Here is a 284,150-nt window from a genome sequence, read left to right on the forward strand (position 1 = left end):
CGGGCTCTAGAGCGCAGGCTCAGTAGTTGTGGCACACGGGCTTAGTTGCTCTGAGCCATGTGGGATCCTCCCAGACTAGGGCTCGAACCCGTGTCCCCTGCATTGGCAGGCAGATTCTTAACCACTGCACCACCAGGGAAGTCCCACTCCCCTTCCTACTTAATTTTTCTCCAAATGCTTAACACTGGCTGATACACAATTTACTTATTTATTTTGTTTATTGTAAGCTCCAGAACAGCAGGGATCATTGTGTAATTCATTGCTGTATCCTTGGTGCCTGGTATAGTGCCTGGCACGAAATTGGTGCTCAATAAATATTTGATGAAGGAATGAATGAATGAAATCTGTGACTGGGAAGCAGTAGTCTGAGCTTCAGACACTCCACTTCTCTCCCAGGCCTGAGAAAGCTAGATGCCTGGTCCCTGCATCTGTTTACTCTCGAAGGGACATTCCGTGGCTCCCATTGCCAAAAGTTCAAGTTTAAATTCCTCAGCCTGACATTCCAGGGTGTTGATAAACTGGGCCCCGCTAATACCTCCAGCCTCAGAAGAGTTCCTTGGCCTGCCAACACCCTCAGTTCTTGTCCTGAAAGCCTCAGGTCAAGCCCCCACCTTCCCTGACCCTCTGAGTTAATCACTTCAGGCTCAGCTGCACTTAGTCCAGCATCCACACCAGAACACCTGGGGTATTGCCCCAACATTGCTTTCTGTCTGTCTGCCACCCCCTCCAAGGAGGGAGGCTGCTGAGGGTGGGACCCTTGTTAGTCAGCATCCCCACATGGTGCCCAGTTCAGGGCAGGAACCACTGGGCACTCAGGGGTTGTGGGTTGAATCGATGGACATCTGGATCCCAAGTCCACTCCTCCCTCGGGGACCTGGGTGTGTCTGGCTTCTTTGGATCGCAGGGCCCCAGCCCCCCTTTTCTTTCTTTCCCCAAGGCACGTAGGACCATTCTCCTAATGGGCTGGATACCTGGTCCCTGCACTCACTTCTCCCAAGGATACCTTCCATGGTCCCCACTCAGGAAGATTCAGGTCTGAATCCTTCAGCTTGCCATTCAAGTCCTGCTAACCTCTCCAACCTCCACTCCCTCCCTTCCTACCCAGCCCTCAAGAAACAATGCACCCATCATACATACCCAGGCCCATCCCCTGATGGTTAAAAGGGGGTGGCCAGGCTAGGTTGGCCCCCTGGGTCTTACTTCACACCTTCTCCCTGTTGTCATTAGTGGTCCCTGTGCTTGGCTCTACCCAGCAACTCTGTGTGTGTGTGTGTGTGTGTGTGTGTGTGTGTGTGTCTGAGCACATGCAGGCACACATGCACACACACAGAGAGGGAGAATGAGAAAACACTTCTAGTCCCTCCAGGCAAAGGCCAATCAGGCTCTGCAGGCAGATGGGGGGTTCTCTCAGGAGCCCACATGCCACTTCCCGTCATGCCCCAGCCTTTCTAGGGCTCCCCTGATGGGAGTCATTTGGAAAAACAAATCTACGACCTACACAGGTTAACCCCTGCCTGCCTCCCCTCAGGACATGGTGGTGTGCAGAGCTGCACTGGGAACGGGACATCTGGGTCCCCTGACCAAACACCGCCCTCCCCCGCCCCCCTGCCCCCAGGGCCGTGCTCCTGTCCTGACAACCATGCTCCTGGCTGGCATCTGCTATGCCCTGTCCTGGCACAGCAGAGGAGGAGGGGAGGGGTGGAGGAGGGGAAGGGTGCAGGGGGTGGGGCTATGCCTTGCAGGCAATGCCTCTGTGACTAGCACTCTTCAGTGGACCCCCTGCCCCAACCCATTCACATCACCCCTCTGTCTCTGCAGGAAAGGGAGACCCTGCTCTGCCCCTGGAAGTCCCCAGTCTGAGGGCATCACGGGACCCCCTCAGGCAGGCACAGAGAACTGGATTCCTGAGCTTCCTCAGTCTGGAAGGGAATGGTGGGTGCGGGGAAAGGGACATCTCTTCATCCTTCCGCCTTTGAATCTTCCACTCTCAGCACTTTCTCCTCTCCCTGCCAAGCCCCCAGCACCCTCATGAGGGCCACTTTGTCTACATGGTCCCAACCCCCAAAACGCTACACATGGGAAGTGTTTAGCCTGGGGACTAATTAAAAGAAGCCTCCTACCCCAGCGGATGGGCCCTCAAAGTGGGGGACGTGGGACAGAACCTGGAGGCAGGAGCTCAGGACGCCAGTCTCGTTTGATCTCTCAGTTCTCTGAGCTTCAGTTTCCTGTCTGCACAATGGGTTCAGTTACTTAATGGTGCCTGGTTTTCAGCTCCCCTTCCCATCCTGGCCCCTTTCCCATTCAGTGGCTCTAGAAAAGACCTCTAAGACTAACCCCCTCATTTTGATTCTCATTCAGGCTTTACTGGGATCACTGTTTCATAAGCAGGAATGGAGGACATCTATTCATCCCTGTTTCAGGGTCCTTCTCATTTCCCAGGGAACTGAGAGGAAAACACCCATCTCTGGGAACTAAATGCTCCTCCTGGTGGGAAGTCCTTCTGAGACCTAACCCCAGTCTTCATGTCGAAGTAAGTAAATAGATGTGTTCTGGCTGGAAGCTCAGTGTTTGGCCTCCCAGTCTGCTGGAAGGGAGATGGGGCTCCAGAAGACAGTGCTGGGGACTCACCCTCGCGAGTGTCCAGGCTAAATCCCAAGGAGAGGAGGATCACAAGCAGGCAGGCTACCCATGGCCACAGACTGGGCACTGCCATTGTCCTAGTCCTGCCTTGTGCCCAGTCCTGGCTCTTCTCCAGATGGCTCCAGGGAGGAGAAGGACCTAACAGGCCCTAAGGGACACAGAGATGCAAGCTTCAGAGGGAAGGGGAAGGGAAGGGGCAGAGTGACAAAGAATCCCACACAGAGATGGCAGGAGACAGAAAAAAAGTAATGAGAGCCACAGAGACACAGACGGTGACAGGCTGCTGGAGCCAGAGACTCAGCGTGAACACAGAGACAGAGAGATGAGGACAGAGATGCAGACAGCAACGGGGAGAGACTCAGAGAGGCTTCCAGAGAAACAAAGTCACACAGGGTGCAGAGCAAAAGGCAGCGCAAGAGGCCGGTCAACCCCGAGGGCGGAGCAGAAGCCCGGGGAACAGGCAGAGGAGAGGAGCGGGGGGTCCCGGGGAGCGCGGGACTCGCCGGGGACAGTCTCCCCGGATCCCTCCGGGCGCGCTCGGCTCCCCAGCGCCAGCTGGCCGCGCTGCCGCGGTATCTCCCTGGGTGGCACGCAGGGGCCGCGTCCAGCTCCCGCCTCCCCGCCCCAGACCGAACGGATTGGTTTGCTGGGACCTCTCGGTTCTCTCCGCCCCTCCCGCCAAGCCAAAATATTTAGCCTGACAACTCAGGGGTGGACAGGTCTGTTGGGGAAATAAGGCCAAAATACAGGGGGATGGTGGGCCAAGAACAGAGTTCCCCCCAGTCCCGCTGCGTCTGAGGTGGGTCCCCCCTCCCTCGCCCCTGCGGACTTCTCCCAATTGGGGCTGCACTGCCGGCCGGAGCGGCGGCGAGCGACCGGGCCCCTCGGGGAAGGGTGGTTCTAAGTTCGGCCACCTGCTGCCTTGACACCTGCGGGGTAACTGCTGGCAGCAGCGACCCGGTGAGCTTGAAACCCGGCGGGAATGCGACCTGTCTCCCGAATAGTCAAGTCCTTCGCCTCTTTGAGCCCCTGGCAACCTCCTCAGGAGCCTGTCACTTCCGCTTTCGGGCGCAAGGCTCTGTCCTAGTTAAGTCCCTTGGTTCCAACCAAAATCCTCGTGGAGAGGGCAATGACCCCGTGGGGCCCCGCTTCTGTCTCGTCACCTTCCTGAATTCAGGCTACTTGGTCGGTCGGTCTGTCTCTGTCTCGGGAAATTGGGGGACAGTCTTTGCTGGGGCCCTGGTGGAGAAAACTCTCCTCTCGGAGGGCTTCCTTTGCGGGTTCCTTGGGCCCTTGTCTGCCCTACCCTTCTCCAAAAGTCCCTCCTCCAGAACCCCTCTTCCTTCCCCTTTCCCCGGCTTGAGGCCCGCGGGGTGAAGGGGCTGGGACCTGCCGTGTGACTGCTGCTGGGGACCCGGGGCTTTCCGGGTGCGCGGCCTCCTTGGACCGACGGGTCCCCAGCTCCGCCCGCGGGCGGCTCCCGCGTCCGAGGAGCTAAGAGAGCTATTAATTTCTCCGCGCAGAAATCGATGCTCTTGTCAGAACAGCGATCGATGCCAGCCCAGCCCAGCTTGGCCCTACCCAGCCTGGGGGCCAGTGCCGGCTGGCCCGGGTCAGTGGCTGACGCTGGGTCGCCAGGCGCCGCGCAGTGGGGGCTGCCGACGGCGCCCCCACCCACCCAACCTCGGCGGAGCTCACACCTTTGAGCGCGGGCTTCCAGCGCCACCCTGTGGCCTCTCCTGGAAATCGGCGTCTCGGGTCCCGGGTCTCCATTCTCCGGCTGTTTGGGGGCGACACCTTCCCTTTCTGTCTCTTCTGTTTTCCTTCCCCAGGTTCTGCGTTTGGTCTTTTGGGGATCCCTTCCCATTTCTTTCTAGGCTTTAGAGAGTGTTTCACCTAATTTATCCCAAGTGACATGCACACTCCCTCAGGCACGCGCCCCGTGCGGAGTGAGATGTGAGGCCGGGGGCTGGCTAGGATGACCTGGACGGCAAGCTTTCCCAAAGCTCAGTCATCTCCCCTCCCCCCTAAATGCAGCTTCTGTAGGCTGGGAGAAATAATGTATCAACTTCCCAGTTCCCCTACTCCCAGCAGAAACCTCCGAGGAGTTCTGCGGCTGCCCTTCCGCGTCTCCTGGAGCTGGGGGGATCTTGGGGGAGTAGGCTGCCAGGGTGGGGGCAAAGTTGGGGACTTAGAAGAGGAGGGGGAGGGGTTGGAGTCAGAGGGGGCGGAGCGAGGCCGGGCGGGGGCCGCTGGCTCCGCCCTTTCCTGGCGGCTGGGTCTTTAACACTGCCCAGCGCACATGTCGCGGGAGGCCAGGCAGCCGCTGCTGGAAGCACACAGACGGCTGCCCGGCCGGGGCGAGGCGGGCGCCGCCGCGATGCTGCGAGGCGGACGGCGCGGGCAACTCGGCGGGCACCGCCGGGCTACGGGGCCGGGCAGCCTGCTGGCCTGGCTGATGCTGGCATCTGCGGGCGCTGCACCCTGCCCCGATGTCTGCTGCCCCCACGGCCCTTCGGGGCTGCGCTGCACCCGGCCTGGGGCCCTGGAGAGCCTCCGCCACCTGCCAGGCGCCGAGAACCTGACGGAGCTGTGAGTGTCTGGCGGGCGAGGGGGCGCGGGGAAAGGCGGGCATAGCAGTGCCCCGTGGGCACGGGCTCGCCGCTTGCTTGCTGTATCAGGAGGGGCGGGCGCGGCGGGAGGCTGATACCGTGCAGCCCGCGGCTGTGCCTCGGCTTTCCTCCGCTGCCCTGGCAGCCTCCGCAGTTACTGCCTGGAAGTTGGGCTCAGGGCAGCTGCGGTGCTAGCTTCGAGGAGAGGAAAGGGGGCTCTCTGTGGACCAGATCTGAGAGAGCCCAGCCTTCTAGAAACCGCTTTCTGGAGCTCGGCCAGGAGTCCACCCTCTGCCCTATGCAGGGGGCGGTTATCTGCAGAGACACCCCCCCCCCCCAGTTTGGCATCCTCACCATCTCCCTTTTCCAGGGAGAAATCAGCCCCCTCCCCCTTCCTTGTCATGACCAGGCAACACTAATTCTCTCTGGAATTGGGAATTGAACTGGAATAGGTGGGAGGCGCTGAGGAGCCATAGCTTGGTGGTTGAGCTCTCTTCTTCCCACTTCCACCATCTCTTGTCCACACCGCCTCTTGATTTGGATGTGGGAAATGAGAGCCCCACCTGGCTTCCCTCTCCCCACCCCATCTCCCTCACCACCCTTGTCTCCCTACTTTGGGCAGGGAGTCAGGGGCCTTGCTGAGAGACTCTCCTCCCTTCGGGACCGGAAACGAAGAGGAATCTCCAGCATTTGCAGTATTCTGACATCCTGCAGTAACTGGTTACAAAATACTCAAGTACTTTTTAGCAGCGGGTGAAACCTAAGGGAGTATCCTGTACTTACTGGCCTAGAGGTACTCAAGCATCGCATGGTGGTGGCTGGAAAATACTTGAGTATTCTATGTGGCTGGCATGGCCAGCAAGACTTCTAGAAGAAGAAAGGAACTGCTAGAATATTCTCCTCCTGTGGCCTGGGGTTAGCGAATGGGCAAGGAGCCCTGACCTCATGTATGACAGGCTGGAAGGTATCTGAGGCAGGGGCCATCGATGTCTGGAAGTGACTTGAGCAGCCTGCAATAATTGGCACTGAGTTACGTGGGTATCTTGTGGTAATTAACAGGAAGGTACTTGATCTCTCTCCCTAATGGCCCTAGGGAGATGAGGAGGCAAGATGGCCTTGTCTTGGTCTGGACCTAGGTTTCTGCATGATGGGAGGGGGCCTGAGGTCCAGACTGCCACCCTCAATCCCGTCCATTCATCACTCTGGGCCTTCAAAGCAGGGCCCAGGCTCCTGAATGTTCCCCATCAGCGCTCTCTTTTCCTGATTCCCTTCCGAGCCCCTAGTAGGTCCAGCTGGGGGAGGGGGTGGTGGGAAGTGTGGACAGGTTGGGGCTGGGGGGGTGGGAGGCATGCAGGGTGGTGAGCTGAGCTGTCACTCTGGGTGGGGCGGCAGTCTAACCCCTGCCTCCGCCTGCAAGGTCCCCTCCTCCTCCCTCACCCGCAGAGCTAACGAGGAGATAATGGACTCGAATAGACAGATTGATTATGAATCCAAACGAATGAGGCAGCTTTGAGCACGCTGCCTGACAGTTTGCACACCCCCAGCCACACTACTTCTCACCCCCTCCCGGGGTCCCTATAGCTCTAGGTCCTTTGGGCAGGGGCTGGTGGGGGGGTTGGCAGGACAGGGACCTACTCTCTCTCAGAGTCACTGGAGTTTTACTCCCTAGACCTCAGGGGACTGAGGACCTGATGCTTGGCTGTCCTGCAGGGGCCAAGTCTGGGAAGGGCTGGCGGGGAGGGGTCATTCAGGCTGGTCCTGGTTCCCACAATTGAGGAAAGTACAGGGTAGAGGGGGAGATTTCTGAGAACAGGCAGTGAGTCAGGGGCCCCTGTGTGTGTTGGGGGCGGGCCTGACGTGCCGCTGCAGGGCAGCTGACTTCTCAGGAACTCCCTGGCGTGCCAGATCCAGAAGCTGGACAGGGCCTGGGACGTCAGAAATCCCACAGCCCTGCATGCCTGCTTTTACTTCTTTCTTTCTCTTCTCCCCATCTTGCTTTCTCTGGCTCTCTGTGCTTATCTACCTGTCCCTCTGTCTCCCTTTTCTTATCTGTCTCTCTCCTTGTCTGTCTCTGTCTCTGTGTCTCTGCCAGTCTCCTCCTGTCAGTTCTTCCTCCTAGGTGTCCCTGTTTCGCTATCTCTTTGTTTTTCTGCACCCTGCTCCCCACCCTCAGCCTTCCCATTGCCCTCTCACTGTGAAACACAGCCACTTGGTGCCTCTCCACCATCCCCAACTCTGACTCCCTCCTCTCATTGCCCCTCTCCTCCTCCCTGGGACCCTCCTGGGGCAGGGAGGGGCTCAAGGAGTCCCTGACTGACAGCCTCTATGCCTGTCACTCGCTTTGCTGAAAGATGGGGGGGGCGATGGAGGGGTTGCTTCTTGAGTGTGGGGAGGGACCAGCTTTGAGGGGGAGAGGGTGGGGTGTGTGTGTGTGTCTGTGCGTGTGCGTGTGCACAGCAGTATGGGTGAGCCCAGACGGTGGCCCCTGAGTGGTGTGTTTGGGAGCGCATATTTACATGGCCACAGGGCTTCCTTTGTTCTGGGTGGGGCAGTGGCAGGGATGAGCGTAGGCCCTTTGTGGAAGCAAGCGTTTCAGCGTGACCCCCTATTGCTGAGCGTGTGCAGGAGGGGCTCTGTGTTTAAAAGCAGAACGCCAAGCTGCAAATGGACTTGTGTGTGTTTATGAATGTGAGTATGCCCACACATTCTCACGTGTGTGTGCGCGCATGAGAGTTATGCAGCTATGTTTTTCCCCGTGGGATAGCGTGAGCATGCACACGGGCACACCTGTGCGTTCATGCATGCATGTGTGGGCGTGTGTGAGGAGATGTGTCTCTGTGCATATGTTTACACATCTGTGTGTGTGCATGCTTGAGTGTGTGAGAGTGTGCATGTGTGATGGTGTGAGGATGCATGCATGGGACGATATGGCTGTGTGAGGTGGTGGGTCTCCATGCCTATGAGGATGCATGTGTGTGGGCATGCCTGTGCATGTGTACGCGTGTAAACAGGTTTTTGTGTGACTGGATGCATGTGTGCACACGCGCATGTGATTGGGAGGGAGGGAGGTGGGTGGGCATGGGAACTCGAGTGTGGGCCTGCGCCCCTGTGACTCCCATCCCCTCTCCCCACAGCTACATCGAGAACCAGCAGCATCTGTGGCAGCTGAAGCTCAGTGACCTGAGGGGCCTGGGGGAGCTGAGAAACCTGTGAGGGGCTCCACACAGGGCCTGGGGGACCAGAGGGTCAGGGAGGGCTCAAGGGGCCCGGGAGGGGCGTGGGAGGACCTGAGAGGCTGAGGATGGAGGGGCTGGCTGGTCAGTGAGCCCAGTGGTCTCAGGGGTCCAGGGTGGCTGAGAAAGCTTTGAGGAGGGTGGGGAGGGGTCCAGGGCTCGGCACTGGGGACTGGAGGGCTGGCATGGGCAGAGAGTGTGACCCAGGGGAGCTACGAGCCTCGGTGCTGATCCTGCTGCACCCTCCCCAGCACCATCGTGAAGAGTGGTCTCCGTTTCGTGGCGCCAGATGCCTTCCATTTCACTCCTCGTCTCCGTCGCCTGTGAGTGGCCAGGGCTGGGCAGAGGGGGGTGAGAAGACACCTAGGCTTGGGCGGCTAATGGGCTTGGCCCTCCCCAGGGAACTGTTCTGAGGAAGGCCCCAGCCTGGTCAGGGAAGTCGTTCCACCCATTCTCCTGGGGCCTTCTTCCCATCCACTTCAGGGATGGCGGTGCCCTCAGCTCCCACCCCTGCCAGCTGGAAGGTCCTTCTTGCTGTCTCACTTCCATGCTTCATGCTACAGGGACACTTCTCGTAGGTGTCTGCCTCAGTTTTCTTCCCAGGGCTCAGATACACACCAGTCCAAAGGGAGCAAGGATGGGGAGCAGGGCTCCGGGTTCTGGCCGGGACTCTATCTCCCACCTGCTCCCTGGCCCCTGGGATAGCCTGGGAGCTGGGGGACCAGATCTGCCACTCGGGGTACTCCCCTGGGAGTCACAGCCACCCCTTCCGTAGAGGAGGGGGAGGGGCAGGGGTGGGCAGGAGAGACCCTTGGAGTCCCTGGCAGCCCCTCTGAGGGTAGGAGTTCAGCTCCTCCTTCTCACCACCGGCAGGTGGAGAGATGGGAAGTGTGGTGGGAGCCTGTCATTCAGAGTTGTGCTGGGTACTCTAAACTCTCTGTGTGTCCGTGATTTAGCAACAACGACAGACAAAATGCGGTGATGTTACCTCACTGACTGTGTATTAGGGCTTCAGTTAAAAATGCGTACTCAGTGACACCTCACGATACTTAGGTCAGCGAATCTTCGCGATCAACCTGGTGAGAAAGGTAGTGTCATCTCCATGTTATAGATGAGAATTCTGAGAATCAGACGTGTTCAGTGTCTGGGCTGAGGTCACGCAGCTGTAAGTGGCAGGACAGAGGCACACTCAGCTCTGTCTGGCGCTAAAGCGGGTAGCCTTTGCGATCCCCGTGTGGCGGCTACTCTCCATCTCAGCCTCCACAAGCTGAAAGACAGCTAGGCAAGGGGAGGGGTCAGGGCAGGCCCCTCAGAGGCAGAGGGTCCCAGGAGTGGCAGCCTGGTGCAGGGCGCAGAGTACTGGAGCTGGCCCTCACCCAACTGCCCTTCTCCATCTCTACAGCTAGGGGGCTGGGGGCCTGGGGTCCCTTGCAGCCAACTTTCCTTAGTCCCTGAGGAGGGGAAAGAAGGAGGAGTGGGGAGGGAAGCCGAGGAAGGACTCTGAGATCCTCGCACGGCATCCAGCATGGGGCAAAGGAGTGTGGAGGGCCCGTGCTCCCCCTCCTCCTCTGGCCCGGTCCTGGGCTCTGTGGGCAGGCAGCACAGATGGAGCCCCTGCCCCCAGCTGGGGCCTCAGCACTTTGCCAGCTGGGGCCAAGGCTTGGGGAGGGGGAGCGGCTGTTCCCTCGGACCACCCCGCCTCCCTGGGGTCTGGGGAGGGGGTTAAGTGGGGTTAACCCTTGTTGTCCCAGGGAGAAGAGCGGGACTCAGAGAGCCTAACCAGTCCCCCCTCTCCAGTGACTCGCCGGGCTAGTTCTAGTTGGCAGGGCTGGGGTCGGGGGAGCCAGATGTCAGCTTCCTCCTGGCTCCTCCCCTCCCTCACACTGGGTCAGAGCAAGGTCGCTCGCTCACAGGGTCTGTCTGCTCTGTCTCAACTCCCGCAGGGATCTGTCCTTCAATGCTCTGGAGTCTCTCTCCTGGAAAACCATCCAGGGCCTCTCCCTACAGGAACTGTGAGTGTGGGGACTTCCAGGGGCAAGAACAGCAACTGTGTGTGTGTGTGTGTGTGTGTGTGTGTGTGTGTGTGTGTGTGTGCCCTCGGGCACTTGAACCTCTGTGTGAAGGTATGTGTCGCTGTGTCTGCGTGGAACTTTGGGGGGGGTGGGGTGTTCTCTCTGGGGACTGAGTGTTTGGCTGTCCATATGCATGCTTGTGAACCCCCCATCGAAGCAGAAGCTGCAGGCCCAGCCATTGAGGGGGTGATTGCCCTGGGCACACTTGGGGTGGGGGGTGGAGAGCTGGCCTGGACAACTGATTGCGTGTGTGCTTGGGAGGCGGGGTGCTGGCGTGGTTCTCGGGGCCTGTGCACACGGGCACATCCGCCCACAGTGCTCATGGGATGGGTGGGACGGCAGTGGTCATGTATGTTTGGTGGGCGCCTCAGGCCTCTGGGTCACCCCGGAAGGCTGTGCCCTTCTCTCCTTGTCACCCTACTTGGGGCCCTCACCTGGCTTGTCACCCTGGGGAGCCCAGGTGAGGGAATTCCATGTAGCCCACAGCTGGCTGTCTTTGACTTTCGGCATTCTATTTCTTTCAGCAGTGTCTTGTGAGGGGGGTCCATGAGAGGAACTTCTCCCATCTCCCCACTCCTTCACCTCTAGACAGTCCACCCTGCTGTCTAACTGCACTCCCTCTTGCTGTAGTACTTCCTTCACATCTGCCCTTCCCCTGACTCTCTTGGTGTCCCCCACACCCACCAGAGTCCTGTCGGGGAACCCCCTGCACTGTACCTGTGCCCTGCTCTGGCTGCAGCGCTGGGAGGAGGAGGGGCTGGGCGGAGTGCGGGAACAGAAGCTGCAGTGTCCCGGGCAGGGGCCCCTTGCCCTCATGTCCAACACCAGCTGCGGTACGTGCTGGAGGTGGTGTGAGGGGCTGGGAAAGAGCACCATGCTTGGGGAGAGGGCATTGGGCAGGGCTCAGGGGGTGAGCCCTGAAGAGGGGCTGGGAAATGGACATTGGCAAGAGCTGGGGGAAACTGAAGGTTGGGGGGCAGGAGCAGGGGCTCTGAGGAGGGTGGGAGAAGGAGCACCGCCCTTGGGCGGGGCTCGGAGGCCACTCCCAGCTCTAACGCCCCTTGGGCATCCTGGGCCACCAGGTGTGCCCACGCTGAAGGTCCAGATGCCCAATGCCTCCGTGGACGTGGGGGACGACGTGTTGCTGCAGTGCCAGGTGGAAGGCCAGGGCCTGGAGCAGGCCGGCTGGATCCTCACGGAGCTGGAGGAGTCAGCCACGGCGATGGTGAGAAGCCCTCCACTGCCCGTGCCCCCACGCCCCCCTCCTGATTCGAGGCCTGCACAGAGCACAGGAGACAAAGACAGGGAAAGAGAGACAACAAATAAGAAGCACATAAAGGGTGAGGGATAGACAGAGATGGTTTAAACCCCTGGGACTAAGGCTTGTGCTGCTGGGCAGCCGCAGGCATGCACATGCCCTCAGGCCAGGCCCTGGCCCAGCAAGGACCCCAGGCTCCACCGATCCGCCACAACTTAGGTCCCCACTCTGGGATCAAGGTGCTGGCCACAAGAGAGAGGGTCACAGAGCCCTCACATATTGGAGCTGAACAGGGGAACCCAACAGACCAACTCTCCCATCCACCTCATTTCTAGATAAGGAAACTGAGAACCAGGGATGGGGCGCAATATTTGTGGTCCTGCACCCAGGCCAGTTCTTGGGGGCCTTTCGGTCATTTTCTGGAGACTCTGGAAGCAACATCCTCTTGAGTGTGTGATGAGCATATTAATAAAGGAGGCACAGGTCTGGTTCCAGCTCTCTCACTAATTAATTCTTGGAGTGACTTTTGGAAAAATCCCTCAATCTGCCTGCACTTTGGTTTTCTTATCTGTCAGCTGAGGAGGTAGACATGATGGCCTTCTGATGTCCTGCCTGCCTCTGGGCACTCTGTGGCCTCTATCTCTCTTATCCAGATCGGTCTTTGGGCATCTTCCCAGGTCTTGCCCTTTGTCCTCAGGCTGGCGACGGGCAGCTGAGAGTAGCTGTAGTTGACTCAGGAGGCCTCACGGACAAGGTCAGCAGGGGCCGACGTTGGGCTGTGCCCACCCAGAAAGCTGGCCCCTCACGGGTGGACACAGAGGGTCCAGTCCCTGGAAGGAGCTGGGTCAGTGAAAGCAGGGGTGTGGTGTTCAGTTTGGAGGCCCTCGCTTTGGGAGGGGAGTCAACCCCAGAATTGCAGGTGGCCCCTGGAACAATATTGAAGGAGGAACCACTGGACCCCTGAGCAGGGGGTCCAGACATGGTGGAGGGACCACAAGCCACTGAGTGGTTCCTCCTCTCCCAGAGATCAAAGCCACTGAGAGTGAGTAATGGAAAAGGGGACAAGGCAGAAACAAGAGGCTGGGCATGACCATCTGTGGAGAGACTTTTGATAAGCTATCTGTTTTGGGAAGTTGCAGGTTTTTGCTTTTCTCTTTGGGAGCTTTACATGTTTGCTACCACTTCTGTTTTCTGGAGACTTCCTATAGAAAAGCCATACCCTAACTGGGCTAAATGGAGGGGAGGGGAGGGGAGGCTGGTCCCCCTCAGGAGTGTGAAGGGTGGCAGAGCAGCTCAAAGGGAAGAGTTCATGGGACGCCATACCCCAGGGTGACTTGGAGGAGATGGGACAGCCGAGAGAAGCTTAGGGCAGGGCTTCCCCTTGGGGTGGCTGGAACCCAGGCCTTGCATAAGAGGCTGCAGAGCTCTTCTGGAATCTTTGAACTCACATATTCCAATGGAAGCCCAGAGAAACTTCACCTTTCGTGGTATTTATTCAAGGGATTCCACATTTACAAAATTTCCAGATAAATCAGATTTGTCCACTACTTCATCTATTTTCATCATTTTATGAAAATAGCTTTCTAAGATGTCAAAAGATCATTTTGTTTACCTCTTCAGCTTACAGAATAAGAAAATCTTGGTTCAACAAGATTAAGAATTGTCTTAAGGCCATATAGCGTCCATGGTGTCTTAGGAAGAGAATCTGAATCTGATTCAGTCTTTTGATGATGATTCAGAACCAAGTCACTTAGCTTCTCTCTAACTTCACTCTCTTTTTCCATCTGCCAAAGGTAGTCATCATGATTCTACCGTTGCTTCTAACTGCTGCCCTGTTACCAGCACCATCCCTTTGTTTCTGATCTTCCTTGGGCTGAGACTAAGTTTCTTAGAACTATGTGTAAAACAAGAATGAGTAGGTGGTGAGGTCCTGGCTGGTTTTCCAATTAGTTGTGCATATTTAGTACTTGGGATTTGTGACATCTATTTAGCTGTTTAGATGGTGGTTTTATGGCTTGGGGTACTTTGTGCCTATTTTGAGGTTATTGGTTGTGTTCTAGATTTTTCAGATTATTAAACAAATGATCCAGGAGAATCTGCAAACAAGCTCTAAAGGAGGGCCATTCTCTGCTATATTCTCTCCCACACCTTTTTCCTTCCCCTCCCTCCCAGCCTTCTTCCCTTTTCCATCTGGGCCAGAGGGGCTCCCCAAAGACATCAGCTCCAGCCGCCCTGCCTCCAATCCCAAGCCAGCTGAAGCTTTTCTTGATTTTCCCCTTTCTTCTATGACCCAGCAATCTGGGAGTCTGCCGTCCTTGGGACTGACCCTGGCCAATGTCACCAGTGACCTCAATAGGAAGAACGTGACGTGCTGGGCGGAGAATGACGTGGGCCGGGCTGAAATCTCCGTCCAGGTCAACGTCTCCTGTGAGTCCCAATGACTGCCCCTGTGCCCACTCCCATCCCTTCTTCCCTGAAAAGAGGATGTGAGCGTGGGGGGCTGCAGGAAAGGGGTGGGATGTGTGTGTCCACAGCTGCTCCCTCCCAGCTGTTTCCAGATTCCCATGAAAACCTGATCCTTTGAGGGAAGTCCTGGGGGCTCGTCAAGGCCAGAGGGACGGAGATGGATTTCTTTTTGGCCCCTGCCCAAGTCTTGCTACCTGAAGCCCTCAACACCAGCTGCCTGCCCGTTCTCACTGCTCTGCTGTATTTCTTCATGTCCGTTCCTCCTTAGAACTTTTGCCCTACATCCTAGTTTTATTTTTTTTATTTTTAATTAATTAATTAATTAATTTATTTATGGCTGCGTTGGGCCTTAGTTGCGGCACGCGGGATCTTTCATTGCGGTGGGCGGGCTCTTCATTGCAGCGCGCTGGCTTCTCTCTAGTTGTGGCCCGGGCTTAGTTGCCCCTTGGCATGCGGGGATCTTAGTTCCCCCACCAGGGATCGAACCCGCAACCTCTGCATTGGAAGGCGGATTCTTAACCACTGGGCCACCAGGGAAGTCCCTACATCCTAGTTTTAAAAGAAGAAATTCCCCATCTAAGTTCCTCTTTAGGCTTACTGCCTAATTTCCCTAGGTCTGCCACAAATTATTTAAAATCTTCTATGTTATATAAATTTTTCTTCTTGTGAAACAACATACATAGATATGTACACAAAACATATACACCTTAAACAGTAATTATTCTTACCAGCAGTTAAGAAGACACTCTCTTCCTCTCCCCATTCAGAACCCCGTCCTTCTCCACCCCATCCCGACTTTTGTGATAATCATTTCCTTGCTTTTAAAAATAATTTTACACACATATGCTTCCCTATCAATATGGTTGAGTTTTGTCTGTTCTTGTACATTATATAAATGGAATCATATCTCGTATTATTTTGTGTCTAGTTTCTTCTGCTCAACATTATTTTTTTTTTTAAGATTTATTTATTATTTATTTTATTTATTTTTGGCTGCGTCGGGTCTTAGTTGAGGGATCTTAATGGGATCTTTGTTGAGTCATGAGGGATCTTCCGTTGACGCGTGCGGGTTTTCTCTCCCTAGTTGTGGCACGCAGGCTCCAGAGCACTTGGACCCTGTAGTTTGTGGCACGCGGGCTCTCTTGTTGAGGTACGCGAGCTCAGTAGTTGTGGCGCATGGGCTTAGTTGCCCCGCGGCATGTGAGATCTTAGCTCCCTGAGCAGGGATTGAACCTGCGTCCCCTGCATTGTAAGGCAGATTCTTTACCACTGGACCACCAGGGAAGTCCCTCAACATTATTTTTGTAAGATTCGTCCACGTTAATGGGAGTAACTATTAGTTCATTCAGTTCACTGCTGAGTAGTATTCCATTGCATGAGTGCTGGCTGGAATTCCAGTATCGTGTGTGTGTATGTGTTTATACATATATATATATATGTATATATATATTTATATATATATTTATTTATTTGTTTGTTTATTATTATTTTTTTTCTATTATTGAGGGGCTTTTGCTTCTTTCAGGTTGGGTCTATTTCAAACCCATATCTTTTTTCAAAAAGTTTTTAAACAGTGTATATATATATATATATATATATATATATTTGTTTGTTTGATGTTTAGGCCCCCTTCCCAATCTTCTTAGGCTTGATTACACTTAATTTTTCTACATCCCTCATCCAAAAGACTCCATGTCTAATTTCCATAAGCTGGTACCCTACTTCTCTAGGACTGTTACTTATTTTCTTTAAACCCACCACTTAAGTTTTTTTTTTTTTTTCAAGGAATTATTTATTTTTTGGCTGCATTGGGTCTTTCTTGCTTCACACGGGCTTTCTCTAGTTGCAGTGAGCAGGGGCTACTCTTCGTTGCAGTGCGCGGGCTTCTCATTGCGGTGGCTTCTCTTGTTGCAGAGCATGGGCTCTAGGCACACGGAGCTTGGGCTCTAGGCACACATGGGCTTCAGTAGTTGTGGCTTGCGGGCTCTAGAGTGCAGGCTCAGTAGTTGTGGCGCACGGGCTTAGTTGCTCCGTGGCACGTGTGATCTTCCCAGACCAGGGCTCGAACCCGTGTCCCCTGCATTGGCAGGCAGATTCTCAACCACTGCGCCACCAGGGAAGCCCCACTTAAGTTTTTTAAGCTTGAGTTTTATACACCTGCTGCCTGATTTATTTAAGATTTACTGTCGGCTTTCTTCAAAACGTCTCTCCTTATGAATCTCTTAGAGCCTGCTGACCAGTTTCTCTTAGGCCTACCCCCTGATTTCCAGCTGTACACTCCCACCCCCACCTAGGATTTGTCAGGTCTGCAGCTGCTTCCGGACTCTCTCTGTCCCCTCTCTGGCCCGCAGTCCCCGCCAGTGTGCATCTGCAGCCAGCGGTGGAGCAACACCACTGGTGCATCCCCTTCTCCGTGGACGGGCAGCCCACGCCCTCTCTGCGCTGGCTCTTCAATGGCTCTGTGCTCAACGAGACCAGCTTCATCTTCACCGAGTTCCTGGAGCTGGCAGCCAATGAGACCGTGCGACACGGCTGCCTGCGCCTCAACCAGCCCACCCACGTCAACAATGGCAACTACACGCTGCTGGCTACCAACCCCTTGGGCCAGGCCGCCGCCTCCGTCATGGCCGCCTTCATGGACAACCCTTTCGAGTTCAACCCTGAGGACCCCATCCCCGGTGTGAGGGCCACCCTGAACCCTGCCCCCCTCCCTGGGTTCCACCTGGGTACAGATCCAGGTGTCCAGGGATGCCTGGCCCACTTCCTGCTGTGATCCTGACCTCAGAAGTTGGAGTGCCTGGTCTTGGACAGAAAGGAGCCTGGGGTTCTGGTGTCCAGCTCTGCGCTGTCCTCCTTGCCCCTGCCTCCCCCAAACCCCAGGAGTCCTGAACCCCTGAGCTCTTCCATTCACTTGGGCTGGCTGAAGAGAGAGCCACGCACCAGGGCATCCCTGGCCCAGCTGGAAAAGGGCCACGTGCATCTTCTCCCTTGAGGTCCAGCAGCTCCACCTCCCCATCCCACCCCCACCCACGAAGGGATGAGTCCCAGAGGGGGAAGGGGATGCACTGCTCTTTTCCCCATCTGATTGCTTTCTCTCCTCCCTCCTGCTGCAGTCTCCTTCTCACCAGTGGGTGAGTAGCCCAGGCTGGAGGGCAGGTTCTGTCTGGTCCCTGGAGCTCCGGCTGGGGCAGGGGGTACAGTTAACCTGATCCTTGAGGTGTCAGCTGGGGCCAGGGTGGGGAGTCGGTAGAGGAGACACAGTGTGTGCCAAAGCCTATCCTTCCTGCCCTGTGTCCCCATAGACACCAACAGCACATCCGGAGACCCAGTGGAGAAGGATGAAACACCTTTTGGGGTGAGCATGGGAAGTGGAAGCTTGTCCAGGACTTTAGGATCAGGAGGCCGGGCTAGAGGCTCATCTGCATGTCATTTCTGGTCAGAGCACAGAGATCAGTAGAATCTGGCCTGAGCTTAATCAGCCCCCTTCACAGCCGTGACTCGGGGGCCCCAGGGGAGGAGGAGGCAGGTCTGGGGGCCTGGCTCTGGGCATCTATGCGGGATGGAGAAACAGTTTGCTATGGGGGAGCTCTGAGAGTGCAGACAACCCCCAAATCTGACCACCCCACACCCTCAGGTCTCCATGGCTGTGGGCCTGGCTGTTTTTGCCTGCCTCTTCCTTTCTACGACGTTTCTTGTGCTCAACAAATGTGGACGGAGGAACAAGTTTGGGATCAACCGTGAGTTGGGGGGCTGCAGAATGGCTGTCTGTCAGTCTGTCCGTCTGGCTTTGTTTCCTGCTGGCTCTTCCCCACTCTGTCCTCTCTGTGGGGGCCTGTGCACACGTGGAGTTCTACAGAGTGTGTGTTTGGGGTATACGAGGACTGGCTATGGGGCTTGTGAATATGAGTGTGTCGGTGCTGGAGCCGGGGTAGTTTCAGAGGTAGCATCTGCTAATTGGTGGCTGGATTGTAGTCAAACACTAAGTGGGTCTGGGAGGTCTGGGCTCTGCGGGGGGGGGCAGTGGGGGAGTTCTCTGGTGGCCCACAGGGCCTGGTGTTGGACAGGAGCCAGACAGAGAATGGCCATAGTGCCTCCCCTTCCTCCTGCCTGCTGTCTTGCTTCCTAGCTCTTCTGTTCCGCCCGTGCAAGCTATGAGGTGGGGTCGCCTGGCACGCTGCAACCTGACAGGAGCTAGAGTGTGTGTCTGGGCTGTGACCCCGCCATGTGACTGTCTCTCCTCCCCAGGCCCCACCGTGCTGGCTCCAGAGGATGGACTGGCCATGTCCCTGCATTTCATGACATTGGGTGGCAGCTCCTTGTCTCCCAGCGAGGGCAAAAGCTCTGGGCTCCAAGGCCACATCATTGAGAACCCACAGTACTTCAGTGATGCCTGTGAGGGGCTGGGTCAAGGGTGCGGGCGAGCCTGTGTGTGTGTGTGTGTGTTTGTACGTGTGTGTGTGCATGTGGAGAAGCCCCTGTGTGCCATTGCCTTTGACCACCCCAGGCCTGAACAAGCCTTCCCTCCCACCCCGCTGCCACCCATGTCCACATCATGTCATGGGGCTTGGTGAAGGTGTGAAGGCTCAGTGTCCATCCTCCCCTTTGCCTGGCACCCCCTGTGCAGAGCACAGCCCTGCTGGACAGTCCTGTCCTTGCCCCTGTCCCATCCTTCCCAAGACTGGGGCTCTTGTCTGATCCTGCAAGCCTCCCTCAGGTGTTCATCACATCAAGCGCCGAGATATCGTGCTCAAGTGGGAGCTGGGTGAGGGCGCCTTTGGGAAGGTCTTCCTAGCTGAGTGCCACAACCTGCTGCCTGAGCAGGACAAGATGCTAGTGGCCGTCAAGGTAAGACCTTGGCCATGCGGTATTGCTGGCCCGGGCCCCCCTCCCAGAGCACCATCATTCCAGGGTGGGGTGCTCAGGCTGGTGGGTGGGAGGCTGGGGTCTGGCATGGTTCACGACTTGGGGGTGGATGGGTCACCTTGGACGTGGGGAGGTCAAGGCTGGGCCCCCACCCAGGCCCGTCCCCGCCCCTACCATCCAGGCGCTGAAGGAGGTGTCTGAGAGCGCCCGGCAGGACTTCCAGCGGGAGGCCGAGCTGCTCACCATGCTGCAGCACCAGCACATCGTGCGCTTCTTTGGCGTCTGCACCGAGGGCCGCCCGCTGCTCATGGTCTTTGAGTACATGCGGCATGGTGACCTCAACCGCTTCCTCCGGTATGAGGGCCTGGCCCTGGCGCTGGCCCTTGGCCCGTCGTCCCTTCCCTACAAGCACATCCCTGCTTGTCTGCTGAACTGAGGGGGGTGGGACACCAAGAAGGAGCAGGAAGGCCCTGTCCGCGAGGCAAACGTGAGGCAAGTGTGTGAATGTGAGGAGAGTCCGTGCGGAGGACAGAGCGGCAATGTCAGGGAGGTTGCATTAGCAGAAGTCACGAGCTGAATCTTCAGGATGGGTGGGCTTTGCAGAGACTGTGTGTGTGCACGTGCGTGTGGCACACAGAAGCCAGGCCTGTAGGAGGTGGCAGTTTTGATAACTACGATAACAGCAATAACAGACATTTATCAGGCACTTTCCACGCTCCAGGCACTGTGCTCTATATTTTATAATTCATTCTAATTATGACTGTATGTGCTTATACATATATGTCTGTATAATAATATAAATGTATATTTATTTTTCATAGTCTCCTAGCATATATGGCAATTTATACTTGAAGAAAGTTACCAAAAATTCGTTTCTTTGGCTTTGGACAGAACAACTCTGATATGTTAACTAATTTGTACTGATAATTTTAATAACTTCAAGAAATGTACCCATTTCTCAGATGAGGCTTAGAGAGGTTAAGTGACTTGCTCAAGGGCACACAGGTAACAAATGGTCCAGGGAGATGTGACCCCAGGCAGAGCCCTGCTCTCAACCCCTGACTGTGATGGTCACATATTCCCTTCGTTGTGTCCTCCTCCGATGAGGTGGACCCCCTGTGAGGTTGGGGCCGTGTGAGGCAGGGAAAGGGCCAGGGTTTGGAATCAACTGCGACTTATTAGCTGCGCCTATTTTGCCAAGTAGATTTCCTCTCTGGCCTCAGTTTCCCTACCAGTAAGAGGGACAACGTGGGACTGTGGTTCTGGATGAGTGTGCTTGTACAGCTGATGGTAGTGATTTGGTCTCCAAACATCCCTTTGGGAGTGACAGGTCATTCATGTAGCCAGGCTGCAAAATTCAGCTGGGAGAGACTCCAGAGTCTGAGCTTATCTTGAGCATGGGGAGGAGCCAATGGAGGATGTGGAGTGGGAAGGAGGTGAGGGCAGACCTGAGGTTAAATGTGGAGGTGAATTGGCTCAGAGGAGCCCAAGTCAAGAGGAGGCCAAAGAGGAGCTCTTCCCCTTACTCACTAGATGCGGTGTGGGCTCTGTGCTAGGGACCGGATGCAAGCCAGGATCCATCTGGGGTCCAGGATGGAGGAAAAGCAGCTTTATATAGTGGATAGAGCACGGGTAAACCAAAGGAGGGAAACATGAAAGCTCCTAGATGAGTCTAGAAGACTTCCCCTAGGAGGGGCCATCTATTTCTCCTCGCCTCTGGGCCTCTACCTCTGCCTGGTACACTGGGTCTCCTTCCCAGCCCCTTCACCCACCCCTGTCCCCGACCCCTTCAAGTGGCTTACCCACCTCCCTTCCCAAGGGCTTGAGTGTCAGTTAAATGTCTCTTCTTCCAGGAAGCCTTCCCTGACTTCTTCCATCCCTACCCTGAGTGCCCATCAGGTGCCCCCCGCACTGCACTGCTGTAACCTGTTTATCTGCATCCTACCCTCCACTGTAGCTCTGGTGCTTGGCACATTGGAGATGTTACCTGGAATAAGTGAAGAAATAAATTGTTGAGGAGAAAGTTGGCCAGTAGGAAAGGGCAGTACTGACAAAACCATCAGTCAGACAGCTGCAGAAGAAGGAATATTTGGGGAATGGAGATGAATGATCGGGGAATGGAGATGAATGATCAGGGACTGGTCTGGAGGGATGGCTGTGGGGAGGAGGAGGTCTTCCTGGAAACCTTTGGAAGGAAGGTTGGATACCGAGGGCAAAGGTGAGAGAGACAGGAATCAAGGACGACCACATTTCAGGCTCACAGCCTGGGTGGGGGACGTTCCCTTCACTGAGGCAGGGGCAGGCCTGGGGGAAGATGCTGAACACCTTCGCAAGGGCTGAGTCGGAGGTGTACCCGGGCAAGAGACGTAGGGGCCAGTGGGCAGCTCCAGTGGGCTTGGAGTTCAAGGGTGCTGCATGAGAGGAAGGCATTAATGTGGAAAGTGTGGGCACCAGTGGAAGCTCTAGAGGTGGGGCACACCAGCCGGCCCCCATCCAGGTCCCTCCAGACAGCTGCCTCCCCTGTTCTTTCCTTCCTCCATTCCCTGAGTCGCTTCCCCCACCCCCCAACCCCCAGCTCCCTGGGCTCCCTTCTCTCAGGCTCCTGGGGGTTCTCTCCTCCCAGCCTATCCTTCTCCCTCACTCTTTCTCGAAGGTCCCACGGGCCTGATGCCAAGCTGTTGGCTGGCGGGGAGGACGTGGCTCCAGGGCCTCTGGGCCTGGGGCAGCTGCTGGCCGTGGCTAGCCAGGTCGCCGCTGGGATGGTGTACCTGGCGGGTCTGCACTTCGTGCATCGGGACCTGGCCACGCGCAACTGTCTGGTGGGTCAGGGACTAGTGGTCAAGATCGGCGATTTCGGCATGAGCAGGGATATCTACAGCACCGACTATTACCGCGTAAGTCTTTCACCCCGACCCCTCCCACAGCATCCAAACTGCAGACACGCTAATGCCGAGTCCCCCTCCAGTGCCTGCCCTTGCTGGGCACGCCCTCCTCTTCCTCAGGCGGTGTGGTGTCTGAGACTCTCTGGCTCTGGTTTTTAACCCTCCTCCTACTCCCTCGGCCCCCAGTGGAGGAGGGTCTGTCTCCACTATCGCGGAGGGAAACGGCACCATCGGTTTTTCCCTTTTAGCCCTGGGCCGGAGAGCCACTTCTATTTATTTTTAATGACGGGACTGGGGGCGGGTCTGCGTCAGGAGAGGCTGTCCGCGGTGGGCGCCCGCAGGAGGTGACGCAGCGCCCGCACGCCGGCAGGTGGGAGGCCGCACCATGCTGCCCATCCGCTGGATGCCGCCTGAGAGCATCCTCTACCGCAAGTTCACCACCGAGAGCGACGTGTGGAGCTTCGGCGTGGTGCTCTGGGAGATCTTCACCTACGGCAAGCAACCCTGGTACCAGCTCTCCAACACAGAGGTCAGCCCCGCTCCGTGGGTCATTCCCTGCCGGCCACCCTGTCCCCGCCCCTTCGGGTCCCTTTTTCAGGAAATTCTGTCCCCTTCTGCCCCTCATCCCACTGCCGGCAGGTCGGGCACCCATCCAGCACCCCGCTGACGCTGCTCTCTCCACCCCAACCCTGTTCTTTTCTCACATTCTTCCTTCTCCTATTCTAACTGGCTCCTGGGGGAACCTCAAAGCACTTATAAATGGAGCCCAGACCCCCATCCCTAGCTGCATTTTATAGACCTAGTAGGCATCATCAGGGTGAAAGGGAGAGGCATGGAAAGAGGAACACAATACGAGAGGGCCTGACGCTGCAGCAGGAAGGCTGGAGGTTAGACTGTAAGAAGGACGGTCCTACACCTCCCCTTTCCCTCCTGGCTGGGCACAGGTGTTCCCTCTCCCAGAGCAGCTCCCCCCTACCCCCTCCTTGGCTCGCAGCTGTCAGTTTCCATTTCTCCTCCTAATGCAGTCTGCTCCCTGGAGGCTGGTGGCGTGGGAGAGAGGGTTATAGATTTTAATTTTCTCAAGCACTGAGAGAAGGAATGGAATTAGTGCCGCCCATAACCCAAGTCCTCTAATGGCGAGGGAGGGAAGAAGGGGGGAAGAGACTCCAGGCCCTTCAAGCATCTCCCTGCCACAGTCTCTCCTTCCTTGGATCCCTTAGCTGCTCTTGCAGTCCTTCCTGGAGTTTAACTTTGATCTTTCCTGCTGCAGTTTTCTTTTAAGAGCAGCTAGGTCCCCACAGAGTGGTACCTACAGAAGAGAGAAAAAGTGGGGTTGCCGTCTACCTTAAAATGCAAGCCAGCCACTTTTCAAGGCCTTTACCTGCAACCCTGCTCTGTTTTTTGCCCTCTGGAGCTGAGAGATGGAGAACCCTTCCCTTCTTCCATGCAGCCGTCAACACTAAACTGATGGATTTGGCAAATGCCTTGGCCTCTCCCCTTCCTTGGCCCACCTGGCAAGTCTTCCTAGGGTCTGATTCCAGCCCTTTGGGATACAATTCTACCCCAGCCCACCCCTCCCAGGGTCTCTTTAGCTTTAATCCTTCCACTGCTCAGTGTCAGAGTGGAAAGGAATCTTGGGATTCACTGCATCCTTTCAGATTATTAGTAGCCACGAGGCCCAGACATATCGTATGACCTGCCTTGGGAGCTTCAATGAGGCAGAGGCAGTGCTGGGTCTGGCCTCACTCTCCTGCCCCCAGCCCAGTGTGCCCTCTTCTCTCTCTCCCTCTGGTGGCCCCAGGCGATCGAGTGCATCACGCAGGGACGTGAGCTGGAGCGGCCGCGTGCCTGCCCACCGGAGGTCTACGCCATTATGCGGGGCTGCTGGCAGCGGGAGCCCCAACAACGCCACAGCATCAAGGATGTGCACACCCGGCTGCAAGCCCTTGCCCAGGCCCCTCCTGTCTACCTGGATGTCCTGGGCTAGGAGGCTGGCCCAGAGGCTGGGGCTGGGTAGCCGGAATACTGCAGCCTGCCCTCAGCGACCCCCATGGCTCCCAGCAGCCCCAGGGTGATCTCAAAGCATCTAACTCACCCTCAGCATGCGGGAGGGGACAGGTGGGGTCTGGGAGCAGAGGATGTGCCTGCTTCTCTAGGCAGGGTTCCGCCATAGCAATTATATTTATTATCCCTTGGCTGTGTCTCTTGCCAATTCTTGGGATGGTGTTGTTCTGGGAGGGGGTTATGGGGACTCAGGTAGGGGGATGACTTTCCGGGATCCTTCCCCTCTCTGCTTAACCTCAGCCACCTACCCCTACTGCACGCAGCCGTCACCTCCACCTTGTAGTGGTGGGTTGCCTCCCAGTCCCATGGTCATCTTGTCCGCCTGGCGGTGAGGCAGCCTCAGGTCGAGCTTCCCGGACCTTCAGACCCTAATTGCCTATCTCTGTATTTCACTCAGGAAGGCTGCAGTAGGAGGGATTGAAGTTAGATGTGGAGGTGGACAGGATGGAAGCATTGGTGGGGTGAGTGTTCCTTGTATTGGTGTGCCCAGAACAGAGCAAGCACACAATGCAACAAAAGGTTGAGAAAGAAAAGGGGAGGACAGCTTGCGTATGTGGGCGCATGTGTGCACGAGAGCACACGTGCGCATGCATGCACACGTGTGTGTGTGTGTGTGTGTGTGTGTGTGTACATGTGGCAGGGACAGGGAAGGAGTAGGATAAAGGAATGGTTGAGGGAAGCAGGACCGCTTGTTCCTTCCCCTCTGTCACTCTTCTCGGCTCTAAGTGCTTTGAGATCCTTACCTGGAGGCCAGGAATTGAGCAAGGTGGCTATTTCCTAAGGACCAAGCCATCTCCCCATTCCATTCTGCCCGAGGGAGGAGGTAAGCTCTCCCTTCCCCTCTGTCCCTTGGAACACCACTGGCCCGAGGCCACCACTGGCCCGAGGCTTTTGTCAGCTCCGAGGCTGGGTGAGGTCCCCCACCCCAGGACCTGGGCCCTGCCCCCATCTTCCTCACCCTGGAGCCAGGGAGGAGCAATTTCCTCCCACCCTCAGCCCCATCACTTCCAATCACCTGCCCAGCTCCTGCAATAACCCACGCTCCCCATGGCTCCTCAGGGCTAATGGCGTGACTGTCTCATGTCCCTGGGTGCCCAGCTCTCCCCACCCGGTGATTCAATCTGGGTCTTATCACCCCTAGGCCTAGGCCGATGGTGTCTGCCTCTTGTCCAGGCTGGTTAGTGCTAATGGAGGTCTGACCCAGGGCTGCAGGCTGATTGATGGGGGGGGTCTGGTCCTTGAGGGCCAAGTTCAAAGGCCCTCCTCTCATGCCCTGGGCTGAGTGGGGCTGGTGCTGCGCCACCCCCGGGAAGGGAGGGCTTGAGCAAAAGTGATTGGGAGGAGAGGAGGTTGGAACGTGCTAGGAGAGACAGGGTCAGGGGATCAAATCCAACAGGTGAGCCCAGAGACAGTGCAAAGAGAGAGACAATGCAGACAGAGAGAGGGACAGGACTTAAAGACATGGAGACAGGCTGAGAGACTGTCGAGAGGGTGCAAACAGAGAGGGAGAAAGAGACGCACAGACAGATGGACACAGATGAAGAGACAGAGGCACAGATGAGTGACGTAAACAGACACAGGTGGCACAAACAGCTGAATCAGAGTGTCCTGGAGAATAGCATGGCCTCCTTGGAGGGTGCCTTCTATCTCGCACACACTGCCATCCTCCCCACCTCCTCAGGCTGCTTGAGCCTGTCTTCAGGGCCGAGGAGGGAAGTGGTACACGCTTCCAGCCTTGGAGACTCTGTGGGTAGAGGCGTAGGGGGCCTGGGGTTTGGCCCACACTGAGCATCACTGAAGCAGAGGGGATGGAGGTCAGGTGGCAGAAGGGACCCGCCAGGGCATGTGGAGCGTTACCAAGGTCAAGAGCATCAGAGTCTCAGAGGATCTTAAAACCACAGCTGGAGGTATTGCTGGAAAAGCTGGACAGGTGAGGTGAGGGGTTCTGGGAACAAGGTTAGGACAGGGAAAGGAAAATGCTGGGAGGCTGTGGGAGAGGGAATTGGATAGCTTTCATTGATCTGGGAACAGGAGCTTAAGCCAATGACTTTGATTCCTTCAGGCAATCGTGGCCTGGGGCCTTGTCCTGGGTGGTAAGGAGGGAGCTTGCACCCACTTTGCCAGCTTCATGGCCTAAGAGCCCCCGCAGTCCGTTCCCTTCATTGATGGGCACGTAGATGAGCACATTGACAAGCACACCAGCCTACCCCACACAGCCAGGCGTGCACGTGCAAACATGTACACACATGGCACCTCCCCACTCCCCGACTCATAACTGTTGGATCCCATTGTCTTTAATGGTGCTCCCCACCACGCCACTGTGACACATGCCCCGTCCCTGTTAATTACCTCCTGGCTGTGCCAAGTCCATTAACTGCCACACCCACCCCTGCCACACACACACCAGGGGCTAAGCACCAGCTGAGATGAACGCCTGCAGGGGGATCAATGGAATGGGGCCCTGAGGACCCCATGGGGAGCTGGGACAGGGACAGCCACCTGAGGCTGTGGGGATCAGACATCTGAGTCCCCCAGACCTGGTGTAGTTCCCCCACTACCCCTCCCTCTCAGAGATAGCTGTCTTGGTTGGGAGACACAGGCTCAGATGAGGTGGTGGATACTGCAGGAACACCTAACATTGAGGAAAGAACCCAGAACTCCCCTGTCTAAGGAAGCTTCTGCCAGCATCTCCACAGGGCTCTGGAGAGAAGGAATCAGTGATGCAGAAGCCAGTGTGGCTCCCCAGGGGCCCCCAGTAGGGAGGATGGGCTCTCTACAGAACCCAGGGGTCCAAGCCTTCCAAGGCTGACCCCCTCAGCCTTCCTAACCAGCCTCTGCCTCTTTTCTGTCTGCTCCCTTGGGGGCTGGATTCCCGACAGGAGGGCGGAGCATCTGTTCAGGTTTCCAGGAACAGTGCAGGCAGAGTGCTGGGGCAGCCTGGGTGGAGAATGTCCTGTCCTGTCCTATGTCCCCTTGAACCACCAAGCTAAAGAGAGATCCTAGAGAAATTCCAGACTCCATAGGCCCTGGACTCTCCAAGTACCAGCTGGAGAAAGCCTGTTTTGCCCAATTCCTAATGTGGCCTTAGACAGGCTGTCCAATGAGAGAGGGGCTGACAGTCCCGGCAGGAGCCAGGACCCAGAAACCCCAACTTTCAGTCTACAGCCAGGCTGAACCACCAGGCAGTCCAGCCCCACCCTCAGAGGGGACTGAGGACTCCACAGCTCCAAGCATCAGTCCCCTCCCAGATTCTCTCTCTGTCCGGCCCCACCCAATCCGCGCCCCGGCCCCGCCCCATCCCCGCCCCGGCCCCGCCCCCCACCAGCTCTGACAGACTCCAGTGCTAAGATGGAACGTTTGAGCAGCTCTGGCTCTCGGGCAGTGGGGAGGAGAGAGACCTGGAGCCAGGACATGGAGACAACACAGGGCCAGAGCTGCCAGAAGAGCCCACTTAGGGGCAAAGACAAGGAGAGAGGGGGCAGCCCGGAGCAGCGCAGAGAAACAAGAGGTGCATGCATAGGGCATGGAGAAAAAAGCAGAGAGCCCCAGCTTCGGCCCAGAGCCCTGGGGCAGTGTGTTCTACTCTGAGCCCTTGGACCAAGAGGCTCTTTAACACCCCCTCCTACTCAGCTGGGTCCCTTCCTCTCTTTCCAGGGCTTGGTTCCCTGGAGATCAAGCTTCTAGGCTCTGCAGCCAGAGTGCCTGGTTCTGTACCTACCAGCTCTGTGATGCTGAGCAATTTACACCGCCTTTCTGTGCCTTAGTGTCCTCCTCTACAAAATGCAGATAATAATAGCACTAATCTCCTAGGGTCATTATGAGATTTAAACAAGTCTTACGTGTAAAGCTTTTCCAATGAGGCCTGGCCTGTGGTAGGTGCTATATAAATGTTTGCTGTTTTCATTCCTTTGTTTCCCGCACTTCTTCCTCCTTTTCCACCTCCTTCTCTCTATCCTATGACAGGCTTTGAGCACGCCAGTCCCAGGCCTGACCCTGGTCTTTGGGGTGGGATAGGCCAGGCTGGCAGGAAGAATATTTTGGGGGGATAGTGTTCACAGAAGAGAAGCTCTTATCCCCTGATCCCAGCCACCCTCTCCAGCTGCACCAGCTTCAGAGAGGTCTAGCCTGGCTGTGGAGTGTGTGAGGGAGGAGAGGGCTTCTCTCACCCTCTGAAACCCCATGGTCTCTGGGTAGCCCCCAACCAGCCCTGGTGGAGGATGGGCCCTGGGTCTGCAGGGATGGCAGGGCCAGAGCGGCCCCCACTCACCGCCCCATCAACTCCGGTCCCTCAACTCTCTGACTTCCCCCAGTGGGAATTCCCCTCCAGGCTCACCTCCTCTGGGAAGCCCTCAGGGATTACTCGGACCTTGGTGCCCCTGTAGGGTGCTTCTAAGGTCACAAATCCTCCCAGACTCTGAGTCAGGTATCCAGTGTATACATCCAGGAGTAGGAAACATGCTTCTGAAGCTTTCTATCCTTTATCCCTGTGGCCTCCCACTCCTGAGTGTCAGGAAGTCTTTCTTGTTGTCTACACTCCTGCTTCCCACCTGGATCTGAAGGGGTTACTCAGCTCCAGGCCTGCCCACTGCAGGTCCCAGCTGCCTGGGGCCTGTGGTCAGAGCTAATGTAGGAGAGAGTTGGAGGACAAGAGGGGATAAAGTTATTAGCATCTTCATCTTTGAGGGATATCGATTGTCGGGTCTCCAGGCTCACTTGGTCTTATAATGGGGCTCACGGGGGTGTCGAGAGGGGCTCAGAAAAAATCTCATGAAGCCTTCCCACCCCTTGTCCTTGAGTGGGAGCTGGGCTGCCTGGGTTTTCTCAAAGGAAGACATGCAGAGACACAATGTGGGGGACAAGGGCTGAGAGGGAGGCAGAGGGGCTGAGAGGGGAGTTAGGGCTTGGTGCCCTGGGCAGGGAGCAGGCTGTGGGGTGGGAGCTGGAGTAGACGTGGGCTTGGTTTCAGTTCACTGCCCTTTGCTTTAAGGTGTGTGTGTGTGTGTGTGTGTGTGAGAGAGAGAGAGAGAGAGAGAGAGAGAGAGAGAGAGACAGAGGGAGAGAGAGAAAAGGCAGGGATCCCTCCTCCTGAGGCTCATACACATTCAGCTGAGGCAGAGCCTCCTCCATTGGCACGTGAATGTTCTGTGATACGTTACCTGCCCCTCTCCAAGCAGCTGACTGAATGTTTCTGGTGTGATTCTGTGTGTGGTGGTGGGCAGCCCCTCCCAGTGGAGTGTGTCGCCCCCTTCCCACCCCCAGGGTGACTTTGGTCCCAGTGCGTCAGGTTTTGTGTTCGTGTGTGACAGTCCCCGTGTGCTGGTTTGTGTAAACTGGGCTGTCTGCCCGCGTCTGTGCAAAGTCTCGCTCCTGACGAAGTCACCAGGGATGTAGGCAGGGGAAGGGGCCGAGGGATCTGACTGCCCACCTCGTCCAGGGGGCCCCTCTTCCAGCCAGAGGTTTTTTAGCTCCAGGCTGACCATGTGCAGGGGTGGCGATGGAACTTAGATGGCAGAGAGACTCCAAGGGGTGAGAGCCTCAGAGAGGGAGATGTGGTGCTGCTGGGGACAGAAGGGCACAATCTCCCTTCCTTCCGTCCCTCCCTCCGGATTCCTCTCTTCCTCTCTTCTCTTTTCCTTCGGAAGCAGGGAGGAGGGGGGCGGGAGTGGCTTCTTGGGCAGGGGGTCAGACTGTTCCTTTTGCCCCGGAGGAGCTGGCTTCCCCTCGCTGGGCTGGGAGAGGAGGTAATTAATGGCAGGGAGGCCAGGAGGGGAGCGTGTTCAGGGCTAATGTTGGTATTAATCAGGAGCCGGTCCCCAGTGAGGGATAGGATTCAGCTGGGGCACTCGTGTGTGTGTGTGTGTGTGTGTGTGTGTGTGTGTCTGTGTGTGTGTGTGTGTGTGTGTGTGTGTGTCTGTGTCTGTGTGTTGGGAAGTGGGGGGCTGTGGAGCACCAGGAGTCCCTGGCTCATTCTGTCAGCCTTCCTTGCTCCCCAAAGTGCCCCCCCCTCCCTTGCCCTTGTTTTTCTGGAAGTCCATCCTGCTATCTGGCCTCCAACCTCCTGCTGAGGGAGGGCCAAGATCCCTCCTCAAGTCCAAGTCCGCCCCTGGATGTGTGGGGGGGAAGGCCACCCCCCACGCCCAAACCCTTCACTAGCTCTTATTGCGGGCAGGAGGGCACATTAGGTGATTCCCGAGGCTGTCAGCCCTGCTAATTGCCTCTCAACCTTCCCTTCATCACCAGGGCGGCCCCCCCATGAACTCCATTAGCCCCCCCTCCCCTGATAGCCCCTAAATCAGCCCCAATTATTCACAGGAGGGGGAGCTGGGCTGAGCTGTGATTACAGCTAGAGTGGAGGGGGTGAGGGACAGAGCTTGAGTGCCAGGCAGACTGGTGGGCAGGCTGGAGGCAGGGCTGGGAGGGGGACAGTAGGGCTTGGGGACCTTTGGGCAGATTCAGGGCAGAGACCACCCAGGGAGGGACCTGGGAGCCTGAAATAGGGAGGGAAGGTCAGGTTGGAAGGTGGGCAATGGGCAGGGTGTGTGTGTGTCATAGCTTGTATTTCAGCGCGCCCACCCCCCATTAACACCCAGGAAGGTGAGGGAGAGGGTCAGCTGGGCACACGCCCTGTCAGCGGGTCGTCCTCACCACTGTCATCAGCATCCTTGCCAAGCGTTTATGACATGCTTGGTTGGAGAGGCAGAGAGAGCAGCAAGAATGTGCTATCCTTTCTCCTGGGCTTTCCCGAGAGGACCTCAGGGATCCTTTCGGCTCCCGTGGGCTGCGTGGGGCAGAGGCCGAGCTACCCGCTCCGTCCCTGTGTCTGTGTGTTCTGGAGCGCACCTCTGTGCAGCTGTGGCTGAGACAGGGAGTGGCCTGCGAGGTGTGTGCTGACATCCAGCCTCCTGAGGTGAGTTGTGTGTCCAGGAGACAGTGAGACCAGCCCCGTGTCCCACTCAGCCCCTCTTCTGAAGCTGGATCGGGGAGCCCTCTCCACCCTTTCCAATTCCTTCAAGACCTCAGCAATCCCTTGCCATCCTGGAGGGAAGAGGCACCCGCTCCCTCTGTGGGCACGTGCTACTGTGCTCTGAGCTCACGCACTCCTCGGCACCTCCAAGCCATCAGGTTGCTCCCTGGATCAGTGCTGTGGTCTCCTCCCCAGTCTCCCTGCTTCCACCCGTGCTCTCTACAGCCTATTCTCAACACAACAGTCATTCTTTTAAAACCTGAGTTGAATCATGTCCCTCCTCTGTCCCATAACCTCTAGTGGCTCCCTGTCTCATGCAGAACAAAATCCAACAGCCTTACCACAGCCTACAAGGCCCTGCACATTTGACCCCCGTTACACCCCTGTCCTTGACATCTCCCACCATGCTCCCTGCTGCTCACTCAGTTCCAGTCTCCTAGCTAGTCTGTGAACATGGCATATGCTCTGGCCACAGGGCCTTTGTACTTGCTCTTCCTCTGCCTGGAATGCCCTTCCCTCAGAAATCTGTGTGGCTCCGTCCTTTGCCTCATTTAGGGCTTCACCTGGAGGATACCTTTTCAGTGAGGCCTTCCCTGACCACCTTTCCAAAAACAGCACCCTCAGCCCTCCCTATCACTCTTCCTGTTTTGTTTTTCTCTATTTTTGTTTGTTTGTTTGTTTGTTAGAGCACTGTTTTCATTGCCCATCGATAATTTGGTTTTATTCTATAGCTAATTACAGGAACAATCCTATTAGAGAAAAACATTGAAAACTCTTGTGTAGTTAGGACTAAAGGTGATAGCTGAAAAAGGCTCACTGAGGAATATTTCAAAGTGTATAGCGATTTTATAACAGAGTTTGTGTTGAGTGAACAATAACCACTTGCTCTGGAGAATTCCAGTATGGTAATATGAATATTCCTTCCGGGTATAAGGCGAGGAGAGAGATTCGTGCAAGTCATTATTCATCGCAATGGACAATGAATGTTGTCTACATGTTTTTCTTTATTTTTTATGATAACACTTATCATCTAATGCGTCATGATTTTACTGATTTCATTTATCACCTCTTCACCAGCACTACTACTAGAATGAAAGCTTCATTTTTTTACCTTTCATATTTAGGTAGAGATTTTTGCCTATTTTGTTCATATCTCTAGCCCTTATTCATGAATCAATGAAGGAATAATTGACTCTTTCCCCGATCAGCATATGAGCTCTTTGAGGGAGGAAACTTTTACTTCTCCCCTAAATAAGTTAAATGTGAAGGTCTTAAAAGTGTGCCTAGGGGACTTGCCTGGTGATGCAGTGGTTAAGACTCCGTGCTCCAATGCAGGGGGCCGGGGTTCGATCCCTGGTCAGGGAACTAGATCCTATATGCATGCTGCAACTAAGAGTTTGCACGTCACAACTAAGGAGCCCGCCTGCCGCAACTAAGACCCGGCGCAACCAAATAAATAAATAAATATTAAAATTTAAAAAAGTGTGCCTAGTAATCAGTAGGGTTTGTTTAATAAAAGTTAGTAGTTGCCATCAACATCATCATGATGTCATTTCCTCTGTATCCCGGGTGCCAGTATCAGGCCACCCAAGATGGCTGTTCTCTTGCTCTCTGTACATCCCCCGCTTGACCAGTCCCTGCTTCACCTACACCCTAGTCCGATGACTGACCTTCCCTCTTAATCATAGAGCCTACTCAGCAAATGCCTACATACTTGCTCCCGGCCCCAGCTAGTGATTGCTCTAATCTTTAGATCAGAGCTATCTTCACTATGGTAGTTTATCAAAAGGGGGAGCCCCTCTGCAGGTTACCCTGGTAACTGATGTGCCAACCTGACATCAATTCCCTCTATAACTGGAACCGCCCTACCCCCCCACCCCACCCCCCCGTGTCGCTCCAGGACCTTGCTTCAGATGTGTAAGATCCCCCATCTATTAAACCATTAATGTCTCTATCAATGACTCCAGGCTCTTTCTTTGGTCTTGAGGCTGGGCAATTACAGGGCTTGCAGGCCTGCGGATGCAGCCCAACACCAGGTAAACACAAAACAAGTGCTACTGAACAAAAGGATGAATGAGGACCTTGGGCCCCCTTGTACCTTCCAGGGAGGCAACAGGGGAAATTCCATCCTTCTAGCTATAGGGCTGGGCCCAGGAGGCAAAGTTAGGGTCCAGAGACCCTGGAAGAGCATTGCACAGGGTGGCAGCCATTTACTCTAACGATTATTGTGCCCTTACTTTGTGCCAGGCCCTGAGATCACAAAGATGATTTCGACCTGGCCCCAGTCCTTGAAGAACTGAGAGTAACGAGAGAGGGGCGAGTTAAACTTTCACATGCAGGAGTGGAATGGGGAGGGAGAGCCAGAAGCTGGAAAGGCTCCCAGAGAAAGGAAAGTAGAGCTGAATGTGAAAGGATGAGAACAAGTGACCCAGGTGAAGGAGGGAGGAGCGCTGTTCTTCCTCTCTGGTCCTCAGTCTCCCCATTTACCCCTCGAAAGTGATGGATCAGACAACTTTCAAGGCTCCTCTGGCCTCCGACATGCTGCAACTCTATGATCTTTGGCCTCTGGGCCCTGGATCTGTGCTCTGGTTTCTACTGCCCCCTGTTGGAAATTTTTGGTAACACTGGAGTCAGGAAAAGCAACACCCAACCTTGCCTTCTCCTTTCCTTCCTTCCCCAAAGTGAGCAGCACCATCCAATCCGCGCCTTCCCTTCACCTTCCACCTCTCAAAGCAACAAACTAAACAACACTTGCTTGTCTGTCAAATAGAGAATATTCTCAACACATTTTTAAAAATAAATTTCAATAATGGTTATGTTTTTTAAAATTAATTAATTAATTAATTTATTTTTGGCTGCGCTGGATCGCCATTGCTTCATGCGCGGGCTTTCTCTAGTTGCGGCCAGCGGGAGCTGCTTTTCCTTGCAGTGCGTTGGCTCCTCTATTGTGGAGCATGGGCTCTAGGCACGTGGGCTTCAGTAGTTGTGGCACCTGGGCTTAGTTGCTCCGCGGCATGTGGGATTTTCCCGGGCCAGGGCTCGAACCTGTGTCCCCTGCACTGGCAGGAGGATTCTTAACCACTGCGCCACCAGGGAAGTCCCTCAACACATATTTTTGACAAAGGTCTTGAAACCAGAATACATGAAGAATTCATAACTGTTATAACCCAGCAATCCCACTTATTTTTTTAAAAAAGAATATTTATTTGGCTGCGCCGGGTCTGAGGTGCGGCACGCGGGATCTTCAGTTGTGGCATGAAGGATCTTTAGTTGAGTCATGCAAACTCTTAGTTGTGGCATGTGGGATCTACTTCCTTGATCAGGGATGGAACCCAGGCCCCCTGCATTGGGAGGGCAGAGGCTTATCCACTGAGCCACCACGGAAGTCCCCCCACTTCTAAGTAGAACTGGAAAAAACTCAATGCCCATCTACTCATGTAAACACAAATTGTTATGTATCCATACAATGGAATACCACTCGGTGATAAGCAAGGAATGAAAGCCTTATGGTAAATGAAAGAAGCCAGATGTAAACGAGTACATATTGTATAAGTCCATTTATACGAAATTCTAGAACAAAAAATCTACAGTGACAGCAGATCAGAGATTTCATAGGGTTGGGGTTCGGGAGCGAGGATGGAGTAGCGGGTGGGACGTTATCTGCAAAGCGGCACGAGAGAAGTTTGGGGAGAGGAAAATGTTTTTTTGGTTTTTAAAAAATTTTAATTAATTAATTTATTTATTTATGGCTGTGTTGGGTCTTCGTTTCTGTGCGAGGGCTTTCTCTAGTTGTGGCAAGCGGGGGCCACTCTTCATCGCGGTGCGCGGGCCTCTCACCATCGCGGCCTCTCTTGTTGCGGAGCACAGGCTCCAGACGCGCAGGCTCAGTAATTGTGGCTCACGGGCCCAGTTGCTCTGCGGCATGTGGGATCTTCCCAGACCAGGGCTCGAACCCGTGTCCCCTGCATTGGCAGGCAGATTCTCAACCACTGCGCCACCAGGGAAGCCCCAAGGAAAGTGTTTAAAAAATTTTTTTAAATTGGGTGGTGGTTACACAGATGAACACATTTGTCAAAGCTCATCAAACTTGGGGGAAGTTCCCTGGCGGTCTAGTGGTTAGGCCTCGGCGCTTTCACTGCCCCGGCCTGGGTTCAATCCCTGGTCAGGGAACTAAGATCCCACAATACCCATGGCACGCCAAAAACAAACGAACAAAAAACAAAACTGCATCAAACGAAGACATCGAACTAAGTGAACAAGCCAGACACATACTGTAAGGACAAATATTGTGTGATTCCACTTATGTGAAGTACCTAGAGTAGTCAAATTCATGGAGGTAGAGAGTAGAATAGAGGGGTTGGGGGAGGAGGAATGGGGAGTTACAGTTTAATGGGTACAGAGTTTCAGTTGGGGATGATGAAAAAGTTATGGAAATGGATGGTGGTGATGGTTGAACAATATGAATGTACTTTATGCCGCTGAACTGGACACTTAAAAATGGTTAAAATGGTAAACTTTATATTATTTATATTTTACTATAATAAAAAATGTAAAAGACCCTCATCGAACTGTACACTTTTAAGTGGGTACATTTTTAAATTTATGTCAATTATACTTCAATAAAGTTGAATTGTAAAAGGCGCCAAAGAAGAACGTATCTGTCTTGCTCTTCCTGAACTATTGTAGATTTCTCTGTCTCGGTGGTTTGTAGAGGGAGCCCTGTAATCAGACGGACCATAGATCTTGGTTCAAATCCCGCTTTTGCCCCTTATGGGTGCCCTAATTACACGAACAATGTTATGTAAATAGAACCTATCTCGAGTTAAGGATTGAAAGAAGCAGCACCTAAAGGGCTAACGATGATGAAAGCAAACGTTAGTTGTTATGAAAATTGCCTCTGTCTCCTCAGAGACTGAGAAGGGAAGGGTGCCCCACGAAAGGTGGGGTACAGGTTGTCGGCCTCCGGAGTGACGCCTTCTCCCAGGTCAGGTGCGCGGGCTGTGGGGAGGCGGACGCTGGCCGCGAGGTGGCGCCCGGCTCGGGCTGGCTCCGCGCAGAGGCTGCGGCGCGAGGTGCACAGAAGCGCCCGGGCCCTGGACCAAGGGGGCGGGCAGAGGCGGAGACTCCGCCGAACACTGCTTCCCAGGATCACACCCTCCCTCAGGGTGCTTTCGGGCGGCCAGAGAAGCGGAGAGGCCTTTTCCCGGTGCTCTTCTCCCAGTCTGGGATGCTGTCGGTCGGTCCCCGGTTTGTATCTTTAATAAGGTAACGGTTGTTGGGCCTCAGTGGGAAGGTGCCTGACGTAGACGATCTCATTGATTCCCCTCCACCACCCCACTTTGCAGATAAGAAAGCTGAGGCCGGAGAGGCGGAGTACCCCAAGGCCGCACAGCTGGTGAAGAGTCGAGGAGGGACTCGGGCCCGGGGCCCCTGCTCTTCTCCCCTGTTCATCCCCTCTCTGCGCCCGATCCAGGCTGTCGGGTCGGCCCGGCCCCTCGGCCTCAGTGGTCCCACCCCTACACAGCCTCCCTCCCGGGCATTCTGGATCTCCCCTCCCCCGGCTCCCGGTTTCCTTGTCAAAACTTCCTGCCTTGGCGAGGGCCCGAGTTCCCACCCCCTTCCTGCCCCCCGCCCCTCCGCGCCCCTCCCCGCCCAGCGATCCACAACTTTCGGCCACCCCGCCGCTCTCGCAGTCGGCCTGGGGTTCCACGCAGGGACCCCCGCCCTCTGCTCCTCCGGGCCCACCCCCGCGGTCCCCACCCCAGGCGGACGGCGAGATAGGATCCCGAGGCAGGTGAGTGACCGCGCGCCCCTGGTCCCGCGACCACCCTGCACTGGGGGACCTCTGGGTGGGGGAGAAAAGAGAGACTGACAGAGAGAGAGACCTGAAGGGGATGGGGCAGTGGAGAGGGGCCAAAGGGGATTGGGGGTTTCCATCCATAATGAAACAGCATGTAAATGACATGCAAATGAAGCTGTTTCTTAGCCCCTTGTATGGGACTTTGTGTGTCCAGCGGCTGCCACCACCCCACTGGCCCCCTTTCAGGGCTGGAGAGAGAAGCCCTCTAATTGGCTGAAGGGATGTGTAGTGTTAAGAGCACCCACACTGGAGTCAAGGCTGCCCAGGTTCGAATCTCGACTCTTCTCCTTACTGCCTGTAGGATCTTGGTCAAGAGACTTCACCTCTGTGTCTCAGTTTCTCATTTCTAAAAGGGGAATAATAAGATATAGTGCCTACCTTATGGGGTTGCTGTGAGGCTAAGATGAGCATAAACATGTCTCCTGCTTAGAACCGTGCCTGCTCAGTGTTTATTACAGTGTTGGCCCTCTCCCCACCAGGAGACACGTTTGAGGCGGATGGAGGGAAGGGACCCAGGTTTACAGGTCCCTGGGGCTCATAGTTTTGCCGGTTTGAGGACGAAGAAGTTGGCCAAAGGTCTCAGGCATGTGGATCCCCAGAAAGCCCCATGGGCTGGTGTGTGTGAGGGGGAGTGAGGGTGGGGGGCCCTGGAGCCCAGGCACCAGCAAGGCCATCCTCACCCCCACCCCATCTCCAGCCTCCAGTAGTGAACTTTCAGCTGTCCTGCTCTGGCCTTTTATGAGTGGCCTCTCCCGAGCTTGGGCTGTGACCCTAGTCCCCGGGGATGGGAACAGCTTGTGCTGGTCCGAGTTTCCCAGGCTCCCAGGCTCCCAGGCTCAGCCAGACCTCGGCTCCAGGCAGGATTGGGCAAGGGGTCAGCTCTCAACCCTGGCCTAAGCTGGGCCTGGGGGGTCGGGGAGCTGTCTGAGTCCCACCCCATCCCAATCCATGATACAGTCCCTCTGTGTGGGCACACAGGAGCCAGGGTGTGGGACAGCTCTCCTCTCTCCAGCTCTCTGTCCCCTGCTGCTGCCTCTCCCACTTCTGAGGTCTCCCAAAGTCTACCCACTAAACTTGCCGTTGCAGTTGGGGCTACCCTCCCTGCCACCTAGGAGCTGGGTTAACCAGGCTCCCCTCTGTCTTCCTCTCTTCAACGGGAGGTGAAGCCGAGGGTTGGCATCTGTTTCTACACTACCCGCCCCCCCCACTTCCATCCCCTATCAGACTTTCCCAGAAGAGGAAACTAGCTCTGCAGGCAGCCCCATCCACAGTTCGGAAACCTGGATAGAGATAGAGGTCACTGGGATGCTGTCTGCCTCCCCCCACCAACACATTCTGCTGGAGAGGGGACCTGGGCCAGGCAGGGCCTCCACCACAGTGCTCGGAGCTTCTCCTTTGAGTAGCCTTGGAAACCTTGAAAGAGAGCCCTCCCGGGATGCAAGAGGGGCCCTAGGGCCCATCCTAGCTCTGGGGAGGGTGTCCATACCAGTCCTGGGGGAGGTACCATAGAGGCTTCTCTATGGGGGAGAAGCCAGCAGGAGGAGCAAGAGAAGACAGGGGAGGAGAGAGGGAAAGACAAAGACAGAGATATAGAGAGACAGAAATATGGAGACAGACAGAAACCAAGAGACAAAGAAAACACAGGCAGAGGCATAGAGACTTCTGGAAACAACAAGGCCCAGAAGGAAGCGAGAGGCATATTTGGAAAAACAGAGCAGAGACTGAGAGAAAGAACAAGAAGGTGGTAGAGGAGGTAAAAGAGGAGGAAGTCCGAAGATCAAAGAGAAATCACAGGGGTAGAAGGACTTAAAAGGGGCAGCACAAGCCTTTGGAGCTTGATAGACCTGGTCCAAATCCCCACCCTGCCTTTGGTTGGCTGTGTGACCTTGGGCAAATTACTTAACTTCTTTGGGATTTCGTTTTCTCTTCCTTCCTTCCTTTCTTTTCTTTCTTCCTCCCTCCCTCCCTCTCTCTCTTTCTTTCTTGCTTGCTTTCTTGCTTTCTTTCTGCATTGGCTTGTGGAATCTTAGTTCCCCTACCAGGGATTGAACCTGGGCCCTCGCAGTAAAAGCGCTGAGTCCTAACCACTGGACCACCCGGGGAACTCCCTGGGATTTCTTCATCTACATAACAGGTGGCATAATAGCACCTACTTTCTAGGACTGCGGAGAGGATGAAAAGAAAGGATCCAGCTCACAATATACATTTAACAAGGGGTGGGAATTGGTGTTAGAGCACCCACACGTGGCCAGATGGAGGTCTCCAGAAACAGCACCTGGGTGGGTGCTGGGCCATGGAGCCTCGTGAGTCCCCTTTCCTGCCTGTGCCTCCTACCCCACCCCACATAGTGGCATCTGGGGCCTAGTCCGTCTGTGTAGGAGGTGGTGTGTGGATGGGCAGTGAGGGGCGTAGTCCCTGGGCCGGAGGTGCGGGATAAGGGCTCAGGCCCTGCCAGCGGGCACACTCCCTCCTCTCCAGGTGACTCAGTGCCCTGCACTCCCATGCACTCAGCCCAGAGGAACTTGGAGGCCGGCCCTGAGGAATTCCTGCCCGAGGTCGGGAGAGCAGGTCTGGAGACGCCTTTTACTTTGTAATGTTGGGAAGTTCTTTCTGAACTCCACCTTCCATCGACTTACCGATGTTGTGTCTTGAGGGCCCTAGAAGGAAGGTCCTGATGTCTGGTGAGCCGGGGACAAGCCACAGCCTCCAAACATCTCTCCCTGTCCCCTGTTTCCCACAAAGTAAGGTTGGGCTTACTCAAGTCGGAAAGGATTTAGAGTTTATCAGTCCATCCACTCCACACAATGTTTAATTACTGCCCACTGGGTGCCAGGCACCCTAGATGCTTGTGTGTAGGTGCTGGGGACACAGTGCTCAGGCAGGCAGAGAAGTGCCCTGACCCCACGGTGCTCCATTCCAGTGGGGAAGACAGACCTTAATAAAAATATAATGACCACGGGATGGGAACCTTCAGGGAACACCTGGGGGGCAAGCAGCCCACTAACAGAGCCTGGGACAGGAATGGAATTGGAGGCTGTCCCAGCCTGGTAGGGAAACCAGACTCACAAGCTGGCAGTCACAAGATGGGGTACATTACCTCATCCGTCCATCAGACTTGAGGTGTTCTGGGGCCTGTGAACTCCTGACTTGACCTGGGTTAGTCCCACCTGCCCCCAGAGGAGGGACACTGGTGCCTTTGGCTGGAGTTTGGGGAAGTGTTGGGCCTCTGGGGGACTGGTCTATGTCCAGTATGGAGCCGGCCTCAGGGAAGAACTGGGGTCCTTTGGGCCACAGGGGTCCGTGGTGAGTGTGCTAAGAGCCTGGAGGAAGTTTCCAAGGAAAGGGAGGAACAGGTGAGGTGTGGAGCCACTGAGGGGGCTTCCTGGAGGAGACTGGCCTAGAAGGATGGGTAGGACCTGGGCATTCCAGGAGTGGCCTGGGCAGAGGTGGCCGTGTGGTGAGAGGCATGTCCAGTGTGATGGGAGCACAGGAGCAGGAGCAGAGGCTGGCCACCTGGGCCCTGGGCGCCCTTTCCTGTAGCGTGGGGAGCCACAGAGGCATTAGAGAGAGGCAGTGGCCAGAGCAGAGCTGCGCTTTCCAACAGTATCTGGGGGTGGCGATGAGCAGGGGGAGCTGCTCCCTGGCCTGTGTCACCCCAGGGGTTACCTCCCACCCCCCACTGCTTTGTTCTCGGAAGCAGATTCTAATCCTGCTGTTGCCTCTGCCGACCAGTTGGCCCTTGGGCAAGTCTTTTTACCTGAGACCCTCCATGGTCTCTCCTGTGAAATGGAGAGGGGTATCAATCACTCCACCTGTGCGTGGTGGTGAGGGTCCGGACTGGCTCTAGCTTCCAGTAGGCACGTGCTGAATGTTTGGTGAATCAGAATCCCTGCAGTTTCTCTATTTCCTGATGAGTAAACAGGTCGGGCTGAGGACCCTCTAGCTTCTGTTTCCTGAGCCACAGAGAACACAAGGCCGGCCCCTCACCCCTGCTCCCTCCCCGCCCAGCCTCTGGAGCACATGCAGGCTTCCTGTCCCTCCATCCGGCAGACATGCCTGGCGTGCCGAAGGCCTGGCTTGGCTGGATGTAGGAGGGGCTCTGTGTGTGCGTGTACAGGCGTGTACACGGGTATTCTGAGTGGCACGTGGAGCAGAGCAGTCTAGGCTGCTGGCGGAGCTGGGTTAGAGGGCATCCCGGTATGGGGAGGGAAGGGAAGTCTTTGGACTCAGGATCACACTGCTGAGTGGGAAGGACTAAGTGATCCTGTCTCCATGGCAAAGAGAGGTTAGGAAAGGGCACAGAGAACAGACACAGACACGGGGGAGATCCTGAAAGACAAGAGAGCTACAGGGCGAGGCAACCTTGGCACCAAGCTAAGACACAGGGCTCGATTTGTGGATCGTGGCTGAAGTTCAGCCTACACGCCATACCTGAAGGTGGATTCCCTAGTGCAGTGAACATACTGCACAACTGTACGTGGTAGCCTTGATATAGAAAAGGAAGGAGAGAGGCAGAAGAGACCAAGAAACTGATGGAGGAAGAAAAAACGACAGAAAGCAGAGAGTTTCTGATGAAGAGCAAGACAAAAGGCAAAAAGAAAGAGGCAGAGAGCCTAGAACTTGGAGGATTCTGTTTTTGCATCAACACATGTCCACTGAGCAGCCTCTGGTCTGAGGCTCAGTTCCAGGATGGTCATTGGAACCAACAGTTCCAACCCCCACTGAACCCTGGGAGATGTGGGGTGTTATTCTCCCATTTTACAGATGAGGAAATGGAAGCTCACAGGGCTCAAGTGACATGCTTGAGGTCATACAGCTTTTAAGTACTAGGAACTTTGGCCTCCAAGATGGGAAGGAGGGAGAGAGAGAGATACAGAGAGGAGGCACCAGTGGAAACAAGCAAGAAGCTGGAGTTGGTGCTCAGGCTGAGGGCTGGGGGGGAGTAGAATCCAGGCGTCCTGCCTCATCAACCGCCTTTGGCTTGAAGACTACCTGGCGGGCAGCCCATCGTTCTGGGGGATCAGGTTCTCTGGGGAGCCTAGTCCCCTCCCCTCCCCACTTCCTTTCTCTCTGTCAGCATCTCAGGCCCTATTCCCATTCCTGGATCATCCTGGGGGATTCTTCAGGAAAAAAAAAGAAAGAAACAGCTTTTCCTGGAATTAATACTCAAAGAGTATGACAGTGCCAAGGGGAGTGGAGAAAGGGTGTGATAGGTGCAGGAGGAGTGGGGCTGAGGATGCCATCATGGAAACTGCAGTTGTCCATTGAACTTCTTATGTAGCTCTCTAAGCACTTATCTGTATCAACTCATTTATTACTCTGCAGAACAATCCTACAAAGGGAAGTCCCGTTATCCTCTCCATTTTAGAGATGAGGGAACTGAGAGATGGGATTCGAACCCAGGTTTGAATGGGGGGGTGGGAGGGGATGCAGAGCTCAGGGGGTATCCTTTGCTGTACCACCTCCCGGAGAAGAGCAGCTGGAAGGGAGCTGGTGGGGAAGTTCCTCTTGCTGTCTCACTTCCATCAGCCCCACTCTTGCTCTCTGCCTTCTATAGACACGAATCATCTCCTGTCCACTAGGAACTCTGCTCCCCTCCCAGAGGCCCCAGACTCATCCCCGTCCTCCTAGCAGGGTTAGGATTGGAGTACAGTGAGGGTAGGGGGACTCCCCACCAGAGGAATCAGGCTGAACAGGAGAAGAGAAGGGGAGGCGAGCTGAGCTGGGTTGGGCCCTGTGTGGGCTTGGAGGCCGAGAGGGCAGGGATACTGGGGGTTCACGCAGGCGGGACTGGGGACTGGGGTGGGGGGAGGGGCCTGGCCAGGCGCCCAGCTGCTTTGCATCTCGAGGTGGAGGAGAGAGAAGTGTCAGCTCATTCTTGACTGTAAACACATCCCGGCTCCCACGCCTCTGATGGCGTTCTTGCGGCAGCCCCCAGCCCGATCCCCTTCTCCTGTCCAGCCCCCTGCCAGGCTCCCCCTCGCCATAACCAAGGCTATTACAAAGAGATGTAAAGCCCCTGGGATTCCCGCCTGGGCTCGGGAGAGCCTGGAACCACAGGGATGGATCTGCCAGTCTGGGTTTGAATCCCAGCTCTGATATTACTGGCTGTGTGGCCCTGGGCAGGGAACTTACCCTCTCCTTGCCTGTTTCCTCATCAGTAAAATGAATAATAATACCTACCACAGTGGGTTGACATAAGCTTTACACGAAATGATCCATATAAATTGCTCAGCACTCTGCACGTGCCAACACAGTAAACAACATATGTTATTTTTCCAATTGTGAGGGAAGGTGTGTGGGTCCCTCAATCCAGAGGTGCCATGGAGGAAGGAGGCTGAGTAGGGGAAAGGCAGGGGGCATCTGTATGGGAAGAGGGAGAAGGGAGCCTACAGTGGGGGCCCCTGGGGTCAGATGGGGACCCAGTAGTTGTCTGATTTAAAGCCCTTGAAGGGGCACGTGTAATCACAATAGCCCCAGTTCTGCTGGGACTGGAGGTGCTGGGGAAGGGTGGGCCAGGGTCTCAGGTTCCCTAGCCCCTCAGGGACAAAGGCTCAGATGGGAACAAGCCTAGGCAGCCAGGCTGGAGCTCTGGGCTCCTGGTCTGGCCTGTATTCCCTCCTCAGGGTCTGGGGCTGGTGAGGCCAAACCCTGCCCCTCCCTGCCAGGATCCCCATCTCATCTCTCCCCTCCCTGCAGACCACCCACTGATCTCACCGACCCCATCCTGGCTTCCAGCCCCTTCCACTGACCAGCTGAGACCTTCTCTGCTCTCCAGTCCTACCCTGAAGCCCTTGGGAGAACAGAATCTCCCCACCCCTCTAGTTATTAGAGTCAACCCCCTGGGATTAGGGTCAGGCCCTCCTCATGCTCCCCTGCCCATCTCGAGGTCCCTCTCAAAGTCCCCCGGGTGAACCATTTCCTCCAGAAGTTGCTTAAGAGGAGGTGGCTGGTGGGAGGGGGCTGCTGTAGATGAGAGGAAGGACAGCCCCTCCCCTTTGCACCTCATCAGGGCCTTCCTGCTGCAGGTCTTGTCCATGTCACTGCAGCCTTGCGCTCCGGGGACAGATCCAGGCCCAGGTAAGCCTGGGGGTCCCTGCGTGGCTGGAGATGAGGCTCGCCCAGGAACAAGGGTGATGACCCTGTATCCAGACAGATTGAGCTCCAATTGGAGGACAGGACCCCCATGCCAGGGGCACAGTGGGGGCTACAGTAAGAGGGGAGTGTGGACCAGACTGAGGGATGAAGAGGGGGAGATGCGTGGGGGGCTCGGGGTCCTGTCCATGGGCTTGCTGCCATGCACACTCGAGGGAGAAGTTCAGCTGGGATCAGACAGGGTGGGCCTGGGATCATGACCGGAGCAGGCCTGGGGTGAAGGGCAGAGTCTGGGGATGTTGGGAGAAGGAGCCAAATGTTGGGGAGGGAGCTGGGGGTTGTGTGGGTGGAAGGGCAGACTATGGGGGTTGTCTGAAGGACACTCCTGACTGTGGCCTGGCTCCCTGAGGCCAGGCTGCGTCCCTCCCCCGACCCCCACTCCCCACCCTCCCCCCCCCACTCCCCACCCTCCCCCACATCCTACCTTCCAAGTTCAGGGTGGTGGGAGGACGGAGCCACCCCATGATCCGCCCGTGATCATGCTCCCTGCTGCCCTCCCCACATACACACGTTCTAGCCAGGCTCTGTTTCCTGTTTCAGGCTCCATATCATGAGCACCGGGATCCCCCAGGACACTCTCTGGGCTCCTCAGGCCCTGGGGCCCAAGGGCCCTGTCACCCTGCCCCTGGCTCACCTGAGTTTCTCAGGCCCCAGGATGCCATAGAGGCCTGGTGAGTTACCTGGGGACTGAGGATGGATGGGAGGGACACAAAAAAGACAACAGGTGGAGATCTGCCCTGGGGGAGCTGTGATGGGGCCACTAACCAGAGTCATGGGCAGGCCTTGCTGCTCTGCAAGACAGGAGCGGGGGTGGGGGGGTGGGTAGAAATTTGCGGTGGGTAGGAGGGAGCGTGGGGAGGAGAGGTGGGCCAGCCCAGCCGCTGAGAGGGTGTGGAGCAGGCTGGAGGGTTTACTGGTGGGGCAGAACGCGGCAGTGGGGTGCGGTGAGGTTAGGGAGTATCCCTCTGAGCGCTGCCCTGATGGGCGCTGAGAGCGGCCCGCGGGGACCCTGGGAGTGTGTGGGTGGAGGGTCTGGGGTGGGGCCCGGAGGCAGGCATTCCAGAGATACTCAGGGGGGTAAGGGGCCAGCTACCACGACCTTTCTCTCTCTTCTCGGGGAAAATTATAAGCAGATGTGGGCGCCTCAGGGAGGCGTAGAGGAGGGAGACGGGGCAAGTTAACAGAGAATCTGAAACTGGCGGGGCGGGGGGCGGCGGGTGCTCAGGGGCCTCCGCGGCTCCTGAGCTCAGGAGCGAGAACTGACTCCTCGGACGGAGGTCCTGACCTGCTTCCCACCCACTGGGCGAGGCCAGGCGTGGAGGAGAGGGGAGGAGCCCATTTCCAGATGGCTGGTGGGTGGTCACAGGGAGGTGGCGGCTTCTCCTTAAGTCTGAGGCCAGGCTGGGGACTCCCCGGGTGATAGCACCTAGAGCTGGGTGCAGAGGTATGCTGGCAAGGCTTTAGCAACCGGCTTCGGTGGGGGGATGGGTGGGGGGGTGGCCCTGATTTGTGGTGTTTGCTGATTTCCATGGTGCCGATTTCCACCCCCGTACTTGGTTTCAAGCTACTACTGTGACAGCACTGAACAAGGAGTTGGGAAGAGAAGCCATGATTGGCTCTCAGAAGTCAGTATGGGCCGTGCCAGCGCACCAGTGGTGGGGAGGGGCCTCCTTCAAGGTCACCTGGACCTAGCCCTACTCCCACCCCATAAAGCAGGAAGCCCCTAACAGCATCAGGGTGGTTTTGGCCTCTGCCTGCCTACATCCAGTGATGGGGAGCTCACCACCCGAGGTCGCTGATTCCATTACAGAACTGCTTTGACCGTTGGAAAGTTCTTCCTCTAACTGAGCCCAAGTTGGCTTCCCTTATAACTTCCCTTCATCGGCTCCAATTTCACACCTTGGTATAATATCAAAGTGCCCTGGGTAGGGGCTGTGCTGGGGATTGGGAATTCAGGCACAGGTCCCTGCCTCTAGAGGTCATGGTCAGGGAACAGGCACTAGAACAGTGGCGTGTGGGTGAATGGTGCTGGGGTTCCTGGAAGGGATGGGTGGGGGCAGTCTGCCAGTGTGGATCGGGAAGCAGGGCAGGGAAAGAGGGGTGACACTCGGGCTAGACCTTGAAAGGTGAGTGCTTAAAGTGAAGAATGGGGGGGAGGACGTCCAGACAGAGGAAACCGTGTGAGAAAGTCTCAGAGGCATGGCAGTGCTCCACCTGGTCAGGAATAAGACCTGGAGCCTGGGAAGCATGGGCCAGAGGACCAGAGCCTCATCTCTTCTGCCACCCCTGCTTGTTCTCTGCAGAGACTTGGTCCTCCAGGTTGGTGGCTGCAGTGCCCTTCACCTGCTCCACACCTGTCCCTGTCACAGGCCTCAGCAATGTCACCACCTCTGCGGGCCCTCTTTCTCCTGGCCCTGGGCCTGGGGCTGGCTGGAACCCTCAACCCCAAGGACCCCAACACCTGCAGCTTCTGGGAAAGGTGAGAGAGGGCCCCTGCTGTGCCTTGAGGGCTGCAAGCCCCCAGCTCCCCATTCTCCCCACTGAGGCTCCTCTTCCCAGTTCCTTCCCTTGCTTCCTTCCCTTTCTCCAGCCCTCACCTCCCTCTTATTTCTGCTTCTACTCTCTCTGCTCCTCTAGATGGGATGCCTCTGACTCCATCCCCATCTTGATCTTGTCTCAGTCTCCATCTCAGCTGTGACCCTGTCCTTTCTTTATCCCCATCCCTTGGTCCCTGTGCGAGGCTAGCTGCAGGACAGAGCACAGGGTAGGAGCCATTCACTGTGGGGCAAGCAGAGGGGCTGGCCCAGGGAGAGCCAAGGGGACAGGGTTGGGCAACAAGTCCCAGGGCAAGATTTGGCCAGAAGTGCTTCAACCCATCTCCATCAGCTGGGCCCAGAAGTCAGTTCTAGCTCAATTTCCCCATATAGGGAGAAGGAGGCGGCAGGGAATGGAAGGCTGGAATGGAATATTCCCAGGAATATTCCAACTCTGGGAGGATCCCTCCAGATTGAAGCGGGACAGATGGGGGGGGTCCATCCTAGGCTGGAGGGAGCAAGCCTAAATATTCCCCACTGTGGCCAAGCCCTCGCGCCCCCGCTCCGCTCTGCCAGCTCAGGCCTCCCCCTGCCCTGGGCCCCCACTCCGTTCCCTGTCTTGCAGCTTCACCACCACAACCAAGGAGTCGCACTCCCGCCCCTTCAGCCTGCTCCCCTCGGAGCCCTGTGACCGGCCCTGGGAGAGCCCGCACACCTGCCCCCGGCCCACGTGAGTGCCCGTCCCCCTCCATCGGCAGATGGGTGCCAGAGGAGCTGCCTCGGCCCGGGCCTTGCCCCTCTGTACCCCGATTCTTTTCTCGGAAACTTTAGAGTTCAGAGGAAGCATCTGGCCTCAGGGCACTCAAGGCATGATGTGTGTGGGGTATGTGTGTTTGGGGTGTGCAGGTGTGGTGTATTGTGGGCATGTGTGTGGCCGGATGGAGGGCAAGGAGGGAATGTTCTCTGCTACCCCAGCTCAGAGTGTTGGGCAGTGCCCCAGGCCTCCCCCAGTGCCGCACTGTGGAAGGTTGGAAGCCGGGGCCTCGGCAGGGAGGACTGAGGGCCACCTCTGGGTCTCCCCCAGGGTTGTCTACCGGACCGTGTACCGCCAGGTGGTGAAGACGGAGCACCGGATGCGCCTGCAGTGCTGCCGGGGCTTCTATGAGAGCAGCGGGGCCTGTGTCCGTGAGTCCTGGGTGGGGCCGCGGAATGAGTGGAGCCTAGGCCACCTAGTCCTTCCCTGCCCTCACCAGGGTGGGGCTACTCCTCTGCCCTGCGCTCGCCCTGTTGTCTCTAGGGACAAAGCTGCCACTTCATACCTCTGTCTCTAGCTGGCCCTACGTCTCTCCCACCCTCTCTCGCCATGTCCCTCAGCAGTCTCCGGCTGTGCATCTCTGTCTCTGGGCTGCCTGTATCTCTCTGTCACCGTGTCTCAGGCTCTCTCTCTGACTCTTCCCGTCCCTGTCTCTCTGTCGCTATCTGTCTCGACCGGTCGCCGTCCAGTCTCTCCTGTCCCCCGCCCCCAGCACCCTGAAACCCCCAGAGCAGAGCCCGCTCTGTCTGTCTCTCCCCTTCTCTCAGCCTTGGACCATCATCAGCCCCTACAGAGACCCCTGCCCAGCCTGAGACCCCAGCCCAACCCCTACCCTCTCTCTGGACAGCATCCATGTCTGGTACCTAGGTGAGGAACCCCGCCTGCCCATTTCCCAACAACGTGCTTCCAGAATTTCACAGAAGGGAGTTCGGGAGTCCAGAATCCTGAGGTCTTGACAAGCTCTGACCTGAGTTGCTTTACTCTCAGTCTTTTTGCATCTTAGAGGCAGAACTGCTGCTTGGCGAACTCCAGGTCCCTGGTGTGGGAGGAAGCTGGGGTTAGGCTTCAGAGAATAAAAGGTGGGTACGGCAGAGGTGGAAGCATCTTTTCACACACACCCCACCCCATCTCTGCCCCAGCGCTTTGTGCTCAGGAGTGTGTCCATGGCCGCTGCATGGCGCCCAATCAGTGCCAATGTGTGCAAGACTGGCGGGGCGACGACTGCTCCAGTGGTGAGTGGCTGGTGACGGCAGGGCATGACCCCTTGTGCCTCCAGGGATGCAGAACCCTTGGGCACACCCTCCCTACCAGGGCACAGGTGCTTAGGCCCCCAGGGCGATCACCCAGCAGAGTCCCACTAAAGCCAGCAGCCTTTTCTGGAGGTGTGGTACAGGGGGAGGGGCCAAAGCCGGGCATGGGGGCATGTGTGGGGGCCAGGACACAGAGACGGGGACTAACTGGAGGCTGGGGAGGGGCAAGACCCCCTGGTGACCCCCTTCCGCCCTCCCATCCCACAGCTTGTGCCCCGGGCGTTTGGGGGCCACAGTGTGACAAGTCCTGCAACTGCGGCAACAGCAGCTCCTGTGACCCCAAGAGTGGGGCATGTTCCTGTGCCCCTGGGCTGCAGCCTCCACACTGCTCTCGGCCCTGCTCCCCTGGCCGCTACGGCCCTGCCTGCCAGTTCAGCTGCCAGTGCCATGGGGCACCCTGTGACCCCCAGACCGGAGCCTGCCTCTGCCCCCCAGAGAGAACTGGGCCCAGGTGTGTAACGGGAGGAACACACACTAACGGGATCGCAGACACAGGGTGCACGGGCATACGTGGGGACACAAGGGGACTCAGCATCCCAAACGTGGGGATGGAGTCAAGAGGCCCAGATCCTGGTCCCAGCTTCGCTGCTCGCTGGTTGAGCAACCTTGAGCAAATCATTGACTCTTCACGTGTTTCTTTCCGGTCTGTAAAATGGGAGCAGTATTGTCCACCTAGAAGGGTTGCTGTGAAGATAACACGAACTAGCGTGTGAGCGAAAGCACGTCCCAAATTGGGGCTGAGATAGGGACGCAGAGAACCCTACTGCAAGGCAGGGTGCAGGGAGAGCTGGGGAGTCACAGGAGGGAGAATGTGCATCTAGTTGGAGATCAAAGATCCAGCTTCATGGAGGAGCTCTGGAGTTGAGCCCTCAGGATAGAAAACCATGGCAGGCGGCCGTGTTGCCCCCAGAGGGACTAGCGTGAGCAAAGCTAGAGCTGGAGCAGAGGGTGCGTGGAGAGCAGACACGCCACCCATGGCTCTTCGCTCTACCTCTCCTGATGGGGCTGGGTGTCCCTGCCATTTCCAGTCCTGGAAACGTTTGTTTCTTGATCCCTGCAGTACCCAACAGGGAAGGGGGGTGAGACTCGAAGGGTGGGTGTGACTCACTGAGCCCTGGAGTCGGGCCTTCCTCCTGGGGAGGGCCTGTGTGTGGTTGACCAGCCCTTGGAGGCAAAGGGGGAAGCAGGTACTGCTTGTTTACATACTGACCTCACCCCCTCTGCCCAACAGCTGCGAGGTGTCCTGTTCACAGGACAGTGTTGGCTTCTCCTGCCCCAGCACCCCTCCTTGCCAAAATGGGGGTGTCTTCCAGGCCTCTTGGGGCTCCTGCAGCTGCCCACCTGGCTGGATGGTATGAAGGGTGGAGCCTGTGGGTACGAATTCTGTGGGCGGTTCTCTACAGGGCTCCCAGGAGGATGTGTGTGAGGGGGGTAGGCTGTGTGGGCCCTGGAGAGGTTTGAGGGTTTGGGGTGTAGGGGTGTTGATGGGTCCTGTGGCCATGGGGAGGGGGCTGGGCTCCTGGGGCTCTGTCGACCTCTCACCCCTACAGGGCACCATCTGTTCCCTGCCCTGCCCCGAGGGCTCCTATGGACCCAACTGCTCCCAGGAATGTCGCTGTCACAACGGAGGCCTCTGCGACCGGTTCACCGGGCAGTGTCACTGCGCTCCGGGATACACAGGGGACCGGTGAGTGGTGTTGGCCTGGGGTGGGAGTGGGCTGGGGTGGGCCGGGGGCGGCGGCGGGAGGCGTGCCCAGGCTCACTCCCGAGAGGCGCCCAGGTGCCGTGAGGAGTGCCCCGTGGGCCGCTTCGGGCAGGACTGTGCTGAGACTTGCGACTGCGCCACCGGCGCCCGCTGCTTCCCGGCCAACGGCGCGTGTCTGTGCGAACACGGCTTCACTGGGGACCGCTGCGCCGAACGTCTCTGCCCCGACGGCCTCTACGGCCTCAGCTGCCAGATGCCCTGCACCTGCGACCTGGAACACAGTCTCAAGTAGGCCGCGGGCACTGTGGTCAAGGGGTCTGGAGGCCAGTGGGAGAGGCTTTCGGTGCTGAAGCCACCGGAGTCACAAAAAGGACCTAGGGTGGGACAGATGTCACACAAGGGAAAGGGGAGGGGCCTCGGGGACGGGGAGAGACCGCTCTCGGAACAGCACCGAGCCTCCCCGATGTCCCCCTCAATTCGGCGATGCTCGGCTCCCACCGCGCGGAGGGGGCGGGGAAGTCGACCTGCGGACCCGAGCTCAGACCGCGCTGCGCCCTCGCCTCCGCCCGCAGCTGCCACCCGATGAGCGGGGAGTGCTCTTGCCTGCCGGGCTGGGCGGGCCTCCACTGCAACGAGAGCTGCCCGCAGGACACGCACGGGCCCGGCTGCCAGGAGCACTGCCTCTGCCTGCACGGCGGCGTCTGCCAGCCCGACAGCGGCCTCTGCCGGTGCGCGCCCGGCTACACGGTGAGGCGCGCCCCGCCGCGAGGGAGGTGCCGGAGAGGCCCAGGAGCCCGCCCGCTCCTCTCACTGGTGCTCCCGCCCGCTCTCAGGGCCCGCACTGCGCTAGCCTCTGTCCCCCTGACACCTATGGGGTCAACTGCTCCGCACGCTGCTCCTGCGAAAATGCCATCGCCTGCTCGCCCATCGACGGCGCCTGCGTCTGCAAGGAAGGTAATGGGTTGGGGTCTCCCGGAAGGGGATTTGGGGGCGGGGCCATGCGAAGAAGGGAGAGTCCAAGGGTAGGGGCAGGCCAAGAGTAGGGGAGAGGCTGCAGGGTAAGGGCGGAGGCACTGGTCAGCAGCTGGACTGCTGGGAAAGTAGCCAGGCTACTTCCTTCCTGGAATATCCGCTTTGTTTTTTTTCAACCACAAAAATCCCAATTGTCCTTAAAGGCCCAGGCCAGAGGTACCTCTTTGCAGAACGTGCCTCATCCTCAGACACACAGAATCACAGAATGGCAGCTCCAGGAAGGGCCTCGGAGATCTACCAGGGGTGCCACGTTGGCAACCTTTAGGCTAGATTCGGACGCAGATATGTTTTGTTTGACTAGCTGTCTATCATATTTAGCAAAAGTCCAGTCTCCAGTCCCCACTCCTCCCTATTGTCTTACACATGGTCTGGAGAACTCATTTAGTTACCTGTTGGGGCCTCTGTAAGCATTTGGGTTTGCTGCCACCCCCCTTCATTTTGCAGAAGAGGCAACCAAGACCCAGAAGGTGGTGGTGCATCCCCAGCGGTCTTTCAGCCTTCTGTCCAACATCCAGCAGTTTCTATGCTTGTCTCCTATGCGGCCGTGGGCATCCCCACCCCCAGCCCCAGCTCATAGTGCAGAGCCTGGCAGAGCCAATGCCCAGTGTGTGCTTGCTCAGGAGGGGAGCCAGGTCCCCATGCCTACTTGCAAGTCCCCTCTTCCAGGTTGGCAGCATGGTAACTGCTCCGTGCCCTGTCCGCCTGGAACCTGGGGCTTCGGTTGCAATGCCAGCTGCCAGTGTGCCCATGAGGCAGCCTGCAGCCCCCAAACTGGAGCCTGTACCTGTACCCCTGGGTGGCACGGGACCCACTGCCAGCTCCCCTGCCTGGTAAGTGCACAACCGTCTGCCTTCCTGGGGGAGGGAAGGGCACAGCGCCCCCCAGCTGACTGGCCTGTCCTACCCTCTACTCCCTCTCCAAGAAGGGGCAGTTTGGTGAAGGCTGTGCCAGTCGCTGTGACTGTGACCATTCTGATGGCTGCGACCCTGTTCACGGACACTGCCAGTGCCAGGCTGGCTGGACAGGTGAGCGTTCTGGGTGTCCAGGCCCCAGGCTTACTGTGGAGTTGGGGGATGCATCCCACAGGACGTGTGTTCAGAAGAAACCTTATGGAAGGGGGGCCACAGGCCAGGCTCATCCTACCCCTCTCACAGGTACCCGCTGCCACCTGCCCTGCCCTGAGGGCTTCTGGGGAGCCAACTGTAGCAACACCTGCACCTGCAAGAATGGGGGCACCTGCGTCCCTGAGAATGGCAATTGTGTGTGTGCACCTGGATTCCGAGGCCCCTCCTGCCAGAGATGTGAGGCTCCCTCCCCTCCCCCTGCCTGCCAGCAGTAATGTGCAGTGCAGTGTCAGATGCCTGAAGCTCCCACTCTACCCCTCTTGGTCTCTTGTGCTGACTCCAATCTTTGGGCCGGTTGCTGCAGTGGGAAGGAGGGAGGGAGAGAGTGGGGTCACGGGCTGACTGAGGGTTGGCCCCTGCCCCTGGTCACCACAAGCCCCTGTCCCCCAGCCTGTCAGCCCGGCCGCTACGGCAAACGCTGTGTGCCCTGCAAGTGTGCTAACCACTCCTCCTGCCACCCTTCGAATGGGACCTGCTACTGCATGGCTGGCTGGACAGGCCCTGACTGCTCCCAACGTATGTGGTGGCTCATGTGTCTGAGCATGTGTGCATGCTGAGGGGGTGGGCTGAGGACCAGAGGCTTCCGTTCCCCTGCTCCTGGGTATAAAAGCCTCTGAACCCACCTTGATTCAGCCATTTATATAAACACTATAAACAAATATTTATTGGGCATCACCTACATGCTGGGTATTGTTCTAGGTGCTCAGGATGCAGCAATGAACAGATCAGGGAAAAAAATTCCCTGCCCTTCTGCATGGGAGGCCTGAGAAAAGCAGTGTTTGTATGGGGGTGGGGAAAATCATAAGCTCAGTTTTGGACATGTTCTTTTTTTCTTTTGGATTGCCAATTTATTTTTATTTATTTATACATGGCCTCTTTCCCACATAAATATAAGAAGGACATCATGGAAAAAATTAGTCCAGAAAACCGAGTCAAACAAATTTTAAAAAGGGGAAATGAGAAGCAGTTACCATGAAAAAGATGGGCAAGGTAGAGGGAAGTAATCTTGGACAAGACTTTTTCCATAGAATTCAGTAACTACTATTAGATTTTTTGCTAGTGTCAGATACACAAAAATTATGCCTTGAATAGTATAGACAATTATTTCTCTCTTATGTTAAAAAAAAAAAAAAAAAGTCCAGAGCTAAGCAATATAGGATAGTTTGGAAGCCTTTGGTTGTCTGGCCCTGGTCACGTTATTTTGAAAGTCTATCAGATAGGCAAGCGCAGAAGGTAAGCAGGCAGCTGGGCACGTGGGTCTGGAGTTCAGGCAAGACACAGGGCTGTGGGCAAGCATTTGTGACTCATCAGTGTGTAGATACGGTTCAAAGCCTTGGTGCCCCTGGGGAGACCAAAGCTGAGCTGAAGAGGTCAGCGATGCTGGGGGCTGAGAATTCACTCAGGAGGGGCTGGCCCTGCCCGCCAGACAGGCTCCAACCTTGTCTCCTGCAGCGTGCCCTCTAGGACACTGGGGGGCCAACTGTGCCCAGCTCTGCCAGTGTCGCCATGGCGGGACCTGCCACCCCCAGCATGGGAGTTGTTTCTGCCCCCCAGGCCGGACCGGACATCTCTGCTTGGAAGGTACCAGCAGAAGGGGAACTCCATGCCCCTGCCTCCAAGTCAGCCCTAGCCTGAGGAGGGGACTGCAGTTCCCTGGCCCCTCTGATCCCCGCCTGCCTCCTCGGCTCTCTAAACAGGCTGCTCTCCAGGGATGTTCGGCGCCAATTGTTCCCAACCATGCCAGTGTGGTCCTGGAGAGAGGTGCCACCCAGAGACTGGGGCCTGTGTGTGTCCCCCAGGGCACAGTGGTGCCCCCTGCAGGATTGGTGAGTTCTCACCTAGCCCCCTCCCTACCCCCACCCCGCCCCGCACTGTCCCCAGGGAACCAGGACACAGGTACATGCCCAGGTCTCTGCTAGGTGGTACCCTTGTATCACCCTGCCTCCCTACTGGGGCCTCTCCCATGCATGCATCCCAAGCTCACCAGTAGGGCCAAGACACTGTCCTGAGTGACCACCCCATCCCACACAGGAAGCCAGGAGCCATTCACCATGACGCCTACCTCTCCGGTGGCCTATAACTCACTCGGGGCAGTGATTGGCATTGCAGTGCTGGGATCCCTGGTGGTGGCCCTGGTGGCGCTGTTCATTGGCTACCGCCATTGGCAAAAAGGCAAGGAGCACCAGCACCTGGCAGTGGCCTACAGCAGCGGGCGACTGGACGGCTCTGAGTACGTCATGCCAGGTGAGCTGGCCCGGGGGCGGGGACACACATGAGTGGCTGGCTCTTAGGTACAGGGCAGATGGGGTGCGGGGCTCCTGCATCCCTCCCGGGACCTTGTAGGTGGGAAGCGGGGAGTTGGAGAGAGTCAGAGAGGCCAGAGAGGCTGATTATGGATCTCCTGGAACAGAATGACTGTCTTGGGCCCAGGCTTGTCTCTGACCGGGCAGGTCACCCTGCAACTGTGTCTGTTTGTGCAGATGTCCCTCCGAGCTACAGTCACTACTACTCCAACCCCAGCTACCACACCCTGTCACAGTGCTCACCTAACCCCCCGCCCCCTAACAAGGTCAGTGTTGGGGGCGGGGATGCACTGTGGATGCCCTGTGGGCACAGCCCGGTTCTCGGAAAGCTCCAGCTGGGCACGTGCCTCTCCCTGTCCCACCCCTCCCCTGCCAGGTTCCAGGCAGTCAGCTCTTTGCCAGCCTCCAGGCCCCTGAGCGGCCGGGTGGAGCCCTTGGGCATGATAACCACGCCACGCTGCCTGCTGACTGGAAGCACCGCCGGGAGCCCCCTCCAGGGCCTCTGGACAGGGGTAGGAGCCTGGGGGCCAAGGCCTCTGGTGAGGGTGGATGTGTACAGCCCAGCATCCTGCTCCATCTGAGTGCGTGTGTCTGTGGAAGGGGATTCTGGGCCTCAGTTCTAGAGGAGGTGGGACCTTGGGCAGGGGACCAGGGGCCTGATTGCAGGTTGCTTTCTCCTCCTCAGGTAGCAGCCGCCTGGACCGAAGCTACAGCTGTAGCTACAGCAACAGGAATGGCCCTGGCCCCTTCTACAGTAAAGGTGAGGGCAGGGCAGGGCAGGGCAGGGCAGGGCAGGGCAGGGCAGGGCGGGGGAGCGAGGGAGGGAGCTGCGCTGGGGTTTAGGGGCCAGTGCCTCCTCTGAGCCTGACTTCTTTCCCCTATCTTTAGGGCCCATCTCTGAAGAGGGTCTGGGGGCCAGCGTGGCTTCCCTGAGCAGTGAGAACCCTTACGCCACCATACGGGACCTGCCCGGCCTGCTAGGGAGCCCCCGGGAGAGCAGCTACATGGAGATGAAAGGCCCTCCCTCAGGGTCTCCCCCCAGGCAGCCTTCTCAGCTCCGGGACAGCCAGAGGCGGCGACACCCCCAGCCAGAGAGAGACAGTGGCACCTATGAGCAGCCCAGCCCCCTGACCCATGGTGAGTCTTCCTTCTCCACTGGGGCAGAGAGAACAGGGACAAGGGAGGTGGGAAAAGAGAAGGGACAGAGGGCGAGAATGCAGAGTTGGCATGAAGTGGCAGCAAGAGCAAGGCCTTTGGGGTCAGACTTGGGCTCAAACCAGGCATGATGTGTGGGAAGTCACACTGCCTCTTAGAGCCTGTAGGTGGCGGTACCTCCCTCACAGGGCTGAGGATTTGAAATGGTGGTTTTACAGCACCTGAGTTGTAGACTTGATACCCAGAAAAGCTGGGAACAAGGCAGGTGACGGAGTGTCTTCCTATCCTGTGAGGTGGGCAGGTCGAGATGGCCTCCCCCACTGGCAGCTGAGGAGGCTGGCCTATAGCCAGCCAGGCACTACGCATCCGTCTTTGGGCAGAAGAGGCTGGAGAGGGCAGGAGAGTGGTGGGAAGGGGAGGAGCCACCTCCTTCTCATCTTCTCCCCTCTCTGTCTCCAGACCGAGACTCTGTGGGTTCCCAGCCCCCTCTGCCCCCGGGCCTGCCTCCTGGCCACTATGACTCACCCAAGAACAGCCACATCCCTGGACACTACGACTTGCCTCCAGTACGGCATCCCCCGTCACCCCCACTTCGGCGCCAGGACCGTTGAGGAGCCAAGATGGTGTGCAGAGTTCAGCACACCGGTTCTTTGCTGCTCAAGGCTGAGGACAGAGCCCGCTGTACCCTGCCAGGAGCAGGGAGAGGACTGGCCGGCCGCGAACACGAACATGTTTAATAGAGGAAGTGAATGGAGAGGAGATGGGAGCCTGGCTCCCAGGTTCTACCATGGGAAACACTGGTCAGCAGGAAACCTGTGTTCCTTTTCCCCAACCCATTGCTCCCCAAGGCCCCCAGGGCCCTGTATACATAAACTGGTGGGTTGAATGTTGCTGGATAACTCTGATTTCAGATTGCTGTAAGCAGTGTATATTGGGTAACTTTTCTGTGCACTCCCGGGCTAGGCTCTGTGTGTGCGTGCATGCGTGTTTTCAGAGGGGTACCAGGCACTGATCCCGTCCTGGGGCACTCACTATATAGTGGAGAGGCAGCCCAAACCCAGTGAACTCTGGAAATAGCCTGACTGGCCTCCCTGCATTCGTTTGGTACTCCCGCCAACCAACTGCTTCAAAATACAAGCTGGTTAGGTTACCCCTGCCTGAAAGTCTCCCGTGGGTGCCCCATGGCCCTTGGGCTACAGTCAAAATTGTCCAAAGCCTTAAAGGCTTTGCTGGCCTGGCCTGCCTGTCTCTTCAGCCTCACTCTGAACTGTGTTCCCTGCCACTCTGCTCTAGTCACACTGGCCTCTACGTCCTCCTATCAGCCACACGTCTTCCTACTACGGGGGCTTGGCACATCTGGAATGCTCTTCCTCCCCCACTCACCTGTTAACTCCTGCTTGTCCTTCACACCCCGTGTTCTCTTTCACAGCACTGATTACTGATGTGTTCATGCACCAGTTACCTGCAGAAGGCCTACAGGGTGCCAGGCACCTCTGTAATGTGTTGCTTTTTAGTGTGATTATTTGATTAATCTCTGCTTCCCCCACCAGACTCTAAGTTCCCTGAAAGCAGGAATCCTGTGTTTATGTTCAACATTGACTCCCCTTGGCACGTGGTAGGCACTCAATAAATGTTCCCCCCAAAGGCTGAGTGGCTGAGTGAGTTAAAAGTACCAGTGGTAAGTGCTGGCAAGTGCTAAGATGGCTGGGCAAACTGGTGCACTGAGAGCTGAAAGACTGCATAGGTCAGAGTCTTCCCCAAAGGGTGGCGTTTCTACAGGGGAACAGCACAAAAGCTCAAAGGAGGGAAGGTCTGGGAGTGGCGGTGGGGGAGGGGAACAGACTGGAGTGGGGAGGCTGGAGCCAGGAAAGCAGAGGGGAGAGAGTATACTCTGATGGGGGCCCGGCAGGGTCTAGGCTACCTGAGGACTTTGAATCCAATTTCTTGGAAGCGTGACCCGCCTCCTAAACTCTTTAGCGGATCAACTAAGTCCCCAGACCTCCAGGAGGCGACATAGATGGGGTCGGTGTTACAAACCCAGAGCCACGCCAACTCGCTAACTCGGTGGGTCTCTCTGGGCCTTTTCCATCAGGAGTCCTCTCCTTACAGGGTAGGAGGGCCGACCCCAGAGAGTGGATCTGTCCCCACCCGGACTCTGCTTCCCTAGATTCCTCCGACTGCCGCGATCTCTAATCCCGGCTTTCCCCGGTTCCGTTTCCAGGGTGACTTTGGACAGCTCCTTGCCCGCCCCCTAGCCCCGCCTCTCCGTCCTGGTCTCGCTCTAGCCCAGCCCCCTCCACTCCGGTCCAGTCCGGTATCCACTCGTCTCCCTCCGCCACGGCTCCGCCCAGGTCCTTCTCCCTTCGCACAGGGTCCGCGGGGTCCGGCCCTCCAGGGCTCCAGGGCTCCAGGGCTCCCCTGCCCCTGTGACAGAGGGCTGCCCAGGCTCCGCCCTGGTGCCGCCCTTCTCGGCTGCCCTGGTTCCGCGGCTCCGCCCTCCGGGCTCCTCCCGCCCCCTGATGACTCTGTGGTGCCCCCTGTCGGCCTCGCGTGCGCTCTGTGGTTGCCCCTTGCCCTTGGGCCCGCCCACCTCGCGCGGTTGTCTTGGAGAGGGACGCTGAGGCGACGCCGCGGCAGGCGGGTCCTGCCTGTGGACAAGGAATAGAGACCCTTGATTCGGCCACCTCCAGGGCGAGCCCCACAGAATCCCGTCCTGCCTCCTTGCTCCCGTGAGTGTCCCCAGAGTCGCTGCGGACGGCACCAGCATGTCGGGCGAGGCGAGCGCACCACCGGTGGCCTCACCCAGGGCCCCGCGTCCCGGGATCCAGAAGTCATCCGGTGCAGTGACCAGGAAGGGGGACCGCGGGGCCAAGGAGAAGCCGACGACCGTCCTGCCGCCGGTGGGGGAGGAGGAACCCAAAAACCCTGGTACGCTGGTGGCGGGGTTGGGGGATCAGGCCTCTAGGCTTCGGCTCGGCGCGCTCCCACCAGCCACTCGTCGCTCGGGTTAGCCAGATTGGATGGGGCGTCTTCGTTGTGCCAGGCAATGGCGGGTGAGACACACGAGCCAGTAAATAATAACAGAATTTTTGGCGCTGAGGAGCGCTGGGTGGAAAAGGGCTCCACCAGCTGAAGTTCAGTATGTGAATGTAACTAGCTCCTGGCACACGGTAAGGGTGTTATAAGTGGTCACCGTTATGAGGTGTGCACGTGTTATTAGGCACGTTTCTTCTCTGTAGTATGGAGTCCTGCCCTGCCTATTACTGGGAGGCACAATAGAGTTGATGGTGAGAAAGTATTTTATAAACTGCAAATTCACTCGTTCACTCAACAAAAGTACATTGTGCACCCACCCAAAGCGCCCTGCTCCATCCTGGGATATGAATCACAGTTTTAGTCCCAGCACAGTTCCTGAAACTCAGCTTGGCAGATGTTTGAATTAACTTGATCTTAAAGAACCCACACTCTGGTTTGGGATGCTGACGAATACAATAAGATGTGCTAATTTGTATCAGAGAAGAAGGTCCAGGGAGTGATGGGAAGACACAGGGGCGCTGCCAGGAGGTGACTGTGAGTTTAGTTTTATAGATATTCATTCATTTATTCAACAATTACTTTTTGGATGCCTGCTCTGTGGCTAGGTCCAATAGAAAGAGAACGAGATGGACACAGTCCAGCTGGAATGGAATTTACATTCTCTAGGAAAAGAAAACCATTGGAAAAGTACGCGTATGAGTGTGGCTCTCTATGTTGCAAGCGATAGAACCCCAACCCAAATTAATTATCCACAAAGGGGAATTGATTGGAAGGCTTCTTGATTCAAATCTACCAGCTTTGCCTTCAAAGAGGGACAGGAACTTGCTGTCTCTGGACTCAAGGTAAAACAACGTGGGAAAAGACTCTGATTGTCAGATCTTGGTCAGGTGCCATCTCCTTGTCAGTGCTGGTGGCTGGTGGGGAGGGAGCTATGGGAGCTGGAGAAAGAGCATTTTCCAGAAGGAGAGACAAGACAGGATAGAATCTCCTACAGATATGAACCTAGTTACATTAAACATACACACACACACACACACACATACATACACACACACTCACACCACTCTGGCTGCTGTGTGGAAAATGGAGTGGCAGAGGGAGAGAATGAAGGCAGGGAGCTGAGTTACGAGGTATTTCAATAGCCCAGGTGAGGGATGGTGGTAGTTGGACTCGGGTAGTGAGGGAGATGGGTTAGGCTCCTTGGAAAAGTACTTCCGAGGTAGAAAAAGAGTTGGTGAAGTAGTGGATGGGGTGGAAAGTGGGGAAGGTAGCAAGAATGATTCCCTGTTTCTGTACTGGGCACGGGGTGGGTTAAGGTGCCTTTCATGGAGACAGGCAGGCCTGAAGGAAGAGGACATAAGAGATCTCCAAGGGGTGATGTCGGCTGAGCAGCTGCACAGAAGCGTGTGGAGCGGTGAGAAGATGTCAGGGCTGGAGATGTGAATTGGGGAACTGCTGATGTTTGGGTGCATTTAAGCCCGGGAATGAAAGAGATTCCCCTGGGGAGGGGGGAGTGGAACCGGAGACAGGAAAGAGCTCAGGACACAGCCTCAGTGATCTTAGAGGAGAAGGAGCTGGCAGGGGGAGCCAGAGGGGTCAGAGAGAAAGGGAGTGGTAACAGGACAGGGCCACACGGTCACAGCGGCTTTAGCAGCCGCTATCGTGTGTTGTGGCAGGGCTCAAATGGGGTAGCGAGTGAAGGCAGTTGTAGGAACGTTGATAGATTGAGAGGACATCGCATCTGGTGGCTTCTATTTCTCAAGGAGCTACGAGGCAAGGTCATAGTGAGTGTGGGAGGGGAGGAGAGCAGGAGCAAGGCCCTTTCAGAGCTGTGCTGCCCACTAGGTCACTGCTAGCTACAGCCCGGAGGTGGAACACTTCCATCGTCCCATTACGTTCTGTCGGGCAGTGCTGGTCTAGAGCAGCGGTTCTCCTTGGACCATCTTTGGCATCATCTGTGAGCTGGTTAGAAATGCAAATTCACAGACTCTACCCAGCCTATGGAATCAGAATTTGGGGGGATGGGGCCCAGCAAACTGCTTTAACAGGCTTTCCTACTGATTCTTACAGAAAGATGTTAAAGTTTGAGAACCTCTGTTTGGGGAAAGGTGGTGTGAGTGAAGCAAGGAAGGATCGAGGGGCTCTCCCAGCAGAGGGAAGAGTCCAGGAAAGCAGGCAGTGTGCAGGAGTCAGCTGTACAAGGGGCTCCCCTAGCCTCCCAGTGCCTCCTCTCATCGGCCTCGTCCATTCAGCTAATGTCTCTCGGGTGTCTGTGTCCCCCCTGACGTCTGGGTGCCTGTGTCTCTCACCCTTTTGCCACGAGAACCCTCAAACCTCTCTGCATCTTGCCCCACAGTGCTGAGCACACGTCGTCCCAGTCCCCCTGCCCCCTCCGGGCAGGCTCCCTGCTGTTGGCTGCAGGAGTTCTGTCCGGGGCACAGTCCCTGCAGCGCCCGCTGCCTGTGGGGCCTCCAGGCTGTCCTGCACTTGGAAGAGCAGGCTGGCACCAAGCCCACCCTTCTGCCTCCGGTTTCTCCCCTTTGCCAGGGACACCCCTTCCCGTCTCAAGGAACCCACTTCTTGTTGGGATGCCCATGCGGGTGCAGGAAAGAGCAGGGGTCTTTGGGGACTCAGGCACCTCAGGTTTGCATAGCCCTCAGGATGGGAAGTGGTGGGCATCTGTCTGAATTAATAAAACTCTCGAATGAGTTAAGATTTCCAAAGCATTTAGAACAGTGTGGGACAGGAGTAAGTGCTATGTCAATGTTTGCTAAATAAGTAAAAGCCTACCACCCTGCTGGGCCTCGGTCTACCCGAGTGCGGGCGTGGGGATGGGGGTGGGAGCGGGGGGAGGTGGAGAGGTCCTTCTGCTTTCCTTCCTTTGCTCACATCAGGCCTGGGCCTTCTTTCTCCGTGTGACCCTGGGCAGTCCCCGCAAGGACTGGGCTGGGAGGCTGGGCTGGGGAGGAGGAGGCCCCCCAGGGAGCGGAGAGCGGGAGTGGAAGCGGCCTTGACCCACGGGGTGGGTGGACGAGCCGGCACATAAAAGAGGCGCCCTCATTTGTCTACATTCCACGCCCTTTAGTCCCCTTCCTCCCAGGTCTTGATTTCCCACTGTTTCCTCTCAAGTGTTTTCAGTGTCGGTCTCTACAACGCATCTTACATGTTAAAAATGGCCGTGAGGACGTCTGCCTCGATGGAGGGGCCGCTGCCCGCCCAGAGGCCCGAAACCCCGCGCGGACGAGCGTGGGAACGCGGCGCAGTGCGCCGATCCCTGGCGGGCGGGGGCGCAGGGCTGGGTGGGACGTCCTCTGGTCTCTGCTGCCCTCTGTTGGCAGCCTTGCGCTACAGGCAGCGGGCGCGGCGCGGCGCTGCGCTTCCCCTCCCGCTCTCGTCCCCGCCCCCACAGAGGAGTACCAGGGCACCGGCGTCCTCGAGGTGGACTTCGCTGAGCTCTGCACGCGGTGGGGCTACACGGACTTCCCCAAAGTGGTCACCCGGCCCCGCCCGCACCCGACCTTCGTCCCCTCCGCCTCTACGTCGGAAAAGCCCACCGTAGGTGAGTGACAGTGGAGACCCCGGGGTGTCTGCCAGGGCTACCGCGTCCATCCCCCATCGCACGGTGGGCCGAATGGCGGGGACGCAGGGAAATGTGTGTGTGAGCGAGCGGGGTGGGTTCAAGGGGGCGGGTGGGGAGGTGGGGGCGGTCTTCCGTCGTCCTTTCCAAACCCTCGCAGATGCGGGTCTGGCGGAGTCCTCCAATCCCGCGGCTCCGTGGGAGCCGTCCCGGCCTCTCCGGCTCCCGTAGGCCGGCCGGGGCGTGGGGCCCGGGGCGGTGACTCTGCCCCCTCCCTCCTTCCCCGGCTCCTCGCACCCCTGCCTTCTAGACGAACAGCGGCTGTCTGGGTCCTGCAGCCTCAACAGCCTGGAGAGCAAATACGAGTTCTTCCGGCCCACCATCCAGGTGGAGCTGGAGCCCGAGGACAAGTCCGTGAAGGAAATCTACATCCGCGGTGAGGTCAGCCCCCGGTCTCTCTCACCGGCCGTCCACCACCGCACCCCTCCGGGCCTGAGGCGCCGTCCTCCTTTCCCTTCCGCAGGTTGGAAGGTTGAGGAGCGGATCCTGGGTATCTTCTCTAAGTGTCTGACCTCCCTCAGCCAGCTTCAGGCCATCAAGTGAGGGGACATGGGGTGGGGGAGGGGCAGGAGGCCAGTGTTGGAGACGGACCACCAGTGGCCTGGGAGAAAGAACTGAAGGGGCACGGAAGGCCCTGGGGACTGTGGGCAAGGTGATAAGGAGGGGTGTGGCTGGGGTGTCAGGGTGGCTGGAGAGGACAAGGTGGGAAGGAGGTGGTGCTCCAGCTGCGTTTCTGTGCTTCCCGCTATCTCCAGCTTGTGGAAGGTGGGGCTGACTGATAAGACCCTGACCACCTTTATCGCCCTCCTGCCTCTCTGCTCATCCACGCTCAGGTCAGCAGAAGGGAATAGGCAAGGGGGAGGCTACCTGGGTAGCCTGGCTGGATGGGTGGTCAGAAGTGAGCAGTTTGGGGAGGTGGGTGACAAGTTCCAGCTCCTGTGGCCTGGGCTGGCATCCCTGTGGAAAGAGGGTGCTGCTAGTGTCTGTTGGGTTTTGAAGCTCCCATCTGACAAGCAGTGGGGTCCCCTTTTCTGCCTGCTCTGGTGCCTAAAGAGCCTACCTTTGGGGCCTTATCCCCTCTCCTCTCCATCAGTCCCACCACTACCCACTCTCTCCCTGGAGGTTCCTCACTGCCTGGTGTCTGACACTGTACTAGGGACTGGTTCTTATCCTACAGACACTGGCAGTCCAGTGAGGGAGGGAGAAGGGCATAGGAGTGGGTACTGCAGGGCAGTGTGGGGACTGTAGTGGTGGAAGAATGGTTCATGAGAGACACGGAAGGCTGCCTGGAGGAGGTGGTGCTAAGCTGAGCCTTGAAGGAGGAATGGGAGGGGGCCAGGCAGGGAACTGGGAAAGGGCATTCTTGTATAGGAGGGAGCCAGAGCAAGGTGTGGAGTATTATAACTACAGGGGTGGTTGCTGTATAAAGGACACAGCTGATTTGGCTGCCCTTTGTTGAAGCTCCCCCAGTGCCCTTGACTTCTCCTGCTTCACAGAGCCCACCGTCACTGGCTTGCCTCCTCACTTGTCTTCCTCCTGTAGATGGGATGGATGCTTCTTGAGGGCAGGGATTTTGTCTCCTTCAGCGGGAGGTCCTTGTGTGCTATTTGTCTTGAACACCACAAAACAGATATTGTATTCTGTCGTGGGAATTAGAAACAATTTAGCCAGCAGGAGAATAACTATAGAATTCATCTTAATATGTAAAAATAAGTCAGATCAACATGATAAAAATAATTAAAAATAAATGCAATCAAGTTTAGCTGCTAGATGAGCCAGGCGGAAAGGTTGGGCAAATATCATGAGAGAAACTTTTTTTTTTTTATTAATTAATTAATTTATTTTTGGCTGCGTTGGGTCTCCATTGCTGCGCGCGGGCTTCTCATTGCTGTGGCTTCTCTTGTTGCAGAGCATGGGCTCTAGGCACATGGGCTCCAGTAGTTGTGACATGCGGGCTCAGTAGTTGTGGCACACGGGCTTAGTTGCTCTGTGGCATGTGGGACCTTCCCGGACCAGGGCTTGAACACATGTCCCTTGCACTGGCAGGCAGATTCTTAACCACTGTGCCACCAGGGAAGTCCCGAGAGAAACTTTTTTTAATAGAGAATTTTCCAGCCATTAGTTTCATTTTTTCTTGTGACTTGGAAAAACACCTCCATTTTCTCAGTACTGTTGGAGAAGCCACTGCCTTGTGGAGGGGTCATGTATTGGGTACCTATTGCTGTGTAACAAGTTACTTCAAAACGTAGTGGCTTAAAACGACAAACATTTATTATCTCACAGTTTCTGTGAGATAAATCCAGGTGTAGGTTAGCTGGCACCTCTGGGTCAGCATCTCGGTGAGGTTGCAGTAAGGCTGTTGGCTGGGGCTGCAGCATCTGCCGCCAGGCTCACTTATGTGGCAGTTGATTGGCCACAGTGCCTCCACTCGGGAGCCTCTCCACAGGTCATCTGGGTGCCCTCACCACTTGGCAGCTGGTGCCAGAGAGCACCCGGGTTGGAAGCCACAGCCTTTTTGTAACCTAAGTTCGAAGTGACAGCCCATGGCTTTTGCCATATGCCATTCATTAGAAGTGAGTCACTAGGTCCAGCCACACTCAAGGGGAGAGGATTACACTGGGGCACGGATACCAGGAAGTGGGGATCACTGGGGTCATCTTAGAGGACCCCTTACCACAGCTCACTAACTCTGGGGAGTAGCCCCTTCACATGGCACACTTCTGGATTTCTAGTCTGGAGAACTGTCACATATAATTTCCTGTATCAGGGAGTTGGGCCGGGGGGGGGGTGCATCCTTTGCCTCTGTTGCCAAGCTGCTTCCCAGAGCCCCACCCTTCCTCTTTGTCCCCTTCCCTCATCTGGCCTCAGTGGTGCCTCCTGGGTCTCAGATCTCCCCCACCCTCAGGAAGGTGTCTCTGGAGGGGAACCCGCTGCCGGAGCAGTCCTATTACAAGCTCATGGCAGTGGACAGCACGTGAGACTCTTTTCCCTCACCCCCTTTCTCCGGGCCTGCCCCCCATTCCAAGTCACCCTTAGTTCCCACGCTTCCTTGCCCCTCCAGCACCTCCCCAAGGACCCTCAATTCCTGCCTCTCCACCCTCAGACCGAATGGCCCTCCTCATGCCCCCGTTTTCCGAGGTTCCGGGGAACGCCCAAGACCCCGTGTTTCCTGTGACCCGCGTTCTCCCTCCTGCTGCCCAGGATCGTGCACTTGTCTCTGAGGAACAACAACATCGACGACCACGGGGCGCAGCTCCTAGGCCAGGCTCTGTCCACGCTGCACAGCTGCAACCGGACCCTGGTCTCCCTCAACCTGGGCTTCAACCACATCGGTGACGAGGGCGCGGGCTACATCGCGGACGTGCGTGCGAGGCCGGCGGGGGCCCACGCTCGAGCTGTGGCGGCCCGGGGCCAGCCGGCTCACTGCCCCTCCCTGCCCCCGCAGGGCCTCCGGTTCAACCGCTCCCTGCTCTGGCTGTCCCTGGCCCACAACTGCATCCAGGACAAGGGCGCCCTGAAGCTGGCCGAGGTGGGTGTGCGGGCTGGGCGGGGCCGGGGAGCCACCCCCACATCCTCCCGCTCCCCGGGCGGCTGAGCGCGAGGTGCCGCCCCGCCCCAGGTCCTGCGCCCCTTCGAGCTGACGCACACCGAGGTGGTGGAGCGCCGGCGCCTCCTGCTGGAGAAAGGTTCGCAGGAGCGCTCGCGATCGGTGAGGAGCGCTCGGAGCCTGAGACTCGAGCCCTTGGAACCGCTTCCCAGGTCGGCTGCTTTTCAGCCAGCTGGCCGAGCCTTAACCCATCCTCTCTCCCTGTGTCGCGACCGTTTTTCTCTCCGACCTCTGCACAGATCTAACAAACGTTTGGGTTCTTACTGCAGAACCACTCCGCGGGCGGTAGAGTGTATTGGTTAAGAGAAAGGACTAGATTTAGACCGCAGGGACTTGGAATCTGGCTCTTCCACAAAACAGCTTGGGACCTTGGGCGTGTGACTTAACCTCTCGGGCCTCAGTTTCCTCGTCTGTAAAATGGGGATAACTGTACCTAGCTCATAGGATTGTTGACAGGATTAAATGAGTTAATTCATCTAACGCACTTGGAACAGTGCCTGGCACTTAGTTAAAAAAATGTCAGCTACTATTTTCTCCCTCAGTATGAGTCTGAATGCCACCTTCCCCCACCCCCAGCTCATCCCTGGGTCCCTCTGCCATTTCTTCCCAACAGCACCTGCCCCAGAAGGGTCCCAAACAAATTATGTTAGCATTTAGGCAGGGAGATCGGGGTAGGGGTGCTGCCAGTCCGACTGCCACCCAGGCATGAGGCTTCCCCTCACCCCTCACTGGGGAAGGGGCGCCGGATTCTTTCTCCTCCATCCCCTCCCATTTGTGAGCACAGCCTTCCACCTCTCGACATGGGGACTCCAAAACAGAGCGTGAGAAGAATCAGCTGATGGGGGTCAGCAGTTTTGCAATGGTGGAGAAAGACAAGACGCAGACAACGAAGACCCCTAAGGGTCTGGGCAAGAAAAAGGAAAAGTCCGGGGTAGGTGTGCTGTGGGCAGCGGAGCCCTGGGCGCTGGAGGAACAGGGGAGGAAGCTTCCTTGATTTGCGGGTGGGGCGGAGGGAGGAAGACCTTTGAAAGTCCACCTCTGGTCCCTCCCACACCTGCTCCCCATCTGCCAGGGAGGTAGGACTCTCATCTCTCTTCTTACGTCCTCCACAGGAAGTGGTGAAGAAAGAGGAGAAGTCAGGGTCTGGGCAGTTACCCACACAAGGAACCCCTAAGAAAGAAGACTCCACAAAGGCAGGCAAGGGGAGTAAGTGCTAGCACCCCTCTGCGGCGCCCACTTGTTGTGGAGGAAGGAGGAGCACGGGGCGGGATGCGGGAGGCCTGCGCTGAGCTAGTCTTCTCACCATGATGTCGGAAGCCCCAGCCGGCCCCATCCACGGCACTCCACACCGTTTCTCCTGGGCTGGACCCCTGTGGCCCTGCCCTCAGAGAAGAAACCCGCCTACCTAGCTGGGGGTCCCTCCTCCAGCTCTATTTCTGTTGTACCCAAACCCAAAGTTTGAGGAGTCCCCTTCCTCGCCCCAGTCCATTCTCTTTGGGGAAACTGAGTGGTATCAGAGGTCTGCACTGTGCATTCTGGCTCCTCTTCCCACTCCAGAGGTAACCATCCCTGAGCAGAAGCTAAGCAAGGGAAAAGGGACCAAGACTGGGAGCAAAGAGAAGCGCAGCATCCTCCTGGAGTCGGAGGTAGGCTGCAGGAGAAGCGGGGTGGGGGACACGTCCCTGGGGTCCAGTCCCCCAGCCTTCCTGGGATGGAGTCTCCAGCCCTGTACTGTGGCAGCAGCCACTTCAACTCACGTTGTGTCCTCAGTCCTGCCCCCCTCCCTAATCCAACCTGGGCTTGCAGGGGGTAACAGAGCTCAGTGCCCTCTCCCCTTCTACCTTTACTTGCTTATTAGGAGCCCACACTTTTGATCCTCTGCCTCAACTCAGTCTGCTTCCCAAAAGGCCATTTGTTCCTCACCACCACGCCCACGGTTACTTGTACAGTTGCACAGGGAACAAAGCACATTCTCCTTTGCCCCTGCCAGCAGATCCCCAGGAGGGCAGGGTGTTTTCCTAGTCGTGGTACTACCCCCACCCTGTGCACAGCTACTTGAGACCCTCTCTCCTTTGCCCCTGGAGCCTCCCTTTTCTATTTAAACTTGGACCAACTTGTTCCTTGCTTCGGAAACCTTCCTGGACTGCTGACTCCGTAGCTCCCACCCCTCCGCAGTGGAGTCAGCTAACCCTAACCCTAACCCTAACCCTAACCCGAGGGCTATCTGTCCTTACACAGGCGTACCTTGTTGTATTGTGCTTTGCAGATTTTTTTCTTTTTCTTTTTTATAACTGAAGGTTTGTGGCAACCCTGTGTCGAGCAAGTCCGTTGGTGCCATTTTTTTCCAACAGCATTTGCTCACGTTGTGTCTCTGGGTCACATTTTGATAATTCTCTCAATATTTCAAGCTTTTTCATTATTATTATATTTGTCATGGTGATCTGTGATCAGTGATCTTTGATGTTAGTACTATGATTCCCCGAAGGCTCAGATGATGGTTAGCATTTTTTTAGCAGTTAAGTATTTTAAAATTGAGGTATATACACTGTTTCTTTAGACATAATGCTATTGCACACTTAGACTGCGGTATAGTGTAAACATAACTTTTACACGTACTGGGAAACCAAAAGAGTTTGTGTGACTCGCTTTATTGCGGCTGTCTGGTGTGAGAGGACCAGAACCCACAATATCTCTGAGGTATGCCTGTGTTCTGTCATCAAAAGACCTCCCCACCTTGGCAGGGAACAGCGCCTCCACTTTTAGGAGTCTACTCTGGCACCCAGGACAAGATCTTACAAAAGAGGAAAGTCGGGTGGAGAAAGCGGGCGAAGGTTGCCTCTCAGTGCGTTTTCTGTCCCTGCCCCAGGCTTGATCCAGGCTGCTGTTTCTTCCCAGGACTGTTGCATTTTCCTCTCATCCTGCCTTTAGTGTCATCTCCCTCCAGTCCATCGCCCTCATTGCTCTCCCTGTTAGGAATTACTTAGTGAACTCCAACTTAGGGAATGCCAACACACTATTTCATGCCTTTGCACCTGCTGCCACTTCCCCCACTGATCTTCATCTGATAGGGACCACATACTGTTCAGACGTCAGCTCACAGGCCACCTCCTCCAGGACACCTGCCGAGACTGGCTAGCTGTGCCTCCTCCGTGCCCCCCCCCGAGTACTGAGCTTCCCTCTGTCAGCTCGGACAGCATACTGCATTACTCTCTCACTCTCTGGCTCCCCTGCACAAAGCTGCTTCTTGAGGGTATGGGCTTATTTATCTTTGTCTCCCCAGCACCTGGGACAAAACCTGGTCTGTAGCCGGCCCTCAAAATATGTATGTTGAATGAATGAATGAATGAATGAATGAATGGCCTGTTGACCAGCTCCCCTCTCCTCTGCTGCAATCAGTATTCTGCCTTAGCAGCTGGTTGGGGAAACTAGTGAGATGGTCAGCCCTCTCCTGGAGCCCGTGGAGCACCGAGATGGGAAAGTTTTCATGCCTGGGAACAAGGTCCTTTTGCATCTCAACCTTCTCCGTACGTTTGCCAACCCCCCCACGCCCCGCCTTCCTGCCACGAGGCTAGCTGGGCCCCGTGCGGTCACAAGGGTGCCCCCGCCCCGGCTCCACGGAGCGGAACCTGGTTCCCCAGTGGTTGGGCATCATGACGGTGAAGGCCCTCTGGCACGGGGCTTTGGGGTGGGGGTGAGGGAGGTCAAAGGAGGCGTCAGAGAAGTAGGGTTGGAGTGAAATTAGTCCTAGGTAAGTGAGCTGGGGAGCTGGGGGAGCAGGGGGTTAGTTTTGGAGTAAGAGGGTCGCAGAGGGTGTCCCGTGAGGGTGTAGGCAAGAAGGAGGTTGGCAGTGTCGGAGGCCACGTCTTCTGCTCCTTCCACCAGGAAACCGCATCACGGAGGTGGGGCTAGAGGCCTTCCTCACCACAGTGCAGTACCAGGCACAGTTCTCCAAGTCCAAGAGCGCGTCCAAGGGCCCCGTGGGGCTGCTGTGGCTGTCCCTGGCGGTGAGTCCCCAGGGACTGCAGCTGCTGCAGGCAGCTTGTCTCCCCATTTCCAAGACAGGCCTGTAGTTTCCCTCATTCTTTTTATCACAACCCAGCCTTCATCTCTCTCGCTGAGATAGGCAGTCACACTCCTTTGCCTTTTCTCCACGTCCCCCAGCCCCTAACCCACCCTGTCTCAGGAAATGTTTTTCTCCCAGGTGATTAATCTTCATTGCTTTTGTTAGCTATCAGCCTTCCTTTTCTTCCTTCAGAAAAACTGCTTCTCCCCACAATGTCCTGCGTACACCACGATCCAAGAGCTGATGCTGCCAAGGGACCCTGTCAGTAAAGCCAAGCACAAAGAGGCGGCGGCTGTGGCTCCCTCCACCTAGTCCCCTCCCACCTTCTTCCCAGAGATTCTGGGCCACGGAAGCATCTCCTTTCCACGTGTGGGTTGGACCTCCCAGGGGAGAGCTCAGATCATTAACAAAGTCTATCGCTGTACTTTTTTCCTTGAGGCTGTCTGAAAACTTTGTCCCAGAACTACTGGGAATATTTGGACTTTGCGCCTGTTAACAGCGCGTTAACATGGCCAGAAATGGCCGAGTGGCTTTACGGTTCTGCTGGGGGTGATCTCAGCCCCTCTGGTGGTGGCCGACCAGGGTGTTGCTCTCCTGCCTCCTCGGGACCTAGTTCTTGCTTGCCCAGACCAGAGTCACTACCCGTACCACCCGTCCCCGTTCCCTGGAGGACAGGTGATACACGAGGGTTTGCAGTGCCTCTGGTCTCAGAGGCAGAAGGGAAAGACTTCGCATAGTAACCAACACGCACAAGCTGAGCGGAAGAGCGGGTGGGGCAGAGGGATGGAGCACGGGCTCCACCATGCCACCCTCCTGGGTCCCGTCCCCCTTCTGCTGCTCCAACTGGCCCACGTGTCTGGACTGGTTTGGAGGAGAGGCAAGGGCTCAGCTTATGGAAACGTAGAGTTGTCAGGCTGCTTTAGAGAGGGTGCTGAGTCTCCTGTCATCTACGTAGCGAAGTCCAAGCACTAAACACGAACCCTAATGACACTGCCTGCTGCTGTCAGCCGCCTGAAACCAGAGCCACCCAGACAGCGCGGGGGGCCAGAGGAGTCAGGAGAGCTGGGGGCCCCGACTCTTCAGCCCTCAGTGCTGCCTCCGCTGAGATGACCCGACCGTGCCCCAAGAGCCCAGGGCCGGCTTCTGGGGGGCTGACATCCACTCTTCGGGGAGCGTCCCTTCTTCACCTCTGGTCACATCCTCTCGGCCCCCACACCCCTTTCTGTTGCCTGGACAGAGCCCTGCTCTCCCCGCCAGCACTGCCTCTCTGCGAGGCTCCGTGGCCCTCCCGGTCCTCTCTTTGCCTCTGACCACCTGTGCTGCTGCTCAGCCTCTTGGCGGCTGGCTGAGCTTCTGCAGGGAGCAGCTCTTTGAATTCCCAACGCTGAGCGCGTAGCAGGTGCTCTCCAGTAACTGCTAGCCTCTCGTTACCCCTGCCCGAGGCCTTCTGAAGCTTCAGTGGGTCCGTACAGTTCTTGTCCTCACCCCTACCCTTCATCAAGAACGGATCGTGTATTAATCCTGATGCCCAACTAGACTGTAAGCTCCCAAGGTCAGCACTCAGCGTCATGTCGGGTTTAGGAGGGAAACATTAGTTAGGGGGGAAAGAGAATTCGTTGCTTAGTCCCACAGTGATGGCAAAGGAGGCAGTTTGAGTGGTTACAGTCCTGGGGGTGTGGCCACGCCTGACGAGCTGCTTCCAGGGGGTGTCGGAGCCTGTGGGAGGGCGCGGAGGGCCAATGACAGCACCTGGCCAGGCCTCTGACATGACCCTCCCCTGTGTATTGCCTTCAAAGTCCTGAAGCTCACTGAGGGCAGCTCATGAGGGCTCTTGATTCTGGGGCCACTGCGTGCGTGCGTGTGTGTGTGTGCACGCGTGTGCGCGCGCGCGTTGTCTTTTCGTGTTCTGGCCGTGGGGGCTGTATCGCTTAGTCTGAAGTTCAGTGAAGTGCACATCTGGAACTTCGGGAGAGAATATGGCAAGGCCTGGGTCTGGGGCTGCCTTCTGTTCCCTCTATTCAATTCCAATCAGTCTCAGAGGGAACAACCACAGTATCTTTGATCACAGCAGTTCCAAGAATCACACACACACCACCACAGTTGAAGAATATTTAACTTTTCTTAAAAAAAAATCTTAACCATGAAAGGAAGAAAATAAAAGAGTATACATTATTTTAACAGCAAAACAGTCATTTCCATATCTGTATTTTATATATATTATATATATTTATATATATATATGTATATATACACCTAGCACAGTGTGTATATTCTATTAGTCTGTGGGGAGTGGAGTGGATGTGGTAATAGGGGCCAAGGCTGTGGTGGCCCCTGGGGATGGTCCTAGGTGGTTAGTTTAGGGACTCCAGCATTCAAACCCCTACCCCCACCTCCCCGGGGCCCAGTTTTCAGCTCTGTACCTGATACACTGGTTTTCTATAGGGAGAGGGTGGGGAAGGGTGGACACAGGTGGGGTAAGAAGTTCCCCTGAAGATGAGAAGTCCTAGGAGGGAGGGAGTAGCCCAGCACCGAGCTGCAGAGGCTAGGCTCTCCGGCCAGGTGGGCCAGAAGCTGGAGGCCTTCTTGCCTACGGGGGGCCGGGGCGCTCAGGGCTGGCTCCACCTTTGGGCCCTGATCCTGGAGCTGGGCTGCTAACAAAGAGATACAAGTGAGCCTCCTCTTCCCTTAGCAGTCCCTCTGGAACTGCCTTCGGCACGCCAGGATCAGAAACAAAAAAGGTCGAAGTTATTTACAATAGCAAAGATGCACATACAATACATACATATTTATAGGAAACCAAAGTGACAAAGAGAGGAGAGGTGGAGACACCCACCCCAGCCTGGGGGTCCTGTGGAGAAGGGAGGGGAGGAAGAAAGTGCATTTACACTGGAGCCGCCTCCTTTCACCCGCACTGGCTTGTCTGAGGGCACCCACACATCCAGGCGCGCACACGTACGTGGGATGAGGGGGGCCTTTCAGATGCAGTCAGCATGCTTAGGAGACACAAGGCCTTGAAGGGCTGGGCTGAAGGGAGGGGAAAAGACACTGAAACTTGACTCCAATCTGAGCAGACCAAGCAACATGCGCATCTCCCCCCCCCCCCCCCCCCCCGGGTCTTGGCTGGAGCCTCTCTTCAACCGCGCCTGCCTCCACCACGGGGAGGAGGTTTGGGGTCTCCCCACTCTGTGCCCTGCCTCAGGCCGGTCCCTAGAGGAGGAGCGGGGACGCGGAGGATTCGGTGGTTTGGGCAGCTACAGTCCTGGGGATGTGGCTGCGTCCGCCGGGCCGTCTTCCAGCGGGGTGTTGGCACCTGCAGGGATGTGGGGACGGCGGTGAGGAGCTGGCCTCTGAGATGACCCTCCCGCTGTGTTCCGCCTGCAAAGTCCTCAGGCTTGTGAGAGCAGCTCTTTAGTGCCATCCTTCTGTGACAAGGCATTCTCCTCCTCCAGAAACCCTAGAGTTTCCTGTGCGACCCGGAAAGGGCTGCCTACTGAACCCCACTTCTGTTCTGTTGGCCCCCAAAGCCCACGGGTAGGTATGGGCCTGTCTTCCTGAGCTGAAACACAGCCGTGGCCCTGGCCCATGCAATCTGCTTCTGAACCACTTATTAAGAACAGGTTTCAGATGGGAGACGGGGCTCCCCCTGGTCTGTTATCTCCATAACCCAAGGGAAAAGAGGGTTCAGTTATAAGTTTCCCAGTTTTAGGGGAGCTTCTGTGGGCCTTCCCTAAAATGACCTATTTCTGAAGCTGAGGGAATGAATGAATGAACTGTACTCAGGGGGAGACGAGGCCCTTCCGTGTCCTCACACTGCACGGCAGTGCTTCCTCAGGAGCCAGCCGGAGGCCTTCTCCCTGCACACCCCGCCCCAACCCCGGGGGACTTCACTCACCGTCCTCAGGGCAGGGCCCCAGTTCGCGGCTGTCCCTGGAGTCAGAGGCCAGGTGCTCCTTGGCTGGAGGGGACAGGGAGCTGTCTATCCATCTAGCTGCCTCTGTGTGGAAACCGCCCACAGGCGTGGTGCCACCAGACGACTCTCCCCCGAGGGACCTGAGCAGCTCTTTGTGGGCCAGTTCCATGTCCTGGAAGAGTTGTAGAGGGACATCTGCTCTCAAGCCCCTCTGCTCATGAGCCCCTGGGGAAGGGGCAATGCCCCCTTATCCGTGGGGTCCAGGGGATGGGTTGTGCTTGAGGGCGGCTGGGTGGGCTGAGGGTAGAGCCCAGGCCGGGATCTAGGGCTCCCATGGAGACACACTGTGTAGCTCACTCGCGTGGGTGATGGGTCTCGGCGCAATGGACTGAGGCCTCCAGGGTCCCAGGCCCTTACCCTGAGCCTGTTGAGCTTGACGGTGAGCTGCTCGATGGTACGGAAGATCACGCCAACGTCCCTGAGGGCCAGGCTCGGGGGAGAGCGGCCCGGGCGCCTTTGATCTCCATTGCCTTCCCAAGGCGCGGGCGGAGGTTCCGTCTGCGAGGCAGGGAGGCCATCGGGCTGGGAGGGGCTCACGCGTGCCCCTGAGGGGTCAGTGCTTGAGTCCAGGGGTCCTGCCGGCATGCTCACGTAAAAGCAGTTCCCTGTCCCCAGCAAGACAAAGAGATTAGGAGGCAAACAGAGAGGAAGTCTAAGCCATCTTCCGCTCCCCTGGTGTTCCCCAGGCCGGCTGACGGGGCCAGGGAAGCCATCCTGCAGGCGAGCTTGGAGTAGGCTGGCCTCAGGCTGCCTACCAGTCTCCCAAAAGCCCTTCTCCTCCAGAGAGCCTTCGAGATGGCGACTTTGCTCAGCTTGGCCCAGAGCAGGGGAGATGCTCAGTGGTGGAAGTTAAGGGAGAAGGGGCAGGGTGGTTGTGTTTCTTCTGGGAAACGGGAGTGGCTCCCATTCCCTGAAGGAAGGGTAAAGAGGGCGTGGGCTGGTTTTAGGCACTTTTGAAAAAGAGCGGGTGGTAGCCTCCTTCACTCTGCCCCATCTCAGGCTCTGCTGCTGAACTTCGACACGGTGCCCTGCCCCAACTGCCATCTACTTCACGATCCTCGAGGTACCTCAACCCATCAGATGGGGTCGAGGACAGAGAGAGAAGGACGTAAGACTTACTGACAGGGCAGTAAGCATCGGTAAGTGCCCAGGAGCCTGGAAGGCCACGTAAGCCCTTTCCCACAGTGACACTGGATGGTGACTAGTGTCGGGGACAGGTGGCTCAGAATGTCAGGCTAAGGACACTGGGCCAGGCTTCCCCGCCCCCTTGCGTGACTAAGCAGAGCTGCTTAACCCTACTGCTTTGAATGGGGCCTGTGCAGCTCTCGGCGAGGGGCTGGCACAAGGTCTATTCTCCCGTCTTCAGGCCCACGTCCTACTCCTCACCCATTGCAGACAGTTCAGGGAGTATGTACGGAGGCGTGTGGCCACGTGACTGCAGCCAAGGGTCTAACACCTGAAGCCCAGTTCTGCCCGTGGGCCCGCATTCTAGCCCTGGCCTGTCTCTGGCTCCGAAGAGAAGTTCATTACCCGTAGCCTTTGCTCCGCCTTCCACTTCGGGTGGCTCAGGCTCTGACTGGCCACTCTCTGGTAGTGCAGGGACAACTTTGCTGCCTGCCACCTCAGCTGCACCGACACCACCACCAGGGAGAGTAGAGACTGAGAGAGAAGGAGGGGGAAGGGAGAGAGAGTAGGAAGGAGAGGGAGAAGGAAGGGGGGAGGGAGTGGGGGTGGAGAAAAAGGGAAGAACAAAGTGAACACAAGATCACACATGATTATACCCCAGGGAGCTAGAGAGAGCCGCTCCACCAATTCACCAGAGGAGAGAGAAGGGAGGTCAGGTCCCAGAAACCCAGGAGAGAGCACACACCTTGGGCAGATGGAAAGAAAAATGCTCCTGGAAAAGGAGGCAGAGCTGGGCACTAGGGGAGGAAAGGAGACCCCCTAGCACTAACATGGAACTCCGCCCCCCCCAACCTCAACCCCTTGAGGGCATCCCACGCTTCGGTTCATCTTTCCTGCTGCACTCCTCAGACCAGGCTGCCCTCTCTTCAGCTTACTCTTCCCTCCCTCCCCCGAGCTCTGGCCAGACAAACCTGCCCTGAGCCTCCATCCCAGCCAGTCTTGGCTTTTCGTGTCTTACTGCCCACGGCATTCCACAAGCAGCCGGGCGCCCTCCCTACGTCCCTGCTCATTCACCACAGCTCCACACCCTCCACACGTCTCCCCAGCCTTGTCCTCAGCCCCTAGTCTTGGCTCCACATCTAGTCCCGCTGCCACCTCCATCCTACACGCCAATTCCTTCACCGCTATCTGGAGTGACCGGCTGCAAGCACCTGCCCTTGTCTTTCTGGGAATGAGGCTCCTGAGAAGAGCCCCACTTTTCCTTAGAACTGGAAGAGCAGTGAAAAACGCTAGCAGAAACTTTTATTGACAGTTGATTTGTGCCAGGCAGTAGTAATATACTTATACTGTAGAATGAAGTCCAGAGGTGATTCAGATTTTTGCCTAAGGTCACACGGGTACTAAGTGACGGAGCTAGGACTTTGCACCTCAGCTGTCCAACCCCAAAGCCTTTGCATGATAGCAACATGTCTCCTTCCCCCAGGATCTGGGCGAGCCTCTGCACACATGGTTTGCAGGATAGAGGCGGGGAAGGAAGCAGCCATCTGGAAGACTCAGCACTACCCTAGCAAAATTGGGCATGTGTCTCCCCAGTGGCCACCCCAATTTATTTTACCTTTTCTCACAACTTTGTAACTTCCTGTTGCCTCTGTGCTCGAAGCTTCTTCCTCTGGATTCCTGTCCAGCTCAGGAGAGTCCCAGATCCCAGAGTTTCTGGTCCTTGGGGGCAGGTGTTCCAGAGAACAGACAGCCATGTCCTCCTGCTGGCCCCGCTCTGGCCCTGAGAGCCGGGCACTGTCCCCTTCACCCCCAGTGGGAGCTCGCCCTGGGGAGCCTGGGTCCCAGGGGTGAGAAGTGATGCTGATGACGGAAGGTGTAGGTGTCAGGTCGTCCTCGGGCTCCCCGGAAGCCTGTGGGTCCACGGGGTGACCTGGCAGCAGGCTACACAGGATCAGGTGCCGCAGGTTCTCCACTGGAGGGGAAACAGCGCGATGGCTTCCTGGAAACAGGACTACACACCTCGCCAGTCGGGGGAGGGTGCAGAGGTGGCAGGAGGGCCACTGCTCCCCTCTCCCACAGCCATCTTGGTGAAACTGCTTCAGTCACAGGGTGGAGCTGGGGGACTCTGGCCAACCAGCTGGGTGGGGGGTGGACAGAAATGACAATTGTCTCTCTGCATCCATCTCTCCTCAAACACAACAGGGAGAGCCTTTGAGCAGGTAAGAGAGTGGGGTGTCTGCCATGGCGTTCACAATGGCCATGCTACTGGGGCACCGGGGGCTGACGGTTGGGGCCATGAGGCACTCACCGTCCTCCAGGGCTGCATCGGCAAGTCCTTCCATGAACAGAGGGCCTGGGAGGGGCAGGAGGATGGGGTCCCTTGTCCTGCTGCCCCTGTTCTCTCCATCCAGGGAGGCAGAAGGGTGAGGCAGGGTACCCAGCTCCTCTTCTTCTATGCTGCCCTCCGGCTCGGGGCCCTCTAGCAGGACCGGGTGCTTCCCTTTGACCCTCTGCTGGGGCCCAGTGCCTGTTTTGGATGGGAGGACAGTGTAAGACAGGGAAAGAGGGAAGGCACGTATGGGTTGATCCCAGGCCCAGCTTTGGGTTCAAGGGGCTGGGAACATTGGCTGATTCCACAATGTTTACTGAGCACCTACTATGGCCAGGCACTGTCCCAGGCTCTTGGCATACATCAGTAAATAAAACAGAGATCCCTGCCCTATGGAACTTAAATTCTAGTGGACGGACATAGAGAAAAATAAAATAAGTAAATTGTCTAAATAAATTAGAGAAGTGCTACAGGAAAGAAGAAAACATAGCGCAGGGTGTGGGAGATCAGGAATGCTGGTATTAAACGGAGTGGTCAGAGAAGGTATATTGGTGCAAAGCTGACACCTGCACAAAGACTTGAAGGGGGTGCGGGAGTTAGGAGAAGCATTCTAAGCAGAAGGAAACAGAAAAGGGACCCAGCCAGGGAACCCACCGGGGAGATTTCTCTCTAAACATGAGACCCTAAGTTATTTCACATAAAAACTCAACGAGAATTCTGTCTGAGACCCCTCTTGCCCCTGCCAATCCCATCCCGGTGACTGTATCTTCAGCCCTTTGGGCTCCCTATCCCTGCCCCCACAAGACTCCGGTGCCTGCAGATCTGAGTGCATTCTGCTCTCCGTTAGGCACCCCCGGGCCTGACCGCCCCTCTCTTCTTCCCCTGCTCGATACATGGCACCCAGAGAGCCCAGGCTGAGAGCTCTGTGCAAGTGAGCCGGTCCACATTCGCTTCAGCCTGTTCTCTTTCCTCTTCCAGACTCTTTCTTCCTCACTCTGTTTCTTTACTCTTATCAAAACCTCACACCTCTGGCCCCGACGACCCTCTCCCGTCACCCCCACAGGCACACCTGACCACCTCCCTACTGTGCCTACAGAAAATGGACGGGGTTGGGCTCCCACAAAGACAGCTCAGGGGACTTACCTCCAGGTACTGTCTCAGGCTCTGGCTCACTACGGAACACCTCGGAGTCATCCAGTCCTACCCTGAGGGAAGAAACAGCCAAGGGTGAGAGACGATCGCCTGCTGGGAATTCTGGCTCTCTGCCAGCCAGGAGGAGGTGGCCCTGTCATGAAATTCCACTCTGGCCTCCTGAGTTGGGATGGGCAATGAAGGAGCAGGGCCCAAGGAGGGAGGGGTTTAGACTCCGGCACCTGCCGTCTGGCTGGCAAACTGGAGGGGAGGGTGGGTGTCGGCCAAGCTTCTCCTGGTCACGATTTTATACCCCCCGACCCCACTTCAGGCACAGTCTCTACTACAGCCGAGTGGGGGGCTGCAGGGGGAGAGCAGACGGGCGCGGAAGGCAGAGATGTGAGGGTACCTTCCGCCACCTGCCCGCTGACGTCTGCCGCTGAGGCTGCCCATCCCCGGGGGTGAAGGGCTTAGAAGCAGCAAACAAGTGGCCTGGAGTGGGGATGGTGAGGGGGCCTGGAGCGCTAAGCACCTGCTGGGTGTGGGGCTCTGGTGGGCTGGCTCCTGTGGGCCTGAGGGCGGCGGGTGGACGGGCTTTGGGGCGGCTCCAGGGTGCCTGGTGGCATTCCGCACGGCCTCTTCTAAGAGCTCCATCCATCTGTTGCTCAGCGGGAACAGAGAGGACTGGTGGTGAGAACAGGACCGAGGCACACAGCCTCTCCCCTTACCGACCCCCTGCGCCAGAGCTGTGAAGCCCTTCGCCAGGCCCTGCTCTGAGGACCCCCTCTGCCCAGCGGGGCCCCCCTTCCTTGCAGTCCCGACTGGATGCTCACATTGGGTTACATTACTCGCAGCTACCAATTACTGAACACCCACTCTCTGTTACTCGTTGTGCTAAGTAAGCATTCTATATCTCTCTCTTTTTAAAATTAATTAATTTTTGGCTGTGTTGGGTCTTAGTTGCTGTGCGTGGCTTTTCTCTGGTTGCGGTGAGCGGGGGCTACTCTTCGTTGTGGTGTGCGGACTTCTCATTGCAGCGGCTTCTCTTGTTGCAGAGCACGGGCTCTAGGTGCACGGGCTTCAGTAGTTGTGGCTCGCGGGCTCTAGAGCGCAGGCTCCGTACTTGTGGCTCGCGGGCTTAGTTGCTCTGCGGCATGTGGGATCTTCCCGGACCAGGGCTCGAACCTGTGTCCCCTGCATTGGCAGGCGGATTCTTAACCACTGCGCCACCAGGGAAGTCCCTCTATAGCTCTTCTTTCTCTCAAAATAACTCTCAAGAGGTAGCATTATCCACATTTCGCAGATGAAAACCCGGAGCCTGAGAAACTGCCTGACTCAACCTATCTCCTCCCACAGTGCCATGCTGCCTCCGGCTGGCCACTGTTGGGAATAGGGGTGAGAGAATGCTCTGGGTGGGGAAGAGGGTCCCGGAGGCAAACGCCTTTGAAGAATGTGGGCATTTGCAACGCTTGATGGGGGAAGGGAAGAAAAACCCTAGGAGAAAGGAGGGGGGCCAGAGAAAGGAAAGCAGCCTCAGAAAGGCTGGAAGACTGCTGGGGACTCCTCCTCCCTAGGGCAGGCCTGCTCATGGGGTCAGGGGCGGTGACACCGTAAACCTCTCTACTCCTGTCTTATCTCCCACTTCCCCTCAAGGCCCCGTCCTGTGAATGCTCTGGGGTGCAGCCCTGGCCTCCCTGTCCACATCCTCATACACCACCCTGGTCCCAAGGGGACGGCAGTTACGTGGGACCGCTCCCCCCCCACCCCATCAGGCAATCCTCACGTGTTCTTGTCTGATGACGTCAATGCCACCAGCTCGTAGATCTGGGGTGGGCCCAGCTCGGAGGTACAGATAATGAAGAAGGCCCGTTTATCTGTGTGAGAGAGAGAAGGCAGAAGGGTCTGCATTGGGGGTGGCAGAGGCATGACTGCGGCCTGAGCCAAGGCGACAGAGTGCGGCCTTGAAGTCCTCACTCTCAACCAGCTGAGGAATGCAGCACCAGATGGACCTGGGTCCTCAGAACCACTTGGGGCTCGCTTACAAAGAGGACTGAGGCAATTCTGGGTCCCCTAATGCCATCTTCACAGCCACCCCCATTACCTCTCGCTTTCCGAACAGCGAAGGCTGAGGGGTGTACGGTGCTTAGGGTTTATAAAACTACATCATACCCATCTTCCCTTTGCACCCTCCCTCCAAGAGACAGATATCACCCCCCATGTTACAGATGAAGAAAGCGAGCCCAGAGAATTTGGTTGCCTGGCTCTTGCTCCAGAGCCCTTCTTGTACACACTCTGCTTCTCACTGAAATGCTCTGAGCGCTGGACCAGGCTCTGGACTGTGGGTGCGTCCGTCTTCTGCAAGCGAGCTCTGCCCGTCACTTTTGCAGCAGGAAGGCTTGTCCTGCTCTTCTCTGCCCAATCCTGCTACCTCATCCCCAGCGCCCACGTCCCATCCTGCCTGAACCACGCTGTCCTCCCTCATCGTGGTCCCCATCCTACCCATCACCCTATCCCACGCTGGACCACATCCTCCTGCTTCAATGAGTCAGGGCTAGGAGGAAAGGAACACAGGTGGGCTGATAAGCTCTGTACAGCCCCAGATCGGCCCCGCCTCACCCAGTGCTCGCTGGACACGAGTAACAGGGCTCATGGCCCCGGGGTGTGGGCCGGCTGGGACTGTCTCCTCGCGGGTACCTGTGGCCACGGAGCGGACGAGCACGGCATTGAGCTTGAGCACCGGGCTGAAGGTCTGCTTGCTGTCCGAGGAGCCCACGGCTGTCTTGCTGTGGCACTTCAGCAGCAGCTTCTCATCCTGTTTCTGCAGCAGCACGAGGAGGTCCTCCAGCAGCAGCACGTGGAGGTCTGGAGGGGTGTGGTGCTGGTGAGGTGTCCTCTGTTGCCCACTCATCCCCCATTAACACATGGGGTACCAGAGGCCCTTGGCTAGTCACCTCCAGGATCTAGGAAGCCCTGGAGTCTGGTGACCTCTGACCGCTCTGTTTTGGGTCCTTCCTCCCCATGCTGTGCTTAAGGAGCCCTGAGCTCTCATCCCCAGTCGTGTTTCAAGCTGCCTCCTTACCATCCCTTTAGAGCACCGGGTACAGGGCTTATGATCCAGAGAGGGAAGAGCCCAGGGCCAGTGCCCTAGAGTCCCTCTTGGCCCCAGTCCCCTGGCACTTACCCAAGGTCTTATCCTTGCTGATCCTCCAGGTCAGGGGCCCCTCATGGATCATCTTTCTGGTTGTAAGATCCAGACTCTGTTAAGGAGACACCATTTATTCGACCAGTATCTGAAAAGCTAGACGCTGCGCTCAGGTGCTGGGCATCAGCGGTGAACAAGAGTAGTCCTTGCCCTCACACTCCTGTGGGGGATGCAGACAAGTAAAAAGGCAACTACAAAGTCACGTGCTACGTGCTGTGCTGGGGGATATGCCGATGGTTATGGCAGGGGTCTCTCTATCCCCTGCTACATGCTGTGTGCTCTCCTAGGATCACTCTGCTTCACCTGCCCTTTCCCTCAGCTTTATGTTCTCCCAAATGACCTTCACCTCTACCTTGAGTTTACTCCCATCCCCTGCTCTCCCAGACTGAGTTCAAACATCTAGCCTTTATGGTAGGGCTGTCTGCCCTTGTCTATCTCAGGATGGGGTGACAATGGTAACCGGGGCCGTGTGTATTCCAGGGCCCCCAACGCGCCATCCTATCACAGACAGGCCCAGGTCTCCTCCCCTCCACCTTCTCCAGGTCCTGACCAGAGCACATGTGGGGCTGACGACGCTGCAGCCTCAGCCTCCTACCTTGAACTCCGCTGCCAGGGGGTTGCTGGCCCTCTCCAGGGAGGTGGTGTCCAGGCGTTTCTGGTAGCCCTCTAGACGGTGCTGGTTCTCTGTCTGCTTCACTGCTTCATTCACGTACTTGAGAATTTCCCGGCACTGATCCCGGGCCCGGCAGAGTTTCTCGTGCTCAGAGGTGCCACCTACCCATGGCACAGAGAGGAGGTGGTGAGGGCTCCTGCCTGAGAAGTCTGTCAGAGCCCGAGAGTGCCTGGCTACCAACAGCCACTGGCCAGTCGCCAACCAGCAGGGATGGGTGTAGACACGCCACCCTCGCCTAACTTGGACCTCAATCGTAAGGATAACTTATACTGAGGGTCCTCGGGTTTCAGACCACGGCTCTGAAGACACTGATAGCCCTTGGGAATTCCTGCCTAGACCACAGCCACTCTACAGGTGTGGAGGACAGGAACGGAGACAGGGACTGCGGGTGATGACAGTGATGGTGTCTCCCTCTAGGAACACCTGTTCAAATCAGGTTGTGGTTCTTCCCACTTCTACACGCTGACGCCAACATCCCAAACTTGAGGGTGGTGAGAGCTGCTCAGGATCCCAGGGACAGTGACAACCTGGGGTTAGACCCCCCCTATTCAGCATGGTCCCCTACTCCTGTGGAGTAAGCACGCATGGCTGTAGCTTTTGTGCATCGCACAGAGACGTCCAGCAGGGGGATCAACAGGGCTAAAATCCAGCCACAGCCTCTGGCGTGGGACCATGATCCTCAGAGGAGCCAAGGTGCCCTCTGTGCGCTAACCTGCGTCACTCAGATGCTTCCCTCTGATCTGCACAGAGGCCCCACACAGGCCAGCGGCAGCCCTTACCTCCTCCTGCTGCTGAGCACCTTCGTTTTGCCAAAGCACATTTACAATCGTTACCTTCTTTGAGACTGATCATAACAACACAAGGATGAAGACCTGAAGACCAGAGAGGTCAAGTGACTTGCTAAGGACACGAAGCAAGTCAGTGCTAGAACCAGGGTCTGAGCTGCGGGCTGCTGCCTCCCAACGCCAGCCTTCTGTGAGCCCTACCCTCCGTGTGCTTGATGATGTTCTCCAGCAGCAGTGGGTACTTGGTGAGCCGCTGCATCTCAGAGATGATGAGGTCTCTAAGCTGCAGCCGCCGGCACTGAGGGTGGCTCTCAGCCTCCTAGACAGAAGGAGGAACAGAGGAAGACGTCAGCCTGGATTATGAGCTGGCTGTGAGCTCAGGACACGGAGCCGAAGGGGATGTGGTCAAATAAGCCACATAAAGCAGGTAGTATTCCCACTTTATAGACAAGGAAACTGAGATCCATCTAAGTAAATACAGGCACTGGTAGGTGAGCGGGGCCTTCTGATGGCCAGTCCAGTGCCTCCGTCTTGAGAGCGAGTATGTGTCAGTGTTTCTGAAGAGGGGGCGTTGGGGAGGGTGTGGATGGAGCAGAAAGTTGCCGTTTACCCTCCCCTGTAGAGAGAAGAGGCCAAGCGCCTGGAGCTGGGGGCCGGGAGGGGAGTCCGGGAGATTGTGGGCGAACCCGGTTAACTGTCCCCCTCAGCCTTAGTGAGCTAGGACTGAACTGGCTGCTCTCAGTGGCGACGAGGGGAGGCCGAGCGTACCTGCATGAAGAGCTGGAACCGGCTCTCCTTGCGCTGCCTGGTCTTGATCAGCTCCAGGGCGATGGACTGATAGGAGCAGAACTGCGCGGCCACCTGCTGCAGCTCCTCCCGGGCGGGGCCATCGAACTGAGAGGCAGAAGGGACACCACACGGCCCCGGCCTCACACCCCTGCCTGGGACCGCTCCCCCCCACCTCCTCTTGCCGCCTCCTCCAGGCCTGGGCAGCCATACCCGAGCCAGCATGAGGTCACTGACTTCTTTGATGATGGGGCCCTCCTCCCGGAGCTTCCTCATGGCTTCACACCAGGAATCTGGGGCAAGGAGAAAAGACAGAAGTGCCTGGGGTTGGGCCGCATGGCCAGGCCCTTCATGACGAGAGAAGAGGGATCTGAGGGCAGGGCCGTGGGGCAGGGTCTCCAGTCATTTCGCTTGTGGGGGGACTGGAATGTTGATGTTCAGGCTGCATATCAGGTTCTCTCGCCAAAGAGGACTGCTGGGGGCTATCTGCTTGGGGCGGGTCCTGGCATGCGGGCAGAGCTGGGGCAGAAACCTGAAGGCTGGCCAGGGAAGGGGGCGGACGGGGTGGGCTCCTCACTGTGGATCTCGACGAGCTCGGGCAGGTTGGGGAAGAGCCGCACCAGCTCCTCCCGGGGCAGCAGGCCCTCCTTCTTCATCCGCTGGTAGAAGATCAGGTCCAGCACCCGGAGTGTGCGCAGGTGGGAAGCCTCTGTCACAAACAGCTCTGAGCGGGGGTAGTGACGGGAAGGGGCAGAAAGACAGCGGGAAGACCCGTCAGCAAGGATCTCATCACTACCGGGACCTGCCAACCACCTTTGGTGCTGGTTTCAGATGGTGTGTCAACTTCTCTCTCCCCAGGGGCCAGAACTGAGGTGGCCCTTACAGGAACCACAACGTGGCCGCTCTCACCCCCAGGCCCCCCACTATTTTCTCTACCACCATCTGCGCCTGAGGCGCTCTGCACCTGTTCCCGCCTGAGTCTCACCGTTGATGACCTCCTGCCGGTCAATCTCCCTCTGGCTTAGCCCAGCCACCACATCCTTGCCCACTGTATGCTGCCAGTTTTGGGCGTCGGGCTCTGGCTCCAGGTCAGACAGCTGGCCCAGATCATCTTCTAGGAGGTTGGGGAGGAGGGCATCTGTGCAGAACCCCAAGCTGGGGGACTCAATGCTCCTGGGGGAAAACAGGCAGCTCAGCGTCACACGGAGGAAAAACTCAAAACACGGGGTTTGTCCCTCCGCCTCCTGCCCACCGCCCGGGGCCCATGGGAAGCCAGCAGGCCACGAAGACGAGCTGCACCACCAACCGGCCCCTGGAAGGGGAGCGGGGGCAGCTGAGCATGGCTGGGGCACGGACACCTAACAGAGGCGCTATGGCACCCATCGCTCACCTGCGGCCCATTTTGGGGGTGAAGGGAGGGGTTGGGTTCTCAAGAGACCTGTGGAGAGAATGTCAACTCTCAGCAACCCTCTGCTTCTGCCCGGCCCCCAAGATATCAGCGGGCTGAGCCCCTGAGCCCCGCCCACCTGGTGGAGAGGCTGGAGGCGGAGGACGAGGCTGACTGGTGGAGGCGGGCGGCCTCTGCGGCCGCGTCCATGTCCACGTCGCTGCGAGAACGGGGCACGTTCTCTGCCTTCCGGGACCGCTTCATCTCCTCCCGGCCCTTTAGGCTCTCAGAGCGGCCCAGGCGAATCTCTGAGCGAGAACTGGATGGAGAGGGCAAAAGACCTTGGGGTCTTATATCTGGCCAGCTTTGACCTGCTGCCCCATCTCAGGGGTGCCTCAGCGCCGCAGGCTTCCACACCAAACACCAGACCCAAAGGGTCCCAACTCCCAATGGCAGACGCTGCTCAGTGACAAACCACTTCTGCTACAAAATCCTTCCTTTCCCCGGCCCAGCTGCATGGACAGAGCCTCTCAACTTCCTTGTGACTGGGCAGGAAGGGATCCCAACAGGAAGGTGAAATCTGGGACTAACTGAATCAGACTTGTGGGGTGTCCGGATGCCGAAGACCCCAAGTCCCCATCAGGAAAGCTGTGGACACCAAAGTCCCTCATCAGGGACAACAAGGTCCCACCTTCCCCGCCCCTGGCCATCTCGTGGCCAGCTCATCGGGCCCTCTGCTTTGGAACAGGTCGGCTCCCACCCTGGACTCTGCTTGAGGCGGATCTCTCCTTTTACAAGATCTTTTAAGAGGGAAGTGAAAGCACCATCTTCACACACTCTTTAGTATTCTCCACACTGCCTGTCAGAAAATTCTATCCCCTGTTGAATTCCCACCCCCCCCAGCTGTGATGTGGACTGTGGATTTCTTCCATTCTTATCCGGACAGCACCCTTCCTAGGCTTCCAGTCCCCTCTCGGGAGCAGACCAGCTTGGGAGGGTGCTTACAGGGGCCTGTTTACTGATGGGCAGGACCTGCTCCCTGGCCTACCATGCTTGGCCCGAGTGTCTGTGGGGCTTGACGAGATGCTGACGACTGGGTGTTGCTCTTTTTCGAGTCCTGCAGTGCCTCAGCCCTGTGACAGCTGGCATCTCTGACCCCTAGCTGCCCCAGGATGGTGCCTCCCCCCACGGTCCTGCTGGGCTAGTTCCTTGCTGACATTATTACTAATCTACATCCTGCTCTGCCTCTAGGACCACAGAAGGCCTAGAGAGTCTGGAGAGGTCTTAATAGCACAGCAGGTTGCTGCAGAGAAGGAGCCAAATGGCTTGGTCTCCATTCATCAAGTCTCTCTGAACTGCCAGAGGATCCAAATGCTGCTCCCCTGCCCAGGTCCTGGGGGTTCGCCTGCAGGGTTAGAAACCATACTGCCAGCTGATGCCCTACTGAACTCACCCCTTGAAGTCTGACAGAACAATTCCAACACAGACTAACTCAAAACACTTTCACCAGTGCCCCACAATGGGTCACTTTAGCACCACAACAAACCTCATGCAATGAGGTTCCTGGGGCTTCTTTCAAGTACCCAGAAGTGAGTAATGATCCCACCAAGAAGTGAGGCATACAACCCACCTCTGGCCAAAAATTCCTAGACTGTTGCTGTCTAGAATTGGGGGCTTCTTATACCTGTTTAGTTTCTATGACAACCTCTGACCCACCATGCTGCCGATGCCATTTCTTCTAAGATTGTCAGTGAACTCATAACCATCAAACCCAAAGGCTTCTGCTGAGAGTAGATTTAGAATCCCAGTGAATGTCTCAGGGCAAATTTACCTAACAACTTGAAGAATACGTGTACAAACGGTCTCAAATATTTCCTCAAAATGTTGACAGTATATCTTATAATTGTATATTTGATACATCTGTAAGATCACACCTACCCCAGCAATCATATAATTTGTATATTTAATTTATCCAATAATATTAGAACTCAACCTCTGACCCCAGCACAAATCTAACCTTTATCTTGCCTGAATCTTTGTTAATTCTCACTACGGCAAAATCTTTTAATGAGTATTAAGCTTATAAAGGCTTAGTATAAACAGAAAGGAGTAACCCTGCATACAAGCAGGAACGTTTGACTTACAGTTTGGTAATTAGTTATTTCAGGGGTAAAATGGTTTGACCAATCAGGCTGCTACACGCTGACTTGCCTTTGGGTCTGCCTTTAGTCCAGCTCGGCAGTGTACACAAGAACTATTTTTGTATACACAAGACCACATTTACTATACCTCAAGTGTGGCTTAAGGAATCTGCAAGGATGTTTCTGACTACAGGCAGTTTTCACTTTAAGTGCTGGCTGCAGAATTTTAGACGTGACTTGATGGCTGTCATGCCACAGTCAAGAGCAAGTCTAAGAGTACATGTCACCACCAGAGAAGGGTTCTTCTTAGAATCCGGCCCAAGATGGAGAATCTGAGCAATGTCACAGCCTCCATTCCCCGTTTTCTTCTTGAAAGAAGAGCAGTTTGTTTTGAATCAATGACCTTTCTATTTCTTCGCTGAGATGTACATCTGATGCCCAAGTTACACCGTCTGCCTTTAAAGCAGCCAGCAGAACCTCATCTCTAGCTCTCTTCTTCAAGGGCGCCACAGACTGTCTTTAGCCTGACTTCCTTATTGCCCAGGATTTCCCTTCGCCCCACTCTGTACTCTTCTCTAGCCTTGTCATTTAGGGTTTCCTGACTAGCTGCTTTATAACATAATCTAGCTCATTCTTGGGGTGGAGGCTACGGAGTGGCCAGGGGGTGAATCCAAAGGAAATTTTAAAGGCATATGGTTCTTGGACTGGAAGGTCAGGGGCCCTGCTCTCTCTCCCGCTGGCCTCTGATCACCAACACATAGTATGTCTTCTTCTGAACATACCCAGGCGGGAAGGTTGGGGGAGAGGGAGAGAGCTCTATAGTGGGAGCCTTACAGTCTAGTCGGGGGTAAAGTAGCTGGCACTGAACCTTAGCCCTGAACCCTGCCCACACTCCCCTCCCTGGGCAGCCAGCAGGCCCCATCCAGCCACTGCTACCTGTCGCTCTCCAGCAGGTCCTCGGGAAAGCTTCCCGTTGAGAGTCGCTGCGTCCCAGGTTCCGGGGCATCGTACTGCTGGTTGTTCTCAAAGTGCTGAATGATGTTCCTCACGTTGCCTGGTTTGACTGGAAGCAGAAACAAGATAATGAAAGATACTCTGCCTTCTGTTCAGGGATGACTTCTCGGGGCCCTCGCTCCCCTCCAGCCCAGAAGACAGCGATGAGCAAGCATGGATGAGAACAGCATGGGGCTGAGGGTCAGGAGACGTGATATGAGCCCTGGCTCTTCTACTGTGGGGCGTGGCACGGGCAGTCCCTCCACCTTCCTGGGGGCTACTCTTTCCTCAGATGCAAAACGAGAGGGTGTGAAAGTGCATTTGCTACGGATATTTCTTTTGCCTCTCCCGCTCTTTATTACAGTGATTCTCATGCTTGAGAATCGTTACTAGGTTATTCCCAAGAGCCATATATGTGTTAAAAAAAATTAGCCAGGAAGACCAAAAACACATCAACCTTGGTATAATTTGGGTTGCCAAATTTACCAAGCACTTTTCAAATTTATACTACTTTTAGAGTTCACTATTTCTGGTTTTCCTTGACTCTCCTTTCTGTTCTTTCTGCCCTCACCCCCACCTCTTCCTCTCCATCATTAAAGAATCAGACCCTCCGTTAACAGTGAGGGGGTTCTTAGGAGGAACAGAGGAGAGATGTCACTCTCTGGCATTCAAATTCCAGATGCTTTTCAAAGCTAAGACGAAAGAGAGTTGTTCTTGTTCAAAGCAGAGAGGGCAGGTAAGAGAGTAAAAAGGCGTAGGTGATGCCATGCGGAGACCCTGGAGAAGAAAGCTCAGGCCCAGGGGCTCCGTGGCTCCTATCTTCAAAGTCGATTAGCTCAGCTCCAGGTCCAGGATGTCAGAACAGGAGTTGGGCTAAAGATGCTGCTCTGCCCGGACCAATAGGAAGGATGATGGGATGGGGAAGGCAAGACAAACAGCCCCGGGCGCCAGGCCCTGGTCCTAACCACACTACCCAGAGATTCTGACATCGACATAGACAAACTTATAAATCTCCCTGTGTATTCTAAACTTGAGATTCGTAAGAAAATTTCCAAGCCAGAGGAAACAGAAAAGCATTTAGCTGGTCTCTTCAAAGCTCACAATTTCATATCCTTTAGGCAGGTAATGTTTTTCTAAAACTGCAGAATAGGTGGCTGTGTATATGTGTTAGGAGTAGGGGCTGTTATCATCACTCCCGTTTTGGACATTAGAGTCAGATCTGCCTGTCCCAGACTGAATGTGCTTCTGGGCCCTGGGGCAACTGCAGCAGCCAGGGAGGGTCAGCTGTCCTGCCACGGCCCGGAGCACCCCTGGCTGGGTGATGACGTGGGAGCCTGGGAACGTCCTATAATAGAATGCCTCCGGGCAGAGCCCATTGTTCCCTCTCCCATGGGCCACTTGGAAAAGGCCCAGTTCTTGGCATATAGTTACACCCTAGCTGTGACAAGGAACAGGTGTGGCCCTGAGATTTGGTATAACTGAATAACCCCGAGTAACAGGGGAAAAAGACACGCAGAAAGGAACGCGTTTTTGAAAAGGGCAAGGTTTTCATCAGTAACCTTTGCTCTCCCTTCCTCCATTCTCTGAATAACAATGAAACTAAATAAAAGTGAATTATATGTCACTAACAATCAGATACTTTCACTAATAAACAGGGGCAATAGCTGATGATCCTAAACAGCAAGGTTCTCAATACTGAGGCTTTCTAGCTTTGGTGGGTGTTTGGTCTTTAGATACGCATACAGACTTGTCTGATGTCCTGGGAACTTGAGAACATCAAATCAAACCATGAAATGACAATAGAAAGATATGACTCAAAGAGATGGTGAATACCCAGCATCCTTATCCTCTCTTGGGATCAGCAACCCTGCCCTGGGTGTTCCTGTTCCCTCTCAGGCTGACACAAAGCAAGCAGCTTGGGCAGGGCTGCTCGGTCTCAGGCCTGCTGCTTGCCTCATGCCTGCCTCGGGCAGGGTGGATGGGAGGAAGTATGTGTTAAAAACTAAGGGCCTGGGTTTCAAGGCCATTCTTTTATTTTTTCCATTGTTTAATAGACTTTTTTCCCCCTAATATTTCTTTACTTATATTGTTTAAAATAGCATAACAAGTCTAGGAATTTAACTCTAAAAATAATTTTGAAAATCATTATTTTTAATTGTCACTTTATATAAAGTGAATTCTAGCAACAGATTAATTTCCTGATTGCATCTCACTGCTACCTCTCCCCTTGATTTACCACAGAACCTAGAAAATATTAATCACTTTAACCGCATCCATATGGACCTCACTGATGGGAAATGAACCTGCCCAGTTCTAGGTTCTAAGCTCCTCTGGGTTAATGTCTGTTATATATGTATTTATTTTTGATACATAGATTCTAGAAGATATCAGGCCTCTAACATACATACGTTAGGGTCATTCTCTTTAACTGTTGCAGTGACGCTGTGCTGGCAAAGGTAAGAGTCAGGAGATGAAGGTGCTACAGTGGAGGACTTAAACAAAGGAGATGATAGAAATGAAAATACCCCAAGGCAAAACTGCTGGAGACCCATTAGGTACTAAAAACAACCCCATATGACATTCAAAACTGAGGATTTTATTATTATTTCAACTGAAAACAAAAATCTGAGGAACTTGTACAGGACATTTCAACATGCGAGGGTTTCCCTCATTTACATAGAGCCCTGGACTTTTGGAGTCGCATTCACGGAGAGCTGACAGAATGAGAGAAAGGCCGCAGGCCGTGGACCAGTCTTGGAGGGCCTAGAAGCTGGCCTCTGCCAGCATTGCCAGGAGGAGCTGCACGGTGGCGGGGGACAGTGCCCCGGCCCCTCCCGCCCTGCCTTAGGCGGGCAGAGTCCTGCACCCAGCGTGAGGGCAGAAGCCCCTGGGCAGGCATCCCTGGGCAGGCGTTTGTGTCATGGGGAGCTTTAGCAGCATGGAGGAACATACAAGAGTAATGGAGTGAGGAAAGGGAGGGAGGAAAGAGAGCCAGGACAGGAGGCGATGAAGGAGAGGGGAAGAAGGGCAGACAGGACTTGGGAAATGGAAACTCAATGCTAATGCAAAGAAAAACCCAAAGAAAATGGTCCTTTTACCTTCCACAGGGGACAAGGGAATATGAAACGCTAAAAGAAAACAAACAAAAACAAAAGTAAACCATGAAAAGTCAAATTAATGTTTCAAGAGTCAAAATAAAAATTACATCAAGCTGGAAAATGAAAGGTAGTGGCAAAAATCAGGGCTGATCTAGTAGAGTCCCCTCCTCTCCCCTTCCCCCAAGGCAGCAGTTTCAGGAAAGGCAGGAGGCCCATGCCATGGCCCTTCCCAGGTTCCCAAGACTAACACTGGGGTCTTAAGATAATGACTGGGAGGGCCAGCAGCAATGTCCAGACAGATGACACACAATTGGGAAGAGATCGGTGATCCACGGAGGTCTGGATTACTGATGGCATGAGGGGAGCCTCTGGGTCCCAAACCTGCTCCCTTTCCACCTAGTTCCGCTTAATTGAAACCCTCCATCAAGGGCCCATAATTGCTCCCAACACAAAGGCCCTCAGGAGGACAGACAAGTCCATGGATGAAGGTGAAGGAGGCATTGACTGTCAACAGGGCAATCTTGCCAAGGGGGAGATACTCCTCTGCACGGCTGTTCAGTATCTACAACTGCCTCTGAGTTCCTAGACCCAGGGACTGGCTCGGCCTCCTTGGCTCTGAAGCAGTTCCCTGTACCTCAGGAGCCGTCACTGGGTGTGGCAAGGGGAGAACGCAGTAGCACCGAGAGGAAGCTGCGACCTCAGAGTTTGTTTGGGCCTTTGGCTGCCAGAAGCACAGGAAGGCCCTCTGCCAACATGCTGGCCTGTGAAGGGGCCGAGGTCCCTGTCCAAGGCTTTGCTCCCCAAATACTCACTGCTCTGGGAGGAGCTTTTGGGCTTCCCGATGTACTTGAGGATGGGGTTTCGCTTCTTGTCCTCCAAGGCATCCTTTTCTTTCTTGGCATTGCTGCTCTGCTGAGATAAGAGACACCAGGGTTTGGAGAAGGTCCCAGTACCCAGACTGGGCCACTGGCCACCATGCTACTGCCTCTATGACTAGCCCTAAACAAGCAACCGGAAAGCAGACTCATGCTTGTATCTGATCTAGCACATCTGCTTCTGGTCTGGGACTGGAGGGAGGGAGAGGGCTGCTCTAGTTTGGGGATTCTCAATGACTCTCCCGGTCTGCCTCAGCGCAGGAACCGTGCCAAGAGATGATTCTTTCTAGGGGAGCTCTGTCACCTTCTTGGTCTTCGGGAAGAAGGGCAGCCACTTGTCCTTGTCAGGAGCGGACTGGGCCTTTTCCGCCGTGTTGGAAGGTCGTGCTTCTCGAAGACGGATGCCCGCGTGGCTCATGTAGGTATTGAGGGCGAAGTCCATGGGGGCACTGTAAAAGAGGAATGGGGGCGGTGAATCGGAAAGCGCCAGCAGGTGGAAGGGCTGGGACTCTGCTTCACACAAGCTCCTCACCACCACCCAGTGGGGTGGCGAAGGGCCAGGGCATTCAGAGGGAGGCCCAGAATATTCAGGTGGGACAGCAGGCAGAAGCCGGAGAAAAGCCTTGGCTGGCACGACTCCCAGAAGAAATCGCATTGTTTTCCTACGCAGACTGCTTCCTAACGAGGGGACAGTGGCCAGTGGGAGGACGCGTCAGTTCACCAAAACATAAGCAACTAAGCTGTGGGCGACGACAGCTGAGGCCCACAGCTAATGTCCTCAGGCATATACACAGGGGTGGGGTGGCAAAGGGATGCGGAGAAACGCCAGCCGGCCCCTGCCAAGTCCAGGTAAGCTGCCTTTGCCACCACCCATCCCAAGTACAAGGAGAAAAAGAGATGGAAATGATCTGTCAAGTAGCTTCCAACTGCCACAGATGAAACTGTCCAGAGCTCTGTGTTTAAAACTGTATTGGCCTCTCAATTCGGTAGACAGATTATCCAGTTTGTGGATTCAATGAAGCAAATGTTTCGGCCCTGGCTTTTGTCTTCTCTGAAACAGCCTTCTAACCCCATCTTCTCTCCCTTATTGAGTGCGTGTATGCTCAAGGAATGCATACTCACTTTAACACTGGCTACTGAGAAACAAAGAGACATGTATATAGGCTTCAAGGAAAAAAAAAAATGTGCCAACAGAGGAAATGTGTTGTACCCTAGCTCCCCTCTGCAGGTGCTGCTAACACAGGCTGATTCTATCACTGCTCCTTCTTTCGGTGGTGTACGAGAAAGAAGTGGGGAGGCAGACACAGGGCTACTGTGGGTGGAGAAGAGGAGGCCAGGAATGGGAGTGCTGGCAGCTTGGTGTCTTCACACTGAGGAGCAGACCCACGTCCCAGGCAGTGATCCCCGAGTATCAGGGCCTGGGCCTCGTGACCTCCTTGTGGTTACACAGACAACTGGAAACTAAACTTGGACAGACGGTGACCCTCTGAAGCTAGGGACTCCCCTATGACTGGCAGAGATGCAACGCCCAGTAGCTCAACCCCACTCCTTCCCACCTTGATTCAGCCACACAGACTCACTCACCTCCTGTCTTCCTCGTATTTGGACCTGGAACAAAAGAAAGAACCGATGACGCAGACTGCAAAGGCAGAGGCTCTTCGGCCTGTGCAAGACTGGGAGGAGGGTAAGTTCTTCCCTAGAGGAAGGGAGCGGGTGAGGAAAGGGAGGAGGATGATAGAAGGTCAGACTCAGACTCTTGGTCTCAGCTCTGGAGCCAGCTTGGGGCTCAGGAGGTGAGGGTTCTCATTCCTCCGAGGGGCTCAGTTAGCACAGAGTGATGATGATGATGGTGTCCTTCCAGCTAAAAGGAAGGGGAATGAGGCAAATACAGCTTCTCGCTTGGTATCTGTTTCAGCCTCTGAAGCTATCACGGAGGAAGAGGCTCCTCTTTGTGTCCACCTAGAACTAAATTAGAAGGGTTGGGCTGACACTGAGGCAACAGGAAAGAAGGTGAGGGCGCAGAGATAATACCTTGAGACCTGATTCAGAGGAACCTATTTAAAAGAGGTTAATGGTAACAGCCACTAATACTGCGTGCTCACCATGGGCCAGGCACTATTCTAAGCTATTTACACGTATAATATTTACACTCAAAATAATAGGTCTCATATCTCCATTTAATGAGGCTAGCGCTTCCTTCTTTTAAATAGAAGCCTTTATAAGCAGGGTGCCTGTGCTGTCAATAATAACCCCACATAACTCTGTGGTGCCCACGACCTCAGAATAGGCTCGGTCAGGTTTTGCCACCATCCCTGGCATGGTCGGGGTGATTAGTGCCATCTGACTGCTAGGGAAACTAAGGCCCGGAAAGATTCAGGGTTTGGCTGAGGGTCAGAGGGTTGTTTTCAAAGAATATGCCCTCCCTGTGGGACCTCATCTAGTTTCATCTCCAACCCGGATCTCTTGTCAAATGCCAGATTCATCTATGCAGTTGTCTACTCAAATCTCCAGTTTGATGTCTAAAGATCTCAGATTTTGACACGTCCGAGACTGAGCTCCCGGTTTTCTACCACAAAACTGTCCCTCACACAATTGTCCCTAACTCGACTGATAGCACCTTTGTCCTTTTAGTTGTTTAGATAAAGAACTGTGGAGTCTTCCTTGGTTTTCCTTTCTCTCACATCCTATACAACAATTTTTAGGAAATCCTCCTGTTGGTTCCACTGTCAAAATGTACTTGGAGCTGACCTCTCTTCACACCCTCCGTCGCCAGTTCTCTGGTAGGAGCCCTACTGCGTGCGCTCCCATAACTGATCTCCCTGTTTGGAGCCCCTCCTTGTTCTCCCACCACCCTCCACCCACCCCCGAGTCTCTCACAGCTCCAGTGGCTCCTCATTCGCTGAGAGAAAAAAACTAAAGACCTTAAAACAGTCCACAGGCTCTGCGAGGCTGCTCTTCTTGTTACCTCTCTGACTTCAGCACTGAGCTTCTCAATCTTCTCTGGCCACAGTGGTCTCCTACTGTTCCTCAAATACGTCAAGCACATTCCTACTTTGCCCTGGCTGTTCCCTCTGCCTGGGATGCTCTTCCCCCAAGATATTTCCAAGGATGACTCCCTCACTTTCTTCAGGTGCCCAAATGTAACTTTCTGGATGAGGCTCTATTTGAAATTGCAACCCACTAGCTCAGGTGCTCCTGACCCCCCTCAGCCTGCTCTATCCCCCCCTCCCCACAGCCTTATCTTCTAACATAGTATACAATTTACTTATTTGTTATATACTGCTTTCTCTTCCCACAATAACATAAGCCCCACAAGCACTGTTGTTTATTTACTAATGTATCCAGGAGCCTAGAACAGTGCTTAGCATCAGTGGGGACCCCGCAGAAATTTGCTGGATTGAAATATCACTGTTAGTAGAGACTATTGAGATCATCTAGCCCAATCTCTGTCATTTTAGATGATACCAAGGTAGATGAAATGGCTTGATCAAGGTCACACAACTACTCAGGACTTCCCTGGCGGTCCAGTGGTTAGGACTCTGCGCTTCCACTGCAGGGGGCACAGGTTTGATCCCTGGTCGGGGAACTAAGATCCCACATGCCTTGCAGCACAGCCAAAAAAAAAAAAAGAGTCACACAACTATTGAGTGGAAAGAAGTACTGGGGTGAAAAATCTACCTCTAAGCCTGCAAGTGTCCCCACAAAGTCATCCCAGGCACCTGGGACACTTTTAGAAAATAAGACCGGAAAGAGGCAACCACAGCAGCTGTGCCAGAAGTTCCTTAGTAAGTTTAGTTAGGCTAGTCCTCTGATGTGATTAGTTAAAAATAGTTCAATTTCCCATGAACCACCTGCCTCCTGAAGGAACTTTACTCCCTGGAGAATCAGAACCGTCAAGAAGAGGCTAGGGAGGGGAAGCAGAAAGCTCCCTGCATTCCTGGAGCCCGTGGTTTGTCATAATCACCAAATTACTGTCAGGAGCCCCAGGCTCTGCAACTCCCTTGAAATTCCTGCAGCCCCAGTCTGAGAAATGAAGCAGGAGGGCTGGACTCTTCCCATCTTTCAGGGGAAGACGGATCAGGCAAGCAGTGGAAGAGGGGGAGAGGTTGGGAAACAGACCCACAAAATACGTCAATCTGTGCAGCATGTTCAGGGGGCAGAAGTGGATTGGAGACTCACAGAATGTCTCCTAGGGCAGCCAGCTGCTTCTCTGCCACCTGGCGTTCGCGGAGAGGGTCCCCATCCAGGTCCAGCAGGTCGTTTTCACCATACAGGCTTCCCAGCCCCAGAGTGCGCTTTGTTCTGAGCCAGAGAGACACACAGAGAAAGAAACACATGTACATCATTGCTGGACAGAGACTGAGGCACACATACACACATCACAAGAGATGCACACACACCGCAGGGGAAGGAAAACGGGTGAGGAGGCAGCGGAGAGAGCGGGAGGGGGCGGCGCCGGGCACCTGTAGTCATGGATCTGCTCCTGGATCTCTGGCATGGCTGCCTCCTGAGCCTCACAGAGAACAGTGCGCACGTCCTCACCGCTCCGCAGGCGCAGGTCTGCGGTGGGAGCCGAGGGGAGACAGGGGAGGGATGTCAGGAGGAGGAGGTTGTATCTGCTGAGCACCTTCAAGCCTCTTAGCTCCCTGGGGCACCGGGAGGGGAAGCTGGCTTTCTGCCCTCCTGTTAACCAAGGGAAGTGGAGGCCTGGCCCTACCAGGTCATTCCTGAATTCAGGACTGGAATCCTGACATCCAAGTCCCAAGGCAAGGACAGAAACATTTTCAGGGTGTTCTACACTCCATCAAGTGGGGAAATATTAAAGTCCCTCTCTGGATGTGTCCAGACGCTGCTGCCCTCTGACATCATGTGCAAACCTCTGAGAGGCTCATTCTCCTTCCACTGACCCAGGGCTAGCTCGCAAGGCTGCAAAAGGCAAGGAAACCTAACTCCCCACCAGAAACTGGAAGGTGCCTCTCCTGTCCCTACATTCACCCTCTGCCTGTGCCCATAAGCTTTCCTATCATCTGGGCCTGTAAAGTACCTCTTTTCCAAGGCAGCTTCAAACTATTACCCCTAGAAAGCTCCTATGATTAGACTCTCAGACTGACGTCCTCTTTATACCACCTCCCAGCTCTTCTAGTCATGACTTGGGAGTGAGAAGGGAGCACAGCAACTGCTTAGTTCCCTGGCTCCTCACTCTGTGAGCTGAGGAACTTACACAAACGAAACCAAAAGAACAAAAATACTCCAGAGATCCTGACTCTGCAGGTGGGGTGGGTGGAGTGAGGCACTGGTTTCTGTATTTTTAAAGAAGAATTCCCCAAGGGATCCTGATGATCGACCAGGCTTAGGAATCCAATTTCCTCTCTGTACACATGAGCCGACTGAGGCCCAGAGAGGTCACATGGCAGGTCGGCAGGAACGACCCCGGTCTCCTAACCAAGTCTTGTCTCCCCGCGACAAGCTCCCAGGCAGGGTCTGTTCTGTTTGTGCTTGCCCATAAGCTACCGTGAGGAGTTCTGGAGGAACTGTCCCTATTTCCCCCTGAGAACAGCTGCCCAAGGCAGGGACTATGTCCCCCCGACCCACCGCCCCTTCCTGAGGGCCCAGCACAAGACGGACACCACGAGGAGACTAACCGTCCTAGGAGCCAACTTACCAATTTCAGCCTGTAACATCTCTGGGACCTTCACTCTCAGAGGCTAAAAGACAGAAGGGTGGGGGCATAAGTGGTGAGATCCACACACCCCAGGGGATGTGGGAGATACTGTGCAGAGGCAAGGAGGGCTCCAGAACACTACCTTCTCTCCCCCTTTCCCTACACTACCCTACCCTCCACTCACCTCTCTCCAACTGAATTCTAGGCTCGGGATTTGAGAAGTGGAAGTGGAATATGAGGTGGCGAGGCAAGTTGGGACTATACTCCGAGGGTGGCACCTGCACTCTTCCCACTCTTATTTCAAGGACATCAAGATGCATGGAATGGAGAGGTTCCAAAAAGTGGACTGGTACCAATTTAGCAGCATGGGAGAAATCTTTATGAGGCGATTTGATGGGCTTCCCCTCTCCTTCACTCCCAAGGGAAAACTGGCCTTATGTTACCAAGTCTTCCCGTGGGCACAGTGCCTGGCTTTTCCTTTACGACTACCTGACAGCTGGATACTGGGGTGGTTCCATAACAGCCAACAGGGAACAACTGGCAGCTCTAACCTCCTTACTCAAGACCCATCGAAGGGGGCAAAAATAAAAATCTTGAGGGAAAGCAGTTTATTCCCCAGTCTCATTAGTCCTAGCAGCTTACTGCCACATGAATACAGCCATTTTGGAATTAGTTTAGTTGATCAGCTTAGAAAGTCTAAGATGGGAACTGCCCTCTGCAGGCTGAGGTGCCGCCGCCAGCGGGATCCCTGACACATCCCTGGGAGCTATGTCCAGATGCAGAGTGCTCGTGCACCCCAGACACTCTGGGGTCCCCTCCCTCTGAACCCTGCCTTGGGGCAGTAAGAGCACGTCAGGCTGAACTTCAGAAATCTGGGCTCGCCTCTTGGCTCACTGATTTCTATCATCTGATGTCTCTGGGCCTCTGTTTCTTCACCCCAGGGATGGGCAAGGCAAGGAGAGTTGAAGGGAACCAGGGCATTGATCCAGGGGAGAGTAATTAGGACTTGGTGCAAGCTCTTTTTCTCCAAACATTTCAGAGAGAGGCAATGTAATGTGTACTCTACCTTGCTACATGTGGACAAAAGAGGTCCAGAGAGGAGATCAATCTTTAGAGTGGAGCTAGGAACAGAATCCAGGAATCCTCTTTAAGAACCTGTCTCCAGGGACTTCCCTGGTGGTCCAGTGGTAAAAAAATCCGCCTTCCAACGCAGGGGACGTGGGTTCGACCCCTGGTCGGGGAACTAAGATCCCACATGCCGCGGGGCAACTAATCCCGCGTGCCACAACTACTGAGCTCGCACGCCTCAACTAGAGAGAGAAAACCCACACGCCACAACTAGAGAGAAGCCCACGCACAGCAACAAAGAGCCCGCACGCCGCAACAAAAGATCCCGCATGCCTCAATGAAGATCCCATGTGCCGCGACTGAGACCAGACGCAGCCATAAAAATAAAATAAATATTAAAAAAAACCAAAAGAACAAAAAAACCTGTCTCCATTTGGCCTGAGTGTTTTGCTTAGTTTTTCCTCTGCCTCTGAATGGTCCAAACAATATAATAAAATTGAAAACTGTAATCCAGTCTATGACTGCCTTACCGCATTTTTCTCTAGGAAAATATTCCAGATGTCTTTTCCCAAGCTTCGGGAATCCTTGGGGTTTGTTTGCTGATAAACTTCTGCACACAAGTAGAAAAGCTGGGAGAGAGAAAATGGGTCAGAGCAGTGATTCTCAACCAGGAGTGCTTTTGCCCTCCAGGGCACAGCTAGTCATGTCTGGAGGCATTTTTGATTTATATCTGGAGAGGTGCTACTGGCGTCTACTGGGTGGAGTCCAGTGATGCAGCTAAAGAACCTGCCATGCACACGACAGCACCCCACAACAGAGAATTCCAAAGGTCAGTGGTGCTGAGGTTGAGAAACCCTGGCTTAGCATGTTTCAGAAACCTGTGGTAAGTTATCCCCACCCCTTGGCGCGCGCACACACATTCCCCCAATGCAATCTCTCCTCAACTCTGTATCCTCTCCACACTTGACATTTTGTCTTGTACTTGTTTATCTGTTGTTTGAAAGGGTTCATATTTTATTTCTCTTTGTGCTGTGCTTCGTCTTCATTCAGGAATGCTTCTGAGATACCAGCGCTTGGGAGGTACACGCAGGTGTGCACTGAACACCTGTTGAGCAAATGGATGCTGACTCTGGCTTCTAACAGTGGCAGCCCCGGAAAGGAAGAGCAGCAGTGCATGCCACGGGCAAGAAGTTTACTCTGGAGAACATGACAGCAGCCCCTCTCCTTCATCCCCCTTCCTAAGCAGCTGAGCAGAACGACAGATGCTGGTAAGGCTGCTGGCTCTGAGCACTGTCGCAGAGCACCCCGACCTCCATCCCCTCATGATGCTTCTCGTCATCACCTTCAGACTGAAGACCTTTTAGCACCTTGCCCCTCTGCCAAGCTTTCTTGTAGTAACACTGTATATTTGCAAAGGGCTGCTCTCTCAACTTCCCACTGTCGGTCTGTATCCACCTTCATTCCAAAAACCTAGAAAGACCATCTCCTCCAAGCAGACCCAGAACAACAGCTTTCTTGGCCTAGCTCTTCCTGCTCTTCCCTGTGCTATCGATGCAGTGAGCAGTGAAGAATCCCTTCCACCTAGGTTGCACCTTCTTTTCTATTCTGTCTCTGTCCTCGAGATGCCTGACCATGCCCATGGATCTGACTTATGACATCTGGAGAGCAGGGACAGAGGCCAAGCACAAGCAGGCACTCAGTCGAGACAGACACTTGCGACTTACCAGTGGACTGGGGTCCGCCTGAGAGAAGATGTACCGTAGAAAAACCCCCAGGTGAGCCGGCCGTGACTTAAGTTTCTCAAAGTCCTGGAAGATGATGTCGCTCTGGAAGGCAGAAGGACGGGCAGGGTTGGGGGGCAGAGAAGCACCGCCCGCCGCAGCTCAGCTCCATGCTCCCTGCCTGCCAGGGCTGACAAGCGCGGCCCCTCCCGCACGCGCCCTCCCAGCTGGTGCCAGTCCAACCGCTCCTAGTCCAGAACAGCAGGTACGACAGAGGATGATGAAAGGAGAAAATCAGGGAACTGTTACCTCGTTGTTGAAATAACCCGGGTCATAATCTTCCTCTGGGCCGATAATTAAAGGCTTTGGGCTTTGATCTACACCCTGGAGGAGAGAGGCGAGTTGTAGAGATGAGAGGTCAGAGGACAGGGGATCCAGCCCCCTCAGTGGAGTTTGGTTAGTGACGGCATGGTACTGGAGGGGAAAGCCACACGGGGCTGGTAAACACCGGCATCGCACTACCACCCCCCAAATCTCAGAGAACAGAAAAAATGATTTCCACTTGCAAGGAGGCAACTGCTTCTGGGTGGGGCAGGGCAGACTCAGAGCAGCCTGGTCACATGACATATGAAGATGGGAAGTGAGAGAAAGTGCTCTCTTCCTGTTTGTGAAAGATCTGAGGAGGGAGTGTCAGCCCACAAAATAAGAACCTAGAGCTTCTGCTGGACTGGTGGGCGGGGGCTTTGTTGTTCTCCTCAACAGACCCCCCCCACCCCAAAAACACGCCCTCCAAACCTAGTGTCTTCCACAGCACTCCTCTACAGTTACCGTGTGCCCTCCACCCCTGCTGGAGGAGAGCTCTGTGGTCCGTCTCTGCCTCCTTGAGCAAAAGGGAATGGAGCTTTGCCTTCTCCAACACCGTCCCCATCATTTCCCCTGCCTGCTCAAGAATCTATGGTAGATTCCCCATTTCCAGTCTAAAATCCAAGCTTCTCAGCTTGGCTTTCTCTCTTTCCCCCTTATGCCATCGATTAGGTCTGATGAGAGATTTCATACTGTATAAATGTTTTAGACGCTTCATTGGACAAGCCTTTCTCCTAAAGGTTCCTTGAGCTTTCAAAGATTTCCTACCAACTATATTTTTCACTCAATTCACTCTACCTCATTTTCAGTGATTCCCCAACAAGGGCTGTGCTGAGGAACCCATCTGGAGGAGGCACTTCTCATGCCTACTTTTTCTCAGGCCCAAGATACCCTCCTATTCCACCTTCTCAAGGAGCTTTTCCTGACGGTTCCTCCCTGACACTCCTCACTCATTTTTGTTCTCCTGGGTATTTACAGACTCTATGCTCAGAATGACTGAGTACAGAACTCGAGAGACCCAGGAGGCATCTCAGAGATCAGAGTCTAGCACTCACTTATAATGGCATGTTCGAAGCTGCAGAGTCAGGCCTGTTGTACTGGACCTGAATTCCTCAGACACATCCTGAGTATCCTCCTCTCCCCTAACAAACACCCTAGTCTCTGAATCCCTTGGGATCCAGGATCCCCAGGGGGTGTGGGATGATCACTTCTGTCTCTACTTGGCTCTCTAGTGAAACCTGAAAGCACTAGGTTTTTGCTTGTTTGGGCGGGAGGATTTATTTTTTTAAAGTCTTTACAAACATACAGTTTTTCTGATTGCAAAAGCAGAATATGTTTATCATAAGAAAATCAAACATTGCAGAATTACATAACAAAGTCTGAACTCCCTATGATTCCACCCCCCAGCTGCTGCAAGTTTCATGTATAGTACAGGTTTCCACCTTTGCTCTTACTAACATAGATTATTATTAGGAAACTGGAACTATACTATATTTGCTCTTATCACTCAAAAATAACAACTTAAATAGTTTTCAGAAGTTGAAACAAATTCAGAGAAGGAGGAAAAGGACTCCAAGACCAATTACTCTACACCTGCTCCTATTAGCCACCTAAAGGAAAACCTCCCTTAAGAACACCATGTGCACCTGACCTTGCCTGGCAGCCTGACCTTGGCCCTGTAGTACTACTAAGGGGGAGTGGTGGTGGTGGTGGTGGAGGAGTGGGAGGGGTGATCAAAGAGCATCTAGGACAGGAGGCAGCCCTGCACTGGGGCTCAGGAAAACTAAGTTCTAGCCTGATGCTGCCATTAGCAAGCTGAGTCCTTGAATGGTCCCTTAGCCTTTCTCTGCCCCAGTTTTCTCACTGAATGAAGATTCTAATGCCTATCTCCTTTTCTGGCGGTAAGAATTAAATGAGATTTGTTCCTAAAGGACCTAGCACAGCAGCTGGTACACTAGGCATTTTAATACACGTGAGATCCACTTCCCTGCCTTTCCCCCCTCCAAGATCTGAAAGTAACTAAACTCTATCCTATGGGGAGAACTAGAGCATCAAACGGTATATGATGTTGGTTTTAATATAATGGCAAATTTCCTTTAAAAATAAATTTAAGTTTTAAAAAGTGAGCTAGCTTAAAGAAAAATATTAAGTAACATTATATAGTTGCTATGAGGATATGGAAAAAAAAAATTATGGTGGTAGCAGATGAATTTTAAGAAACACTGCTTTACAAAACTCGGAGCTTTCTTGCCAGGGTCTCTAACAAGGAATGACCTAACCTCTGCCTGAACAATGACAGGCAATTCCCTGGCTCTCAAGTCAGCCCATTCCATTGTCTGATAGCTCAGATTCTTTGCAAGCTTTTTGCATGGAGCCAAAAACTGTCTTCCTGAAATCTCCCCTGGACCTAGTTCTACCCTTGAAAGCAGTGGCTTTCAAATCAGGTTTTGCAGAACCTTAGGGCTCCAGGGAAGTGCCGCTGAGGTGGGGGCTGAGGTGGGGAGATTGATTAGGAAAAGTCCCAGATAGCTAAGCATTTATTTGTTTTCTGTATTAGGGTACCAAATAATAAGATTTTGCTCAAGAAAAGGACTTTGCTAAAGAAAGAGAAGATTGAAAATTAGTATTCTGGAGAAACGCTGAACCAACCTATTTCCCATTCTATACAGACATTAAAAGAAAGACCAGCAATCTGCTCCTTGGACACCACTTCCCTACAGATGCATTCACTGACTCTTCACCCAGAAACTGAGACAGCCTTACTTCCATGTATGCATTTATACCATGTTCTTCCTTTACTATTTGTCCTCTAGTAAGTGTCTATCTCAAAACAGGGTTTAGTCTTATCGTTCAAGGCCACGTATGGGTAACCCAGTTCTGAAAACAGGGAAAGCAAAAGCGCACGGTGGCTCTGATCACTCACCTGGTCACTGCTGGGGGGAACCAGTGCATCCGAGCCCTGCCGCCTGTGGTGCTGGGCCACACGGGCCATGATCACAGGGGAGGTTCGAGGACTGTCCAGCCCAGGGTCTGACAGTACTGAGTTCCGGTTCACCAATGACTAGAGGAACAGAGAATTCTGTGAGAAGAAAACTCGTCCAGGGACTTCCCTGGTGGCTCAGTGGTTAGGAATCCGCCTGCCAATGCAGGGGACACGGGTTCGAGCCCTGGTCTGGGAAGATCCCACATGCCTCAGAGCAACTAAGCCCGTGCGCCACAACTACTGAGCCTGCACTCTAGAGCCCACGAGCCACAACTACTGAGTCCGCGTGCCTAGAGTCTGTGCTCCGCAACAAAAGAAGCCACGACAGTGTGAAGCCCACGCACCGCAAAGAAGAGTAGCCCCCGCTCGCTGCAACTAGAGAAAGCCTGCACGCAGCAACGAAGACCCAAACGCAGCCAAAAATTTAAAAAAAAACAAAAAAAACCTCATCCAGAAGACCCTCAGGGTTCTGCTCGTTGGCTAATAAATGTCCAGTACTTACTCTGTGCCTGACATTATACTAGCCCTTGGTTACGTATCACCTCATTTAATGCTCACAATAGCCCTTTGAGGTAGAAACTATTATTCCTCCCACTTCTCACACAAGGAAACTTAAGACTTGGAGAGGTTCTGGGACTTGCTGAAGGTCAAATAGTTAGTAATGTGGTATTCCCTGGATGCAACCCGGGCAGTCCCAACCCACTGCCCACTAGGCTGCATTGCTTCCAGATGTGGAGCCCGCAGGGGAATGTCAACTGTGGATTATTTAGGACCCTCCTCCCCCTTCTTGGTGTCTTTCCGACATACTGATCCTTCCACGTACATTCATCATCTTCCCATGGATAGACAGGAGCAGTAAAGAAAGAAAATTCCAACTATTATTTAAAATTAGGTTTTAAACATGTTTTCAATCCCTTATTCACATATCTAATTAAGCTGGCTAAGTAAATATTTTGCTCACACCATTATCACTTCTTCCATTCACTCTTATTTTTATATTGCAAGTTTATATTTGCAATTAATATATGCAGACGGAGAACACCTAGAAGACAACCTTTAAAGCCAAAGCCTGAAGTTCTTCTGACCACTCCAGAAAAGATAAGCTGTTCAAGTACAGAAAGATCTGTGACAAAGAAAGAGAGGCTGCCACCTCCAGTTAGGCCAGGTTCATTGTATTACTCTAAGATGGTGTTATTCGCAGCCAGGTGGCAATGCGTTTTTGGTCCAGTCACTGTTTTAGAGAATTTTCGTCTCTGCTCCCTTACACTCAAAAAAGGCTTGCTACAGTTAAAGACATGGCCTCTTTCTCCACCCGACTCTATATAACAGAGTTGACGATGATAAAATAGAAGCCAGATTTGCTGATCTTGCGTGTAGGATGCATTTGAACCCCCTTTTTTTGGAACCCAGAGCAGAATGACTAAAACCCTTGGAACTGGAACTATACCAGAGGGCCACAGATGACAGGCCAGAGGCCTTGGTGTAAGCAGTGAGCATAGAACCTTTAGGTGTTCAGAGAAGGAAAACTGAATGTATGGTTTTAAAAGGGGCTCCCCCCGCTTTGGCACTCACCTCGCCGAGGGAAGGAAAGCGCTCTGTGCCAGAGTCCAAGCCACTGTCCCCCTCCTGGGAATCCAGAGAGAGTCGGCCTGAGAAGAAAAGAGTTTACACAGTAAGGAAGGAGCTGTGGCCTGGGGGAAAGAAGGGCCTTTATTCTGGGAACCTGCCGCCCAGGGCAGGAGGGCGAAGCTGCCACCTGCCTTTCTTTCCCAGTTTCCCTTCAGCTCTCTTACACGACTCCCTGAGAACCTCTACACCTAGCTTTTACCTACCTGTACACCTGAGCCCAGGCAGTGTCACCTCCTAAAATAACCCTCCATAGCTCTACCTTGCAACGAGTGCTGCCCTTCAGCTCATCCCAACCCTCTTCTGGTTCCCATCCATTTCCTCTCATGACAGCATCTCTTGAGCTCCTAGCTGCTAGGTGCTGGTAGGCACGCTGTTGTCTGGACCACCATCGTTCTAGTATCTCCCTGGCACTTATCTATCCAGGGCTACTGGTTATACACTCATTTCTACTGAATAAGTTGTATCCAAGTTCCCTGTCACTGGTACTGCTTTCTCTCATTATTCTATTTCTCAGAGGCAGGGACTATATTTTTCCCCCGTGAATCTGCCCCAAAGGGAGGGGACAACAGAATAGATAAGAAATGTAGACTAGAGATGTGCCAGAGAAAAAAGGCGTGCTGAGGGGACTCACCTTCTGATGATCTCTGGCTGGTGTCACCATATAGTGGAAGTATGTCCTAAAAAAGAAAGGTCCGGAGGGTGGACAAATGCTGTGAACCTCTCCCCCTACTGTTTTCCTCCAATCAACCCTTCCCTCAGTCTCAGCAGATAACATCTGCTTACAGTTAGCGGCCTCTTCTTCTTCATTGCCTGAAAAATGCCCCTTTGGAAGAGGTATTGCTTCATTTGTACAGTTTGAGGAGAATGGTGACCCCTAATGGTGAAAAGGGAGCTTTACTATTAGTAAAATTCTAAAAACTTGATTTCTCACCCTGGACCTCAAAGCGTCTATTGCCTTAGTTGGGCTGGACACAGAAAGAACTTCCGAACTATCAAGGAGCATGAAAAGCTCTAGCAGATGGAAAGCTCTGCCTCTAAAGATCTTTGAAGACTGACAGGCGCTGGACTGGGGCTGACCAGCCATTTGTGGAGGGAATTATGTTGCTAGTGCTTTACTGTTTATGATGCAATCTTGTCTATATCTCATTGAGTTTTTCAACAACTCTGAGGCAGGTATAGTACTCCCATGTTATAAATGAGGAAACAGAAGCCCAGAGATTTTAAGTAACTTGCCCAAGGTACACAGCAGGTAAATTATAAAGCCAGGGTTGGCGCTCAGATCCCTAGATTCCAAGCTGAATGTTTCAGACTCAACCACTTACAGAGCACACGAGCGCAGAGGCAGCGGCAGCAGCAAACATGCACTGGCCCCGTGCTGAGGGCATCCTTTAACTCTGACAATACCACTATTAGGCAGATCCTGCCGTAGCTCCATTTCATAAATGAGGACACCAAGGCTCCCGGGGATTAAGTCGCTTGCCCAAGAGTCTCAAAGCTGGTGGGCACTACAGCTGGGAGGTGAATCCAGACGGTCTAAGTCCTGAACCTGAGCTCCTATCAACCATGTGACACTGAGAAGGCCTTCAGAAAATAAAAGTTTAAATTGGATTAGCCTGTGCTTCCCAGACTTTTTTGATCTGGATGTTCTGAAAAAGAAAGTAGATAATCCTCAAATAATTTCTATTGGCTTTGGCAAATATTATTCTTGGAGATCTTTAAGTTTTTGGAGAGTTACTTATTTACCCAAAGAATTAAGGCCTGATGGAGAGAAGTAAGACACTAATTAATACTCAAGTCCCTGACTAGAACAGATAAGGAAGTGCCTCCTCTCCGGGATTTCCCACAAAGTGTGGTTAGGACTGCTACAGATCCCTCTCAACTGACTGGGGATCCTTTATTTAGGCTGACTTTTAAAAGTGCTCGTATTTCTTTGAGAAGACCCATTACTGGAGGGAGAGGTGATGGGAAAAGCTACCAGATGAATACTGAGTAAAATTAGTGTCAGAATATACATCAGCTATGAGGAAACTACCCAGAAGGGGATGGATAGTTAGGATTAAAGCCAACAGTCTGATTTATTGCATATTTATTTCCTTCTATTGCAACTGTAAGCTGCTGGAGGGCAAGAAACAGGCTATTTCTTTTTACGGGACCCAAGTGTCAGGACAGTGCTCGGTCTCTATGGTGCTATATAAAGAACTGCTGACCTCTGTTTCTTTGGAAGACACTAAACACTCACTAGCTCAGCCCTGCGGTCCTGTATGACTCGTTAAGCCTCTGTCCTAGATTTCTCCCTCATTCTCCCCTCCGTCCACCTGCACGTGCCCTTCCTAGAGCTAAGCCTACCATCACTCACCACTAAGCCACCAGTCTCCTGCTGGATCTTCAGCTGTAACTGAGTGACTCGCCGCCGGGCGCCTTCGATCTGCTCTTCCAGCAGGCTGCCGGGGTTCCGGCTATACACCTCACAGATACGCTGGGGGGCGGGGTGGGGGGCGAGGAGGACAAGGAAGGGAAAAGGCAGAGGAGTGGTTAGTAGAGAATGGACGACTCACCAGTGGGGAGAGTAGGCAGTTATCCCAAAACAAAGAGGAGAGAAAGGAGATCTCTGCCTCCTAGGAGATACATGTTATTTCACCATCACTCAGGAGCAGAAAGAGGTATAAACAGTGAGAAAAAGAACATGAGGCAACTAGAGAAAGAAGGCATGACACAAAGGCCCATCCTAATCTGACCTGTTCTTAAGGCCTACTTGCTAAATGAGGTCTTCCTTGACTGCTGCTGAAGGGTTAGATATATAAGTGACTGGCCAGACCAGCACACACAAAAAAGTGCTAAGGAGGAAACATACACACAGTGAGAACCACAGGAGATGAGAGGAAGAAGCACCCCCGTCCCCGAGCCCTGTAGCTGGGAACCACTCTGAGACTTATCTAGCATCCTCCCAGCATACGGCAGAGCACAGCATGTGTGTTTAGAGCTTGGGCTTTGCAGTCAGGGAGGCCTGGCTCTGAATTCTGGCTTACTAGCTGTGTAGACTTGGGCAAGCTTTACTACGTCCTCATGGATCAAATGGAGATGACGGTACCTGCCTCTGGGGATGGCTGTACGTTCTGAATGAGATTATGTATGGAAAGTGCTGAGCAGAATGTCTGGGCCATAATTACTTGACTGAATACATGGCAGCTATTATTATTTTACTACCAAATGAAATGCTCAGTGAAGTTGGCGGGTTAAATAGTTAAATAAAGACGTCGGGTGCACATTTTCTCCAAGATCGTCTGGGGCCATACTTGCTGTCTCATCTTCTCCATGCCTCTCAAGCCCCCAACCCTCCTCTTAGTCTCTGCAGATAGTATCGGCTGGTAAGAACTTTCCCAACTTTACTCCATTTCAAGGCATCTGCAGCCACCCTTTCCCGCTGCCTCAGAATAGAAACTCTGTCTGAATCTTCCACAAGGTTAGTGCCTCCAGCTGCCTCGGGCTCCTCCTGGGCATCGTTCACATATCTCCAAAGTCTCCTCTTTCCAATGGCTCCTTTCCCTCATCCTACAAAAATGCTCGTTTCCTGTCTTAAAACAAAAACAAGGCACTACAACAAAACCTTTTCCATCAAGTCTGGTTATTCTTCAAGCCACCGCCTCAGTCTTTTCTCCTTCCCTTCACAGCCACATGTTTCCAAACAGGAGTCTCTATGTGGAGCCCAGACTTCTTAGCCTTCCGGTCACTCTTCAGCATACACAGCCTAGGTCCCCTCATCACCTCGCTCTTCCAAAGGCAAAATGACCCAATGGCTGAATCCAATGGTCTCTTCTTAGTCCTCATCTCTCCAGACCTCTTTAAACACCCACCTCCTCCAAATGCTATCCTCTTTTGACTTCTTAACTCGACACTGTCTTGGGTCACCTCACACCCCTCTCCCCAACCATAGCTTTACCCCTTCCTCCTCTCTTAAATCTAGGTGAGCCTTCAGCCCCGCAAACATTTACAGAGAGCTGATACACACCAGGCCCTGTGCCAGCTGTGCAGGAGGAATATGCAAATGTAGGCATGGTCCTGGCCTTTAAGGAACTTAGTCCAATAGAGGAGGACAAATAAATAATTAAAATACAAATACAACAGCAACTGGTGTGATGTTAGAGGTTGATGCGGTGTGCTACAGAAGCACAGATGTTCCGAAATTCCGCCCTCAGCTCTCTCCTCTTTTCTGCAGTGGTGCCCTAGGTGATACCGTCTAGTCCCCAATTTTAACTACCACCTGTATGCTGAGGCCACCTGAATCTCTATTTCAACCCAATCTTTTCTCCTGAGGTTCATCCTTGTTATCTCCATGTGCCTGGTCGATGATCTTTTTATCTGAACCTCCCATGGGTGCTTAAACTCAGTACATCCAAAGATTACCTTCATTCCTTTCCCCTAAACCCTGTTCCTCTCTTCTGTCTCACTCCATCAATGGTATCACCATCTATGTAGGCACACAAACCTGGGGCTATCTTTTCTTTCTTCTTCTTTACCTCCCCCTTCCAGTTGATAAGTTCTACTGATCTGACCCCTGAGATGTCTCCCATTGCCATCCCTCTTTCTGTTCTTTTTTCTTTTGGCCACGCCGAGTGGCATGAGGGATCTTAGTTCCTCGACCAGGGATTGAACCCGTGCCCCCTGCAGTGGAGGCACAGAGTCCTAACCACTGGACCGCCAGGGAATGGAGGGAATTCAATATCTCACGTTGCCATCCCTCCTTCTGTTCTTACTCCTGCTGTTCTTGTTAAATCGGTCATCATTTCTTATCTACTGCAACAGCCTCCGAGATAGTTTCCTTATGTGTCAATCCACTTAACACACTTTTCTAAAGAAAACTGATTTGAAGATATGATCACTCCCCTACTCAAATCCTTTGATCAATTCCCACTGCTTTCAGAATAAACTTCAAGCTCATCATGGTACTGAAGGCCCAAAGCACATTCCAGAGTGAAAGAGACTGAACCCTACTGGAATGTCATCTCATGAAGCCTTCTCTGATCACTGCATAATTAATTATTCCTTCTTTTGGGCTTTAATGGCATTTAAAAAATATTTTAAAAATTATTATCGACATATAATTCACATAACATAAACTTCACCATTTTAAAGTATACAATTTAGGGGACTTCCCTGGTGGTCCAGTGGTAAAGAATCCGCCTTCCAATGCAGGGGACTCGGGTTCGATCCCTGGTCGGGGAACTAAGATCCCACATGCCACGGGGCGACTAAGCCTGCGCACCACAACCAAGAGCCGAAGCACGACAACGAAAAAGATCCCGCAGGCTGCAACTAAGACCCGACGTAGCCAAAAAAATAAAGAAAATAAATAAATATTAAAAAAAAAAAAAAGTATACAGTTCAGTGGTTTTTACTGTATTCACAGAGTTGTACAAACATCTCCACTATCTAATTCCAGAACATTTCTATCAACCCAACAAGAAAGCAGTCACTCCCAATTTCCCCTTCCTCTACCTCCTGGCAACCACTAATTTACTTTCTGTTTTTATGGATTTACCTATTCTGGACTTCCACACAAATGGAATCATACAATGTGTGGCCTTTTGTGTCTGGCTTCTTTCACTTAGTCTGTTTTCAGGGTTCTTCCATGTTAAAGCATGTATCAGTACTTCATTCCTTTTTATGGCTGAATAATATCCCATTTTATGGATACAACACATTTTGTTTATCTACTCATCAGTTAATGGGAATTTGGGTTGTTTCCACTTTTTGGCCATTATGCAATTAATCAATGCTATTATGAATGTTTATATACAGGTTTTATGCTTTGAACTCTCTTGGGTATATACTTAGGTGTGGAATTGACAGATCGTACGTTTAATATTTTGAAGAACTGCCAAACTGGCTGCACTACGGTGGGAGTAGATTACTACTCCCATCAACGGTGGGAGTAGATTAGGATAGCGGATATGTAGACAAAATATAAACAAACATTTCTCCAATTTCTCCACATGCTCACCAATAACTGTTATTTTGGCTCTAGCCATCCTAGTGCGTGTGCAGTGGTATCTCCTAGCTCTGGTTAGCCTCTCCCTAGTGACTAATGATATTAAGCATCTTTTCATGTGCTTATTGGCTATTTGTATGTCTTCTTTATTGGACTGTGTATTCAAATTCTCTGCTAACTTTTAAACTGGGTTGAGTTTTAAGCGCCTATTACATATTCTGGTACTAGACCCTTATCAGATATATGTGCTGCAAATATTTTCTCCTATTCTGTGGTTGTCTTTTTACTTTCTTGATAGTGTCCTTTGATGGATAAAAGTTTTTAATTTTGATGAAGTCTAATTTATCTTTTTTGGGGGGCTGTTTATGCTTTTGGTGTCACAGCCTAGAAACTACTGCCTCATCCAAGGTCATAAAGATTTATACCTATGTTTTCTTCTAAGAGTTTTATAGTTTTTAAAAATAGTTTTAGCTCTTACATTTAAGTCTTTGATCAATTTTGAGCTAAATTTTGTTTATTGTGTGAGGTAAGAGTTCAAATTCATTCTTTGCATATAGATATCCTGTTGTCCCAGAACCATTTGTTGAAAAGACCATTCTTTCTCCACTGAACTATCTTGACACTGTCAAAAACAAACCAATTGACCATAGATGTATGGATTAATCTCTGGACTCTGAATTCTATTCTACTGATCTATAGGTCTATCTTTATACCAGTACCACACTATCTTGATTATTCTATGACTTGCATCAAAATGTAAGTATCAGCACTTATTATAGTGCAGTATAACTTTATCTTCATTCATCCATTGATATTCTACTGGATTATAAACTCCTTAAAGGAAAGATTCATCTCTCACTTATCTTTATAACCATTCTAACCTTTGTCCCTAGCACTGGCCCATGCCTCCACTGCAGCGCACACACACAGTACCTAGCACACAGCAGGAACTCAATGTTTGTTAAATAAATGAGTATATTTTCATGTCTTGGTGCCTTTGACCTATGCTGTCCATTTACCAGCATTCTCTTCTCCATCTCTTTTGCCTACTGAAGCCCTATCCTTCAAGGCCCAGCTGAAATACAATCTTCTCAGTGAAGTTTCCCTCACATTTCCCATTATTAATTAACTGCTCTCTTCTTTGTTCTCTTATTGCAAGCTCTTTGTTCCTCCCACTCTCTTACCGTAATATGAATTTTCCCCATGAGACTGTAAACATGTTGAGGGCAAGAACTGTCTAATCGTTTTAATCTCTGTATACTGTAGGAACTAAAGCAATGCTTTACATACAGTGGGAACTTAGAAATTTGTTGAATTCAAATGAAGGGGCAAGGAGCCCATTGTAAGCCATGGCTATTATAGGAATCTGGTTATTCCCGTCCAGCCAAATTAATCTTCTTCCTGTTCTCCCTGTGCATCATTCCCCAGGCCTGGAAATCTCTCTGCATCCCCTCCTCCATCAGCCTGGCCCGGCATTCACCCCCCACCTCCACCTTCCTTCCCTCTTACCCTTCCCTTCCCAGAACCTCTAAGATCAATTCCAACTGATTTGCCTCAGTTCTCATGTTCCCTCATTTTATTCTACCTGTCTCATCACTTGTTTGTATTTTCTCTACATAGTCATTCTAATCTATTACCATAAGCTCTATTACCCTATTCACTCTATGCATCAAATTCTGCTTTAAGAAATTCCACTGGCCTATGACAATTCTTTAGTAGTCCTGAAGTTTGACTTTTTAAGGTTTTACTGTGATAGGATATGGCCTGCAAATCAAGTTGTACACATTGGCAGATTGCTCTGATAAAGTATTATTTCATTAAGGCAATGGCCAGTCTACCCTCAGCAGCGACCTTACCTGTAACTCTTTTTCCTCCTGCCTCAGCATATTCCTAAGGATCTGGGTGGCATGTTTTTGAAATTCAGGATCCTAAGAATGGAAAATATGACAGCAGTGAGAGTTGGGGACCAGATCGATAGCTTTTATTCTTGTCTACCAGCTGACTCCTGGTCGAGGAAGGCTATGAGAGTAGAGCCTGGTTCGTGAGAATGTTTTGTGTAACACTCAGTATCTCACTGAAATTCAGTAAACATAAAATCTGATTTTGATTTCATTCCTAATTTCCTAGAAACCCTGGCTGTAATCACATCTGGTATCAATTGCTCTCTGAAGTCTCCCAGGACTTGCTGGTCGGTCTTCTTTCCAAGCAGAAAATCCTGTTCCCTATTCCTATCTGCCTCCTGTCCTCTTTTAACTCCTCACACAGGTTATCCTGGCCCTTGGGTTCTCTCCCTACTATTCTCATCCTTTCCTGACTCTCTCCCCTACAGACTAGGCTCCATATTTCATTCCTCCAAGCAGCCTTTTTCCCCAGGAAGCCTTTTCCCCTACTCCTTGACTTATTCCATACCCTTGTAACAATGACTGGCAACAGTCTTTACAGATGCCTCTGACCATGTCTGGAGGTGTGCACCTTCTCCCCGATGGGGAGGAGAACTCTCAAAGGGCCTCCTTAGAGTCTTGCACACACATAGGAAACACACGGCATGCTGCTATCTGATAAAATGCATATGCACTTACATGGAAAGAGGACACTAAGGCATGGAACACCCCTTTAATGCAGTTCTCATCTTGCTCTACTTTTTGATGGCCTTCATATAGCTCTTTGGCTTGTCTCTTCCTGCCAGCCTGTCATTTGATTTAACCTGCTTTCATTCCAATGGGGAGCTCTTCAAAGGGACACCAGAATGAGGAGAGGAGTAGGAGGACCATTACCTGCAGAGGTTTGGGTCCTGTGATGCGCTGTGGAGGTGGCAGAGGTGGAGGGGGTGGTGGTGGTGGGATCACAGGGGTGACTCGGGGAGCTCCTGCTGGGACTGGGTCCTGCTGGGCCCCAGAGACACCAATGGACGAGGGTGAAGAGCCCAGGAGGGTCAGTGCAACATAGGCACCAGCTGGAGGAAGGCAAAGAGAGGCTTGCTCAAGTGGTATTGTTCTCAACAGCAGACATTCAAGGTACAAAGGTGGGGGTTCTCCCTTCTCCTTCCATTAAGCTTATAGTTCTGCAGGTAAAGTTCTCCTCACTTTTAATGTCCCACCTGTTCTCTAATTTCTGTCCTTCCAACCTGCATCAACACAAGTATCCCTTCCTTCCCTTTCCTCATGCAGAGACCTCAACCAAAATCCCACCCGTACCTATCTGGGACCTGCCTGCCCAGTCCCTTGTTTCCTGGGACTGGGAGAGGGGAGTGAGTGGTATCTGAGTGAGACCTGGTCTTCGTAGAATATGATCTAAAACGTAGGGCAAAGATGGGTGGAAAAATAAAGATGTCAGATGAGAGACTAATAGTGCTTCCACTTGAAATGACAGTGGGGAACTGTGGTAGTCTACAATGATCAGGCCAAGAAGAAAGACTTCGGCTGCCTCGCACGTCTACAAAGGAAGCCTCCTGGGGCAACAGGCCTGCTTCCACCCGTGCCCCATCTGATCCCCTAACTTCTTTCATTGTCAGCTCTCCCCAACTCACATTTGATAAGCTTCACCACTTCCAGATGTGAGCTATTGGTCACCATGGTGCCGTTCACCTGTTGGGGGACAAACGACATTATTGAGTAATGGTAGTGGAAGCCCAGGGGATCCTTCCCCTAGGTCAATCGCCACTCCTTTAGGGAGCCATTTATCAATGCTCTCTAGCATAGTAAAACATTACAGAAGCTTGGTCAGAGTCAAGAGGGGCCTAGAATATGGAACCCAGCTATCTTAGCCCCCAGTCTCTGTCACATTATACTACTCACTCTCATGGTACCACCCCCCTACTCAGTGGCTGATGACAGCTGGTACGAAAACGGAAGTGTGGAGGATGGCCAAGGCCAGAAGTGACGCTGCACCCCCTCCTCTGGGGGCGGAGAGGGAAGGTCACTCACTTTGATGATCCGGTCGCCCTCTTTCACACCGGCTTTCATGGCTGCGCCTCCTGTGAGGAAGGAGAAGGCCTGGTCAGCAGAGCCCCACGACCTTTCCAGAGGTGGCTGAATCTACACCAACGACCCTGTCAGATCACCTTCCCCCTCAAATCTCTTCTCACCTCTCTGTGTTAAGTGCCTCAAATGCTGGGTGTACATCCTATTCTGCTCCAGTGACACAACTACCTTTGAGCTGGACTGGACTGTATAAGGACACATCTCTTGCTCTTTCCTCCACCTGGCTCAGAAGCCAGACTCCTCCTCTGAGAGCCAGGCCAAGGTGGCAGAGAGGCAGGGCCATGCTCTGGGGAGAGTAATGTGTGCTTTATTTGAATGTGTCTAGATGTGTTCCAAGGTCAAATAAGAGTTATTTCTATTATCCGGTGGGAAGAACGAGTTCACTGTATTAAATAATTGTTGAAGTAATAATCGTTTTTAAGAGGAATATGAGAAAAGGATTACAACAAGCGTTTTCAAACCGTGGTCCCTGAGCCCTGAGAGGTTCACAAGGATATTATGGGGGTTCCTAGCATTAAGGATGATAATGATCACTGCTTTATTTTCTGTTAAAAAATTGTTCTGGAGCTGCAGTGGTTTTGATCACCACGTACAGTCGTCCCTCGGTATCCACTGGGGATCAGTTCTAGTACCTCCCACAGATATCAAAATCTGCAGATGTTCAAGTCCCTTACTTAAAATGGAGTAGTACACACCTGCAGGTTTCGCATCTGTGGATTCAACCAACTGCAGATGGAAATTTCAATCTGCAGTTGGTTGAATCCATGGATGCAGAATTCTCAGATGCGAAACTCGCGGATATGGAAGGCCAAATGTAGTTTTAAATAAGTTAGAGTCCGAGTTTAAGTTATACCCAGGAAGCATAAGAAACACTAATGATGAGATAAGTTCATGAGGGACTCCCCTGGGGTCCAGTGGTAAAGAATCCACCTTCCAATGCAGGGGACTCGGGTTTGATCCCTGGGTGGGGAACTAAGATCCCACATGCCGCGGGGCAACTAAGCCCACGCACCACAACTACCGAGCCCATGTGCCTCAACTAGAGAGTCCACGTGCCACAACTACTGAGCCCGCATGCCTCAACTAGACAGCCCACGTGCCACAACTACTGAGCCCGCATGCCTCATCTACTGAGCCTGTGCACCACAACTACTGAGCCTGCGTGGTCTGGAGCCTGCACGTCACAACTAGAGAGAAGCCTGTGTGCCACAACGAAGAGCCTGCGAGCTGCAATGAAAGTTCCCGCGTAACGCAACTAAGACCCGACGCAGCCAAATAAATAAATAAATAAATAAATAAATAAAATATGTTCACTCAGAAAGCTTATTTTAAAAAAAAGAAAGAAAGAAGTTCACGAGAAGCATAAAAATTATGTTTCCTGTAAATCTGCCCCAAGATGATCCTTAAATCTGTAAGTTGCATTCATCTGATCAAAACAAAACTCTGACAAAGCACATCTAGATGTTTCTAGTCTGAAAAGAGAAATTACAGTGATGACTACATTCCAATTTGGCTTTTCAGTATTGGGACCCAGACTACCCTCATCTAAAGTGTGCTATTATGGAAAAGTACTTGCAAGTAGCTTGAAAACTCTCTTTTACACTGTCATCTAGAAACTAAAGGTGGAGAGGAAAGAGCTATTTTTGCCTGAATGTATGAAACACGTGAGGTGACTTCTAATAACTTAGGGATTAAAAGAAATTAAACTTTTCAGAGTAAAGGAATTAGAGCAGAAGTTCTAAACTTCAGTAAGCATGAGACTCACCAGGAGAATTTGTTAAAAAGCATATTCCTTGACCTCCCTGCTAGCAAGTGATTCAGTACTTCTGGGACTGGGCCCCGGAATGAGGATTTCAATCATCCTAAGGGCCTACGTGATTCCGATGTAGGCAGAACACAGACTACACTTTGAGAAACAGTGAATTGAGAAGCCTAAGATCTGGAAAAGGCAACAACTGCTTTGTTACTCTTGTGATTTCAATGCCAATCCAAGTGAAGTCTCTTCCTCTCTCCTGCCCGAAGTACACATACATACTCAGATTTTCCAAAACTCATATTTTACTGCAAGCCATCCTTTTGTTCTTTCCTCTCCAGGTCTGAGAGGAGGAAAAATTGGAAGAGTGCTGAACTCACACTTCACTGGAGGGGATCCCCATACTTTCTGTATCAAAGAGACCATAGAGGCAAAGTACAAGTTACTGGCAGTCCCACTTGCTCTGTCTCACCCTAGTCCAGGAAGCTTGAGAGAATATGGAAGCAAAGAATAAAAGTATCTTTTCAGAGCTCTACCCTAGGATATGAAAAACAAACCTCTCACTGACAAAAGTTAACTACCAAACATAAGGAGCTATAATTATTTATATCCTTGTTATGATCCACATACCTCATTTTGGTCATAAATTTGAAATTCTCTTTTCACCTTTCCCATTAAATAAATCCCAAATATTTCTCCCAATTATGTAAGTATATTTCCTTCCCATTTTGCACTGTACTTAGTGGGAAAATGCTGGCCTGCCCCCTACCCCTTTCCTTGTACTCTTCTTCAAGCCTATGTTGCGCCAGGTTGCCAGGCCCAATCCCATTTGCTACACTGAAGTTCACTCCTGTTACGGATACTTGCTTGTGTTAGGGATACTTGCTTCATACTCTCCCCTACTCCCATCTCCTTCCTGATCATCTGCTTCAGTCTGGGTCACTTAACAACAATGATTCTACCACCTGACATATGACAGTGCTTTGAAATATCTGAAGCTTCTTCACACATCACTGGTTACTTGATCGATTTGCTTATGATGCCCTCCCACTCTCTACTCCCTTCCCACCAAATTTCTACCCTGCCAATGTGTTTTCCATGGCCATCTTTCAAACTACTCCTGAAATCCTATTTTCTTCTAAGGAGGCTTCCTAAACTGATCAGAAGGGAAATACTTAGCTTCGAACCACCAACTACCCAAATACAAACTTACAGACACCCTTTCCTCCCACGTACTGTCCAACACACATCTTTAGGTCATTTATTACTTAGTGTTAATATATCTGCAAATACATTTAGACCAGTGTGCCTGTCTCAACTGTGAACTGCTGCAGCACAGTGACCATTCGTGCACGGAGGAAGGTCATGTGAAGGTGAGAAAGAAGAAAGCGGGTCTTCGATTTCTCCACGGCATCTTCCAACCCAGGACGAGGAGCTCCCCTGGAGGGCAATCAGGCACCTGCCTGATGACCTGAAGGCTATTCTGCCATTTTCACACTTCCAACAGGGGAAACAAGCCTGGAGTGTGATCCCTAGAAATTCTGCCTGGAAGCTTAGCATTGTGGAGACTTCCCCAGATGCCCCTGGGGAACCAGTTCTAGAATGAATCATTCATGCCCCAGGATGCCCAGGTCTCCAGAGAAAGCACATGCAAGTTCTCCAAGGCCTATGGCACTGTCACACACATGGTGGCTTTGTAAGAACTGTACACTGCAGGTAGCAGGGACCCAACACTCACCAGGCCGCACAGACTGCACCAGAACAATGCGATCCCCGCTGACTGTGAAGCCGAAGCCATGCTGGTCCTTTTGGATGATGACACAGCGTTGAACGAGACCTGGTGAGAGGCAAGGAGGAGAAAGAAGGGAGTTTGGTAGGAACCATCATCAGAAAGTTAGTGCACACAAGCCAAGACCAACCCAGGGAAGTCCCAGTGTGTTTCTTCCTCCAGAAAGCCTTTCCAGATTCCCCAGACTTTTCCTGCCCACACACACTATTGCAATGCCTGCCTTCCTCAGTGATCGACAAAACCCTGTCACCTACTCTGTATTCTATACAAGAAATTCCTTTCTCTGAGGTGCTGAGATGTTTGTCTCTCTTATGCATGTCTGTCTTTTTAGGCCTGTTTGGGTGAGACTGGTCGAAGAAGGGGCATGGCCAACTCCAGCCTGAAGACTAGTGTTATAGAGAAGCAGCCCTGGGATTGAAGCCTAAGTGAGACTGGAAGTTTTCCATCAAATTATGTCCAATGAATACAGCAGGTGGGACACCAGTGTTTGTTGATTCTGCAGAGCTGGATAACTCACGTGGGGTGACTGAGGGCTGGCCCCTTGTCAAAATCCAGGGAAGGATAAATGATAAGAGAAAACCCCGTTTGTCACACGTACAACCATATGCAGACCATAGGAAAAAAGAAAGAGAGACTATAACTCTTAACTGACTCCATCCCTGTGGGCGTGTACTAGACATTGTGCACGTGTGCAGGTATGTGTGACTGCTGCCTGTGATGGAGAAAGCATGAATTCTAGAGTTAAAACTCAACAGGTTTCAGGTCCTGGTTGTGTCTCCCACAAGCCTGTACACTTGGCAAATTTTTTAACCACTCTGTGTCTCAGCTTCCTCATCCATAAAATAGGTATGATAAAATCTACTTTCTACAATTGATAAAAGGACTGAATAAGGTAATTTGTATAAAACATATAACACAATACCTAGCACACATTATGAGCTCAATATAAAGGCTAAGTTGTTTTACATCTGGGGTATACAGATCTGTCTGTATGGGTAAACGCCTCTGTGTCTACGTGTTAATGCCCCGAGAAGGTTACCTGTTGTCTCAGAGGTGTCGGAGGGTTGGCGGTGGTGGGAAGGGGACTTGCGTTCAGGTGCTGAATCTCCCAAAGACAGGCTACTTAACCTGGAGAAGGAGTAAGAAAAGCACAACAATGAATTGGGCAGGGAGGGGCCAGCCTTGTAGCAGAAGGAAGCTCTGTCAAAGGGGCCCTGAGTCTTGGGTAACAAGAGACCGACCCTCTCACCCTGTAACCCGCTCAATCTGGTGGGAGATCAGCCACATCTACACCACTGGCAACATCACCTATCTGGAATCCTAGGTTGGCAAGGCAAGCATGATCTCTTTAATGCCCAGCAAGGCGTGAAGGGAAATAACCCTTCCTGGAGTCAGGAGACAAAGAGACAATAGCAAGAACAGGGTGTGCACAAATACACATGCTTGTTGGGTCTTACCAGGCTGCAATGGGGCTGATGGAACAGAACGGAGGCAGCAGAGAAAATGAATGCGAGAAAAAGACAAGAAAAAAACAAACAGCTAGTTAGTTTTAGGTGATGATTTGTAAGGAAGGGGGGACTGGAAGGCAAGGATGGGAGGGTCACAAACACACAGAGGCCTTCAGGGACACAGCAGAGGACTGCAGTGGCTGTATCAGAGATACTCTCTCTCACTTCAGCTTCGTCTCTTCGTCCCTCTCCAAAACAAGTGTCTCTAGGAGGGTAACTAGGCCTTTAGTTGGGTAATTGGCAACTTTACCTGTTGGGTAATTGGCAACTTGTACCCTTTTCTAGAAAGGAGGCGTACAATGATGACCCGAGCCTCTGAAATTCCATTTATTTTGTGTGTACCATGGGAGAACAGGAATCTGGTCTGTTTGGTGGTAGTATTCCAACCCCATTCCTACAGCCAGCTTAAGGCACCCTGCTTAGAAACTATTAAGGCCCTGCAACCTCAAGGTACCACAGATCACCAAACCAGACCTAATAATAGGGCCCCTGCAGGAACAGGAGAAGCTCAGATCATTGCTATGCCTCCCCTTTTTAGAAAAGTGTACGAGTTGCCAGTTCCTAATCAATAGTTGCTGCCCCTCCAGAGGGTGTCTCCTATTCATATCTAGCAAATGACTATGTAGGAGGGGCTTCGTGTAAGCACTGTGTGCAGTGGCAAAACACTGCAAAGAAGCTAAGTGTTCATAATGGGTGACTGGTTAAATAAACTGCAGTATATCAATATAACGACACAGTATTCAGTCATATAAAAGAATGAGGGGGCTCTTTATATATGATAAGGAATAGTCTCCAAGACATGCTGTTGAGTGGGAAAAGGAAGATGCAGAATTATGTAGACGGTAGAAGAGAAGGAATGATTTGTATGTATATGTTTGCTTACATATATATAAAATGTGTAAAATACCTCTGAAAGGGTACAAAAGAAACATATATCATTGGTTGCCTCTGAGGAAGGAAACTGTGCCAGGGGCAAAGGGATGGAGTTGGAATCTTTTCATTATCTTCTTGTTTGTACCATTTAAATTCTGAGTCATCTGAAGGTACTAACTGTTCAAATAATAAATACAACACAGTACAAATAAATAACTTTTAACTTTAAAAGAGGGGTCTTCTTCCCCCCCCTCACCCTGGCACCCCACTTACCTGGACAGGTGAGACTGCTTTTTACTGGCTGATCTTTGGATCAGAGAGAGAAGGACATCAAGGAAGAAGAGAGCGTGGGGCCCAGGACAGAGTGACGCAGGAAAGGAGGAAGCAAGGAAGAAAAACGAAACAAGACATAAACCAGACAAGACACTGGAGATGGTTGGTTTAAAAGAGAAACCACAATCAAGCTAAGAAGGACCCGGCGTGGAAACTGGTCAATGCAGTAGAACCACCTTACTAAAATGCAGATTTACCTGTGCCATTTTGCTGATTGAAACCTTTTAGAGCTTCCCCATTGTCTTGGGAGAAAGGTCACCCTGTCTTCAAGCGAGGCCATTAGCCACAGCATCGAAAAGGCAGTACTGCCTGATGCCAGTCAGCACCCGTCCGCCGTCTCCCACAGCTCCCAGTACCTATCCTTACTGCATACAATCAGTGGAGCTGCTTGTGCGCTTGTCTGTAGGGCTGTAAGGTCCAGGCAGTCAGGGTGGTCTTGTTGATCAGCACCCCCTGTGCCTGACACAGTGAATGCTCTGTCCTATTTTTGGTCCCTGCTCTTCACTGTTCTTTCACTTGCCATGGTTTCCGGCTCCTGTCTTTGCCCATACTGCTCCTTCTTCCTAGATGTTCTTCTTACTCTACTCCCCATTACTATGCCTGTCAGCCAGACAAGAAGGTGAACTTCCAGAAGCTACAACTTCTGGCTTTCTTCAAATTACCCTAGTCCATCATGCCCTGCCACCCCCCACCTCCTCATCCGAGGTAAAGATTCAACTTAGCTCATCATTTAATGAATGTCCTAGAATCTATGGATGATAACTAAACTTACTGTGGTAATCATCTTGCAGTACATGGACGCCAGGTCATTACGCTGTACATCTTAAACTTAGGCAGTGCTGTGTGTCAATTATACCTCAATAAAATGGAAAAAAAAAAAGTCCTAGATTCTAGACCTGTGCTATCTATCTAATACAACAGCCACTAGCCACATGTAGATATTTAAATTTTAAAATTCTGTTTCTCAGTTGTACTATGGCTAGTGGCTACCATACAGGACAGTGCAGAATAAAACGCTTCCGTCGCTGCAGAAAGTTCAATTGCACAGCGCTGCTCTAGATACTATGCCAGGCACTACGGGGTACAAAAATGAATAAGACACAGTCACTTGCAGGTAATGGATGAGGTATACATATAGAACTTTAGTATAAACACTGAATGGCAACAGCTCCGCTCCCCACACCGGTGAGGGATTCTCAGAATGAACTTTTAAAGGTTTGTTATTCCAGCTGCTCATCTGCTGTCTTCGGCTAGATCCACAACATCCCACCCCTGGGTTACCCAGAATGGGCGTGCACTTCTCCCTCCTTACTACTTCAGGAGAAAGTCCATTCTATCTTGGGACAGCTTGGGCCTCCTCCTTGCCTTGTTCTGCTTGACTTTGCAGGAAACTGGTTTCCTATGCCCACATTTAAGCTTAGAAGGAATGGTCTGGTAACTTAACCTGGTTTGGTTTTGCATTTGAGCTAGGTTGTGAGCTGTTCAACGTAACTCAAAGCACAGGAAGCCAAGGTTTATGTACCTGGCTGTAGAGGACTGTTAGGGGCAAAGACAAGGATCATTTCAGCAGCCATTGAAAGTTCTTCTAAAAAAAAAAAAAAAAAAAAAAATCACAGGCTAGGGCAGAGACAGTGGAGGACATGGGGGATGACAACATAAGTATAATTGGAACAGATGCAAAAATTTTTTTTTTCTCTTTGAGAGCTTAAAGGAGGAAAAACTACCACTGAATGAGAGGAGGAAGAAACGTCTGTATCAGCAGATCAAGACTTTAATGGTGGGCTCTCCCTCTTCCTGATGACATTCCCATCAAAACTGGGCAGCAGAGATCAGATTCCAATCAGTCTAAATCTGATGGGCATGGAGAAAGCCCAGGAGAGTAGAGAAGTTCCTGCAAAATTTGTGGCTCTCTAAATGGCATCATTGAGATAGATCTTCTGAATCAACTTCTCAGTAACCCCCATATTTATCCAGTCAGTTATGGAGACTGGTAAGTCCTTTTATGTTTTCCCAGAGTTGCTCCTTCCTTTACATTATCACTGATATCCATCACTTTAAGCCACATGTCCATTGCCTCAAGTCTGGATGACTTAAAAAAAAAAACAAAAACCTCTTGTTTTCACTCCCCAGTCCCTCCATCATTCTACCACAAAGGACTAACTTTCCCAAACAATATTTCTTTGGGTCCCCCCCCCGGTCAAGAACCTATGATTTCCCTTCTTACTATCTATATGATCAGACGTGTGTGCAATTACCTGGCATTAAAGGCCTTTCATCAAGTGGATCCAAGTACCTTTCAAATTCACTCTTATTACTTGTTCACTTTTCCTTACCTCTACTGGATCCTAAAAGATGCTGTGCTCATTCTCACCTCTGCTTTATGAAGACCTCCATCCCTTCTCCTCTCTATCCCTCCTTTACCCCTTTTTCAAGGCTCTGGTCAAATGGCATTGATTCCATGAAGCCTCCCCTGGTCACTGCAGCTTGCATTTCTTTTACCCCAACATTTTTTGGGAAAATTTTCGAACCTATTATTAAAGTTGAAGGGGCAGCATGATGAACACCTACATACCCTTCATCTAGATTCACCAATTAACATTTGTCACTTGCTTTATCTTTCTATGATTATACACTTTTTCCCATTTGAAAGTTGCACACATCATGACATTTTACCCCTAAATACTTCAGCATATGTCCCCCAAGACCCTTGGAATTCTATATAACCACAATGCCATCAGCACACCCAATGAGTTTAACTTTGATACGATAATATTATCTAGGGCTTCCCTGGTGGCGTAGTGGTTAAGAATCCGCCTGCCAATGCAGGGGACACGGGTTCGATCCCTGGTCCGGGAAGATCCCACATGCCACAGAGCAACTAAGCCCGTGTACCACAACTACTGAGCCTGCACTCTAGAGCCCGCGAGCCACAACTACTGGAACCCACGAGCCACAACTACTGAAGCCCGCGTGCCTAGAGCCCATGCTCCGCAACAAGAGAAGCCACAACGATGAGAAGCCACGACGATGAGAAGCCGGCGCACCGCAACGAAGCCCCACTCGCCGCAACTAGAGAAAGCCCGTGCACAGCAACGAAGACCCAACACAGCCAAAAAATAAAAACAAAAAATAATAATATTATCTAATATATAGTCTATATTCAGATTTCCCTAATTGTTTCATTAATCTCCTACGTAGTTGTTCCCCAACTGCCTCAATACACGATCCAGTCAAAGATCTCAGAATTGCATTCATTCATGGTTTTTAGATTCATTTAATCTAGAATATCACCCCCCTGCCTGCCCACTTTTCTTGGTCTCTCCTAACACTGACATGTAGAAGAGTTCAGGCCAGTTACCTTATTGAATGGCCTGCAACAGATCTGCCTGTCTCCTCAGGATTAGATTCAGATTAAACATTTTAAAATAATATTAGATAAGTGATGTAGCATAACGTGCCCATTTCTGGTGATCCTAGGTTTGATTACTTAGATAAGTTGGTGATCCTAAGATTTCTCAGTGGTAAAAGTATATTTTCCCACTTGAATTAGTGGGAAATCTGTGGGGTGATATTTTGAGACTGGTGAATATCCTGTTGTCCAACAGCTTCCCACCCAATAGTTTTACTATCCATTGATGATCCTGGCCTGAACCGCTTCCTGCACTGGTGGCTGCAAAATTGCATTTTGGGAAAATTTTCAAACCTATATTAAAGTTGAAGGGGCAGCATGATGAGGTGAAGGAATTCTATCATTCCTTCTACATCTATTAGCAGGCAATCTTGTAAAGAAGGTCATTTTGTCCCTTTTCTGGAATAGTGCTATGAACTCATGAATTTTTTCCCCCAATGCAATGCATTATAATCCATTACTGCTTTTAAAAAAATGTTAAAGTTGTCCCAATTTGGCTGATGGGAGCTTCTACAAGCCAGCTCCTGTGTCCTTTAAAGTGTCACTATCTGTCTTTGAGTGCATCCTTATTTTCTGGCACACACACAAAAATACTCCAGGCTCACCTTGTATTTTCCCTATGTCAGACTTTGACTCAAACATTTCTCTAAGGAGCCCTGGTTCCTTTTAGTAGGAAATGTATTTAGAAACAAGATCTGGATGCTAGGTGCTCAGTGCTGCTAAGCTGTCACGGCTTCTAGGCCCTTTCAATGGACAGAGCCAGGAAATAAATTGATTAAGAAATTGTGAGTTCACAATAAAATCTCGTTCGACTCCAACACTACAGGGTTCTTCCTCATCTTCCCCAATTCCATATTTTATCTTCCTTTTCCCATAGTGAGAACCTTGTTCACAAACAATAGTAATATATTTACTCATTTGCTCTATTCTGTAATACATCAAATACTGTTTCCAGAGTTACTACATCAGTAACACTGGCAACAGCAAACTTACTAAGTAAAGTTCAGCGTTTCCTTGCAATTCTTTCTGTCCTTAGACTATATCCCACTAAAGGTATACAGCCAGTACTGTGTGTGAAAGTTACTTTGGATTAATTCTTCTTTATGTCATCAGTTTGAAATGCATTTAGGTTACTGTTTTTTTGGCTGCACCATGCAGCATGTGGGATCTTAGTCCCCCACCAGGGACCGAACCTGTGCCCCCTGCAGTGGAAGCGTGGAGTCTTAACCACTGTACCGTCAGGGAAGTCCCTAGGTTTCTTTTTATATTTGTCTGTAATTTTAGGGTTTGCTTTTTCAGGCTTATTTATTTAATTTTATTTTTTGAATTTGTCAAACATTTACATGGTTGAAAACTCAAAATGCAATTTAAAAGGTATATTCAGAAGTGTCCCTGTCCCTTCATTCCACTCCTCCCCAAGTAACCACTTTCATTTGTTTTTGGTTTTCTGTGTTTCTTCTTGTAAAAACTAAGCAAACACATATAAATATTCTTATTTTCCTTTCTTGCTTCCACAACCTTTTACACTTTGATTCCTCATTTAATATACCCTCAAAGAAACTCCATATCAGTTCACAGAAATCTTCCATTTCCTCATCCTTTTCTTTACAATGCAGCCCACATTCTTTCACAAATGTTCCTCCTTCCTACACTGCTCCCTATCATCTGCTGTGTTAGTCCGGCCTCTCTGCCAGAGGGCAAAGGTTACAGGGTGTTCTTCCCGGTATGCTCGCCAGCACCAGACACAGGATGGGCGCTCTGCAAATACATGGTGAAAGCGCCTCCTCATCCTAGCCTAGAGGGCGTGTGAGGAAGCAAGGAAAGTTCTGGTGACCTTCCAGACAGCAAAGCTGAAGAGTGGTACCAGCCCACAAATCCCTGCTGTTGGCCTATGGTATTTGTGTGTGTGTGTGTGCATGTATACACACATATATACATGTATGTGTGTATACACACGCACACACACACACACATATATGTATATATGTGTGTTTAAAATTAATTGTTAAAAATTTTAAAAATCAGGCAATTGCATATTTAAAAATACAGGTTTCTGGTTTCTCTTGAAAAGGCAGAAGTTCTGGCACCACTGGGGCTTTAGTCTCATATGGTGACAGCTGGCTTAAGCTGGGTGGTAACAGTCCCTTTCAATGGGAGGTCTCTTCATCCTCAGTCCCATCCCACAACAAATGTGTAAATGAGGGAAAGGCCGAGAATATCCCCGTTCTGTGATAATAATTATTAAGTTCTTACTAGCTACCAGGTACCATGCTAAACATTTGACATACATTATCTTATTTAACCATCACAAAAGCCTGGTGAGGCAGGTAGTACATCTCCATTCTCAGATGAGTGAACAGAGGTTAAGTAACTGACTTCAAGGTCTGTGTTCCTCAACAAAAAGCTACATGACCTGTGCCCGTATGTAGATCTAATTGGTCTTTACTGGACTTTCTCTATTTTCTTTTTTACATACATACGTACACACATGCACACATATACAAACACACATATAATATATACATCTCACATGTGCACACATATATAATATATATGATATATACATGAGATACAAATACATAATACATATATGCAATACATGTATATAAAGATATATAACACATACGATAGATATAAAAAGTACACTATACATAGGCTGACCTAGGTGTTTTGAGTCTGGGGCAAAGTAATGTTCTTGAATCCCTGCCCAAAGCGAGGAGTAGTAACCAGGAAAGGGCTACCTTGCCAGGACCTTAGTTCTAGATAAAGTCCACACTCACTGAACCCTGACCTGGTCCTACTGGTCTGGTTTCCCTTATCTGCCAGGGTGGAGCTTTAAGCAGCCTCCTGGCACCCTAACTTTCTGAGGATTCTGCCTCTGGGTAGAATTTTCCCTATGGTCTGAGGCTGGAAACATAGCACATCCCTATAGTAAAGAAAAGAGGCCAGTTTGCAGACAATCCTTGCTGACAGAATATGACACAAATGCTCCCTAAGAGCTTATGTAATTGAAGACATTTAGAGGGAAAAAAGGGTACAGATCAAGTAAAAGCAGTGGTTTCAATCAGAACCAGAGTGCAAAGTTAACACTTTAAATGATGTTGCAGAAAAGCGTTGGGCTTGGAAATAAGGGAAATTCAGGTGCTAATTCCAATTCTGTCTCTAATTCACTGTGGGCCACCACCCACTTGACTTCTACACGTGTCAATTCTCTCATCTGTAAAAGTAGAGGGCAGAAAAATGGAGTGGGAAAGTCTCTGGCAATGTAGCCACATCTCACATCTCAAGTGGATCACTTACTAGCTGAGGAGCAGCATATGAATTACTTGAGGCTCCAACCCTGTGGGTTCAACTCAGCAGGTCTGTGGTATGAATACTATTTTTATTTCAACAGGCAGTCCAAGTGATTCCTTATTTAGAGGACCGTAACTTTGAGGAACTCTCAAAACAAGTCCCTTAACTTCTTAGTCTATCATCTGTTTTCCCTGGTAGACCTTAAACCCCTTGAGAACAAGGACGGCATCTTACTCATCCTTGTAACACCAGTCAAGGTCCGGCAAAGCGTCTTGTGCATGGTGGGCACCTGCTCCAAAATGTTTGCTGAAGGAATGTACACGTCCTTTCTTTCTCCCAGAGCTGAGGTGAGGATCAAAGAGGTAATATTTGTTAAGTTCTTTGGAAGTGTAAAGTCTTTGGAAGTGTAAAGTGTAAAGTAGAGCAAATGGCTCTACTGTGTTTTCTGAAGTCTTGTCCAGGTCCAGATTGGGTGACCTACACTCAATATGTGTCAGAGGTGAGCGGAACAGTACAAGACTGAGTGAGTGAACAATACATGGAGAAGTGGGGATGACTCCTGGTGTGTTCTAATTCTAGGTAGGGCAGAGCCAGGAAGGCTCTCCTTCGCACTTCCACGAAGGACTCCTGGAGAACAAGAGGCTTGGGGACTTGTTCGACGATCAGAGCAGACAACTTGGCAGACAGGGTTGTGTGGAGGCAGAGAACCGGTATGGCGACAGGGTAGCACGCGGCCCATGTGGTATGGTCTGGAAAGCACAGCTTTAGGGGTAAAGTACGGGCTCCAGCTCAGGCTCAGCCTTGTCCTCACTGCGTAGTCTCAGGCAAACAACCCAACCTCTCCAAGTCTCAGTTTCTCAATAACAAATGTGGGTAACTCCACTTTCCTCAAAGGGTGACTGGCGGAACCAAATCACCATCACTGATCCCTCGAAGCTAAAATGTTCACACTGAAATCAATCTCCCCAGCCCAAGCCTGACCCTGGCTCCTGAGCAAATAGTTCCTCCTCAGGAAACAGGGCCACACACAGTTGCTCATGCCAGAAACCTGAGTTATTTTTGACACCCCCTCAAATCTAACCAACCGCCAAGTCCTACTGATATTACCTATTATTTTTGGAATCCACTTACTTTTGCCCCTTCCTGCCACACGCTAGTGGAAGACACCTCTCACCTAGAACAACTGGCCTCCTCACATCTCCTCCAGCCTCCACTCCTTTAGAATTCACCCATTCTCTACACACAGTCAGGGGGGTTTCTTCAAAAGATAATTTAGAACACACATCACCCTTCCGTGGTTTCCCGCTATCCTTGTATAAAGTTCCAAATCCTTTGCGTGGCCTAGCAGGTTCTCATCTCTTGTCCTTCCTCCCCTGCCCCCCACCTTGCTCACTATATTCCAAACCTAGGGGCCTTCTCTCCCACCTCGGCCAGGCCAACTCACACTCATTCTTCACGGTTCAGCGTAAACGCTTCTTCTCAGCGAAGCTTTCTCCGATACCCAAGAAGCTGAATCTCCCCTGAAATTTCCCTTTGCAATGCCTAACTCAATAGTAACTAGTTATTTGGGTGTTTTCCTGATTTTTTAATGCCTACTTTCCTCATTTAATGATAAACCTCATTGTCTCTTATTCTCTAGAGCACATAGCAGCTCCAGAACACAGTACATAGTGGACATTCAATAAATACATGTTGAAAGATGAAATCAGATAATAAACACAAAAGAACTTTATAGACATCAAAATATCGTAAGCACATACTTACCATCAAAAGGAAGTGTTCTGAGTAACCTCCACAACGTGTGTATGTTAGGGTTAAATCCACAGTTTCACAGTTTTAACAAAGGCTAAATGAAGTAGGAAGGTGTTAGCCTCTCCACGCACTTACAGCAGGGAGTGACATCAACCTGGCTGTAAGAACTGGTTAAGCTCCTAAAGTCTTCCGTCTCTCAGATCTCTAGAATCCAATTCTGTACACAAAGCAGCGAAGCATTCACTAAACAAGAAAATGCATGTTAGGATGTGTTGGTAACTACAAAGTAGATCTGGTTGAGGGAATGGCCAAAGGAGGAATCAGAGAGGAGACATTTAACCAGAGCCTGGGGAAGGGTGGAATTCTGATGGGAAGCTGTGCTGTGCTAGGACATGCTAGGGGGAGGAAACAGCAGAGGTAGAGGCACAGAAGGAGGTCAAGAACACAGCGAATTTGGTGAGGCTGTCAGTGCATCACAGGGGAGAAAAGAGGAAAGGGCCAGACAAGAGGAGTGAACAAGAGATAAAACTGAAAAGACATGGGTTCTCGTCCTGGTTCTGCCACTTAACAGCTGGTGGACATTAGGAAACTCTCTCAAACTCACTGAGTCTCAGTTTCTCCACCTAAAAAATGTGGATAATTCACCTGCCCTGCTCTACCTATCTCATAGAGCTGCTGTGAGAATTAAATGAGATAGGGAATATCAAAGGTTTTCAAAACTAAAACAACATATTCATGTTAGGAAGTACAAGGACAGAGGAAAAGGTTAGGGCAGGCTACGGATTTTATTCTTTACAGAGGGGAGCTGTTGAAGGTTTTCTAGACGGGAGTAACAGAAGCAGATCTAGTTCCTTAAAAAACTAAAAATAGAACTACCATACGACCCAGCAATCCCACTACTGGGCATATACCCTGAGAAAACCATAATTCAAAAAGAGTCATGTACCACAATGTTCATTGCAGCTCTATTTACAATAGCCAGGACATGGAAGCAACCTAAGTGTCCATCAACAGATGAATGGATAAAGAAGATATGGCACATATATACAATGGAATATTACTCAGCCATAAAAAGAAATGAAATTGAGTTATTTGTAGCGAGGTGGATGGACCTAGAGTCTGTCATGCAGAGTGAAGTAAGTCAGAAAGAGAAAAACAAATACCGTATGCTAACACATATATATGGAATCTAAGGAAAAAAAAAAAAAAAAAAGGTCATGAAGAACCTAGGGGCAAGACGGGAATAAAGACGCAGACCTACTAGAGAATGGACTTGAGGATACGGGGAGGGGGAAGGGTAAGCTGGGACAAAGTGAGAGAGTGGCATGGACAAATACACACTACCGAACGTAAAATAGATAGCTAGTGGGAAGCAGCCGCATAGCACAGGGAGATCAGCTCGATGCTCTGTGACCACCTAGAGGTATGGGATAGGGAGGGTGGGAGGGAGGGAGATGCAAGAGGGAAGAGATATGGGAACATATTGTATATGTATAACTGATTCACTTTGTTATAAAGCAGAAACTAACATACCATTGTAAAGCAATTATACTCCAATAAAGATGTTAAAAAAAAAAAAAAAAGACAGGTCTGACTGCAGTGAGTAGAGGAGACAAGAAGAGATTAAGGCTGGAGGCCCAGAGAACAGGTGGGGCAGAGATGATGTGTACCTGAATGAGAGCCCAGCTGCTGGGATATAATAGCAAAGGCAGGAGAGAGAGAGACCACTGAGAGTGGCTGCTGGAGGCCGACATGAGGAGTACCTTCTGGCCCTGCACTGTGTAACAGGGAAGCCGCAGAGCACCCGAAATGTGACTAGTCTGAACTGAGACACTGTCAGTACAAAATACACACAAGATTTCAAAGACTAAGTACAAAAAAAAAAGAATGTAAAATATTAAAAATTTTTATATCGATTACATGTTGAAATAACATATTTTGAATATACTGAGTTAAATGAAATACACATTAAAATTAATTCAGCTGTTTCTCTTCACTATTTCTAATGTGGCTACTAGAAAATTTTCAGTTACACTCGAGGCTTGCACTCTATTTCTATTGGACAGCGCTGGTCTGGCCTCCTCTGGCCACAGCTGTACTGCACTGTGCCTTCTCTCCCATGGCAGGGCCTCGTGCCCTTCAGACCAGTCAAAGGAAGCTAGAAATCTGCCCAGAGTCACTCCTCCCAAGCACCTTTGTTTCCCACAGCACCTGGTCCACGTTTCTGCCAAAGCACTTCGTACACGGGCGCCGACCTTTCTCCCTTGTTTGCTGGACTGTGAGCCCCTGAGGGCGCGCCACGGCGTCTCTGGAGCCCCAGTGAGGAAGCAGTGAGCCCTGCCCTGGGGGCGGCGTCCGCAGTGCTGAGCAGAGAACAATGCCACACGACCCTGGCTGTGCACCCTTCTCTTCACTCAGAACCCAACACCCCACTAGCCTCCCAGGCTCTACCAGCACAGGTACAGATGCACATCTGATGTCTATAAGTTGTCACACATCCCTCAGGAAAAGCTCAACGCTCAGGCTATGCCCAGGAATTCAAACTGATATTGAGGAGCGGCGTGGGGGAGTGTGGAGTTAGAACGGGCGTGTGTCCTGGCTCTGTCTCTGATCATTTGTGTGACCGAGGGAAAGTTACTCTCTGTGATCCTCAGTTTTCTCATCTACAAAACTGGAATACTAGCTACCTGTCCTGCAGGGCTGTTGTAAGAACTGGTGTAATGTAAGTGAAGTCTCTAGCACAATGTCTGGCACAGAGCAATGCTCAAAAAATGATTGCTATTCTTGTTATTTATGAGACCCTAAGTCAAACATAATTAGTAAGCTACTGCTAAAGCCATCATATCCTGCCTCACAGCACAAAATAAACAAATTCTGAGTCATCTAATACAGACGCAACCATCTCACAGATGTCCTCTGAAGCAAATGACCTATTGCTATTATATTAGTTGACATTCATTTGCTTTTGTCTAAGTATCCTCCAAACTGTTACCTTTGATAAAAATAATGTGCTTCAGGACAGAAAGAAGAGACCAGGAGACCTGGATACCAGTGCTAATGCTGCCATTCACTAGCTGTGTAATTCCGTGTGTGTGTGTGTGTGTGTGTGTGTGTGTGTGTGTGTGTGTGTGTGTGTGTGTGTGTGTGTGTGGTCTGGGGGCGTGGCGGCGCACACAGGAAGGGAAATCATGGAGATCATGGAGGCTGCCATAGCAGCAGGGAGGGAACAGGCCAAGGTGGTGAGAGGGCAGGACTGACAGTCTAGACATTTGGGTTCTAGACCAAATCTGCCCCTATTTTTTTGTTTACCCTTGAAAAAAATTATATAGAACAAGCACCTAATATGTTACAGGCATTCATTTAATCCTCACAATAACCTGGTGAGGTAGACATTGTTATTTGCCTTAACAGATGAGAAAATGAGATTCAGAGAAGTTAAATAGTTTGCCCAAGAACACAGGTGCTAAATGATAGAGCCAGAAACATGAGCTTAAGTTGGCCTGACCAAAGTCCAGTCTTGCCCTCTCAGCACCTTGACTTCATCTCCTGCAATGAAGGGGTTAGACCACATTATCTCCCGTCCTTTCTCACGCTAACGTTGCATGATTCTTTGTCCCTCACCATGTTTCTTTGGCATATCAGGTCTTTGCACCCAGAGGGGGCTCAGGTAGAACTAAATTCATTCGACTGGGAGAAAACAGTAGACACCGTCACCAACAATCATCTAGGAGCACTTCCAGGTCCGTACTGGTAAGGCCCACAAGATGGCTAAGAATATTTTTATTCATTTCCCAGTTTTCACAAAAGCAAAGGAATAAGAAGCAAAGCCTAGAATTCACAAGGTAAAGAATAAGCATCTGTCATAAGGCCCAAGGCTTAGGAGGGTGGAGTGGAAAGGGTCTCCATCTATGGAATGAGGTTTCTTCCTTGCCTACATCATGCCCACTGTGTGACAGTGGACAAGCCACATAACACCTCTAAGTTTCAGCTTTCGTGCTGGTAAAACAGGAAGATCACGCTTTGCACTTCTCACAGGGCACTGGGATAACTAAATTATTTGTAAACCAAAAATCACTCTACAGGTATATCTTGTTTTACCTAAAGTTTTCCTGGAAAGATAAGTAAATGTGTCCTAAGTGAATCCTCCTGAAGGTGATGATACTAATTTAAAAACAAACTTTCAAAAGACTGGGTTTTCTTAAAGCAAGGCATACCTTGCTTTCTACTCCGTAAAAATAGAATTGTTATTCGAGTCAGTTTTTTATTGTTGGCACAAATAAAGGACAAACCAGAAAACAAATAACCCAGAATAACAGCCAATCCAAGAAGTCTCCGTTTTGATTTTAAAAAGTTTTGTCATTTGTCTCAGAAGATTCACCTTTCTGATTTACTTTGTTAAGGTGGATTTTAAATTAGCGGTTTCAATTCCCTGAGCTCATAACACAATCATTAGGAAAGTACTTGGTGGCAGAAGAAAGCTAGTCTTCGATTTTAAAACTGCCGCGGTTAAACCATAGAATGAGTAACTAGCAGAGGTAACTTGAGTTGACGTGGGTTGACAGTAGCACATCTGCTCTTCTTTGCAATCCCTTTCCTACCTCAGGGAGGTGGTACCCTTTTCTTCAGCTGAGGTAACTGCAGGAAGACGCAAATCTAGTCATAGCATCTAAGCTACCAACTGTAATGGGGGGAGGGGATCCAGAACATCACATTCTCAGCTAGTGACTTCAGGAAGCCGGGCCCGAGGCAGAGAGAAGAAAGAAGGGTGGGGGTGGGGGCTTCTTCTCCAGCCTGCAACAGGCTCCCTACAAATTCCTGTTCCATCCTCCTAAAAACTGCCCGGAAACTCCTCTCCTTCTGGAAGCTTTCCTCAGTTAACTCTCTAATGATGACCACTCCTATTCTTTGCATCCTGCTAGCCCTTAAGCATTTGACTTGTGCTACAAACACATATATCCTTCCCTCCGTATTACTTTAAAAGGGAACTCAAGTATTCTGTGTTTCGTCTAATAAAATACTTGTTCTGAAGGAAGGACTCACTGTCTTCTATTTCTGTGTCTCTTTAGCACCTGCATCTCCAGCCACCTGACCTGGGCCCCCCAACCGATAACCTGAGCTCTACAAGGGATACTTTACAGACATAGTTGGTTAGGAAGCTGATAGAAAGCCAGCCAGGGAACATCTGAGTCAACTTCCCTAGTAGCCGGATCCCTGAAGCTCTCGTCGCAGTTTCATCGCCAAGTGATCCACTTTGGACCTCCCTGACCCTTACTCCCTCCCCTCATGTTGACTGATGGGACCGGGACTGCTGGACCAGCCACTGTTATTAAAACATAAACTTGGCCTAAGACAACTCCGAGCAACAACTCAGGTATATGCCTGCCTGAAAGGAGGTAGAATGGGCAGACCACAAACCAGAAGAACACTCCACTGGCTCTGCCTAGCTGGGTACTTCTCGAGTCTGCTGATCTAGCTCATACACGTAAAGAGAGGAAATCAGCTGCTGCCTTCTCTGTTGGGGGAGATGCCAGGCCATTCTGTGGGAAGACAAGGGTTTTTAGAGCAATGGCTGTTACCACTTCCAGCAAGTGCTGCTGCCTCTTATACCCTTTCCTACTGAATGAAACCTTTCATACTGGGGTGGGGTGGGGGACTGCACAACAGTGGAAGAGATATTAAGAACACAAAAATTAGGGAGTTCTCTGGTGGTCCAGTGGTTAGGGCTTGGTGCTTTCAATGCTGTGGCCCAGGTTCAATCCCTGGTTGGGGAACTAAGATCCTGCAAGCTTCGCGGCACGGTCCAAAAAAAAAAAAAAAGACAAAAATCACTGGCACTGGGAGATGGAACTATAACCCCCTGTGTAGGTGAACAGAAATGATAAGCATTTGTTCTACACAGCTACATTTTAGAGCACATAATTTGACTTAGTTTACTATCAGGCAGCATAGGGTAGTTTAAATAAAGTATCCTGGGGGTTTGAAGCTCTGGATTATAATCGTAGTTCTAGGCCTTCGTTTCCTTATGAGCAAAGAGTGTGGTGGCATGTGCGTGTGGAGGGAGTGACGGGGAGAGGAATGGATGAACCAGATGGTTCCCTGCAGCGCCTTTCCAGGGGCCTGGAAGACATACTCTTTATTCTATCCAGGCACAAATCATATTATAATGAAGTTTTATTATGTCAACAAGAGACCACCTTGAGCAGGGCAGTAACAGTACTTCAACCTGGAAATCGCCTGTCTCCAAAACATAACCTTTAGGAATCCAACCTGGATCGACCAGGAGAGAAACAATGGCAACTGAGCACTAGTGTTGATTTTATCCATGCACATAGTATACGCTCAATGAAAATGTGTTGAACGGTGAATGACCGACCTTGAAATTCTAACTCTTCCCAAACTCCAGTGCTCCAAATAGCTTACCCTTGTCCTTTGGCCCAGTCTTCCATGGCTGAAGGCAAGTATTACCTGCTCTAGGAAGCTTTCTCATTAACTAGTGCAACTTCTCCAATGACCTTTTTACTATTTACTAAATTCATTTCTGCTGCATTTTGAGTCCATCCTCTATCACTTAGTACTTGATTGTTTTCAAATTTTTTCATCCATATTGATCATGTCTCCCTCCAAATAGATAATAAACTTAAGAGCAGAAATCCTGTTACATTCCTTGTTGACAGAGCGCACAATAACTAGCACGGTGCTAAACATGTACTCTTAGTAAATACTAATTGTGAGGTAACTGATTGATAGATGAGATTCCAGTGATGACTACAATGATGATAGCTAGCATGTTTCTCAAGCACTTACTGAGACAAGACAGTGCGACTAGGAGTGTAGGCTCCTGAGCCCCTCTCTCAGATGTAAATGTTGGTCCTGCCACTTATTAGCTCTGTGACCTGACAAGTTACTTAACCTCTCTGTGCCTCAGCTTCCTCATCCTTAAAATGGGGAGAGTAATAGTACCCATCTCTTGGAATTGTTGTTAGGACTTAATTATTTAAAACGTAAAACTAAAACGCTTAGGCCACGGCCTGGTCACAGTAAGAATAATCAATAAATATTAGCCATTCTTATTTATTTTATTTAATCCTCACAACCACCCTATGAATTGGTACTATTAATGTTGTGGTTTTACAGTCGGAAGCTGAGGCACAGAGAGGTTAAGTAACTTGCTTAATTTCATGCCTCCAGTGAGGGCGATGGAGCTGGTATTTGAACCCAACCAGTTTAACCTCAGAGCCCGTTCTCTGCTAATGCTTTGCTCTCTGGTTAGAGACAGTTTTTACCACCTATTTTACGTTACCATAGATCCTTTTTTTTTTTCTTTTTTTTTTAAACTGAAGTATAGTTGATTTACAATGTTGTATTAGTTTCTGGTGTACAGTAAAGTGATTCAGACATATATACTGTTTCATGTTCTTTTCCATTATGGTTTATTACAAGATATTGAATATAGTTCCCTGTGCTATACAGTAGGACCTTGTTGTTTATCTATTTTATATACAGTAGTTTGTATCAGCTAATCCCAAACTCCTAATTTATCCTCACCCCCAACCTTGGTAACCATAAGTTTGTTTTTGCCATAGATCCATCCTTAACTTATGTCAGTGTTCTCTTGAAATCTCAGATCACAGATTCAAGATGACAGGGATTGGCTGCTTATTTTTCCATATATGAACTTAGATTCTGCTAACATTTATTACGAATCTGCTGGGTGGCAGGTGTAGTGCTAAATAGTATTTCATTTGATTTTCAGAACTCTGAACATAAGTATTTTACAGATGAGGAAGCTACAGTTCAGAGAAGATAAAGGACTCGCCTGAGGTCCCAGGGTTAGTGATGGCTCGTGCCAGGACTGGAACTCAGATTCCCTGTCTCCAAGTCCAATAGCCAGTCCTCATTAAGCCTGGCTCTGGGTTTTTCCTGGCACAAGCGTAAAACACAGTGCTGATTACCATTTATACTTCTGCTGGCCAAACACACAGGCTTTGCAATCAGATCCCCGGGTTAGTAATCCTGACGCTGACACTGGCTCTGTGACCTCAGGCAAGATATTTAATCTCTCAACCTCAGGTTTTCCCATCTGCAGCAGAGGTTAGTAACTACTTTGCTGGATTGTTATGAGATTAAACGGTGCATTCCTTACAGCATTTAGCACAGGGTACACAATAAATACCGAAAATGCATATTACCTTTTACTCTTATCAACACACCATGAGTTGCTCCCTTACATTAGTCTAGCATTTCCTCATCTATTATTTAGGAAGATCCCTGTAAAAAAGACAGATGTTCAGACTTCCCTGGTGGCTCAGTGGTTAAGAATCTGCCTGCCAATGCTGGGGACACGGGTTCAATCCCTGGTCTGCGAAGATCCCACATGCCACGGAGCAACTAAGCCCGTGCGCCACAACTACTGAGCCTGCACTCTAGAGCCCGCAAGCCACAACTACTGAGCCCATATACCACAACTACTGAAGCCTGCGCGCCTAGAGCCCATGCTCGGCAACAAGAGAAGCAACCACAATGTGAAGCCCGCTCACCACAATGAAGAGAAGCCCCCGCTCACCACAACTAGAGAAAGCCCGCGCAGCAATGAAGACCCAACAGTGAACACCCAACGCAGGCAAAAATAAATAAATAAATAAATAAATTTATTAAAAAAAAAAAAAAAAAAAGACAGCTGTTCAAATCAAATGACAGATGGGAAAACTAAGGTCTACAGACATTAAGCCCCTTATCCAAGGTTAGGAACAGAGTTCATTCTCCTAACTTTCGGCATACAACTCTTCACCAGATCTGGCTATCTGCCACCTCTCTAATGTCCAGAATTTCAGAATATACAACCTCTCGTTCAGTTCCAAAGGAGGGCCTTGTAGTCCTAAGACTATCCTAATTGCCCCTTTAGAGCTTTAGGGATTCACCCTGCCCACCCCCCAAGCAAAAACGGGTGCTGGGCAAGTTGTTCCAAGTGGAAAATTCAACTCCATCCCAGGCGGAAACCCCAAATCTCTGCTGTTCCAGCAGATTTCCAGGACGTGCTGGCTCCCAGAAACCACAATTACAGGCAAGCTCAAGGCAGAGGAGTAATTACACCCATACCATCGGCTCAGCAGTCTCTTGGCCTCTCCCTCCAGGGCTGACTCCATCTCTCTACCTCTCCCATCCCCCTCACCCAAACCCCATCTCAACCACTGCTCAGTGGAGAGATATGCAATGGGAATTTCCATCCTTTCTTTCTTCCAGCCCTGCTCCATTTCCAGGAAACCGAGGAAGGGTGGGGTGAGGGGGGAAAGAAGCCATCTCATGGATATAACTAAAGCTGAATGGCAGCAAGAGCTGAAAGTTATTTTCACAGGAAGAGAAGCATTCTTGAGGCCCCTCCCCTCAATCCATCCCTTATTTCCCACAAAGATGACGTCAGGAAGGAATTCTGTGGGTGAGACCCCCAAATGTGAAAATGAAGGGGATCTTGTGGAATAGGAAACAGCAACCTCAATCTCTCCAGACGGAACAATCTTGGCTGGACATAGAATGGAGAAAAGATGACATCTAGAAGGCCAAAGGGATCTAGAACTCTAACTCTTATCTCTAAGATCCTAGGAAAGTCTTGTAGGAAATCTACCGCTCCCAGAGTGCCTCCTAATCTTGGCTAACAGGAAAGAACGCCAGACCTCGCCTTCTTTTCTAAAATTGCTCCTCTTCTATTCTGAAACATGGGACTGATGTTCCAGTTATTTCAAACTCCAGCACAAGGTACTTTATGTAGTACCTTCCTTCTCCCTTCCAATGTCACTGTCCTTTGTTTGCGTGGTGGATTTGCTCAGCTTAGCTCTGATGATTGCTCTCGATACACCATTACAGAACAGAATGCTGTCCCCTACTGCTGCCAGTGGTCTCAGGGCCGTCCCTACCTCCTGTCCCCACAATGCTGAAGGCTTTCAGTGGGTCTGAGTACCCTAGAATCCCCTCCAGGAACTCTCAGGAGGTGAAGTGAATGTGGCATAGGGCAGAGGATAGGGATGGGGTGGTATCCCAAAAAGGGAGTGGACCTCAACATCCTAGAGGGCTTTTGAACAGTTATGGCTCAGAGGCCAGAAATGAAGGTTGCCAGGGCAGTTTCTTGAGGCCGGTCCAGAGCCCTCACAATTGTGGTTGACAGAGCAAACTGAGAAAAGCCCCAAAGCAGACTGGTACTGACCCAATTCCACCCATCAAAACCGTACTTAAAACATATTAATCCTGGGACTTCCCTGGTGGTGCAGGGGTTAAGAATCCGCCTGCCAATGCAGGGGACGTGGGTTCGAGCCCTGGTCCAGGAAGATTCCACATGCTGCGGAGCAACTAAGCTCATGCGCCACAACTCCTGAGCCTGCGTTCTAGAGCCCGCGAGCCACAACTACTGAAGCCCATGCGCCCTACAGCCTGTGCTCTGCAACAAGAGAAGCCACTGCAATGAGAAGCCCGTGCACCACAATGAAGAGTAGCCCCCGCTCGCCGCAACTAGAGAAAGCCCGCGAGCAGCAACAAAGACCCAATGCAGCCAAAAAATAAATAAATAAATATTTTTAAAAAAGAAAAAAATTTTAAAAACCCATATTAATCCCAAGAAGCTTTCCTTGATTTGCTCCCAACCAACCTCTCCCCCTAGGCAGGCGTAACCTCAGCCTTCATAAATTCACTCTGTATTATTGGTTAGTTACTTACAACAACCTCAGTGAAAAGCAAACAGCCATTCAAACCATTTATTTCAAGTTATATTTGTCATATCCAGCATGACCAAAGACGAACACCTCTGTGGAACTCACTCCACAAAGACCTCATTTGTGCATTAAATGACACTTGTTTTGACACTCTTTTTCTAAGTATTCTTAAATCAATATACTTCCACATCTCTGGTTTCCCCCAACTAAGCTGTAAATTCCTTAAGAGGAAAGGATGTGTCTTCCACTTTTGAAATATCTTTGCATTCTCTCCCCTCTGTCGGCCACCTGGATAAAATAGGTGTTTTTTTTGCACAAGCACATACGTACACACACACACACACACACACACACACAGCATCCACTACAAAATATAGGATTCTACAAAGCACTGCTTGATCCACTTGTTCGACAAACCAGCTGACAAATGGCCACTGACACAAGTCACAAATCTAAGGGACCAGATAGCCAAAGAGAAACTAGAGATATTCAAGATGGAGCTACACAACCACATGGGCTAAGAATCAGAGGGTCGGATTAATTAGATGACTGCCAAGATTCCTTCCAATCCTGAGGCTGACTCTGATTTGAAGACAGAGTGGGACTGAGGGAGGGAGGTGGGGAGCAAGGATGCATCCCATCAAAAGCACTATAACCACAGGATAGAAATGGTAGAATTTAGTCTCTCTGTCACTCTTTCCAGGGCTTAGAAAAAAAGGGTTCTGAGGGCAAGAAGTAGACACCTCTCTGGTCCTGTTTGCCCTCTGGTGCAGAAGGCTGCTTTGGAATGGGACTCAATGCTCTGGTTCTTGGAAACACAGGGGAAGTCAGGAGGCACTTGGACAGGGGTCAGGTCAGAAAGGTAGTGAAAAGATGGCAGTGACCAATGAACGGTTTCACCACATGCTGGCACCTCCTCTCCTGGATCATGCTGAACCTTTAATAATCTGACTGATATGTGAAACCATCCCCATAATCCACTAACTGTAAATGTGCCAAGGGCTGGAGCCAGAGGATGAAGTGGCAGCCCCAGATCTGTAGGATGAGGCCTATGCAACAGGCCTAGTGAGGATGGGGTTCCTGCAGGGACAGCCTGGCTGAGATTAGCAGCCCTTTAAATCCTAACTGACTTGTGTTAGAATTTCTCCCCTATAAGGTTCTGTGCGCTCAGGCAGCAGTTAGGGGGAGACAGGAGAGAGGCCAAGATGTGACTTACTCTGTGAGGAAAGGAGAGAGCTCCTCACCTTGTGTTAGCCTGTTCTCTGCACACATCACCGGGCATGGTGAGAATGAGAGGATGGAAAGGAATACAAGGCAGAAGTGAAGAGTCAGAGATGGAATAAATGCAGATGTGAGATGAACAAAGTGAAGAAGGGGAGGAAGTAGGGAAGTTACAAAAGAAAGGGGAGAGTAAAGCAAGAGCATGACAGGATAAAAAGATTTGGGATCAAGGGCTACGTGGAAAGATGTGGAGAAAGGAGAGGGGAAATTAGGGCAAAAGAGAAAAAGCATTCAAAAGGGGAGAGAAGAGAGTTGTAGAACTATTTAAACATCAAACTAGCTCAGGAGTTGGTACAGATTCTAAGGCAGCCAGATTCTCCCAGACTCTGACAGCAGGGGTGTTAAATGGAACTCATTACAGTCTTTGGGTTGAGATTTATAAAAGGGCTGTGAAATCATTAATTAATGCAGAGTGTCTGGCACAGAAAAGGATGACGCGGTAGTGGGGAGAAGGATTAGTGGAGAGAGAAGTGGGTAGTTGGCAAGCAAGAACCAGGTTTGCTGCAGGATTTCTGGATTACAGAGCTTTCCCTAGCAAGGTCTCAGTTTCCAATCTGGCTGTGCAAAATTAAACACACTCTCTTCTGGGTTCAAGATGGTGAAGTAGAAGGACATGTTCTCACTCCCTCTTTCGAGAACACTGGAATCACAACTAACTGCTGAACAATCATCCACAGGAAGACACTGGAACTCACCAAAAAAGACACCTCACATGCAGAGACAAAGGAGAAGCCGCAATGAGACAGTAGGAGGGGAGCAATCACAATAAAATCAAATCCCATAACTGCTGGGTGGGTGACTCACAAACTGGAGAACACGTTTACCACAGGAGTCCACCCACTGGAGTGAAGGTTCTGAGCCCCACGTCAGGCTTCCGAACCTGGGGGTCCAGCAACAGGAGGAGGAATTCCTAGAGAATCAGACTTCGAAGGCTAGCAGGATTTGATTGCAGGACTTTGACAGGACTGGGGGAAACAGAGACTCCACTCTTGGAGGGCACACACAAAGTAGTGTGTGCATTGGGATCCAAGGGAAGGAGCAGTGACCCCATAGGAGACTGAACCAGACCTAACTGCTAGTGTTGGAGGGAGGCGGGGGGTGGCTGTGCCTCACCGGGAGGACAAGGACACTGGCAGCAGAAGTTCTGGGAAGTACTCCTTGGCGTGAGCCCTCCCAGAGTCCTCCATTAGCTCCACCAAAGAGCCCGGCTAGGCTCCAGTGTTGGGTCGCCTCAGGTCAAACAACCAACAGAGAGGGAACTCAGCCCCACCCATCAGCAGAAAAGCGGATTAAAGTTTTACTGAGCTCTGTCCACCAGAGCAACAGCCAGCTCTACCCACCACCAGTCCCCCCATCAGGAAACTTGCACAAGCCTCTTAGATAGCCTCATCCACCAGAGGGCAGACAGCAGAAGCAAGAAGAACTACAATCCTGCAGCCTGTGGAACAAAAACCACATTCACAGAAAGACAAGATGAAAAGGCAGAGGGCTATGTACCAGATGAAGGAACAAGATAAAACCCCAGAAAAACAACTAAATGAAACGGAGATAGGCCATCTTCCAGAAAGAGAATTCAGAATAATGATAGTGAAGATGATCCAGGACCTCGGAAAAAGAATGGAGGCAAAGATCAAGAAGGTGCAAGAAGTGTTTAACAAAGATATAGAACAAATTAAAGAACAAACAGAGATGAACAATACAATAACTGAAATGAAAAATATATTAGAAGGAATCAACAGCAGAATAACTGAGGCAGAAGAACGGATAAGTGACCTGGAAGACAGAATGGTGGAATTCACTGCTGCAGAACAGAATAAAGAAAAAAGAATGAAAAGAAATGAAGACAGCCTGAGAGACCTCTGGGACAACATTAAATGCAACAACATTCGCATTATAGGGGTCCCAGAAGGAGAAGAGAGAGAGGAAGGACCAGAGGAAATACTTGAAGAGATTATAGTCAAAAACTTCCCTAACATGGGAAAGGAAATAGCCACCCAAGTCCAGGAAGCACAGAAGAGTCCCATACAGGATAAACCCAAGGAGAAACACGCTGAGACACATAGTAATCAAATTGGCAAAAATTAAAGACAAAGAAAAATTACTGAAAGCAGCAAGGGAAAAATGACAAATAACACACAAGGGAACTCCCATAAGGTTAACAGCTGATTCCTCAGCAGAAACTCTACAAGCCAGAAGGGAGTGGCATGATATACTTAAAGTGATTAAAGGGAAGAACCTACAACAAAGATTACTTTACCCAGCAAGGATCTCATTCAGATTCGATGGAGAAATCAAAAGCTTTACAGATAAGCAAAAGCTAAGAGAATTCAGCACCACCAAACCAGCTCTACAACAAATGCTAAAGGAACTTCTCTAAGTGGGAAACACAAGAGAAGAAAAGGACCTACAAAAACAAACCCAAGGGGCTTCCCTGGTGGCACAGTGGTTGAGAATCTGCCTGCCAATGCAGGGGACACGGGTTCGAGCCCTAGTCTGGGAAGATCCCACATGCCGCGGAGCAACTGGGCCCGTGAGCCACAACTACTGAGCCTGCGCGTCTGGAGCCTGTGCTCCGCAACAAGAGAGGCTGCGACAGTGAGAGGTCCACGCATCGCAATGAAGAGTGGCCCCCGCTTGCTGCAACTAGAGAAAGCCCTCGCACAGAAAAGAAGACCCAACACAGTCAAAACTAAATAATAAATAAATAATTTTTTTAAAAAAAGTGCTGTGACCAGAAAAAAATAAAAAAACAAACCCAAAACAATTAAGAAAATGGTCATAGGAACATACATATCGATAATTACCTTAAACGTGAATGGATTAAATGCTCCAACCAAAAGACACAGGCTCACTGAGTGGATACAAAAACAAGACCCATCTATATGCTGTCTACATGAGACCCACTTCAGACCTAGGGACACATACAGACTGAAAGGGAGGGGATGGAAAAAGATATTCCATGCAAATGGAAATCAAAAGAAAGCTGGAGTAGCAACACTCATATCAGATAAAATAGACTTTAAAATAAAGAATGTTACAAGAGACAAGGAAGGACACTACATAATGATCAAGGGATCAATCCAAGAAGAAGATATAACAATTATAAATATATATGCACCCAACATAGGAGCACCTCAATACATAAGGCAACTGCTAACAGCTCTAAAAGAGGAAATCAACAGTAACACAATAATAATGGGGGACTTCAACTCCTCACTTACACCAATGGACAGATCATCCAAACAGAAAATTAATAAGGAAACACAAGCTTTAAATGACACAATAAACCAGATAGATTTAATTGATATTTACAGGCTATTCCATCCAAAAACAGCAGATTATACTTTCTTCTCAAGTGCGCACGGAACATTCTCCAGGATAGATCATATCTTGGGTCACAAATCAAGTCTCAGTAAACTTAAGAAAACTGAAATCATATCAAGCATCTTTTCTGACCACAACGCTATGAGATTAGAAATCAATTACAGGGGAAAAAACCTAAAAAACACAAACACATAGAGGTTAAACAATACGTTACTAAATAACCAAGAGATCACTGAAGAAATCCAAGAGGAAATCAAAAAATACCTAGAGACAAATGACAATGAAAACACAACGATCCAAAACCTATGAGATGCAGCAAAAGCAGTTCTAAGAGGAAAGTTTATAGCTATACAAGCCTACCTCAAGAAACAAGAAAAATCTCAAACAATCTAACCTTACACGTAGAGGAATTAGAGAAAGAAGAACAAACAAAACCCAAAGTTAGCAGAAGGAAAGAAATCATAAACATCAGAGCAGAAATAAATGAAATAGAAACAAAGAAAACAATAGCAAAGAAAAATAAAACTAAAAGTTGGTTCTTTGAGAAGATAAACAAAATTGATAAAGCATTAGCCAGACTGATCAAAAGAGGGAGAGGACTCAAATCAATAAAATTAGAAATGAAAAAGGAGAAGTTACAAGAGACACCACAGAAATACAAAGCATCCTAAGAGACTACTACAAGCAACTCTATGCCAATAAAATGGACAACCTGGAAGAAATGGATAAATTCTTAGAAAGGTATAACCTTCCAAGACTGCACCAGGAAGAAACAAAAAATATGAACAGACCAATCACAAGTAATGAAATTGAAACTGTGATTAAAAATCTTCCAACAAACAAAAGTCCAGGACCAGATGGCTTCACATGTGAATTCTATCAAACATTTAGAGAAGAGCTAACATCTATCCTTCTCAAACTCTTCCAAAAAATTGCAGAGGAAGGAACACTCCCAAACTCATTCTATGAGGCCACCATCACCCTGATACCAAAACCAGATGAAGATACTACAAAAAAAGAAAATTACAGACCAATATCACTGATGAATACAGATGCAAAAATCCTCAACAAAATACTAGCAAACAGAATCCAACAACACATTAAAAGGATCATACACCACGATCAAGTGGAATTTATCCCAGGGATGCAAGGATCTTCAATATATGCAAATCAATCAATGTGATACACCATATTAACAAATTGAAGAATAAAAACCATATGATCATCTCAATAGATGCAGAAAAAGCTTCTGACAAAATTCAACACCCATTTATGATAAAAACTCTCCAGAAAGTGGGCATAGAGGGAACCTACCTCAACATAATAAAGGCCATATATGACAAACCCACAGCAAACATCATTCTCAATGGTGAAAAACTGAAATCATTTCCTCTAAGATCAGGAACAAGACAAGGATGTCCACCCTCACCACTATTATTCAACATAGTTTTGGAAGTCCTAGCCATGGCAATCAGAGAAGAAAAAGAAATAAAAGGAATTCAAATTGGAAAAGAAGAAGTAAAACTGTCACTGTTTGCAGATGACATGATACTATACATAGAGAATCCTAAAAATGCCACCAGAAAACTACTAGAGCTAATCAATGAATTTGGTAAAGTTGCAGGATACAAAATTAATGCACAGAAATCTCTTGCATTACTATACACTAATGATGAAAAATCTGAAAGAGAAATTAAGGAAACACTCCCATTTACCACTGCAACAAAAGGAATAAAATACCTAGGAATAAACCTACCTAGGGAGACAAAAGACCTGTATGCAGAAAACTATAAGACACTGATGAAAGAAATTAAGGATGATACAAACAGATGGAGAGATATACCATGTTCTTGGATTGGAAGAATCAATATTGTGAAAATGACTATATTACCCAAAGCAATCTACAGATTCAATGCAATCCCTATCAAATTACCAATGGCATTTTTTACAGAACTAGAACAAAAAAATCTTAAAATCTGTATGGAGACACAAAAGACCCCGAATAGCCAAAGCAGTCTTGAGGGAAAAAAACGGAGCTGGAGGTATCAGACTCCCTGACTTCAGACTATACTACAAAGCTACAGTAATCAAGACAATATGGTACTGGCACAAAAACGGAAACATAGATCAATGGAACAGGATAGAAAGCCCAGAGATAAACCCACGCACCTATGGTCAACTAATCTATGACAAAGGAGGCAAGGATATACAACGGAGAAAAGACAGTCTCTTCAATAAGTGGTGCTGGGAAAACTGGACAGCTACATGTAAAAGAATGAAATTAGAACACTCCCTAACTCCATACACAAAAATAAACTCAAAATGGATTAGAGACCTAAATGTAAGACTGGACACTATAAAACTCTTAGAGGAAAACATAGGAAGAACACTCTTTGACATAAATCACAGCAAGATCTTTTTTGATCCATCTCCTAGAGTAATGGAAATAAAAACAAAAATAAACAAATGGGACCTAATGAAACCTAAAAGATTTTGCACAGCAAAGGAAACCATAAACAAGACGAAAAGATAACCCTCAGAATGGGAGAAAATATTTGCAAACAAATCAACGGAGAAAGGATTAATCTCCAAAATATATAAAAAGCTCATGCAGCTCAATATTAAAAAAACAAACAACCCAATCCAAAAATGGGCACAAGACCTAAATAGACATTTCTCCAAAGAAGACATACAGATGGCCAAGAGGCACATGAAAAGCTTCTCAACATCATGAATTGTTAGAGAAATGCAAATCAAAACTACAATGAGGTATCACCTCACACAGATTAGAATGGGTATCATCAGAAAATCTACAAACAGCAAATGCTGGAGAGGGTGTGGAGAAAAGGGAACCCTCTTGCACTGTTGGTGGGAATGTAAATTGATACAGCCACTATGGAGAACAGTATGGAGGTTCCTTAAAAAACTAAAAATAGAATTACCATATGATCCAGCAATCCCACTACTGGGCATGTACCCAGAGAAAACCATAATTCAAAAAGACACATGCACCCCAATGTTCATTGCAGCACTATTTTCAATAGCCAGGTCATGGAAGCAACCTAAATGCCCATCGACAGATGAATGGATAAAGAAGATGTGGTACATATATACAATGGAATATTACTCAGCCATAAAAAGGAACGAAATTGGGTCATTTGTAGAGACGTGGATGCATCTAGAGACTGTCATACAGAGTGAAGTAAGTCAGAAAGAGAAAAACAAATATCGTATATTAACGCATATACGTGGAACCTAGAAAATGGTACAACTGAACCGGTTTGCAGGGCAGAAATTGAGACACAGATGTAGAGAACAAACGTATGGACACAAAGGGGGGAAAGCAGTGGGGGTGGGGGGTGGTGGTGTGATGAATTGGGAGATTGGGATTGACATGTATACACTGATGTGTATAAAATGGATGACTAATAAGAACCTGCTGTATAAAAAAATAAATTAAATTAAATTAAAAAAATAAAATAAAATAAACACACTCTCTTCCCTCTTGACTCAAATGCCACCTTAGGTGGTCTTCTCCAACCACCATATCTAAAACTGCAACCCTGCATTTCTGATACTTCCTATTTTCTCTTTAGCAATTATTACCTAACACATTATCCTTTTATTCCTTATTTAATTCACGTAGAATGTAAGCTCCAGGAAGGCAAGAATTTTTGTCTCTTTTGTTCACTGCTATAGTCTCAGTGCTTACAACAGTTCCTGGCACAAAAGAGATGCTCAGATACTCAAAAAATACTTATTAAATAAAAGAATAAACCTAACTCCATTTAAATCTAAACCCATTCAGCTGCCTGAGAGAATGTAATGGGGAACATTATAAATAACTCAAAATAGAAAATAATGCAGATGCAACCTCACAGAATCATAAATGTTAAGGGCTAGAAAGAATCTCAACATCCTCATTTCACAGACAAGAAAACTGAGGATTAGAGCCTTTGTTATGGACTAAATGTCTGTGTTCCCCCCAAAATCATTATTTTGAAGCCCTAACACTCAGTGTAATGGTATTTGGAGATGCACCATTGGGAGATAAAGAAGGTTGAATGAGGTCATGAGGGTGGGGCCCTCATAATGGTATTTGTGCCCTTATGAGAAAAGACACCAGAGATTTGGCCCCCTTTCTCTCTCCATGTGCACACACCAAGGAAAGGCCATGTGAGCACACAATGAGAAGGCGGCTGTCTACATGCCAGGAAGAGGCCCTCACCAGAGCCCAACCACGGTGGTAACCTGGTCTCAGACTCCAAGCCTCCAGAACTGTGAGAAAATCAATTTCTATTGTTTTAAGTCACCCAATCTATGGTATTTGTTATGGCAGCCTATGCTGAGTAAGAAGGCCTTTAATTGAATTTTTCAGGGTCCTCTAGTGACAGGGTGAGAACTAGAAGCCAGGGCTCCTATCCCAGGTTGGTGCTTTCTATTACACCAAGGCCTTGGAATTTGTTTGCACATCAATGTAGGGGTGTTGGCCATTTTGGAGATAACAACACTGGGAGAAGCTGGAAAAATGGGTTCAGTGTCTCTATCTCACCCTTTGTTCAACTCCTCAGAGCTTCTCACTCTATACTTAGAGCCAATGGCTTTGCCTCTGGGAGAAATACAAAGAGAGCTACTCTCCTAAGTCCTGCTTCATTCCTTCACAAGGTGGGGAAAGGAACAAAAGGCAAGGTACAGCTTTGCTTTCAAAGGCTTTTCCTCCCAGCTGTTGTTGAGTCACAAAGTTGCACTCAGGAGTGGGAGTTAGTAAAGGACAAGTCCATAGGAAGTGAAAAGTCAGATTGCTTGGTATGTCACCTGTAGGTAAGTGGGAATGAACTGAAATAAATTCTAGGGACAGTTTAGAAATATCACTCGTGCACATATTTAAAAACTCAAGTGGGTGTATATTAAACTTTAAAATCATGACTTTCAGGTGACCTCCTTCATCTCTTCCAAAAGTCTGCTTATCGAGTATAAAATGGATTTATACTTAATATGCTTCCCAAACAGCTCAGAAATCTTTGTATTTATAATCACATTTACCTTTATCAATAGTTAATAACTATTTATTGGTACACAGAAGTGATTTAGACATCTGAGGCATATATTAAGGTAGAGGCATGATTCTTATCCTTGGGAAATTTACAATCTGAGGAGTTAGGAAGACAAAGGCAAAAGAGACTTAAGTTAAGGCAAAAGAGAAGTTAAGTGCAAATCCACAAAGAGCCAATTGTTTACAAACAGTACTGAGTAACAAATACAGTGATCAGAAGATGGGGCTCTTCAGGAAGAGTAATCCTGAGGTCACTGGTATTGCACTAAGCTCTTAAAGGGCAGCCAGAAGGGATAAACACCCTTCTTCTATTTCTCCTAGCTTCTAAACCAAAGTGAACCATGATTTGACCTAAACACAAGGGGACTCCTTAACAACGCAAATTCATTAGCTAGTCTAAGCTAGCTGGTGGAAAACTTCTACAGGGGTGAAGCTCATCTACCTGGCTACAAAGTCCTCAACACACTAAGTAGTCCAGCTCTGAGCCATTTCATTCCACTACAAAAGCATGCCACCCCCCAGTTCAATATTCAGTGGCTGAATCTCATTCTGAACCTCTCTTGCGTTCTCCCAACCTGAACTTGCTTCCTGGAGCACCTATTAAATTCTATCTCACCCCTCCCTCAAAAGCAAACAAATAACCCACTGCTAATATCAAAGGTGAAAGACTGGCTGCCTTTTCCCCAAGATCAGGAGCAAGACAAAGATGTCTGGTCTCATCACTTCTTTTCAGCGTTGAGCTAGGGGTTCTAGCCAGGGCAATCAGGCAAGAAAAAGAAATAAAAGGCATTCAGATTGATAAGGAAGAAGTAATACTACTTCTCTTCACAGATGATGTGACCCTGTATATAGAAAATCCTATAGAATCCACAAAAAACTTAGAACTAATAAATGGCCACAGGATACAAAGCTGATACAAAACATTTATATATCTATACACCAGCAATGAACAATACCAAAATGAAATTAAGAAAACATTTCCTTTTTAATAGTAGCAGAAAAATAAAATACCTGGGAATAAATTTAACAAAAGAAGTGAAAGACTTGTATAGTGAAAAATACAAAACATCGTTGAAAGAAATTAAGTGAAAAGATATCCGTGTTCATGGGTTAGAAGATTTAAGATTGTTAAAATGGCAACACTCGGGACTTCCCTGGTGGCGCAGTGGTTAAGAATCCGCCTGCCAATGCAGGGGACACGGGTTCGATCCCTGGTCCAGGAAGATCCCACATGCCACAGAGCAACTAAGCCAGTGTGCCACAACTACCGAGCCTGCGCTCTAGAGCCTGAGAGCCACAACTACTGAGCTCACGTGCTGCAACTTATAAAGCCCATGTGCTCTAGGGCCCACATGCTTCAACTACTGAAGCCCTTGTGCCTAGAGCCCGTGCTCCACAATAAGACAAGCCACTGCAATGAGAAACCCGTGCACCATGATGAAGAGTAGGCCCTGCTCACCCCAACTAGAGAAAGCCCATGCACAGCAACAAAGACCCAATGCAGTCAAAAAAAGCTAAGGAAAGAAATGAACCCATTTGTGAATCTTACCATCTAATAATGTTAGTCTGTGTCTTCTAAATAAACAGAAACCTTTTTAAAAAAAATGGCAATACTCCACAAATTGATGTATAGATTCGATATAATCTCTATCAAAATCCCAGGGTTTTTTTTTTTTGCAGAACTTGACAAACTGATCCTAAAATTCATATGAAAATAAACAGCTAAAATGATCTTGAAAAAGTTGGAGGATTCATGTTTCTCAATTTCAAAACCTATAGTAATCAAGTCAGAATGGGACTAGCATAAGGATGGACATATAGGTCAACAAAATAGAGAATCCAGAAATGAATCTTCACGTTTATGGTCAACTGATTTTTGACAAGGGTCCCAGGACAATTCAATGGAAAAAGAACAGTCTTTTCAATAAATGGTGCTAGAACAACTGGAAATCCATAACAAAAGAATGACGTTGGACCCCTGCTTCACATCACACGCAAAAATTAACAAAAAATGGATCACTGACTTAAATGTAAGAGCTAAAACTGTAAAACTCTCAGAAGAAAGCATAGGAGTATATCTTTGTCATCCTGAGTTAAGCAATGATTTCTTAGATATAAAACTAAAAGCATAAGCAACAAGTGAAAAAATAAACTGGTCTTCATTAAAATTAAAACCTTGTGCTTCAAAGGGCAACACCAAGAAAGTAAAAATACAATCCACACAATGGAAGAAAATATTTGCAACTCATATATCTGATAAGGGAATTGTAACCAGAATATATTTTTAAAAAACTCGTATAAGTCAACAATAAAAACAAACAAACAAACCAGGGGACTTCCCTGGTGGCGCAGAGGATAAGACTTTATGCTCCCAATGCAGGGGGCCTGGGTTTGATCCCTGGTCAGGGAACTAGATCCCACATGCATGCTGCAACTAAGAGTTCACATGCCACAACTAAGGATCCCTGGAGCTGCAACTAAGGAGCCTACCTGCCGCAACTAAGGAGCCCACCTGCAGCAACTAAGACCTGGCGGAACCAAATTAATTAATTAATTTTTTAAAAAACCAGATAACTCAATTTAAAAAATGGGCAAAAAATTTGAATAGACGGTTCTCTACAGAAAAGATATAAATGGCCAATAAGCACAAGAAAAGATGTTCAATATCATTAGTCATTAGGGAAATGTAAATCAAAGCTACAATAAGATACTACTTCACACTGACCCTGAGGGCTAGAACCAAAATAATGGTAAATAACAAGTGTTGGTGAGGATGCGGAGAAATTGGAACCCTCAGATATTGCTGGTGAGAATGTAAAACAGTGCAGTCACTTTGAAAAACCATTTGGCAGCTCTTCAAAATATTAAACACAGAATACCATATGACACAGCAATTCCACTCCTAGGTGTATATACCCAAAAGAACTGAAAACATATATTTACACAGAAAGCTGTACACAAATGTTCACAGCAGCAGTATTCATAAAAGTCAAAAAGAGGAAACAACCCAAATGTCCATCAACTGATGAATAAACAAAGCTGGTGTATCCATACAATGACATATTAAGCAGCGATAAAAAAGGGAATGAAGTACTGATACCTGCTACAACATGGATGAACATGCTAAGTGAAAGAAGCCAGTCACAAAGACCTTACATGGTATGATTCCATTCATGTGAAATGTTCAGAATAGACAAATTCATCGAGATAGAAAGTAGATTAGTGGCTTCCTGGAGCTAGGGTGAAGGGCGGGGAGCAGCAAAGAGGAAGGGCTGCTAATGAACAGGGGGGTGTTTTCTGGGGTACTGAAAAATTCTAAAATTAGATTGTGGTGATGGTCTTACAACTCTGTGAATATACTAAAAACCAATTAACTGTATACTTTAAGTGGGTGAACTTTATGGTATGTGAAATATATCTCAATAAAGCTGTAAAACGAAAACATAAACAAAAAACAAACAGCCATCCACCCCCACACTTTCCTGGGTTTACTGATTAGAAGAAAAGATCTTTCCTAGAACTCTCACACAACTACTTTCTGCATCCTCTGCTCCAGATGGATACGTATCCTTCATATATCCAAAGTAAACAGTTTCTCTGTCTAGCTATTAATTTGATATTTTTGCTCAATCATCTATGTTGAATCTGGATAAAAAGAGAACCTATTTCACAGTATTTTTTTTAATAGATGTATTTATTTTATTTATTTATTTTTGACTGCATTGGGTCTTCGTTGCTGCACGCGGGCTTTCTCTCCTTGCGGCGAGCAGGGGGCTACTCTTCGTTGCGGTGCTCGGGCTTCTCACTGCGGTGGCTTCTCTTGTTGCAGAGCATGGGCTCTAGGCGCAGGGGCTTCAGTAGTTGTGGCATGCGGGCTCAGTAGTTGTGGCACACGGGCTTAGTTGCTCCATGGCATGTGGGATCTTCCTCCGGGACCAGGGCTCAAACCCATGTCCCCTACACTGGCAGGCGGATTCTTAACCACTGCGCCACCAGGGAAGCCCTATTTCACAGTATTGTTGTTGAATATTAAGCACTATTTAGAACAGTGCTTTATAAAGTAAATGCTATTTAAGCTTTAAGTTACTATCATCATCATCACCATCATCATCATCATTTCTGAGCCATTCATTCAACAAAATTTATTGAGTGCCTAATGTGTATGAAGAAGCACTGCTAGGTTTCAAAAGCAAAATAAGACACAAGTCAGATTCTCCTTCTTTTTCTGATGCAAAGTCATTGAGGGTCTTTAGATAAGGGTGCCATTTCGGGTGGTTGATGAGGCAGTGATACGGGAGGGGGAACCGGAGTTTACAGGCTAATATTCATGTGGACTCCTCATCCTATGCTCTGCTATCTAGTGTTGAACGTCTGTAATTAACTACATGCCTGGACCGCTGGCCATGGTTGCTCTACACTAGAGAAATCGGGTTTATTTCCAGGACTGAATTACGTTTCTCTGCCGTCACCTGTACTTGCGTCTGTTCCCAACTCCTTGCATCTCCCATTCTGACCCACACACATCAGAAGCCTTGTCCAGTGGGTGGGTTTATTTCAAAGGCACAGTCATTTTGGTTTTCCCTATCCTGCTTTACATAGCACAGCCATGCTTCGCCAGGCTCACTCGTTGAATGCCTAGCAAACTCCTGCTCATTCCTCAAGGTTCAGATCAAACATATTAATACCCTGGTGAAGCATTTCCCTGCCTCTTCCCCAGCATAGTTGCTCACATCCTCCCTCCCTCTATTACAGTACCTCTTATTCTGCAGAGCAAATCTGTTTATGGGTCTCACACAACACACTGAATTCCCTGAATGTATTTTCTTTTTATCCCTTAATTCCTAAGATTTTCACCTCCACTCAATCTCCTCTATTCACTCCCAGAACTACACACTTTGGATCCTGACTATGTCCAGAATACTTCCACGTTCAAAGACACAAACTCCAGTTTCCCTCACTCTCACATTCAGTCCCGCTACATCTGCTCTTTCACCTATAAGTGACCTCACCAGACCCTTCTATTTTCCTTCCAGGTGTCAGCCCCCTCTTGGCTTCTCTTCTGTAGTTGATCACCTAACGTCACAGTCCTGATTCCTTTGTACCTCCGATCCTCCATCAAATGTGTCCAGCAAACCAGCACTGCAGCGAAACTCCCATCTGTGGCCTCTGCTCCTATTGCCAGTTAGGTGGACTCAGTTAGCTGGGGAAAAACCACACTGCCATGCAATCCTGCGTGCAGATCCAAGGTCTCCAACCTTTGTCAGGCCTTTAGTGCCTCCAGTCAGGGCTTTATTAGCCCAATTCTCTTTTTCACACCCTCTCCACCACTCCAAACATTTATGGCACTCCTCAAGTTCTGTATTTAAAGCCTGCCCTCACACTATCATAAGATTGTTTTTCTTCTGACCTCACTGATGTAACTAGAGTCCTTAGGCATATTCTTCTTCAATTTCCTACTTCTACCTATGAGCTCCTCAATCAACATTCACACACACTTTAGCTACTTTCCTCTAGTCAAGGCCCTCTCACTAGGTCCCTGACTCCACTCCCCTCTGCTTCCTCAGGAACTCCTCCTCTCCTAAATCTTCAGGATCCCTCTAATACTATGGGCTCTACCACCTCAACCCATAAATTTATCCAAATCTCTCTTAACCTGAGGAGAAAGTATTTCCTTCACCCAGAAAGCTTCTTTAGCTTTTACCAAGCAACCTCTTTCCTCATCCAGACTTCTGGAAAGTATAGAGTAGTCTACACTTACTATCTTCACGTTTTCACCTCCCACTTACTCTTCAGCCCACTGTAATCTGACTTCTGCCTCCGGACACTGATGGGATTGTTTTCAGTAAGATTGCTGACCCTGAACTGTTAATAGTCCCTTAACAGAAAGTTTGAAGGATTTTCTTTTCTAGATCTCATCAAACTGGATTTCTCTCTGCATCTGACAATGCTGATCTCTCTCTCTCTTTCTCCTTCGGGTCTGCCACTCTCTTCACAGGGGACAGTGTCTACTCTGGTGCTTTTAACCAGCTCTCATAACACTGACGACTCCTGAAGCTTCTTTTCAGCCCTTAGACTTTCTCAAGTTTCTGACTTCTATATGTAACTTCCTGGGGAGACACCTCGACCTGTAAACACTCAAACTCAATCCACTGAAAACCTCATCTCCGTACACCCCACCTCTTTACTACTCCTGTATTCTCTCTCTCACCCAACGTAGAGACGCTGACAATCAATCTCGACTCTTCCTTTTCTCTAACCCCATAGCCAGTTAAACAAGAAATCCTGTCAGTTTGATACAGATGTTTATATTTCTCATTTTTTTCCCCTCTACTTCAGGACTTACAAGAGACCCAGTTGGCACTGTGCTTAAGAGCACAGACTCTAGAGCCACAGTGCCTGAGTCTGAATCCCAGTTCCACTACTTAGCAGCTGTGTGACCTTAACTCTCTATAGCTCCTTATCCTCAGTGTGAAGTGGGGACACTAACAGAACCTAGCTTGCAGGGTTGTTACGAGGAGTAAAGGAGCTATTATGCGCAAATTGCTTAGAACAGTGCCCGGCACGTAACAAACACTGTATTCGTTTTTAGTAAACAAACAAACAAACAAACAAAAAGCAACCTCCCTTTGCTCCCCTGACTGGGTCAGTTATCTTTATTCTGTGCCCCTAACTCCCAGTGCACATTCCCATCACTGCACTCACCCTGCACTAAGTTATCTATTTAATAGTCTGTGAGCTACTTGAGGCAGGGATTGTCTTACTCACTCTTGCAGCCTGAAGGTCTATTGTCACACATGCACTGTAGCCCTCCATTAAGGCGTAGGGTGTGTCTGTTAACGATCATAAGATCACAGAAGGCTTTAACACATGCAGCATAGGTATGTGCAGCTCACTTCTTCTTACCCGCAGAGGAAGAAGCAGTGGAATGGAAAATTGGCCACCAGATTCTTAGTGCATTGGTCCGATGGGCGTGTTTCCCATGGTGAGCCGGATACACTCATTTACTCAGTCAAGAATGTTTACTCGGGCTTCCCTGGTGGCACAGTGGTTAGGAATCCGCCTGCCAATGCAGGGGACACGGGTTCAAGCCCTGGTCCGGGAGGATCCCACATGCCGCAGAGCAACTAATCCCATGCATCACACCTACTGAAGCCTGTGCGCCTGGAGCCCATGCTCTGCAGCAAGGGAGGCCACCGCAATGAGAAGCCCGCAAACTGCAGCGAGGAGTAGCCCCCACTCACCGCAACTAGAGAAAGCCCGCACACAACAACGAAGACCCAACACAGCCAAAAATAAAAAAATAAAATAAATAAATTTATTAAAAAAAAAAAGAATGTTTACTCAATTCCTACCATGTGCCAGTCGCTTTGCTATATTGGTTCCCGCCCTCTGGGAGTTCTCAATTCAGGAAAGTGACAGATTCTTTTTGCAACAGGGTGACAGGAAGAATGAGGTCATGACTACGGAGGTTTCAGAAACAAATAAGGAGTGTGGATATGTCTAAGTTTTTAGCCTTCCTCTATGATAGCAAGCAAGATTTCTCACCTCTAAAGTGAAGAGTGCTGTTAGTGTTTCTTAAACTATATCATTTTACAAACCAATAAAATACTAAATTCTCTACCAAGAAGAAGAAGAAGGAGAACCTACAATCATTTACTCTCTGGTGGCCTGGAGAAATTTCCTTATCTATAAAATGCGAATGATCCTATATTATTTAGAGGAGCCCAAAGCATGACAACTAGGCTAAAGAGAAATTATGCCAATACACACACATTAGTGTCTATTTAGCACCTCCTACTCACCAGATTCCGAGAAATATGCTGGGGCTACAAAGTCAGAAGCTTACTTCTCCTTCAACGTACATGACAGGAGAAATGTAAAGACCTCAGGAGTTGCTATGAGAATTTAAAAAATAACAGGATACATGCTAAAGTGCTTTTTAAAAAACAAAACAAAACTGCAGAAATTGGGACTTCCCCAGTGGTCCATTGGTTAAGACTCCATGCTACCAATGCAGGGAGCCCGGGTTCGATCCCTGGTCAGGGAACTAGATCCCACATGCATGCTGCAACTAAGAATTTGCATGCCGCAACTAAAGGAGCCAGTGAGCCACAACTAAGGAGCCTGCTTGCTGCAACTAAGACCCGGCGCAACCAAATAAATAAATAAAATAAATATTTTTAAAAAAAAGATCAAGCTCACTTTATTAAAAAAAAAAAAAAACCTGCAGAAGTGGGGGCAACAGTACCGAACTCATAGGGTTCTTAAGAACACAGCAGCATAATTTAGTATTAAGAGTAACATGAGGGGCTTCCCTGGTGGCACAGTGGTTAAGAATCTGCCTGCCAATGCAGGGGACACGGGTTCGAGCCCTGGTCTGGGAAGATCCCACATGCTGCAGAGCAACTGGGCCCGTGAGCCACAATTACTGAGCCTGCACGTCTGGAGCCTGTGCTCCACAACAAGAGAGGCCGCGATAGTGAGAGGCCTGCACACCGCAATGAAGAGTGGCCCCCGCTTGCCACAACTAGAGAAAGCCCTCGCATAGAAACGAAGACCCAACACAGCCATAAATAAATAAATAAATAAATTAATTTAAAAAAAACAAACAACAAAAAAGAGTAACATGATATCAAATATCCCTGCTCCCATTGCTCCTGGTCTCAGGTCAGTGAGATTTACGGCTAGAAGCAAAGGCTGTTGCCTTCATGTAAGATTAAAAGAAATAATAAGAAAGAGAAAAAGAACTAACTATAGATAAAGATGTAGTCCTTTTAGACTCTCAATAATAATAAAGTAAATACAGTTGTACCTCAGTATCTAAGGGTGATTAATTCCAGGGCTCTTCCACCTGCCACCCCTGGCAGATACCAAAATCTGTGGAAGCTCAAGTCCCTAATATAAAATGGCAAAGTATTTGCATATAACCCCTGACATCCTCCCATATCCTTTAAATCATCTCTATGTTACTTATAATACCTAATACAATGTAAATGTTACGTAAATAGTTGCTGGTGCACAGCAAACTCAGGTTTTGCTTTTTGGAACTTCCTGGAATTTCATTTTTTCTGAATATTTTTGATCCAAGGTTGGTTGAATCCATGGATGCAAAAACCAAGGACATAGAGGGCAGACTGTCACTAACAATCAGGATGGGGAGGATGTAGAATTTCTCAGGACAGTGTAGTTTAAACATTTTCCTATCAATAATCTCTGAGTATTCTTTTGTCAATCATACCCATCCAGGGTAGCAGCAGGCCTGCAGAGATCATTTCATTCTCTCCCCTGATTCTGAATCGCCTTGCCTCGAAGTTCCCAACGTACTCTGCATCATAGCTACTACGGCACTTACTGCACTTACTTGTTAAATTAAAATTACTTGTTTATATGTCTGTCTCTTCCATTAGTCACTAGATAGTGACTGATACACAGTGGATACTAAATGTTCACTGAATGAATAAAGGAATGGATAGAAGGACTTAATAATCCCCGTTTTATTTATTTTTAAAGAGTTCCTAGTGAGGGAGAATCCAACATATGCTTCACATGTCTAGCAAAAAGTTATAAAATCCTGATTTTTCTCCAAAACTCAAAAAATATACAGATTAGAAATGAAGAGGCAAAGCTCATTATCTGCCAACAACATGATTTAGAATCAAACAAGCGGTTCTAAAATCTTAGGGAATTAACAAAAAAGCTATGAGAATTATTGACTTTAGCAAGGTAGCAGGATACAGGATAAATATATAAAAATTAATATCTATACATACTGACAAAAAGTAACTGAAAATTGATATTTAAAAACTACAATTTAAAATGGCATCCAAAATATGAAATATTTAGGGATAAATTTGACAAAAGATGTGTAAGACCTGTACACTAACAACTACAAAACACTGCTGAGAGAAATTAAAGACCTAAATGGAGAAATATACAATGTCCAGAGATCGGAAGACTGAATATTGTTAAGATGCCAATCCTCTCCAAACTGATCTATGGATTCAACACAATCTCAACTGTAATCCCAAAAAGGCATTTTTGTAAAAACTGACAAACTGATTTTAAAATCTACATGAAAATGAAAAGGACCTAGAATAACCAAAATAATTCTGAAAATAAAAGAATGCTAGAGGGAATTCCCTGGCGGTCCAGTGGTTAGGACTCCGCACTCTCACTGCTGAGGGTCCGGGTTTGATCGCTGGTCGGGGAACTAAAATCCCACAAGCTGTCACAAGCCGTGTGGCGCGGCCAAAAAAAAAAAAAACAACAACGCTAGAAAACTTGTATCATCTGATATCAAGACTTATTATAAAATGACAATAACCAAACCAGTGTTACTTACAGATTAATGGAACAAAGTAGAGTCTAGGCCACACACATATGATCAACTAATTTTCAGCAAAGGTGTCAATGCAACTCAATGAGGAATGATCACTCTTTTCAATAAATAGTGCTAGAACAACTAGATATCCATAAGCCAAAAGAGACAAATAAATAACCTCAATTCTTATCTCATACCCTATACAAAAAATAACTAAAAATAAAGCACAGATCTAATGTAATAGCTAGAATCACAAAACTTCTAGGAGAAGATCTTACTTTGAATTAGGCAAAGATTTACTTAATCAATACAAAGAGTATAAACTATAAAAGAAAAAATTGATATAGTGGATTTCATCAAAATTAAGAACTTTTGGTCTTCAAAGACACTGTATTTTGCTGCATGCAAATGTGAAATAAGTTTTAAAAGACTGTTACGAAAACGAAAAAGCATGTCACTGGGAGAAAATAGTTGCAAAAACATATCTGACAAAGAAATTGTATCTACAATACATGAAGAACTCTTACAATTTAATAACTGAGTTAATACTGAGCAATTATGCCCACTTAAAAAATGGACAAAAGACCTGAACAAACACTTCACCAAAGAGGACATGTGCATGGCAAACAGGCACATAAAAAATGTTCAGCATCATCAGTCATGAGGGATATGCAAATTAAAACCACAATAAGATATATTACTACATACACACTAATATGGTTAAAATTAAAAAGACTGACCATACCAAGTGTTGGCCAAGATGTAGAACAACTGGCACTTTCATACATTGTCTAGTGGGAATGTAAAATTGTAAAACCATTTTGGAAAACAATTTGGCGATTTCTTATGATGCTAAGCATATACTTACAATATAACCCAGCCAATCCTCTCCTAGGGTTTACACAAGAAAAAGGAAAACGTGTCCGCACAAAGACTTGTACATAAACGTTCATAGCAGTTTTATTTGTGGTGGCCCAAATGTCCATCAACAGGAGACTGGATACACAAATTATCCATAAAATGGAATAAAACTCGGCAATAAAAACAGAATACACTACTGATACATACAACAACATGGATTAACCTCAAATAATTGTGCTGAGTGAAAGAAGTCAGGCAAGAAAAAAGGACGTAGAGTATAATTCCATTTATATAAAGTTACAGAAGATGTGAACTAATCTACAGTGATAGAAAAGAAATCCCCAAGGATAGTTTCCTGGGGATGGGAAAGAAGAGAAGAGCGAGAACGAGATTACAAAGGGGCATGAGGAAACTTTTGGGAGTGATGGGTATGCTCCTTGTCTTAACTGTGGGGATAGTGCCACAGGTGTACACAATGTCAAAGTGCATCAAATTATATACTGTAAATGTATACATTGATTGTAGATCAAATATACCAGAATAAAACTATTAAAAGGAAAAAAAAACGCATTAAGGGAAAAAAATTATTCTGAGTCCACACTGGAAACTAAACATTGCCCTTTTCAATTACACAGATGCAGGCGGTCTCTATTAACTGGTAACACAAGTGTGTCCCAAGACATTCTGTTCATTATCCAGGTCACAGTGCTGCTAGACCATAAAATGAGGCAATGGCTTCTGGATTTAAAACAGGAGAAAATCGCAGTATGTACATACACACTCGCATTCTATCTCTTTACACATACAAATGATTAATCAATTGATGCACAGGCAAGTCCTAAATACCCACATTAATGGAGAGGCAGCACAAGTATTCAGCAAAAACATATAATACAAAAAGCATTTTCATTTGCCTTTGTAATTGAACACGTGGTCTTGTTTTTCAGAAGATATATCTAGGGATGTTGGGCTTTGACTAACGTTAAAATAAACTCTTTTCCCCCCCTATTTTTTACTAGAGCAGGAGCTAAGGAGTTCAGAGGTGGCAAGAATAAATTACAACGCTGACATGGATAAAGCAATTGAATTACATGTAGACAATAAGAATTCAAAAGCATTCACACATATCCACCAATGTTATACACTTACAGGGAAATGTCTGCCCACGTGCTCCCCACTCACTCTCATGAGCTCTCCAGAAGAGCTTTTCTGGGTCTCTAAATGCTTGTACCTAAATGTGAAATGTGTTATAGCCTGCTTATGCACACATCAGAAAAGGTGGCAAAAGCCAAAGATTTAATGCTGAGATTCTGTCAGTAAATTCTCAGCAATTACAGTCTCTGATGAACCAGTTGCTACTTAGGAAGGAGGCAGAGAGACAGGTGTGATGGGGTACACAATTCAGGTAGAAGAGAGCTGTTCAAGAGGATCTTAGGCCAGCAGAATAAGCTGTTCTTAGATGCTTTCAGGTGGGCACTATAGAGATGCATCCTTCCAGTCCTAGAGCCTTTATTTAGTATTTATTTGGGCACAGCAAATGCTGAGCACTAAAAAAGAGAGAAGAATCACAGATACGTCCTTCCTCTGCCATGTTCCTCATTCAAAAAAGAGACAATGACAAGGACACATTTAAAATCAAATTAATAACCATCAAGGATATAAATTTCATTATCATTCAAAATGCATCTAATATTAAGTCTTAATTGTGTGGCCATGTAATGGGAGTTTTCAATCTAAGCAATAATGATAGGATTTCAAAAAAGGAAAACAGCCCAAATAAATGAAAACAACTGTTGGTTATCTATGCTAAAAAGAGGGGCAAAGTAAAGCAGTGGTAAGAAAATTAGACTAAATTCCAAAGTCTTACTTTCCTATTCTAGTCCTGACACTATGCAGTCACAGGAAAACTGCTTAATTTATGCTTCAGTTTTTCATGGGAACCCTAATCTCATAGTGCTAGTCTAAAGATTAAATAAGACTATATGCACAAAAATTATCATCAAAATGCTAGCATACTGAATCCAGCAACATGTAAAAAGGATTATATACCATGACCAAGTGGGATTTACCCCAGGAATGCAAGGCTGGTTTAGCATAAGACATTTCTCTAAAGAAGATATACAATGACCAAGAAGCACATGAAAAGATGCTCAACATCATTAGTCATTAAGAAAATGCAAATCAAAACAATGAGATACTACTTTACACCCACTATAATAAAAAAGACAAATAATGACAAGTGTTGGAGAGGATGTGGAGAATTAGAAACCCTCACAGATTGCTGGTGGCAATGTAAAATGGTGCAGCCACCTTTGCAAAACAGTTTGGCAGTTTCTCAAAATGCTAAACACAGGGCTATCATATGATCCAGTCATTCTCCTATGAGGTATATACCCAAGAGAACTGTAAACAGGGACTCAAACATATACCTGTACACCAATGTTAACAACAGTATTATTCATAAATCACCAAAATGTGAGGCTTCCCTGGTGGCGCAGTGGTTAAGAATCTGCCTGCCAATGCAGGGGACACGGGTTCAAGCCCTGGTCCGGGAAGACCCCACATGGCACGGAACAACTAAGCCCTTGTGCCACAACTACTGAGCCTGCGCTCTAGAGTCCACGAGCCACAACTACTGAAGCCCGTGCTCTGCAACGAGAGAAGCCACTGCAATGAGAAGCCCACGCACCACAACGAAGAGTAGCCCTTGCTCACTGCAACTAGAGAAAGCCTACATGCAGCAACGAAGACCCAACACAGCCAAATAAGTAAATAAATAAAATAAATAAATTTATTTTTTTAAAAAATCACCAAAATGTGGAAACAACCCAAGTGTCCATCAGCAGGTGAATAGATAAACAAAAGATGGTATATATACACAATGGAATACAGTATTATTCAGCCATAAAAAGGAATAAAATTCTGACACATACTACAACATAGATGAAACCTGAAAATATGCTAAGTGAAATAAACCAGACACAAAAGAACAAATATTGTATGATTCCATTTATATGACATGTCCAGAATAGGCAAATCTATAGAGACAGAAAGTAGATTAGTGGTTGCCTGAGGCTGTGGGGAGAGGGGAATGGAAAGTGATGGGTATAAGGTTTCTTTTTTGGGGTGATGAAAATGTCTGGTATTAGATAGTGGTGATGGTTGCACACCTTGAGTGTGAATTTTATGGCATGTGAATTATATTTCAATAAAGCTGTTACAAAAAAAAGAATATATGTGAAAACACTCAAACTGTAAAACTGCAAAGTAATGCACATACACAAGGGATTATTATGATGCAAATAAACGGCTGTGGATTGTGAAGTCATGAAGGTTAGATGAGGTAGCAATTAAATCAGCCAATTCACTAATCCTCAAAAATCCTGTCTGCAGGTATGGGAGGTGCTCAGCCTGCTATGTATTTTACATCTAATGTATTTATCTCTTGACTTTAGGGTACATTTATAAACAATTCGCTTTTCATCTCTGACCAATAAAGATATATTAAAGCTAAGATGTACGGGGGAAGGGAAAAAAACCCTATAGAAACCTACCCTATTCCTAAGTTTAAGACGTTTGTAGGGGTAGAGGAGAGGGGAGAATGGGGAATGACTGCTAATGAGTAAGGGGTTTCCCTTTGGGGAGATGAAATGTTTTAGAACTAGATAGAGGTGATGGTTGTACAACACTGTGAATGTACTTAATGCCACTGACCTGTATATTTTAGATGGTTAACTTTATATTATGTGAATTTTACCTCAATTTTAAAAATAAAAGCACAGTCTGTTGGTTAAGGGGAAAAAAAAGATGTATCTGTGCCACAGGAAAAACGGTAGCGATTTTTAACTCAGTAATTATGCCCATCACCTCCTGCCTAGATTACTGCAAGAGCTTAATAGTCCTTCCTGCTTTTCTCTTGAACCCCTAGTCTATTCGTAATACCAGAGAAAATCTTTTAAAAGGTGCATCAGATACGTCACTTCTCTGGCATCTTGAGTGACTATTCCTTTATTATTCATTTCATATTTTTTGAACACATACCTCAGGTTAAATATCTGCCTGTAAATATTAAATCCCCATAACCTCTAGCACAATGCTGACATACCAACCTGGGACCAATACACATTTCTTGCTGAAGTCAATTAATTGCCACATAAGACTCGAAGGTAAAATCAGAAAGCAGAGGAGATTCCTTATCTCTACCAAGCTGACAGTAAGCTCCCTGGCTGTGAGCTGTGATGCCTTTATTCCACCCTTGCTGCTTAAGGGTTCTTAGATCTTTTGCAGGTACCTTCCCAACTAGCCTTTAGGTTCCCTAAAGTCAGGGACCGCTAGTCTCCATTATCTTCCCCAAGGCATCTAGAAGAGGGATAAGCACATAATACAGGGCAAGAGTAGATGCTGATGGAGATGATGGCAGCCAGAATGAGATGGGGGATAAATCTGGTAGAGAGGGAAGAAGAACCTCAGATTCCAGTAGGATTCATGCTGCCAGCTTGTTATCTCATCCTTCCCTTCTCACCACCCCTTCTCCATGCCCTCCTGAAGCTGTGGGTTCCTAGCCCCCTGAGTCAGTAATCCTGCCTCAGCCAATGTATTTTCTAATCTTGTAGCTTTCATATAAAAGGCTCTCCGTGAGATTGCTGGTGACAGACAGGACGGCCACACAGATGAGCAGGCTCCCCTGTCAATAAACACCAGGGAGGGAAGGCACCCCATTCATGGAAAAGACAGAGGAGCTAAGTTGTATCAGAAGGGAGGCAATTCCAAAAGCTGGGAAGAGCTATCGAAACAGTGTGCCCTGGGCTTCCCTGGTGGCACAGTGGTTAAGAATCCGCCTGGCAATGCAGGAGACACGGGTTCGAGCCCTGGTCCGGGAAGATCCCACATGCCACGGAGCAACCAAGCCCCTGCGCCACAGCTACTGAGCCTGTGCTCTAGAGCCCGCGAGCCACAACTACTGAGCCCGTGAGCCACAACTACTGAGCCCGCGAGCCACAACTACTGAGCCCGTGTGCCACAACTACTGAAGCCCGCACGCCTAGAGCCTGTGCTCCACAAGAGAAGCCACCACAATGAGAAGCCTGCACACCGCAACGAAGAGTAGCCCCCGCTCGCCACAACTAGAGAAAGCCCATGCGCAGCAACAAAGACCCAATGAAGCCAAAAATAAATAAGTAAATAAATTAAAAAAAAAAAAAGAAAAGAAACAGTGTGTCCTGGGGGAACCCACCTCCAAGGAGGGAGAGGAAGAAACAGAAACTAAGCCAGCTGAAGGAGATGCCTCCCTCATGCCCTAGGCTCTTCCTCACAAGTATATAGTGAGGTTAAAGTACAACAACAGACGGAAAGTGCTTTGAGGAATAAAAGCGCTGTATAAATGCTTGGTACTGCAAGGATTATTATATTAAGTGGCTCTTATCCTTTGCCTGGTTTGTGTCCTAGTTCTTCCAACAGAACCCTAATAAAACTCCCCAAGCATTGGATCAACAAGACAGGAAATGAAATGAAGCAGACTCTCAGTCAAGAGCCCCTGATGACACAAGTATCAATTTGGAGGCAGTGGCAGATCACCAGCAGGGTCAGATGCAGAGAAAGTATCAGTTTTGCATCTGACTTTACTCTCCCTCAGCTGAAGACAAGAGAACTTTAACCACTTTGGGAGGTTTTTTTTTTTTTCTATCTTCTCTAGCTACCTTCCCATCCTTTTGCTCATTCCATGCTTCCTAGCCTATAAGCACTATTTCTCAGACCCTCCTGCTAGAAAACACACACACACACACACACACACACACACACACACACACACACACACACACACACACACACACACACACACACACACACACACACACACACTTTCCCCAATTGGGAGGATCCTTTTCCAAAGTAACCAAGCTCACAGGGCTCCCAAGGAACTCAATCTCTGGTGTAAAGAATAAAAGCGGAAGAGGCGAGACCATGGGAGGAAAACACAGCTCAGAGTCCCGGATCACTGTATGACTGTTACAGAGAAGGTAGGGCTAGAATGGTAGAAGATTTTGTCTGAGTTTACCTCCTTCAGCAAAGACTAGGAGGTGGAAAGCGATTTCTGAGATCAGTACTGCGGGGCTCCCCGGAGCTCTGGGTGATTAAGAGTGTTACACCGGGCCCAAACCAGACACCCTCCTCAACCAAGGAGAGGAAGCCCAGGATTTAGAGCCAGGGACCTAGGTTCACTACAGTTGTGATTTCAAGTCTCAACTCCCGTGAGCCTCAGTGTTTTCGTATATAAAGGAGAAAAATAACTGTAGTAAGTATATATCAGAATGACTGTTAAAGCACTTTCCAAAAAATAGTAAAGTGCTGGACAAATGCCAGTTGCTATTCTGGATCTTCCCCTATCCACCCTTCTATATACTTATACGGTTGGATGTAGTGTCATATGAGAGAACAAAAGGGTGCAGGACTTGGGTTTCCCTACAGTGCCAGGTGGATTAGAGTTAGCAGTTAGTAAGTCTGAAAAGTTGCAAGAAATTTTAACCAAGAGAGAACCAGTCAACACTTGAACACTAGCCGATTAAAGTTATTGGAAAAACCCCAACTGGAAAATTTAGGGCACTAGCTGGCACCACTTAAAGAGCACAGAGCTCAGTTGTAAGTACTACAGGAGTATTACAGATGACAGAAAAGATAAGCAGATATGACATAAGAATCAACAGGGGTTTATGTGGTGAGAGATACAGGAAAAAGGAGAAACCTGAATCAAGCAGTTAATCAGGTAAGACTTCACTAGTAAATAAGTTTGGAAGTGGTATTTGAAGGACAGGAGGGACAAAAATTAACCATAAAGAAATTAAGGGACTGTGGCAAGCTGAATTTTCCAAAAGTAACCACAACAGTATTTCCCATTCTTCATACCACTCCCCATCAGGAGGTGGCATCCATATCCCTTCCCTAATCCTGGCCAGGCCTTTGTGACTCCCTCCACTAATAAGAGTAGGGCAAAACTGACACCACGTGATCTCTGAGGCTAGCTCATAAAGAGGGATGCAGCCTCTGCAAGTATCACGGGATGCCTGCTCTGGGAGCCTTCAGTCACCCTGTAAGAAGTCTGGCTACCCTCACCCCACCATGTGGAAAGAGAATCTATAGAGATTCCAGAGAGAGGAAAAGAAAGAGACAGAGACAGAGAGACAGAGAGTCGAGGAGCCCCAGCTGTTTCAGCTCTCAGCTGTCTTGAGTCTTCCCAACACAGGGGCCACAGTGAAGAAGTCTTTGAAGCCCAGGCCAGGTCGGCCCCTATATAACTGCACCTGTTTGAGAGATCCCAATTGGGAACAACTGCTTAGCTCAACCCAGTCAACCCCCAGAATTCTGAGCAAAATAATTAGTATTATGTTAAGCCAATGTTTGGGGTGGTCTGTTATGCAGCAATGGATATTTTGAACAATACTGATCTGTGCAAAGCCTCCATGACCAGGACAGCTAAGTCACACCCAAGGGATGGGGACCTGGCTCATCCAACTAGAGACTATAAGATAGGAGGTAGAAATGAGATAATAATCATAGCTAGCATATACTGAACTCTTAACTATGTCAGGTATTTTGCTAAGCACTTTACATGCATTACTTTTACTTAATTTTTGCAAGAACCCTATGAGAGAAATACTCTTTTTCTCATTTTCCAAAAGGAAAAACTGAGGCTGAGAGGGACTGAGTAGCAGGAAACCCAGGTCTATTTGACACAAAAGTCATACTCCTAACAACTAGTCTACTGCAACATGGTGAGTAGAACCTTAAAGGAGTGACCGAAGTTCCACAGATTAACATGAGAGTTGGATGGATCTCAGAGATCAAATCCAACTTTCCCATTTTACGATTGATGAAACTGAGAGGCCTAGCGAGGTTAAGTGACTTAGCTTAAAACTGTATCCATTACTCAACAATAAAAAGACAAATAAACAGGGACTTCCCTGGTGGTCCAGTGGTTAAGAATCAGCCTTCCAATGCAGGGGACGCGGGTTCGATCCCTGGCTGGGGAACTAAGATCCCACATGCCGCGGGGCAACTAAGCTGGTGCGCTCTAGAGCCCTCATGCTGCAACTAGAGAAGCCCGAGGGCTGCAGTGAAAGATCCTGCATGCAGCAACGAAGATCCCATGTGCCACAACTAAGACCTGACGCAGCCAAATAAACAAATAAGTAAATGAATAAATAAATAAATATTTTAAAAAGACAAATAAACAAAAAATGGACAAAGGATTTGAATAGACATTTCTCTAAAGAAGACATGAGAATCGCCAATAAGCACATGAAAAGATGCTCAACATCATTAAGAAAATGCAAATCAAAATCACGATGAGGTACCACTTTATACCCACTAGGATGGCTATAATCAAACAGACAGACAAAAAAACAAGTATTGGTGAAGATGTGGGAAAACTGGATTCTCACAGTTTGTTGGTGGGAATGTAAAATGGTGCAGCCACTTTGGAAAACAGTTTGGTAGTTCCTTAAAATGCTAAACGCAGAGATAGCATATGATCCAGCAACTCCCACCCTCGGTATATACCCAAGAGAAATGAAAAGACACATCCACACAAAAACTTCTACACAAATGTTCATAGCAGCATTATGCGTCACAGTCGAGCAGTGGAAACAACCCAAATGCCCATCAACTGATGAATGGATAAACAGAAGGTAGTATATCCATACAATAGAATATTATTTGGCCATAAAAAGGAATAAAGTACTGATATGTGCTACAACATGGATGAACTTGGAAAAATATCATGCTAAGTGAAAGAAGCCAGGCACAAAAGGTCACATATTATATGATTCCACGTATAGGAAATGTCCAGAGTAGACAAATCTATAGAGACAGAAAGTAGATTCATGGTTGCCTGGGGCTAGTTGGGTGGTGTGGAGAGTGGCTGCTAACGGATACGAGGTTTCGTTTGGGGTGATGAAAATTTTCTGGAATTAGATAATAGGGCTGGTTGCACAACTCTGTGAATATACTAAAACCCACTGAATTGTACACTCTAAAGTGGTGAATTTTATGGTATGTGAATTATATATCATAAAGCTGTTAATTAAAAAATTGTATCCAGGGACCTCCCTGGCAGTCCAGTGGTTACGACTCCGCGCTTCCACTGCAGGGTGTGTGGGTTCCATCCCGGTCAGGGAACTAAGGTCCTGCATGCTGTGCACTGCGGCCAAACAAATAAATAAATATTGTATCCATTCATTTAGTAAAACTTTACTGAGCATCCATTCACTACACAGTCCAGGCACCGAAGGGTACACACAGATAAGGCCCCTGAGTAGTTTAAAGGTGCCACACTGCTTAGTGGAAGAATGCTCAGTCGCTTCTGAGATTTTATTCTTCCCAAAGTCACTAAACTTACCTGGCCCCAGAGTGCCACTCTTTCCCCATCATTAACCAACCAGGAGGCAGTAGACGGAGGGAAGTTTCCTTCCTCTTGGATAGTGAATGCAAACCTCAGGTCCTATGGGGAGGCCATGGACAAGGAAAGCTTATCGGGAAGAGATTAAATACTCAAGAGACTTGATTCCCGATTTACCAATCTCTTTTCCTGGAGGACGCCTTTCACCTGTGTCAAGCAAACCTGATGTCTGGCTCCTTCAAAGATTTACACATTTTTACCAGTGAGCCCGGCCAGGGGGACAGGAAAATGGAAAGAGCACTAGGCTAGGGCTCTGTAAACACAGATTTTTTTTTTTTTAATCCCAATCTCATTGTTTACTAGTTTACAGACTTAGGCAAATCATTAAAGCCTCCCTGAGCTTGTTTCCCCACCTATAATATGGGAATGCAAATACTTGCCTGGACTACCTCAATAAGATAACAGACCAAAAACGCTCTGCAAACTACATATCATACCGCAGAAATAAAAAGGAGCGCCATCATTATGGCACTCTTATCTTGGCCTTATAAAACCTTCCGTCTTTCTCTCCCTGTCAATTGTGTCCTCCCCTACTTTAAAAACTGACTTCTTCTCTTGGGTCTAATCTTTCCTTTAATCCTGTCACACATCTCCCCTCCTGCCTCTCCCACAGCAGACTCTGATGTATGCTAACCTCTGACTTAAGACAACCTAGTTCTACCTTGAGAAAAATGAACTCAAAGGCCTATTGATGGGGACTAAGGGGCTCCATTTTTTCTCCTCTTCTTTCTGACCAAACTTCATAAAAGAATTGACCAGACTATCACCCTCTCCTCACTGCCTCTTCCCTCTTAAACTCACTGCAAACTGGCTGCTCCCCACATCCCCCCAAGGCCATGAAAATCTCCCTAGTTACTAAATCCAGACACTTCTCTATCCTTTCCATCCTTTGCCTCTTGGGAGCACTTGACACTGCTGGCCACTCCCTCCCTTCATTTCTGAGATTCCACACTGCCCTGGCTCCTGTTTTCCTGCCACTCCCCACCAGTCTCTTGTGTGGGATCCTCTTCCTTTGCCTCACCTTTGAATGCAGTGCCCCTCAGGGTTCTGTCCAAGGCCCTCTTCTCACTCTACACCCTGTCCCTGGACAGCCTCACACTTCCACCATTCGGTCCAGATGTTGATGACCCACATCCCGGCACGCCCTCCTGACCTCCAGGCCTGTATAACCAGCTGCCAACCTACTGAACAGCTTCCCTGGGATCTCCCACAGGCACTTCAAACTCATCATGTCCAAAAGGGACTTCTTGCCTCAATCACGCTCTTCCTCCTCAGTTCCCCTTTTCACTGAATAGTACCACCCAGCAGCCCAAGCCAAGGAAAAGGCTGTCATCCTTGCCCCCGCTCTCCTTCGCGCCCTCCCACCCCCATAACCAACTACTTAGTCTTCTAATCCTTCATTTTTCTCCACCTCCACTGTCGCTTCCCTAGTAGAGGCCACCCTCACCTCCTGCCCAGATTACCACAATGGGCTCCTAATTTGTCCTCCCTCTCTGTTCTTTTGTTCTTTCAATTTAAACGTCCACACTGCAGTCGGGTGATCTTGTTTTTCTAAAAGCCTATCTTACCATGTCACTCCCTACTTGTCTTGCAATGGTGCTTCACTGCCCTCAGGATAAAGTCCAAAACTCCTAATAGGGAGGATTACATGGTTCCCAGGCCCTAGCTCCTGTACGCTCCTGTTTCATTTTATTAATTGTTCCAAGGTCTCGCTATAGACCATAGCTACTTTCAGCTCCCGCCACACCATGTCCTTCCTTTTCTTCTGTCTTCAGTACATGCTGTTCCCTCTGCCTGGACTCTCCCTCGCTCAAGCCTGGCTCTCATTTTCTGGCCTCAATTAAACGTCACTTCCTCCAGGAAAGTTTCTTTATTGTCCCTCCCATTTGCTTCAACTGATATCACAGAAAAGTTCAGGGTGGTATCATACAACTCCTGCTCGCCTGCGTCTCCCCACACAAAACCACAGGCTCCCAGAGGGCAGGGTAAGCAACTTATTCATGTTGAATCCTAGTGCCTTGAGGGGCACCAGCCAGTGAAGACTTGTTAAATGGACCAATCTCCTTATCTGAGGGATAGCATGAGTATTCCTAAACCTCAGACCCTATTCCTGTGAACACACTGAAGCCCAAGTGGTTTTCTGCCCCCATCCCTAGGGCTCGGAGGAGAAAAGGGTCTGCGGTTCTAGTCTCATACAAGGTCCCATTCACAAAGCTATTTACTACACTCTCTCCAGCCACCTCCCCCCAGAACAACAGTGGCCTTTCTCTGCAGCAGCAGTCTCTTGGAAGGAAGCTTCTGAGGGCTGTGCTCTGGGAAATGAATGGGGCCAGCCTGGGGCAGGCAGGACAATGGCAGGGCGGGCCCTGTGCCCCGTCAGACCCCTGCAGGGAACAGCAGCCCGGAAACCAGGCCGCCAATGGGGAAATCCCCCGAGAGCTGGGAGAAGCTGAAGGCAAGCAACCCAACAAGGCTGCTCTGTCCCTAGAAGAAATACCAAGTGCCCAAGACCTAGCACCCGGTAAGAACAAGGGGGATTCTTGGTCTCCTTTCCTAGCAGCAATGTTTAGAGTTGCTTTCTTGAAATCCCTTGGGTAGGCATGGAGGGAATTGGTTATGTCAAGAATGAACAACTACAGTTCAAGTCAGGTAACCGTAGGGAGGAGTAGAGAACTCTACTGAGCCCTAGAAGACAATCTAGAAAAATGAAGAGACATCGCTTTTGAACCCTGAGAAACAGGTTAAGACACAATAACCAACATAAAACATGCAAAGAATGGAAGAGCACCAACATTTATTTATAGTAGTCGACCATGTGCTAGGGATTCTGTTAGAACTTTTATATAAAGTATTTTATACCAACATATAAAAGATAATAAGAGTCCAATTGCTATATGTATGTGCAAAAGGAATGTTGAATAATATAAATGTACTATAGAGTTTGATGATATTAACCAGAAAAGGTCACCCTGAAGGAACTAAGACTAGCCGGAGTTGGGGAGAGAAAGAGAACACTCATATAAAGATGTGGAAAGAGTGATGTAGGCCTGGGAAACAGGCTTCAGGCTACCTGAAGCGGGATGGTAGGGGACAGTAATAAGACCTACAATTAGTGAGATGTGGGCTGAACTGAAGCACGAAGGCATGGATCCCAAGCTGGAGAGTTCGAGCTGGAAAGGAAAGACACTGTGCAAAGAAGGTTTCCAGCGAAAAAGGATGGACTTAGGACGAGATCTTCCGCACCTTATTTTTAACTAGTACCGTCCTGTGTTTGTTCAATATGTTCCCAGAGCCATGCCTGTCAGTCCTCAGTTTAGAATCAGCACAGGTCTCAGCACCCAAGCACAGGTCTTCTTGCGGCAGCTGAGGAGAGTTCAGGCCAATCTGGGGTCCTTGCCAAACCAAATGCCTCAACAACACTCACCAAATGTTTGGCACTACAGAATTCACAAAATGCTTTTACACATATCGCCCTGATCACACAGCTAGTTAGCGGATAGGCTGGGACTCACACAAAGCTCTTCTCACTTCAAGTCCTATACTCTCTATAATCATGCTACTAGGATGGTTTCTGCAGAGATATCCCTTGAGCCCTGGAGTTTGGTCTGCAGTGGGAGAGTGGGGTATGATTAATTAATCAGGATATCAAATATATGCTAATCTCCTCAAATCATGACCCCATTTCCTAAGGGAGCTCTCAGAACTCACTGCCCTCTCTCTCTCTCTTTAGAAGACTGCATTGAAGACCTCTAAATCTATTTGGTACAAACAGCCTAACCTAAGGGCCTCAGCAAGATAAGTATCATTCGATATGCTATGTTCAGTGAATTGCTGGGTACCAACGGGAGGCAGAATGACTTTTAATGATGGTCTTAATCTCTCTAGCAATAGCCAGTCTCCAAAACTTGGGAACCAAATCTGATTCAGCCTTAACATACATACTCTGTTGGTTTTCCTTCCAAAATGTCTTTCAAATCCTGCCCTTCTTTGTCCTCACATTATCTTTTGCTCTCTTCCCACCTACATAATAATATTAGAATTCTTTCCTTAAACATTCCTTTTATCACCATATATTACACAAACCTTGCTGGTTCCCTTTTTCCAACCACATCCAGTCTGAATATCTTTATCCCCCCGACACTCCCACCATACTCACCTTGACAACCTAATTTCTCTCTGCTCTACAAAGACCAACACTCTTACCATCCTGAGACCACCCCATGCTTGGTTCTGCCCCAGAACCTTTGCTTACATTGTTACCCTTGTCTGAAACAGCTTCCTCTCTTTCTTCAACCTAAATAATTTCTAACCACCCCTCCCCTGGCTATTCTCACTAGCACCAACTTTCTACTCATCTCTAAATGTACCTTTTTGGTACACATCAAGATTCAGTAATGATGTACTATCTTTTTATTGTTTTGTGTTGTTTCATTAATTACATTTCCCAACAAGAATGTAAGCTCCACATTCTTGCAAATTATCTGTCAGAACACTAAGAACTAGGCTGTGCATGGAGCTATTTTGATAAATATCTGCCGTCCAACCGACTGACTGCAAGTGCCACAGATCATAGGTCACCCTCCGGAAGGTTGTTAGATTGGTCCCGTTCCCTCTATGATTTGATGCCAGTCCACGACTGGTGACTATAGATCCCATTGCACCATTTTATGGTAGCTTTAAACACTGGAGGACAAAGTGCTGGAAATCAGGACTCTGAAATCACTTCACCCTAACTTTTCAAAGCCCTCTTCTCACACATTCACGTCTTACTTTGCTATTCTTTAGAATGAGGAGAATCCTGAAGAAGTCAATAAAGACGACAGAGGGATACTAGTGACTTTAGGGCCTATGTTGAAATCAGAAGTAAAAGACAGGAAGATGGACTTAAATTGTAGCAAAGGAGGAAATTCCCTGGTGGTCCAGTGGTTAGGACTCAGCGCTTTCACTGGGCTGGATTCAATCCCTGGTCGTGGTCAGGGAACTAAGATCCCGCAAGCCACACAGTGAAGCCAAAAAAAAAAAAAAAAAAAAAAAAAAAATTGTAGCAAAGGGGCTTCCCTGGTGGCGCAGTGGTTGAGAATCTGCCTGCCAATGCAGGGGACGCGGGTTCGAGCCCTGGTCTGGGAAGATCCCACATGCCACGGAGCAACTAGGCCCGTGAGCCACAACTACTGAGCCTCCGCGTCTGGAGCCTGTGCTTCGCAACAAGAGAGGCCGCGGTAGTGAGAGGCCCGCGCACCGCGATGAGGAGTGGCCCCCACTTGCCGCAACTAGAGAAAGCCCTCGCACAGAAACGAAGACCCAACACAGCCATGAATAGATAAATAAATAAATTAAGAAAAAAAAAAAGAAAATGTAGTGCTTCTCATTCACTTAAAAAAAAAAATTGTAGCAAAGGAAAAATTGTGATTCAAAAGAATTTACAACTATTCAACTCATGGAACCACAAGAGATCACTGAAAATGGGAGTCCCTCAACCTTCTGGACCAGCTCAGGAGACGCCCTACTTGGAGTCAAGAGGAAAGGGAAGAAGAGGATCCCCTAAGACTTAAGACTTCTGTGATTTTCCCCTCAAATCTGTCCAATTGTTTTAGGACCACAAATCTGGGTGTTCTTCCAGGCCTTGAAAATGTCTTCCAAATCCTACTCCAATTTTATTGGGGGCCACAGATTTCCCCGCCCCTCCCCACACTTCCACTTCCACATCACTGTACTTCTTCCACTTTCCCCTCCCATTTCATCAGACAGCTCTGTTCCCTGGTTTTTTCAAACTTTCGTTTTCACTGGTTTTCAGGAAGGCAGATAGGATTCCTGAAAAAAAGTCCTGGCTCACTGAAAGAAAGGGCACAGGCATTATGTTTTCAGAGGCTCAAAGAACATAACAGCTAGAAGGAATCAAATCTGAGAGGTTGGCTACCCTAATTCACTCATCTATTTACTTGGATGCTGGGGGTCTTCCCTCAGAACTCCAAACCTCTTTTCACAGGGGATCTAACATGACTTTTCATAAAGTAATGATTACTTTTTTCTTTTGAGACCACAATCTGCAACTTCTGTAGTCCTGCTTCCCTCCATGGGGCAAAGGAGTGACCTTGGATGCCACTAGCAGGTCTATGCTTGTGTCTTTTCCCCATACGGTGATTGAGAAAAGAAGAATGCACAGTCCATGGGGAAAAGGGTTTCCAAACCACATGATAAATCTTGAAATTAAGTTTTAAAAATAATAAACCAATAAAATGGATTTTTAAAGGCAGTGCCACTATGAAGATGTGAAGCAAATTCAGTCAGTATAGATTAAAACCGTTCCTCTTACGTTTTACGGAACTTCAGCGTTAACAAAGCCCTTTCACCTACATCAGATTCCCAGATCTTTAAAGCGGTATCACTGCTATCCAAAAGACACTATCCAAAAGTTTCCAAAATCTATTCCACGAAGGTTGCGAGTTTCCAGAACTCTTTTGTCTTTATACCAGTTTGGGGATTAGCCATGTGACCTTCACAGAATCTTTTTTATTTTTGATGAACTCATTGTCATTTAACTTGTCACATTTTTTGTCTACCCTCCTAAACAGAACAAAAGGGACTCTGACAGTACTTTGACGATTTAAAAAAAAAAAAAAAAGCTAAATAAATTTGTTCATCAAAGGGTGCTCTTTCAGAAATGTTTTTGAGTATGTGAAGGTAAGCTCAGCCTGCTCCTGCTCATAATGGTGATTAATCACCAAATGTTTCATCTGCAAATCCACTGCCATCTCTCATCTCACGCCTGGAGAGCACAAGGGTACATTCTGGAGAAGACTCAGCATTTCAGGGGACTTACTCTTTGTAGTTCTGGATCCCTGTCACTGTTCTGGCAGGCCAACCTCTAAACTAGGCAGAAACTCAGCCGAATGTCTGGGGGTTTCTTGTTCCCAGGGCTCAGTAAGAACTTGAAGTGGAAAGGGGGAGCCTGAGGTGGGAAGAACCTCCCCCACCTCCTTCTCAGACAAGCCCAGTCTCCTCAGCCTAGGCTACCAGCTTTTCTTCTCTACAAATGTCCCCTCAGCCTGAAGGCTCTTTCCTCCTTCCTCTGCCTTTTTCTCCCACCTCCTCCATACACTTCATGAAAGATTTCGCCTCTTCTAAAAAAAAAAAAAAAAAAAAAAGGGCTACAGGCTGGGGAAAAGTTACATTCAATCTCAGATCCCTGATAAGGAACAGTTGCTAGCTCTGGGTTTATTCTGAATTAGGCAAGTCATATGCTTCTAAAACAAGGAACAGCCAGAGATCATAAAACAAATCCTTTCTATCCCCATCTAAGGAAGCCAAGGTAGCTCAAGCCTCTCCCATTCATCAAAATTCCTGGGAAGGAGATTCAATAACCTTCCCCTTCTCATATTCTAGTATCATCACCCAACCCTGACCACTAGAACTAGAAAAGTATGCCTTCTTTCTAACCTCATGCACTTCTGCAACAAAAATGCCTGTTCACTCTGGTTAAATTCTTCAAAACGATGGAAAGATCTTTCAGTCACTCTTAATTTGTTTTGGGCCAGTTCAGAAAGTAGTGCATGATGTTAAATCAAATCCATGAGTTTACCATCTAAAAGTTATAGAGTTTTGGTTTAGAAAGCAATTTGAAATATATTATCTAATTTGATTTGTTTTTAATGTTGTTTTTCTTAAAAAATATTTTATTTATTTATTTGGCTGCGTCGGGTCTTAGTTGCGGCACTCGGGATCTTTTGTTGTGGCGTGAGGGCTTCTCTCTCTAGTTGTGGCATGCTGGCTCCAGAGCATGTGGGCTCAGTAGCTGTGGCACGCAGGCTTAGTTGCCCCTCGGCATGTGAGATCTTAGCTCCCCCAGGAGGGATCAAACCTGCGTCCCCTGCATTAGAAGGCAGATTCTTAACCACTGGACCACCAGGGAAGTCCCTATCTAATTTGATTTGCTCCTTTCAACAGCACCGTGAGAAAGACACAATAAGTGTTACAATCCTCAAATGACAAGCTATGTGAAAATGTTTGTGAACCGGAAAGCATTTCATATGAATGAGCTATTGCCTTACACATGAGGAAACCAAAGGAGGCATGTGATTTGCCCAAGATCACACAGTTAAGGGGAATGCCAGGGCTCAAACCAAGAACTCTCAGCTTAAATCTAGTACTTCTCCATCTGCTTTGGTCCTCACATGAGCTAACTACCTCTGAACAGAGAAAAGCTGTTTTATGGATGCTGTTTTATAGATCCTAACCCATCTGGCCATCTCAAAAACATTTGCCATGGAGAACTAGGCAAATGGATATACATGGCTTAGCAAAACTCATTACCATTCCTATAAAAATAATTCAGTATTATTATCTCTGCTTGCAATATCAAACACATTTTTAGAAACTTTTGAGAAGAACACACATTAACAGGCAATAAATTGTCCATGGACAAAAACTGAAAGGGACATGAACAGCTACCATTTAGCCCATCTTTCGCTAACAACTGATTAACACTGTAAGATCAAGATTAGCTGCAAATACTTCATGTTTCTTTGGACCCAGAAGTCACTTCCCAAGAGGGGATTAAAGACTCTGCTGGATAAATATTCCACAGCCTTCTATTCTTCGAGCCACAATCTCTCTCCATAGACATGGTCCTCCATGCTTATGTCCTAGAAAACACGCATCACCTAGGAAGCCTTCTCTAATTGACCTTACTTTGACTACACTTGAGATTAACACGAATGTTGAAAAATCTGAAACGGATGAATTTATACACGCTGACATGTTCACTCAATCCAATATTCGTTTGTCAAATATTTAGTGAGCACTCACCCCACGCAAGGCACTAAGCCAGGCGTGCAGGCTATGACTGAGCAAACAAAACACAGTTCCTACCTTTACAGAGCTTATAGTCCAGGGTTGCTTTTATGTGGTCTTCAGGAGTCTTACACCTTTCCTAGTTCCTCAAGTAGATTGCATGCTCTTTGTAAGCAAGAACTGCATACTTAAGTTTTTTGAAACACTGAGCACAGCACCTTACACTACGCTCTCTAAACAGCAAATTGATAAACTAAAAGAGAACCCCTGACTCTGTAACCTGAAATCCCTCCACTCAGTCTCTCCAGTATGGTGTAAAATTATGTAAAACTGTGAATTATTTAAAATCCACAGGGTCTTGAATCTGAGATGTCAAAATAGCCAATAGAATGAACCTACTGCTAAAGGGGTACGATCCAATACAACTGGAGACACCGTGAAGGGGACCCAAGTCCCAGAACTGATCCTTTAATGGGGAAGAGAACTGGGGTAGTGGTAGAGGTGAGGAATGCTCTCACCCTGCAAAGCTCCATTATCCCAAGTGCAAGGGGGTTCTGAAAAGCATCTAACCTTACTGCCAGAAAGAACAAAACGGGGCCCCCGCCCCTTTTCCACAGGACCGGTATACAAACCTACTTAGACAGGGTGGGGCAAGAGAAAGAGCCTCGGGTTCAGAATCAGAAGACCTGCGACTGAGTCTAGATTCTGCCACTAGTCAGGGAAGATGGCACTGGGCTAGCCAGGTATCCCCCGTGAGCCTCAATCACCCCTTCTGTAAAATGAGAATAATAACCTCTGATTTGTCTGCCTCATGGAAATATTGGGAGGCTCAAATGAGATACATTCCTATGAAAGCACTCAGAAAAACCGTGCTATACAAGTCCTGAGAAGACTGTGAGGGTATGCAAACTCCCAGAGGAGCATCTTACACTAGCCCAGAAAACTTCACTGCCTTTTTCTTGTACCCCCAACACCTGGGTTTCCATCTGCTCACATCTCTGAATTCAGAGAAATCGTTCACCCCCAAATCTCAAAAAGGCAAGTGCGCTAATTCCCATATTCCAAGAGGATGAAAAGAGAAGGGCAGCCATGTAACCATTTCAACTTCTTGCCTTGACACACGCCTCAGTTCTCCCTTTACAAGAGTCAAACTGAAGAGAAGCCAACGAAAAGGGGAAGGGATGGAGGTTCAAGCAGCCACATATACTATCTGTCCTTTGTGGCTGTCTGCCTTCTCTCCACTGCCAAGTCAGGTCCCCGTCTGGGGACTGCTGAACTAATCTAAATGGGACTCTGAGGCAATACAGAGATTAGTGTTTGGGAGAGAGAGAGATTGTATCATTTTAGGTCACATTCCACAGCCCAAAAGAAATTATTATCAGCATGGATAATCAAAGGTTAACTGGACAGGGAGAAAACAATTGTTCCTTTGAAAATATTCTTCCCTATCTCTCCAATAATTTTTTATTTTTCCAGGCCCAGTCCTTTCATTTGCTTGTTCAGTCCTCCAACCAACCATCCATCCAGCACCCACAAAACTACCCTAAAGACTCTCAAGGAGAAAAGGTTGAGGAGGAGAGGAAAGGAAAAGGCAGACACCTTACAAAGTTGTAAACTGTAGTGTTACCGGTGACGGGGCGACTGGGCAGACTCTTGGGGGAGGTGGGGGGGGGAGGGCATCCTGTGCTCCGACTCTAAGGGCCAGTGTCTCTGCCCATCAGGCCTAAGAGCCTAAAACAACTCCTTCGGGCTCTAGGCAGAGCGAAGGCCCATTTTGCAGAGTCAAGCTTATTCAAAACGGCTTGGAAGATTTAACCTAGAGCATCAGCTGGTTGGCAGATTTCAATTAAACCCCAAGCTTGGAGAGGAAGCAATTCTAGTGTTGACCTATGCATTTTGGGGGCCATTATCAGCCACCGGTAAAAATCCAGACCTGTATGGGTGCAAAGGGTGTTTCTGTCCCATCATTCAGGCCAACAACATCCTCCGCATTCTAGAAATGGGATCCACCCCATCACCAAGCCCCACCATTCCACAACAACCAGCCGGTGGAGGCCCACGCCCCTACCAGGGCCCTTCCCCCAGCAGCTCCGACACCTAAAGCCGGACCCAATCACCCTTGGGGTCTCACGTGACCAGGCCTGTGCCCGCCTCCCACCCCTAGGCTGGCAAGTTAGGGACTCAAATTCAGCCTCTGGCCTGGCAAAAGTCAAAGGCGGCTGGAAAGCATTTCCCCCTCTTTCCCCACTTCTGGCGTCACTGTCTACTGTTTATATTTAAAAAACACTGAATCAGGAGATATGTTTTGAACATGGACACACACAGAGGGAACATAAGCACACATGCCCAGAGAGTCCCCAGAGACCCCACCAATTCCCACAGCCCACACAGACCCTTCTTTTGCAACCTTTTATCAAAATGCAACACTTTCCCTCCCAGTCATTCCTTAAGTAAGTGTTGAAAAACCACATTATTAGCAAACTTACCTGTCTATACTCTGGGGTAACCTTACACTCATGGTTTCTCAGTGTCTCCACGGTTCCAGAATTCTGTAGTTTTGATGTCTTGATCAGGACTGAATCGCTTGCAATTTTTAAGAAAGGTGAGAGGATGGCCTCCCAACTTGAAGACAGAATCCTTTTTCTTCCAGCTCTCAGGACCCTGGTAACTGAAGCTCCATTCTACTTCTACCAGTTAACATGGTCTCCTTCCTTAGCCCCCTTTTCCCCTCCCCCCCTCTTAAAAAAAAACAAAACAGAAAAAACCCGAAAGAAAAAGAGAAAAAACTATGACCTTCTTAGAACCAAAAACCCAACCACAAATCTCGTCAAGGTTAGCGCTATGGGCTTAAAAAAAAAAAAAAAAAAAAATCACAGAATGTGCCTTCAAAATATCAATCTTAACTGCAAAATATAGATAAAAACCATCCTTTTAATCTAGTTTTCCTAGCTGTCCTTCTGTTGGCAAGAGAGCCTCAAGCTCCAAAGGGGGAAAAAATAATGCTCTGGTCTCCAATGCTTAAAACGACAACAAATATACTGAGGGACCAAAAAGAAAAAAAAATCCAAATTGACACCTGGAAAAAATCTTCCAGCTGATTTGCACAGTAAAAAAATAAATAAAACCATACACTAGTACGTACACAACAGCACTCCTTCCAAGTCCAGTGCAACCCTGGGAACCAAAATTATGAATTTCCTTAAAAAAAAAAAAGCTTTTATATGAAAGGTTTTGAATTTCTTAAATGAGCCAATCGCACCCAAAAAAAAAAAAAAAAAAAATCAAAGAACACCTGAAATGCAATGCTTTTTACCTTTAAAATGGTAGCAATACCACAAACCAGAGAAAAATCTCTGAAAATATTCTCTCCTTTTCTTTTTCCTTTAAACTTGCAGGTTTCTCCACCTACCCCAGCCTGATTCCCAGCCTAGGTTCGGCCTTTTTCTGAAAGACAATTTCCTGAGTTAGTTCTGTTTTGCTCCTCCACATCCAGGCTCCGAAATTTTCTCTTGCCTCAGCCTCCATGAAACGGAGATTTCGCTTCTTCCCGTTCCCCCTGCTCTCCCTCTCGCCTGGCCAGAAAAACTGCTCCCTTATTATTAATAGTTTGGATTATTATTGTGGATTTGAGTTCGAGGTGGGATATTCCTCCACACCAGCCTCCTGGACAATCCGATCGCCTGGCTTCTCTCACTCGGCCTCTCTTTTTCCTCCCTTTCCGCCCCTCGCCTAATCTCGCAGGCAGAGAAGCCCACCGCGCCTCGCGCAGGACCGCCGGCGGCCTCCGGCTCCCGGCCCCGCTCGCCCGCTCGCCCCACGCCCGACCGCCGCGCTCCGGTCTCGACGGCCGCGGGACTCCGGGCTCGGGCGCAGGCAGGGAAGGCGGCGGCGGCAGGCCGGCGCGGGCGGGCGTCCGGCTCCCGGCGTCGCGGCCGCGCTCGCCTCCTTCCGGGCCCCTTCCCCCCCGGCTCGCCGCTCGCTCGGGCGCAGGCCCGGCCGGCCGCCCCCTCCCCGCGCTGCCCTCCCTCCTCCTTCCCCGCGAGCCTTTCTCCTTCCCTCGCTCCGGCGGGGGCGGGGCCGCAGGCTCCTCCTCCCAGCGCTGCCCGCCGGCCTTTCCCCTCACGCCGCGGTTAGGGGCGGGGGCGGGAAGTAGACCGCCTTTCCCTTCCCTGAGAGCTGAGGCTGCGGTTCCCGCCCCGCCGACCCCTCTCTAGGTCTCCCTGTGCGCTCTGCCCCGACGCGACCCCTCGCCGCCGGTTCTCGGCCGGTCCCCTCCGCGGCCCCACAGTCGCTGGCCCTGCCCCTCGGTGCGGCCTAGCCGATCCCGGGCTTAGCCGGATCCCTGGCTTTTCCCGGCCTGGCTCGCCGGCGACCCCGGCCCGGACCCCGCGAGTCACACGGCGCCGCCTCCGCCGCCGTCACCACCCCGGCCGCCTTTTCGCTGCTTTCCCTTGGGTGCTTTTCCCCCTTTTACTGCCCTGAGCTCAAGACCTGACCTTTGTTTCTTCCCCCTCTTCCCACCCTGCTGCGGTGCCCGGCGCTCCTAGGCCCCCTCCCCACGTGGACTGGATTTTGCGTTCACCATCGTTACGCCTGCTCTCCCACCGCCTCTGCTCACACTACCTCCACCTCTTTTCTCATCTTATTTTTCAAAAATTTGTCGCGGCCCCCTGCCTGGGGGCCAGGAGCTCTTTTAACCTTTTCCTCCCGTTTCGGTGGTCCTCCTCACTTCTAACACCCACCGACACTGGGGGAAGAGACCCTTCTGCTCTTCCCGCTCCGGTTGTTTGGGCATCTTAATACCAGGCTGGGTAAAGTGTTTTTGAAGTCGATGGAAAATCCTTTCAAGGACAGTTCTATTTTCATAACCCCCTCTCAAAGAATCACGGTTTCTAAATCTTTCCAAGTAGCATGACATTAGTCAGAAGGTCCCAAGCGTTATGGTTAAAAATAATTAAGACAAAAAGGAAACATTTTCATTAGGACTGGGGAGTGAACTTTGTCTTCTTGCCTGGGTAAATGCTATTGTAAAATACCCTGCGGAGGTGGTGTGTTTGCATATGTTCTCTGCCTTCCACACCACCGTGATTGTTCTGGGGGAAAATACATGTATGTGTGTATTTACCCACACACATCCATAAGCAGTAAAGAGGGATCTGAGTGATCCCAGCAGTGTTAGAAGTGATGAATTTGCAAACAGCAAGAGGAAAAAGAAACTAACAAGCATCCGCTGAGGACCCAGAATGAACTAGAACCTTCCTCTGAATTATACCAGGTACAAGTTGGTAAATAAAAGAAAGACCTTCACCCCATCTCCACCAACCCCTAGGCCAGAATCCCCAAAGACAGGTGGTCTGCCCGGAATGTGAGGCACCACAGTTCAAATTTCTACTGACTTTGTTGCTTATTCCCTTCCTATACTACCTGCAAAAATGATGTTCCCAAATGTGGACACTTCCTCTATGGTGATAGACCAGTGGTCACCAAACATTTTTCTTATCATGCTTTCTTAATCTATAATATTTTAAAATAATTATTTACATGTATTTTATTACATGTTATAAATCTTGCTCTAGAGTAGAAATATTAAAAGATTAAAATAAAGATGAAGTGCATTTTAAAATCGTACTTTTTAGTGAAAGTTAATGGCTGTCATGACTGGGAAAGATGCTTGTCAAAGAGGTAGAGTCAAGCAGAAGGAGTGCATTCTTGATTGCATTTATTAAATTATGATAACTCATCTTCCTATCCCATTCACCACGATGCAGAGGCTTTTAATTGAAATTCAACTAGTAAATTTACAGCTTAAGTCAATCAGTGCTTCTTGAATGATTGGAAGGTTTTACATTTTATATTTTTAACAAGTGGATCCAAACCCCCTTGGAAGTATCGTTTAGATTTTTAAAACAGATTTAAAATTTTTGTTTCTTGGTTTTCAAGTGTGCAGACAAAAGTGTTACAGGTGAAACACACTGTTTTTGGTGATTAAAAAAATAACAGGGACTTCCCTGGCAGTCCAGTGGTTAAGACTCCCAGCTTCCAATGCAGGGGGTGCGGGTTTGATCCCTGGTCAGGGAACTAGGATCCTGCAAGCCGCGCAGTGCCACCCAAAAATAAATTTTAAAATAACAATTTTGGAACCATTTCAGCCAGGCATTTTCCAAATGCTTTCTCAATAAGCGTGAGTTTCTTTAGAAAAGCAGTAACTTTCCCACTAATTAATAGACTGTCATCCTCACCTTGAAGGGACAGATTAAGTGGATTTTTGTTGTTTTTTGTTTTTGAAAATAAGTGCTAGGTAGTATACTCTTGCCAGCCATTCTTGATAGAACTTTGTAAAATAAAAATGTGTATCCGTGCTTTGTTCTGTATCTCTTTTTAGGCCTCTCCCAGGAGATAACCAATGAATCTCAGCAGAACAAGAATTTTCATGGTCGTTTTCCCTGTCTTTACTAAAAATTGGAACGTTTGTAGCAATTAAGAGGCTTATTTTTATCCAGTGGATGGCAAACATTATAAAGAAACTGAATGTCTGAACTGTGTGTGGCATTACTGCGGGTTCCTGGAAACATCTCACATACTGCACGTGACAGATGACTTCTGAAGCAGTGACCTGGTGAGAGTGCTAGGTCAGGCCTCAGACCGTATATTAAAGGTTAATAATAATAAATATTAATATAAAGCTTAAGTAGTTATTTTTACTATTGTTAAATACTATTGTGAATGCACTTAAATATTTTCCTCTTGCAGAGCAGCGTATCTCTTTGTATACTCCACTTTGAAGACTGTGGGGATGAGGGGGGTGGCCTTAGCAGGATAGAACTCCCTGAAGTTAGCTGGTCATTTAAGTGAACTGCAGTCTCAGTTCAGGGAAAAAAAAATATTAGATTGTACCCAAGACAGACTAGGTTGTAGGAATCTGGAAGCAGCTGTTGGTTAATGAAAAGAGCACTAGACTAGGAATCCAAAGAACTGAGTTTGTTTGGGGCTGTATACCTTTCTAGCTTTGTGACCTGCTGTTTGCAGGTTGTAAGGATTAAGTAAGGTCAAGCATGGGCTCTGTAAACTACAGATTGCTGGGCAGGAAAATCAGGATAAACGTTAAGAAGTGATATCTTGAATCGACAGAGTCCTTTTACTTTTTTTCCAAGAATTCTATTAATAAATGAACCCTCTCTGCCCAGCATCCTGTGGGATAGGTAGGGCATTCATTGTTATGTTCATCAGTTGTTAGGTTAAATTTATTTACACTTAAGGAAACTATGGCACAGAGAAGTTTTAGGTAATTTGCATGAAATCCCATTAGTTTGATACATTTAGGCTTGAGTTCATACCTCCTCATTTCTAGGTGAGAGAAGCAAAGGAAAAAACTTTTTTTTTTTTTTCTAGACTCCCTCTCCCTCTGAGAGGGAGTCTAGAAACTTAATATTTAATTGCATAGCTGAGGGAGAGCTGTGATGGAGAAACTTGAATGGTTCCCAGTGTGATTTCTAGAGAAGCAACTTTTTCATGCAGAGACAGCCTCAGCCCAAACTGGGAGTAAAGTCTAGAAAGACGGACTCCAGGTTTCAGTCATTCTCCTTCTGGGATGCTGTTAGGAGACAAGCCTAGCAAATAAAATCACCACTGGTGGGACAGTGCTACTGCTTATTGAAGATCTTTTATCCCTCTTCAACCTTTATCAGTTGGAAAAATGATGCGGAGAGGCTTGCTTAATTAAGATATTGTTTAGTCCTAAGGGTGAGAAAATGTTATGGTTTATTTTTTAGCTGATTTAGATTTCTCTAGAATACTTCTGGGTAGCCAGAATAACCAATATTAAACCTCTGTTACAGATATCATTTCATTGTCACTCAGAACATTCTGATCATTCAACCTGTTGAGTTCCCAATAAAATTTTAATATGAAGAAATATCAAATAATAATACCCAAAACATACATAGTGCTTACTATGTAAATACTGTTCTAAACAAACTATGAGCATTAACCACTAGACCGTCTCAGCAACCTTTTGAGGTGGTTATTATCCTCATTTTCAGATGGGAAACAGAGGCTCAGAGAGCTAAAGTAGCTTGCTCAGGGTCACAGAGCTGCGGACACAGGCAGTTTGGCCCCAGAGTCTATGCTTAACTGTCAACTGTACTGGCTGTATGTTACAGGCACTGGTGAAAAAAAAAACAAAACCAAAAAACCAAAACCAAACCAAAACAAAGAACAATGCATAGACAAAAGCTTATCAGAAAGAAGAGGTGCAGGGCCTATTGAGGAGAAACTGGGGAGGGTGGAGCTGGAAGTAGAGGTCAGCGGTTTAACTCCTCAGCCCTCCAGAGAGTCATTTTTCCCATGATGCAGTGAACAGCAAATTTTATCTTAGTGCTCTCACGTCTTCGTCTCCCTTCTCAGTGTCCCTTGAGATATCACCCCCAGAAATTTGCTCCCTCATCACTTTTGAGGATCTCAAGGCATTCAGTGGAGAAGGGACTTCTCACCTTAACTCCCACTGAGGGGAGGTCTGCGTTGTCTACGGTGGCACCTCTCAGGTGTGCACTCCAGCCTCCCAAGCGTGGTACCTTCCTGTCTGTTGTTACCTTAGAAACAAGCTCTCTCCCATCAACACCCCTAGTAGCTGAGATGAATTGAATAACAGAGAAGGTGCCAAGATAAGTTGTAAAGGGAAATGTGTGAAAGAAAACCAGTTTTAGACTGAAGGCTAATATTTCAGAAGTTGGATGTGTTACGTGTGTTATTTTTTTCCTCCCAATAGGAAAAAGTACCCAGGATCAAATGCGAGATACAAAAAAGGTGAGATACCAAGGGGAAGATTAAAAAAACAAAAAACGAAAAACAAAACCTGCCCAAAGCCTGCTTTAAAAACTGAAAAATGTCCTTTAAAAATTTTGACCTACAATAAATTACACATATTTAAAATGTACAATTTGATAAGTTTTGACACACATGAAACAACCACCACAAATCAAGATAATGAACATATTTATTATCTCAAAGCTTAGTCTTGATCCTTTCTAATTCTTCCCTCCCACTGCTTCCAACTGGACCCCCCTCTCCCATCCTAGTCCATGGGCGATCGCTGATCTGCTTTTTTTCCCTAAAGATTAGTTTGCATTTTCTAGAAGTTTATATAAATGAAATCATAGAGTATGTGTTCCTTTTGATATGGCTTCTTTTACTCAGCACAATTATTTTCAGATTCACCTATGTTGTTGAATATATCAATTTATTGCTAAATGGCATTTTTTAAATTTCAATTTTTGATTGCTTATTGTAAGTTCATAGAAGCAGTTATTTTTGTGTATTGATCCTATATCCTGCAATCTTACTTATTAGTTCTAGTAGATATTTTGTAGGTTATATCAGATTTTCTATGTAGATGATCATGTTGTCTGAGAATAAGGACAATTTTACTCCTTCCTTTCCTATATGCATTCCTTTTATTTCTTTTTCGTGTCTTACTGTGCTAGCTAGACCCTCCAGTGTGATGTTGACCGCACTAGTAAGAGCAGGCATCCCTGTCTTGTTTCTGATATTAGGAGGAAAGCATTGTTTTTTTCACCATTATATATGATGTTATCTGTAGGTTTTTCATAGATGCTCTGCTATCAGGTTGTGGACATTCCCTTGTATTCCTAGTGTAGCACCGCTGGTGTAGTAGTATCATGCAATATTCCCCTTGTATTCCTAGTGTGCTGAGAGTTTTTATCAAGAATACATGTTGTATTATATCAAATTCTTTTTCTGCATTGACTGAGATGATCATATGGTTTTTCTTCTGTATTCTGTTGATATGGTGAGTTTTCAGTGTTGAACCAGCCTTGAATTTCTGGGATAGACTCCACCTGGTTATGATTTTATATATTGTTTGATTTGATTTGCTAAAATTTTAAGAATTATTACATCTATATTCATGAAAGATATTAGTCTGTAGCTTTATTTTCTTGTAATGTTTTGTCTGGTTTTGAGTAATGATGACTTCATGGAATAAACTGGGAAGAATCCCCTTCTCTTCAATTTTCTGGAACAGTTTATATGGAATTGACATTTCTTCTTTAAATGTTTCATAGAATACCCCAATGAAGCCATTTGGGCCTGGAATTTTCTTTGTGGGAATGTTTTAAGTTACAACTTCAGTCTTTTTAATAGGTATAAGGCCATCTGGATTGTCTATTTTTTCTTGATTGAGCTTTAATAGACTCAGTTTTGTAAAGAATTTATTCATTTCATCTAAGTTTTTGAATATATGGGCATGAAGTTGTTAATAATATTCCTTTATTATCTTTTTAAGATGTATAAAATCTGTAGTGATGTCTACTTTCTTATTCCTGATATTTGTAACTTCTTTTTCCCAGCCAATCTGACTACAGGTGTATAAATTTTATTAGTCTTCTCAAATAACCAGCTTTTCAGTTTCATTGATTTTTTTCCCTATTGTTTTTGTTTTATTGATTTCTGCTCTGATCTTTATTGTTTCCTTTCTTCTGCTTACTTTGGATTTCATTTGCTCTTCTTTTTCTAGTTTCTTACAGTTGAAGTTGAGATCATTGATTTGAGATCTCTCACAGAACCTGACTACACTGGTACCCTGATTTTGGATTTCCTGCCTCTGGAATTGTTAGAAAAATATTTTTGTTGTTTAAGCTAGTCTATGGTAATGTTTATAGCAGCCCAAATTGACTACGACAGTTTCATTGACTTTGTCTATTTTTTAAATTCTCTGTTTTATTTATCGCCACTCTAATTTTTGTTTTTTCTTTCCTTTTGCTAGCTTTGGGTTTAGTTTGCTCTTTGTTTTCTAGTTCCTTACAATGTACAGGTGTATATTTATGATTTCTTTTTATCTCTCTTACTGGCTTATTAACTATAAATTTTTGTTGTGCTATTATAGTATAATTCTTAATTTTTATCATTGACTAACTTCAAGTGATATTATACCACCTCACATATAATAATCTCCCAGGTTTTATGCTATTGTTAACATACATACACTTTACTTCTACATGTGTTGTAAATCCTGTAATATGTTGTAAAACAGTCAATTGTCTTTTAAACTTATTTAAATAATAAAAATGGAAGTTATTGTATTTATCTACATAGTGACAATTTCTGGTGCTCTTCATTCCTTTGTGTAAATTGAAATTTTATCTGGTATCATTCTTTCTGTCTGAAAACACTTCCTTTAACATTTCTTGTTGCTGGTGTAGGTGATGTGCTTGGTGTAATTATTTTCTACTTTCTTGTGCTTGGGGTTCATTGAGCTTCTTAGATCTGTGATTTATGGTTTTAGTTAACTTTGGAAATCTATTGGTTAATTATTTCTTCAGATTTTTTTGTCCGTTCCCCATCTCTTTCATCTCCTTTGGAGACTGTGTATATTAGGCCACTGAGATGTCTCACAGCTCACTGATACTCTGTCTTTTTCCTTTTCATGTTTCATTTTGGATGGTTTCTAGTGCTATTCTACAAATTCATTAATCTTTCTTTCTGCTATGTCTAATTTACTGTTAACCATATCCAGTGTATTTTTCATCTCAAACATTGTAGTTTTTTTTGCAAGAAGTTCAGTTACATTCTTTTTAAAATTCCTCGTATACCTATATTTAATATGCCCAGTCTTTCTTCTAGCTTCTTGAACATATGGAATACAGTTATAATAACTATTTTTGTGTGCTAATTCTATCATATGTGTCATTTCTGGGTCAGGTTCAGTTGATTGATATTTTATGGGCCTTAATGTCCTACTTCTTTGCATGCCTGGTAATTTTTAATTGGGTGCTGGATATTTTTGTATTCCTATATATATTCTTAAAGTTTGTTATAGAACACAGTTAAGCTTCTTGGAAGCAGTTTAACCCTTTCAGGTCTTGCATTTAAGCTTTGTTAGGTGGAACAAGGACAGTATTTAGTCTAAAGTTGATCCCCTCCCCCTATCCACAGCTACTGAGGTTAGGTCTTCTGTGTACTCTGTATGACGGCCTAGGAACTATGAGATCTTTCACTCTGGCTGGTAGGAACAGGCACCTTTCCTGGCCTTGTGTGAGTTTCAAGGATTCCTCTTTCTAATCCTTTCAAGTAGTTCTGCCTTCAATCTAGGATATTATCCTCCCACACATGCACTGATCTAAACTCAGCTGAATACTTAGGGGGGGCCCAGTGCAGCTCTCCAGAGTTCTCTCTTTGTGCAGCTTTCTCCTTCTGATATTCTGGCCTCTGGCCTCTGGTCACCTTGCCCTCCAGGACTCTCAGCTTTGTCTCCTCAGCTCTGGGGCACTACTGCATTCCACCTGGGCTCCCCCTCCCTGCGCCTTGGCCTGGAAACTTTGTCCGGGAAGTAAGCTGGAGCAACTAACTGAAGGACTCACCTCATTTGTTTCCCATTTCCCAGGAATCACTATCCTGCATTGCCTGGTAGCCAATGTCTTGAGAACTGTTGTTTTGTCTATTTTGTCTATTTTTTTAGTTGTTTCAGTTGAAGCAATGGAATTCAGTCCCTATTATACTTTCTTAGCCAGATGCGGAAATTCTGGCTTGCCTTTTATTTTCAAACTTAAACCCCGACTCTATACTTAAAATTTGAAATATTTTCTCATTGGTGGAATTAAATTTTAAAGGAAGGCTTGTCATGCTACCATTTTAGAAGGGAGGATTTTCAGCCTGTTATGGGCTCTTGAGCCAACTCTCTGGCTTTGAATTTTGGATCCTCCAAGATTCAAGATTCAAGCTGTGTGGCCTAGGGAATGTTAATTAATTTATTAATGGCTGTATCCACATTTTAAAATGTGTATAATAATAATACCTTCCTTATAAGGTTGTTATGAGATTTAAATGAGTTAATACTTGCAAAGCACTGTGCATTGCCTAACACGTAGCAGGTGATTATCACATGTTAGCTAGTCATATGTATGAAGAGTGCAATCAGATGAGCTTGGCTAGTGTGGGCTATAGATTGGTGGGAAGTCATGAGAAGTGAGGTTGGTAAGGTGGATGGGTGCAGCGGAAGAAGGCTGCAAGATTGGGCTATTGGGTTTAGGTGAGATAGAATAGACCTATAAGCACATGAAAAAATGTACAACTCCTAGTAAGGGGTATAAATTAAAATAAGATTATGGGAATTCCAAGCAGTCCAGTGGTTAGGACTCCATGCTTCTACTGCAGGGGGCACGGGTTCAATCCCTGGTCGGGGAAATAAGATCCCACATGCCATGATGAGGCCCCCCCCACAAAGAAAACAAAACAAAACAAAACAAAAAACAAATAAAATAAGTCTGTTTACCTATAAATATCAAATTGGAAAAGCATTAGAAAGATGAAATTATCTATTGTAGGCAGGAAGGATTCCATGTAATAAAAACTCATATTGAGTGAATGAAGTAAAAATTAATTTTAACTTTTTGGGGGACAATTTGGTAGAATGAATAAAAAGCCTTAAAGTGGACATATCTCTTTTCCTCAAAGTTATTGAGATATAATTTACATATAACCCCGTGTACAATGTGATGATTTGATACACGTATATAGAGTGAAATGTTTACCACAACAAGGTCAGTTAATACATCCTTTACCTCACATAATTACCATTTCGTTGTTGTTGTTGTTATGGTGAGAACATAAAAGTTCTACTATTGTAGCATTGTCAAGTATAAAATACACTATTGTTAACTATATCACTATGCTATACATTAGATCCTTGGAACTTATTTATCTTATATCTGAAAGTTTGTACCCTTTGATCAACATCTACCCATTTCCCCCACCCCCCAGCCCCTGGTAACCACCATTCTACTCTCTGTGTCTATGAGTTCAGTGTTTTTAGATTCCATATATAAGTGGAATCATACAGTTTTTGTCTTTCTCTGTCTGACTTATTTCACTTAGCATAATGCCCTCGAGTTTCATCCATGTTGTTGCAAATGGCAGGATTTCCCTCTTTTTAATGACTGAATAATATTCCATTGTATTGCTCATATCTTTTGATCCAGTAATTCCTCAAGGATGTTCATGGCAGCAGCATTGTTTATAGTAAGGAACAGTTGGAAAAATGCCTGACGATATGGAACAATTAATTGAGTTACAGCCCAGCTATATCCTGGAATAGTATTAGGTATCCTAATTGTGTAAAACAAAACAAGAAACAGAAAAATATTTCTACACACACACACACACACACACACACGACTGTTAGGCAACACTCCAAAATATTAATAATATTATTTCTGGGAGATGGAATGACAGGTTATCTTTCTGTCACCCAATTCCAAAGTGGGGGGTGGGAGTGGTTGGGTTCTACACACCAAGTAATTATCTGACACCAGCTGAGTGTCCCATAATTCGTTTCCATTCTGATACTATCTTTCTGGAGATAGCATCAGATTCCACAGGTTAAGGGCTCAGTCCCACAAGACTGCCCTCCACTTTAGATGCAAATTGCAAGTCCACATTGTCACCTGTGCTTCTGATCAACTGGCTATAAGTCAGAGGTTCCCATGACCCCCTCCTTGGGTTCTACTAACCTGCTAGAGCAACTCACAGAACTCAGGAAAACAAGTTACTTACTAGATAACAGCCAGATGGAAGAGATGTAGAGGGCAAGGTGTGTGGGAAGGACCTTGGAGCTTCCATGCTCTCTGAATGCCACTCGCCCCACACCTCCATGTGTTCACAAACCCAGAAGCTCTTTAAACCCTGCCTTTTCAGGGTTTTATGGAGGCTTTATTACATAGGCATGATTGATTAAGTCATTGGCCACTGATGACTGAACTCAATCTCCAGCCCCTCTCCTCTCCCTGGAGGCAGTGGGAACTAAATGGGGAGACTGAAAGTTCCAACCCTCTAGACACATGGCTGGGTCCACTGGCAACCAGCCCCCATCCTTAAGTGTGGTCCCAAAGTCACTTCATTAACATAACAAAAGACATATTTGTTGCTCTCATCACTTAGGAAATTCCAAGGGTTTTAGGAGCTCTGTTCCAGAAACTGGACAAAGACCAAATATATGTCATTATAAATCAGAATATCACACGGGTGATTTATATCTTCTTCTTTATACTTCTCTGTTTTTTCCAAGCTTTCGGCAATAACCTGTAGTAATTTAATAATTTAAAAATCTAATATATTTAAAAAATGATTTTAATTTTAATATGGGACAGCAGGGAGCCGGCAAGATTATCTGGTGGAGAAGGAAAAGGGTAAATATGGTATTTAATTCTAGCAGCAGTATGGAAAGTGGGATGGTTAAGACACAGATATTCTGATGACCGCTTCTTTATATACTTGAGTGAGTTTCACTGGAAGCTTCTGGGGAGTCCCGCACAAGGAGTTGCACACATAATGACCCTTCCCGCCTGCATTTTGAGAGGGACGTCACAAGGAGCTAATGATGCCTGCAGCTCTCTGCTGGCAGGATGGGCTCCCTGCTCTGTGGTTTCTGAGAAGCGCGCATGGCAGCTTCAGGGAGAGCCCAGCATGGCTGCCAAACTATTCTGATGCCTCACTAATCCTCACAGCTGGTAAGCACATAGCAGTCAAACTGGAGAGATTCTCCACCAAGATTGTAAAGGCTCCCAGAGGGGGAAAGACCTGGCCTTTTCTGAAAAGTGGGTTAACATGAAGGATAGAAGTGAGAGGCTGGAGGGGTGTGTTGTGAGATAGGCTGAAGGCTGAAGCTGGAAATGGGAGTCCCAGAATGAATGTGTGGGGCAGGCAAAAATTCAGTTCTAAGATGAATGAAGATGGAGGAGCAGAAATTAATTGGAGTAAAATGGGCATTGGATGAAGGGGGAAACTCTAATTAAATAAGAGGTAGTCCTGGGAGAAGCCCTTGGAAGCATCGAATTTTCCTTATGGTGTTACAAATCTTCAAGATGGTGGTGCCTAAATAAATGAATAAATGAATAAATGAATGAATAAATAAATAAATAAATAAATAAATAAATAAATAAATAAATAAATAAAACCAATACCTCTCCCTCCCAATAAAAAAGGAATTCCCTGGTGGTCCAGTGGTTAGGGCTCCGCGCTTCTACTGCAGGGGGCACAGGCTTGATCCCTGATCAGGGAACTAGGATCCCACATGCCTCGCTCAATAGAAAGGAGTCAGCAAAGAACCAGTTAGTTATCTGAGCAGAGGTGAGTGAGTGAGGGATATGGAGGCTATGGGTACAAAGATTGACTGTTAATAAAGAGAGCCACTTATGTGCTAAGCAGATGGACCAAGCTAGGTAAGCCAGGTTAGCACAGACAGCAAGGAGCACCCAGGTTGAGTCCATGGAGTTTAGGTAGTACAGCTCAGCCCATGAGCCAGGGAAGCACATGGTTATGACTGAGGAGTGCAGAAAAGCTGAGCATTGATATGCGGGAATCCCAGTAGAGTGTGGGCAGCAAAGGTAGGGAGTACTGTACTGGGAGGTGGGGAGCAACCTCTAGGCTGTCGTCTACTAGACAGGGGTTCACAGATTTTTAGAGCTGTGAAATTTCTTGGAGACGACCCAATTTAATCCCTCCCCCTTTTTTTCCTAGAAGAGAAAATGGAAGCCCAAAGAGATGATCATAAGTCTTCCATCCTCTTTGAGATTCTTACTGTCTAACTACACGACTATCTACTCCTATTTGTTATATAGGGAATTGACATATAAGGAACTGGTCATATCTAAGATTCTGGAATCTTGCTCATAGTCTTTCTGTAACTTGTGGATGCTATCATCATCTTGCACAGTTCCAGGGTCAAAATAAATGACTGTCCAATGTTCAAGCTCTTTACGTGCTTTGACCTTCTAATGTTCAACTCCTTTTACTTTTGCTCTATACCATCCACTTACTCTTATGGCCATATCATGGGCCTTATTATCACCTGATTCTTTACTAAGTTCAATATCCTTGGCTACAACTTTCTACCCTACCCGTCCTCCAATTTCTCTAGTCAATCGGCCTAGATCTCTGATCTATCACTTCAATAACTCACTTATTGACGCTCTCAAATGCATTGCTCTCTTGTAAACTTTAACCCAAGAGCAGCACATCTGTCCCCCTTTTCTGACCCTACCTCTGTTCTGCTGAGGACTGCTGGGGAGTCACCCAACCATGGAATTTAACACTAGTACAAATTCATGGTCTTTTACCATGAATTCCTGTGATCCTGTGTATTTCTGAGCGGTATCAGCTCCTCCCCTCTTCTCCATAGCAACTCTTGTAAATCTCCCCACTTGCCTCAAGTGTTTCCCACCATATCCCTTCTCACTCTTGTTTTTTGAGGGGGAAAAAAAAGATGGTTGATTTCTGGTTTCCAGTCTGGCACGTAAGGAGCTTAGAGTTATCATGCCATCTTAAATTTTATGAAAGTAAAATCTGAACAAAATGCAAAATCAACAATTCTTAGATTTACCAAATAAGTGAAGTCACGGGGCAAACTGCTGCTCTCCCAAGTTGGAGAAATAGATACACAGATACAGAGACTCACATCTTACCAGAGCAGAAACCCAGGAGCAGAAACTTCCATTGGAACCACAGCTGGGGTAGGAAAACCTGACCTGTAATTGACAAATTGCTTGAGGCTCAGTGTGGACAAGTCTGAAAGTTAAAAACTGCAGGGTGACACAGTCATGGGTGGGTGGGAGGCACCCATTTCTGTGAGTTTTGCCTCTAGGAGCCCTATCAGGACTTCACAGTGAGTAATGGAGAAAAATCCCTTTGTGTTCTGGCAGAGGGTTGGGGGTTGATGGGTTGGGGGGAGGAGAAATGCATTAGAGTAGTCTGTCCATCTTAATAAAGTATGCCCTCAGGAGAAACTACTTTACCGGGGCTTAACCTGCTGGGGTTTTATCAGAGCCTAACCTATCTGGGGGAAGGGAAAATATCCAACTCCAGCCCCCGTTAGGGGAGGGAAAACTTGAGAAGCCCTGGTGAAGTTCACAGTCAAGGGGCACAGGCTCACTAAAAGATGGAGACCAAATCATAGATCTATAGAAAAACTCCCCTCCCACCAGACCTTACCACTATGCTACTAAAGGCCTGTTTACCTCAGTTCCTTTTACCCAGGGCATCATGTCTACCTTTCAACAAAAAATTACAAGCCATACTAAAAGGCAAAAAACACAGTCTGAAAAGACCGAATAAGCATGAGAACCAGAGTCAGATATGGCAGGAATGTTGGAATTATCAGACCAAGAATTTAAAAACAAACTATGGTTAATATGCTGAGGGCTTTAATGGAAAAAGTAGACAACATGAAAGAACAGATGGATAATGTAAGCTGTCAGATGGAAATTCTAAGAAAGAATCAAAAAAGAAATGCTAAAGATCAAAAACACTGTAACAGAAATGAAGAAGGCCTTTGATGGGCTCATTAGTAGATTGGACACAGCTGAGGAAAGAATCTCCAAGCTTGAGGATACAACAATAGAAAAGCAAAAAGAAAGAAGACTGAAAAAGATGGAACAGAATGTCCAAGAGCTGTGGGAAAAAATACAAAAACGTAACATGCATGTAATGGGAGTATTAGAAAGAGAAGAAAGAAAGGAACAGAAGCAATGTTTGAAGTAATAATGACTGAGAATTTCTCCAAATTTATGTCAGACAGTAAACCACAGATCTAGGAAGCTCAGAGAACACCAAACAGGAAAAATGCCAAACAAGACTATACCTAGGCATATAATATTAAACTTCATAAAATCAAAGATAAAGAAAAAATCTTGAAAGAAGCTGAAGCTGGGATGGGGTGGCGGAGAACACCTTACCTATAGAGGAGCAAAGATAAGGATGACATCTAACTTCTCCTCAGAAACTATCCAAGCAAGAGGAGAGTGGAGTAAAATATTTAAAGTGTTAAGAGAAAAAACCCACCTACCTAGAATTCTGTACGCTGCAAAATATCCTTTAAAAATGAAGGAGAGGGGCTTCCCTGGTGGCGCAGTGGTTAAGAATCTGCCTGCCAATGCAGGGGACACGGGTTCGAGCCCTGGTCTGGGAAGATCCCACATGCCGCGGAGCAACTAGGCCCGTGAGCCACAACTACTGAGCCTGCGCGTCTGGAGCCTGTGCTCCGCAACAAGAGAGGCCGCGATAGTGAGAGGCCCGCGCACTGCGATGAAGAGTGGCCCCCGCTTGCCACAACTAGAGAAAGCCCTCGTACAGAAACAAAGACCCAACACAGCCAAAATTAAATAAATAAATTTAAAAAAAAAAATGAAGGAGAAAAAAAAAAATGAAGGAGAAATAAAGACTTTTTCAGACAAGCAAATATTGAGGAAATATTTTTCATTAAACCTGCCTTGGAAGAAATGTTTTAAAAAGTTCATCAGAGAGAAGGAAAATAATATAGGTCAGAAACCTTAATCTACATAAAGAAAGAAGAGCACTGGAGAATGAATAAGCAAAGGTAAAATAAAAACTTTTATTTTTCTTAATTGATCTAAAAAGTAACATTTTGTTCAAAATAATAATAATAGCAACAATTGATTATGTATGCATGTATATATACACACACACAAATATGTATATATGTGCTTATGTATAAGTGAAATGAATGACAGCAGTGATACAAGGGACAAGAGAGAGGAATTAGGAATATCTTATAATTATGAGGTATTGCACTACCTGTGAAGCAGTTTTTTTGTTTGTTTATTTATTTATGTATTTATTTATGGCCGCACTATGCGGCATGCGGGATCTTAGTTCCACAACCAGGGATCGAACTCATGCCCCCCGGCAGTGGAAGCGTGGAGTCTTAGTCACTGGACCTCCAGAAAGTGGACTTGAATTAGTTGTAAGTATTATATTGCAAACTCTAGGGCAGCCATTAAGAAAAGTAAAAAAAAGAAATACAACTGATATGCTAAGAGAAGAGAGAAAATGGACTGATATAAAATGTTTAATTAAAACCACAAAAGGCAGAAAAAGTGTGGAAGACAAAAATAGGAACAAAGAACAAGGGCAACAAATAGAAAATATGGTTGCTATTAATCCAACTATATTAATAATCACTTTAAATGTCAACGACCTAAATACACTAATTAAAAGACAAAGATTGTCAGAGTGGATCAAAAAACAAGACCCAACTATGTGTTATATAAAAGAAACCCACTTTTTTTTTTTTTTTTTCTGCACCATGCAGCTTGCAGGATCTTAGTTCCCTGACCAGGGATTGAACCTGGGCCATGGCAGTGAAAGCACTGAGTCCTAACGACTACACCACCGGGGAACTCCCAAGAAACCCACTTTAAATATAAAGACATATATAAGTTAAAAGTAAATGAAAAAGATTCACCTATTTTCCTGTTGTATATATCTCTTTTGTTGACAATAAATTATTTTTTATTAAAAATATTAATGGCTGGAGAAAGATATACCATGTTAACACTAGTCAGAAGAAAGTAGAAGTGGCTATATTAATTTCAGACAAAGCCAACTTCAGAGCAAGGAAAGTTGTCAGGGCTAAAGAGGGGCATTACAAAGTGATAAAGGGGTCAATATTCCAAAAAGCCATAACGATCTTTATATGTATGTATGCATCTAACAACATAAGGCAAAAAATACATCAGGCAAAAACTGATAGAACTGCAAAGAGAAATATATGAATCCACTATTATGGCTGAAGACTTTAACTCCCCTCTATCAGAAATGCCCAGATCCAGCAGGCAGAAAATCAGTAAGGACATAGTTTAACTCAACACCTTCATCAATCAACTGGATATAATTGACACCTGTAGACTACTCCACCCAACAATAGCAGATTATATATTCTTCTCTAGCTCACATGGAACATCCACTAAGGTAGACCACATTCTGGGCGATAAGACACACCTTAACAAGTTTAAAAGAATAGAAATCATACAGTATCTGCTCTCATATCCCCATGGAATTAAACTAGAAATCAATAACAGAAAAATAGCTGGAAAATCCCAAAATACTTGGAAATTTAACAACATACTTCTAAATAACACATAGGTCAAAGGAGAAATCTCAAGGTAAATTAAAAAATATTCTGGGGACTTCCCAGGTGCTCCAGTGGGTAAGACTCTGCACTCCCAATGCGGGGGGCCTGGGTTCAATCCCTGGTTGGGGAACTAGATCCTGCATGCATGCCGCAACTAAGAGTTCAAGTGCTGCAACTAAAAAGATCCCGCATGCCAAAATGAAGATCCTGCACGCTGCAGCTAAGATCCGGTACAGCCAAAATAAATAAATAAAAAAAATATTAAAAAAATATTCTGAACTAAATAAAAATACAGTTTATCAAAATTTGTGGGTTGAAGTTAAAGCAGAGCTTAAAGAAAAATTTATGGCATTGAATACATTTATTAGAAAAGATAAAAGATCTAAAATCAATAATCTAATCTTCCACCTTAGGAAACTAGAAAAAGAAAAGCAAATTAAATTCAAAATAAGAAGGAAAGAAGTAAAAATTAGAGCAGAAATCAAAGAAATTAAAAACAAGAAATCAATAGAGAAAATCAATGAAATGAAAATCTGTTTCTTTGAAATGACCAATAAAATTGACAAGCCTCTAGCAAGGCTAACAAAGAAAAAAGTGAGACGACACACATTACTAATATCAGAAATGAAAGAGGGGACATCACCTCAGAACTCATGGACATTAAAAGGATAATAAAGGAGTATTATGAATGGCTCTATGCCCACAAATTTGATAACCTAGATGAAATGGACAAGTTCCTTGAAAGGTACAATATGCCAAAACTCACACAAGAAGAAATACACAATCTGAATAGTCCTATATCTTTTAAAAAAATTGAACCTTATAGGGTTTTGGTAATAATTTAATGGTTTGTAACTATAAAGTTATTAGAATATTAACTGGCATATAGTAAGCACTCAACAAATGTTAGTTATTGTTATACTATTAGTATAAGCTTATGAACGTAGGGTCTGTATGTATCTTGTTCATTGTCCAGTGGTGTGCTGGAGCCAGCTTGTACCAATTGTGTCCATTTCTTTCCAGTTCCACATTCAGAGATGTCACAGAGCTTGATATTGACTATGGTGGGAGTATTTACACCCTGGTAATTGGCTAATGCTTCATATCAGGGTTTTTTTTTGGTTTGTTTTTGGAGAGCTGGTTTACTAGTATGCCATTATCTAGTCCAGTGCCTAGCACTTAGTACGCACTCAGTAAATATTTGTTGAATGAATAAACATATGACCGCAGTCCATATGTTTAACTATTTCATTAGGGTCTCTTCAGTCATACCTTTAACTGAATAAGGCTCAGTGTGGAACTTCTTATCATAGGAGACCCTTGCTGTGTGCATTACTGGGGAAAGCAAACCTCGGCATTCTTTCCTTCCAGTTTTGGTTTCTTTGAGACATTTGACAAAGGGGAAGAGGAACAAGAAGCAAGAAGACCATCAGAAGTGACCCATCCTGATGAGCTGGGCTGGTCGAGGGTCTCAGGAGTCAGCATCCAGTATCTGCATGTGGAGCCTGCTGAAAGCCTGCTATTTGGGTTTTGCAGCCTTGACATTTCTGTGAGGATGTCAGAGTGAGTGAGAGAAGGTCATGAGACTCAGTGTGTGTACTAGGCCAACAAGAAAATGATGTGTGGAATTGATGGTAGATGTTTGAGACCAGCTGCAGACGAGCCCCTGATTACGTGAGGGCCATGAGAAGGTAGGGGTAGGGTGTGGAAAGGGAGGGTAGGAAGGAGGCGGGCTCTTGTTGAAGAGGATGCCTTTAGAAGGCTTTTGGGGGGAGGGTTCAGATGTGGGACCCTCCATATTATAAGCAGGTATAAGATCATGTTTCAGTCTAATTGTCATTTTCCTTTTTTCAGTCTCCTTTCTTCTGTAAAACGATAGTAAAACTTGATCGTCCCCCAGTGAGTATGTATTGGGGGGATGTGGGTTTGGAGAAGGGAAGGTATGTGACATATTTGCCATTATAATTATTAGTAGTACTATAGGATATTAGCTTCACCACAAAAATGACATTATTGCTTTACACCTTACAATAATAGCACATGCTGTTACAATTTTTATTTGATCTTCCTACTTGATCCTGCGATGTAGTTATGGCAGATATTATTTACTTAAAAAATTTATTTAACTTTAATATAAATAATACAATCTTGTAGTTTAAAAATCTTAAGTATAAAATATTTGCAGTGAAAAATCTATTTTCACATCTGTCCTTCAGCCACGCATTTCCTTCTCCCCAATAGGTAACCTTTGTTATTAGTTCTTGTTTATTTTTCCAGACGTTTAAATGAGTTGACCTAAAACAAATAGACTGCTAGATATTTGGCCAGCAAAGATGGGTTTATTCAGGATCAGCAGAGAATTGCAACCTTGGCGAGCCATCTGCAAGTCCCGCCAACGGCAGGGAAGGAGAACAATTTTTATAGAGAGGAAAAGGAAGTTGAGAGGGCTTTAGTAAACAAAAACTCCATGGCTTTTCATTGGCTAAGTTATTTCCAGGAAAGAAGAGGGGTCTTTCTTCTTCCTATTGGGCTCTGCTGTTATCACAGGGAGTAAGAGCTCCCCCTTCTGGTCTCCCCACTCCATTTAATTGAGGTTTCTGTTTATCAATTTTTTTTTTGTTGTTGTTTATCAATTTTTTACAAATGCCTAATCAAGTAAACATGAATATGTGTTTCCCCCTTTCTAGACAAATGATAACATCCCATGCATACTGCTATGTACCTACTTTTTCTCTTAAAACAAATCTTAGAGGTATTTTGACATCAGTACACAAGGTGCTTCTCTTTTCTTTTTGTCTGTGCACAGTGTTCCATTTTATGGATGTACTATAATTTGTTTAACACTGTGGGTGGACATTTTGGTTGCTTCCATTATTTTGCTTTTGAAACCATGCTGCATCGAATTCCCTTGTAATTTTGCACCTGTGCGAGTTTATCTGTATGGTCCCTGTTTCATAGATGGGACAGCTGAGACTCAAGGTGATGCAGTGACAAGTCCAAGGTCACAAATGATCACTGAAGCAAGTTCTACGACCCAGCCACTGTGAGAGTTTCCCACTACTACAACATGGAACCTGGGTTTTAGTTCAGCAGCCGTTGTTTCATGCTGCCATGGCCAGGTCCTGCCTAGGTGCTAGCCCTGTAGAGATGGGGAGGGACCTATTTGACCCTGCCTACAGGATAAAAAAGAGCTTCTGAGCGAAATCCTAAAGGATGAGCAGGAGTTAGCTTAAGCAGAGGACAAGACAGGGCCTTTCGGTCCACGGGACAAGCAGGCACCCAAAGCCCAGAGGTACAAGCAATTCAGTACCAGCAGGATGTCAAGTGGGTGGTGGGAAGTGGCTGCAGAAGTATTTCTTGAGTGTTTGTGCAGGTGCAGCAGTGAGCTCCTGGATCCCATGCTATATTGAACTTGGACTTGGTTCTTTAGGTCTGAACTCGAAGTCAATGGAATTTCTGCAGAACGGTTAACTTTTGTGTTTTACTTTTTTTTTTCTTTAAGACACCAATTGTACTTGAACATTTGTTACTTTTTTTTTTTTAATTTATTTTTGGCTGTGTTAGGTCTTCGTTTCTGTGCAAGGGCTTTCTCTAGTTGTGGCAAACGGGGGCCACTCTTCATCGCGGTGTGTGGGCCTCTCACTATCGCGGCCTCTCTTGTTGCAGAGCACAGGCTCCAGACGCGCAGGCTCAGTAGTTGTGGCTCACGGGCCTAGTTGCTCTGCTGCATGTGGGATCTTCCCAGACCAGGGCTCGAACCCGTGTCCCCTGCATTGGCAGGCAGATTCTTAACCACTGCGCCACCAGGGAAACCCCCTGTGTTTTACTTTTTTTTTTTTTTAAATTATTGTTTATTTTATTTTTGGCGGTGTTGGGTCTTCGTTTCTGTGCGAGGGCCTTCTCCAGTTGCGGCAAGCGGGGGCCACTCTTCATCGCGGTGCGCGGGCCTTCTCACTATCGTGGCCTCTCTTGTTGCAGAGCACAGGCTCCAGACGTGCAGGCTCAGCAGTTGTGGCTCACGGGCCTAGTTGCTCTGCGGCATGTGGAATCCTCCCAGACCAGGGCTCGAACCCGTGTCCCCTGCATTGGCAGGCAGATCCTCAACCACTGCGCCACCAGGGAAGCCCCGTGTTTTACTTTTAATAATTTGAAAAACAAATGAGACCATCGTGTTTTGGATCAACTGGGTGGCGTTTTATAACCTAAATTGCCAAATGACTTCAGTGTCTGCATTTGCCTTTGTCTTTGTGATGAGTTGGCACCAGGTAAAGCTGCTTTAATTGTCTCAGCTAATGGGAAGAGAACAGAGAAGGACTCAGTATGTAAATGAAGCATTTGTGCCTCCGGGAGGCCAAATGTCTCCCAGCAGGCGGAGTGAACAGGGTTAGCAGAAGCTCCAACAGAGAAAAGTGGTGGGAGAAGTGAGTCATTGCACGCCTGCCAAACTCCAGAGACCCTGCGCTGGAGGGATCAGTTCCACAATCACATTTTGTGCAGCAATTAGTTTCAGCAAACATCATCTGTCACAATAAATTAATGTTATTATTTTTAAATGTATTGGTTTTATAGTTTTGTTTCTATTTAATTGGTAAATTGCCATTGCTTTTATAGTTTTATGTACTGTAAGTATATATTTATATCTAGTTTTATGCCTATATCTATTTAAATGGCATTATAATACAGATAAATTACCAATGCTGGGGGCACAAAGACCTTTTTCTCCTTTTAGGGGAGCCACCGAAGGGTTTTGAGTCTCATGATCAGACTGACTTTTTAAACAGAACGTCCTGGCAGTATGGATTATGGATTGGAAAGGGACAAGCTTAGACTCTCTAAGAGGCTGGTGGGGGCCTAAACTAGGTCAGTGTAGCATTGTCCAGAAGAGAATAGATTCGAGAAATGTTTAGGAGGTGAAACTGGTAGGATTTGGTGACTGACCGGGTGTAGGAAGTGAGGGAGAAAAAAGCTTGGCCTGACACTCTAGTTTCTACTTGGTTGTAATCGGCTAAATTGTGGTGTCATTAACTAAAGTTAGAAACTGAGAGAAAAGGGGAGTGAGGAACAGCACTGGATGATAAGACAAAGAATTCCATTTGGGACATGATACAGCTGAGCTGCCTATGGGAAAATGAGGCAGAGATGCTCGGTGGGCAGCTGGACCAATAAGTCTGAAGCTTGAGTGAGAGGTCAGTGCCGGCTGTGCAGATGTTGTGGTAGCTAAGACAAGGAGACAAGACAAAACTAAAACCATCTAGGAAGCATGTGTAGGATAAGCAGAGCTGTGGCCAGTGTTTTGGAGAACACTGGAGGTGGGGGAGCAAAGGGGAGCCCAGAAAGGAGTTTGAAAAGGAACAGTCTTAGGAATGGGAGAGTTGAGAGGGGATGGATCTTAGCAGCTAATGGGACAAAGGGTTTTCAACAGTGTTGCATGCAGAGGAGAGGTTGAATAAGATAAGGAACAAAATGTGGTCACTGGATTTAGTAATATGGAAGTCCCAGAAAAACATGGCACCAGTTCCCTTCCTAAGCCCCAACACAACCTTGGAATCCTCAACTATGTGCTTCCTAATTGTGGCCCCAGACAATTAATTGGAGTTGGCACAAGAGTTGACACCTGCCTGACCTTCCTTGTTTGGTACAGGTGGGAGGGGTTACATCACTGGGGAGACAATCCATTCCTAGGACTGGAAAAAAGGACCGGGGCAGGGGAGGGAAGCCTTGAGCGGGAAGTGGAGTAGACCGAGAGGAAGGGAGCGGGATATAGGTAAGAGAAGATTTAGAACAGATGCTAAGAGCTGAGCTGGGATCAGCAAAAGACTTGTGAGGACCCAGATGAGGGCAGCTTCATGGTAGCACCTTGTCCTGCAGTTGTGGGATTTTCTCCATCAATCCATGGCAAGCTGGGGTAGGAAAAGTGAATGGGTTTGATTATATAGGGATTGATACCCAGGGTTTGCTGTTCCAAGTGACCCAGGACAACTTATTCTTGGGGACCTTTGAACCTTCAACTGAAAAACAGATGTGTTGGACGCATGATCTCTCTGGCTTCATTTCTAAGTTCCTGGCAATGGTCCACGGTAATTGTGCTGTTTGGGTCTCATTCCATTTGGATGCAAAACCTCTGGCCCAGAGACCAAATCTTACCCATTGCTTGCTTTCCTCAGGCTGAACCTTCCAGGTAATTACTGCTGTGTTCACTCAATTTTCCCCTGGTGGGTTGCTCTGACTGGTCTGAGTCTCTGAAAGGTTAAGGACAAAGCAATGAAAGAATTATAAACAGTATTAATTAGTGATAGTATTAATATTTCAAATGGAATTAATAGCTCCCAGTCACGTGACCAGATACATTACTTTTATAGGTAATTATGATAAGTAATTAACACTAAATAAGTGATTCCTAGCCTGGTGCCTGGAACATTTTCTTCTTCCCTTTCCTCAGAACCTTCTGAAAAGCACTCTTTTTGGCTAACCCTATTTCCTACCTTTATCCTTAACAGGCCATAATATGAATTTAAACTATCGTTCAAATATTGTATTAGTGAGGTAGGCTTTGTTCCCAATTTTAAAGCGGGAGAGTCCAAGCTACAAATGGCATACGAGCACAAAAATGTTCAGTTGCCCTCACCATTTATTTAAGACAAACCGAAGAAGACAGTAATGACGTAACAGTTTACTCATTAATAAAAGTGGGGGAAGGTGGGGAGAGGTCATAGCTGCTGAGGGTCCAGGGGAACTCATTCTTTTCAGTTGGCATCATAGGCCAGCACTTGAAGCAGGACTATGGAGCCAGGTGTCTTGGATTTGAATCTGGCTCTGCCACTTGCCAGGAAAGTGACCTTGAACAGGTTGTTTTACCTCTCTACTCAGTGTCCTCATCTGTAAAATGGGATGATAATAGAGTCTAACTCCTAAAGCTGCTGTGGGTTTTGGATGAGCTGACGTATCTGAAGCACTTATGACACAGCTGGCTCGTAGTAAGCGGTGTGTAAATGTGGCTGCTTGAAATATTATAATCTTTTTGGAGGACAGTTGAGCAATATGTATCTAAAGCCATTGAAATGTCATAATTTTTGACCTAGTTATCTCACTCCTGGGAACGAACCTCAAAGAATTAATTTAAGGAAAGAAAAAGATTGTAACTATGGACAAAAGTTTTGAAACCATTTTATGTACAAAACAAATAAGAAAAAACCTAAAAAACCCCACCGAAAGGGTAATGGTAAAATATATGTTGTATAAACATGATGGAATAGTCTGCCCTGGTTAAGATTATCAACATTAATTACAGGGACTTCCCTGATGGTCCAGTGGTTAAGAATCCTCCTTCCAATGCAGGGGTTGGAGGTTTGATCCCTGGTCGGGAACTAAGATCCCACATGCTGTGGGACAACTAAGCTGGCGTGCCTTAGCTAGAGAGAAGCCTTTGTGACACAACAAAGAGCCTGAGTACTGCAACTAAGACCTGATGCAGCTAAAAAAACCAAAAACAAACAAACAAAAAAACATTAATTACAAATACATAATGAAGTGTTTATGAAGTAATGTTTGATGAAACAAGCGATCACAGAATTGTATATCTGTTTTGATAACTTTATAAACAATTGGCACATGTTGTCTGGCTTTCTGTGTTTGGTAATTAGAAAGGACTTCTTGAGATTTACTTTTAGGTATTTTATTTTATCTTATTTTATTGGAAGCAAGTTTATTTAAAGAGACACATTCCATATGGATAACGCAGTTCATCTCAGAAGGTAAGAGCGGCCTACTTTTAGGTATTTTAAAAGTAGGTTGATTACTAAACAAAATTTACGTTTAAATTAGGTGTTGCGCATGTATGCAGAAACCTTGCCTCTCGAGTGCTCAGTCATCTGCTGTGACTGCCGAGCCCTGACCCGGCTACCCCACCCTCCTCTCCCCGGCCAAGTCACCTACGTTCCATGCAAGGCACTGACTCCTGCCACGCTGTCTGTGACACTTCACAGATGAAAGTGTCTCAAGGGCACCTCAGAACCTGGCAGCACGGTGTTTGGCACGTAGTTCTCACTTAAGAAATGCTTGTTGAATTATATATACGTGTGTGTGTGTGTTCATATGTGTGTGTATAAAGCATATACGGTGCTTGAATTTTTTCTCCCCTCTTGGTCAGAGTCTTCATTAGGGGGAAAAAGGGAGAGCATAGGGATTCTCCTCATTGCCAGCAATGATTCAGGGCAGCAAATACTTTGCTTCTGTTTTTGTTTTGAAATTTCCGAGGCCTCTTCCGTATGCTAATCAAGTGTTCCAGTGACAAAGCACCTTCCATTTAACTAGTGTGTGTTGCACCACCCTGAGAAAACCAGCCTTATGGGGACACCATATTAATGCAAATCAGACAATTAGAGGACAGCACTAGACAATATGTAATCAAGCGCCAAAATGCACACAAAAAGGAAAATGTTTGCTACTATGGTCATATTAAAAATTACACAAGACTAATTTATAAAACAGAAATAGACTCACAGACATAGAAAATAAACTTATGGTTACCAAAGGGGAAAGGGGGCAGCGAGGGATAAATTAGGAGTTTGGGATTAACAGATATATACTACTATATATAAAATAGATAAACAACAAGGTCCTACTGTATAGCACAGGGAACTATATTCAATATCCTGTGATAAACCGTAATGGAAAAGAATATAAAAAATTATATATATATAATATATAATAATAATATATATAAATAAATAAAGAATATAAAAAATAATATATATAAATAACATATATATATATAAAGAACTGAATCACCTGAAAGTGACACAACATTGTAAATCAACTATACTTCAATTAAAAATAAAAAGAGGGGCTTCCTTGGTAGTGCAGTGGTTCAGAATCTGCCTGCCAATCAAGGGAACACGGGTTCGAGCCCTGGTGCGGGAAGATCCCACATGACGCAGAGCAACTAAGCCCGCGAGCCACAACTATTGAAGCCCACGCGCCTAGAGCCCGTGCTCCGCAACAAGAGAAGCCACCGCAATGAGAAGCCCGCGCACCACAACGAAGAGCAGCCCCCGCTCACAGCAACTAGAGGAAGCCCGCGCGCAGCAACGAAGACCCAACGCAGCCAAACATAAATAAATAAAATAAACAAATTTATTTAAAAAAAAGAAAAAAATCACACAGGAATAACTTTTAAAATTTCCCTCTCAGTATATAATTTGCTCTTATTTCTAAGGAATTTTAAGGGTCTCTTAAAGTCTCAATCCATGTGATTATGGTGAGATGGAAAGAACATTAACTGATAATTAGGAAATTTATGTTCTAAATTTGGCTCTTCTACATGTATGATTTTGAACAAGTCCCTTCTTCTCTCTGGGCCTGTAAAATTAGGGGGTTGAACTTGATGATCTCAAAGGTCCCTTATGGCTACTAATGTCTGGTTCATGAAGCCTGGGAGTTCTGACGCCCTAAAACTCTGCTGGAACCCAGGTGTGCTTCTGTCCCTGCCTTTGGTGCAGCAGAGTCAAGGGCCTGGGAGCACGGGTGGTTGGGGAGCTGAATTTGCTGTGTCTTGTCCTGGTTCCCACCCCTCCTAGAAGAAGGCTGAGTATCTGCTCCGTGCTCTTCTCAGAGGAGGCTGATGGCCCCAGAGGGCCAGAGGGTGTGATGTCCAGGGTTGAGGCTGCACCCGATTGTACCAGAGGAACTGACAATCTGCCCTCTGTTTTCCCATTAGACCTGTGGATCCTTTGGTGAATAGTCCATGATTTGCAAATGGGGTTTGAAATAGGAGGGTTCTTATAAAATATTTTTATCCTGCAACTCCCTTCCTCCCCTCGGAAGACTCCAAGGTGCCCATCACCCCTTCACCTCAAACAGCGCCCCGCATGGGTTCTACCCACCCAGCCTGGTCCCGAGCTCTGAGCTCTTCGGATCGCTGGTGTTGACTCTGGCCACCAGAGGGCACTCTTGTAACGTGGAAACCAACAGTTCTCTTCGCGTTGCTCGAGCCTGGGTCCCATCTTTGCCAGAACATCTGGACTTGCTGAAGCCTTCCTTAAGTGATTCTCAACCAGGCATGGTTTCTTCCCCTGGGGGGAACATTTCACCAGGTCTAGAAGAGGAGGCTGGGGGAGGGTGCCACTCGTATCCAGAGGCCAGGGATATACTAAACATCCTGGAATGCATAGGATAGCTCCTCACAGCTAAGAATTTTGCAGCCCCAAATGGCAATAGTGCCGAGGTTGAGAAACTCTGCTCTCCTTGAATCTGTTGTCTAAAACGCAGAGTGCACCACCTGGAAATTTATGTCCTCTGAAGCTGAGCTTTCAGTCTCCTGGGTTCACCTACTCCAAAAAGAAATTTTAGAAAAGTGACCACAAAGCATTTTTCATTGTCTGAAACGTGGGGGTCATAGCAACCACAAACTTCTGAAGAGGAGGAGGGGTCAGGCAGAGGGCACATGGGGGTTCCTGTTATGGGACCCCGTTCCCGAGGCTGGCCTCTCTGAACAGGACCCAAACCCTATGACAGTGTGATCCAGTTCTTTGCGCCACAGCAGACAACACTAGCTCTTTGTCTCTCCAAACTGGACAGGATGATGGGAAAGCCCCAGGCTGGGTGTTTGTCCTTCTTGTAGGGCTGGGGATGGGCCTGTGACTTTGGGAGCAAGTGAGAAGCAGTTTTCACTGTAGCTCCTAGGATCTCCTGGGAGCGACACTCTGAGGTCCCCTTTTTTGGCGTCTGGGGTAAGGGAGGGAGACTGTGAAGAAGCCCACTCACAGATCCTTTCTCCTGGCCTCTACCCCGCTTGGAAGCCTGGGAGCTGGGTTCCTTGCTCGTCTTAACCTTTCTGTGCGGTGAGGGCTTAGCCCTGCCTTACTCTGGGTCTCTCCTTCCCCAGTCCATCCATGAGAACGTGCGCCTGCCACAAAGGACTGAGGGGCAGAGGGTAGCAGAATGAATAGGGAGCTCTGAGAGAGGGATGCACCCCTACTCCTTGGATGAGGGCCAGGGACAAATGATGGACAAAGGGACCCTCTGTGCCTCCTTAGTTCCTGCTCTCCATCATGGGAAGAAAGTGGAGACAAATCCTAAACCTGTAATGGGCAGCCTAGAGATAGGAGAGCAATATGGTTCCATTGCCTTGGCTCCTGGGACATTCTTCTCTTGTGGCCTTCCCTTGGTTGAGCAAAAGACCCCTCTCTATGTGTCCCCTCCTCCCCCAGCCACCTGATGCTTCAGTGGGCTCCCCTTGTCATTCTCAGGACCTGGGGTGCAGAGGGAGAGGGACCCCTTCCAACTCCCTCCTTCATCCCCAACCCTTAAAACTCTGCTCAGAGGTCCATGGCAGGGATCTGGGGGTCATTCTGTGAAGACCCCTGCTCTGCTCTTAGGTTCCTTCCTTGAGGCTGGTTTCTCACTGGCCAGGGCAGCTCCTCGGGCTACAGTTTCAGCCTTTCTCTCTGGGACATGATGGCAGCAGAAGGGAAGAGAGTGGCTGGCTTGATTCCTACTGCTGCTTGGTTCCTACTCCTCCTCCCAAACCCCCCTCCCCCCTTCCCATCAGGAATCCTGGGTGGTGTTTAGCTCCAAACCAGATCAGAGGGCAGCAGGAACACAGCAGGGGGTGGTCAGCCAAGAGGGAGGTTTGCCAAGGGCATTTTATTCATGGTCTGCCGTGGAGTATTACAGAGCTGAGGAGGCCCATCCCTCCTGGCCCCACTTGCTTGGGTCTTGGGGAAAGGAGGGGACAGGAGCTCCCAGGGTCACAGAAATCAGAGGGATGGGACAGAGCTGCACGGAGGGGCAGGAGAGAGAGGGGAGACCTTAGCCTGATGAGGGACAAGGGCCCCAGCGAAGAAAGGAGTGGCCCTGAGACTCGGGGAACAAAACAACTCCTGACCCTTCCTCAACTTAGACTCTTAATTTCCCGTCTCATGTGGGCAGGTATGGGGTCTTTCAAATGATGGAAACCTATGGAAATCTTATTCTCATTCTCCCTCAAAAAAAGTTGAGATTAAGAATGTCTCCTTAATCTGATTAGCAATTTGGTGGGAGGGGGCACTCTGCCTCAATTTTCCCCATCCCCACATTCGCTTTTTCCCTGCGATGCCCCCCATCTCCTTGGGTGCAACTCCGTTCCTTCAGATCGTTCTACAATTTAAAGCTGTTTCCAGCCAGGGGAAGGAGCAAAGCCAGAAGGGAGGTAGATAAGAGGTGAGATGGAGTTTGGGGGACACCCCCCCACTTCACATCTTCCTCCCCCATTAAGGAGGATCCAAGGGCCACACTGCTTTGAAGTTCTCCAGATTAGGGGACACAGGACTTTCCTCTACAATGTAGGGTTCCTTCCTTTCTGAGGAGAAGCCCTCCCTGGGATCCATCGTGGGATCAGGCTTTACCTCCAGCCCCTCGGGCCTCAGGCATGAGAGCCAGAGCCTCTCCCCAGCCCCCTGTGCCAGCCCGGCCAACAGAGGAAAGACGGGAAAGTGCCGGGCCGCTGGGGCCCCTGCGGGTCCTGGGAGCAGGGTGTCCGGCATGGAGGACCCTGGGAAGTGCTGCCCTGCGGGGACAGGGGGCAAAAAAGGCCCTGAGAGGTGGGGCCAGTCAGAGGGGACAGGGGGTGGCAGGGGAGGGGTGAAGGAGGCAAAACTGGGAGGCTCGTCTTGGGGGCTCCCCAAATGGCAGCAAGGGCTGAGCCGGCAGGGGGCTGGGGCAGAGCCAAGTCCTAGAGAGAGAGAGAGAGAGAGAGAGAGAGAGAGAGAGAGAAAGAGTCAGTGAGTCCCCGCCACTGGAGATGTCTCCTTTCTCTGCCCACTTCCCATTTCTTTTTGCTCCTGCTTGAAACCTTCTCTCCCCACCTGTGCACCTTCCTTTTTTCTTTGCTTCACATCTTATGGTAAATGTCATCTCCTTGGGGAAGCCTCTGAGCCTTCCCAGCCTAGGTGAGATCCCTGGACTCCCCCCTCATCCTTCCTGGTACTCTCCTCCAGGGCCCCGTCGCTCAGAATCAGGAGTCATTTGTGTGATTATTTAATATGTGTTCCCAACACTGTGGTGGCAGGAACTGTGTCTGTTTTATTCTGGATCCTGGGATCCAACCCAGCCTGGCGCATATTAAGTGCTCAATAAAACTGTGTTGGATGAATGAATGAGGATATTCTTTGCCATAACTCAATGGATTCATTCTTCACTCTCCTCGTCCCTGTAGCAAAGGACTCTAGTTCTATTCTAGCTGGGCAAAGATCTAGTTGTGTGACCCTGGGTTTGTCATTTAAATTCTCAGTCCTCAGTTCCTTCATCCATAAAACGCCCGCTCCCAGCTAAGATCAAGCAGCGTCATGGGGCCTGCTGAGCTGTGAGGCCAAGCATGTGGGGTGAGCCCCAGCCTTCCCCTTCTCTGGCTGGCTCTGGCCTATAGGTCTCCTCCTCCAAGAAGCCCTCCCTCCTTCCATTCCTTCCAAATCTGCCCTGTTTCCCCAGGATCCTGCAATAGGGGGCTCCTAGCCTGGGATCTCTGGAGATGATTATATAGAACTTCACACCACTTTCTATAGTTCAAAAAACCTAACTCCAGTTCCACATTTTTTCTTAGCAAGTATCAACCCAAGGGGATGACATCAGCAGGGCTATAGTTAGTAAAAACTGGAAAAACAATTTAGTTATTACTTAATTCATCCGATTTATTTGGTAGGAACAATATTTCTGATGTTGGATCTGTTAAAGGGGAAAATAGTAAAAATGATCCTTCATGAGGAAAAGCGTGGAGACCCCTGCCAGAGTGTACCTTCTCCTAGGTCACCATCCTTTTCTTGGGTCCTTAGATGACGTAGAGACTGCTGTTTTCCCCCAGGAAGGTTGTGTCCCCTGGGGCTCCTGGGGGCAGAGTCCCCGCTCAGGGCCCCACAGCTGAGTAGGCATGTGGAGGAGATGGGTCTAAGAGTCCTCCTACCCCTCCCCGCCCCTTCCCAGCTCTGGTCCTGCAGCTTCTGCCCCTGGCTCAGTAGTCCTGGCCGCTCTTCTGCCCAGAAGCAGCTTCCTCTCTTGACACCAAATGCTGTGAGTGAAGGTGGAGTGAAGGGCTGGCACACCCTTCTGGAATCCCGATCCAGAAGTGGGCATGTGGCTGCTACTAGACTCCCAGTGACCTAAAGCTCCTTAGTGTGCCCCAGGACCCAAGCACAGGCAGGACCTGTGTACCCGCAGAGGGCAGGCAGGTGCAAAATACCTCACGCCAAGCGGGGGCTCGTCAGGGAATATTTTTTGGTTTCCCCCTCATAGTTTCCCAAAGAGAGCAGCTCTGTGCCCAAGGCATTCCCAGCACTGGGAAGGGGTGGGTGTGGGTGGAAGAACAGAGAGGTGCTCAGGTGCTGTCTTGCTCCAGGCTGCCAGACTTGTGGCCCTACGAGTCCTAGCAGGTCTTGGGCCGCCCTACGCCCACAGCCTTGGCTGCGCTCATGAGGACCCAGAGCCAGGCGCCCTGCATTCTCTGGGAGGTAGGACCTCTGGGCTCTCAGCTGCACTTGGGTGGGGTGAGGGCCATGGGTCTTTGTTCCATGAAATTGCCAGAAGTGGAGGGATAGGTCTTGGGTCTCTGCAGAAGAACCTTGTGTTGGTCAAGTGTCTCTGTGATCTTTTTCACAGAAAATCTGACTTTGCCTCTTCCCAGCTTACAGCCCTGGAAGAACTGGCCTCTGCCTGCATTTTTGCCGTGTCCCCCTCCCTCACCATGTGCTGTCACACTGGCTTCCTCCCGGTTCCTCTTTCCTGCCCCAGGACCTTTGCACACCTTATTCTCTCTGCTTGCCATGCTCTCCTCTCTCCCTCTGAACTAAGCTGGCACCGATTTACATTTTGGGTCTCAGCTCAAATGTCACTTTGTCAAGGAAGTCTTCCCGGTTGCACCCTGAACTTCCCTGTAGCAGTTAGCACAATTATCATTACTTATCTACTTGTTGGATTATTAACTGAATGTCCACAAACCCCCTCTTGTCTACAAGCTCTATAAAGGCAGTCTTGCTCACATTGGCACCCCTGGCCCTAGGACAGGGCCTGGCACATTCAACAGGATCCCATGAGCTATTTGTTGAAAGAAGAAATGAGTGAATAAGGGAATGAATGGGTGAACTTTATCTTCCCAATCTCTCTTCAGTTGGGCCTCCTTCTCCACCCATGGCCCCTGCCTTGGTTCTATCCCCATCATCCTCTGCCTAGATGATCTTCAAAGCCTCCAACATCAGTTGTATGCCTCTTCCACCCCAAACTCTACATCAACCCAAGTCGTCTTTGTAAAATGAACATCTGGATGTGCCTCTCCCTCTGGGTCCCTCCTGTCCACAGGATCAAGTCCAAGCCCCCTCAGCATGGCTTCTGAGGCCCTCCGTGACCAGACGCCTGTCCGCCTCGCCAGCCTCGTCTCTCACCCGCCTCCTTGTCCCCCCTCCCATCACGCACCTTACTCTCACCCGGTAAGCTACCAGCAGATCTTCAGATTTACTACACTCACTTGCAGCTTTTTACTTCACAAATGCTGTTCCCTCTGCCTGGGCATCTTTCTCCATCTTCTTCACCTGCTCAGGTGTAGCCTCCTCCAGGAAGCCCCAACTCATCTGCATTCCCATAGCACCTCGTGCTTCCCTGAATCTCAGCATCCTCCCATCTCTGCTCCCTACTGATCTCCGAGCATCTTGAGAGCCATCTTTCATCTCTGGGTCCCCACACTTCGTAAATAACTGGTGAGCAATAAATGTTTGTTGAATGAATACATGACTTATCCTTTGACTCATGCCCCCTCACCCATGTGCTCAATCAAAAGGGTCCTCCCCTCCTCTGCTTAAGATTCCCTGGGCCCTCCCCAGTCCTGAGCACTCACGGTGGACAATGCTGCCGCTTCCCTTCTCCCCCCCTCTCCGGGGGGAGGCCTCTGGTGGTCCTTGAGGGGTCCACTGTCCAGCCAGCTGCTCTGCCATGGCCTGATGGCTGAACAGCATGCTATGCAGGAGCTGGGGAGTGAGGAGAAGCAGGCTCAGGGGTTGAATGGGCCCTGCCTGGCATGTATTCCCCAGTATACATTGTTTGTTTTAATGACCAGTCATTAAAATAATGAAATACTCTCATAATGGTTGTTAAGTCAGCACTGCCCACATGTCCTGGACCCTCCCCTGAGACCCCCTCACCCCCTTCCCTGTGATCCTGGCACAGAAGGAGTTGCCCTCTCTCATAGGCAGGTGCTCTACTATAGGGATTGTTAAATATGTAGGGGTGATTCAGAGTATCACCCCCACCCCTGGGACACACAGGGACTAGGATGCAGGGGGAGAAGAACATTGAAAGCTGATGGGCCCCTGAGGCAGAGAGGAGGGCTGGGGGCCTCCTGGACAGAGAGGCAGGTTCTGGTGGAGCTCTGGGGACAGGACCAGCCTTCATGCCTACCTCGCTCTGTACACCCATGGGCACCAGGGCTGGTCGAAACAGAGCAGGGGCCCCCAGCAGCAAGTGGAGGGATGGCGGTGCCCGCACCTCCCACAGAGGGTAGTTGACTACGATGAGCTTGCTGAAGTTGAACTTGTAAGTGAACCTTTTGCCTTTGGTCTTGTGCAGGATCCTCTTATTGTAGTAATACCTGGCGATTCCAAGGTTGAGAATAAAGGGTGGGCCCAGTGGCAGGGAGGATGCAGTCAGAGACCCAGCCACAACCCCTGTCCCCAGGCTGGCAAGGCAAACCCCGAGCTGTTCCTGGATAACCACTGGACATCTTACCATACTCCAGAGCATTTCCCAAGCCTCGGAGGGGCGGGAATCTGACAGGGGTGCCAGAAACCACAGCTCTTTTCTTTGAACTCTGCCCTGTCTGGCCACGTTGTCTGCCTCCTCTCACCTGAGGGCCCGGCTCAGCTTGTCATAATTCATCTGTGGTTTGCACTTCCTGCGGCCCCAGAGGCGGGCCACCTCGTCTGGATCCTTGATGACAAACTCCCCGTACTCTCCCTGCTGCCAGGCGATGACATGGCGGAACTCCTCCTTCTGCAGCAGCTCCAGGATGAAGTGCCACAGCTGGATCTGCCGGGAACCCGGGGACGACTCGGCTTTGTAGGCCCAGTCGGGGAAGGCCAGGCCTGGGGTGGAGAGGGGAGTGAGCGCCGTCCCACTGCTCCCGAGGCCCTGGGGCACTGCCGGAGCACAGCTGGGGCACCTGGCGGAGGCTCACCTGAGATCCAGAGGTTACGGGAGGCGATGGCAGGGATGCCCTCAGCAAGGCAGCTGCAGTGCATTGTCCGCTCCGGGGGAGCAAGAGCTGTGTCTGGGTCTTGGGGGGAAATGGTTGCCTCTTAGGAGGAAGAGAAAGAAGGCAGGGGAGAAGGAGGTGAAAGAGGAAGGAAAGAGAGAAGAGGGACGAGACTAAGGGAGGAAAGGGAGACTGAGGCAGGGGAGCAGGGTCTGAGGCAGGAAGCTCCCCCCTAGCCAGGCTGGGCCCAGCCTCCCCTGGGGACCTCCTCACTGGCCAGGGGCTGACCCAGGACTCGGGGCTTGAGGCTGAGCTGCTTTATAGATGGGGAGGAATGCAGAGGGTCCTAGGTCCTGCCGCCACTGGGGGATTTAGAGAATGAGACCTTTTCTCAGGGCTTAACAGGATTGGGGTTTTTCCCAGGAGGAGACAAGTGAAAATGTAATTAATCGTTGGTGCTTTCTAAACCTTGAGTGAGAGGAGTTGGCAGATACACAAACCCACACCTTTATAGTACTTAGAACAATTTTACATTTGAGAAGAGGAGGGATTTTTGTGCGTTTTATTCACTGAGGAGTCTCGAGTGCCTAGCAGAGTGCCTGGCATGTCGTGGATGTTCAAGAAATGATTGTTCCCCCAGAATCACCACCAGCAGCACGCCCAAAAGTCACCTGCCAAGCACCTGACAGTGTGTCCTGAGAGAACAGAGTCACCACAGTGAGTGCTGAATGTGGGAACTCCTAGGTTACCCTCCTCTGGACAAGGTATTAGGCATCTCTGGAAAAGTCCCTTAGCTTCCCTAGAACGCAGTCTCTCGTTCCTGAAAACTTAGTTGAGGTTAGCCTTCAGAGCCCTGTCACCCCCTTTATAGTACTGCTCAATGTCACCCTGACCCCCCCACCCCCATGCATCCAGGAAAGGTGTTTATGCCCTTTCCCCGCCTCCCCTCACCACCAACCAATGGCGCCTGGGCAAACAGTGATGCTGGGGTAATCCAGAGGTTCCCCTTAGTCCCAGTACCATTTTACACTCTTAGCAACAACTTACATCCCCAAACAACTTCTATTTCTATGGATTATGTTTATCACATTGATCATATTAGAAGTTTAAAATAAATATTTTAAGTACTTATTAACTGGTTTGAAAATAACAATAAACACATTATGTATAAGCATAAATAGCATTGTCATAAAAATAACTATACTTACCAAAACAAAATAAATTAATGAGAAAAAAAAAAAAAGAAATGATTGTTGGTAGAATCAATGAATGGTGATGAATTTATCAAGGGTGTCACTATGTGTTTAATATCTGTCTTCCCCTTTAGAGTGTCAGCACCCTGTGGCCAGGAACCCTGGCTGTCTTCTTCCCTGCTGGCTCCCCAGAACCCATCCTAGCCCAGGGCCTTGTACTCACAGGGGCTCTATAAATATTTGTTGAATTAATGAACCATGGACAAGGAAGATGGAACCTTGCTGGTTCCCAATTTGGCTTGGGGGTGGGATGGGGGTGGGCACTGAGATGGGGGGAAGACTGGGGAACGAGCCCTAGTAAGACAAACTTGCCTGATGCAGGTGAGGGGAGGAGAGGAAATGTCTAAGTCACAAAGCCTTCCGGATGGAACTGAGGATGGTGCGAAAAGCTGGCTTCTACTGTCACTAGTGCAAGATGAACTGATAGGCCAGAGGATGAGGAGGGATGGGAGAATGAGAGGCCTGCTCCTGGGGCTGGGCCCGGGCACAGCGGACTACTCGCGCACAGGGGACCGGCTCACACCACCTGGGCTCTGGGTTTCCATCTCTGAGGCAGTTGGTATGAGGCGAGGGCTGTTCTCAACCAGAACTTATTAGGCCGTCAGGTCTGGAGGCATGTGAGGGCTTATCTGGAGTAGTCTTCTCACTTTCCAGATGAGGCTCAGAGAGGGAAAGCGACTTGACACGTGGTGTATGGTCATCCCACCTCCACTCCTAATCCACGGCACTTTCTCATATACTGTGCTGCCTTAAGACTTGAAACAAATCCTCTGTAGCAGTGCTTCTCAAACTCTAATGTGCATAAGAGTCACCGGAGGATCTCTTTAAAATGCAGATTCTAATTCAGTGGGACTTGGTGGAACCTAAGATTCTGCATTTTTAACAAGCTCCTAGGTGATGCCAGCACTGCTGGTACATGGGCTGTACTTTGAGTAGCAAGAATCCATGGGAAACAGCATTAAGGAGCTGTGGGTGTTGGAAAGTCAAGGAATCCCAAGGAATCCCAAGAACAAGGTCCTACTGTATAGCACAGGGAACTATATTCAATATCCTGTGATAAACCATAATGGAAAAGAATATGAAAAAGAATACATATCTATGTATAACTGAATCACTTTGCTGTACAGCAGCAATTAACACAACATTGTAAATCAACTATACTTCAATAAAATAAAAAGTCAAGGAATTCCAACCCTGCCCTCCCTCCCCCCACACGAAGAGGTCACTGGGTCTCTTGCTCTCCTTTTCCCAAGGAACACACAGCTCCAGGTGGGCCAGTGGACAAACCTACAGCCTGTTGGGGGCAGGTGTGTCCAGGGGTACCCAATCTGGCCCCAGCAGAGAGCATCTCTTGAAATTAAGGCAGACAGGGCTATGAGTAGGTCCGTGCCCACTCTGAATCTGGGTGAATAGGTTTTCCCACCCATCCATTGGTCTCTAAACTGATAGCTGATATTCTGGAATCTTCTCTCCTTCCTTTCCTCCCCTGAAGCAGATGCCCCTACTCCTCTCCCACCTTCCTTTCCTGCTCTGTCCATTGGGAAGTTCTTCCCTTGTCTAGCCTCCAGATGATTGGGATGTCTCCTACCTCATCTTAGGAAAATGGGTGGGGAAATAAGGGGTGCAGAGGTGAGAGATTCCAAAGGAGGACTGTTCCTTGGAGGAAGCAGATAGAATTCCTAGGGCTGCGGTGCCTCCTGCTGGATCTGATGATGTTTCCTGGTCTGGAGGGTTTGAGACCTCAGGGTAGATTTAGGCTCTGGCAAGAAGAGAACAATAAACCCACCGCAGAGCAGACACTCAGGGCACTCTGCACTGTGCTGAGAAATTGACACACCCTGAACCTCACAGGAAGTATCAGATGAGATGGAGCTCAGAGGGGTTGACTAGCTTCTCTAAGGTCACACAGCTCTTTAAGTGAAAGAGTGGAAAGCAAGAACTTAATACAAAATACAAAATTTATAATATTCAGCCACCTAGGTAGGCTACCAAACCCTCTCTCCTGCTCCCTCAAAGAACAAAATCTAAAATATGAAGCCAAAGTGGGTCAAACCCCGGGTTTCCTGAATGCTGCAGCTTCCTCCTTGGCCTCTCCCATGTTTGTGAGAGTCCCTCCTGGATCCTCACGTGTCTGAAGAGCTTGCTGGTTCTGGATGTGGAAATCCTCACCGTCAGTAAGTCCTGCCAAATATCTGCTCTCAAGTCCGTCCTTTTCTGCTGGAGCCCCTGAGCTGGCTGTGGGGAACCCTCAGAGAGGAGCAGATTTTAGTTCTACCTTTACATCTAAGAATTGCTCTGGCTGTTTAATCTTAATTCCTTGTGCTTCATTTTAACCCACACTCTGGTGGCAGTGCTCCCGAAGGCTGGGGGAGGTGGTCCCACTCTGTCCCACTACCCCCATCTCCCAGCTCCCTCCCTCTTGCTCTGGAGCTTGGGGCTAATAGGCTCTGAACAGCCCCACCAGACTCTACTGCAGGATCAGTGCAGTGGCCTCAGAGGACAAGTATTGAGAACCATAAATCACAAAGGATCACAACCCAATCTTGAATGATCAGAGAGCCTGTTCTTAAGAGGTTTGTGTTTCTTGAAGGGTTACAGTAGCGAGCAAATATTATTGTCATCATCACGATCATTCTGATTGCTATTAATAGGATTAATCCCCTTGGCCAACACAAGCGCTCATTACAACACATGTAGGCTTTAGGTAATTATTTAAGAAAAGCAATAGCGATAACGATGATAAAAAAGAGAGCCTTAACCTAGATGTTGGAGCCAAAGGAAATGTCCCAAGCAGATTTTACGTTTTTAAGAGTTTAGTTAATATGAGCTGGGCCCCTATCATGAACCCAGCATTGGGCTTGACTTTTTTTTTTCCTTATGTTACTTCACTGAATCTTCACAACCCTTCGTGGTGGATATTATTATCTCTGTTTTGCAAGCTGAGGAAATCGAGGTTCAAAAGATTAGAAGACTTGCATAAGATCCCAGGGCAAGTGGTGGAGCCGGATGCAAACAGGTCTGACTCCAGGCTCTGAGCTGTAATTAGTCAGTCAGGGCAGAAAAGTTGAGGATGAAACTTGGGAGCAGAGGCAAGGCTGGCAGGAGGTCCTGGGTCCTGAAGGTGGTGCTCCAGTCTAAACCTGAGAGGTGGGCTCTTGGCCAGAAAAATGATCAACAGTGGGTGGGGGGGGCGGGGGGCGGGGGAAGCCAGAGGACCGTCAGATGGGCAGATTGGAATACAGAGAGGTGAGGAAGACAGGAACATGCCCAGGATAAACAAAGGTCAGAGCTCAAGACAAGGCTGCCTCTCTGCAAAGTAGAAACTTGCATCAAAAGTCACTTTGTCGTTGGCCCTTCTAAGCTGCTAAAGTGGATTGTTCCCATAATCTGATTGATTGGACACAACGAAGTCTTCTCAGTGACTGCTTGATTGATGAATGGGAAAACGGACTGTTTATAAATTCAAAGGCGGCCAAAAAGAGGGCAAGAGGGTCAGCGAGGAAGAGGGTGAATCAGAGAGAATGAGACAGAGAAATGGCATTGCGGAAATCGGGGCTGCTGTGGACACAGGTGAGGTTCAGATACAGCCCTGGGAGACGGAAAGATCAGCGTGGAGAAACCAGCCCTGAGGGGCAGTGAGGGAAACACAGAGATGGCAGGCTGGGGGGATGTGTGTGTAATATTTTCTGCTTGTTAGCGTCCAGCAGACTCCTCATCCCCGCCCCGACTCCGGCCAAATCCCCAGTCTGATTAGAAGCCTCTGGTCTCTCCCCTTGATCTCAACCCCAAGTGGAGAGCGGTTAGTCCTGAGACCTCCCTTAATACTATTAGCGAAAGCAGCTTAGGAGGGAGAGCAAGACCAGCTGGGGGCCTCGGAAGGGCAAAGCCAACACCTTTTCCCTTGGGGAATTTGGGGGAGGGGCAGGGATAGATGTCCTTCTTCATCAAGGGCATCTTGTCCCTTCTTCTGCTAAACCCAGACAGCCTAGGGCAGAGAGGAGCCCTTCTGGACGCTCCCTGGCTGGGAATCTGGCCAGCTAAACCCCATCTCCCTCCCGCAGCCTCAGCTTTTCCTGCCATCAGCCCACACCTGGGAGAGGCGCCTCCCTCTCTGCCACTGCCCCAGCAGGGTCCACCCTACTTCCCCTGAATCCCTCCTTCCTCCTCCTCAGCCCTGAGCCCCCTCTCCAGGCTCCCTCTCAACCTGCTCCCATTGCCAGTTCCCCCACGTCGGGTGTCAGATCTTTACCTCCTCCTCACCCCACCCCCACCCCTCCAGCCCCTTGCAGACTTGTCTCTGGCTCTTGTCTCTGTGGTCCCTGGGGGCCGTGGGATTTAAAAGGTTTGTGTAACTCCATGGAGTCGAAATCCAAACCCAGACAGCCCCATGCTCCACCCCCAGACCTGGCAGGAAGGGCAGTTAAAAGTCATGGGGAAAGTCACAGACCCCTCAAGGACCCAGGGGTTGGGGAATGGGAATTGGGGTGTCAGGAGACCAGCTTCCAGCCTCACACCCACTGCTCCCTTGATCTGGCCCCTCCAAGTCTCTGTTTCACTTTGTTTGACCTTTAATCTTCAACTGTTTCCTCCTTCCTTACAGTTTCTCTCCTCTCCCCTCTCAAGTCTCATTCTTCCTTGTTTCCACTTCCTGTCTACCAGGCTTCTCTTGTCTTACTTCCCTAGCTCCATTCACTTTCTTTTTTCTCTGTTGTCCATCCTTTTCTGTCTCAGTTTCCCTTGGTCTCTCCATTCCTGTCTTTACGTCTTATGTCTACAGATCATACTGTCTCCTGTCTACAAATCAAGTGATCTGTCTGTCTTGCCTCCCCCGTGCCCCTTTTCCTCCTTAGAGGGTGCCCCTGCCTCACCACCTCTCATCCAGCCTGCCCTCTGTTGTGCTGTCTCTGTCACTGTCTCTCTTGGTCACTTTCTGTCTTTCTCCTGCCCTCCTGTCTCTCACCTGTGCTTCAGAGATGGAAACTAAAACCCAGGCCCCCAGCTTCCCGACCCAGGCTGCTCCAGTCCCCTCGCCTCCCCCCAGCCCTCCAGCGGCCCCTTGCCCTCTCCCCCAGCACAAACGCAGTGTCGGTTCCTTTCATCTCATTCCCATCAGCTGGGCCCCAGGAGATCCCCCTGACTGGACACCCCCGATCCTTCCCTTCATCTCCCCACCCAGGGGACAAGAAATCCCCCTCCAGTAGGTGCTGAGGTGGCTGAGGAGTCTGGCCAGCCCGAGGAAGTGAAAGCTCCCAGCCAAGTGCTGAGCTGGGATGAGCTGGCAGGCCTGTCTGGGGCTGAGTAACAGGGACGAGGAATGCAGCAGGCAGCGGGCCTCCCAGGGCGCTCTCACCAGCTGGGGGCCTCTGACGCTTTCTGACTCAGTCCCCAGCCCTCGATGCCATGTCCGCTTCCCACTTCCGCCTCAACCCTGGCCCTCGTACCCAATCTTACCATGAACCCTAAGTTCAGCTTCCACTAAGCGCCAAACCCAACGCGAGACTCCATCCATGTGCCCCGGACTCTCTCCCCACGGGGCCCCACTGCCCTCGAGCAGGGCCAGAAAGCGGTTGGAGGTGGAGTGGCAGTGGCACCACCTTCTTCCCAGTCCTTCTCCTCTTGTCTGTCGGGAAGAGGAGTAAGATGTCTCTCTGCCATAGAAGCATCGCCTTCTGTGCCTCTCCAGCCTCACACAGCCCACCTCCGCCCCAACTGTCACAGGGGTGCGCCTGACACGGGGCACCCGAGCTCTTAGATTTCAGGCTTCTTGGACCTCGTTCTTTGGGAAGAAGCCAGGAGTCTGAGGAAGCGAGGGAAGCGGATGGACGGGGCCGAATCCCTTCACTCCATCAGAGATGTCACTTCATCCCAGCCTGGCTCAGATGGGAGCACAGCCTTAACTCTGCCCTCCCTGGGACCACCTCCTGCTCCTTCCCATGCCCACGCTGTGATGCCCATGCCCTCCCCCACTGCCCTTCAACCTGGCCACACAGATGGCAGCAGTGAGCTCTCTGAGCCGCTGAACTCCCTGTAGGTACAGACAACAGGGCACGGGGATGGCTGAGGCTCTCATTCATTCAGCCCCAAGAGCCTGACTTGGCCCCATTTATCCCAGGAGTCTTCTCTGCCCCAGTGAGCCGACATCTGACCCCAGCTGTGCCCCATCTGGGGAGAAGAGCCTGGTACCATGCCAGACTTGCTGTCTTTCCGGGATCCCCCCCTCTCTCTGCCCTGACTGCCCCACAACTGCCTCTGCGCTGTCCCACACCTGGATGGAAAAGCCTGGCCCCTCCTAGGCTTCTTCAGTGTGGCCCTTGGGCTCTCATGTTCACCCCGTGCCTGTGTCTCCTTTCTTTTCCTCTTCCCAGTTGCTCTGCGACTGGCTCCACAGCTGGGGTAGGGGTGGGGGAGGAGAAGGGCTGTCCCTCTGGCCAGCCCCAGCGGCAGACCTGCCACCAGAGCCCCTTACCTTGGTGCAGCAGCTTCTCCAGGCTCAGTCCAGCAGCTCCTTCCGGCGCACTCCTCGCCCAGCGACCCCTCGCTCATCACGCGCTGAGTTAGGGTTACTTAAAATGAGAGCGGGATCTCCAAGCTCCCAGGGGAGCTGATGTGGTTTTCAGACAATAGCATTAACCCTTCGGGGGCCAGTGGCACCACGGCCCTGAGCCCCCTCCACCTCTGTGGGCAGGTGGGGTGGGAGGGAGTGTCTTCCACTGGGTCCTTTGCATCCAGAGCCTTCCTCTGGGGCAGATGGCTCCTGAAACATCTGACCAACAGGGAGACTGGTGAGAGGGCTACACCCGCTTCAGTTTTAGGAAAAGGGACACTGAACTGCCGGGAGGTCCTTCCAGCTGTCTACCCTTCCCACTCTAAGTCAGCCCTTCTCTCATAGAACGTCCTGTGGAGATGAGTCCAGGCCTGGAAAAGAATCCCCTCTTCATAACCTCTGACTCTTTAACACTACCTCACTCCCTGTTTTTCCCTCGGAGTCCCAGGTCCCACCTCCGCTCTCGTACTGGTGTTGAACCCTCATAATCTGTAAATTTCCTCTTAGTCTCAAGTCCTAAAATGAAACTAATAGTTTACCCAGTCACCTTTTCTCTAAGGTTTTTAAAGCACTTATTATGTCTCTCTCCTCTTAGGGCTGTAGAAAATAGATTTTTCCTTTTCTTTATAAATACTACTCAAAGTTAGACAGCAAGAAGAACTGTCAACTAAGTCATAAACCAGACAGGAGAAAGTAACTGCAGGGGCATCAGATACCCTGCTAAAGAAATAGCAGGAACAAGATAAGGCGGTAGGATTCCAGAATACACTGGGGAGGGCATGGAGGATTTAGGTAACTGACCTCAGGGGAAACTAGAGGAGGGAGGATGTCAGAGACCAGAGCTTCTGTTTTTAACGTCCTGGGGACCAAGGGACCCTGGAGCCTGTTGGGCCTGCGTCCAATCTCCCCAATCCCTAGTGGGGAGGAAAAGATTGATGGCTGTCATTGGGGAATCAATATGATTTTTTTTTTTTCTCCTTGACTCTGGGAGGCCAAGTTTCTCTCTCCCCCACTACTCCCCCGTCATTACACAGCCCCTCCCAGCCTTGAGCTGATCGAGATGGGAATGGAGGGCCATGGAATTAAATTCTGGGGGTTGTTTTCTGGTTAAATCAACCGAAGCTAACATGATGGAAAGGTGAGAGAGAGAGGCTGATTGCTGGAAGAGACAGGAGCCAGGGGCCACGAAGAGAGGGTCCTTGTTGGGGGAGAGGCAGAAGGACAGAACTCCGAGCCCATCAAGGGCAAAAAGGAAAGAGGTTACAAAGGGAGGGATGGTCCAGAACACTGTTCCAGGGAGTTGGATGCAGGGAGAAGGGAGGAATATTAGCTAGGACGAGGCAAACTTGATCTCCATAGAGGACAGAGAGCTATAGCCAGGAAGACTGAGGTTAGTGCCAAGACGTGTTACCCCAGGTATCTCTCTCAGATGTCACTGGTGTTTTCTCACCTGAAGAGCTGGCTCTGCCCCTTGCTCACCTTCACCCCATCCCATTTCCTTCATTTAAGGATTTAGGACCATTTGAGTTCAGAGCAGGAAGATGCCAAGGCCAAGGAGAGGATTCTGGGGAGGAAGAGCCATTCCGTCCTCCCCCTCCCCCATGAAGGCCCCATTGGAAGAGCAGGTCGTGGCAGAATCTTTAGTGGGAGAACTGGGACCTACACGATGGGCCGGGACCCCCCCAGGTCCTTCAGACCACCTGCTGCCTCCACAGGCTCTCCTGGGAGGGCGACATCTGAGAGGCCTCCAGGGAGGGAAGCTCAAGGCTCTTTTGCTGTCCCACTTCCTGCCACTGTCCCAACTCCCAGGAAAGTCCCTCACGTTGCTAACTTCAAGTCCTTGTGAGAACCAGAGCAGCTGCTTCTGAGACTATTAGGGTTTCACCTTTTCTCTTCTGCCGCTCCACACGCTGTCCCTGCCCACTTCCTCTCACATGCCCGTAAACCTGGTCACAGCAGTCCCCCCGCCACCACCCCTACCCTTTCTGTACAATTCACGTTTTGATTGCGGGCTTTTGTAGGGGAAGGCTGGGCATGGGATTAGGAAGCTGGGCACTTGGTACAGACTTTGGCTTCTAGGGTGGGACCCTGAGCCTCTCTGTTTCTTCCCTGAGACACAGGCAAATGGCCTAGTGCCCTTTGGGGAGGGGAGGTCCCCTGACCAAATCCAGACCTTTCCTTTGCTCTTTTGAGCATCTCTGTGTGCATCCGGTGCCTGGTGCGGTGCCTGGACACGAGGCTGCTCTACAGATGATCGCCGAGTGAATAAACCAAAAGGTACCCGACCAGCTCCCCACATTCTAGCTAATCCAACTACCTTAACTTGCAACAGGAAGCCTCAACATTTTAAACTGCCTTCAAACCCACAACTTCGTATCTAGTAACTGTACCTGGCCTGATGCAGCCCCCTAAACAACCCTGACACAGTAATGGGGCCCACTGATGGGGGGGGTGGAGACCCCATCCCTGTCTGGGTACAGGAGTCAACAAGAGGCAGCCCTTCCCACTTTGGGGCTTACAGCTGGCTCTGGGTATCTCCCAGGGTCACCTGGAGGGGAGTCTCTCAGGACTGATCGGGGCTAAGGGCGGGGCTGGGAGGACCCCCTCTCCTCAGCTCCCCTGCCAGCCCCCAGGGCGTAATGGCACAGACTCAGGCACGCAGACTGCTTGCACAGCAGCAAAGCCAAGGATGCTCTATCTGAGCTGCAAGTAGACTTTTCCTGTTCTAGTTAGTGACTTTTTTTCATACTTGAGTAAGCAGCACGATAGGCTAAACTCCCAGTCTATCGACACTGTCTGACATACTTTGTATCAAGACCTCACCACCCTGAATGGGTCCTCTCAGGTCTCACTTGTGCCTTCATAACCATCTGACATTAACATGGGCAGGACCGAAGACCCACAGATGGGAGATCAGGCCCTGGGGAGGGTTTCCCCAGGCACTGTAATTGGTGAGGGGCTTGCCAGGTGGGGGAGAGATGAGGAGGTGGCGTTATCTCCTCCACGAGGAACAGGGAGAGGGAAAAGAAAAAGACTCCTCTTCCTCACTCTCTCCTTGTTCTTCTGCCAGGATCTGGCCTGGGGTCGTGGCAGCCAGTGGAATGAATGAAGTTGGGGGACTTGGTTGGTTCCAGGAGGGTCCGTCTGGCCAGTCCAGGTGTGACAGAAGGAGACTATCCCTTGATAAGCACTCCTTGCCAGCTGTTGGTGAAAGAGGGATGGTTCCCACTGGCTCATTCCTGTGAATCCCCCATCACTCCCCAAGACTGGGTGGGGCCCAACGCACCCCCATGGGGGAGTGATGGTGACTGAGACTGGACCCAGAGGAAGGAGAAAAGAGGAAGCGAGGGGAGGGAAAAGGGACACCCCTGAATGGAGGGATAAGGTCCTTAGGTGGCCGGAAAGGGGGGAAAGAAAAGGAGGTGCCAGGGAAGCTTTTGGAATCAGACTCAGGGAGACAAAGAAGAGGCAGAAGGAGAGGAAGAGGGAGGAGAAGGAGTTGATGAGGCAGAGGGAGGAGGTGAGGCGGGGGATGCAGGAGGAGGTGCTGCAGGAGGCCAGGCTGAGGCAGCCTGGGATGCAGCTTCGGGAGGCGGGGACAGGGGAGGGGAGCCGCGGGTGAGCGTGTGCAGCCGGGGGCTGTGGTGTCGGTGGCGACTCTTCATGTCCCATTAGTGGCAATGGAAGGTGACACGCGGGGATCGATACCAATCGAGGCAACAGACTCCCAGTAATAAACCCATTTCACTCACACTTCTCCACCCCCACCGCCCGACCCCAAGAGAGGGAGCCAGGGCTTCCCACGCCCGACCCCCTCTCCAGAGAGGCTGCTCTCAGAGCTGTCCCCAGCCCTGGCACCGGCGCGGGGGCAGGGCCCGCCAGACAGAGGGAGTCTTCAGCAGGGTGGCGGGGTGTGCTCTATCTGGTTCTGTGAGTCTCAGGCTGGGGTCCCCTGAGACCTCCAGGCTGGGCCCACCTTCTCCTCTGGAGGTGGGGCCAACATCCCCAATCCTGTGAGCATTTCCAAGGCAGAACAGGGAAAAGCTCTGGAATGTGTGGATTGGCTCAGTCTGTGGGCGCAGGTGAAGGCATCTTTGTGCTCCTGGGTCTTATTCGTGCCTCTGTGTGGGCGTCTGAATGTGTGTCTGTGTGTCTCTGAGGAGTCATAAAATGAGCGTCTCTCTGTGGATGTCTGTCTCTATGACCGTGTGTTTTTGTGCGTAAGTGTTGGTGTCAGTTTTTGTGTTTCCGCTGTGCGTTGTTGGTGTACTGTGCGTGCCTATGTGTGTCCACACACACCTGTCTTGAGGAATGCGGGTGTGAGGCGGGGTTTGTCTGTGTGTGAATCTGAATGCGGGTGTCCATGTTTCTGTGGGTGTCTGCTTCTGGATGTGTGGGCTGTGTTTCTGTTTTGGAGACTGTTTATGGATATCTCTGTGTATATGTGTGTGTGTGTGTGTGTGTGTGTGTGTGTGTGTCTTTGTCTCTGTGGACACGTGGGAAAATGCTGCTGGCCTCTTCGTATTTGTACTCAAACCCTGCTCCCATCTGGCTTCTTGAACTGGGCCTCATGCAGTATCCTACCTTCCAGGTAGGGTGCCCCACTGTCCCTGGGACAGAGAGGTTCCCCCAAACACAGGACTTTTAGAACGAAAAAAGCCCTGGGACAGTCTCAGGCAAAACGGGACAGTTGGTCACTCTTCTTCCAAGCCCGGATACAAGGAGGCCAAAGTGAATGAATGCAGGTGTGAGGGAAGGAAGGACGAGAGGAAGATGGGGCGTGGAGAGTTGAAGGAGAAGCTGGAAAGGTTGAGGCATTTGAATGGAAGAGGAACCTAGAAAAAAAAAAAAAAAAAGGCCGTGGGAGCAGCAGGAGGAATGCTGGTTAGACTCAAGGAGGAACTTCCCCAAAGCACAGAGATGGTACTCTGGAAATTAAGATGAGAAGGAAAAAGGATCAGTTGCCCTCTGCTCTGGAAAACTCTGGTGAAGAGTTGGGTTGGGCTCTGTGGAGGACATTGGCACAGAGTGATGGTGCTTGCCAGCTCATGGCAGGTAGGATGTAGCCAGATGGACCCTGTGGGGCTCCCACCCTCCTGCACACCCTCCACTGCTTCCTCTGGCTCCTCACTGGGTGGGATGAGTTCGTGGGGCTCAGAGATGGGACCCCCACCCCCCCAGCGCAGATGGTGTCTGGACGCCCTGCTTTGAGTCCTTCCCTCTCGCCACCTGATGGACTCCCTTCCTCAAAGGGGACAGAGTGAGCCGGCAAGGCCCTGGGTGGTGTGCAGGGATCGGGTAGGGGATCCTGGAAGCTGTAGGAGGGAGAGCTGGTTTATAATGTCCTACTAGAGTCTCTAAGCTCCATGGGGAGAGCCTGAGCCTTATCCATCATGTTCACCATGGAATTCCCAGTTCCTACTTCAGTGCCTGGCACACAGTCTCAGAAGAAGTTTTGAAAATAGAGCTCCAATGCTAAGACTCTTCACACCCTGGGCCCACTCTTGACATTGCAGGCGCCTGTGCAAGAGAACAGATGGACAGCTGCTCCCTGGGCTCGTACTCAGGAGGGCGCGTCCAGGGTGGAGGCGCACGCGGGCCTGGACACAGCTCTGGCCATTGCACAGGGAATTCCAGGGCGCCAGGAATCCAGAGTGTGTGCGGGAAGGAGGGAGCTGGTTGCAGGTGGATGGACCCCTTTGGCCCCATAGACTTCACACCCAGGCTCGGGGAGCTACTGTTGGCAAATTATAGTTTCAGTATCTGCTGCCACTCTGCCTGGCTGGTCTGTGAGCTAATCTGGGGCTGAGCTTTGCAAGATGGTGAGAGAGCTGAATCTTGCCCAGGATCTTTCAGCATTCGCTCCCCTCCCGGGACCTTGTCTGTAACTTTTGTGTGGGTCTTCTTGTCCTGTCCTCAGATGGGTCTTGTCCCTTCTCTCAGACTGGAGGCCTCAGGAAGACAAGAGCCGTTGCTTCTCAGATTGGGGGCTCCTGGGAGGAACAGACTGTGGACTCCCTGGGGAGTGGCTGAGTCTCCTTCCCTAGTGTTCCTTCCTCCAGCTGAAGGACAGGCTGCCTGAACCCTGGGGTTAGGGGATTGGGCCAAGGCCAAGGATGGGGAGAGTGGGAGAGGGTGAGGAAGGTGGGCAGGAGGGACACACATTGGGCCACAGGGGACAGACTGGCAGGACACATAGTTAAGAGCAGCCAGAAGGACAGAGGCAAGACTCTGCAGACTTAGTAAAGGGACGTCCAAGAGCCTGGCTGAGGAGTTGGGGTTTCCAGGTCTTGCAGGGGAGGAGGATGGGTCAGGTGGGGAGGAGGATGGGTGGGGTGGTGAGAAGAGACAGATTGAGACCAAGGTCTATGTAGCCTATTTCCCCCAGCTCTTATCTGGACCCCGGAGAACCTGGGGTGGGCAGACATTTCCACTATCTGGAGCCAGGAAGGGTTTCTTAAAAGAGAATTTAGGGGCTCCAAGGGGAGGCTGGTCTTACCTTCCTCTATCCACCCCTGTCCCCCTTCCCAAACACCAACCTGGGGCAGGCTAACCAAACCTTTATGTTCATATATATACATATATATATATATATCTATATATATATTTATTCTGTGTTAAGGAGCCTTGTGTCAGGCTGATAGGAAAAAACACGAGGGAGAGAGACGGGAAAGTCAGGAGAATGCAGAGCTCAAATGAGACCCGAGATAAAGCAATTACCTGATCAATACGGGTGAAATTGAGAAATCTAGTGGATCAATACCATGGGCAGGAGGTTGGGCGGTTGGGTGGGGGGCGCTCCCTGCTGTCTGCCCTGCTCCCCTGCCCACCCCTTCTGCAGCCCCCGCCCACTCACTTCAGTTCCCCCCACCCCACCTTATTGGGAATTCACCTCTAGGTCTTCCTTCCACCGATGCCTCTGCACTCTGTCCCCCAGAGTATCACCCCCTGCCCCTCCCAGCTCCCAACGAGTGCTCAGGCTCCCGGCCCAGGACTCCGTCTCCATTTCATCTCCCCTCACCCATCCCCTCTCCTCCCTTCCCAAACTGCTCCACTCTCAACAGTCCTTCTAGGTTGATGCCTCACCCTCTTTCTCCATCTTCCCCATCCCCACCCTCGTTCCCCCTTGGTGGGGCCACAGCCCAAGCCAGTTGGATAGCCAGCCTCCCACATCTCTGTCCTGAGGCCAAGTGTGGATAAGTGGTCTCCCCCACCCCCAAATCAGGTAGGAGCTATCTAAGGACCAGAACTAGGTTTGCAAGGACCAAGCCTTCCCCATCAGCCTTGACCTGACTGCTGGAGAGGGAGTGGTGCCTCCTGCTTCACTGTTACTGGCAACACAACCTACCTACTCCATCTATAGGGCACTCCTTATGTGCTAGGCTCTGGCTGAGCTGGACTCTGGGGGCAGGAGGCTAGGAGGAGGACCCTGGTTCCTGCTGATCCAAAAGTGGTGGTGTGGGTGCTACCAGGGAAGGGCACCAGTCCATCTGAGGACTGCCTGTGTTTAGAAGGGATCTTGGGGCTCTGTGTTTTGTTTTTTTTTTTTTTCCCAGAAGGGCTGTGGAGGAGAGTGAGAACTCCCCCAGTGTTGTGGGGGCATCTGAGTTCCTGCCTGCCCAAGTCAGTACTGAAAATTCTCCGGTAACCAGAAAAGTTACAGCTCGCTGGGAGATGAAGGGAAAGGCTGTGGCATTGTGGGGAGAGCACTGGAGCCGGAGCCCGAGCTTCCTAATTACCCGTCTTTGAACTGGAGGCTCCTGATGGGCTAGGAGTGTTTATATTTGACTGCGAAATCCCAAGACAGAGTCTGGCATTCAGCAGGCACTCAGGAAATGTTAGATGAATAAATGAGTGACTATTGTCACCTCGCCACAATCTGCCTTGTATTTCAGTTCATTATATTGGCTTGTTCCCGCAGTAAACTGAGTCTCTGTGAGTCTCCAGAGAGCAGGGACTTGCTGTGTCTCCTGGCATGTGGCCATGTCAGTTTCAGGAATGAATGACTGACTGAAAGCATGTGTGCCTCTCCCTCTCTGGCCTGGAGGTCATTTCAGGGGAGCTCACACCAGTGATGATTCCGTAAGATTCCCTTAGAGAAATCAGGGGCCTCTTTAAAGCAACTCAATCCCCCGTCCCTTTCTTCTAGCCTCTGTGTGTCATCACTGAGGGGCAGGGAGGTGTTTGAGAAAAAGCATGGAGCTTGGAGTCAGGAACTCTGGGTGAGTCCTGGTTTGGTTCCTCACTAGCTGTGTTGACCTTGGGTGATTCACTCAACTTCGTTGACCTTAGTTTTCTTCATCCCCAAAATGGGGATAATAATAGTAATAATCCACAGAGGGCAATGTTGTGGATCAACTCGTGGATCAAGTAAGTTAAAGGAAGTGACAAGAACGTACAAATGTTACTTGTTATTGTCAACATGGGGGTAGGAGGAGTTGGTCACCAGAAGTCCAAAATTTCAACATGGGCAGATAAAGATTTTTCCCAGCTGGGCCAGGAGTGGGAGAACCAAAGCAAGCTTCCTTTACTGTGATATTCTGAAGACAGGCCTACACCGCATACCTCAGTTTCCCCTCCCTTTTCCTTCCAGTTAGTTGCCTGGAGGTCAAAATCATACAAAGAAATCTCTACCCCACCCTCTGCCTGTTTAAATTACTCTTTGAGGAATTTGGGGGAAAGAAAAAACCAGAAGGACAAAAAGGACACACTGGAACAAAGGGCTCTGAAGCCAGAATCATGTTTTCAAGGCTGACCTCTGTCTCCTGGAGAGAGGGGTCCCTCCATCCTCCTCCCTCCTTCCCTCTCCTCCCTGGTCAGGTTCCTGCAGAAGGTGGGGTGAGAGGTCAGAGACGGCCTCCCTCACGGGCCCTTAGCTCTCTGGGACCAAGGTTGTAAGGTTCTGACTGTTCTCCTAAACCAGTCTTCGGGCTGAAGCTGGGATGGAGCCAGCACCTGACAACTGAGGCAAGGGGCAGTGATACTGGGGCAGACACCTGCTGCCTCTTGGCTCTGGACCTTCACTTCTCAGTCTTAGCCCATTGTTGGGCGGCACCCTCCCCATTGTCTCCCTAGACCAGATTCCCAGATCCTGGAGCCCTGGAGTTTGGAGATGTGGGGCTTCTCCCCTCAACCTGGGCCCTGGGAGTCAGGGTGGGGCTCGTCTGCATTCTGGGAAGGCTTTAATCTTTGATCTTTATCCCTCCGTGATCAGTCCTCGAAACCCAGCCCCAGGAGCCTGTTTGTCCAGAGATAGAGGCCCCCTCTCCTGGGCCTGCTGCAGGTGCTGGCTTTCCTTCTGCACTCCTGATTGGGACACAAGGCCTGACTCCTGGAGAAATACTAAGGTTGGGGTCCCCCGCACCACCCCTAATTCTGCGTGTCTAATTAGAATAAAGTGTCTTCACCCTTGTCTCAGAGATCCAAGGCCATGAATGGGCAAAGTATGGGATTCAGACTCATGGGACAGGTTTGAATCAGTAGGACAGGTCACCCACTGTGGACCCCTACTTTCTCATCTGTGAAACAGGGATCATAGTGTTAGGGGAACCACTGACTGAAAACTGCCTGCCCTGGCCAAGCCCGATAGTAACCACTTGCATGAGTTATCTTACAACAGGAGGTCCTGGTAAGGAACATGGAACTAACAAGCTGCCACCAACCAGAAGAATTTGGGAAAGGTCAAAAGAAGAGAGGAGACACCAGTCCATATGTCCTATCAACCTCTGAGAATCCTTCTCGCTAGAATCTATCTTGGCTGAGCAATGTGCGCGCCACCAGGAAGGACCCTGAGTCAGAATGATTGTCCAGAGACAACCCGGAAACTAAGCCCATCGCCATAAAACCCGAGACTGTGAGCCACATGGCATAGCAGTCCTCCTGGGTTCCCTTACCCTGTGGCTCTCTGCCCCAGCGCCCCTTCCCAATAAAGTCTCTTGCTTTGTCAGTAAGTGTGTCTCCTCGGACAATTCATCTCCGAGTGTTAGACAAGCGCCCACTCTAGGGCCCTGGAAGGAGTCCCCCTTTCTGCAACAATAGTATATTACCTCCTCTTGAGAGGGGCCGATGGAAGTGATGTGAAGGCAAAAGCCCTGTACAGAGTACAGGCATAAATATCTTTGTCATGTCATTTTAAAAAGGACTTTGAGTACTAAATGCTTTATGTGCATCATTTAATCTTCAGAACAATCTTCTAAAATAGAGAAATAGAGGCACAGAGAGGTTCCATAATCTGCCCAAGGACTCACAGCCAGTAAAATGGCAGGGGTGGGACTATGGGATTAGAGCCAATTCCACTTTATCTCCCTTCCTCAGGGAGTCAACACACCCAGCTCCTGAGAGAGGAGGGAAGCAGAAGCTGTGACAAGAGGGGTTAGGGGTGGTGGAGTGGGGGGATGTCTGAGACAGCAGTCTTCCTTCTGTCCTCAGTATTCCAAACTGGCATTCTCTATCTGGACAATCAAACCTCCTTCATATATTTCTTGTTATTCATTTATCCAGCAAATACTCATCAAGCATCCTCAGGTTCCAGGCAGTGTGCTGGGCACTGGAGGAAATGAACCGACCCCTGCACCAGCCCTAGGCTTCTGGACCATCCTGTGAGAAACTGGAGCGGCAGAGCACTGACAAAATTGTGTTAGGGTGGTGGCACAGAGGTAAACATGGGCTGCAATAGCACACAGAAGAGTGCCCAGGAAAGTCCCCTGAAGGCAATGACATCTGAGCTGAGTTCTGGAAAAGATGTAATTGGTCAGGTGAAGTGGAGGAAAGACGTCTGTCTCCAGGCAGTGAGTTCAGCAGGGCCAAGAGGCCTTATGGCATGAGTGGTTAAGAACACAGGCATTGGGGCTTGAACCCTGGTCATACCAGTTAATGTCTCTGTGATTTAGTGTTCCCCTTGATAAAATGGGGATTAATACAAGTAAGCGCTTAACATGCCTGGCACATGGTAACTGCTGTCTCTGCACTGGCTGTTATGGTTGGAGCTTAGGCTTTGTGTGGGCTGACAGAGTGTGTGTATGCGTGTTTGTGTGGTTAAGGATGAGGCTGGAAGGGTAAACGGGAGCCAGATTATGAAGGGCCTTCTAAACTAAACTAAGGACTGTGAACAGGGAGATAATGGGGAGACTTTGAAGGGGTTATTCCCTACTTGCTCATTTCACAGGCTCTGAGACTTACTTTCCCCTCATCTTTCCCCCCGCAAAGTGTTCTCACCCTGAAGCTCCATCTCTTTCCTCATTTCTTCCTCCCTGCTCACCACCACTCACTCCTCTTTGCTCAGAATTTGAATAATTGCCATCCAATTCTATGCATTGAATGGTCAACATTGGGTGGCAGAACCGGTGGCCTGGGATCCTGATCTCAAAACTATACCCAGTTTCATTCCTAACAAGTCGTACTTTGCTTTCAGCAGCCTGAGGAAGGAAAAGAATCAGGAGGCTCTCCTAGCAGGAAGGTCTGCATCCAAGCCCATTCATTCCCAGCTTGATTTGGGTTGCTTCAGGGAGTCAACCAGTTAGCCTCTGCCATTTCACCTTTTCCTGCCAACATGAGTTAATAGTCTTCTTAAGCAGAAATGTTAATTTGACAAGCTGGCCTTCATGCTCCTCTGTGGTCTAGCCCAAACTCTTTTGCGTAATATTGGGGATGGCCATTGCTAGCAGAGTAAAATGTAAACTCTAGGTGTCTCCTAAGACTCTTCATAATCCACCCTAGTTTGCCTCTTTAGCCTCACCCCTCATCAATTTCAGCCTTTCTGAACTCGCAGGACCCTTCCATAGAAGTCAAATTTTACACCTGTCTGTGATTCTACTAATGTTGGGATCTTTAGAAGATCACTTTGCCTATCTCAAGAGTAAAATGAGAATACTTAGTCTGGCACCATTTTTCTTAGGGTGTGTTATATGATACTCAATATCCCAGTAAGATCTCCTACTCCTCTGGATTCTTGTCCTCTACTGGGAAATACTAGGTTTCCCTAGCACTGGCTTGTCATGTACTAAAAAAACAAAACAAAATCAATAATCCCAAAATCACCTTTATTGGGATTATTATTCACATAGCTGAAAAGTCACCCTTTTAGAGTGACTGTAATTCAGTGGCCTTTCTATTCAAATTGTTGTACAACTATCACCACTAACTCCAGAACATTTTCATCACCCCAAAAAGATGTGACCGATTAGCAGTCACTCTCCACAGCACCCACTAATCTATGTTGTGTCTGTGGATTTGCCTATTCTGAACATTTCATACAGATTCATACAAAGTGTGGCCTACTGTGTCAGGCTTTGCCATGTACTCTTAATGAATCCTCAAGTCAATCGTGAGGTAGAAATTTCCCCACTAACTCATGTCCCTGGCTTCAGTTGTCCTTTATCTAGCAGCATCTATTGACTCAAGGAAACTGACAATCTCCAAAGCTCTTAAGGGACCTACCCTCACCGTGTTGGCCCCTGCACAACAGGAATAAAAAGCGTGGAGGTGGGTGAGCTAGCATGCACGCGGCACATTCTCTGGCATGACCACCCTGGCTTAGTGTATCAACAACAAAACCAACGTTCCGCAAACATTACTTAAAAGTATTTTTTTTTAAATTTTATTTAACTTTAATTTCTGAGGTAAAATACTTTTTTTTCTTTCAACTTCCATAACAAAATACAGAGCTATCAGATACCCCTGGAAAAAATATGTATATTATACATATATTTCTATAACATTACATCATATATATATAATATATATATGCAAAAATTTGAAGACTTTATAGAAAGCGGAACATCTAAAAGGCACTGCACAATGGAGTTAAGATTACTTACATTTTATGTACATATACACACTTTATTCTGCTTAAGCGGATAACTAGTGAAGTCATCTTTCACATGTGAATTCCCAAAAATCCCTGCATCACAATTTTGTAACTCAAAGAATGCCTAAATATTTCAAAACAAATTAACTGGTAACTTTTTTTCCCCCAAGAAGAAACAAAAAATGGAACAGTTCTTGAAAGACTGGATCAAAGTTCTTTTAAACAAAATTTAAAAGTATGTTCCATTACTGTCTACAAAACAAAAAACACAAACATAATTATGGAATAAATAAAAAACAAGGGACAAACAGCCAACTGACTCTACCTGCTTGGTGAGAAGTGGTATACTTCAACTATTTTTTTTTTTTTTTTTTAATGCTTCTGAAAGTTTCTTGGCCCACTGAGGACTAGGGTGCAGTAATTCCCTGTGTTAGTTAGCGAGCTGGGTTTAATGCAGTGCAGCTTGAAAACTGGGGGTTGAAGGGACTTAGTGAATTGTTTATATTTCACTCCTAGCCGTTCTTAAAAAAAAAAAGAAAAAAAGCTCAGCAAGGCTGGATGCCCTGAAGAGATCTCTGCTATTTTCTTCTCTAGAGTCAAAAAAGCAAACAGTTAGCATGAACAGGTTCTTAATACATGTTCAAGATCTGTATTTGCAAAATGTTAAAACATTTGGCACAGCAAAAGGTGGAAAAAATGGGGAGGCAAAATACGTCTGGTGTTGTCCCCCCCTTTCCACCTGCTGTTGGACAGTGATGAGATGCTCGCGGAAGAGAAAGGCCTGGCTTTGTGCCAGGCTGGTGCCAGGTGCTGCCCAGAGTGGGCTCGGGGAAGAAAAACTATCTCCCACCCCTTTGCTCCAGGAAATATCAGTGACCTCCACATCCCCTGGTCCACTTCCTGGGCAAGCCCAAGTCTGGCTCTGTGTAGGACCCTCCCCCCAACCCCAGTGTGCAGTGCAAATCAACCAACAATTTACTGGTGGAATGGCAATCAAAGGAAACAGTTAAACACCAAACAATTTCTTAAAGCCAAAAACAGTTTTCATGGAGTTGAACATTTTTTGAGTGTGTTTTTTTCAAGTGTTAAAAGCTGTGACTTTTTATTCAAACAGAAGCAGCATCTAGGAATTAATTCTGGCACTTGGGTTCTAGGGGGTTACAGGTATGCATCACGGATTTCTCTCCCTCTTATTTTAAAGGCCTCATGTTTCTATTCCTGAGTTCATACTGACACCTGCCGGCCCTCCCCTCTAGTGGACAGAGACGGTGGGCAGCCAGCCTCCCTGGTTAGATTGGGCAATGCCAAGCAGAGATGCCTCTTCCACCTGCCTGGGCTTGCTTTCTGATTCGAGGTAAGTCGAGGTACAGAGAAAGAAACCGACAAAAACACAACCAACCAAAGGCAGCCTGACCAAAGCCTGAGTTGTGAGGGACCATTCTCCTAATCCTTTTCCCAGGGAAAGACAAGCCACTCACGGAATTTGAATCAAACAAGGGGGAGGACAATTGCCGAAAAACAGCATGATGGACTCAAGTCCTCTTAAGCCACCTAACAACTCACTCACCGGCTCGAACCTCTCCTGGGCCCCTCTCTCACGCACGCACTCCAGTTTAAAATAGACCCCCCCCCCACCATGAAAAGACAACCCTCAAGTGCTTCTTAGTACACTGAGTTCACCTAGGCTGAGATGGAGCCAGGAATCTCTCCAATTTCCAGACAACATCCCTGTGCCCACTCCTTGCCCCTATCAGAGATGCAGTTATTTCTTCTTTCCGCTGCTCGTGGATCTAAGCCATGTTAGGTATTTCTGTATACTACTATGTACTTACATGTGCACACACACACACACACACACAGTTGGCTGTGGCTTCTTTCTCTCTGCCCCTAATCCAGGCTCCTTTTGCTTCATGTAAGATCAATACTTTCCCATTCCTTTGAAGTTGCTGGAAGGGAATTTCCCATGAAGAAACAATTCCTGGGGTCTCATGTAGGACAGTCAATTGATCATGAGAATTAGTACAATCTAGGGGAATGGGTATGGCAAGAACGGCAACACCACAACAGGACAGACACCCACTGTTTCACATACACCAGGCCTCTTGGCATCTGTCTGCCTTCTGTGTCTGTCTACCGCTTCTTTCAGCTTCCTAAACATCCACTTGTACCCCCAGCTACCTTCTGTGTTCCCAGGTATCATCTGCCCTTAACTCCCACAATCCTGCCTTTTTGCTGCCTATCCCAATACATCAAGTGGGGATGATTAAATACCAGCTTAAAATTTAACCATCTTCCAACACTCCTGGATTATCTGAAAAGTTGTCTATGCCCTTTTACAGGTTTACGTTGACAGACCCGTATCATGTTGAAGTATGTTCATTGTTAAGGCTTTGACTTAAGAAAACGATAAGAGAACCAGACACCGCAGAAAGACATCTTCAACTCTGTCACGTCTCTCAGTCAACTCGCTCAGTCACACGTTGGTTTGGCTCCCCAAACCCACGATAGAAAAAAAAAAAAAGAGCATTTTTGTGTTTTTGTTTTTAAAGGCATTGGGTTACTTCCTCCTGCCCTCTTCTTTCTTCCCTGAACAAGAGTTTATAACTCCTCATGGCTTCTTAATAGGTGAAGTAGGTGAAATGTCCAAGAAATTCACAGCAGGGCTTCCTGTCTCAACAACGTAGCTGAAGGCTCAGTGCCTGTGCCTTGCCAGCCCCGCTCTAACTGGCAGTACATTTCATGTTTCCTGAAAACATTTTATAAAAAGGAAAAAAAAAAAAAAAGAAGCCAAACAACAACAACAACAAAGGGAAAAAGAAAAAGAGCAACACCTGAACATCCTCCTGCCCCCGTAAGACTGAGATTATCTTATTCCTCCCCTGAAATAATTATAAAGAAACATTTCAGGCAAAATACTTAAGTATTAATGGTCTCTCACTGCTCAACCTCCCAACCACACCCCTTTCCCTTTTATGTGTATGTCTCAGAGCAAAATAAATTCATTAATGGCTTTCCATATATAAATACAATAGAAAAGAAACAAGTCTGGAACCTGAACTATCATGGGGCCAAACAGTATCTTGGCCCTCTGGGAGTTTGTCAGAAAGTGTAAGCCTCAACAGGAAACAGAGGCTCTTTCTTCTTTCAGTTCAATACCCTTCCCATGTCCTACTCACCAGGAAAAAAAGTGTGTTCACATCCCATCTAATTTACAACAGAAGATACCCCATCCTATCCCCCAAACATAAAAATACAAGTCTATGCCCCTAGAAGGATCAAACCAGCCTAATTCCCTCCCCGCCCCCCCACCCTGAAATCTTGCTACATAAATACATGTATGTCTTTGATTATAGTATAAACAGCTCCCAATCAACTTCCAGTTCTAAGCGTCAGCAGCAGCCGTTGCCAAGCCCCGGGGTCCTGACCCATTCCAGAGGAACTTGCCATTCTTACTCAGCTCCCGGGCTTCAGGGTCATCATTCCAGCGCCTCTTCAGCCGAAGCTTGGGGGGCATCAGGGCATCTTCTTTCTTCTCAGGTGCACCGGGCTCTTTGCCAGGCCTGTCCTCACTGTCTTCAGTCACCTCTAGGGGTTCTTCACTTGGGGTGCTAATGGGTACAGAGGGCCAGACAGGCGGTGCAGCCGGGCGGGCAAAGATGGTGCCTTTTTCCTCTTCTGTGGTCCTGCTTGGCACACTGCCCTCTTCTTGAGAGCGCTCCTCCTTTTCTCGTGCCGACTGCCTGAGACTCTCAGGATCCTTCTCAGAGGCTGGTTCCACCTTAATTCTCGGGGGAACAGGAGCCAGCGTGGGAACAGTGACAGGCGCTGCCTCCTCGCTGCTCTCCACCCTCTCCCGGTTCTTCCGCCCGACAGGTGGGGGCTGCAGCTTGATGGAAAACTGGGTTGACTCCTCAGGATGCATCTGGCACTGCAGCGGTGGAACCATGAGCCCCGGGTAACGAGGAAATGTCCGCGGACTCAGATGGTAGTTGAACACAGAACAGGCTTGAGAATGAAGGTAGTGTTTCATTTCCTCAGGGTTGAAGGAGAAGCAACTGCTGCTGGTGAAGGGGCTCAGGCCTGGCGACGGGCTATAGGAGAAGATGGTGGGAGTCAGGGAGAGGGCTGGTGAAATGGGGACATTCAGGACGCCTCCACGGCCGGGGATGGGAGAGATGGCGAAGGGACTATGGGGGTCAGGGTACATCCCTGGCCTAGAGAACAGGGGAAGCATGATGTCAGGCTTGCGCTTCTGATGGCCAATCCCTCCGCCGACAGCATTCCGGGAGGACATGAGATCCACACCCCGGCGCCAGTCAGCGGCTGAGCCATCCTCCAGCTCCGAAAGCTCCACCTTTCTATCAGTGCCAGTGCTTGACTCCTGGCCAGAAGCAGTTAGGGAGCTAGCAGAGAACCGCCCTGGCTGCACATCGCTAGTTGGAGAATGGGTGTCCAGAGGTGGGAAATGGAAGCGGGAAGAGGCTGTTGGCACTGGTGGCGCACTCTGGGGAACCACACCTGTGAGGGAGGAAAAGACAAAAGGCCACTTTGGAGTTCTGGTCATTCATTATCAGCAATTTTACTTATGCTAAACAAGTACAAGATGTTGAAGAGCAACAGAAAATAAACATTCCAGCTGGACTGAATCCCTCAGCTGCCTGTCTCCTCAGCTTCCTATACTCAATTTAGTTGCCACCTTTCTCTAGAGTCTTACTCACTGTCTTCACGGTACTCACTACTATCTAAAATATCATTTACTTGTTTATCTGTATTCTAAAACATAAATCCCATGAAGGCAGGGACTTCCTATCATTTGCAAGTAGATTTCCAGCAGTTCAGGGCTTAATAATTAGTAGGTGCTTAATAACTACCAGTTGAATGAATGAATGGGTATTACAGCCTTCTCCTCTGCAACTCTAAATACTGTATATATATCACCTGCTTTAACTCTCAGCTTTGCAAATCATCTTTTCTTATTTTCATAATTTTGGCCATATCTATAAAGTAAGCAAACAAACCAAAACCAATGAACAAAACTGGGAACGATATGTATGTAAACAATGCATTAAAAGCCTGAAGACCCTGCACCTCACATATATGAACACGAACAAGACCACATTTTAAGAACAAAAACAGATCACAAAAAGAGGCTATGTTTGTTAAGGTAGGTTCTCACGGTGTACCTTTTATCATTTCTGATATACAATCACTACTTTGTAGAGATTCAAAAATTTTTAAATCTCTCCAATCTATTTTCTATTATACATAATCTGTATAATGATCTCCACTCCCATCCTGCTTTCAAGCACTGAGGACGCTGGGAGAAAGTCAAGTACCTACCACTTCTCCCAAATTCACAGACTAAAAACTGAAGCTCTAGGCAGAAACCAACACTGTGCTACACATGTCAACTTCAAAGCCTCACAAGTTCTCAACTCCCCCAAAAGGTCCTTCTGACAATCAGAGCATAAGAGAGGTATGAGGCCTCAGGGACCCTTTGGGCGCCTGGGAGGCATCAGTGGCTTCTATCACTGATGATGTCAGGAGGGCTATTTTTACTCTGAGGGAAGGATAAAGGAGAAGAAAAAATAAGAAAAACCCAAATAAGTGAAAGTGTGGTGATCCAGGAGAAGAAACAAAAAAGGTGCACGAGATACAATGTGGGTAGGAATTGCTTGCAGTCTTCTATTCTTGTTATAACTGAGTCATCCTCAGATAGGACTCTGGAGTCGGTAGGTATGTGCAAGACTGTAGCTTTCTTGGCACATGTGCCTGAGTAACACTGTGCCAGGGCAGCATTTCAAAATGATGTTCCACAGAAAACTGGTCTGCAGGTCTTTTTTCTGAAACCACTGATTTAATTGCACAATTCGGAAAAACAGATGGATGACCTTGAATATAATTTTGAGTAGAGTCAAGAGGGTCTCCAAAGTATCACTTCTACTAGCTTATTACAATGGCTAAAATTCTATTTTTTTTTTGATTCTCCTGGATCTTTATTTTGTATTAAGAGCACATCTATTCAAAAGCAAAAAAACACTTCTGTGTGTTCTGAAGGACTGAATAAGTATAATGTGGGTGGGGGGGGGGAAGGGAGGTGGTAGAGAAGGTCTTGTCTCCTAAACAATTTAGTTATTCGCTTTGTTTTTTCTAAACTGGAGGGTATCTCAGTCCCTACACAGGCTAAGGTACACTGTAAATCTGCAAAAAGGGGACAGAATACATAGCATTTTCCAAACGCATTTAGAGGAAGTGAAGGAAGGCAATTTGGAGGTGGCATTCTGGATCCCTCACCTCTGATTAACTGCAGCAGCCCTATTTTTATATGTTGTATCAGTATGTTGAGATAACAAATCTAAGATTTTGTCTGAAAACTAAGTTTGCTGCTTCAAGAAGTATGAAAACACTGCTTTGAAGAAGACAACCTTCGTGGAGCCACTATGAAATCGGAGTAGTAGGGCTGGAAAACGTGGGTTTGAATCTTAGCTCCAGCACCTTCTACCTTGTAGCCTGGTACAAGTAACCAACTGGTTTTTGAACCCCTTTAGCAAAATGGGAATAATAAGGCCCTTGTCTAAGTTCAAACCCCGGCCCTACCACTTAATAGCTGTGTTACTCTAGGTAACTTACTTACTTTTCCGTGCCTCAGTTTCATTACCTGTAAAATGGATAATAACAGGACTAATCCTCATGCTATGAAAACTACAAGAGTTAATATTTGTAAAGTCCTTAAACTGGTACCAGCGCATAGCAAACTGCATGTGTTTGTTAAAATAAATAATTTTTTATTAGACAATAATCATGATTAAAAAAGCAAAACTTTAAAAGGCATATATCATTTAAATATGGACCATATATTAGATAATAGTATTAGAGCATGTTAAAACTTCCTGGGTATGGTAATGTTATTGTGAGTAGAAGGAGAATGTCCTTGTACTTGGGAGATACATACTGAAGTACACGGGGATGAAGTGTCACATCTGCAACTTAATCTCAGAAGATTTAAAAAGTATATCGAAATATAAAGCAAATGTTTATCTATTGATTAGTGAATCTAGACAGAGGATATATGGGTGTTCGATGTTCAATTTTTTCCTCAATTTTTCTGTAGCTTTAAAGTTTTCTAAAATAAAGATAAAAAAAACTGGGGTGGGGTGAAGTGAGGTCTCAAGTCCATCCTTGAACTGGCCTGCCCTCCCCCCACACTCTGACAGGTAGCATTTTTACTAGTATCTTCTGTATCTGTCCAAGGTTTCTTATGTACATTAAAAAAATACATTTTAATGTAAATATTAAAAATGCATTTAAACATTAAATATTAAAAAAAAATTTAAAAAATTTAAATGTATTGCTTCTATTTTTAAAAACACACAGTTCAAAACAGCCCAACTGTACCAACCCCCCATCTAGACAATATCTCTCTAGCCTCCAGGATCTAAATCCACATAGCTCTGCTTCTTAGAGCACTTGTCACACTCCACATTGTATTCCGAATTGTATTAAACCTCATGTATCTTATCTCTCCTGCTAAATTTTAAGTTCCTTGAGGGAAAGAACTCCCCCATAATCTTTTTCTTTGTCTTTAGGGCTTAACACATTATCTGTTGAACAAATGAATGAATCCCAATCCAGAGAAGGAATGTATGATCTATTTCAATAGCTCAATCTCTCAAGAATTGTTTCCTGAGAAAGTGTCCGCCAGATAACTGTATTCAAGGCACTCTGATCAATCTTTGACTTTGCTGTCATCCTTAATTTTATCATTTGTAAAATGAGGGTACTGAGACGTATACTTTATTTGGCTAGGAGAGTTGCATGAGTCAATTCACAAAACACTAGGCAAAAGTACCTCCATTAAGTAGATGTTCAATAAATGTTACATTCCTTTGTCATCATAAAAGTTAACCTGAAACATCTGGTCTATCTGGGTAAAAGTTCTCTATGAACTAATGACTCTAGTTCTTTGGGGTTATCTGCAACCAGGATGTAAAAACCAAGTAGTATCCCTAAAAGTTTTGCTTTCCCCATGACTTTTTTTTTTTTTTTTTTTTTCTTCCCCATGACTTTTTGATTAGGATCTTGAGCTTAGTTAAGGATCAATGTTGGTTCAACCACCTTCAGGCACAATAGGTGGTGCTAGGCCACTACTGTTAGGTTTCTAGACCAGAGTCTTCATATAGTGAGGGTCCAGATTTCCTTTCCATGGAAAAGCATATTACTCCCAAGGGCTGATGAATGCCCCATTCCAGGTTGTCCAAGTGGCTGGACTTGTGGGTTTTCAATAAAAAAAAAATGGGTCAAAGACAGAAGAACAAGACTCACACACTCTAGTATACCCAGCTAGAGTCAAAATTCCTCTAGGTACACAGGAGGGGGGTAAGGGTGAAAAATAGAGGAAACAAGATTCCAGTGGTTAGAACAGGTTTGATCTCCTAACGCCTCTCCCTCAGGCACAAGGAAAGAAAACAGGTTGTAATTAGAGAGATGCATTCCAATACCACTTTTTTTTAAAAATGCATGCCCCAGGGACAGAAGGGAGTGGTTACAGGAGATGGAACTGTAATGATAGCAGCATCAAGCTAAAACTGCCCTAACTTGTTGTGTGTAGTAATTACATATCTGCCATGGATCTCAGCATTATATTCTCTCAGCCACACCCCTGCTCTAATTTTTCAGGTTTCTTCCAACGTTTCTCTGAGAAGTTGTAATACTACAGAATCACAATCAGATTTCTTTGCCTTGTACAATGCCACAAAGACAGAGCATTAATGGACTGCTCAGAAACTAGTTAAATACAATCTGTTGTCTTAGGCAGGGGTCTGATTTGCATCTTAAAACAAACAAACAAACATCCTTATCAGAGACTGCCTTCTGCATCCCTGAGAGGCAGACCCAAAACCTCTGTGAGAAGCTGTCATGGAAACCTGTCCCGTGGAGAGCCTAGAGGGGAAGCCTTGCAGCACTTCAGAGGAGAGAAGGTCAAGTAACCCCAGAGTCCTGTTCTCTGAGGCGCTGTTGGTGCAGATCAAAGACACTGCTTTTCACTGCAAACATATGAACCTCCTTTCTGTGATCAAGGATGCTGTGGTTTTGATGATATTCACTTGATAAGGGTGAGCTTGGTTGTTTCATAGAAAATCGGAAGTGTTTGTAGAAACTAGTTCTTGTCTATGAAAGAGTCACTGGGCAGGGTGTTAAAACTCTGAGTCCTGAACTTAAAGATCAACACAAACCTATGGAACACCATTCCTAAAGAAGACAATGCAATAATATCTAGGAGATGACAAATAATATGCAGAAAAAGGAACCAAATAAACCAAATCTATCTTGATGCTGCAGAGTCTATCACTTCCTGTGAGATGAATGGGAAAACTTGAGCAAGAACGCAGAGGAAATCCAGGGGATCATATTACTTTGGTGTTTCTAAATACCCCTTAAACATGACAAATCCTAGACCTGGGTTTTTTTTTTTTTTTTTACACTGAAGGTCTCTCTATTTCTGATCATTTCTACAACTGTCCATTCAACGATAAGTCAAACATGTGTGTCTCAAACTGAATCCTCCTCCAGAAATTTAGGTTCATATTTGACTCTATAAACACATGTCTCTAAAAGTCCCATCAACTCCCTAAATCAACATATCCTTCTGGAATCCTGCACCCCTGCTGGGATCACCTTTCCTTTTCCCAGTCACACTGAGCAGATAACAGAAACCACGGGTGTGTTTTCCCTTCATGATGTACCTATGTCCTAGATTTCGGTTTCCGAGGGTCCAGAAGAAAGCTTTTGAGAGAAGCAACCAACTAGGCAGGGTATTACAGCATTATATACTGGGACTTATGTGGTCACATATTAGATCTGGGTTTTTAGAATTCTTTTTCAACTCAAAATTTATTCCCCACCAGGAGAGTTTGCATCTTACCACTTGACCGTATGTTGATGAATGGGTAGTTGGGCATCACCAGCTTGTTGAAGTTAAATTTATAAGTAAACCTTTTCCCTTTTGTTTTATGAAGGATCCTCTTGTTGTAATAGTATCTGTAAAAACAGGAATGCACGTCAATTTATCTTCTAGCTACTGACAGTTTTTGATATACTTAGGTAACCACTAAGATCAACAATTCTTGCTGAGTATTACTTGCAAACATCACTATCATTCTTTTGCAGCCTTGCCCTTAGGTTAGAGCTGGGAGACCTAAGAGCGTACTTTTCCCATTCAATTTTCAACTAAATTCTAGTCCTTTACAAAGACAATCTCACTTTGAGATCCTGAACACCTATCCTAGCCCCAACCACCTTTCTTCTCTCTCTCTCTATGGTTTCAATTCTTTAGTCCATTTCCTTCCTGTTCCACTGTATGTCACTGCCTTGTTTCTCCTTTCTGCCTTGCCCAGGTGGGGGCAGACAAATCTCTTGGGAGACCTGATGTGGTTAGTCTGGAGGCCTAAGCTCAAGGCATAGACAAAGGAATGTAGAACTGTTTTATGGTGGCAGGTCAAACAATGGTACACCCTGATCTGGAAAACAGCCGTCAGCTTGGCCTACTTCACTTTCAAAAGGAAGTGAGAGGCTCCAGCAACGCTGCTGCCCAGATTTTACATTCAGGGTCACTAACAGTGAAGGAAGGCAAGGGGATTTCAATGTACCTAGAACCCTGAGGCTTGAATCTATTCAGTGGCACAGGTTATAAACTGGCCCCTGGAGGGCTAAAGGGTTATGAAATGTAAAGACTGACAAGGGGAAAAGAAAACCTGCGAAAACTTATAGTGACCAATCTTTAGACATGCTGGAGCAACCTATGAACTGACAACTCACTGAGCTCACTGATTGGTTCCTGAATAGCTAGGGCACTACCATGCAGTGAGTGCTCTCTCGTGTGCTTGCTTCACTCTTTTTCTAGTTTCTTCCAGGAGAGCCTAAAAAAGAGAACTTCTAAGAGAATTCTAACAGGGAAGTGTAAACTAATCTTTTGGATTATAAATGAGCTCCAATCCAGGTTTCACCACACATTCTCGCCCACTACAGAGCAGAATTGGCTGTCAGGATCCAGTGCCAGCCACGTTGGAATTCCCTCCTACATATAACCAAAGATACGCCTTTTCTCCTCCTGTGCCTGTGCTACACAGATTCAACAGCTCCCACTCCCACTTTAAAGCTACACCTTATTCACTAGTGTAAGTCTCTTATCACCTGATACCTTTTTTATCTAACATTCACCAAACTACTTAAGTCTCCTTCCAATCTGTTAACACAATGGATTTGGGAATCCTTTCCTTTACCTCAGGGCCCGGCTCAGCTTGTCATAATTCATCTGTGGTTTGCACTTCCTGCGGCCCCAGAGGCGGGCCACCTCGTCTGGATCCTTGATGACAAACTCCCCGTACTCTCCCTGCTGCCAGGCGATGACATGGCGGAACTCCTCCTTCTGCAGCAGCTCCAGGATGAAGTGCCATAGCTGGATCTGCCGGGAACCCGGGGACGACTCTGTTTTATAGGCCCAATCAGGAAACTGATACCCTTTAATATGAAAAGGGCAAGATCAAGGTAGTCAGGAGCTAGGAACATACATACCTGTTTCCCCAACCTCACATTCCAATGCTCAGAATCTCTAGAGTGCTGTGCAAACATGCCACAAACACCCTTTCGGTCAGCTGGGGCTAACCACAACAGCCGAGAGGAAAGCAGAGAGAAGTTACCTTTCCTTGTGGCAATCATTAAATCTGGTAAGAGTTGGGCAGCAGCACCCAGGTGTCTAATCTCTTACCCTTTCAGATCTTACTAAATCTCATGCCTACTTTCTGTGAGGACATGAAAGTTCCAAAGGGAACGAACAGGAAAGATAATGTTTTAGGAAAATACAACCTTACTCTCAAGGTTGGAAATGTGTCTCTAACAGGAAAGAGACTCTAAAGCTTGGGATAAGGGTGTGGTGACCAGATATGTTAACATTCATCCATAGGAAACAAGCCTACAACTGTCCTAGCAGTATCTACCCTGTCAAGAGGCTGTCAGCCATGGTCTGGCATTTGTGAACCAAGCCCAAGTGGAGAGAAAAGGAACCACTGAGGGACATTCCAGGTATGTCAGAAGATGATTAACTTCTGCTCACCTCCACCTCCTTCTGGCTTTTCCACGATGCTACAGCCTGCTTTCATTTTCACCCTCCTGCTGAGAGACACAAGCCACATCAATTACTTTAAGGTGCTATTTATTTATTATCCTCCCAATGTTTTCTGGCACAGCCTTTCCTCAAACTTCTTTTTCCCTGTCTTTCCCTCCTTATGTAACCCTCTTTCTTCCAAACATGTCACCTCCAAACTGCTAATCCCCAAGTCATCAAATGATGGTCCTCAAGTCATCAGCTTCAAAGGCCATAATTATCTCTCACCTGACTTTAAGCCACAAATTGTAAACACTGTTTTTAATATTTGCTTTCTTCCTCCTGACCAGTCCTTCAAATGTAAAAAAGAAAGGGTATGGCGAAATGAGTCCAAAAAAGCAGCCAAAACAAGTCAAACAGTTTGTCTTCTATTACTAGACAGGCCCAGATGCCAAGATACACAAGCCTGAGTTCACCCAGATGTACCAGTTTAAAGAAGAGTTAAAAAAAAAAAAAAAATCCAAAGCCATCTGATTGCCACTCAAGAATGAACATCTGATTTTGATTTACTTTCCTGAATTATGTGAGATGGGAGAAGGAAAACTTCTCCCAGTCAGAAACTGCCCCTTCCTCCTTGAAACAGCACCCTGGGATACATTAAGTAAACACACCATATGTACACTTACTCTATACAAACACACACACACACTCCCCCAATTTTTCTTTGAGAAAAAATTTTACATTTTCTTCCTTTAACAGGAAGGAAAAAAAAGCAAGCATTTCTGAGAAGCTTCTGCTCAACAAGTGGAGGGAGTCTGGCTGTGATTTGAATTCATTCCACCCAGATTTACAGTTCCTTAATAAATTTCCTGTTCCTAGCAGCAAGCAGCCTGTATCAGTCAATCCTTTAACAAAAAGGAGGGAAGGGTAAAACTGCCAGAGGGATATGCAGGCAGAAGGCAGATCTACCCTCACCCAGGCAGTTCCCCAGGGTGAATGACAGGCCCTCAGTACCAACATTAGCAGGAGTCTGGAGGGAATGTAGGTGCCTTAGTGACCCTAGGGTGGGGTGGGTACAAATTCCTAATCTTGAAATTTCATCTAGCCTAGGATTCCTCTAGATCCTTCGAATTTTTTTTCTCACCATACACATTAAGAAGACCGGCAAGTTTCGGGCTATGAAACTACCAGGGAATGAGAATGAGATACATACCCCAAAGGAAGGAAAAAACAAACATAAACACAGACACAGAGTTACACACACGAGATACACAATAACAAGGCCCCAGAGCTGAGGCAGGAGTTTCCTCTCCCGGCTGCTTCCATCTCCGTGACAATGAGAGAGGAAAAACACTAATTTCCCCACGGCTCCAGGAAGCTGCCCCGGACGCTAACAACTAGACCGCTCTGTCGGATCGCCGGGTCTTTATTCCGCCACCGGAATGCCTTCACCCACCACGACTCTGCGATCCAAACCCCGCTGCAACAATGACTTGCCCAGGAAGCTCTCTCCTGACATCCCAACTCCTCAATTTCACCCATAAAGGCCTCCCTCCCATGGGCCCGGAGGCGCCTCTCCATGCCTTAGGCAAATTCATTCCGAGGACACTCTGTCCAAGTAGGATCACTCATCTCAACTCTGCAAAGCCCGGCAGGGCCCTCGCCCTCCCTCGGACCGCGACCATTCCCCAAAGAGTGAGGCTTGCAGAGTCTGGTGCCGCGGATCCCCCGCTGCAGCTCCCGGTCCCGGCTTCCACAGCCCCGGGAGCCTCCTTTCTACCTGCCTCCCGGCCGGGCCTCCCTCACCCCGTGGCCTCGAAGCTCCGCGGAGCCACTGCACGAACACTGCCTGGATCCCCGTCGCCCCTCAGCCGCGGGGCCCCCTCCCTCCCCCGCCCCCCGCACTGGGGGAGGCCCGGTTGGGTTGGTACGTGGCTCGCCGGGCGGCCCCGACCGCAGGGACGCCGTCCACGCCGAAGCCGGGGGTTCTGCCCGGAGGAACCTGGCGGCGAGGCCGGGACTCACCTCTCCCCCGCACGGTCCGTCTTCGGTCCGGTCTCCTCCGCGGCGTCTCCGGCTCCTCCTCATCCACCCCAGCAGGAAGTGACCTCCTCGGCTGCTTTCGTCACTTCCATCCTCAGCGGAGGGGGCGGGGGAGGAGGCGGCGCCCTCCTGCCGGTCTCGTAGCCGCGCCGCGCCGCGCCGCGCCGCACCCAGCCGCGTCTCCCTTTCCTTTCTCCTTTCCGCAGACGCCGACTTCCGCCCGCACCCAGCCCTCAGCGCGCGCTCCTCCCGCCGCGCTGCCCGCGCAGCCACCCCGGCGCGGCGCGTGCGTCACGTTGCGGGGGCACGTTAGGCACGCTCGCAGCGGGCTGCAGGGCGGGATTCGGCGGGACTCGCAGGGGGAAGCGGCCCTAGAGGCCAGCGGAGCCGTCGGGGGCTTTCCCGCCGGGCTGGTGTGGGCCAGGCGCTGCCCCGGGGGTCACGCCTGTCGCGGGAGGGGACCTCGCAGACCCCATGGGAACGGGCCCGGCGCCGGCATAAAGCTTCCCCCAGACCGCTGAGAGGGGGTCCCCCGTTTCTCCTTAAAAGGGCCCTGCGACCTCTCAGAGAGGAGCGCCTTCACAATGGGAAGAGATTCCCGCAGACCTCAGAGGTCGTTCGCTGCCATCTAAGAAAAGAGTCTTTTCAGATACTTACAAAAGAATCCGCGAGACTTTGTGTGAAGCGCCTTGCTTAGGCATTACACCCTCCACCCCGCCCCGTTAGGGGAGTGTGACGTTTGCTCGCTGACCCCCAACCCCCTGCATTTAGTCTTCATTTGTCCACTTCTAAGCAGCTTGCAAGTTTTCTCCCTAAGTCATTCAACTACATCTCTCCTCTCTTTGTCTTCCGTCTTTTGTTTCTGCTCAAGCAGTTATAAGCATCTTATCCAAAGCATTTTTTGTTCTTCCTTTAAGGTTCACTAATGGTAAAGGATCTCAAACATCTACTTTATCTCCATCCCCAGCCCCATATGTCTGAGTGATGTCCAGGCCTGGTTTCACTCCAAAAGGAGAAAAAAGGGAGGAGTGGGGATCAGTAAAGGTGAAGTAAATTAAAATGAACAATAAGAGTGTGCCAGAAGTGAAATGGAGTTAAAGGACAATTTGGGATAAAGGAGTAAACTTCTTTTTGTACCGCTGTTGTAACAATACCTTTATATCCTGAATGCCAGGAAGAACATAAAACATCACCATTAGTTGTTAGAAAAGTTGGCTTCCAATTTTGGGTTTGCTACTAGCCATTCTCCAGTTACTGTAAATTAACTAGTAAGTTGGTCCCCTCTGGGCCTAAAGTTGCCTTTCCTGTTTAAAAAGAAAGGATAATAGCATTGGTGATACAAGGTCTTTTCTAGTGAGAAAATCCTATGTAGCTGAATAAAATGAGGAAAATTTAAGCGCTGTCGTAGAGAGGACCACTGTAATAGGGAAGAATAAATTACTTTAACCTTTGTATTCTATTGCGTTTGCTACAAGTTAATCGCTAAAGGGATGTTGCCTATAACCTTAAATTATACATAATTGACCATCTCTGGGAACTCTGCCTCCCATGTAATAAGCGTTAAGCTAAAATACCTTTCTTTAGCTCACAGGAAACCTCCCGAACAGGCCCACCTGGAAACGGCTGCAGGAAGGAAGAAATTAATACATCCTGGAGCCAGGACTTTACCCCCTCCCCTTTTAGTATAAAAGAAGCATGAATTCTAACTCAGGGAAGATGGTTCTTTGGGACACTAGTCCACCATCTTCTCTATCTGCTGCTTTTCCAAATAAAGTTGTTCTTCCTTGCCCCGACACCTCATCTCTCGATTTATTGCCCTGTTGTGCTGAGAGCAGTACGAACTTGGACTCGGTAACACTACCAATATTTTTAACTATACCATGAGCTCTTTGAGTGCAGGAACTTTGCACTTCTGCAAAGTTCTCCTTCACCATGGCACTGCTGCCTTCTTCATCCACTGCAGACAGGCCTCACAACTTGGAAATTCTTGTTCCTGAAATGTGGAGAGCATGAGCTTTCTGAAAGCACAGGGGTGGAAATGCTCAGATACAGTCTGGGAGTCAAGACAGGTAATCTCTCTTGAATTTCCACTTGCTCAAAGCCCTCCTTTGCACCTTCTGCATAGTACCTAGAACAATGCCTTATGTGTAAATGTCAGGTGCTTGGTTAAACATTCTTTTTAAAATGTTGGAGTTTGGGGAGTTCTCTGGTGGCCTAGTGGTTAGGATTCCAGGCTTTCACTGCCAGGGCCTGGGTTCAGTCCCTGCTCAGGGAACTGAGATCCTGCAAGCTGCGCAGTGCAGCCAAAAAAAAAAAAAAAAAAAAAAATTGGGATTTAGCTGAATGATGTAAATTGTATGCAGGTTCTAGTGCCTCATTTACTAGCTGTGTGACCTTGGTTAATTTACTTAACCTCTCTGTATGAACATAATACCTATAGTGTCTACTCAAGTGGTTGTATTAAATGTGTCAATACACGTAGAGTAGTTAGAACAGAATGGCCCATTATAAATATGGCAGAGGAACAAATGTTGGCACAAATAATCATAAGAACCATCATAAAAATCCTCAAGTTCTCATACCATCCATACAAATCTTAGTAATTGTGTCGACTCAGAAACCAGGGTGATCAGGAATGAAAGCTGCCTCTGAAAGTCTGAAATTGCTAACCGTTGGCTCATGTCTCAGATTGTCATGGTTAAAGCCAGCACTTCCCCTCCAAAGACCCTGTGTTCTACAAAGAGCCAGAACCAGAGTGTAGGACTCTTTGCTTATTCTTATTCAGCCCAGTCTCCTAGTGGTCCTCTGCTGCTGCTTCTCTTGCTAATTAGAGCCACAAAGGATGACTTGAGTAAACAAAATTAACAGAGATAAACAGGTATCCCTACCTGGCTGGAGTCTGATTTGATATGTAAGAAATGTTTATTTGCCAGCAGAGCTCAACAGAGTTTTTATATTAAGAATCTAATCACTGGCCTAAAACTCAACAGGTGAATTTGGGTTTATTAAAGCAAACTGGAAATTCTCTAACAATTTGTGGATCTGGATAAATGAGTTTTGCCCCGGGAACCTCTCCTGTGGTGTTAGAATCTGGGGAGATTGAGATGGCTAGGGACTTCTTGCCTCGCGTTTGCAAGGTCCCTATCTCCTTCACCATGGCACTGCTGCCTTCTTCATCCGCTGCAGACAGGCTTCACAACTTGGAAATTCTTGTTCCTGAAATGTAGAGAGTATGAGCTTTCTGAAAGCACAGGGGTGGAAACACTTAGATACAGTCTGGGAGTCAAGACAGGTAATCTCTCTTGAATTTCCACTTGCTCAAAGCCCTCTTTGTCCTTCTGCCCCCTTCCTACCCGTCTTTATAATTGTTCCATATGCCTAAGGATAAATTTCTGTTTTAAATCTCACACTCTCAGCTCTGCTCCTGCCACAACACAGCTAATCCACTGCTTCTTAAAAAAGAGAAAAAAAAGAACTCTTAAACATTTTTTTCTTCCAAAAAACCCTTTCTGAATTGGTGTGTGTGTGTGTGTGTGTGTTACTTCCCTGGCTCGCTTTTCTTTATTGCTCCCATTTTCATTTATGCACTTACATTCTCCACATCCCAAACTTAGCTAGCCATGTATGTGATATAAATGCTTTCCTCTCTATTCTTGTCATAGATCACTATGGTAGATCTACTGTAATAGATACCATCTGTATGTCACGTACATATTTGTTCTTCTTAGTGTGTTTGTCTTAGATTGCAGGCCCTCAGAGGTTAGAGCTGCAGTCAGTAGGTCGCTGCAGTGCCCAGAGCAGTTCTGTGTCATCACTTGAAATGCCTAATGATGATTATTTCCTTTTCTGGGAATGTGCTTCTGAGACTGGCTTCTTCCCACCTCCCTCATACTCAAGTCTCCCAGTAAAAATCAGGTAGCCTCTTTTCCCCAAAGTGTGTCCTCACTAAACTTGGATTCAGAAGAATTGAGTTTCCATCTCAGTTCTGCCCTTTGCTAACAAACTGTTTTCTGACTAGCCTCTGAGTTTTGGCCTCCTCATCCGTAAGGATGTCCTTGCTGAGGACAGAGTGTAACAGCGTCTGTGGAGCGCTTGTCCACTATGAAACCCTTTATAAAGGTCAAGGATCCCGATTACTCTTGCTACCACCCCAGACCCTACTCTGTTCTTGGTATCAAGAACTCAAACTTTACTTATCACCTAATTTCACAAACTTCAAGTGGATTTAATGTTTCAATCTTGGGTAAGAATCTAATGGAAAAAGAATTTTGCCTTGAGAATTAGGCTTCTTGAGTTTCTCATCTAGACACTATTTTATGAAGGCTACACTGAAACAATACATTTCAATCACTCTGTGCCTTGGTTTCCCCATTTATAAAAATTATCATGATAAGAACTTCCAGAAAGAAAAATACTGTAACATTAAGGCTATTTACATCGATGAGGTCAAAGACTGAAGGGTATATATGAAATCAACTTATTTCCACTCTTTGTGACTCAGTTTCCCCTTCAGTAAAGTGAAGATAAATGATTATAAGAGAATAAACTTTGACTACATATTATTTGCATTTACCACATTGGACTCAAGTAGCTCATAAGATGTTGTGTTTTGGTTTATTTTTCCCATCAACTCAAAGTTGTTGTGAGGCCAGAGGAGTTAATGTCAGTAACATGAGTGGGGATCCCCAGATTAAAGGTTAAGTGAGTCCAAAGCAGAAGTAACTTTGCCCAAAGTCACAGCTTAGCCAGGAGGAGCAGAGAGCCTGACTGTTATTCAGCAGTGACTTAGGGACTCAAGGACTCTCCCCGATTCCACGTCCATCACAGCCCACAAATACCCCTTTCTCTCATTTCCCTTTTTTAGGTCTTGGTTCCCTCATCTCACATCAGCACTGTGGAGAGGGTAGTGAGAGATCACGAAGGAACAGAACAGGAGAATAGGATTAATGTGAGGAAATGACCACTTAAGCTATTTTGGCTTTTCTTTTTTTTCCTGGCAGCCTAGGAGAAAGTTTCCCCTAACCAAATGTTTGATTGCCAGAATCTTTTTCTTTCTTTCTTTTTGTTTTTCTGGGCCACACTGCATTGCCTGGCTTGTGGGGTCCTAGTTCCCGGACCAGGGATTGAACCCATCCCCAAGACAGTGAAAGTGCAGAGTCTAACCACCGGACCACCAGGGAATTCCTAGAATCTGTCTATTTCCTAGAATCTATTCACTTCTTTCAGAAAGCCTGCTGAAGTTAATTGGAGCAGAGGCCTAGACTTCCTGGTCTTAACTTATCTAGGATGTTTTTTTTCCAAGACCCTTGTGTATCTGTTCCCCACTCATAAGCCCTGATCCTTGACCTGTTTGCCACATAAACCTTTTTGCTGTCTTTTGTATTTATTCACTGTTCATATCTGGCTCTCACTGTATTCTCTTTATGACTGTCCACATCATTTGTCATCTGGAGAGGGCAGAGACTGTGTCTATCTAATGCTCATTATATAATGGCCAATAAAAATGATAATCACTGTAATAGACTTGGGGTTCATAGTCTAACAAACACCAGTAATGGTTGTAGTGAAAAATGGAGCAAGGCCTCAGATCCTGTTAATTAACAGGCAATCACCTTAAGAATATTTTTAAAAGCTTTCCTTTAATAATTGTGCACACATTTTTTGAATGCGTAGAATCTTAGAGCTGAAATGAATGTCAGAGGTCATCTATCCCATCCTCTCTCTAAGTGCTACCAGCCTCTCCTTGAACCCTCATGATGATCAGAGATGATCAGAGGTCACTGCTTTGCCCAACACCTCGTCAACCTAGTTTTTTTTTTAATATATTGTAAAATACATCATATCCACAAAAGAGTATATGAAAATACACGTGTATCAGTTGAAGACAATAATAAAACAAAGTACTTAAGAACCTACCACCCAGGCAGAGAAGAGAAATTACCATACCCTAGAAGTCTTCTTTTGTCCCTCCTGATTCATCCAAGTTCAACGTTTAGATCACCCTAATTATAGAAAGTTCTTCCTTATATGGAGCTGAAATGTGTTCCACTGACATAACTACCCACGACTCCTAGTTCTGGCCACTGGGGCTACGCAGATTAAATTTAATGTTTCTTCCATGTGACAGCCCATCAGCTATTTGAAGACAGGTATTATGCCTCCCTAAGTAGTTGCTGGAAAAGAACAACCTTAGTTGCTTTTCTCTCCAAATGTGGCTTCAATAACTAAACACAGTCCTCCACAGACCTGGTCTGAGCAAAGTAGAGAGTAAAACTATTCTCCCCCCTTGATTTGGATGCTCTCCCTGCCCCCTCTTTTTTTAAAAGGTGGCTTTGGATAGGATTGACTTTTTCAGAGGCCATAGTACACTGCTGAGTAGATAGTCAAAATTCTCATGGCTTTCTTTTGGGAACTGTTAACCCAGGACTCTTCTGTTAAGTAGTTTTAAAATCTAAATGCCAGACTTCACGTTACATTAATTCTTGTCAATTTTACTTGGTTGGTTTTGGTCTCTTATTCATTCCAGCCTGTCTATATCATCTTGATTTATTAGAATGTATTATAGTGTAATTTATTGATAGATTGAATTTGGAGCAAGTGTGAAAAAAATGCAGAATACACTGAAACGCCAACGTTAAACTATTCTAAACACAGTCAAATATTTTCTAAATGGTTCAGAAGTCATTGCAGTGTCTCCTCAATTATTATACCTTTGATCTGCGAGATGCCAGTTAGCAGAGTTGCAGGTAATGGGATTTCAAATAGCAGAGTGCTTAGTGTATGAGACTCTGGCAGAGAGTTAAAGCCACTGTGGAAAGCAGAGAACATCAAAGTAAAGCTAGTCATTATGTTGGCAGGAGGGAGAGGGGAGTGGGAGTTCATGTACAGTAGTTGGACATCATAAGGAACTGGGAATCTATCATATTTTGGCATCAGTTCAGAAGGCGGAACTTCTAGATACATGTACTGCCAGGATATTTTTCTCTCAACAATAGATTACTGTAATGGGCTTGGCTAATGTGCTTGCAATAATGCATTAAGACCAGGTTCATTGGCACAATTAAAAAAAATCACCATCATTATAATAACAGGTCTTGATTTTGCAGCAAAAATCTGGGCTACTAATACTTTAAGGAAAGAAGAAAAAGTCAAAACTTGGAAGGAAAACAACCTAGCACGCACGTTCTTCTCCTGGATGTTAGGAAAGCACCTGGGGCACAGAGAACAGGCACCGCAGAAGCACAAATACACACACAAGTGCCATCTTGTCCAGCTCCTACATTATGCAGATGCTGTTTGCAGACCAAGTCCTCTCCTGCCCCTACATGTCAATGTGGCCCAGAACAGTGCTAGTTTCTCTTACATCCCATGTGGAAAATATTTTGCCCTAAGACTGCCTCTGAAACACTAATTGAACCTGAACGTTTTAATTGAACCTCATTACTTGAACTGCGTGAAGGAGATGTGGGTCCCTTGGGTCTGAAATAGGGCGAAAGGAGACTGAACTCACGGTTACACAGTCTCATGGTGCCAAAATACACTGCCTCTGGGAACCTGGTTACTTGTAGCAACTTTGAGCTTTCGCCTCCGTCGCTCCTTACACCTTAGCTGCCTGGGTCCCTTCTCCTTGCTGCAGAGAGGGAAGTTGGAATTAGATGGAAATCCTCAGAGCCTTTCTAACATTGGGGAACTGCCACCAGATCAGTCACTTATCCCCACAACTAATGCCATTCATTAGCTAGGTGCCTGGCTCTTCCCTATTCTGTAGAACATGGAAGATCAGATACTTGGGGATCAGTGCTTTGTGTGGATTTGTGACATGATTCCTGCAACTCCACAGAACCAAAATCAAACATCACATAAATAGCTCAGTCTTATATTTGTTAGTCTATCTTTACTTCTCAGATGAAATTGGTCTAAGCATTATGGGCTCATTGGCCAACCTCATCAGGATCATTCTTTGTTAGAATAGAATAGGATAGAAATAGGTGATATAACTACCTGGTGATAAAGAACCTTTAGAAATACCAACAGAGCAGAAGGGATGCCCAGTTCTGGAAGACAGTTTTCTAGAAAACATAATAACTTCTTAAGTACATAACGATATTTTTTCAAAGCATTAAATATATTTTAATTTTTAAATATTTTAATTTTTTATCCATCCACCATTCATTCTACAACAATTCATGCATCAGTTGCTATATACCATGCACTACGCCAGACTTTGGGGAAACAAAGCTCATGGAGCTTGGTCTCTTCTGATTGAAATAACAGTTCCATTAGCCATACACTGTACAGATATTTAAAGGTGTGAACCACAGACAAAGCAAGCCAAATATATGAACAGAGTTTAATGTTGTAATCAAATATAACATAAACAGGTTCATCTAGTTCATTAAATTCTATTTGTTCATTCCTTCAGTAGATATTGGCTGAACACCTACTATGAGCCAGGCACTGTGCTAGTCATTAGGGGTACACAGATGATTGAAACACTGGTCTCTGCTTCAAAGAGCTGAGAACCTAATGGGAGAGACAGACACATAAGCAGACAGCCGTGACACACGTTGGGGAACAGTGCAACAGACACTTTGGTAACCTACCCAGTAATTCCCAACCCTTTCTTTCTGGCTGGCAGAGCCCTCTTCCCATTATAAAAGTGAAACTGCTTTCCTAGCCTCCCCTTGTAACTAGGAAAAGGGCATGCTACCAAATCCTACTCTGTAAATCTACTGGAGGGATACTGGGAAGGATTCTTCACCTGAAAAGCGATATTCCCAGAGGGGAACTCCTATACCTGCATCTCCTTCTGTTATGGACTGAATTGTGTACCCCCCCCCGCCCCCCCAGATTCATGTGTGGAAGTCCTAACTCCCAGTATCTCAGAATGTGACTGTATTTGGAGATAGGGTCTTTAAAGAGATAATTACATTAAAATGAGCCCATTTGGGTGGACCCTAATCTAATACGACTGGTATTCTCATAAAGAAGAAGAAATTTGAACACACGTACACACACACACACACACACACACACACACGAAAGACCATGTGAGGACACAGGGAGAAGATGGCCATTTAAGATAGAAGAGAGGGGCTTCCCTGGTGGCGCAGTGGTTGAGAATCTGCCTGTCAATGCAGGGGACACGGGTTCGAGCCCTGGTCTGGGAAGATCCCACATGCCGCGGAGCAACTGGGCCCGTGAGCCACAATTACTGAGCCTGCGCGTCTGGAGCCTGTGCTCCGCAACAAGAGAGGCCGCGATGGTGAGAGGCCCGCGCACCGCGATGAAGAGTGGCCCCCACTTGCCGCAACTAGAGAAAGCCCTCCCACAAAAACGAAGACCCAACACAGCCATAAATAAATAAATAAAAACAAACATCGCCAATGTTATAAAAAAGAATAATTCTAAAAAAAAAAAAAAGAAAAAAAGAGATAGAAGAGAGACCTCAGAAGAAACCAACGTGGCCCACACCGTGACCTTGGAATTGCAGCCTTCAGAACTGAGAGAAAATAAAGTCCTGTTGTTTCAGCACTCCCATCAGTGATACTGTTATGGTAGCCCTAGAAAACGAATAGATCTTCCCTGAATTTGGATATTGTCATGAGTTTGGATCCACTGCAGAAATCTTGCAGAAGGTCCAAAAGAATTGCAGTGATGCTGACTTAGTCTCTGATATCACTGAGCCAATTCAGGAACCATCTTCTTCTGGACTTCTTGTAAAGAGACAATAAGCCCCTATTGTTTAAGCTGCTATAGGTGTAGGAGTTCTGTTACCTAAAACCACAGGCATTGTGATTGATACATGCAAGGATAGAGGCAGTGTGGTGTGGAGATAGGGTACTGCAGGGAAAACAAGGAGAGTTGTCTAGGTGACAACTAAGCTTGGGTCTTTAAAGATGTGCAGAAATTAATCAAATAAATGGCCGGACAAAGGGTACTTCAGAAAGAGAGGATCATAAAAAGAGCAGAAGCCACCAGCTATGAGGGAGAAACTTAGTAGCAAGAAACCTTTGGTGTTGTAGGAATCCAAATGTGGAGCCAGGAGGGGAAATACTTAACCTGTGGAAGTTGGCAGGGGTTGGATCGCGGAGTGAGTCTTGATTGCTGCTAAGAGCTGTGACTTTCTTCCTGTCGGCTTGGTTAGAATGATGTAAGTGAAGGATAAATTTGAGGGATCATAGCTGGAAGTGGGGATCCCAATGGAGAGTTTTCTGAAAGTTCAAGAGAGAGAGGAGAAAACGGAACTAAGGTGGTAGAATCAAGATGAAGAGGAGGGGGCCTCCCTGGTGGTGCAGTGGTTGAGAATCCGCCTGCCAATGCAGGGGACACGGGTTCGAGCCCTGGTCTGGGAAGATCCCACATGCCGCGGAGCAACTGGGCCCGTGAGCCACAACTACTGAGCCTGCGTGTCTGGAGCCTGTGCTCCGCAACAAGAGAGGCCACGATAGTGAGAGGCCCGCGCACCGCGATGAAGAGTGGCCCCCGCTTGCCACAACTAGAGAAAGCCCTCGCACAGAAACGAAGACCCAACACAGCCAGAAATAAATAAATAAATAAAATTAAAAAAAAAAAAAAGATGAAGAGGAGGAACTGATGCCTGAAAGTTGAGGAGACACGGAGTGATTTGCCCATCACTGTGCTGTATGGCAACTAGGCATAGATGGTAAATGAGTAGAATTATAATGTAATGGGTGGGCCAAAAGTTTTGTTCGTTTTTTTTCTGTAAGATGGCTCTAGTGGCACTTAGTTGTCTTTAACTTCATTCGAAACGATTTTGTTAGATTGTATGTGACAGCTGTCATATCAGTGTGCCTTTAAAGAAAGACTTATCAAAATTGGTGAATTTTTGTGTAGCTATTTTAATATTGAAGATGGAAGAAAAAAAGTAACATTTTTGGCATATTATGCTTTATTATTTCAAGAAAGGTAAAAACACAACTGAAACGCACAAAAAAGTTGTGCAGTGTATGGAGAAGGTGCCGTGACTGACTGAACGCGTCACAAGTGGTCTGTGAAGTTTTGTGCTGGAGGTTTCTCGCTGAACAATGCTCCACGGTCGGGTAGACCAGTTGAAGTTGATAGCGGTCAAGTCGAGATGTTAATTGAGAACAATCAACGTTATACCATGTGGGAGATAGCCGACGTACTCAAAATATCCAAATCAAGCGCTGAAAATCATTTGCACCAGCTTGGTTATGTGAATTGCTTTGATGTTTGCTTTCCACATAATTTAAGCGAAATGAACCTTCTTGACCATATTTCTTCATGCGATTCTCTACTGAGACATAATGAAAATGTTCCGTTTTTAAAACAAATTGTGATGGGCGATGAAAAGTGGATACTGTACAATAATGTGGAACAGAAGAGATCATGGGGCAAGCGAAATGAACCGCCACCAATCACACCAAAGGCAGGTCTTCATCCAAAGAAGGTGACGTTGTGTATATGGTGGGATTGGAAGGGAGGCCTCTATTAAGGAGTCTCCTTCCGGAAAACCAAACAGTTAGTTCCAACAAGTACTGCTCCCAATTAGAGCAACTGAAATTGGCACATGAAAAGAGTCCAGAATTAGTCAACAGAAAATGCATCAGGATCTTCCATCAGGATAACGCAAGACCTCATGTTTCTTTGATGACCAGGCAAAACCGTTACAGCTTGTCTGAGAGGTTCTGATTCATCCATTGTATTCACCAGACATTGCACCTTCGGATTCCATTTATTTCGGTCTTTACAAAATTCTCTTAATGGAAAAAATTTCAGTTCCCTGGAAGACTGTAAAAGGCACCTGGAACAGTTCTTTGCTCAAAAAGATAAGAAGTTTTGGGAAGATGGAATTATGAAGTTGCCTGAAAAATGGCAGAAGGTAGTGAAACAAAAGGGTGAATATGTTGTTCAATAAAGTTCTTGGTGAAAATGAAAAATGTGTCTTTTATTTTTACTTAAAAAACCGAAGGCACTTTTTGGCCCACCCAATAGCTGAGAAGAGAAAGCTGAACTTTATCCTAAATGCCAACCTTTGTCTATTTGTATCATTTTTAATAAAAAAATTTAAAAAATGTATTACTTACTTCCCTGTCTTGTTCAACAGAATCTACTAGGTGTAAACTAACCTTTTCTTAATGACTCACAGCCCTCATTATGAAAAAGGAGGCATCCTGGTGTAGAGGAAAAGGCTGGGTCATGGTGTAGAGGGAAAGGCCTGTGTTAGACATCATAAAACCTGGTTTTATTCCCAGCTCCACTGCTCGCTAATCTGTGTGACCATGGAAAAGTCACTAAGCCTCTCTGTGTAATTTTTTCTCCTTGGCGCCTACTTCATAGGCTTGCTGTGGAGTTGAAATGAGATAATGTGTGTGAAAGGGCTTGATAAACCATCAGACACCAGACAATGAGGCATTATAATCCTTTTTCTAAAGTGAAGTGACATACAGCACAATGCTGTGTCTACTTTCGAGTCCTGTTGTCCTTTGCTGTTAAGTTGTTTGCTGTCTCTTTGCTCTCAAAACACTTCCCTCTCAGAAGGCCTTTCACCCACACCCACCTTGTCCTCCCAGGGCCGTGGGTTGGGAAGCCAGAGGTCGGCCTCTTAGAAACTTTGTACAGTGTAACTCAGTAAGGCTCTGTGTGGAGCGCTAAGGATCTGGTTTTGGTTCAAGAGCTTTGTGTTAGCTATTTTGGGTGCTTAAAGGCCTTTTTCACTTCTGGATTTGGTGCCTCATTCCACAGAATTGGGGTTGTCAGAGCCTGACTTCCAGTTAAGCGAGGTGTAACTCTGGTGCTTTTATACTGCCAGCTGAACTGCTCAGTTTCCCTCTTCCTGCTTAGTTAGTTCTGTTTTATCTCTCTGTAACCAGTTTTCTGTGGTATCACGTACAGACTTCTCCTCACCACTGACTCACATGCCATGGCATAAATTCAGACAGAAACCTTGACCATAACTTTTCAACAGAGAATATTCCTTGCATTCCCATCTTTAAGGATTTGGGGTCCCTGAGTTTCCTCCTCCCCTCTCTTGCCTTCTAAAGGGGTCCTCGTTTTAGCATGTTGAGGGCCTTCCAACCCTCACATCCCATAAAGACACGGATGGGTCATTTAAACGGTAGACAATTGGAAGAGTAGATGTATAACCTGGTAATTAAAGCCTGCACTTTTGAGTTGGAGCATACAAGCTCAGGTGTGTTGCATAATCTCTCTGGATCTCAATTTCCTTATCTGTAAAATGAGAGTAATGCCTTGTTGCGAGGAGTCAACGTAATAATGAATTTGAAGCACTTAGCACAGACTCTGGTACAAAGGAAGTGCTCATTAAATGCAAGGTGGTGATTACTGGTTAGAGAAACTAGTCCTGGGAGATAGTAAGGATAAGATGTGCAGGGTCTGAATTCCTTAGGAGAAAAGGAGAAGACAGGAGGTGATAGGAGGTGGGGAATAGAGGATCCTAGAAAACGATTAGGCGTTTGGGTAGAGTGGGTTCTAGACCATAGGCTGGATTTTGAATTAGCCAAACTCCTGGGATCTTACCAGGCTAGGTTTGGGGTATAGAGAGAAGAGATATCCAGGAGGTTGAGGTATTTATTACCTTCTTCAGGGACCGCAGCCAAGTCTGAAACTTCAACTTTTACATCAAGAAACTCTCCGTAGCCTTTTTCATCCCAGGTCCCTCACTTCCTCTCCCACACATCCTTCCTTCAGAGTCCCCATCAGGTTACTCTGGGTGGTGGATTAAAGATGGCCACAAATTCTTGGATACTCCTTCCTGGAGAGATGGGATCTATTTCCCCTTCTCCTGAATGTTGGCTGGCCTCTGACTGCTTTGACCAACAGAGTGTAGCAGAAGTGACGCCGTGAGAGTTCTGGGCCTAGGCTTTGAGAGGATTTGCAGCTTCTACCTTTTTCTCTTGGAACCCTGAGCTACCGTTTAAGAAGTCTGGTCCCCCTGCTAGAGAAAGCATGTGCAAAGACCCTGAAACTACATGGAAAGGGAAAGGCACCCAACTAAGATCAGTCTTTCCAGCATCTCAGGCAAGATACCACACATATGAGAAAAGTCATCTTGGACTATCCAGCTGAGCTGAGCCCCCAGCTGAATACCACTGGGTAACTCCATTCAGTGCCACGTGGGGCAGAAGAATCACCCAGGTGAATCCTGTCCAAGTTCCTGACCCACAAAATTGTGAGATATAATAAAATGGCTTTTATATAATAAAATGAGTCAGGAGGGCAGTTTTAGACAGCTAAATTTGGGGGTGGTTTATTATACAGCAATAGATAACAGAACCAAATAAGCACAAAATAAGGTTTATTTGCAATATTTTGAATAGGCACAAAGAATTTCAGGGATAAAGGGCTCCCTAGGATCTCTCCATCAAAATATTCTTAGAGATCATTATTGGAATAGGGAATACAGTCAGTCATATCACTATTACTGATTAAAGGCCTAAAGTTCAATTGACCTGGGAAAGGCAACTGACTGAAACTCACCTCGCTCCTGCAAGACTCTACTACTCAAATTATTTCATGTTTAGATGGAAAAAATGAGGGAAATATTTGGGAGAGGGGGTCTTCCCCTCTCCTCCCACTGACTATTGGAAGCGGGAGGAAGGGATCTGGGATGAAGGAAAAGAAAGGTCTGTAGAACATAGTTTTCAGATCTTGACAGTTTCATTTAGGGCCAGCTCTATTTTCCTACAATCGTAAGTGGACAAATAAAAGTTTCGCCCAAGCCCAAGGGATCTTGGAAGGGCGAGCCATATGCAGTCTGGGATGTATAGGTACCAGCCTCAGCACTCAGGAAAACTGAGTCATGGAGAAGTTCTTTGCTCAGGTAACCCAACATGTCAGGAGTGGAGCTGGAATCAGATCCTGGCTCTCCTGGGCTCTTTTTCAGAAGGATTTTTCTACTGCACCATGATGTTCCTTCACCCCTGTTGCTGAGGACAGAAGCACATTTAAATCATGATTATCTTGCTGTTCTCTGGAACCCTGATTCCCAGATGGTCAGCCTTCTTTTCTGAGTTACCTTCCATCACTCTGAGAAGGTGAGAAGGGGCAGGTGTGTTTCACTGTCTTTGAAAACGGAGCACGGAGAGGTGGGCTTGCACGGAGCTCATAGCTCAGAAAGAGGCATTCTGATGCAGTGGGGAGAATTTCAAAGGGGCCAGGTGTCTGCCCTCAGGCATTTACATTCAAGATGGGGGATATGGCATCTGCTTCCTCCAGTGGGTGGGGAGGCGGGAGGCCATGACTATGCAAGGTCTGAGCGACTGCAAGATGAGGCTGCCCCTGAAATCAAGGAGAGGAGTAGAGAGGCCGAGTCAAGAAGGCCTCCTGGAGGAGGTGATAGGCATGTATTGGGAAGGAGTGAGGGAGAATATCTAGGAAAGAATGTTTTGTGCAAAGTTTCGGAAGCAGAGACAAGCAATGTTTATGTTGAAGACATGATAAGAAAACTACTGGAGATAGAGCACAACCCTTGCTGAGGAGGCAGGAGAGGTATGATTAGAAAAGTGGAGGGAGGGAAAGGGTAGTTAATAATGGCGGGAGGCCTGGACCCTTAGGAGCTCTTTCCCTGATCTCTGGACCCCAAGTATGAGTTGTCTGGTCCCAAGGCCAAACCTCCAGCTCTTTCCAGCTCCATGTACATTCGCAACTCCCATCTGTGTCTCCCATCTCAGCAATAATCACAACAGCACCCACGATGGCTGCCCTGTGTTGAGTGCTTACAATGCGACAGGCACTGCATGAAGCTCTTTACATGCATCTTCTCACGTGGCCCTTGTGGAAACACTAAGGGGAATCTGTTCATTATAGATGAGGAAACGATGGAACTGTAAGACAAAGCTAAGAGCCTGTTGAGAGAGGTCAGCAAATTGCCCCATAACTCCCTTGTCACTCATAAGTGGCAGAGCCAGGAAGGAGCCCAGGCTATGTTTTCACCTTCATTTGCGGGGACCTTCTGAGGGCTGGACGCTGTGCCTCTGTGTGGGTTACCAAGTCCCGAAACCCGGCCTGATTGTGTGGGTCACTGCAGAGACACAGGAGGGTCAGACACATTGGGCTTAAGTGCTGTCAGCGGCCCCTGTGTGCCCTCTCTGTCCCACCATTACCCCTCTCCTCCCCTCAGGTAAACCTCTTAGCACCCTCATCCAGGGAGGATAGGGAGGGAAGGACAAGGAATTGGCACTGCCAGTGGGGAGGGGACAGTAAAGCTGTCCTTTGGTTGATCTATCCTCAAAGGACCCTAGCTCCCAGAATCCTAGGGAGAAGCTGCCTTCAGGTGAGGTTTATGCTTGTCTGCCCGGGGTTACATATTGTATAGATATGCACCCGTACAATAAGATACGAAGGTGATTAATCATCTAGGAATTCCTGCCTCTTCAATGCCTTTTACATCTCTGTTTATTTAAGGAGCACTTGCTGTGTGCCTAGCAGTCTGCGAAGGGATGGGGGTGGGGGGGTGGGAGGAGACAGAATAAGTGAAGGGAAAGTTAAGGTTCTTGCACACAAGGAAGTTTTGCACTGATTGGGGATATACGGTTTCTAAATATTAAATAATTAGAAGACAAAGCCAAATAATATATAATTACACTGTCATTTAAATATGATCAAGTGTCAAAACACATGCCACAAATGTGCTACGTGCTGTCTGGAAGAGACGCCAGGGTGGGCTTGAATGAATCAGTGTGGAGGGCTTCCAGAAACGCTGGGCCTTGAATGGTGGGTGGGAATCTGAGCTGTGGAGGTGTTCAGAATCAGAGGTGATGTGGAGAGTTGGTGGGGGGTGGACATTAACAAGCATGGTGACTGTGTGAGCTCGGGAGGTGAGCAGACAGGCTGAGCCACGGGAGGGTGCAGGGCAGAAGAGAAAACTCTGGTGTTGGACAGACTTGGGGTCAAGTTTAACTCTCCAGGGAACTAGCTGCATGACCTGGGGCATTACTTAACCTTTCTGAGCCTCTTTTTTCTTACAATACGATAATATCTGTCATTTAAGGTTGTTCTAAGGATTAAATGCAAGTAAAGTTATCAACATAGAGCCTGGCACAGAGTAGAGCTCAAAAAAAAAAAAAAAAAAGGAAAAAGTTAGTTATTATTATAATTATTTTGAAGATAAACTTGCATAGGTGAGTATGATCGTTATGAAACAATGTCTTGCATCAAATCCTGGCATCAGTCCTTTTTAGTTGGGCTCACTCCGGCAATGTACTTAACCTCTCTGAGCCTCAGTTTCTTCATCTAAAAATAGGGATGACTCTGTCCCCTACCTCACAGGGTCTGCAAGGACAAGATGACATGTTACCTATAAAACACTTAGGAGAGGGCTTGGTACCTAATGAGAGCGAACAAATGTTAGCTATTATTACAGTTAATCCTCCCAAGTCCTGCAAGGGTTTTTATCATTCCCCTATTGTTGTTGAGGAAACAAAGGCTCAGAGCTTAAGTAACTTGTCCAAGGCCACTCAGCCAGTCACTGGTGAGTCCAGACTGTCTTCCTCATGTCCCCAGTGGAAATGCATCTCTCCAACTCCACAACTCTCTGTGCTTCCAGTATAGGACTTATTATAGTGCGACTAACACTGCGGTGACGCCCTCGAGGGCAAGGCCTGGGCCTTACTCATCTTTTGTGTACCAGCACCTGACACCAGTCAGGCCCTGGCAGGTGATCAAGAATGCTTGCTGACTTGAGATGAAGTGAGGTGACTGGAATTGGAGCGCTGGAAAAGGCAGGGCTGGATGTGAGCCTGTATCTGGGCTGTCGGAGGAAGGAGTCAAGATGACTCCAGGTTTCCAGCCTGGGTGGGTGGGAGAAGTGTGGACCTGCTAACTGAAAACCGGAAGTTGGGAGAGGCTGATGGCTTGGGTTTGAGAAGAAAGTGGGGAAGGGGAGATGCAAAGGTCAGGCTTAGGCAGGTTGTGATGGAGAGATGGGGACCCTTTAATTAGGATTCGGGGCTGTGAAAATCCACTGGCGGCTCCCCCACCCCCTCCCCACATGGACTGGCTTGTGACCAAACGTCAAGGTCCCTGCCCTGGACTTGTTACTAATGGGAGACCCGAGACACACCCAGGAAACCACAGGGCTTAGAACACTTACACAGCCACCTATCAGCGCCCAGGAGAGGAAAGGGTGTCTGGCCATTGTGGCCAGATTGAAGAAGAGCCTGGAATGAGGGGGTGTGGGGAGGTCAGTCTAGGAGAGCTTCCTGGAGGAGGAGGCTCAGCTTGGTCAGGAGGGCAGTTAGCTGCAAAGGAGGGAGACAGAATGTGGGGTGGGGGTGCTCACTGCAGGGAAGACTAGGCTTCCTGCCCCTGGCTGGGATTCTGGGCCTGGTCCCCTAAGCCGTCAGCAGGGGAGCTGGAGGAGGAATACATCACAGCTGTTGTGAGGGGGCCTGAAGGAGATCTCTAGGGAAACAGGACAAGAATAACCATTCTAATGCCCAGCACCACCCCATGCACGCTGCCTTTTCTCCTGCGGGGGCTTCGCTTTCTGCCACTTGGACACCCCTCTCTCTCACTCTCTCCTTCCTCCCTTCCCCATCTTCCCACCCCAGCCGACTGTGAAGGGGGGAGGGCGGGACCACCAGTCCCAGCGCCTGGGGAAGAGTGGGCCTTGCCAGCTGTCTCCTCCCTCCCCTTAGCCCATCACGATCCCTTCCTCCTGGTTCTGACAGACAAATCGGGCACCCGCCCCTCCCTGTCTCCAAGCCCCCTTCCCTTCCCTCCACTGTCCGGCCAGCCCTCAGCCCCTCCCCTGAGCGGGATGCCAGTGATGCAACCCCATCAGAAGTGAAGGGGTGAACGAGGGCCTCTCTCCCTCCCTCTTGGGCTTCTGACCCTGTTCCCTGAAGTACCCCCAGCCCCTCTCTCACCCGGTCCCGCCCCAGCCCCTCCCCCCGCCCCCGGCCCCGCTCTGCTGTGGGAGGGCCCAGCAGCTCCCCGGCCTGGCCTGGCCGGGTGTGAGTCCCTGGAGGGCAGGGGAAGCTCGGCTTCTGGGACTTCCCCGGCCTCTGGCCAGCAGGAAGTCTTCCTCTGGAGAGGGGAAACCTTGCCCTTGGCCTCGGGCCAGCTGCTGAGCAAGACCAAGGTTCAGGGGAGAAGCCTGTTTCCCTGGTCAGCTGGGGACTCCCGCTGACCTCCGCTCTTCAGGTCTGGGGGTTTAGGCCTCAGAGACCCAGAGAGCGCGGTCAGGGTGGCGGAAGAGGACGCAGGAGACGCTGGGGACAGTGGGGCAGAGAGACTCGGCGCCGACCCCCGCCCCCCACCCCGCATCAGCCGTCCTGGCTTTCCCTCCCGTCCCCGGCCTGTGCAGCGGTGGGGTAGGGGCTCTCTGGACGTTTCTCCTCTCCCCGCTGGGTGTGTGTGCCAGGCGGGTGTGGCCTGGGCACAGGGCGTCGATAAGGGGCCGCGGCAGCACCGCCCGCCGCAGCCCTGCAGGACCCAGGGTGGCCTGGAGCAGAGCGGCGTGCGGGCACAGTCCACCCCGGCCTCGTCCTGACACATCGGGCACCGGGGGCAGGGAAGGAGGGTGCCTGGAAGTCTTTCTCCGGTGCCTCGGTCTCCGCCTCTCCGAGGCTGTGGAAGGTGATAAGCCCTGCGAGTGGGGCTCGGGGGGAGCGGCCTCCTTTCCCAGGGGCTCTGGCGGGCAGAGGCCCCGCTCTCCTCTCCGAATCTCGCCTCTGCCCTTACTCCCCGGTTGCCCTGTTCCCGGGCTCCAAATGAGCCCCTGGGGACCCCCCAGCAGCAAACACAACCAGGAGAGAGCCAGAGGCAGCCCCCGGGGAGCAGGGCAGACAACACTGGTGACTGCACATTCCCCCCCGCCCCGCCCCGCCCCGCCCTCCGCCACCCCCTCCTCACCTCCCACTCCTCCGCCCCTCAAAAGCCAGGCGGGGTCCCCTTCTCAGAGCTCTTCTTGGGGCTGGGCTGTCCCACCCGGTAGCTTGGGAAGAGGGGGGAGGGCGAGGGGGAGGGGGAGAAGGAGAGGCAGGGAGGTTGGTTGAGACAAAGGGGGCAAGCCTGGGTGGGAAGGAGCCGCTGCGTGGGCTGGAGGTGGGGACAGAGCCAGGTGGCGACAGCCCTGCGGAGCCAAGATCAGGGAGTTTCCGGGGATGAAGGGAGAAGCTGCGCGCTGGGCCAGCGCCCCCTGGTGGACAGTGCTGCAGCGGCAGCCACCCAGCCTCCCTGCCCTGCTGCTGTGGCCACCGGGGTGGTCTCTCCTGGACACTTGGACAGAGTGGAGAGCACAGCCCTGCACAGGACCCAGGCAAGGTCCTCACTAGCAAGACCTGGCTTTGAGAAACTGTACAGGAACCAAGTTCTATTCTAGTGCCCATCGACTCTGTCCACCTCATTTTCTCACCTGACCAGCAAGTGGTGGGTTCTCATGCAGTCTTTGAGGCCCCTTCTGGCATGGGCATCCTGAGATTCCAGGTCAAGATGGATCTGATCTGGCTCCTCGTTACCTCTCTGATCTCAGAATCTCCTTCCCCTCTTGCCTGCACTCACATCTGCTCCAGTCACGCTGGCCTGCTGTTCCTGGAACGCACCAGGCACGGTCCCCCCTGAGGGCCACTACAAGGGTTGTCACCTCCACCAAGAAAGCTATTTCTTAAGATGTCCACTCTGTCACCTCCTCCCAGTCTTTTCTCAAAAGTCTTTCCTTTGATGAAGCCTGTTCTGACCTTCCGATGTAAAATTAAAACCACTCTCCCAGGTCTGGATCCTCCCTACCCTGCTTTTCCCAGAGCCCTTATCACCTTCTAACACACTATACCATTTCCTTATTTATCATGACTGTTGTGTAGTGTCTTCCTCCTTCTAATGGAATGATGAGGGTAGAGGGTTTTGTTGGATTCATTCATGGATGTATCCTAAGCACCTGGAGCAGTGACTGGCACATAGTAGAAGTTTGTTACCAGTTTGTTGAAGGAATGAGTGTACCATTGAGGAGGGTCTGGACTGGGGGCAGACAGGTTGTTATGGATTGAGTTGTGTCCCCCAAATTCATATGTTGAAGCCTTAACCCCCTATTTGATGGTTTTGGAGATGGGGCATTTGGGAGGTAATCAGGTTTAGAGGGGGTCATAATGGTGGGGTTCTCATGTTGGGATTAGTTGCCCCCATATGAGGAGAAACCAGAGAGTTGTCTCTGACTCTGCCATGTGAGGACAGAGCACAAAGGTGGCCTTCGAAAGCCAGGAAGAGAGCTCTCACCAGGAAGTGAATCAGCCGGCACCTTGGTCTTGGACATTCCAGCCTCCAGATCTATGAGAATTCTGTTGTTTAAGCCACCCAGTCTCTCTTTTTTTTTTTTTTTTGGCCATGTGGCTTGTGGGATTTTAGTTCCCCAACCAGGAATTGAACCCGGGCCCACGGCAGAGTGAGCATGGAGTACTAACCACTGGACCGCCAGGGAATTCCCTCTGGCATTTTGTTACGGCAGCCTAAGTAGACTAAGAAAAAGTTTTGCCCTAATAGCTCATATTTAGTGAGTAGAAGTGGTTGTGCTACTAAAATAGGGATTCATCGAAAGGATCACATTGCTGATGAGCTTTCACAGGTGGGGAGGGCGAGAAGAAGGCGAGGATTGTGGAGAGAATACAACATAGCTTGGCTCTTGCACTCACTGTGTTCACAAACTGACACCCAATTTACCCATGTCAGAAATTCTCAGTGTGCTCCACGGAGTGTCAGTTCTGAGAAATGCTCCTCCAGAAAGGTAGGCAGAGATCAGAGAAGTTTAGGAAATGTACAGACTGATCCCTTCTGAGATATTCATAGCCCCTACTCCAGTGGGAACATTAATTTAAATTCTTCAGTCTGGTATTTCACAACATGTATGACCATGGGATTCACATTCCTTCTGTCTTTTATCAAGCAAAAGCCCTAACTGTTCTGCTAAATTAGCATTCTGACATCACACACTTTAGAAATGCTGACTTACAAGATAAATCTTAACTCTGCGTGTGGCATCCAGGGCCTTTGTGGTCTCTTCCCATGTCTCCAGACTAGTCTCAAACGTGCCCGACGTTTCACCCATTCCACGCAGTTCTCTATTTGCTCACAGTTCTTTCAGCTTCCCCCGCCCCCATCCCCCCCCTCCACACTCCTTCCTGGCCCAGCTCAAGTGCTCGTTTCCCCAACCCTGCCTGTGTGTATTGTCTACCCTCCATCACCGTGTGTGTCCCATCCAGCCCTGTGTCTCAGTTGCCTTGTTTTGTTTTGTCTGCTGCCCCTCTGGACCTGCTCCTCTCAGGCAGATGTGAAGTCTGCTCACTGCATCCCCAGGACCTGTCCCATGAGCTGCTTCAGGGGACACAGGATGGGTGGAGCCAAACAGAAAGGATTCTCACAGCTCTGCGTCTGCAGCCTGGGGAAGGGCCACCAGCTGCTCCCTCCGGTGACCCCCGCCCCTTTGGTATCTTTAGTATCTTCCTCTCCATGGACACCTCTCTGCCCTCAAAATGCCGAGGATTCAGCATCCCAAACATGACTGGATTTCCCCAAAGGGTAATATTCAAAGATATGTATAGGTCATTCACAAAATAAAAAATACAACCAACTAAGAAACATTTGAGAACATGTTGTAACTTACTAGTAGTCATAGAAATGCAAATTAAACTGTGAGACCACATAGGGTCTGCAATATGCATCAAGAGCTGTAAAGTGTTCATACCATCTGTCTCATTACCCACATCTGTGATGAATCCTAACAAAATCCCCCAAATACTGGAAACACTTAATGCCCAACAGTTATCCACAATATTCTTTTGTTAAAGACTTTTTGATTGTGAAAAATAACACACAGAAAGTATATAGCAATAAGTGTATAGCTTAATGAATTATTATAAAAAGTGCTCAATGTAAGCACCTAAGTTCACAAGATGGAACACCCCAGTGCCCCAGGAGTCTCAGTATGTCCCTTAAAAATCACAAGGTCCCCCTCCCCAGAGATAAGCACTTGCTTTTCTCTATAGTTTGACCACCTCAGTAGACATCCATGAACATGGTGGTTTATGCTGCCTGTTTTGGGGATTCACACAAGTGAAGGCACAGAGTTTGTATTCTCTCCTCTCTGGTTTCTTTCACCCAGTGTTACGGGATCCTTTTCTTTTTTTCTTTCTACTTTACCCTCTTCCTGTCTTCTTTTATTTTGTTGTTGTTCATGTTTTGAAAATTGAAGTATACTTGCTTTACAATATTGTATTTGTTTCAGGTGTACAGCAAAGTGATTCCATTATTTTTTTGAAGATTATATTCCATTATAGATTATTACAAGATATTGAATATAGTTCCCTGTGTTGTACAGTAAATCCTTGCTGCTTGTCTATTTTATGTGTAGTAGTTTGTATCCCTTTCTCTTTTGGTAATCATAAGTTTGTTTTCTATGTCTGCAAGTCTGTTTCTGTTTTGTGTAGAGATTCATTTGTATTGTTTTTTTTTTTTTTTTTGGGATTTTTTTTTTTTTAATTCAAACAGAAAGTCACGAAAATTATACTCATCCTCATCAGTTCACTCAGTCCCATGTAATTAATTTATTTTTCATCTTGATCTTTTGTTAGCACTTTTATAAGTTCATCAGTTTTTCATTAGAGTTCTGAAAATGCTTATTCATTCAGTTCAGCAGTACAGTCAGTTACCAGAAACCTGTACTTGTCAGAGTCTTTTCCATGAATTTCTTGAGGATGAAACCCTTTTATAGGAACATATTTGCAAAAGCATCGGAGTACACCCAGAACAGTCTGTAAATGACAAAAGACTTAAAAATGACCACGGTTAAAGATTTGATGAAAGTTCATAATAATGCAGTTGACAAGAAAATTAGTTATTTCTGAGATATACATTTTAAAGTAATAACTAGGATTATGACTTATAACATTATACCAGAACATATAAGATTTTTAGAAATTTCATGTAATGTCTGAAACATTTATATTAACATATTTCCATACAAATAACCCAATGAAAGTTTAGTATTAGTTGTTCTGTTTGTTTGTTTTTTTATACTGCAGGTTCTTATTAGTCATCAATTTTATACACATCAGTGTATACATGTCAATCCCAATCGCCCAATTCAGCACACCACCATCCCCAACCCCCTGCGGCTTTCCCCCCTTGGTGTCCATATGTTTGTTCTCTACATCTGTGTCTCAACTTCTGCCCTGCAAACCGGTTCATCTGTACCATTTTTACAGGTATTGTTGTTTTTTTACTTATTTTTTATTTATTTATTGTTTGTATTGTTTTTTAAGATTCTAGATAGAAGTGGTATTATATAATGTTTGTCATTCTCTGTCTTACTTCACTTAGTATGATATTCTCTAGGGTCCAGGAGCCTTTTTCTTGTGTCACCTGGAGCCAGGTGCATACATTTCTGTAGACCAGGTAGTTAAGTTATAGGGATTATGAGGGAGAACGTATATAAGCTCCTGTCACAGTGCCCTGCACATAGTAGGCATTTAATACTGTTTCATTCTTACCCTCCCTCTATGACACAGGCCCAGCTCCATTTCTAAGCAGGATTCTCCACACTTCCAGCCCCAGTATTGATCTGCTTCCTATCCTGCTACCACCACTTTTTACCACCACCTGGAATCCAGATTCTGTCCCCCTGGCCACCAGGGACAGAGCAGTCTCAGCATATTATCGTCTGCTGTTCACACAGCTCCCCACTCCTGTGAGGGTTCTTAGGATTTTCTTCAAGAATAAGACAGGCAGAGCCCACCCCTCTATCTCCCACCCATCATTCTTCACTAAGACCCTTCACTGACAAGGCAGTGCTGCTTCACATTTCAGTAGGTGGATCTTTACACAAGGATATGGGAAGATTTCTTCAGTATTTCGGAGGAGGTTGACTACCCAGACTTTCTGACAGTTTCTCAAAGAAGTTGAGGCAAGAGAATGAAATCTGGAAAGGAGAGTCCAGATGAACGTGTGGGGTAGGAGGCAGGGAGGTGGGGAAGCAGGGAAGCTTCCTGGCTTGGAGAAGGGCAGTGGTGGGCAGAGCAGGCATCTGCAGGAACAGCTTTTAATCCCCCCTCTCTTTCATTTCGTCCCCCCTTTAAAAATCACCTTTGTGTCCCCACTGCACAGTTTCCAATGTCTTGTGACATTTTGCAAGGTGAGTCTTTTGTGATTACCACCATTATACACTAGATCTCAGGAAGAATTCCTGAAAATTTGTATGGGTTAGGGGACAGGTTTTATCAGGGAAACTTACCAAGAGAAGTTGGCAAGAAGAGAAGAGGAAGTGACCCTGGCTCTCTCATCATCACATGGAAATCAGTGGCTGGGCCTCAGTGATTTGCTGGACACACAGATTGGGGCTGTGCTACAGAAGAAGGACTCTGCTCCCTTCTTACAGGGCAAGGGGTGAGAGCAGCCTTGACAGTGAGGGGACAGGCAGTAAGAGTTAGGTGCCAGCAATTTATTAGAGTTTTCTGGGAGTGCAGGCAGCCCAGCACCAGTGACTTGGGGGACTTGGGACTTTTGTAAGCCCTCTGCCCCAGGGATAGAGCTAAGGACCTCATGGGATGTTGAGTGTGGGTGCAGACTCTCCCAGGAGGAGGAACCCCCAACACCAGTTGGGGTGGTGTCTAGGAAAACCAGAATGAGCTCCAGAATGTGCAGTTTTGTTCCTGGCTGAGAGGCCTGGGTGACAGGCAACTAGCACTCACTGAATCCGTAGATGAAGTCCTGTGCTCAGGTTTGAGAGAAACACCAGGCTCTTAGCCTGCAATCGCTGTCCCCAGTCCTGAGCCTGCACTGGTCCTGGGTCTGGGCCGCTCTGGGGCAGGGGTGAAGCTGGTGCTCAAGGGGTTAGGTCAGGAGAAGTGGGCCGAGGCAGCCTTGGCTGTTAGGACCTCTGGGAGCTGGGTGGTTGGCAGGCCGAGGAGCAGAGTTCAAAGCAGGCAGGCGCCTCTGAGCACTGACGAGTCAGGAATTCCTTCGGGGGAAAGGGGAGCTCGGAGGCCAAGGGGCCTTTATCTTCAGTGATGCCTGTTACAGGATTTCTTTGGTGGTTTCAGGCGGAAGCTGCATCATCTTCACATCCAGGAAACATTTATTCGGCACCCGCGACCTGAAGGGCCTGTGGGAGGCCTGAGGACACAAGTGGGAAAGGCTGTCCTGGCCTCAGGGCTCCCTTTCCCATGGAGGCCACAGACCCCGCCTGCGGCCGGACCGGGGCCACGGTCTTCTTGGTGGAAGGTATTAGTCTTGCTGCTCTCCTGCGTTTTCATCACGTGGATGTGGCTGCGACACTGGGCTCTGTCCACATTCCCTGGGTCCCGCTGGCCCTGCTCTCCTGGCCTCAGCCCCGGTCTGCTTGGCCCGGCTCTGCTGCCCTGCATGAAGGGCTTCTCCACACCCCTCCTCTTGGCTGGCGGAGTCTTGATCTGAGTGGTCGGTTCACTGGGAACTCACTGTGGCTGATTCTGCCCGTTACCCTTGCCTTGACTCCTGCTGTGAAAGTCCATCCTGTTAGCACCTGGCCACGTGACCCACCATCCCCCGCATTCACATCAGCCCTCTGCACACTGAGTTGTATGGCTGGAAGGGGCTGTGGAGGGAGTCATTTCTCCCCTACCCAGTCCCGTTTGCTTCCCTCCCCTACACTGAGACCCCCAACCTTACTTGAACCCCTGGAGATGTGTGAGGAGGGATCTGGGGAAAACCTAGGCAGGCAATAAGCTCATTTACTCCCCTTTTGTCCTTTCCCCCTCAGACTGTCATGCTTCTGGTAAATTTTGATGCTTGAGAAGCTCATTTTTTCCTTTTTTTTTTCGTTTTTAAATTAACTGTAAGGCCATTGCTTTCGCCATTTCTCACATCCTTAAAGCACTCACATGCAGACTTAGGAGCCTGCATCCCACACACAGCACGTTGGACCAGTCTCCTCCAGTTTACATCTGCCTTGGCTTCCATCAGGAACAGAGACCTGGGCCACAGGCCCCCCCAAGCTATATCTCTTCCCATTCCTGCAGCCCCTTCCTCTCCCGGTGTCTGTGTGTGCTCCACCTGCCCCTTGCGGGTCATCCTGCACGCCTCCTCCAAGAGGCCTTCCTGCTTTATTTCGGTTTTCACGTGTTGCTTGCTATCGTCTCCTAGATGAAAGAAAATGTACTGTAGCACATACAACCTGCGCTGAAATGATTTCTGCTTATACCTCCCTGCTAGACTACGGGCTCCTCTAGGACAATGACTTTGCTTCCTGTCTTTGTATTCAGGGTACTGCACACAATAGGCGCTCATCACTTTTTTTTTTTTTTTTTTTGTTTGTAGAATGTTGACGTGCTGTTGGAAGGCCTCCTTTCGGGAAATCACTAGCGGCAGTTTGATCTTCAGCCGCCAGGTGGCACAAGTGCCCAGGCGCTGCGCGGCCAGTCGGGAGGACGGAAGGATGCTTTGAGGGAGGCTTCGGTGCTGGTTGCAGGTGGTGCTGCGAGATCCGTGAGTCTTTTCCTTTCACTCTGAGATTGAGCACACGGGTCGAACCAGAGAAACGGGGAAGGGGTGGCAGGTTGATAGCTGGGGCGGCAGCACAAGTGTAAACCAGGATTCAGCTATTAGGAACTAAATCCTGGGCAAAATGAGCTCATTTTGAGTGAGAGATCCGTGATCTGGGTGAGAAATCAGGGGCAAGGTGCCGATGTGGGAGAGGCCTAGGCTAGGAATCAGGGTGGGGGGACCTGGAGGTCCACGTCTCAGATTGGGCTGGGTGAGAATTATTTTGGGCTAAGAGTGGGGCGGGTTACCATTGAGAAGGGGGAGCCTTGAGGAGCCTATGTTTCAGATCTGAGTTCTTGATCCAAATGAGAAACTTCTGAGGTGAAACAGCTTCAAAGAGGAGAGTGGGGGAACTTCTGCCTCACCCCTTGAGACAGACTCTGAGAGGTGAAGGCAGATTGCCTGGAGATGGGACACAGGGGCTTTCCTGGGGCTGGGGTTCATTCAGGGGGAAATGCCCAGCTCTGGAGCATTTCCCTGGAAGTAAGACTGCTTTGAAGGACTGAGAGAAGACCGCATGCCAATATCAAACCCAGCTGCCACAATTTTGTATCAAGCACCCTTTCCATCCTCACTTCTTCACCTCTCTGAGCTGGTTTTCTTCTCTGTAGAGTGGGGAATCCTCGCCTCTCAGGTCAGTTTGGAGACAGCCTGAGGTGAACAATGGGCAGTGCTTTGGAACCTGTAGGGCACTTCCCACCTGGTTCTCATCTTGAGCACTCACAGCTGGGCACCTGCTGGGGTTGAAATCCTGGCTTTCCCCTCCCCCACTGTGTGAAGCTGGGTAAGTTACCCAACCTCTCAGTACCTCCGATTTCTCATGATCCCAATGACGATGTTAATAAGGACAGACCTCATGAAACTGTTGTAAGGATCTTTAAAGTGGCTCCTAAAAATGGTCTTCATAGACTGTTTTCATTTAAAAGTTTCTTGATCTTGTCCTTCTGAATGTTGAAATATTACAGGTGTGCATATGTGTGGGTACCTATCAACACCATCTCTATGTATTTGGGAAGTTACATTTGAAAGAAATCTCCTGGAAGGCATAATTATATACCGCACACATGGCCATGGAACACATCTAACCTTCTGGAACATACCCAGCTGACTGGTTTGGATAGGGGACTCTGTAGTCTGCTAGATGGAGACCTTCAACGTCACACAGATTTCACGTTAACCACCAGTTCCCACAGGCTGCTGATATTTTCCAAGTCATTAGAGCTGAGGCCCCTTTCTTAGGCATGATGCCACCAGACAGTGGCCTGAAGGAGATAGCCAGAAAATTGATTAGCATCATTGAAACTCCAGTGGCAACACTTTTTTCAAATTTCTTAAAGATACCCTGGAAGAACTGCCTTCCAGAAATTAAAAAGCCCAGAGCCACAATTGGAGCTGGAACCCTCGGAGATCTTCAGAATGTAAAGGTGGGTCTGTCATTGCAGGAGCTGAACTGAAGGTGGGGTGTTCCTTGGAGAACAGATGCAATAGGCCTAATTTTCATTTTTTGTTTGAAGCAAAAAATGCCAAACAGGACTCTTGCCACCTCGGTGTGGTACCTGTCCTCCATGATGACCTTGGGGCCCCAGGGGGACTTGCCACGGTTTCTTCTGATTCTGGGGTCAGTTGGGGTTTCTTCTGATTCTGGGGTCTCCTCCATGCCTCTCAGCCTCTCAGTGAACCTGTCCCAGCCTTTGGGACAAGCTCCCCCTTCTTTATAAAGACCTGGCTTCTCTTTGCTAGAGCTTCCTCCTGTACAGACCATCCCCAGCCCTTAGGGCTGTAGTCTGGTAGGTCTGGGACTGCCGTGGGTGGGTGGTCTGCATTCAGGGAGGGCCTGCATTTGGGAGAGGCCTGACGTGGCCCTGAGCTGCACAGTAATCCGAGGCTCCCAGCAGCTGGTGGTCAGCACTGCATTTTCCAGGCCGGGCTACCTGGAACACTTCTTCCTAAAGCTGTGACACGTCACTCTCCCTATCGGCCAACAAACCCACTGACTCACCAGCATAGACTCCCTCACTCCGCTCACTGCAGAATGTCACATTTCATCACAATCATGGTTTCCCTTCCAATATTTTCCCCACACAGCTGAGCACCACAGACACTACAGTTTCCGCCAGTGACCTGAGGAGATGCGGGTGTTTAAGACTGAGACACTCTCCTACTTGATGGCTGTCTTTCCCACAAAACCTTATCCCTGCCTTAAATCAAAGACGGCTTCTAGCCATTCAGAGTCCCTGATGGGGGAGTGGGAGAGGGAATAAACAAAGAAAAAGGACTCATTGGAGAAATGTATTCCCTACACATAGAGTAGACAGATAGCTATTTTCCACAGTATACAAGGAACTCTTATAAATAAATAAGAAATAGACTAACAATCCAATAGTAAAGTATGGAGAGAATATGGAGAGTCAGAAGAATAAATACAACTGGCCATTTAACAGATACTAGAATTTTTAAACTTTCTAATATTTAAGGCATGAAAATCAAAACAATGCGCTACTTTCACAGAGATTGGTAAAATTAAAAAATTAACAAGGTTGATTACTGATTACTGAAGGTTGATTAGGGTTTAGGGAAACTGGCACTCTCATATGCTGTTGAGTGTTAATTTGATGCAAAATTGAGAAAAACTTGACAATATTTATTAAAATATGTATAATGTGTATACTCTTTGCTCCAGCAATTTACCCTTTGGAAAAATTCAAGAAAGATCACAGTAATAAATATACAAATAAGTTCAGTGTAACATTTTTTTTTTTTTTGGTAATAAGAAACAATCCAAATGACCATCAATAGGGAATTGTTTAAAGAAGGAAAGAATGTCATTGTTAGGACAAATGAGTAAACCTAGTTGTACCACCAAGTGAAGATGTCCAAGATAGGCTTGTCAATGGAAACATTTACAAAACTATGCATTCTATGATATCATTTCTGCAAAAACATATAGGTAGATACACACATGTAGATAGATACATGCACAGGA

General features: G+C 48.9%; 7 protein-coding genes across 17 annotated transcripts in view; 3 read left to right on the top strand and 4 right to left on the bottom strand.

The window, feature by feature from the left end:
* The window catches only part of INSRR (insulin receptor related receptor), a 15,287-nt gene extending 12,574 nt beyond the window's left edge, over positions 1–2,713 (bottom strand). The window contains exon 1 of the mRNA XM_068538257.1: positions 2,629–2,713. Coding sequence (XP_068394358.1) covers positions 2,629–2,713 — 85 coding nt within the window. The remainder of the gene's footprint in view (positions 1–2,628) is intronic.
* A 2,229-nt stretch (positions 2,714–4,942) lies between these two features.
* NTRK1 (neurotrophic receptor tyrosine kinase 1) lies at positions 4,943–24,013 on the top strand. Of its 2 annotated transcripts, XM_068538258.1 has the most exons (17): positions 4,943–5,232; positions 8,387–8,461; positions 8,737–8,808; positions 10,429–10,497; positions 11,245–11,390; positions 11,640–11,782; positions 14,110–14,242; positions 16,633–16,959; positions 17,395–17,412; positions 17,584–17,636; positions 17,916–18,018; positions 18,527–18,673; positions 18,996–19,126; positions 19,326–19,498; positions 21,798–22,038; positions 22,397–22,555; positions 23,828–24,013. In XM_068538258.1, the coding sequence occupies exons 1-17, from the start codon at positions 4,943–4,945 to the stop codon at positions 24,011–24,013; spliced, it is 2,466 nt and encodes an 821-aa protein (XP_068394359.1). The 2 variants fall into 2 exon arrangements, with proteins under 2 accessions (XP_068394359.1, XP_068394360.1); XM_068538259.1 differs by lacking the exon at positions 17,395–17,412 and having other exon boundaries at positions 5,021–5,232.
* Positions 24,014–46,447: 22,434 nt separating this feature from the next.
* PEAR1 (platelet endothelial aggregation receptor 1) lies at positions 46,448–57,663 on the top strand. 2 transcript variants are annotated; one of them, XM_068538260.1, is made up of 22 exons: positions 46,448–46,548; positions 47,229–47,333; positions 47,688–47,788; positions 48,557–48,649; positions 48,935–49,178; positions 49,959–50,079; positions 50,278–50,414; positions 50,508–50,720; positions 51,005–51,179; positions 51,266–51,386; positions 52,131–52,294; positions 52,387–52,489; positions 52,619–52,765; positions 52,979–53,104; positions 54,041–54,169; positions 54,286–54,414; positions 54,620–54,832; positions 55,069–55,157; positions 55,268–55,403; positions 55,577–55,651; positions 55,780–56,028; positions 56,506–57,663. In XM_068538260.1, exons 1-22 carry the CDS (start codon positions 46,448–46,450, stop codon positions 56,655–56,657), a joined length of 3,123 nt encoding a protein of 1,040 aa, XP_068394361.1. In that variant the 3' UTR covers positions 56,658–57,663. The 2 variants fall into 2 exon arrangements, with proteins under 2 accessions (XP_068394361.1, XP_068394362.1); XM_068538261.1 differs by lacking the exons at positions 46,448–46,548; positions 47,229–47,333 and adding an exon at positions 47,473–47,486.
* A 1,148-nt stretch (positions 57,664–58,811) lies between these two features.
* Positions 58,812–70,733, top strand: LRRC71 (leucine rich repeat containing 71). Its single transcript, XM_068538262.1, has 15 exons — positions 58,812–58,974; positions 62,492–62,641; positions 62,970–63,095; positions 63,183–63,258; positions 63,475–63,552; positions 65,625–65,693; positions 65,921–66,080; positions 66,165–66,248; positions 66,339–66,428; positions 67,111–67,257; positions 67,439–67,532; positions 67,884–67,972; positions 69,739–69,850; positions 70,209–70,330; positions 70,582–70,733. The coding sequence occupies exons 1-15, from the start codon at positions 58,812–58,814 to the stop codon at positions 70,699–70,701; spliced, it is 1,680 nt and encodes a 559-aa protein (XP_068394363.1). The 3' UTR covers positions 70,702–70,733.
* Positions 70,734–73,486: 2,753 nt separating this feature from the next.
* On the bottom strand, positions 73,487–183,490 carry ARHGEF11 (Rho guanine nucleotide exchange factor 11). Of its 7 annotated transcripts, none has more exons than XM_068541053.1 (41): positions 183,252–183,490; positions 120,858–120,946; positions 119,768–119,866; positions 116,220–116,269; positions 115,823–115,880; positions 115,071–115,249; positions 114,153–114,224; positions 108,667–108,786; positions 106,942–106,987; positions 106,254–106,330; positions 104,622–104,759; positions 101,645–101,719; positions 101,339–101,440; positions 100,145–100,243; positions 98,547–98,589; positions 97,348–97,444; positions 97,064–97,186; positions 94,469–94,492; positions 93,189–93,333; positions 92,822–92,918; positions 92,010–92,039; positions 88,855–88,981; positions 85,917–86,096; positions 85,781–85,828; positions 85,376–85,563; positions 84,968–85,114; positions 84,604–84,683; positions 84,373–84,498; positions 83,806–83,923; positions 82,742–82,920; positions 82,126–82,201; positions 81,639–81,806; positions 80,728–80,818; positions 79,477–79,602; positions 78,957–79,018; positions 77,793–78,011; positions 77,100–77,456; positions 75,890–76,018; positions 74,717–74,964; positions 74,282–74,471; positions 73,487–73,699 (listed from the first exon to the last, which is right to left on the bottom strand). In XM_068541053.1, exons 1-41 carry the CDS (start codon positions 183,281–183,283, stop codon positions 73,641–73,643), a joined length of 4,713 nt encoding a protein of 1,570 aa, XP_068397154.1. In that variant the 5' UTR covers positions 183,284–183,490; the 3' UTR covers positions 73,487–73,640. The 7 variants fall into 7 exon arrangements, with proteins under 7 accessions (XP_068397154.1, XP_068397153.1, XP_068397158.1 ...); XM_068541052.1 differs by having other exon boundaries at positions 92,822–92,921; XM_068541057.1 differs by lacking the exon at positions 108,667–108,786.
* A 30,461-nt stretch (positions 183,491–213,951) lies between these two features.
* On the bottom strand, positions 213,952–218,955 carry LOC137761348 (ETS translocation variant 3-like protein). Its single transcript, XM_068538264.1, has 5 exons — positions 218,892–218,955; positions 218,562–218,799; positions 218,117–218,306; positions 217,557–217,686; positions 213,952–214,412 (listed from the first exon to the last, which is right to left on the bottom strand). Exons 1-5 carry the CDS (start codon positions 218,953–218,955, stop codon positions 213,952–213,954), a joined length of 1,083 nt encoding a protein of 360 aa, XP_068394365.1.
* Positions 218,956–242,826: 23,871 nt separating this feature from the next.
* LOC137762749 (ETS translocation variant 3) lies at positions 242,827–253,737 on the bottom strand. 3 transcript variants are annotated; one of them, XM_068541062.1, is made up of 5 exons: positions 253,637–253,737; positions 251,621–251,676; positions 250,791–251,028; positions 249,434–249,549; positions 242,827–244,029 (listed from the first exon to the last, which is right to left on the bottom strand). In XM_068541062.1, the coding sequence occupies exons 2-5, from the start codon at positions 251,664–251,666 to the stop codon at positions 242,894–242,896; spliced, it is 1,536 nt and encodes a 511-aa protein (XP_068397163.1). In that variant the 5' UTR covers positions 251,667–251,676; positions 253,637–253,737; the 3' UTR covers positions 242,827–242,893. The 3 variants fall into 3 exon arrangements, with proteins under 3 accessions (XP_068397163.1, XP_068397161.1, XP_068397160.1); XM_068541060.1 differs by having other exon boundaries at positions 251,621–251,679; positions 253,637–253,705; XM_068541059.1 differs by lacking the exon at positions 253,637–253,737 and having other exon boundaries at positions 251,621–251,699.
* Positions 253,738–284,150: the final 30,413 nt, after the last annotated feature.

The sequence above is a fragment of the Eschrichtius robustus genome, chromosome 3 (genome assembly GCF_028021215.1).
Source record: "Eschrichtius robustus isolate mEscRob2 chromosome 3, mEscRob2.pri, whole genome shotgun sequence".
NCBI classification, from domain to species: domain Eukaryota; kingdom Metazoa; phylum Chordata; class Mammalia; order Artiodactyla; family Eschrichtiidae; genus Eschrichtius; species Eschrichtius robustus.

Excerpts from the sequence above, each read along its gene's own strand:
- NTRK1 (XM_068538258.1), top strand. The coding sequence starts at position 4,943 with ATGTCGCGGGAGGCCAGGCAGCCGCTGCTGGAAGCACACAGACGGCTG. Across the intron at positions 5,233-8,386 it reads GCCGAGAACCTGACGGAGCT|CTACATCGAGAACCAGCAGC; the intron begins GTGAGTGTCTGG and ends CTCTCCCCACAG. Across the intron at positions 11,783-14,109 it reads AGGAGTCAGCCACGGCGATG|CAATCTGGGAGTCTGCCGTC; the intron begins GTGAGAAGCCCT and ends TCTATGACCCAG.
- PEAR1 (XM_068538260.1), top strand. The coding sequence starts at position 46,448 with ATGTCACCACCTCTGCGGGCCCTCTTTCTCCTGGCCCTGGGCCTGGGG. Across the intron at positions 50,080-50,277 it reads GCTGCCCACCTGGCTGGATG|GGCACCATCTGTTCCCTGCC; the intron begins GTATGAAGGGTG and ends TCACCCCTACAG. Across the intron at positions 55,404-55,576 it reads TCCAGGGCCTCTGGACAGGG|GTAGCAGCCGCCTGGACCGA; the intron begins GTAGGAGCCTGG and ends TCTCCTCCTCAG.
- LRRC71 (XM_068538262.1), top strand. The coding sequence starts at position 58,812 with ATGTCGGGCGAGGCGAGCGCACCACCGGTGGCCTCACCCAGGGCCCCG. Across the intron at positions 63,259-63,474 it reads AGCCAGCTTCAGGCCATCAA|CTTGTGGAAGGTGGGGCTGA; the intron begins GTGAGGGGACAT and ends CGCTATCTCCAG. Across the intron at positions 63,553-65,624 it reads CTCTGCTCATCCACGCTCAG|GAAGGTGTCTCTGGAGGGGA; the intron begins GTCAGCAGAAGG and ends CCCCACCCTCAG.
- ARHGEF11 (XM_068541052.1), bottom strand. The coding sequence starts at position 183,283 with ATGAGTGTAAGGTTACCCCAGAGTATAGACAG. Across the intron at positions 98,590-100,144 it reads TTTTCCTAGAGAAAAATGCG|CCTCTGAGAGTGAAGGTCCC; the intron begins GTAAGGCAGTCA and ends TCTGTCTTTTAG. Across the intron at positions 79,019-79,476 it reads CAGAGCCCCACACCCAGCAG|GGTAGGACTGGATGACTCCG; the intron begins GTGCTTAGCGCT and ends TTCTTCCCTCAG.
- LOC137761348 (XM_068538264.1), bottom strand. The coding sequence starts at position 218,955 with ATGCACTGCAGCTGCCTTGCTGAGGGCATCCCTGCCATCGCCTCCCGT. Across the intron at positions 218,307-218,561 it reads AAGCTGAGCCGGGCCCTCAG|GTATTACTACAATAAGAGGA; the intron begins GTGAGAGGAGGC and ends TGGAATCGCCAG. Across the intron at positions 214,413-217,556 it reads AAGCGGCAGCATTGTCCACC|GACTTGGCTCTGCCCCAGCC; the intron begins GTGAGTGCTCAG and ends CTCTCTCTCTAG.
- LOC137762749 (XM_068541059.1), bottom strand. The coding sequence starts at position 251,699 with ATGTGGCTTGTGTCTCTCAGCAGGAGGGTGAAAATGAAAGCAGGCTGT. Across the intron at positions 251,029-251,620 it reads AAAGCCAGAAGGAGGTGGAG|GGTATCAGTTTCCTGATTGG; the intron begins GTGAGCAGAAGT and ends TTCATATTAAAG. Across the intron at positions 244,030-249,433 it reads CATCAACATACGGTCAAGTG|GTGTGGTTCCCCAGAGTGCG; the intron begins GTAAGATGCAAA and ends CCTCCCTCACAG.